The sequence below is a fragment of the Carcharhinus amblyrhynchos genome, chromosome 2, assembly GCF_965287045.1.
Source record: "Carcharhinus amblyrhynchos chromosome 2, sCarAmb.v2.hapA, whole genome shotgun sequence".
NCBI classification, from domain to species: domain Eukaryota; kingdom Metazoa; phylum Chordata; class Chondrichthyes; order Carcharhiniformes; family Carcharhinidae; genus Carcharhinus; species Carcharhinus amblyrhynchos.
This window is the reverse complement of record NC_137325.1, coordinates 107,865,602-108,081,152: the sequence shown is the minus strand read 5'-3', so window position 1 is coordinate 108,081,152 and position 215,551 is coordinate 107,865,602. Positions and strand designations below refer to the sequence as shown.

General features: G+C 41.5%; 1 protein-coding gene across 3 annotated transcripts; it reads left to right on the top strand.

The window, feature by feature from the left end:
* The first annotated feature begins 1,103 nt into the window (after positions 1-1,103).
* rsu1 (Ras suppressor protein 1) lies at positions 1,104-162,307 on the top strand. 3 transcript variants are annotated; one of them, XM_080217147.1, is made up of 9 exons: positions 1,104-1,194; positions 18,273-18,384; positions 27,543-27,593; positions 64,043-64,163; positions 70,386-70,504; positions 73,702-73,784; positions 74,032-74,146; positions 89,856-89,988; positions 161,802-162,307. In XM_080217147.1, exons 1-9 carry the CDS (start codon positions 1,177-1,179, stop codon positions 161,902-161,904), a joined length of 855 nt encoding a protein of 284 aa, XP_080073273.1. In that variant the 5' UTR covers positions 1,104-1,176; the 3' UTR covers positions 161,905-162,307. The 3 variants fall into 3 exon arrangements, with proteins under 3 accessions (XP_080073273.1, XP_080073281.1, XP_080073290.1); XM_080217155.1 differs by lacking the exon at positions 1,104-1,194 and adding an exon at positions 17,854-17,980; XM_080217164.1 differs by lacking the exon at positions 1,104-1,194 and adding an exon at positions 17,869-17,976.
* Positions 162,308-215,551: the final 53,244 nt, after the last annotated feature.

Below are 215,551 nucleotides of genomic sequence, written 5' to 3'. Positions count from 1 at the left end.
CTTGATGCATATTTCCACCATTTTCAGTTTTATTGCAAAATAGTTTATTATTTTCTTTGTTTTTTGGTTACTACAATGAATAATGCCAACACGCATGCCAGGAGAAATGCCTGGCATACCTGTGTCAACCTGGTTGCAAGGGTTAACAATCACACAAGTTTATAGCTGCAAGCTGTATTTCAGTCACACAGTGAAAGGTATGAAAACAATCACCGATCTTGATCAAAGCAGACCCAGATAAAGTCAAGGACCATTCAATGGCACAATGTGCAGGTGCAGTTCATGTTTTCCCATTAGAACAAGGAACAATGGAAATAAGAGTGATGGGAGGGTGATATACCATTGGTCACACATTTAGCTATCATTGCTTTGTGATATTATAATTAAGAAAAATGTGCACAAGTTGTAATTGGACTATGCCCATATGCATGCATGATGTAAACCTAATCGATAATTGTGAGCAGATACAGATATAACTTCCGTGTAAATGTAACTTTTTGATTGTTATATTCTAATATCTTGCAATTGGATCTTGCTTAAAAATAACTGTTTTAACTTATATTGCCGTTCATTCAATTGCTGGATTGAAATGCTGGAACTCCCTCCCTAACGGCACTGTGGGTGTACCTACACCTCAGGAACTGCACTGGTTCAAGAAGGCGGCTCACCACCACCTTCTGAACGGCAACTAGGGATAGGCAATAAATGCTGACCTCAACACATCCTGGAAATGAATAAAAGGAAAATTACACCTCAATTTAAATGGAAGATTTACACGCTTGGGAAAGAACATACCTGAAAATCTGCCGGAGTATTTTGATTGTTAATCCGATTGCATTGCGCAAAACTGACTGGCATTTACACAGACATGCTTTTTACGTCCTTGCTGGTGTTTATGTTTGAGCTTTGTAAACATTGGCTTCATTTTAGAAAGTTTTCTAATCCTGCATCTGTTCCTGCCAAAAATAACCAAGAGCTAAAATTGGAGCTACTTTAAATTATCAGTAGCCCCAAGAAAATTGACCTTTGTATATCAAGTAGGTGTCACCGTCAGTTAGGAAAGGTTTCCACGGTTGTTTATTGCTGAAACAGAAGGAAGGAAGCGAGAAGGCTTGGAATATTACACTTTTTCTTGTCTTAAATTGGTCCAGAAAGTTACAGTGACACATTCAAGTCATGTGCCTGCCCAGAAAGGTAAGCAATACTTTTGATTTGTAGCACTTCAATATTTAGCTATCATAAAATGCTTCAGTTACTCCTGTCAAGTAAAACAAGCCTCCTTCATAAGTTTAAAATGAAGATTAAAAGTGCTAAAGCTGAATTCTAACACTTGAGGTGTCATTATTAACGATGTTTTGGATTAAAATTAAAATATAATTATCCAGGAATGCCTGCTGGACCTCGGATAAGTTTATTTCAGGAGCAAAGACATTATTAATTAGTCACAATTAGGACTGAAAGAGGAACAAACTTGCATTTGTATAGCACGTTTCATGACCTAAGGTTGTCCAAAAGCATCCCACAGCCAATCTAGTATTTCTGAACTGTGTTGTAATGTAGACTAGTGCAACAAGGTTCCACAAATAACAGTCATAGTCATAACGTCATAAGATAAAGGCCCTTCCACCCATCGTATCTGTGCGAGCCTATTCATTCTAATTCCATTTTCCAGCACCTGGTCTGTAGCCATGTATGCTACAGTGTTTCAAATGCTCATCTAAATACTTTTTTAATGTTGTGAGGGTTCCCACCTCTACCACCCTTTCAGTGTGACAACAACTGACCAAACTATCTGATTTGGTGGTGTTGTATTGGCCAGGATACTGGGAGAACTTGCCTCCTCTTTTTCAAACAGTGTCATGTGATTACTTACTGCAACCTGAAAGGATGCACAGGGCGTCAGTTTAAAAATAAAGGTAAACATTTATTTATGAGTCACAAGAGAGGCTTACATTAACATTGCAATGAAGTTACTGTGAAATTCCCCTAGTTACCACAGTCTAGCTCCTGTTTGGATCATTGCACCTAACCAGCACATCTTTCAGAATGTGGGAGGAAACTGGAGTACCTGGAGGAAACCCACGCTGACACGGGAAGAACATGCAACTTCACACAGGCAGCGACTCAAGCCTGGAATTTAAGCCGTGTCTCTGGCGCTGTGAGGCAGCAGTGCTAACCACTGTAATATTGAGGGTGAACTGCACCTCTAACAGTGCAGTTCACCCTCAATAATACACTGAGTGTCAACTTAGATAAGGTGCTCAAGTCTCTAAAGTATAATTTGAACCCACTGCTTCAGACCACAGCTGAGAATACTACCACAGAGGCAAGTCTGAAACTTGCATTTGCTTGGCATATTATTATTTTGAGTTTCATAACGCAGGTAAAAATGTGGTCACCATTTCAGTCTCACTTGATTCTTATTCCCTTAGTTATCCCATTGCTTTCAAGATCTTCTCATTTCCTGCATTGTCCATAGCTGAGATGGGATAGCACTTACTGAGGCAATCAATACCGACCCAAAGAGCTTTTGCCACCTTCTCCAGCTGGCTACCTAAGACCAATGAAAGGTCATGCTCAGTAAAATGATGTATTTGCTAGAAAATTGCTAGATTATAAAATCTTAGGCCAGGATTGGGCTGGCAGGAAATTACTTGGTCTGACCTACATGTGACTCCAGAGCCACAGCAATGTGGTTGACTTTGAACTGCCCACCAAGGATAAGTAGGGATGGCCAACAAATGCTGGCCAGCCAGCGATGTCCATGTCCCATGAATGAGTAAAATAAAAAAAAGGAGTTGGTGGTGGTGGTGGTGGTTGGGGGGGTGGTGGGTGGGGAGGGGGGGTGGTGGGGTGGTGGGTTGGGGGGGGGGGGGGTGGTGGGGGGGGGGGGGAATGTGGTGGGTGGGGGGGGGTGTGGCGGGTGGGGGGGGGGGGGTTGGGGGGGGTGGGGGGGGGGGTGGGTGGGGGGCGGGGTTGGGGGTTCCTAGGCCTGTCATCTTTCTACATCTGAGGTCAGTTCAACTGCCAAAGTTGCTTACCAATGCTCCCCGAGCATTAGCCTTGTGGAACAGAGAATATATCAGTTACTCTACCTCCCACCTCTCAGTAAATGCTTCATCAAAAATCTGACTAAGCATCAAGTGTGATCTACTGGCAATGGTTACATAAATGTGGAAATTGTGACAAGAAGTTTGCAGGGACAGGACAAGAGGTTTTCACTCTGTCTTGGCCGGACACCTATCCTTCCCCTAGTGACTGGCTGTCCTGCAGCAACTCTGCTAATATCAAGATAAAAGCAAATTACTACAGACGCTGGATTCTGAAACCAAAACAGAAAATGCTGGAAAATCTCAGCAGGTCTGGCAGCATCTGTCAGGAGAGAAAAGAGCTGACATTTCGAGTCCAGACGACCTTTTGTCAAAGCTTTGACAAAAGGTCATCTGGATTCGAAAGAGTAAGAAGTCTCACAACACCAGGTTAAAGTCCAACAGGTTTATTTGGTAGCACGAGCTTTCAGAGCACTGCTCCTTCATCAGGTGAGCATCAAAGGGCAGCACTCCGAAAGCTTGTGCTATCAAATAGACCTGTTGGACTTTAACCTGGCGTTGTGAGACTTCTTACTGTGTTTACCCCAGTCCAATGCCAACACTCCAACATCATGGACTCTAAACATCAGCTCTTTTCTCTCTGCTTACAGATGCTGCAAGCCTGCTGAACTTTTCCAGCATTTCCTTTCTTGGCTGCTAATATCAAGTGCCTTTTTGGGGACTGAACAAACATTTTTTGCAAAATGGTCACCCAATTTGTGCTCGATGTCACCAAGGTCTGATGAAAGCTCATTTTCCTAAAATAACAACTGCTTCACACTACACAAACCACAGACTCATATAATAGTTACAGCATAGGAGGAGGCCTTTTGTCCCCTTGTGTTTGTGCCACACCTCCAGAGTATTTCCAGCATTTGCTGGTTTTATAGCTGTAATTGCTACTCAAATTCATGGCACCACTCAAGCTCACAAGCTGCCCGAATTTGTTTATTCATACCAGCAACTGTATGGTGTAACTGTCATTCTAGCTTACCCTGAGTACTTTGCAAATTTAGAACCAACAGGTCTGGGACTGCGGGACTACTGGCCCTCGTTACCTATATACTGTAGTAAGCTGGCTGGGTACCTGGCAGGCAAATTGCAGGCTGGGTCAGATCGTGTTCTAGCCAACTTTGATGGAACTGTTGGAAATCACTTTTGCTCCATTTTAATACCAAAACCTAATTTTGTACAAAATATTGCCACTAAAATTCCGAACCATTGATTATGTCAAATCTACTCTAAAAAACCTGCAAAGAAAATAGTAAAGAAAGTCCTTAGCAGAACCTCAGCCTCTGAAACTTTTCACAACAAGGCAGCAAGAACAAATTGCTAGATGAGGCACAACATATCCTCGCAACCTTACTATCTCTCCCTGTCCAACATTGATGGCTGACAAGTGCAGAAATTCAATGTAACTTCCCTAAATCCCAACAGAATTCATTGCTTCAAATTCCAACTGGTCTTTTCTGAGATTTGAACTAACGTTAAATAATTAGTTTCTTTTAACTCTCTTTTGAACCCTCCCTTTCTCTCAACTCACTCTACATTACTCTCTAACTCACTCCAGGATCATAGAAACATAGAACATTACAGCACAGTACAGGTCCTTCGGCCCTCAATGTTGTGCTGAGTTATGTCCAATCCCAAGATCAAGCTATCCTCTCCCTATCATTCTGGAGTGCTCCATGTGCCTATCCAATAACCGCTTCAAAGTTCCTAAAGTGTCTGACTCCACTATCACTGCAGGCAGTCTATTCCATACCCCAACCACTCTCTGAGTAAAGAATCTGCCTCGGATATCCCTCCTATATCTCCTACCATGAACCTTATAGTTATGCCCCCTACTAACAGCTACATCCACCCGAGAAAATAGACTCTGCACATCCACTCTATCAATCCCTCTCATCATCTTATAAACCTCTATTAAGCCACCTCTCATCCTTCTCTGCTCCAAAGAGAAAAGTCCCAGCTCCCTCAATCTTTCCTTGTAAGATCTACCCTCCAAACCAGGAAGCATCCTGCTAAATCTCCTCTGCACTCTCTCCAATGCTTACACATCCTTCTTATAATGAGGTGACCAGAACTGAACACAATATTCCAAATGTGGTCTCACTAATGTCCGGTATAGTTGCAGCATAACCTCACGGCTCTTAAACTCAAACACCCTATTAGTAAACATTAACACACTATAAGCTTTCTTCACAGCTCTATTCACTTGAGTGGCAACCTTCAGAGATTTGTGGATATAAACCCCAAGATCTCTCTGTTCCTCCACGTTCCTTAGAACCCTGCCATTGACCCTGTAATCTGCATTCAAAAGTATCAAAGGTTTTGACAAAGGGTCATCTGGACTCGAAACATCAGCTCTTTTCTCTCCTTACAGATGCTGCCAGACCTGGTGAGATTTTCCAGCATTTTCTCCTTTGGTTCCTCCTTGTCTCAGTCTTAAATGGGGGACCCTTTATTCTGAAGTTCTGTCTTCTGGTCCTAGACTTTCCCACAAAGTCTGTCAGCATCCACACTATCAAACCCCCTGGGAATCCTATATGTCTGAATAAGTTCACCTTGCATTCTTCTGAACTCCAGTTAAATTCCAATAAGACTATACCATGGTTTTTGTTTAACTGGTCAGTACTTGCCTAATTGGCATTCAATTATTGAACTCTTATTTCGCCATTGGAAAGCTGCAATTGACTGGTCACAGTAACTGTGTTGCACTGTGAAGGTTAATGAGATGGAAACAGCAATTAATCTAATTTTATTAGTAATATCGATGTAGCTGCTCAAAAGATGGATACAACAGAAGATAGAAAATATGACAGGCCATTCAGCTTACTAAGCTTAATCTCTCCACAGCTCTATTAAGGATGAAACTCACCCACTCAATCTTTTCAGGAAGACAACCGATCATTGATGCAATTCCCATGAAGATCAAACTCTGTAAAATGCCTCTCCTTCTCCTGAAGTCAATAACACTTGTGGCATGGTAGCACTGCTGTCTCACAGTACCAAGGACCTGGGTTCGATCCCGACTTGGCCACTGTCCCTGTGGAGTTCTTCTCCCCGTGTCTGTTTAGGTTTCCACTGGATGCTCCTGTTCCATTCCACAGTCTAAAAGATGTGCTGGTTAGGTGCATTGGCCTTACTAAATTCTCACTCAGTGTCTCCGAACAGGTGCCGGAGTGTGGTGACTAGGGGAGTTTCACTGTAAGTTCACTGCAGTGTTAATGTAAGCTGACTTGTGACATGAATAAATAAACTTAAAAAAAACCCCTGCATTTAAAGTGCCTTCTGAAATTGGAACATCTTAAAGCACTTCACACAATGAATGTGTTTGGAGTGAAGTCAATGTTGATAACATTTACTGATGCCAGTCTGGATTCTGATGCCATTAAACTGTGGCTGTTCACATTCTGCAACTGTTTGACTCAGTAGCCCGAGATCCATGTTCTGTAGAAAGTGTTTGGCCATCTGTATATATTCTTATAGCTATTACTCCATTAAAAAACTTTTAAAAGGTATCAAATGATCACAGATTACTACAGTACAGAAAAGGCCCTTCAACCCATCGGTTCTGCACTGACACATGAAAGGCCCTGACCTGCCCACCTAATCCCACTTGCCAGCACTTGGCCCATAACCTTGAATGTCTTGGCGTGCCAAGTACTTATCCAAGTATTTTTTAAAGGCATCCCACCTCCAACGCCCTCCCAGGCAGTGCATTCAGACTGTCACCATCCTTTGAGTAAAAAATATTTTCCTCAAATCTTCCCTAAATCTCCCAACCCTCATTTTCAACTTGTGACCCCTCATAACCTACCCTTCAACTATGGGGATGAGCTGCTCCCTATCCACCTTGACCATACTCCTCATAATCTTGAACACTTCAATCAGATTGCTCTTCTGTCTTCGCTACTCCAATGAAAACAACTCAAGCCTACCTGACCTCTCTTCATAAACTTCAATGGTCCTTCCCAGGCAGCATCCTGGTGAATCTCTTCTGCATCCCCCCCAGTGCATTTATGTCCTTCCTATAACGTGGCGACCAGAACTACACACAGTACTCCAGCTGTCGCCTCATTGAAGTTCTATATGTCTCCATCTCTGCTTTCGTAAATTATACCCCGATTGATAAAGGAGTATATGCCATAAGCCTTTTTCACCCACCTAGTAACCTACCTTTCTGCCTTCAGAGACCTATGGACAAACACATCAAAGTCCCTTTGGTCTTTGGAATTTCCCAGTGTCAGAACTTTCGTGGTGTGGTTCCTTGTCAAATTACTCCTTTCAAAGTGCATCACCTCACACTTTGCAGGGTTAAATTCCATCTGTTACTTATCCGCCCATTTGACTATCTCATCTATATTTTCTTGTAACCCACAATATTCAACCTCACTGTTAGTAATTCATGGAACAGTGGCATAATGGTAATGTTACTGGACGCAAGATCAAATCACACCAAGGCAGCATGGTAAATTTAAATTCTAATATTAAATCTGGAATTAAAAAAGCAAGTCTCAGTAATAGAGTCACAGAGGTTTACAGCATAGAAACAGGTCCTTCTGCCCAACTTGTCCATGCTGCCTTTCTTTTAGATCCCTAAGCTACTCCCAATTGCCCGCATTTGGCCCATATCCCTTTATACCAATCTTATCTATGTAATTATCTAAATGCTTTCTAAAAGGCAACATTGTACCCACCTCTTCTACTACCTCTGGCGGCTTCTTCCAGACACTCACCACGCTCCATGCGAAAAAATTCCGCGCTGGACTCTTTTGCATCTCTCCCCTCTCACCTTAAACATATGCCCTCTCGTTTTAGACTCCCCTACTTTTGGGAAAAGATATTGACTATCTAGTTGACCCCTCATTGTTTTATAGACGTCTATAAGATCACTCCTCAGCCTTCTAAGCTCCAGAAAAAAAAGTCCCAGACTATCCAGCGTCTCCTTATAACCGAAACCATCAAGTCCTGGTAGCATTCTAATGGCGTTCATGAAACTATCAGGTTGTCGTTAAAAACTTATCTGGTGCGTTGATGTCCTTCACAAATGGAAATCTACCATCCATACATTGTCTGAGCTACATGTGACCCCAGAAGCACAGGAATGTGTTTGGCTCATAATTATCTTCTGAGATTGAAAGGTGGTAGGACTGGAGGGTCTTAATGACATTACTGTTACTAGAGAGGCGGTGCTCGACAGACTGGAGGGGCTGATTGTGGATAAGTCCCCAGGACCGGATGGAATGCATCCGAGGGTTCTGAAAGAAATGGCGGAGGTGATAGTGGATGCCTTGGTGGTTATTTTCCAGACGTCGCTGGATTCCGGGGAAGTGCTGGAGGATTGGAAAACGGCTAATGTTACGCCGTTGTTTAAGAAGGGTGCCAGGCAAAAGGCGGGGAATTATAGGCCGGTTAGTTTAACGTCTGTGGTAGGTAAAATGTTAGAATCTGTCATTAAGGAGGAAATTGCGAGGCATCTTGAAGGGAATTGCTTGATAGAGCAGACGCAGCACGGTTTCATTAAAGGGAAGTCGTGTCTGACAAATTTACTGGAGTTCTATGAGGATGTGTCTAGGGCGGTGGATAGAGGAGAGCCGGTGGATGTGGTCTTTCTGGATTTTCAGAAGGCGTTTGACAAAGTACCTCACAAGAGGTTATTGCAGAAGGTCGAGGGACATGGAGTTGGGGGTAGGGTGTTAGCGTGGATAGAGGATTGGTTGTCAAATAGGAGGCAGAGAGTGGGGGTCAACGGGTGCTATTCGGATTGGCGGATGGTGACTAGTGGAGTGCCCCAGGGGTCGGTGCTGGGGCCTCAGCTTTTTACCATTTATATAGATGATCTGGAGGAGGGAACCGAGTGTAGGGTGTCGAAATTTGCTGATGACACCAAGATTGGGGGAACGGCAAATTGTGCGGAGGGTGTGGAGAGTCTGCAGAAGGATCTAGATAGGCTGGGCGAATGGGCCAGGAAATGGCAATTGGAATTTAATGTTGGCAAGTGTGAGGTGGTCCACTTTGGTAGGAATAATGGTAGGAAGGACTATTACTTACGTGGCGAAAAACTGCAGCAGGCGACGGTGCAGAGGGACCTCGGGGTCCTTGTGCATGAGTCGCAAAAACCCAGCTTGCAGGTGCAGCATGTGGTCAGGAAGGCGAATGGGATGCTGGCCTTCATAGCGAGGGGGATTGAATATAAAAGTAGGGAGGTCTTGCTGCAGCTGTATAGGGCATTGGTGAGGCCGCAGCTGGAGTACTGTGTGCAGTTTTGGGCGCCGCACCTGCGCAAAGATATTTGGGCCTTGGAGGGAGTGCAGAGGAGGTTTACTAGGCTGATACCGGAGTTGAGGGGGTTGAACTATGAGGAGAGGCTGAATAAACTAGGCTTGTACTCGTTAGAGTTTAGAAGAATGAGGGGAGATCTCACTGAGACGTATAAGATGATGAATGGGATGGATAGGATAGAGGTGGAGAGACTCTTCCCACTCAAAAAAGACAGTAGGACTAGGGGGCACAGCCTCAAGATAAAGGGGGGGTGGTTTAGAACGGAGTTGGGGAGGAACTTCTTCACTCAAAGGGTGGTGAATCTCTGGAATTCTCTGCCCGTTGAAGTGGTGGAGGCTGCCTCACTAAATATTTTTAAGAAGCGGGTTGATGGGTTCTTGATAAGAGAGGGGATTAAGGGTTATGGGGAGAGGGCGGGAAAGTGGAACTGAGCAGCGACAGATCAGCCATGATCTTATTGAATGGCGGGGCAGGCTCGAAGGGCTAGATGGCCTACTCCTGCTCCTATTTCTTATGTTCTTATGTTCTTACGTTCTTAAATTGCCACAGAAAAATTGAGCAAGAATAAAACTAGTTAGATCACCCAGCATCGGCTAGGCACTGGGGGTGGCACAGTGGCAGAATGATTAGCACTGCTGCCTCACGGTGCTAGGGACCTGGGTTCGATTTCTGTTTGGGTCACTGTTGGAATCTGCCCGTTCTCCTTGTGTCTGCATGGGTTTCTCTGGATGCTCCAGTTCCCTCCCACAGTCTGATAGACATGCTGTTTAGGTGCACTGGCTATTCTAAATTCTCCCTTAGTGTACCCGAACAGGCAGGGATGTGTGGTGGCTAGGAGATTTCCACAGTAACATCATTACAATGCTAATGTAAGCCTACTTACATAGAACATAGAACACTACAGCACAAACAGGCCCTTCGGCCCACAAGTTGCGCCGATCATATCCCAACCTACCAGGCCTATCTGTAACCCTCAATCCCATTAAATTCCATGTACTCATCCAGAAGTCTCTTGAAAGACCCCAACAAGTTCACCTCCACCACCACCGACGGCAGCCAATTCCACTCACTCACCACCCTCTGAGTGAAAAACTTACTCCTGACATCTCCTCTGTTCCTACTCCCCAGCACCTTAAACCTGTGTCCTCTCGTAGTGACCATTTCAACTCTGGGAAATAGCCTCTGAGAATCCACCTGATCTATACCTCTCAACATCTTATAAACCTCTATCAGGTCACCTCTCATCCTTCATCTCTCCAGGGAGAAAAGACCTAGCTCCCTCAACCTATCCTCATAAGGCATGCCACCCAATTACAACATCCTTGTAAATCTCCACTGCACCCTTTCAATAGCTTCTATATCCTTCTTCCTTCATGTAGTGAGGAACTACTTGTGACACTAATAAATAAACTTTAAAAGGTAAAGGCACATTCTGCCTTGTTATAGTCATAGAAACAGTGGGTGGCCTAGAGCCCACATTCGCCTTCTGCGCAAATGCCGACAAGCACTTAAGATTCAGGGGTCAGTGTGAAAATGTTCCGTTCCCTTTAGAGATCAGGGACCTTCCAAGTGATCTGCCATTTATTAAATATCCCCTTGTCTTGTTACTTCTTCCAAAGTGCATTGAATACTCTCTCAGAAGCCAACCTTTTTTTAGAGCCATTAGATGTCAGCCAGGCCCAGCTAGCACCCTCTGGTGCAGCAAAGTGTTCAGGCACATGACACTGAAATTATTTGCTAAAAACCGTTTTCCTGTGACCTGGCAACCAAAAGTTTGGAGGGAGGTTTCTTCACTTCCCTGGGCTCATTTAGGTTCAACAACCCAACATATAATAACAATAGAAAAGATGAGCAACACAGAACATTGATGCATATGTGTGCATATATGAACTTGTTTGCTGGCATGTTGTAAAGTCAAAATCAATGTTGTAAAGTCGAAACAGGGTGTCGATTTATGAATGTTGTAATTGGCATTCATCACAATTTGAACATTGTGAAGTGGAGGAATGTCTATTCAGAGGTATGGAGTGTAAACTGGTTCCGTACTAATTTGAGTGCATGGTCTTATATCCACTGTAGGAGGGATGTCATGGTCACAGGAAAGTGACAGATCTCCCTCTCTAGGGAGATTATGAATTCCATTTGCCATATGATTGGCCCAGAGATCACCTCAAACTGTGCCAGTGACCTCCTGAAGCCAGTGGCTCTTAAAGTAGCAGTGGCTCTGCCACAACATCTTCTACCAGTTGAAACAAGTCAACAGCTGTGCAGGCCTCTGGCTCCTCCGAAGAGTGAGTGGGTAATCTCTGTGGTGTTTCCCAATCTGTTGCCACAGCTGCAAGACGCTGGTCACTGATGCCCTGTGCAGGCGTGTGATAAACTTCATTCATTTTTGGACTGTTGAAACCAGCCAGGCAGAGAAAGACAGACTCTTTGCTGCAATTGCTGGGTTTCTCTGCAACCCACATGCCATAAATTTCATGCATGTGGCCAGAAAGGCTCCAGTGAGTGAGTTGGGTGCCTTCGTCAACAAAAAGGACTTCCATTCCATACATGCCCAGACTGTTTGCGACCACAGGGCACAAAATTTGCAGGAAAATCAACTTTAATGGAGGAAGAATGGATCTGAGCCAAATAAATTGGAATCAAAGACTGGGGGTAAAACTGTAGCTGAATAATGAATGGGTTGCTTTCCATTATTATCAAGACGTATTTCCATATAGTGGAAAGGCAGTGCAAACAAATCAAGAGCTCTCTGGATGATGCAAGAGATGTAAGAAATTCCACTGACATCTCTACATTCTCAGAAGACTGAGGAAATTTGGCATGTCGGCTACGTTTCTCACCAACTTTTACAGATGCATCATAGAAAGCATTCTTTCTGGTTGTATCACAGCTTGGTATGGCTCCTGCTCTGCCCAAGACCACAAGGAACTACAAAATGTTGTGAATGTAGCCCAATCTATCACACAAACCAGCAAATCCATTGATTCTGTCTGCACATCCCGCTGCCTCCCGCTCAAAAAAGACAGTAGGACTAGGGGGCACAGCCTCAAGATAAAAGGGAGGCGGTTTAGAACGGAGTTGAGGAGGAACTTCTTCACTCAAAGGGTGGTGAATCTCTGGAATTCTCTGCCCGTTGAAGTGGTGGAGGCTGCCTCGCTAAATATTTCTAAGACGCAGGTTGATGGGTTTTTGATAAGAGAGGGGATTAAGGGTTATGGGGAGAGGGCGGGAAAGTGGAACTGAGCAGCGACAGATCAGCCATGATCTTATTGAATGGCGGGGCAGGCTCGAAGGGCTAGATGGCCTACTCCTGCTCCTATTTCTTATGTTCTTATGTTCTTATGCCTCGGCAAAGCAGCCAGCATTATTAAGGAATCCACACACACCAGGCATTCTCTTTTCCACCTTCTTCTATCAGGAAAAAGATACAAAAGTTTGAGATCACATAGAAACTGACAGCTTCTTCCCTGCTGCTGTTAGACTTTTGAATAGATTTGCATTAAGTTGATCTTTCTTTACACCCTAGCTATAATTGTAACACTACATTCTGCACTGTCTCGCTTCCTCCTCTATGAATGGTATACTTTGCCTGTATAGCATGCAAAAACAATACTTTTCACTGTATGTTAATACATGTGACAATAATAAATGGTGAAACAGAAAAAGTGTGCTTATGACAGATGCCTGGTGGATAATACAACTAATAACCAGGCTGAATATAAAGGGTCCAGAGGAGAATTGCTGGCCTGACCAGTGATGCTCACACTATAATAAAGAATAAAGTAAAAGATCAAAAGTCTCCTGTGGGCATATACGTAGTAAAATGGTAGAAGGAGAAGGAATGGTGCTGATTAGGAACCAAAAGGAGATTTAGGCTTGGAGACAGGGGGCATGGTTGAGGTATTAAATGAATACTTTGCACATGTCTTTACCAAAGAAAAAGTTACTCTACAGGTCATGGTGACACTTGAATAGTTTAAAATTGATGAGGAGGAGGCATTGGATCAGCTGTTTGGACTTGAAGTTTATAAGACACCCGGGCCAGGTGTGATGCATCCAAGGTTACTGAAGGAAGAGAGAGCTTTAATTAGTAGTATTTTCCAATCTTTCTTTCACTCAGAAATGGTGTTAGAGGAGTGGAGAGATGTTAATTTTCAAGTGTGTGACGATAAGCCTAGCAACTACAGGCCAATTTAACCCTACTGGTGAGAGGCTTTTAGAAATCATAGGCCATAACTTGTGGGCTCCCCAGCATCAAATTTGGGAGTTACCCCAATGACGCACAGAGGAACCTTCTCAGAACTTCAGAGGTAAGAGTGTGCACAGCATTTGCCCAGAAACACAAACTTCCTCTGGGTAATTGTCCTGTCTGGGGTACCATCCAAAAGTACAATTGAAATTGCAAACTTTGGCTGATTCTGGCTATGTTACACAAATAGTTATCTAGAAATAAGATAGAATTAAAACCGTTTGTACTTTCTGGGTAACTATTGTAAAGACCAACACTCCCACAGATCTCCCCCTTGAGTTGTTTAAGAGTTACTTAGATAGGCACATGAGCGGGATGGAGATGGAGGGATATAGGAGACTGTTTTAAGTAAGGTTCAGGAGCCTTGGGATGTCCCTGGGAATCAATTGATTCCTATGGACCTTCCAACATATTTTCTGGCTCACTTGTTTTACTTTTGAGCTTCTGGAGATTCCCTTGAATGTTTGTATAAGGATGTGCATGTTATTGATGTTTTTCTCTTTTAATCCACAGGTGCTATTACTTACATGGCGAAAAACTGCAGCAGGCGACGGTGCAGAGGGACCTCAGGGCCCTTGTGCATGAGTCGCAAAAACCCAGCTTGCAGGTGCAGCAGGTGGTCAGGAAGGCTAATGGGATGCTGGCCTTCATAGTGAGGGGGATTGAATATAAAAGTAGGGAGGTCTTGCTGCAACTGTATAGGGCATTGGTGAGACCGCAGCTGGAGTACTGTGTGCAGTTTTGGTCGCCGCACTTACGCAAGGATATTTTGGCCTTGGAGGGAGCGCAGAGGAGGTTTACTAGGCTGATACCGGAGTTGAGGGGGTTGAGCTATGGGGAGAGGCTGAATAAACTAGGCTTGTACTCGTCAGAGTTTAGAAGAATGAGGGGAGATCTCATTGAGACATATAAGATGATGAATGGGATGGATAGGATAGAGGTGGAGAGACTCATCCCGCTCAGAAAGGACAGTAGAACTAGGGGGCACAGCCTCAAGATAAAGGGGGGGGGGCGGTTTAGAACGGAGTTGAGGAAGAACTTCTTCACTCAAAGGATGGTGAATCTCTGGAATTCTCTGCCCGTTGAGGTGGTGGAGGCTGCCTCGCTAAATATTTTTAAGACGCGGGTTGATGGGTTTTTGATAAGAGAGGGGATTAAGGGTTATGGGGAGAGGCCGGGAATGTGGAACTGAGCCACGACAGATCAGCCATGATCTTATTGAATGGTGGGGCAGGCTCGAAGGGCTAGATGGCCTACTCCTGCTCCTATTTCTTATGTTCTTATGTTCTTATGCTTCGGTCCATCTTGTTGTCCAACAAGGGGCATACACGCAATGGGTCATACGAGGGCTGCTCTTGGATGTTTTGAGAGTAGCCTAGTGCTAGTTGTTAGTGTATGCTTAAACTGGACCAGATGTTGGGCAACACGGCAGCTCAGTAACTATCACTGTTTGCTGCGCAGATGCATGGATTTGGGCCAGCGTCTGTGGGAGTTTGCGCATTCTCCCCGTGCTTGCGTGGGTTTTCTCCGGGTGCTCCGGTTTCCTCCCACACCCCAAAGATGTGCTCTTAGGCTGATTGGTGTAACAAATTGTCCTTAAATTAGTCTTCCCTCAATGTGGAATGCCATAAGCATAGTCAAGGGTCATGGGTGGAGAGGGGACTCATAATGTTAAAAAGGCGGTGCGGGCTCGTTGGGCCGAAGGGCCTGTTTCTCGTGCTGTGTTATTCTTTGTTCTTTGCTCACAATCCCCTAGCGAACCTATTTCTTATTCTCAAATTTTATTTTCCAAACTCACACAAAGCATTTCCCGCGGCTGTCACTGTGACACCTTTGAAGCTGCTGGAAATTATTTTGCATTGTAACTTTTAAAACACTTGCCACTTTCTATCACAGATTACATTGCACAAATGTTTAATAATAAGGTTTGCACAGATCTGACATTATGAACTTTGTGAACAAATTGTTTCAGTTGAATGCAAATGAGAGTTTGTGCTCTCAAAATTTTTCATCTTGTCCATTCGTGCATGAGTTGATATTGATATTGAATACAGATGGACCATAACTAAGTCTTCAACTATGAAGCATTACTAAAAATCATTATTTCTAATGCAGGCATTCAATTTTTTTTAGATTACTCCATTCTTAAAGTTTCAATGCCAATGTGAAGAGTGGGAAGGACAAACCCTTAATTTCCTTACTTTATAATTTTTTTACTCCAACATTTAAGTTACAAAATGAATGCTCAGAATGGACCCAACAAACCCAAATCCATTCCTCACTTTCTCCAAAAGCCAATTCAAATTGAATCCAATTCATCATCCCCACAAGAGAGGCATGATCCAGGCTGACAAGAAACTGTATTGCGATAACATAAAAACAAAATACTGTGGACACTGGAATCTGAAACAAAAACAGAAAATGCTGGAATAAATCAGCAGGTCTGACAGCATCTGTGGAGAGGAAAAAGAACCAATGTTTTGAGACTGGATGACCCTTCATTGCAGCTGATTTTAGACTTGATCTCAACCAGTGAATCAACATTCACATACATGCAGAGTGAAGCATGAATCGAAATGCTGGGCAAACCACCTTCATGGTCATGGTTTTACCCCTGCTAGGTAAGTATTCCAATACTGAGGTCAGCTCAGTACCGCTATGTCAGACACTGCTATATTGTAACATTACTATGTAAGATCAGGCACCCTGCTACATTATAACATCACGATGTAATATCAGGTACTCTGCTACGTTGTAAAATCACTGCATAATATCAGACACTGCTATATTGTAATATCACTATGTAATATCAGGCACCCTGCTACACTGCAACATGACTGTGTAATACCAGGCACTGCTACATTGTAACGTCACTGTGTAATATCAGATAGTGCTTTTTTGTAACATCACTGTGTAATATCAGACACTGTTACACTGTAACATCATGGTGTAACATCAGACACTCTGCTACATTGTAACATCACTGTGCAATATCAGACACTGCTATATTGTAACATCAGTGTGTAATGTCGAACACTGCTAAATTGTAACATTGTTGTGTAATATTAGAAACTCTGCTACATTGTAACATCACTGTGCAATATTACTCACTCTGCTACATTTTAACAGCATTGTGTAATATTACTCACACTGCTACATTGTAGCATTATTGTGTAATATCAGACTCTCTGCTATATTGTAATAGCACTGTGTTTTATCAGGCGCTGGAGAGTGGTGACTAGAGGAATGTCACAGAAACTTAATTGCAGTGTTAATATAAGCCTTACTTGTGACTAATAAATAAACTTTAATATCAGACACTGTTTTTTGTGACATCATTGTGTAATATCAGACACTGATATATTATGACATTACTGTGTAATATCAGACCCTGCTAGATTGTAACATCAGTGTGTAATACCAGACATTCTGCTATAGTATAAATCACTGTGTAATATCAGACACTCTGCTATATTGTAACGTTACTGTGGAATATCAGACATTCTGCTATGGTGTAACATCACTGTGTAATATCAGACACTTATATTGTAACCAGTGTGTATTATCAGACACTCTGCTACATTGTGCCATCACTGTGTAATATCACTCTGCTACATTGTACCATCATAGTGTAATATCAGACACTCTGCTACATTGTACCATCAGTGCGTAATATCAGACATTCTGCTGTAGTGAAACATCACTGTGTAATATTAGACACTGTTACATTGTAACATCACTGTGTAATCTCAGACCCTCTGCTACATTGTACCATCACCGTGTAATATCAGACATTCTGCTACATTATATCATCAGTGTGTAATATCAGACACTCAGTTCAACAGCTAAAACTTTTGAGTACTTGAATTCACCACTTTGCCAATGCTAGTGCCACAGAGAGTACGCGGTATTTCCGTCTAATGGGAACGTGTATTTTGTTTCCTTGTAATATCAGACATTGTAGCATCAATGTGTAATATCAGAAACTCTGCTACATTGTAGATCACAGTATAATATCAGACACTCTGTTACATTATAATATCACTGAATTCCCTTCCCGCAATGTGGAGCTGCTGCTGAAAGGAGCTGCCACCATTGGATGACACCAGTGATTGACAGCTCGAGCTGTCCTATCCGCTATTGATCTGCTGTCCTGGGCTTCAACGATTGGATGGGAGAGTGATTGACAGCTGGGCCTGCGGCTGATTGGCTGCTCTTTGCTGCTGAGGAAATGTCCTTTTAAAGCCGGAGGCTTAGCAAATGCAGGAATTCTTCAGCCCTGACTGAGTGTTTCCGGTTGGGTGTGAGCTGAGCTTTGGCGTTTGGGAGGATTCTTCGGGATTTGTAGGTAAATGAAGAGTTGCGGTTTTACCGATGTTGGGTTAGTGTGTTCCGGGAAATGTGCCCGTTCTCAGCGCGGTTTGTGATAGACAGCAGGGCCAGGGTTACAGCAAAATGGGATGTTTCCAACTGTGTGAATACATCGCCCGAGGCCCTGGTTGCTGCAAGCATCCCAAGTTGATTACAGTTCAACAGCTAAAACTTTTGAGTACTTGAATTCACCACTTTGCCAATGTCAGTGCCACAGAAGGGCGGCGGTATTTCCGTCTAATGGGAATGTGTATCTTGTTTCCTTGTAGAAAATGTCGAAATCGCTGAAGAAAATAGTGGAAGAATGCAAGGAAAAGAATCAGGCAGAATTGGATTTGTGTGACAGGGGAATTTCCAGTATGTTGGACATCCCTGGACTCTGTAAGTGCAATACTTTGTTCTTCACTTTTTGCCCCCCACTTTTCAATCATCGTTGCATAAATGGCAACTGGGGCAGGGTGTAATTATACCTCAATTACATAAGAACATAAGAACATAAGAAATAGGAGCAGGAGTAGGCCATCTAGCCCTTCGAGCCTGCCCCGCCATTCAATAAGATCATGGCTGATCTGTCGTGGCTCAGTTCCACTTTCCCGCCCTCTCCCCATAACCCTTAATCCCCTCTCTTATCAAGAACCCATCAACCCGCTTCTTAAAAATATTTAGCGAGGCAGCCTCCACCACTTCAACGGGCAGAGAATTCCAGAGATTCACCACCCTTTGAGTGAAGAAGTTCCTCCTCAACTCCGTTCTAAACCGCCTCCCCTTTATCTTGAGGCTGTGCCCCCTAGTCCTACTGTCTTTTTTGAGCGGGAAGAGTCTCTCCACCTCTATCCAGTCCATCCCATTCATCATCTTATACGTCTCAATGAGATCTCCCCTCATTCTTCTAAACTCTAATGAGTACAAGCCTAGTTTATTCAGCCTCTCCTCATAGCTCAATCCCCTCAACTCTGGTGTCAGCCTAGTAAACCTCCTCTGCACTCCCCCCAGGGCCAAAATATCCTTGCGCAGGTGCGGTGCCCAAAACTGCACACAGTACTCCAGCTGCGGCCTCACCAATGCCCTATACAGCTGCAGCAAGACCTCCCTACTTTTATATTCAATCCCCCTCGCTATGAAGGCCAGCATCCCATTCGCCTTCCTGACCACCTGCTGCACCTGCAAGCTGGGGCTTCCGCAATTTCTTCAGTGTTTGAATCTAAACTCGAGCATTTTGTGTCATTTGGCCATGGAGAGTTATTAGATGTCAGAGTGGGAGCACAGAGTGAACACAAGAGGTAAGAGTGGGGTAGACCATTCAGCCCATCAAGCTTGCTCTGCCATTCAAGATGATCATGACTGATCTTGGACTTCGGCTTCACTCCCTGCCCATTCGCTTAATTTCTCCAAGAGACCAAAAATCTGTCTATCACAGCCTTAAATATGTTCAGTGATGGAGTGCCACAACCCTCTGGGGTAGAGAGTTCCATGTGCTGGCAACCTTTTGAGTGAAATCATTTCCACTCTTAGTATTAAATGATTGGCCTCTTTTTTCCTGAGAAGTTGCCTTAGTGTTTTAGACTTTCCTGACCAACAGAAACAATCGCCTATCATGCCCTTTCAGAATCTTGTATGTTTGAATGAGATTGCCACTCTAAACTCCAGAGAATGAGAATCTGATTTGCTCAGCCTCTCATTGTAGGACAACCCCTCATCCCAGGGATCAATTTAGTGAACCGTCACTGTACTGCCTCCAATGCAAGCATGTATTTTCTTGAATGTGGAAACTAAAACTGCATACAGTATTCCAAATGAGGGAATGCAAGTCTTGCCTGATTAGAAATCTCTCAGGTGATGAGTTACATCCATAGCTTTAATAATATGTAAGTACTGTATGCAACTTCCTGCTAAGATTTGATTTATTATTGCCACATGCATTAACATATAGTGAAAAGTTGTTTCTTGTGTGCTATACAGACAAAGCATTCCGTTCACAAGAAGGAAACAAGAGTGTGCCGAGTGTAGTGTTACAATCACAGCTAGGGCATAGAGAAGGAGCAACTTAATGCAAGGCAGGTCCAGTCAAAAGTCTGACCGCAACAGGGAAGAAACTGTTCTTGAGTCAGTTGGTACGTGATCTCAGACTTTTGTATCTTTTTCCCGATGGAAGAAGATGAAAAAGAGAATGTTCAGGGCGCGTGGAATCCTTAATTATGCTGGCTGCTTTGCCGAGGCAGTGGGAAGTGTAGACAAGCCAATGAATGGGAGGCTGGTTTGCGTGATGGATTGGGCTACATTCATGACCTTTTGTAGTTCCTTGTGGTCTTGGGCAGAGCAGGAACCATATCAAGCAGCGATACAACCAGAAAGAAAGCATTCTATCGTGCATCTGTAAAAGTTGGTGAGAGTCATGGGTGACGTGCCAAATTTCATTAGTCTTCTGAGAAAGTAAAGGCATTGGTGAGCTTTCTTAACTACAGTGTCAGCATGGTGGGACCAAGGCAGGTTGTTGGTGATCTGGGCATCTAAAAACTTGAAGCTCTCGACCTTTTCTACTTTGCCCCCGTTGATGTAGACAGGGGCATGTTCTCCTTTACGTATCCTGAAGTCAGTGACAATCTTTTTCGTTTTATTGATGTTGAGGGAGAGATTATTGTTGCTGCACCAGTTCACCAGATGCTCTACCTCATTCCTATATTGTTATTGTTTGAGATCTGACCCACTACGGTGGTGTTGTTAGCAAACTTGAAACTCAAATTGGAGGGGAAATTGGCCAAACAGTCATAGGTGTATGAGTATAGGGGGCTGAGAACACAGCCTTGTGGGACATTGGTGTTGAGGATGATTGTGGAGGAGGTAATGTTGCCTCTTAGTGATTGTGGTCTGTGAGTTAGGAAGCTCAGGATTCAGTCACAGAGGGAGGTGCCGAGACCTAGGCCACGGCATTTGAAGAGGAGTTTTGTGGGAATAGTGGTGTTGAAGGCTGAGTTGTAGTCAATAAGCAGGAGTCTGACATAGATGTCCTTATTAGGTGTTCCAGAGTTGAGTGTGGGTCCAGAGAGATGGCGTCGGCTGTGGACTTGTTATAGCAGTAGGCAAACTGTAGTGGATCCAAGTAGTCCGGGAAGCTGGAATTGATTTGTGCCATGACTAGCCTTTTGAAGCACTTCGTAATGATGTATGTCAGAGCCACCGGCCAATAGCATGCTGCTTGGTTTTTCCTAGGTAATGGAATGATGGTTGCCTTCTTGAAGCAGATAGGGGCCTCAGATTGTTGTTAATGCGCTGGCATAAAATATGGTTTAACAAAATGTTTGTTATTCCCATTTTACCCTAGATAGCCTTATCCTAACACCTAAGTGTCCTTTAATAACACCCTTTTTGTGAACTGTTTTCTCCTCTCCTCCACAAAACTTTGCCACTTTGTAAATCCCATTCACAACAATGATGATAGAAAATGTACACCTTTGAGCCACACTATCATAATTTAAATGGCTTGTGCAGAGGGCATAGATTTCTCATGTGCCACCCAGTGTTGCAAGTTTTCCTCTTTTTTTTGCATGGAAAATTACAACAAACCTTACAAATATTTCAAGTAAGTTAAAGTAAGGGGTGGCATGCTGGCACAGTGGTTAGCACTGCTGCCTCACAGTGCCAGAGACCCAAGTTCAATTCCAGCCTCTGGCCACTGTCTGTATGGAGTTTGCACATTCTCCCTGTGTCTGTGTGGGTTTCTTTCGCGTGCTCGGATTTCCTCCCACAGTTCAAAGATCTGTAGCTTAGGTTAAATTGCTTCTTAGTGTCAGGGGGATTGGCAAGAGTTACAGTGAGAGGGCCTGGGTGGGATTCTTGTCATTACAGGCTTAATGGGCTGAATAACCTCCTTCTGGACTGTATGGATTCTATGGTCTCATCAAAACTTGTACAACTGTAGCAAGCCTTTCTCATTCTTGTACAGCCATTTGCCTTCTGAACTGCTTGCTGCTTGCTCACTTTCTGCATTCTTCCTCCAAGCATATCCACGTTTCTTTGAAAATCAATGTCTTGCAAATTTCTCATGTCTTGAACAATATCCAACTCTTCTATTCTTTTCACTAAAGTGAATATCTTCATACTTCTCGTTATGATAATCCATCTTGCTGTCCACTCCCCTAACTTGTCTATTTGTCCTTGCAGCATCTCCATGTGCTTCCATAGCTTACCTTTACACCCTAGATACAATACTCTGTCTCTTCATCTAAGTTATTAATACAATTGTGATTGAGATAACAAGGGTCTGAGTGCAATGAGGAACTAGTGCTAAGTTAGGAATTTGGTGCAACTGTGAATTCAGTACAGAGGAGGAAAGAGATTCTGCTTTTTATGTCTATTTATCAGTCTGTGTAGCTGGTGAGCATTCTCCTTTTTTCCTTTAGCTGGGTGACTTGCTATTAATTTAATTGTGTAAATTATTAACTAATTAAAGTTAGACTGACTTGGTAGGAATGGTAATGCGCTGTGAGTGTAGCACATGGGAATCTGTGGAATGCATTGCAATCCATAACAGCTATATGTGCAGTAAGTCTTTGTGCCTTGAGCAACTTCAGCTCGGAGCTGCTGAGCTAGAACCTGAGCTGCTGAAATTGCGGAGTATTGGGAACGGGGAAGAGTTACCTGGACACTTTGTTCCTTGAGACAGTGATACCCCTTTGACTAGGGAGAGCTATGGTCAGTCATTGGTCTGGGACAGGAGGTTGTGACAGCAAGTCTTGCAGGTATAGGGAGCCAGCATGTAATGAAGAGCTTCTTGCCTTGACTTTGACTTGAGAGGTCTGAGGTGCTTGCTATTTGTGTGGATGAGAACTGTAGGTAGAAATTCTCTGATGTCCAATGCTCTGCCACCACTGCCATTGTTTACGGAGAATTTGGCGCTTGGCCAAATTTCTGTTCCGAAGGACAATAGAATCCCAGCCGCAGGCAAGCTCAGAATTTCGGCTGTAGGGTAGTGACAAGGGCCGTATTGAGGGATGCCATGCAAGTTGTGGTGGGAGGGAGGAAGCAAGAGCTTTGTGTGAGTGATGGGGAAGTTACAGTCAGGGGATAGATACAGTTCCTTATGGCTGTGACTGGAGGTTATTTTGTCTGCTTGATGCCAGTCTTAAGGGCATGTCCCCATGACCGGAGTTGAACTTGCAGGACTATCTGCAAGATGCACTGCAGAAATTCACCAAAGATCCCTAGACAACACCTTCCAAACCCACAAGCAATTCTATCCAGAAGACCAAAGGCAGCAGATACATGGCAATACCAGCACCTCCAAGTTCCTCTCCAAGCTATTCACCATCCTGACTTGGAAATATATCACTGTACCTTCGCAGTCACTGGGTCAAAATCCTTGAATTCCCTTCCTGCCAGCATTGTGGGTCAACCCACAGCATATGGACTGCAGTGATTCAAGAGGGTAGCTCACCACACCTTCTCAAGGGCAACTAGGGATGGACAATAAATGCTGACCAACCGCTCTCACCCATGTCCCATGAATGAATAAGAGAACAAGAAAGAGGATCTAGTTGTCATGGTCCACATAGGAACCAATGACATAAGTGAAACTTGGAATGATGTTCTCCAGAGAGAGTTTGAAGAGTTGTGCCTCAAATTAAAATGCAGAACATACCCAAACATAACTCAAATGGCATGGGTAGGTGGCAGATTAGAGAATTTTAGTATGGTTCAAAGAGTGGTGTGAGAAGGGGTTTTGATTCATGGGGCACTCACACCAATATTTGGAAAATAAAGGGCTGTCCTGTTGGGATGAGCTCCATTTAAACAAGGCTGGGAAGAGTTTCATGGAGAGTTGCTTAACTAGGGATATGGGTCAGGCTTGAAACTAACAGGCAGGGAAGGGTTTGGTCTTGATTTCATTTGATTTATTATTGTCACATGTATTAGCATACAGTGAAAAGTATTGTTTCTTGCATGTTATATAAACAAAGCATACTGTACATAAGAGAAGAAAAGGAGAGGGTGCAGAATGTTGTGTTACAGTCATAGCTAGGGTGTAGAGAAAGATTGATGTAACGCGAGGTCAGTCCATTCAAAAGTCTGATGGCAGCAAGCACGAAGCGGTTCTTGAGTTGGCTGGTACATGTCCTCAGACTTTTGTATCTTTTTTCTTGACCAGAAGAAGGTGGAAGAAAGTATGTCTGACCTGCATGGGGTCCTTGATTATGCTGGGAGCTTTTCCAAGGCCATGGGAAGTGTAGACAATGTCAGTGGGTGGGAGGCAGGTTTGTGTGATAGACTGGGCTTTGTTCATGACCCTTTGTTCAAGATCACAAGAAATTACAGAGCAGGAGCCATACCAAACTGTGATACAACCAGAAAGAATGCTTTCTGTGGTGCATCTGTAAAAAAAAATTGATGAGAGTTGTCATGGACATGCTAAGTTTTCTCAGTCTTCTGAGAAAGTAGAAGTTTTGATGGGCTTTCTTGAGGATAGTATTGGCATGGAGGGACGAGGACAGGTGTTGGTGATCTGGGTGTGTAAAAACTTGAATCTCTTGACCATTTCTATGTTATCCCCGTTGATGTAGAGAGGCATGTTCTCCACTACACTTCCTGAAGTCTGACAATCTCCTTTGTTTTGTTGACATTGAGGGAGAGATTATTGTCGTCTCACTAGTTCACCAGATTCTCCATTTCTTTTCTGTACCCTGTCTCGTCATTGTTTGAGATCTGACCCGCTATGGTTGATTTAGAGGGAGATTTAAAAATCCAAATAGAAAGAAAGATCCAGGCAACAACAAGTCTGATAATGTGGGTAAAGACAAATAGATTGGGACAAAAGGGACAGATAGTTTATGCATCAGTGAGATCCCTGCTGAGAAATGTAGTAAAAATTGAAATAAGAGGCTATTGTGGTTTTCAGCCAATGAAGGTCCAGTTTTCAAAGCTCTTTCTCAATTGTTCAAGATGGACATTAGGAATGTGAGGCAAGAAGAAGATGTAAAAGTTAGTTTTAGGACAAATATTCAAATAAGTTGGATAAGTTCAGAGATTTTAAGACTTTTTTAATGCAGGGAATAGTGATACACTGGAATGCATTCAGTACGGCAACGGTTTTAATCTGTTTGTGGCCCAAACTAGGTGACCAGTATGGGTACACTAAAAGGAAAGCTAGATCAGCACAAGGGAGAAAGGTACAGAATATTTAATCTGTTTTCAAAAAGCCATTGAATGAAATCTGCAAGCAAGGAAGTAGGACTAGCAGAATTATTCTTAGAGAACCAGTATAGATGCTAATGGCCTTCTTCTCTGCTATCCCTGTTTCTCCAGCTTGCTGAACTAGTCCAGTACTGTAGCCACTGTGATACCATACTTTTATATATATATATATATATATATATATATAATACTTTGCGTCGGTATTCACGAAGGAGAGGGGTTCGGAATCGTGCGGTCTCTTGGAGGGAGCGGAGGTTCAGTTGCAGGATATAGTTATTACGAGAGAGGAAGTGCTAGGGCTTTTAGGTAGCGTAAGGACGGATAAAGCTCCGGGGCCTGATGGTATTTATCCCAGGCTGCTTAGGGAGGCGAAAGATGAAATTGCTGGGCCTCTGGCGCACATCTTTGTCTCTTCTTTGGACACAGGTGAGGTCCCAGAAGACTGGAGGGTAGCAAATGTGGTCCCGTTGTTCAAAAAAGGTAGTAGGGATAACCCTGGGAATTATAGGCCAGTGAGTTTGACGTCGGTGGTAGGGAAGTTAATGGAAAAAATACTTAGGGGTAGGATGTATGAGCATTTGGAGCGTTGCGATCTGATTAGGGATACGCAACATGGCTTTGTTAGAGGGAGGTCTTGCCTTACGAATCTGGTGGAATTCTTTGAGGAGGTGACAAGAACGGTTGACGATGGGAGAGCCGTTGATGTCATCTACATGGATTTCAGTAAGGCGTTTGACAAAGTCCCTCACGGTAGGCTGGTAGAAAAGGTTAAGGCGCATGGGATACGAGGCCAGGCAGTTAGGTGGATTGAAAACTGGTTGGGAAATAGAAGACAGAGGGTAGTTGTGGAGGGTACCTTGTCGGGCTGGAGGCCAGTGACCAGTGGTGTGCCGCAGGGCTCGGTACTGGGACCTCTCCTCTTTGTAGTCTACATAAATGACTTAGAAGAGGGAGTAGGTGGTGTGATCAGCAAGTTTGCTGATGACACCAAGATGGCAGGGTTGGCGGGTACAGAACTGGATTGTCAGGTGATACAACAGGATATAGATAGGTTGGTGCAGTGGGCAGATAGGTGGCAGATGGCATTTAATCCTGACAAATGCGAGGTGATGCATTTTGGAAGGAATAATGCAGAGAGGAGTTATGTGATAAAAGGTAGGCCGATTAGGAGTATAGATGTACAGAGAGACCTGGGAGTGCAGGTCCACAAATCCATGAAGGTTGTGTCACAAGTGGAGAACGTTGTTAGGAAGGCTTATGGGATGTTAGCCTTTATAGGAAGGGGCTTAGAGTATAAAAGCTGCCGTCTAATGCTTCAGTTATACAGAACGTTGGTTAGACCGCATTTGGAGTACTGCGTCCAGTTCTGGTCACCTTATTACCGGAAGGACGTGGAGTCTCTGGAAAGGGTGCAGAGGAGGTTTACCAGGATGTTGCCTGGCATGGGGGGACTGGGTTACGAGGAGAGACTGAAGAGACTGGGGCTATTCTCCTTGGAAAGAAGGAGATTGAGAGGGGACATGATAGAGGTATATAAGATACTGAAGGGAATAGATAGAGTTAATAGTGAGAGACTGCTCCCTAGACTGGGTACGAACACAAGAGGTCATCAATTAAGGGTGAGGGGGGGGAGGTATAATTTGGAGGTAAGAGGAAGGTTCTTTACACAGAGAGTTGTGGGGGTCTGGAATGCGCTACCGAGTAGGGTGGTGGAGGCAGGCACGTTGGACTCGTTTAAGATGCAGTTAGATAGGCATATGAGTGAAACGGGAATGGAGGGATATGGTAGGGGCTATTAAATAGGGTAAACCTCGGGAGACACCGGAAGGGCAGGCTGTATAACTAATATGTTTTGTCTTTATTCCACAGGTGGAGGTCCACCTCGTGTCAAGCGAGGGGCATGCACACGGCGGGTTGTGCGTGGGCTGCTCTTGGAAGTCCAGGAGTGGCCTAGTACTTCATGTCGGTGTGTGTGCTTGATCCTGGACCGATAGACGGGCTCCACAACAGCTCAGTGACTAGCACTGCTAGCTGTGCAGATACATGGATTTGGGCCTGTGTCTGTGGGAGTTTGCGCATTCTCCCTGTGGTTGCGTGGGTTTCCTCCGGGCGCTCCGGTTTCCTCCCACACCCCAAAGATGTGCTCTTAGGCTAATTGGTTTCCACCAAATTGACACTATTTCTTCCCTGAATCTGACTGAGTAGGGTCCCATTCGTAGACATGCAGGGTAGGATAGGTGTAGGGCAATGCGGCGGCGCGGGCTCGTTGGGCCGAAGGGCCTGTTTCCCGTGCTGGGTTGTTCTTTGTTCTTTGTTCTTTTTTTATTTAATTGTTTCTTTTCATTCTGTTGCAGTCACTCTTTCCAACATCACCCAGCTGGTGCTGAGTCACAACAAGTTAACAAGTGAGTAAACTTCAGTGATTCCTATGTCTTGAAACATGAGCTGCTGTGAAATGTAAACTATCTGCTCTGAGAATAAATTTCAGCCAGTTAAATTGGTGAAGTAATAAGTGAGTTATAAGGAGAGGCTGAATAGACTGGGACTTTTTTCTCTGGAGTGTAGGAGGCTGAGGTGTGACTTTATAGAGGTCTATAAAATATTGAGTGCATAGACAAGGTAGATAGTCAATATCTTTTCCCAAAGGTAGGGGAGTCTAAAACTAGAGGGCATAGGTTTAAGGGGAGAGATACAGAAGTGTCCAGAGGGGCAATTTTTTCACACAGGGTGGTGAGTGTTTGGAACAAGTTGCCAGAGGTAATAGTAGAGGCAGGTACAATTTTACCTCTAAAAAAGCATTTAGATAGTTACATGGATACAATGGGTATAGAGGAATATGGGCCAAATGCAGGCAATTGGGGTTAGCTTAGAGGTTTTAAAAAAAAAGGTGGCATGGACAATTTGGGCAGAAGGGCCTGTTTCTATGATTCTATGACTCTGACAAATACAGATGCTATATGGAGCAATTTGCTTTGGAATCCTCTAGCTGATGTAGGGGGCTACAATGGTATATTTCTGTGGAGGAGTGAGACTACATCTGAAGTTTGGCGGGAGTCAAGTATGTCTACAGGTTAAGAGAGTACCTTTTAAATTGAAAATACTTTTATGTTGTGCTTTCAGTATATCTAATGTTGAAGTAGGAGTGTAGTGTAATCAATGGATATATGCAACAAAATATGAAATAATTCATCCATTTATTTTGGCTGTTGGTTTATTCTAAGGTGAATTTAAATGTTGAAGTAAAGGTGAATCCTATAGGCTTAAATCAGGTCATATCTCTTTTTGGACTGTTAAAGTACACTCGGGAAGAGTAAGATTTGAAATATGAATGTTGCTGACTAAATCAGGGGATTTCTACTATTGCACCTTCTAAACTAATGTTAAACGTGAAAAGTTTGACCTCTGAACAACTACATGAGAGTCAAAAATATGACATTTCTTGAGTTGACTGACAGTGTATGTGCTAGGGAAGTGGACTTTACCATGTTTATAAGAAATTTTAAAATCTTATACTTTGTCACAAAGGGTCAAATTAATAGATGTGGAGATGCTGACGTTGAACTGGGGTAAGCACAGAAAGAAGTCTCTCAATACCCGGTTAAAGTCCAACAGGTTTATTTGGTAGCTCAAGCCACAAGCTTTCGGAGTGCTGCCCCTTCATCAGGTGAGTGGGAGTTCAGTTCACAAACGGCATATAAAGACACAAACTCAATTTACAAAATTATGGTTGGAATGCAAGTCTTTACAGGTAACCAAGTCTTAAAGGTACAGACAATGTGAATGGAGAGAGAATTGAGCACAAGTTAAAGAGATGTGTATTGTCTCCAGCCAGGACAGTTAGTGAGATTTTGCAAGCCCAGGCAAGTTGTGGGGGTTACAGATAGTATGACTTGAGGCCATCCTCATGTGTGGAACTTAGCTATCAATCTCTGCTAGGCGATTCTGCGTTGTCATGTGTCATGAAGGCCACCTTGGAGAACGCTTACCTGAAGATCAGAGGCCGAATGCCCATGACTGCTGAAATGTTTCCCAAGAGGAAGAGAACACTTTTGCCTAGTGATTGTTGAGTAGTGTTCATTCACCTGTTGTTGTAGCGCTGCACAGTCTCCCCACTGTACCGTACCTTGGGACATCCTTTCCTGCAGCGTATCAGGTAGACAACGTAGGTCAAGTTGCAAGTGTGTGTACCTGGTGGATAGTGTTCTCACATGAGATGATGGCATCTTTGTTGATCATCTTGCAGAGATTGCTGTGGCAGGGTTGTGTGGTGTTGTAGTCACTGTCCTCCTGAAGGCTGGGTAGTTTGCTGGGGACAGTGGTCTGTTTGAGGTTGTGCGATTGTTTGAAGGCAAGAAGTGCAGATGGCCTTGGCGAGATGTTTGTCTTCATCAATGACATGTTAAAGGCTCCAGAGAAGATGTCATAGCCTCTCCACTCCGGGGAAGTACTGGATGACGAAGGGCACTCTGTCCACCATGTCCCGTGTTTGTCTTCTGAGGAGGTTGGTGCAGTTTTTCACTAGGGCATCGGAACTACCGACGATGAGTCAAGCGCCATATCCTGCTCTTATGAGGGCATCTTTCAGCATCTGTAGGCATCGGTTGCAATCCTCCTCATCTGAGCAGATCCTGTGTATGTGGAGGGCTTGTCTGTAGGGGATGGCTTCTTTATGTGTTGAGTACTGAAGCAGTTGCAACAACACCATTGTCATGGGGGATGCTGGTGTAGAGTGATGAGGAGTGCTCCTGGTTCAACTGCTTCATGTATGCTGAGTTTCTGTAGGAAGCCCATAGTGTCATAACAAAAGCTGGGCGTTCTTTGTACAGTGGGTTTCAGGATGCCCTTGAAGTAGTCGCACAGAGTCCCATTGCCCGATATGATGGGACGGCCGGGTTGTTTGCCTTGTGTATCTTTGGAGATCTCTATTGCCTCCCAATGTGGGGAGTACATGGGATGAGAGTACAGAGGGTGCTCTGAAGGTCTGGATCAAAGGTCTTGATCAGTCTGAGTTGAAGGTGTGTTCTTTGGTCTATTACCAACTAATAGACACATGTTTATAAATATCTAACCAGGTATTGGAGCACAGAAAGACAATAATTTAGTGTAGCTGGTGTTTTTGCTCCATACTAGCTTTCCTCTCCTCTGCAGTTATCCTCATCTAATACCTTCTTCTATTCTTTCTGCCTGCTGCTGATTTGGCTATATTGACTAGCTGGTTCCACGTTCTAATTATTCTACTAAAGAAGTTCCCCGCGCGCCCTGTTGGATTTATTGATGACTAACTTATGGCACGTAATTCTGGTCTAGGGCCCAAGTAGAAATATCGGCCACAATTCTCCCAAAAGTGCTGAATGGGCAGGAAAACTCTTCTGTTCTAGATCCGAACTGCTTTTGTCAGGTCAGTTCAGCTCCCCACCTGAATCTCTGCACTCTGCGCTGCAGAAGTCCCAGTCATGAATCTCATCTCATGTAAAAACCCAGGGGGTAGAGCCTATTCGCGCTGGAGTCTGACAGTTCTGGAACTCTGCACATGTGCAGTGGCCCCAATCTGTCAGACTCTCTTTTCGCTGGCCAGGCCGGGTCTTGGGTCAGCCCTGCCCCTCCCTCCCCCGGCCACCACAGCGTCCTGATGTACAGACCGCCCGTCCCAGTCACTGCCCTCCCTCCATCCCAGACCAATTCTGTGTGCAGATAGCCAATAGGCCCTGCCCCTTTGCACTACCTGATGCCTGGTGGGCAGTGCCAAGGTGCCTTGTGGGCATGGGCACTTTACCCCTTAAGCAGTGCCAAGGTGCCCATGCCCAGGGGGCACCACCATCCCTTCGCTCCACTCCAGCAGGGTCTCCTATAATTCCCCAAACATGGGGAGCTTGTGTAAACCCTGCTGGAATGAAGTACTCCTGGCAGGATGGAAGATTTAATTGGAACCAGTAAGTTCCCAATAATTAGATTTAAAATGCATTTAAAACACAGTAGAAAAAGATTTAAATGATTTGTCTCTCTTCCTGCTGATTTTCCAGCGTGGTCTGACCAGTGACTGTTTGCCAGCTCTGGGAAATGTGCATGCGTTCTCAGCGCATGCACAAATCCTGGAACAAGGCCAGCGATGCACATCTCCACCCTGACCCACCAGAAAATTTGTGGGTCGTGATGGGAGAATTGTAGCCATCATCTCTACATTGACCTTCTCAAAACTCAACCTTTTCAGTTTGAAATGTTTATTATGTCACCCCTCGGCTGTCTCTTTTCCGAGTGAAAAAGAGCCACAGCCTGTTGAACCTTTCCCGATGTGTGTTTGTGAACAGTGTGGCTTCTAGCATGCATAAGTGAGCCTGACTGACTATCTTTAATTGCTTTTCAGTGTAATTTTGAGCACAATCAGCATTGGATAACACTGGTTATCCAATCTTGGAATTGCATCTAATTTTGGATACCTGTGTTTTTGAGGTTTGCAAGCACCGACTTGTTGATTGAGGCCATTACTTGGTCTACTGCAAACAGCCAAAGAGACACACACATGGCCCTGTCGTTTTGCAGAGAAAAGGAACTTGTCCAAACTTTGCACCTTTCTTTTCATCTTTTTTAAAAAATGTATAGGGAACAGTGGTCTTGGCATTGCAAATAAATCAGTCCAACTACCCAGTTTGAATTTGAACAAAGTTGGGCAGTTAACAGTTCCATGCTGCATTCTCCATGGCAATGCCTCCACCAATCTGACTGCAATTGCCAACTGATCAGCTCTCTTGTGTAGTATGAATTGTTGTTTTCCCCCATTAGAGTTGGTAGCTTCTTGCAAGCTATCCTGATAAGTGCAAGAGGAAAAGCATTGATAGCATTCTTTTGTTTGGCAATACTCAAATAGAAACTTGGATATACAAGTTAACAGATCACACCTATATTAGGTATAATCAGTTATGTGGATTGAAGCAGGAAGTTGCAATGGAACACGAGCAAATGAGGTGTGGGTAAAGCTATGCCATGTGGGGAATCATGTGTGAGGGCCAATCATTTTTGGATCCAGTAAAAGGAAAATTTTAAATATTTTCTGGTAAGAGCATAACTGTTTGTGTATCCACAGACAAGAAATGTTTGTAGACAGGTACAAAAAGTGATCAAAAAAGCCAGTGGAATGTTGGCCTTTCTATCTGCACGTGGATAGAATACAGAATTGAGGAGGTGATACTTGTGCTGACTTTATTTGGAATACTGTGTTCAATTTTGGGCACCGCACCTTCGGAAGCAGCCTTGTTCATCAAAATGTTACTTGGACAAAAGTTTATAAACTGGTTGTGTGACTTGGTTTCATGTTTGCTTGACTGATCTGATTGTGATGTTTAAAATGGTAAAAAATATTTGGGGTTAGGGAGGGAAGAGATGCAGAGAATATATTTCCATTGGTGGAGAAAGCAGGACAAGGGGACATACAGTAAAATTTTAAGATTATCAAGTGGTATGGGGGGAAAAGATTAGTTCAAGTATAGATCAGCCCTAGTTAACTGAATTGTGGAACAAGGTACAAAGGTTGATGGCCTATTATTTGTAGATGCAAATACAAAGTTTGTTGTTTGACTATTTCAATGGAAATTGTTTTTGGTTCTTTGTGTTGGCACTTGTTAGAAAAATGTGTTTTTTAACTATAGTTTAAATATTTGATTTGTATGGTCTGAATTGAAGTGGCTACATGCATTTTATGTATTAGTTACATATTTGAGGGAACTAAATTCTAATTGTTAATGGCTAATTGTAAGGAAGCTAATGCCCCCCCGCCACCAAAAATAAACCAAACATAGCCCAGACCTAACTGGCCAAAAAAGAATACCGATCATGTAGCCGTTGTTTAAAGTTTTTATTTATTCGCCTCACAAGTAGGCTTACATTAACACTACAATGAAGTTACTGAGAAAATCCCTGGTTGCCACATTCTGGTGCTGTTCAGGTACGCTGAGGGAGAACTTAGCATGGCCATTGCACCTAATCAGCATGTCTTTCAGACTGTGGGAGGAAACTGGAGCACCCGGGGGGAAATCCACTCAGACACAGGGAGAACGTGCAGGCTCTACAGAGATAGTGACCTATGCTGGGAATCAAACTCACGTCCCTGGAGCTGAGGCTGCAATGCTAACCATTGGGCCACTTTATGGAACCCATGTGAGAAAAAGTGTGATGTGATGAAATATAAATGGGCTGTGTAATACTGGGTGGAGTTAATAACCAGTAAATGGTACAACAGGTCAACCAAAAAGCCTTGTAATAGTGATCACAGTGATAATGTGTGTTAGGTTCTGAGATGGAAAAGTGAAAATCATCTTTCAACATATTCCTTTCTGAAGTTGAAGTGCTGGCCAACAAATTTTAAGGGGTGAAACACTTGGGATACAAATGCTTTCAGAAGGCATTTGACAAGGTACCTCACAAGAGGTTATTGCAGAAGGTCGAGGGACATGGAGTTGGGGGTAGGGTGTTAGCGTGGATAGAGGATTGGTTGTCAAATAGGAGGCAGAGAGTGGGGGTTAATGGGTGCTATTCGGATTGGCGGTTGGTGACTAATGGAGTGCCCGAGGCGTCAGTGCTGGGGCCTCAGCTATTTACCATTTATATAGATGATCTGGAGGAGGGAATCGAGTGTATGGTGTCGAAATTTGCTGATGACACCAAGATTGGTGGAACGGCAAATTGCGCGGAGGGTGTGGAGAGTCTGCAGAAGGATCTGGATAGGCTGGGCGAATGGGCCAGGAACTGGCAAATGGAATTTAATGTTGGCAAGTGCAAGGTGGTCCACTTTGGTAGGAATAATGGTAGGAAGGACTATTACTTACGTGGCGAAAAACTGCAGCAGGCGACGGTGCAGAGGGACCTCAGGGTCCTTGCGCATGAGTCGCAAAAACCCAGCCTGCAGGTGCAGCAAGTGGTCAGGAAGGCGAATGGGATGCTGACCTTCATAGCGAGGGGGATTGAATATAGAAGTAGGGAGGTCTTGCTGCAGCTGTATAGGGCATTGGTGAGGCCGCAGCTGGAGTACTGTGTGCAGTTTTGGTCGCCGCACTTACGCAAGGATATTTTGGCCTTGGAGGGAGTGCAGAGGAGGTTTACTAGGCTGATGCCGGAGTTGAGGGGGTTGAGCTATGAGGAGAGGCTGAATAAACTAGGCTTGTACTCGTTAGAGTTTAGAAGAATGAGGGGAGATCTCATTGAGACATATAAGATGATGAATGGGATGGATAGGATAGAGGTGGAGAGACTCTTCCCGCTCAGAAAGGACAGTAGGACTAGGGGGCACAGCCTCAAGATAAAGGGGGGGCGATTTAGAACGGAGTTGAGGAGGAACTTCTTCACTCAAAGGGTGGTGAATCTCTGGAATTCTCTGCCCGTTGAAGTGGTGGAGGCTGCCTCGCTAAATATTTTTAATACGCGGGTTGATGGGTTTTTGATAAGCGAGGGGATTAAGGGTTATGGGGAGAGAGCGGGAATGTGGAACTGAGCCACGACAAATCAGCCATGATCTTATTGAATGGCGGGGCAGGCTCGGAGGGCTAGATGGCCTACACCTGCTCCTATTTCTTATGTTCTTATGTTTATAATATACCTAAATTTTAGATGTGTGCCACTGGATAATGAGCAACAGGGAAAAAGCTAACCTGTACCCCCATAAGGAAGTAGTTGGGTGAATGGGGGCAGAAAAATTTTTTTCTCAAACCATAAGCAATGACAGCTTAGGAGGTAGAGATGGATTTAAAAATACCAGAGGGGATTGAACTGGTGGGAGAGCTGAACTAGAAAATGAAGTTATAATACGTGGTAGAAATGTCAAGCTCATCTATAAATGTAAATATAGTAGCAAGCAGATGAAAAAAGAAACTGAAGTCACTGAAAAATTCCATAGGTGGCGTGACTTCAAGTGATAGTGTCTGTGGTGAAGGCCATGGACAACCTGTCCAGTACAGAAGTAGAATTTTTGGATTGAGGATGGGTAGAAATGGGGAAATACTAAAATAAGTTTTATGTATGGAAACCACTGCCTGACTGAGGGATGTTCAGGGGTGATAGACATTACACGTAACTACCTAAATAACTAAATTGGCTTTGCTTTCTCTGATAATAGTAACATTTTGAAACTAGAGTACTATGTCATGGTAGAGGAGCTCAAATTAATAAGATTCTAATATATTGGGTGTCACAGATTTTATTAAGCTTATAATGCAGTTTTATTGCCAGGCCTCATGTCAGCTGGGGATTCAAACATTTGACAGTTTTGAGTTTGGATTCTTAAAAGGTCAAGAAACCAAATGTACCTTACACACAGAATTTTTATACATTTCTCTTGCTCCCTCCTTATGGCAGTCCACGCAATCGTCAAATGTTAAAATATAATTCCTTATATGGAGAACTTTTTAATGTTGTTGAAAAAGTGACATGTTGCAGAAACTTTTAGTCTTGGTTCATCAAGACAAGCACAAGACCACCAAATTTGGCAATATGTCTCTCTTTTCAGCAATTTAATTTCTGCGTTACCATTTACAGCTGCTTTTACTTTTGCAGTTCAGTGCAACTCATACATCAATTGTTACATATAACTGCTAGTCTAGCAAATGAAACATTAATTCATGTCATGCTTTTACATAAAGAGCAATTCCAAAGAATGAAGTATACTTGTATGTTTTCCTTTTGAAGAACTAATGTTTTTCTACCACTCGTTGTCAGTTGAGTAAAGTTCTCTGAAACATATGACTGTGTCCACCGGCAAGCTATTTAATAACTGTAGCAACTAACCTTTCTCAGTTAAGCTGGAGAAAAGCTATTTTCACGACAGTAGAAAGATGCATCAAAAGGAGTACAGCATTAGTGGACACCAAGATGATCAAATTAATCCTTTCTTTACAATGATCAGGAAGTAAACTAGCATTGTGACAATCCATAAAAGAAAAATAGAAGCGATCTGGTAAACTACAGGCCATCAAGTCTAAAGACTGTTGTTGGCAATTAGAAGTCATTGTGGAAATGGGAAGTAATTAAATATATAGATATGCATGGCATCATGTGATAGATTTTCCATGGAATTATCGGAGGCAGATCTGTTCGAAGGAAGAATTTTTTTTTTTAAATGGCACTCCTGTTGATGGAAGTTGTGTGGCGGTTTTATAATTGGAATTTGTTTTTTAAATGACAGTCCTGTTAATGGAAATTGTAAGGTGGATTTATAATTATATTTCAGCAAAGTTTTTGATGCTGTGCATGAAGGCATGAGAAAGATGACAGGATTCTGCAGTGGGTTGTAATTTGTCATAAACCAGAGGCAGCAAAGAATGATTGATTGTAAATGGAGGTGGGCTGACCAGGCTAGGGATCACCAGTTGGAAAGTGCAACTGGATCATTGGTTAAATGATTTACCATGCATAGTTACCAAAATAATTTAGAATTGATGCTGCCCAAGATTCCAGGAGGTTCAAACAACTGAGATAGCAAACCAAATATAAAGGATTGTGGATAAATTGGGAAGTTGGCAATGGCAATTGATTTGGTCAAATGCAAGGTAATCAGTGAATAAACAAATTATGCAGGAAGTTTGTAGCCATTTAATTAATACCCTCATTTTATGTCAAGGATCAGCCATGATCTTATCAGATGGCAGAGCAAGCTTCAAGGATCCTATGGTCTATTCCTCATTTCTTATGTTCGGACCACAAGTAAGGACGCTAACTAGATCATAAGATGTATAAACAGAGGGACTGGGCACAGATCATGACATTTGCACGTATGCCACACAACAGAGTTACAGATCATTTGGTCCAACTGGTCCATACTGGCTATAACATTTGTCTAAAGTAATGTATATCCATAATCCCACTTCATTACATAGGCAGCTAATGTAATACATGATGAAACTCCACACATTTCATTGTTCTGCTACAATTCAGCATCACACTGTAACATGCAAATTTCACTTGATTTATCAACATTTAATTTACTTAAAACAGCAACAGATCTGAAGTCCAAATATCAGTAGTGAGGAATAAAACTTCCCAACAACAAAAAAAAGATTGTACTAGATCTATCTGGAGACTATGCATAGTTTGGGTCCCTTCTCATAAAAAGAGAATGCTGAAGGTTGGCCAAAGAGGGTAAAATTATGAAACACCAAGTGCATGATTCCAAAGGGGAATTTCACAGTAACTTCATTGCAGTGTTAGTGTAAGCCTTACTTGTGACAAATAAATAAACTAAATACTTCTGGGGAAGAACAAGATAGAGGGCTTAAAAAAAATGTAAGATATCCAATAGGGAACTCAGCATGACTTTACCAAGAGAGTGATGAGAATGTAAAATCCATTATGATGGAGTGGCTAAAGCAAATAGTATGGATGCATTTAAGGGTGTTTAGACAAGCACATGAGGGAGAAGAGAATGGATGCTTCTGAATATGGAGTAAGATGAGAGAGCTTGAATAATTGTGCAGGTGTACAAGGTGCTAGTGTGGCTACAATCAAACAACTGTACACGAACCTGGATATCGAAGCATCTGAGGCAGTGTGACAAAAAGCCACCAAAGTGTTACTTTACTTAACATCACTCATTTTGAATTCTGAGCCGAGATTTGAGGAGCCTGAGGTCTGTTCTAGGAAACAGAATCCTTCAGAAGATGTTTAATGTCTTTATAAATTGTACTCTATAAATACATTCCCTTTGCCACAACTGTAGAAATGTGACAGACATGCAGAAAGCAATTTGCACTTTGAATTAAATACTTTACACAGAGTGGTAAATGGATGGACTAGATTACTTTGCAGAAAGTATGGAAAACATGGAATAATGAGTTATTTGGAAGGAGGGGTGATTTTTTTCTTTGGCATCTTTCTTTTGAGTTGAGCTGAGCTGAATAGCAGTCTCTTTCCGTTCTGTATGTCCAATTGAATTTCAGTAATTATGCATGTGATTTTTTTTAAATTTAAGAATAAATCTAAGAACTACCCCCACCCTACAGTCTCCCAAAACCACTTCCAATTAATTGATCTGGTGAGAACTTCATTTTCCACTGTAATCACCATCCAAAACCCCACGTGTATATATAAAAGTTGATAATTGTTTAATGAGGTGCAACTGGATTCTTAATTGATCTGAATAATAGTTACCACTCCCATCCAATTTGACCTGAACAAAAATTATTTCATAGAATCCCTACAGTGCAGAAGGAGGCCACTTGGCCCATAGAGTCTGCACTGACCACAGTCCCACTCAGCTTCCATCCTTGTAGAATGATGGGCCTCCATTTTTTTTTGAAATGACTAAGCTTTGTTTTTAAGTTTGATTGTGGTATTTCTGCTTTTACCTCAACCACTTGTGTATGTCCCAATGTTTGTTTCACTCTTTTTTTTTTTAAGTGATTTTCGTGCTTGTCATTTCATGGTTAGCTGTCTGATAGGCTGCCTGGCAAAATAACTCACTGGTGGTTCGTGCTGGGAATCCCCATTGAAGAATAACACAATTAATTGGATGACACAAGAGTTACAGTTCTCGCTACAGTGATTGCTAGTTTTCTTAGTGCAGCTTACTTCAATCAGTGGGGAGCCCTTTACTTTGCACATATACAAAATCTGTTTTAGATTGGATAAAGCCTGTTTATCTTTATATCCCAGATATAACAGTGTGATTATTGCTTTGGGTGTTTACCTGATTTTATTGGACACAAAAAGTGATTTACCATCCCAGTAGTATTTTATATTAACTGTGATAGTTAATTTATTGATTAGTTTGATTTCCCTTCCCGGAAAGATAAATTAATAATAACCATTGTGTACCAGAGGACAGATGGTGGGATAACCATGAAATGACTCCTTAAACTTTCAGTAGCCAGGATTTTGCATTGAATTTAAGTGAGTCTAATAGTGAATAAATCAGACATCAACATGCATACAGGATTCAGCAATTGTCAGAGTTGCTGTGCTGATGTAAGCTACATTCCACCAGCTTGAAATCCATGTGAGAGCTTGACATTTCTCTTGCGTTACCTAGAAAGCAAAGCAGAAAAAGTTAGGGCTGGCATGTTCATATATGTGAATCCTTAACGTGATGACCCATCAAATTACTGTCAAACAGCTTCTTCTCTGGCACTGAATTAAGTTTTACAAGTTTGAAATTCTGTGCCTCCTGAATTTAGTAATGGATATTTAAAGAAAGGACAACTCTTCGTCAATTTTGTCTCAATCACATTTCTTTTTCATGGACTTCATTTTTCTTTTCATGATTCAAATAACTAATTTATACTACACAATAAACATTAAAATGTTGGAAAGACTCAGCAAGTCTAGCTGCTTCTGTGGAGAGACAAACAATGTTAATGCTTCTTGTTCATACGACAACTCTTGAGCAAGCTTTAGACTCTGGGAGGAATTTTTATATCCTGGTTTAGACTCTGAGCAGAATTTTCTCAGTACTAATCTTCTTTCTGGCATTCAGACCATTTCCAGGTGCTGATCCTGCAGGGAACAAAGGGTGTAGGGGCCTTATTGGAGATGACAAACATAGAAGTAGTCTCCATATTTCCATTCCAGAGTTTTGAGATAGCTGAGGAAATTGTGGAGGCATTGGTGGTGATCTTTCAGGAATCACTGGAGGCAGGGAGGGTACTAGAAAGAAGTGAATGTAGCACCGCTCTTGAGAAGGGTGAGAGGCAGCAGACAGGAAATTATAGGCCGGTTAGCCTGACTTCAGTCATTGGCAAGATTTTAGAATCCATTATTAGAGATGAGATCGCAGAGTACTTGGAAGTGCATGATAGAGTAGGACTGAGTCAGCAGGGCTTTGTCTAGGGGAAGTCATGTCTGACAAATCTGTTGCATTCTTTAAGGAGGTAACAAGTAAGTTGGATAAAGGAGAATCAGTGGATGTGATTTATTTAGATTTCCAGAAGGCCTTTGGCAAGGTGCCGTGTAGGGGACCATTAAATTACTGCCCATGCTGTTAAGGTAAAATCCTGGCATAGATAGAGAATTGGTTGACTGGCAGAAGGCAGAGTGGGGATAAAGGGGTCTTTCTCAGGATGGTAGCTGGTGACAAGTGGTGTGCCTCGGGGATTGGTGCTGGGCCCATAACTTTTCACAATATACATTTAACAATTTGGAAGGCAGAACCGAAGGCACTGTTACTAAGTTTGCAGATGATACAAAATTATTTGGAGGGACAGATAGCATTGAGGAAGCAGAGGGCTGCAAAGGGACTTGGACAGATTAGGAGACTAGGTAAAGAAGTGACAGATAGAATACAATGTGGAAAAATGTGTGGTTATGCACTTTGGAAGGAGGAATGGAGGTGTAGACTATTTTCTAAACGAGAAATTGCTTAGGAAATCAGAAACACAAAGTGACTTGGGAATCATTGTTCAAGATTTTCGTAAAGTGAGCGTGCAAGTTCAGTCAGCAGTTAGAAAGGCAAATGCAATGTTAGCATTCATGTCGAAAGAACTAGAATACAAGAGCAGGGATGTACTTCTGAGGCTGTACAGGGCTCTGGTCAGACCCCATTTGGAGTCTTGTGAGCAGTTTTGGGCCCCATATCTAAGGAAGGATGTACTGGCCTTGGAAAGGATCCAGAGGAGGTTCACAAGGATTATCCCTGGAATGAAGAGCTTGTCATATGAGGGACGGTTGAGGATTCTGGGTCTGTACTCGTTGGAGTTTAGAAGGATGAGGGGGGATCTTATTGAAACTTACAGGATACTGCGAGGCCTAGATAGAGTAGATGTGGAAAGGATGTTTCCGCTAGTAGGAAAAACTAGAACCAGAGGGCACAACGTCCAGCTAAAGGGACGATCCTTTAAAACTGAGAGGAGGAATTTCTTCAGCCGGAGAGTGATGAATCTGTGGAACTCTTTGCCGCAGAAGTTGTGGCGGCTAGGTCATTGAGTGCCTTTAAGACAGAATGGATAGGTTCTTAATTGATCAGGGGGCCAAGGGTTATGGGGAGAATGGGGATGAGAAAAATACCAGCCACAATTGAATGGTGGAGCAGACTTGATGGGCTGAGTGACCTAATTCTGCTATGTCTTATGGTCTCATTCACTGTCTAATTAAATATGGCTGGTTCCTGAGGCAGGGACACTGACCATCATGACCACTCCATTGTGGGCTACTGGCCTCCGATGACAGTGGAATTTACTCCTCCCATCTCCTTGGCCGAGAGCTGTATCATTGTGTGAAGATACTGGGTTGAGAGCCTGATGTCTTCCCAACCCAACTGCATTAAGTTAGGAGTGGGTGAAGTTGTGGTCAACTAAGTAACCAAATGTAAAGTCACTTTAGGGCCCCATTCTGCCACTGCTACTTTTTTTAAACCAGTGGTGGGGAGTGGAGCCCATGCAGAATTAGTTATTACAATGCAGAGGATACCTTTCAGCCCATCGTGTCAGTTATCTAAATGAGCATTATGACTTTGTCATTCTCCTGCTTTTTCCCTCTACTCTTGCACTTTTATTTTCAGTCAAATAATCATCTAATGCTTTCTAAGTGCCTTGATTGAACCTGCCTCCACCACATATCTAAGTAGTGCATTCCAGACCCCTTTTTTGTGTTTAAAAAGCTTCTTGACTGGCATTTGCTACTTTTGCAAATCGCTTTCTCAATCCTTTTATAAGTGGGAACAGTTTCTTTAGTCAGTCCATCCCCATCCCCTCTCCAAGATGAACAGTCCCAACCTCTCTAATCTACCCTCATAACGGAAGTTCCTCATCCCTGGAACCATTCTTGTGAACCTCTTCTGCACTTTCTCCATTGTGGTATCCAAACTAATAACAATACTCTAGCTGAGGTCTAACTGGTGACTTGAATAAGTTCAGCATAATATTGTACTTTATGACCCTGCTAATAAAGCCCAGGATACTATATGCTTTAACTGCTCTTTCCACCTGTCCTGTCACCTTTAGTTATCTCTGCATATTGTCACCTTGGTCCTCTGATCATGTACCCCTTTTAGAATTGTGGCCCTTTTTTTTATTTTCTGTCCATGTTTTTTTTCTGCCAACATATATCGCCTCACACTTCACATTTCTCTTCTTTGAACATTATCTGCCACTTATCTGTCCATTCCACCAACTTGTCCTTGTCTTTCTGAAGATCTGCATTGTCCTCTTCACAGTTTACAATGCTCCTATGTTTTGTATTATATCAGGGTCCCAATATCAACTCCTGGGGAACTCTAGTTCCAAACTTCCTCCATCCTGAAAAATAAATAAACTAGGCTTGTACTTGTTAGAATTTAGAAGAATGAGGGGAGATCTCATTGATACGTATAAGATGATGAATGGGATGGATAGGATAGAGGTGGAGAGGCTCTTCCCGCTCAGAAAGGACAGTAGGACTAGGGGGCACAGCCTCAAGATAAAGGGGGGGCGGTTTAGAACGGAGTTGAGGAGGAACTTCTTCACTCAAAGGATGGTGAATCTCTGGAATTCTCTGCCTGTTGAGGTGGTGGAGGCTGCCTCGCTAAATATTTTTAATACGCGGGTTGATGGGTTTTTGATAAGTGAGGGGATTAAGGGTTATGGGGAGAGGGTGGGAATGTGGAACTGAGACACGACAGATCAGCCATGAATGGCGGGGCAGGCTCGAAGGGCTGGATGGCCTACTCCTGCTCCTATTTCTTATGTTATTCATTTTATCCCCTATTATTCAACCAGCATTGTATCCACATTGTTACCTTTAATTCTGTGAGTTATAACTGTGTGGCATTGTGTATCAAATGCCGTGCCACATGGACAAGCCAACCCTGGGAACTTGCTTCTGGCCTGTTTGGGAACCCTATGCCTGCTGAGAATTTCCTACCAGCAAAGATCACCCCTGCTTAAGGAGGACCCTCCCTCCTCCCTGTCTCAATTACCTTCACCCCATCCCTTGACTAGCGTCTAAGGCCAGTTGCCTTTTTATTCTGGTTCACCAGTGCTGCCCTGGCTGGGGCCGAATGTAATCACAGCACTGGCTGCCATCCCTGGTTTTGAACAGTTTCTAACCCCCTGAACAAATGACAGCTCTTAAAAGGTCAGATCCACTATCACTGTAATCCTAATGGTGAACAGCAAATACCTGGTAACCATTTTATTTCATCCAAACCCTTGGAATTGGCTGTGGCAGGGCTGCCACCAGCTTTGGCTGTTGGATAGGCTCGCTGCCATGACTGAGGCCAGACTGATTTTGAGTGGCGAGGAGGCATTGCTGCCATTATTAGGCTCGGTGGAATGACTGAAAGCTTATACATGTGGCTACCTGAAACAGCCAGTATTTCACACTTCAGTGGCAAGGCTGTTGTAATGGATAGACAGTAGCCTTGCCATTTGCTGTTGCTGACAGCTCTAGAATCTGTAAAGTTACATGATCTTGACATAATAGAAGCAGTTTGCTGGCACAGTGGTTAGCACTGCTGCCTCACAACACCAAGGACCCAAGTTCGAATCTGGCCTTGGGTAACTGTGAGTGGAGTTTGGACACTTTCCCCGTGTCTGTATGGTTTCCTGTGGGTGCTCCGGTTTCCTTGCACAGTCCAAAGGTGTGCAGATTAGGTGGATTGGCCGTGATCAATGCACTGGGTTGCTGAATAGGGCTGGGGCTCGCTCGAGTACTTTTTTGGAAATGCAGTTCAGACTCAATGGGCCAAATGGCCTCCTTTCTACACTGAAATGATTCTGTGGACATCTGCGCTCACCTCTCACCTGTTGAGTGCTAACTGAGTAGAGGGCTTCTGTGCTATACACAAGATCTCATCATACTTGGTTCAATCTTTCTCATTTTCACTTAAGCTACTCTAATTGGCAACTTAGCACTTCTGGGCAGTGAGCCTTTTGTCCACCACAGGCAGAAGTGCTTGGAGGTGGGAATGCCTCAAAGCTGACCCAACAGCCAGCTTTCCAAATTCACACTCCCCTGCCTTCATAGGCACCTCCAAGAGGCTGGTAAGATGTATGTATGTGAGATGTACTTCAACCTGGTTGAAGAGCTGCATGGTTTCTTGCTTTGCTCCCCATGTGCTACGTATCTCCTGCAGGACATGTGCCAAAGAACTTTTAGAATCTAAATTGCAACTCAAAAACCCACAAAATGTCTGTGGGCTGTTGTCACTGTGATGGACGGTGTGCGTGTTAACTTCATTGCTTACTGCAAAATCCAGGTCAATAGATTTCTTAATGTGAGTTGCAGGGTAAGAACAAGCTGGAGCTAACATTTGGTTAATGTCTAATTTTGGCGTGATTCACAACAAGTCCCTGTCCTCACCTGTTGTACTGTGGGGTGATGAATCACGGCCAGTATAGATGGAATTTGTCACCTTTTGGCTTTAAAGGACCTGCAGTATCAAACTAGAATGTTTAATGTGTGTGATTCATCAAGGTGGCCCTTTTCCTTCAAATGATGCCAAATGCATCTTATCGTTGTTTTGATACTCTTACAGAAGTTGTTCACCAAGTAAAATTTTTTTCAATTTGGTCTTTTAATTTTTTTGTATATTTATATTTATAACCGAATCTAAATACCCAATATATTTCAAGCAGTTAACTGAGTTTTTATGACACTATTCTATGCTATTTATATCTATCTCTGCCTGCCAAAGATAGTCCATGAAATGAGTTAGTAGTATTGAACTTATACTGCCCTATTAATAGTATTTGACAGTTTAGCCCAAGGGTGCCATTGTGGAATCTGTGATAGATCTTTTCAGTACAGAATTGAAAATGAAAACCTTTCAACTGCTTGCTGTGTAATTAACTCTTAGAGCCTGCAATTCTAAGGTAAGGTATGTTACACCTTCAATTTGCTGCTTTTTTTTAAGAATATTTTTTAAAAAGACTATTGCAAAAAGGGAATTAGTAGATGTAATGTACATATACCTGCTAACACAAGTTGGTCATTTTAAGTCACTGTCATTGTTTGTTGCTTCCCTCCTACCTATCCAATTGTCATCCACTTCCAGGTTGGAATCTTATTGGACCTCGCCCTGATTGGTGAAACACAAGAGTAAAACCTAATGAGGCTGATTTTTCTCAATTTCTTCTTCTATGTGTAGAATGAGAATTCCCAAGTGTCCCTGAATTTGAAAAATGGAATTTTTTTCAACAGTTTGGCAATTTTGTTACAAATGTACATCATCCTCCTCTACTTTCTTTCCTGTTATCCACCCAAGTAGGACTGCCCAGTCTTTTCGTGTTACCCAATGCCCCCCGCCCTTACTTTATTTTTACTTCTCAAAGTTGTGTACAAATCCCTTTTATTGCCTTAGCTTCCTATCTCTCTAACCTCCTACAACTTGCGCTTAATGCTTTTTTTGTCTTTTAAAAGCATTTAGACAGTTGCTTGGGTATAGAGGGATGTGGGCAATTGGGACTAACTTAGTGGTTAAACTGGGTGGCATGGACAAGTTGGGCTGAAAGGCCTGTTTCCATGCTATAAACCTTTGAGAGCTCTATATTCATCCAATTCAGGCTCTTTGTGTAGCACCACTTGGTTTACTAGCAATTGTTGATGACCTCCGCACAACTAAGTCCTGAGCTCTGAAATACACCTAGCTTGCTGTTGATATTTGTCTGACTATGCTCTGAAGCACCTTGGAATGTTTTACTACATTATAGATGCTTTATAAGTGTAATTCACTCATTGACACATCTTGAAGTTGTAAAAGTGTTTTACAATGTATTTTGTGAGCACAAGTTTATTCTTCCTGGCAAAAATACTCATAGCCTGCGGTGGGCCTTGAACTCAGACTGAAACACCCTGATGTAGTTTTGGAATAAGTCCACTTGTTTTTATGGTTTGCAATACCTAGTGACTCTCCTCTGCAAAGTAAATACCTTCCCTAAGGAACCTTCTTCAGTTGGTTGTAGCATCAAATTTGTGCTAATTTGACACTGTCACCTACTGAATTTTCCCGATTTTTTTTTTTCCCCAGCGTGTTTCCTTGGTGGTTATTGTTTGAGTTGAAAGCCAAAGTAACAGCTTAATTCCTAATCTGCTAACACATTTGTTTCTAGCTATCCTGTCAGCTGCTGGAAGACAGTTATGACTGTGGAAGGAGCTTTCATGTTGTAGCTTGTGAATCCTTCCACAACTTCACACCCTTCTCTTGAAGGAAAGTGTGAAGATACAACAACACATTTTGTCTTTGTGCCTACATGGCAGCTTCTTTGGGTTTAAATTGAACACATTGCCTACTATTTATATTGGTAGTGATGACCACTAGAATTGTTGCAAACTAGAGTCTTGTCAGATTCTTTTAATTAAACATCTGACATCCTTCCCTAATCGGATCTTTCGGAGTAGATGTGTGAAAATCTTGTTAATTCAGTGCTGCTTGTTTAGATTAGTTTTGTTTTGTAGCCAATCCTTTATTTTCCTAGCTCAATTGCGTAACCCAAGATCATTGTACAGGAGCCTACCCTAGTTGTTTTTTTCCCTGATGCAACAGTGATACCTGACTGAGAGGAAAGTCTGAACTATTTAAAACTTCTGCTCCTTCACAATTGATGAGAAACATGAGTTTATCTTGGAAACAATGGGTCAACTTTTTCTGCCAAATCAAAGTTAATGTATGAATAGTACAGCAACTTCAGACAAGGAGCAAATATACTTTAAATGCCAATTCCCAGAGCTGATATTATCACCCAAGTTGCAGCACAGTTGGTGCTGTGTAAATGGCATGACATTGTCTATGTCACCATTGAATGCTGCATTTGTATAAATACCCAGAGAATATGGCATCATCTTATTTCAAGCTTTTAACACTTTAGTGATAATTGTTAATTACTGCCAGTCAGCCTCTTTGGCACTGAAAACTAACCATTACAAGTGTGAAGTTTTATTTGTTCACATGCCAATCTCTGTTGTTTCTCTTTCTGTACCTGATTTAAGATTGAATCCACCCACTCTTAGTTTGCACTTCCTTCTCTATCCTTTGCCATTTAACAACATGTTTTTGCATAGTGCTACTTAAACAAAAGTGAAACATTCCAAGGCACTTCACAAAAACATTGCAAAACAAAATTCAATACTGAGCAACGTAATGTAATAAAATGCACAATGCTATCTATTAATTCATTTCAATCCACTTTTATCCCCAACAAGAATGTTGCTGCTATGACTGCAAATTTAAAAGCTCCATTATGTTCTTATCAGGTATGAATTCCCAAACTTTGTATACATATATTACTATATTATATGCTATATTCTCAATAGTAGCTTTACAGTAATCCAGAAGGGGTCACTGTTGATGCATACTGTGTTAAGCAGTTTCCTTGGAAGAAACTGAGTCTAGACTGCATCCCTTTTGATGAAAATAATGTCATTTAGTAAGCACGTTGAAACTATAAATAACATTTTTTTATCTTGTACATTTGTGCACATTTAAGAAGCTATAATATTGCAGGAGAAGTGAGAGCGTTTAATTTCCACCTTAAGATTTATCCAGGCTCACTCTCCTTTTGAGACTTGCGATTGGGTATAATATTCTGACTTCATGATCCCAGCAGGGTACTCCACCTATGGCCTGAAAATCTTAAATCCAGGTGCGTGCTGCACAGAATTTTTTGGCGCAGGTGTAAGATAATACACAGCTGCATCCACGTTTCTGACATAGGCATGTGGTGACTTCAGGCACCCTGCTGGAGTGCAATCCAGAAAAGCTATTTTTTAAAGTTGATATTTTAAAGCCACATAAATTCTAAGAGCATCTTGTGTGGAAAATGGTTGAGTTTAATTACTTAGTTTTTTTCCCAGAGGGATTAAAATCAAAGACCTGGGGAGAGGCATTGTATTTTTAGTTTCTCATCACGACGCTGTAATTTGAGCAGGGTTTGTTTGTCTTTTACTGAAAAGTAAATGCTGGTGCTGTATGCTGGGTCATTTCAGAAACTGAACTGTAAATTGTTGAATAAAATTCCACCCCCCCACCCCCCCTCAAGCATGGCCAATTGGACTGCAGGAAGAAACCAGAGCTCCCAGAGGAAACCGGCACAGAAAAGGAGAGAACGTGCAAACTCCACACATTCTCACAAGCCAGGAATTGAAGTCGGGTCCCTGGCATTGAAGCTGTAGTAATATAACAGCGCCGTACAGGCCCTTCGGACCTCTGCACCGACCGGTGGATCCAATCTAATGACCCTCTAACCTAAACTATTCCAATGTTATCCATATGCCTATCCACTGACCATTTGAACGCCCTTAAAGTTGGCGAGTCCACAACTGCTACAGGCAGGGCATTCCACGCCCTTACCACCCTCTGAGTAAAGAACCTACCTCTGACGTCCGTCCTGTAATTACCACCCCTTAATTTAAAGCTATGCCCCCCCCCCCCCACCCCCCACCCCGTGTTAGCCATCACCATCCGAGGAAAAAGGCTCTCTATCTACGCTACCTAACCCTCTGATCATCTTGTATGCCTTAATTAGGTCACCTCTCAACCTTCTTTTTAATGAAAACAATGTCAAGTCCCTCAGCCTTTCCTCATAAGACCTTCCAAATGGTGACAGTGGTAATAACCACTGTCACCATGCTTGCCCAAGTAGAGCCAACCAAAAATATGCCCCCACTGGTTTTGGTCTGTATTTACTCAACTCCAAGATAGACAAGTTTTATTGATTGTCATGTTTTGCTGGGAAAGGATTACTTAGCATGGGTAATGATGCTTTTCTTGCTTCTTGAGTGGGAAATCTATAAGAACACAAGGAGAACTTCTTGTTACAACTTTTTAAAGGACAAGAAATCATCCTTGTCTGGAACATGCTAAAGATGTAGAGTAATTAGTTAATTTTACAATTCCCTTTTCTGAACTAAATTGCTCATTTGTTTTTCCATAAATGTAATTACTATTTTAGATTCTCAACAGCAAAGAGCTCAAATGGATTTGTGATCTCTGCAAGCAAACTTAAAAAAAAAATTGGCATGACATACTTTCCCACTTAGCACCTCCATCTGAAATTTGGGCCCAAAGATAAATGCTATCCACCTTCAGGCCCATTTATTTGGGTTCTGAGCTTGACGCTTGTGTATCAAATTGTGAACAACTTTACACTATGATTCACTTAAATTGCTGAGACTGATAAAATCATGTTCAAGAATTCAAAAACAAAGCACCCAGTCCTTGTAATGTTGCACTTTTTTTCAAGCTCTTTGGAACAAATTATTGCAGAGGAGATGTGTTGTCGAAGCTTTTCACTCCTTTCCACTTATAAAAACATAGAAACTAGAAGCAGCCTTCAAGCCTGCTCTGCCATTCATTTTGATCATGGCTGAACATCAAATTTAATATCTTGACTCCCCACCCGTGCCCGTTAATCCCTTTAGCCCCAAAAGCTAGATCTAATTTCCTCTTGAAATCAGACAATGCTTTGCTCTCTTCCCCCCGCCCCCCCGACAAACACACACACACACACACACACACACACACACACACACACACACATTCAACAGAAGAAATTTCTCCTCACCTCAGTTCTAAAAAGTTTACTCTCCTATCCTAAAACGTTCTGGAGCCCCCACCATTTGCAACATTCGTTTTGAATCTTCCCTGTTAGAAGATCTCTCTCCCCTCGCTAGTCTCTCCTCATGTGATAGACCTGCCATCCCAGGAATCAGCCTGGTAAACCTTTGAGCAAGAATGCCAAATTTCAGAGGATTGCTACAATTTATGTTGAGTTGTTTGGTAGTACTGAAGAGTATCATTGAAAAAAGACATTTTGTTGAAGCTTATCATTTTGCCCTCATCTCGCAAATATTAATGTCAGGGAAAGCAACAACTTTTATACTGTGAAAAGAGATTGCTGATTGGTTGGCAAGTTGACCAGTGGAGGCTCTGTTGATGGCAACTGACAGTTAACTGCCAAGCACTGTTTGAAATTTTAAGCCTGGCAACTTGACCAGGCCTTGGCTCAAATGAACCAGTAAATGGTTATTGTTTTTTCGTTTATGAAATGGGTCCATGATCTATTTGAAACTGGAAAGGTACAAACCATACCCAACCAGTCCATGATTGCATAACTCAAAGCCGTATTCAACCTCTTGCAGCCATGTGCTCATAAGGAAACTAATACCTGTTTTGAGGATGCATCCTAGAAATTTTGTTTGCAGTGCTCGGAGTTGGTGTCAGGCCTGGGGTGCTTGAGATTACGTGCAGCCGAAATAGTTGTCCTTTAAAAGAATTGCTAAAATATAACACAGATGAAAGGTAAGTTTTTTTTTTGTTGTTTTTAATGTGCAGCAAGTTGACGCCTCTCCGTTCCTTACTAAACTTGCTCCTCCATATCCTTTTTTGCTTCTTCTTCCCAACCTGACCTGCCACCAGACTTAAGGCCACTGTATGTGAAAGAAGTTGAAGGGAACATTGGAAACATGACTGGTGCTTGCCCAATTATATAAAATTATAAGACCTCATTTCAGGTGGCCCATGGACAGGCAACATCCGGTGCAAGAGTCAAAGTGTTAGGAAGGAGCAGGATGGTGAAGAGTTGAGATATTCTTCAACCACAAAATGTCACAAATAGTTAAATAGACTCTCCTAATCAAATTTCTACTGCTGGGTCTGGAGTGCAGACTAATGCTCCATAGCTAGAATGCTGGATAGGTACAATGTTGACATGGCTGCTTCACTGAGGCACTTGATAAAGTTGATTTAGACTGCACATTCTATTGAATTGGCAAGTCGAAGGACCAACTTCAATGGCCTGGTGCTGTCTTGTTTTTTCAATGTGAATTGTCATGCAGGTTTGACTCTCTCCCTGCAGGGATCAGTGATCAACTCCTTGTTCTTCACTTAAGTCTTGCCAGTAATAAAAGTGCAATGCTCAGTAGTGCCTATGCTTCAACAGTAACAAGAAAAGGTTGAGGAAACATTCTATGATAAGTACCCTGCCAGGACAAACTTTTCTTAATCATTTGTGTGCCTGAGTGGGCATAGGCTGTAATGAGGAGAGCAGTAATAAGGCATCAAGGTATAAGCAGCCGCCTCTTCCTTGCTAAGCGCAGTGAGTTTTACCTAACCATCACACAGTATTCCAGCAAGCAAACAAAATGAAAACACTGTGGAGGTACCACAGATTCAAACAGTGGTACATGTTAGACAACATTATTGTATGATAGAGAGATATCAATGATGTGCATGCTACCTGCTTCCCTGGAGTGCACAATGCTGGTCTACTTATTGGCTTATCAGGAGCATTGTCTTTGAAGATAAAATTTTAGGCGCTTTGGTACCAAGTCAAGCCACAAAGGAAGCTTGATTTGACTAGTCTTAAAGACATGACCAAGAGATAAGTACAGGAATATGAACTAGCCAGAGGAATTACTGATATCCTGGAGGACAATCCTGTCATTGAAGACCTGGCATCTGAGGTCCTAGGATTCACTAAATGGAAACACCAAGACTAGTTTGACAGCAATGACCAAGACATAGGCAAGCTTCTAAACACAGAGCTGCACTCGTAGATCTTGCATATCTGGCAAGAGCTCACCAGCAAGAAATGCCAGATATCATTTTGAGCAAAACATCTGCTGCAAACCAAACTGAGATGAAGAACCAATGGTGGAGAGACCAGGCTGATTAAGCTTCAAGCAGCTGCCAACAAAAACCACCTGAAGGCTCTATTTTGAATGTCTGTTAATGGTGTTGATACCCAGCTTCTCAGTCCTCGGCAATCACTTGCTAACAAATGGTCATGAGATTCTCTCACGTTTGGAAGAGGACTTCATGCATTTCTGACACCAACAATCCACAACATTCAACGATGCCATATAAACATCACATTCTGGGAGAGCTTGTTCTTGATCCTCCTTGAGCAAAATTCACAAAGGCCTTGAAGCAGTTTTCTGTGGACAAATCACCAGGAGCATCCCATATTTAAGCATGCGGGGACTTGCATGGTTAAGAAATTCACTAGTTACTTCTGCCTAATCTGGAACCAGGGCACCATGCCTTGGCAAATAATCTCTACAAACAGAAGAGGAACAAGTCCACCTGTGACAATCATCATGGAATGTCATTTCCTTAAAGCAAGAAAAATTCTTGCAATGTTATTCTTAATCAGATTGTCACTCATCATTGACTCTGACTCTGTAGCCAGAATCACACTATGGTTTCTGTACCAGACAGGGAACAGCGGACCTAATCTTCGCAGCACGTCAAATTAAATAGAGCAAGGACCTTTTTTTTGATTGACCTGATGAGGGCTTTTGACACAAACTGGGAAGGTTCTGTACAAATTGCCCTAGAAAAATGATCAGTCTCTTCAATGTGATGTGAAGTGATTATATCATCAGATGCTTTTCCTGTTACCAATGACACCATTGCATATTGGCTCCAGCCCTGTTTGCTGAATATTTCTCAGCAGTGTTCCAGTACACACCCCTTGATGCAGGAGTACATTTTAACTCTTCAAATTGCAAAGACCTGAGCCTTGTAAAAAAAAAAGTTACTGAATGGCTATAGAAGAAACTACTCATAGCACATACCCCAGAGGATGTTTAGTCATTGCCTCACTTTTCTCTAGACTCACTTTGATCTGATGAACCTGAAGAGTCATCTTGTATCAACCCATCCATGGGAATGTACTCCAAGACCTCAGTTATTATCAGAAACACAACCCTCTGTTTAGTACAGACATTTTACTCACTTCAGGAGTATCCTCCTCTAACCTTTTATGCTGGATGACAAAATTGGGCAAAGCCTGACAAAAGCAAGATCAGCATTTTGGCAAGTACACACAGACTTGGAGTTTGTTTCAAAGACCAGAGTGAATTTTACCACCCTACCTGACAGGGGAATCTGAGCAGGCGAGAGATGGACCATGGAAAGGTCCATTGACCTCGAGCAGGATGTTCTGGGGTGACTGAGGCTGGAAATTCACACCCAGGTCTGCCTGGCAATGGTCCTTTTGAGTGTGAGACTTGGACACTTTACCAGCAACACGCACAACATTTCATTTTCACAGATTTATTTGCAACATAGAGGAAGGATGGTGGGGGGAGCTCTGTCATCAAGTGATTTCAGCATTTTATGGAGAACTATGTACCTTCAAAATCATTAAGCACGCTGCAAAGCAAATGCATCCATCCATCCCTCAAACACTGACTTCATTTCCAGAATTTGTAATCACTTGGGCAAAATGAGACATAGCCTGATGTCACACAAGATGACACCAACCTTTACTGTAAACTGATCTTAATTTGCAGAACACCCAACTGTCAAAATGATGGTTTGATGGATTCTTCCATCGATATAAACTTTGTGCTATAAACTTAATACCTTGGATGTTTGTCTATCCATTGAATTGTTATGCGTAGTTAAAGTAGATAAACTACGTATGTAAAAGGAGAACTTATTGTGCAAAATTCAAGAAATATATCTCACAACCTAATGTAATATTTTAATTAATATTTTATGTTGAATTAGCTGAGTTACATTTTCAATTTAGGCACAGAAAACATGATTTTAATCAAATATGCAGGTACTGAAGTTTACAAATTGTTAATAAACTTGAGGTATATCCTCGGAGGAAATATAATCTCCTAACTGGTAATTACAGATGCAGTGCAATATGTGAAAATTGCATTTCTTTAATGTTGTGGAATGAATGAAGAGAGTCTACATTCATGCTTTCTCTGTGATCCATGAGAATGACAGTGATTAGTGATTTGTGTGTACAAAAACCAACCCTCTTACCTTAATTTAAGTTTGCTGTGAAATTATTAATCGAGATTTGGACCAAGCCAAACTAAAGGGTTGGGGAAAATGCATCACCCCCTTTTTTATAAAGGGGGAAATCAGAAATCAAAAACCTCTTCCTGTTTATGGATGAGTAATGAGAGAAGAAATTGGAAGATTTTAAATTAATCCCCCTCCTGTCCATAGCAGCTTTCAAAAGATAATTGAATAAATAGTTGTCAGGGGAAAATTTGCAGTTCTAGGAAAAGGCAAGTGGAGCTAATTGGATAACTCTTTCAAAAAGCTGAAGCAGGCATGATAGGGCCAGAAAATTATCCTTGCACACTGATCAGTTGATCTTGTTTAAATATTGAGGGCTATCTTCTTGGATGGTCCTCAAACATTTATACAAGTGCTCAACATCAGCTGGATGAGGACAAGATGTATTCTTATTTTGTGCTGTTTAACCTCCACATGAATGTGGGGAAAGTGCATAATCTCTCAGTCTAAATTCCATTAGCACAGGGGATTTATTCAGCTACCATTTGCATGGTGTACAAGTTGTGCAGGTGGAAGAAATTGCAGTAAGCTTTCTGACACTACGAACCAAACAATTTTGGAATTGGCTACTGCTTGCCCTGATAACAACTTTGGTGCTAAGCATTCTTTGTAGGTTTTTTAATATATAGTGCTATAGGTTTGTCATGGAATTCCTCTGAATTGCCATTTGCACTTTTTTTTTCTCTGTAAATAACTTGGTATCATATAAAGTATCCAAAGATGTGCTCAAGACAATATTCTTGCTGGGATAATCTTAGAATACCTGTGATGCAGAAGGAGACCGTTTTGGCCCATCGAGTTTGCACCAACGACAATCCCATGTAGGCCCTATCTCCATAACCCTACCTATTTACCATGGTAATCCTCCTGACACTACAGGGCAATTTAGCATGGCCAATACACCTAACCAGCACATCTTTTGGACTGCAGAGGTGGGGGTGAAGAGCAGGAACCAGAGCACCCTGAGGAAACAGAACACAAGGAAAATGTGCAAATTCCACACACTCAAAGACAGAATTGAACCTAGGGCGGTGAGGCAGCAGTGCTAACCACTGCGCTACCATACCACCCAATGAATGGAACCATATAGAATGAGATCACAAGATTATTGTTCGATATCATGATCCTCTGGGTTTATCAATCTGTTCTTGAGGATCCAGCTGGCATCTTGAGAGGCAGAAAGTATTTTATAACCTCTTGCTTGCTCAAGATCTAATGCTACTAAACTTAGCTTGGCAAATTGAGCTTGGATATGGCTAATAGATTTAGAAACCTGTTCTTACAGGAATCATTTCCATTTGCAACCCAAAATAATTAGATGACTGACCTCTTCTCTGATAAGAATTATGGATTAAACTATGTTGGACAATAAACCCAGTTTTAACCTAGCCACAAAAGTTCTCCAAATTTAGCACTAATTGCCAATTTTGTTAAGCAGTCTCAGTGCTAGCTGTCATGAAAAACACAAGGCATATTGCTGCAGTTTCAATTCTCAAGTCCATTAATGGGACAGCCTAACCCCATGTAGATTGATCTCTGCTCTGTAGTCCTATAATTTATGCATTAACCTTGTCCCTGTACACTTCTTAAAGATTAATAGGAAAACCTGCTAATTTGGGAAACCAAAATGAAAACACAATGCTGGAGATATACAGCAGGTCCATTCACAGTAGAAAGAAATGCAGGTTGAGATCGCTTCTCTCCATCTATTTTCTCCCTCACCCCATGGGGCAAACAGCATACATTTCATTTCCACAGCACTAAGTGAAAGTGGTTCTATCTTGTATAACCTGATCACAAAAGAGGAATTTGCTTCTTGTATGTAATGTAAAATTTTGAGGGCACAAAGTGCATAGAGGGATCATTTGTAAATTAACTCTTGGGATTTGGGCATCACTGACTAGGCCAGCTTTTATTACACATTTCTTCTAATTGCCCTCAAAAGTGGTGGGTGTGGTCTGCTACATACTGTATCCTCATCAACCTACCTGCCATAGGTGCATCTACCCTTGTCAGTATCAGTAACAGTGACTGCAAAGTCCATCTTCACATTGGTGATATGGCACCACCATCATGCTAAATAGAATAGTATTATCCTGAGTATCTAGATTACTGATCCTTTAACAATGCCACTACGTCACCACCTTCCCTCATGGCAGTCCAAATTTGTACAGCCACTTTAAAGCTAGCCACTTATTCATTCTGCTTTTAGGGAGCAGTGCAGGCATTCATTTGGAATTTTCCCTGGATGGTAGAAAGCTTAAGCATATGGCATTAGGGAGTAGGTATCTCAGGAAAATTAGTTTCATGGAATTCTAAAGGTCGATTGGGTAGATTTCTCTAGAAATGCTAATAATTGTGAAATATATATTTGGGATAAGCAAACTGGAAAAACCAGTATGGCCATTGAAAAGGTCTCCAAATAACTCAATAATTTATTTTTAAGAAGGCTGCTAGTTTTTGGTTGTGTTTTAATCAAAAAGCAATATAGTGATAGTGGAAGCATGTCCATTTTTTTATCACTGTCCACATTTTAGATTGCTGTTGCTCTGGAAAAAATGCTAATTCAAGCATAGGCTTAGGTGGGAAAGTGAGGCCTTCACATTTAGAAACATATATAATGGAAAATGTTAATGAGCAATTTTAGTGAATGTAATCTCATTGTTGTGAAATGTAATTTTATGTTTAGAGATCTTTGGCCACAGTGAAGAAAAATGGGCATTTAAAATTTTTTATCAGTTCTGCATCATTCATGTCAGTTCTTTTGACTAGCTTAAAGTTTTATACATTTAGTTGTCGTTCATTGACAGTTTTCTAGCTGCTGTCTTACTGCTCGTTCGTTCATTTGAGCCCTGTACCTTCAGATTTTCTGTTGTTTTAGATTAAGTATCAGCAAGGACTCCCAAAACTGCCATAGAATGCCTAATGATTCTTTCCTTGAGCAAAGGAGGTGTGCTCTAAACCCTGTTTCAACTGTTCTAATCCATATTGGTTATTGGACTCCTGAGACAGGTTTTTTATCTGCATTTTGTGAATTGCGGTATGTCTGTGCATTTTGTGAATTGCAGAATTGGTCAATAGGAAGAACATGCAAAAATGTCAGACATTAAATTTCCATCAGATTCACCATACAGTTGCAATAATGCCTTGTGCATCAGGATAAAACATTTTTGTTTCTAGGTTCCACATAGCCTTGGTTTTTGGTTTTTTTTGCCTCTCACGTGGACTAAGGTTTTTTATGAAAGTAAAACTGGAAAATTCCTCTAATCCTTCTAATTGACAGTAATCCAGGAGATCACAACGAACACTATGATCCCTGTCCCAGTAAGAAATTAGTCCAGCTCCCTACCTTGAAGGCGCATACTGAATTAGCACACAATGTACAAAAAGTTAGAACGAAGAACTCAGGTCAGTTAGAGGAAAAACCAGATTTCTGTGGGTAAAGTCATAAGCTGAGGAATTCTTTCCCAGAACCTCCCTACCGCTTCTTCTTTTAGACATTCTCTAAAGCTTGCGTATTTGACCAAATCTCCAGTTAGTCATCATCTTCTTCCTTTTCTTTTCTAATTCCCTGTGAAGTACCTTCTCCACCACTCATTCTTTCAAAGACTTCTTACATAAGAACATAAGAAATAGGAGCAGGAGTAGGCCATGAATAAACTAGGCTTGTACTCGTTAGAGTTTAGAAGAATGAGGGGAGATCTCATTGAGACATATAAGATGATGAATGGGATGGATAGGATAGAGGTGGAGAGACTCTTCCCGCTCAGAGGACAGTAGGACTAGGGGGTACAGCCTCAAGATAAAGGGGGGGCGGTTTAGAACGGAGTTGAGGAGGAACTTCTTCACTCAAAGGGTGGTGAATCTCTGGAATTCTCTGCCCGTTGAAGTGGTGGAGGCTGCCTCGCTAAATATTTTTAATACGCGGGTTGATGGGTTTTTGATAAGCGAGGGGATTAAGGGTTATGGGGAGAGGGCGGGAATGTGGAACTGAGCCACGACAGATCAGCCATGATCTTATTGAATGGCGGGGCAGGCTCGAAGGGCTAGATGGCCTACTCCTGCTCCTATTTCTTATGTTCTTATCTAGCCTTTCGAGCCTGCCCCGCCATTCAATAAGTTCATGGCTGATCTGAAGTGGATCAGTCCCACTTTCCCGCTTTCTCCCCATAACCCCTAATTCCCTTGTCTATCAAAAACCTATCTACCCATGACTTAAATACATTCAGCAAGGTAGCCTCCACCACTTCGACTTGCAGAGAATTCCAGAGACTCGCCACCCTTTTGAGTGAAGAAGTTTCTCCTCAACTCTGATCTAAACTGCCCCCCACCCCCCCCACCTTATATTGAGGCTGTGCCCTCTGTCCTCTGTTCTTTGAGGGGGAAGAATTTCTCTACCTCTACTCTATCCATCCCTTTCATTACCTTGTACGTCTCTAAGAACCCCCCATCATCCTTCTAAACTCCAACGAGTACAGACCCAGTCTATTTAGTCTCTCTTCATAGTCCAACCCCCTCATCTCCGGAGATGGGGACCCCCAGGTCACTCTGCACCATAGCATGCTGCAGCTTTTTGAATTATTATTATTTATATTATTATTTATTATTATTACAAAGTGGATAACTTCTCACTTGCTAACATTATACTCCATCAAAAGCCTAAAGCCTACATCATTGGCCAAGTCTTTAGTTAGTTATCTGTCTTCAGATTCTTTTTTTTCTCTAATTACCTGTGAAGTACCCTGGGGACACTTTGTTGTTGTGTGTGTGTGTGTATATAAATACAAGTTGCAGTTAAGTGTGGCTAGAGAAATTTTGCAGCAAAGGTACTTCTGGATAAACTTAATTTTTTTAATGGATTGATATGTTAGTGATGAAAAGATTTCTGTCTGAGGCACTTCCACCAAGTCCTTGGAACAAGACTAGACTGCCGCCACCCCCACCCCTCCTCCTGCTTGCTACTTCCATGTAGTTTCCTTTCCTTTACCAGCGATTCATTCATCAACACTTTTTTTGGCTGCCAGCTTGATGTTTGCTCAGTGGAAAGCTTTTTAACCTCCTGAATTAATATGACACTGCCAGTATTGAGCAGTTCAGTGGTTTTATTATCACTTCGGCTCATTTCAACCTTAAAAAATAAGACAATGAAAGCGTGTTGTATATTCTGCACACTTCGCATGCATAACATAAATTATGATTCCTGTGCACTGCATATTTCTTTAACCCATGGATGCATGTTTTATTAAGACTGTGTTCACTAGGGGGTTTGGTGGGGAGGAGGGAAACATTGTGCAAGTGATTTTGATTTTTCACAGCTGGAGGTATCTACTATTCTAGTTGTTCTATATTTACAACTCCATGAGTTGATTCATGGTAATTTGTAACTATTCATTGCTGCTCACTTTCTTTCACATCACATCCTTCTCTTACCTGCTGGCAGTCAGAGTAAACTGCATTCAGATGGTGAATTGTTTTTGTATATTTCTAATCTTGTAAATTGACATTTGTGTTTAAACTTGTGAAGCTTGTTGACTAGCACTCAAATCTGTACTGAGCTATTCAGGACACATGGGCCATGTCGTCTCTAATGAGTAAGCATTGATCCAAAGCTGACCCATTGTAACCTGTTTTATTTTTTATTGATTAGAGTTCTCTGACTTCCATATAAAGAAGGGAAAACCATTGTTGTTTGCTAAATTGCTGGGTTGTTTGTTTTTCTATTCTGGGCTGCAAACAGAGTACACCATGGGTGTTTGGCAGGCACTAACATCATTTTCAAGACCATTTTGCTTTTTGCCAATCTAACATACCTGACACAAGCAAACTTCTTTACTTTTTTAATAGGATGCCATTCAACCTTTCCATTCTCTCTCCCCCCCCCCCCCCCTCCCCCCCTCCCAGCCAATCAATCTGATCATGGGTGCTCTGTAGCCTCACTCTCCACCTATCTTCCATGGTTCTGTAATCCTTAACGTTCTTCCTTATGAAGACTGTCCTTCTGCTTTGATGCTTTCTATTGACACGGCCTCAAACCATTTCACATTTCCATTACTATTTGTGTGAAGTAGTATTTCCTAATATCAGCCCTGCCTAGCTCCAATTTTAAGGTTATAAGAACATAAGAACATAAGAAATAGGAGCAGGAGTAGGCCATCTGGCCCTTCGAGCCTGCCCCGCCATTCAATAAGATCATGGCTGATCTGTCGTGGCTCAGTTCCACTTTCCCGCCCTCTCCCCATAACCCTTAATCCCCTCTCTTATCAAAAACCCATCAACCCGCTTCTTAAAAATATTTAGCGAGGCAGCCTCCACCGCTTCAACGGGCAGAGAATTCCAGAGATTCACCACCCTTTGAGTGAAGAAGTTCCTCCTCAACTCCGTTCTGAACCGCCCCCCCTTTATCTTGAGGCTGTGCCCCCTAGTCCTACTGTCTTTTTTGAGCGGGAAGAGTCTTTCCACCTCTATCCTATCCATCCCATTCATCATCTTATACGTCTCAATGAGATCTCCCCTCATTCTTCTAAACTCTAACGAGTACAAGCCTAGTTTATTCAGCCTCTCCTCATAGCTCAACCCCCTCAACTCCGGTATCAGCCTAGTAAACCTCCTCTGCACTCCCTCCAGGGCCAAAATATCCTTGCGCAGGTGCGGCGCCCAAAACTGCACACAGTACTCCAGCTGCGGCCTCACCAATGCCCTATACAGCTGCAGCAAGACCTCCCTACTTTTATATTCAATCCCCCTCGCTATGAAGGCCAGCATCCCATTCGCCTTCCTGACCACCTGCTGCACTTGCAGGCTGGGTTTTTGCGACTCATGCACAAGGACCCCGAGGTCCCTCTGCACCGTCGCCTGCTGCAGTTTTTCGCCACGTAAGTAATAGTCCTTCCTACCATTCTTCCTACCAAAGTGGACCACCTCACACTTGCCAACATTAAATTCCATTTGCCATTTCCTGGCCCATTCGCCCAGCCTATCTAGATCCTTCTGCAGACTCTCCACACCCTCCGCACAATTTGCCTTTCCACCAATCTTGGTGTCATCAGCAAATTTCGACACCCTACACTCGGTTCCCTCCTCCAGATCATCTATATAAATGGTAAATAGCTGAGGCCCCAGCACCGACCCCTGGGGCACCCCACTAGTCACCAACCGCCAATCCGAATAGCACCCATTGACCCATTATGCTTGCAGTTTTTTCTCTTAAAAAGAATTAATAGAACAGATGTTAATTATCTTAAACGTCTCAATTAGATCACCTGTTAATCTTCTATCATCAAGGGAATACAACCCTCGGCTTTGCAACCATTCCTCCTAAATTTAACCCTTTCCACGCTGAAAAAGGCTGGTGAATCTGTGCCATTCCTATTCCAGTGGAAATCTATCTTTTCACTTAAAGCATGTGTCCATGAAAATTTAAACATAGATCTGGAACTAAATGTGTAGAGTTGATCTAGCTGCTAATAGTCCTCATCTGAACATATAATAAACTGTTGACGTTGTACAGAAATCTATGGTCTAGCTATTTGCTGGACAGGTTATACAGGCAGGGTGTGGAAGTTTGGACAAAAACCAAGAAGCCAAGGTTTGTCTTGCATGCTATGGAGTTTTCACTTCACAGTGTAGATTTTTTTGGACCCTTTAGATTTCCCACCAGTCTGTCTGCAGTTGCTAGCATAGAGCATTTCTAACTAAGCTACAGGATCATCCATATTGGGCTGATCCCCAATTATCATTTGCATGGTGGGGGCAGGGAAGGCGGTGTTAGGGTGGATGAGGGCTGGGGGGTTTGGGGGATCAATTGAAGCACTTATTCTCCTGGCCCACAGGCAGTGCTATAAAGATGATCGGTTTCAAAGGTCTGGGAAATCCAACCACTCATGATAAAACCTGTCAACCTCATTAACACAACATACAATCTCATCTCCTGGAAGCTGGTTGGATGCCCACCCCATGATTTGCCTTGGTAAAACCTGGATGTTCATAAACATGAATTGGGGCTGGCTTTTGAACATGGTTTTTCTTGATTTTAAGCTTCACCTGCTACCTGCACCTAATTTTAATGTGCATTATGATTGTCCGCTATGGATCAGCAGACCTATTGAGCAGCTCCATATACCATGTTGTAAATTGAAAAAATAACTTATTTTGGGATCTAAGCTCTTTTCTGTCTTTCTAATGTGTTTCTATTACAGAAATTAATGTTAGAAGTTTTATTCTAATGAAATCTGTATAATCCTTCTAAATTTAATTCCTGTTAGATATTTTGTTTCTAACTTTATTGGCCTAATATCAGAGAATGAGGGAGGTATATGGGTTAAACAGACATGGTATTCCTTGTAATTTAATATCTGTAACAATGTTTAAGGGAGGCTCTGCATTACAATCACTTACCTCCAGCAAGTATTCCGATCAATATTATTCAATTTCTGGGGTTAAACCCCAATGGTCCAAAGCAATCCTTATGTATCAAAAACACCTGGCACGCCAGCTGAAAATGAAACCTGCTGTCATAAATGGCATCTTACAACTAAATAACTCTTTATGAAGATTAAGTTTATCTATTAGTGTCACAAGTAAGCTTACATTAACACTGCAATGAAGTTGCTGTGAAAAATCCCCCATTGCCATGCTCCGGTGCCTGCTCGGGTGCACTGAGGGAGAATTTAGCATGGCCAACGCACCTAACCAGCACATCTTTCGGACTGAGAGGAAACCAAAGCACCTGGAGGAAACCCATGTAGACATGAGGAGAACATGCAAACTGCGCACAGTGATCCAAGCTGGAAATTGAACCTGGGTCCCTGGTGCTGTGAGGCAGCAGTGCTGACCACTGTGCTACCATGCCACCCCATGTTGTGTGTCTGGTAGTTTACTCATCCATGAATGAGCTGTGTTTGCTGCTAAAGCTTTTGATGTTTTAATTTCTAAATAATTGCCAGAATTTTACTGCCTTGCCCACCTGGGGCCAATGGAAAATGCCGTTCTACAAACCTGGCCCACCCTGATTCTGGGGCAGGTAAGGCGGTAAAATTCCAGCCAATGCCTCTGTCAGTCATTCATGTTTTTTGGCAAATTAGATCTTGCACATTACTGGCATTTTCAAACGTCCCCTAATTGTTATCATCATCCCATAGTTAACAAATGGCAGCTAATTCTGATTTATCAGTACTGATAAATGCAACAAATAAAATAACAACAGTGAAAATGTGTGCATAAAATCTCCAAGCATACCTGGCAGAATAGTTCCACATCTGGGATTTAGCTTCTGAAGTTACAGTAAATGTTACAAATTGCTCAACATTCATCCTTGTTTGTCAACTAAGTTATTGCTGCGTAATGAATTAATAACTGTGGTTTTCAATTTCATTGTGGGGTGGTTTTCAGTAACATTTGGTTTTCTTTAAGTATGCAGCAGTATTTAAATGTAATTTTTTTGTGAAGCTGCTGCCAGGAGAAAGGATTCCCTAATTATCTCCCATGTAGTCCTTCAATCAATCCCATCTGTTCTTTTCAGTATTACTTCTAAAAATGACCAAATTTTCTTTCATTACCAGTGATGATCCTTAGTTGGAACTGTTATCTGCTGATTCTCTTTTTTTAATAAATTGACAAACCATTATATAAAGGCAAAATACTGCAGATGCTGAAGAAACTCAGCAAGTCCGACAGCATCTGTGGAGAGAGAATGGAGCCAACGTTTCGAGTCAAGATGACCCTTTTACCAGTGGGGTGGAGATGCTGGCATTGGATTGCGGTAGTACTCCAAAAGCTCATGATTCCAAATAAACTTGTTGGACTTTAACCTGGTGTTGTGAGACTTCTTACTGCACCCTTCACCAGGGCTAATGAAGCATCATCCAGACTCGAAACATTGGCTTTAGTCTCTATCGACAAATGCTGTCAGACCAGCTGAGTTTTTCTAGCATTTTCTGAAAAACAGTTATATATTTTCACCTTGATGGGGAAACTAATGGACAGTCAGCATTTTTTATACTTTAGGTTTATGTCACAGTGAACTGCCTCTCACCCTGTGTAAATCCAAAAGTATAGTTGTGATCTTTCTGCTTAAAATGTATTTTATGCTTATATTGGTACCTGCTGTGATAGGTGTTATCAACTGTGTTGCTTTACTTACAGGTGTTCCGGCAAATATAGCTGACCTGAGGAATCTGGAAGTGCTGAATGTTTTCAATAATCAGATAGAAGACCTTCCCACGCAAATCAGTAGTCTGCAGAAACTGAAGCACTTGAACCTTGGGTAAGTAGAGCTTTACTGAGAAGTTAGTGGGGTGGCATGGTGGCCCAGTGGTTAGCACTGCTGCCTCTCAGTGCCAGGGACCCAGGTTCAATTCCTGGCTTCGGCCACTATCTGTGCAGAATCTGCACATTCTCCCCATGTCTGCAGGGGTCTTCTCCCACAGTCTGAAAGATGTGCTGGTTAGGTGCATTGGCCATCCTAAATTCTCCCTCCATGTTCCCAAACCGGCACCGGAATGTGGTGACTAGGAGATTTTCACAATAACTTTATCGCAACATTAATGTATGTGACACTAATAATTAACTTTAACTTTAAGTTGAAATGAATTGGGGGGTTGGACGAAGAAACAGGAAAATGGGTGTAGAAAAGAGAATATCTTTATTACGTTCTACAAATAACATGTTCAGATGATAAATCGTGAACGAGACAACAGACTTTCATGCATTATATGCTTCTATTGCCTTTCCTTGCCCCCATCACCCAAACCCTCAACTGCAGCTACCTTCAGAAAGACGCTCTCTTGCTCAAGAAGAGCATTTCAATTCATTTTAGTCCTCCGTTCAACCCCTGTTATTAGCATACAATTTCTACGTTAGTATTTAAATTTGTGGAGCTTTATGCTTCAAGCTCCCGTCTATTGGAGTTTAGGTTGAGTGTACCAATCTCATTTTGCTCAAAATCTGAAAGTACTGTTAGCTGAGAACAGTTTATTCCGTCTGGCTAAACTGGATTCAAAACCAAAATCTTGGAAGGTAAAAGGCTTGTGTTCTGATGCAATATGCAGTCTATTTCCCTTTCACTTCCAGCAATCAACCTCCACTCTAAATCTTTTGATCCTTTTCTGTCAGAAATGGTGTATATGAACTTTAAGATTTGATATTCATTATCCATTGGGTTGTTCTGTTCATTTCGAGCATGAACTATATTTAATACAACTTCTGTGTTGCGGAATCATAGAATCCCTACAGTACAGAAAGAGGCCGTTTTGGCCCATCAAATCTGCACTGACTCTCTTACCTACGCCCCATCCCCATCACCCCATTAAATTCCCCCTAACTGATACATCTTGGGACATGACAATTTAACATTGCCAATCCATCTAGCCTGTGCATGTTTGGGCTGTGGGAGGAAACTGGAGCACCCAGAGAAAACCCATGCAGACACAGGGCCAACATGGAAACTACACACGCAGTCACCAAAGGCTGGTATTGAATCTGGTCCCTGAAGCTGTGAGGTAGCATTGCTAATCAATATGCCACTGCTGTCCCAAATAGAATATCATTTTAAGATAATAAAGCTACTGCATTTTCTGCCATTGGTTTATGAATGATTGATTGGAAAATGAGCTAATTGGGTGGGAAATGGACTGGAGTCAATGTTGTGTAACCGTGACCTGCAAAACAAGTTGCTAGCATGGGGCAAGAAAAATTGTGGGTGCTACAGCTGGTGGAAAATACTGTGGTATTGTCACTGGACTAATAATTTCAATACCCAGCTAATGTCCTGGGGACCCAGGTTTGAATCCCGCCCAGGCAGATGGAATTAAGAACCTACTAACTATGAAACCATTGTCAATTGTCAAAAGAATCCACTAATGTCCTTTTTAGAGAAGTAAATCTGCTGTCCTTACCCAGCCTACTTGTGACTCCAGAGCCACAGCAATGTGATTGATTGTTAACCACTCTTTGGAATGGCCAAGCAAGCCATTTAGTTCAAGGGCAATTAGAGATTAGCAAGACCAGCATTTATTGCCTATGATGCCCACATCCCATTAAAGAGTAAAGAAAAAGATGCTGGAAATCTGAAATAAAAACAGAAATTGCTAGAAATGGTCAGTGGATTTGGAATCATCTGTGGGGAGAGAAACGGAGTTTAGTGTTGCAGGTGGCTGATCCTTCATCACATCTGGGAGCTCTTGGCAGATGTGACAGATTTCAATCCAGGCGGGGAAAAGGAAAAATATAGAGAAGAAAGGCTTACATCTATAGAACATGTATCATGACCATGGAGGTTTTCAAAGTGATTTACAAGCACTGCAGTACTTCTGAGGCATAGTCACTATTGTAATTTAAAAAAAAAATGTGGCAGCCTATTTGCATTCTACAAGCACCCACAGGCAGCAATGTGATTATGGCCAGATCTATTTTTTGAAGTTGGTTGAGCAATATTGGCCGGGACACCAAGGATAATCATCCTGCCGGTCTCCAAACTATTGGCCATGTGATCTTTTACATTTGCCTGTGAAGGCAAACAGGTCCTTAGTTTAACATCTCAACTAAAAAAATTTCAGCACTCCCTCATGACTGCACCCAGTGTCACAGCCGTGGATTTTATGCTCAATTGCTGGAGTAGAATCGGAACCACATAACTTACGAGAGTATTACCAACTGAGGAGTGATTGAGTTACAAAAGGGATGATAATAAAAGGCCAAAATGGAGCAAGTACTGTCTGGAGGAGGTGTTACTGGGATAGCAGAATCATCACCAACATGTATCATCCAAATATAAGGCAGAGGCTATGATTGGAAATTGTAGAACACGATGTGTTAGAGTCATAGAGGTATACAGCATGGAAACAGGTCCTTTGGCCCAACCTGTCCATGTGCCTTTTTTTAATAAACCCCTAAGCTAGCCCCAATTGCCTGCATTTGGCCCATATCCCTCTATACCCACCTTACCCATGAGACTATCTAAATGCTTTTTAAAAGACAATTGTACCTGCCTCTACTACGACCTCTCGCAGCTTGTTCCAGACACTCACCACCCTCTGTAGAAAAAAATTGCCCCTCTGGACCCTTTTGTATCTCTCCCCTCACCTTTAAACCTATGCCCTTGAGTTTTAGACTCCTGTCTTTGGGAAAAGATGTTGACTTTCTAGCTGATTTATGCGCCTCATTATTTGATAGACCTTCATAAATCACCCCTCAACCTCCAACGCTCCAAAGGAAAAAGTCCCAGTCTATTCAGCCTCTCCTTATAACTCAAATCGTCAAGTCCTGGTAGCATCCTAATAAATCTTTTCTGCACTCTTTCTAGTTTAATAATATCCTTTCTATAATAGGGTGAAAAGAACTGTGCACAGTATTCCAAGTGTGCCCTTATCAGTGTTTTGTACAACTTCTTCAACAAGGCGTCCCAACTCCTATATTCAGTGTTCTGACCAATGAAACCAAGCATGCCAAATGCCTTCTTCACCACTTTGTCCACTTGTGCTCCACTTTCAAGGAGCTATGAACACGTACTCCTAGATCTTTGTTCTGTAACTCTTCCCAATGCCCTACCATTAACTGATAAGTCCTGCCCTGGTTTGATCTACCAAAATGCATCACCTCCCCTTTATCTAAATTAAAGTCCATCTGCCATTCATCAGCCCACTAACCCAATTGATCGAGATCCCATGGCAATCCTAGGTAACCTTCACTGTCCACTATGCAACCAATCTTGGTGTCATCTGCAAACTTATTAACCATGCCTTCTACAGTCTCATCAAATCATTAATATAAATGACAAATAACAATGGACCAAGCACTGATCCCTGAGGCACACCACTGGTCACAGGCCTCCAGTTTGAAAAACAACCCCTTCTGTCTTCTGTCATCAAACCAATTTTGTTTCCCTTTGGCTACCTTAATCCTATGAGATTTAACCTTGTTGAGTCCAGAAGTTCATAATGTGCCAAGTCAAAAGATGATCTGCTATTCTTTGAGCTTACACTAAGCTTCATTGAAATAGTGCAAAGGAGTGAGGATAAAGGAGCTGAATGAGAAGATAATTAAAATGATAAGTGACCATGAACTCAGGTGGGGGGTGGGGGGGTGGGGGGGCGGGTAGGAGTTGTCATCCTGCTTGTTGACTGAATGGAGGCATTCTGTGAGGCTATCGTTCAGTAGAGGAGAAAGCACCATGAGCAGCGAATACAACACCGCTAGATTGAAAGAAGTAACTTGCATTTAAATTTGGAAAGGGTACTTGGGCAATGAGAAAGATGATAGTAAAAGGACAATGATGTATCTCTTGCATTTTCATGGGAAGGATGGTGAGGATGGTTGGTGTGGAGGGAACAGGCCCTTCAGAGGACATAAGGGGAGATGATGCCTTCATGCTGGAGGTGATAGAAATAACAGAGGACAATCCGTTTAATGTGGAGGCTCTTGAAACTGCACTGGTTTTTGAGGCATGTAAACATTGGTAGCAACACTTAAAACTTTTCATATCATAAAAGAATTACTAACAAACTGATAGTACAACAAGTGGCACAGTGGTTAACGTTGCTGTTTCACAATGCCAGGGACCCAGGTTCAATTCTGGCCTCTAGACACTGTCTGTCTGCAGTTTATGTGTTCTCTCCATGCCTGTGTGACTTTCCTCCCACACTCCAACGATATGTGGGTTAGGTGGATTGGCCATGCTAAGTTGCCCCTTCGTATCGGGGGATCAGCAGGCTAAATGTATGGGGTTACGGAAATAGGGCTTGGGTGGCATTGTTGATGGTATATTCTCGATGGGCTGAATGGCCTCCTGCACTGTAGGGATTCTATGATAAATTTCAAATATTTCAATTTTTAAAGTTATTTTTCAAGGACTTTAAACTTTATTTTTGGTAATTGTATTGGAAATGGATTTATGCAACTGTACCAAGTTATCATTCTTAAATACATGAAAGGATACTTTATTGATGAAAGAAAAAAAACATTCTATGTTATCCAGTGGCACTATTTTGTATATGTTTTAATGTAGATGAATTTAGTTTTTTTTGCATCTGTGCTCACTATATGGAGGAGGATGATGTAGAATAGAAATCCAGTAGGAGACTGATCAAGAAGACTGGTCACTGCCCATGGGATCCAGGGCAAATTGCAAATTCAATCCAAAATTGGCTTAGCGGTAGGAGGCAGAAAGTTGTTTTTGTGACTGGAAGCTTGTGTCCAGTGGTGTACTGCAGGAATTGGTGCTGGGTCCCTTGCAGTATACTGTACATTAATGAGTTGGACATGAAAGCAGATGTTGTGATCAGTAAGTTTGCAGATGACATAAAAATTAGTGGTGTGGTAATTAGTGAGAAGGAAAAGGTGACATAGGTGGGTAGAACATTGGCAAATGAAAAGTGTGAGCTGATACATTGAGAGACCAAAATTAGGACACCAGGAGAAAAAAAAAACCAGAGGAACCTTGGGGTATATGCCCATAGGTCACAGAAAACAGCAGAACCAGCAGATAAAGTGGTTAAGAAGACATATGAGATACTTGCCTTTATTAGCCGAGGTCACAGAATACAAGAGCAGAGAAGTCATGGTGGAGCTGTATAAAGTGCTCGTTGGGCCACAGCTAGTCTATTGTGTACAGTTCTGGTCACCATGCAATAGGATGGATGTGATTCCACTAGCAAGAATGCAGAGGAGATTCACCAGGTTAATGCCCGCACTGGAGCATTTCCGGTATGAAGAGAGGCTGGATAAGCTGGTGTTGTTTTCTTTAGAGCTGAGGGGGTGCAGGAGTGGAGGGACTGTATAAACTATATAGGGTAGATGGGAAGGAACTTTTCCCCTTTAGTAGATGGATCGATTTAAGGTAAGGAGCTGGTGATTTTATAGGAATTTTAAGAACATCTTCATCCACAAGGTGATGGACATCTGGATCTCACTGCCTGAAAGGGAGGTGGAAGCAGGAACCTTCGTAATGGCATGTAAAATACCACCGCATACAAGCTGAAGACCCAGTGCTGGAAAATGGGATTAGAATAGATTGATGCTTGATACTTGGCACTAACACGATGGGCAGAAGGGCCTCTTTGTGTGCTGTCAAACTCTAACTCAATGGGTGAGATTCTCCAGTCTCCCAGCCATGGCTTCCCACCAGTGGGAGGTAGCGCATTGTTTGCTAGTGGTGGGATTCTCTGGCCCTGCTGCAGTCAATAGGAATTCCCATTGAGATCATTCCCACACTGGCAGGAATCCCACAGACAGGACTGCACTCCCAGTGGGACCAGAGAATTCCACCGGCCTGAACGGCCAGAGAATTCCGGCCGATGTCTTTGACTCATGACTTTTTTTGGTGCAATATGTAGATGGCCCATCATTATCATCTTGGGGCAAATGGATCATAGTCTGTAGGTCAAATGAATTGGTCAGAAAAGAATCTCAACTCTATTTTTTAACATATTTGAATGTGTCCATATGCATCTTACTTTGGGGACTTTAAACTTTTCTCACCTCTCCCCAACAGCATGAACAGGTTAAACTCTCTGCCACGAGGATTTGGGTCACTGCCAGCCCTAGAGGTGCTTGATTTGACGTACAACAACTTGAATGAAAAATCTCTTCCAGGCAACTTCTTCTACCTCAGTAGGAAATGTTTTTAAAACCTTTTTTATTTATTTGTGATTACCTATATTAACCGGCAATGGAAGTGAAAGTGGATAATTGCAACTTCTGATTCCAGCCTGTTTCAGCCCTCTGATTTTTAACCTGATAGTTGGTATAAAGGACGTTTGAAAGGGGTGAACATGGATTGAATTAAATTGAAATTTTGAATTGGACCATGTGGAAATGAATAAAATGGGTTGTACAAGTTGGTTGGCTATGCTTTACAATCTGCAAATGCTGCCTTGTAAGGTCAGATAATTAAAATCTCATAACCATTGTCCACCCGTTTTGCAAATTTTTTTTAGCAGTGACTTGGAACAAATGGTTGCTATTCAGAATTCGGATTTGTTCTCCGTTACTATCATTCAAATTAAAGGATTCAGAATTATAAAGCTTTCTGCTTAACTGTTTTTGTCCAGCAGCATATTCAAATATGTGATGATAATGTGCCTTTAAGAAATGTATTTGTCATGTTCCTTGTGAAAGAGATGTTTAAATTCAGCTCTGCTTAAACAGTGTCAATTTGACAGCAATTAGCAGTGCAGATGCTAAACATACAGAAGAATAATTGCTCCTAGTTATTGGTGTTTGTCTTAATCTGAGTTTTGGGTTTTTTTTGGGTTGTTCTCTGGGTTTCAGAGTAGGATTTAATTAGGTTGATTAGAGAGGAACCAGGCTTACAGGGTGACAAGCAGGCAGTTGCTGTTTGAATTTGAATAGAACAACAGCTTTTTTCCTCTGGGCTGGGATCTGCTAGAAAAGAGGTAGCTTTCTTCAGAAGTTTGCAAGAGGTGTTTTTTCTCTCTCTCTCTCTGGGATGCAACTGAGTGTAATCTCTCCTAATAGAAACATAAAAATTCTTTGTACTTTCAATTGCTGGGAAAAGCAGGATGAATCTGACATTAACAGCTGTTTTAATGAATGATTTCTTGGCAGTCTTTTATTTCAAAATTGACTGGGGTAACTACATGTTTTCACTCACTCATGGGATGTAAGCAGAGCATATTGCTGCAAAAGCTAATATCAGATGGGAACTTCTGCTGCATACTTCACATTTGAAATGCTTTCTGCTTGCTGATTTACCACTGGGTGTAGTTTCTGCTTGTTAGTATGTTTCACTGAAACCTTGAATTTAACGTTCTTCACTCTGCTTGACCAGCTGTGCAGTCAGTTGTTGTTTCCCTCTATCCATAAACATTGTTAAAAGCAGAATAATCTGCTTCAGAGTGCTTTTCTGACTTCTCTTGCTACACAGCTGTCATTAGAGAACTCATCCAAATCTGTACCTAGCCTGTTTATTTTTGTGCCTGTTGACATTTTGAGCAGGACTTTCCATCCCCACCTGCCACTGGGATCATCCAGTCCCATTGAAAATCGATAAACTTTGGCTGAGCCGCTGAATCTCCCACACCGGATCTGGAAAATCCTGGCCCAAGACTGGGCATGACTGTGTACTGTAGAGTTCAGGATTTTACGTTGAAACATAGAAACGTAGAAAATAGGAGCAGGAAGAGGCCATTTGGCCTTCGAAACTGCTCCATCATTCATCACGATCATGGCTGATCATCCAACTCGATAGCCTAATCTTGTTTTCTCCCCATAACCTTTTGGTCCCATTCACCTCAAATGCTATATCTAGCCACCTCTTGAATACGTTCAATGTTTTGGCATCAACTACTTTCTGTGGAACGAATTCCACAGGCTCCCCACTCTGCGTGAAGAAACGTATCCTCACCTCCGTCCTAAAATGGTCTACCCTGAATCCTCAAACTGTGACCCCTGGTTCTGGACTCCACCACCATCAGGAATATGCTCCCTGCATCTACCTTGTCTGGTCCTGTTAGAACTTAAGTCTCTGAGATTTCCACCATTTCCACCCCCCCACCCCAATTTGTCTGAACTCCAGCAAAAACATCCTAACCTAGTCAATCTCTCCTCATATGTTTTGGCCTGTCTTTTTATTTTTGTAGTAGTAAAGAAGAATCGCAAAGACAGAATTTAATCCGATTTACGGAATACCTTGTGGATATCCAAAGTGGTTGTGTTTACTGTTACTGTATTGTTTCATAAATCATCTCAATTGGTGTGTTTTTTTTATATTTGAAGTCTTGCCATCCCACTTTTGAAAACTGTCCTATTTGCTGTGTATGGTAGCTTAATAATTTGGAAGCATGCTGCCAATCCTAAGTAGCTGGTTCTCTTCTGCAAAGGTTTTGAAATAATTTTGGCATTTATTTGTGTAGAGCTCCCATTGTGATTTGATATTGACATTTAATAGTAGATGCCATTTAGATATATTTAGAACAAAATTTAATTTTGTTTCTTACTAAGCTTATTACTTGTTCCATCTTGGGTTTGAAAATTAAGTATGGATATTTCAGCAAACAAAACGTTTGCTGTATAGAGATCTGCTGCCGAAAAAATCTAGTCAATGGAGTATACTTGGCTTTGTAACTGAGACAATGTCACTGGTTGGTTTGAGTACTCCAGATCACTAGGCTAATGTTCTGGAGACACAAGTTGCAATCCAACCATGACAACAAGTAGAATTTGTACTCAGTAAAATCTGGAATTGCAAGTTAGTCTCAGCAACAATGACCATGAAACTATATTGACTTGTCATTAAAAACCCCATTGCTTCACTGTTTTCCTTTTAGGGAAGGCAACCTGCTGTTATTACCTGTTCTGGCCTATGTGTGACTCTGACTCTCAACTAGCTTCTGAAATGGCCCTAGCAATGTCCATGTCCTTTTCCGGAAATTAAAAAAAAGTTAAAGATTGCTCATCACCCACTTCACAATGTATAAAGATCTTAAATGGCTTTCCATGAAAATCATGTATCCATTCAAAAAAAATGTCAGAGTGGCTTGTGGTAACAAAAGCCTCTGAAGATTCATAGGGACCCAGACATGTTTTCATGTCTTTTTAGGGGCATCGAGAATATATTGTCACCAAAGTTGTTAATTGTGTCAATACTTCAGGATGTGGTCACTTTCCTCATCCAAGCATCAATACAATAAACAGGCTTGACCTGCTTGTTATTATTGGGTGCCCTGGGCATGTCAGAGGCTTTTGCAAAGCCAAGGCTATTAATCAAGTTTGACTACTTTTATTGATCGGGCCTCCATGGTCTGGTTACATGCCACACTGTTTATATATTGTTGTTTAATTTACAGCCACCTTGCGTGCACTCTATCTAAGCGACAACGATTTTGAAATCCTGCCGCCAGAAATTGCAAAGCTCACGAAGCTGCAGATAGTAAGTAATTTATCTAAATTCTTGAAAAATCAATTCACTTTTGCAGCTCCTGTAAATTCTGAATGAAGTCAATTTGAGCAGCTCTGGGGTTTATTTTGTTGGAATAAACTGCATCACCTGGCACTACACTGTGCTCATCAGTAGAGACGTGTAATAAATTGAGATAGTGAGAGGAAGCAAGCTAAGAATCCTTTATGAACTCTTTCATTTGAAATCTGAATTGGTCTAATAGCTCTTGCGTTTTCAGATCAGCCTAAGGGACAATGACCTTATATCGCTGCCAAAGGAGATTGGGGACTTGTCTCAGCTGAAGGAGCTCCATATTCAAGGAAATCGACTAACTGTGCTTCCCCCTGAAATGGGTAAGATCAAGGGTCAGATTGTCTGACTTGTTCTGTAATACACTGATATGTTTTGCATACTGCTCATATAATTAAAAATCTTTTTAAAACGTGTTGAGGTGAAGCAGTAAATGTCTAAAAAAAAACCCAAAAATGTTGAATGAAGAGCATTGTCAATTCTTTTTTTTCTATTGGTGTCTTGTGATAACTTGGTCATAGATGCTCTTTTTTGTAAGTATGCACTGCAATCCAAATACTTACAAAACCATGCCAGAATTGTAACTTGAGGCATTTAAATTAATACACATAGGAAATCTATTGAAAATCATGTCTATGAATTAATTAATTTCTCTGGTTTCAAGAGCAGTCATGTGTACATTTATTTTGTTGTCTTTTTTGCAAACGGTTGTTCTATATAAACTGCAACTACATTTTAACAGGAAGGGCAAAATGGGAATAGGACAAAAGGTGAAGAGTGATTTTATTTTAATTCCATATTTGGCTCAGCATTGAGATCATGGAATGGAAAGCTCCACATCAGTGCTCCCATGTTACCTCAAATAATTTACATGCACAGCAGTACTGTGAAAATTAGAATGGAAGGACCCATAGCAGCACTGGGCCTGCTATGTGGGGCAGTTGTAAGGAATGGAAAGTTTTTCACCGGTCTCCCCTTGCAAAGCTCTTATATTTTTCCAATTAGGAACCTGTACAGTTAAACCCTTCAGAATGTTTCCAAATTAACAATTACCAACCAGGAAGGGAAACATTTCAAGTCTTACCATTACCACTCACTTTTTTTGAGTGATTTTGTTAGTGGAGGCAGATTAGCCAGTTTAAGCTTTTTAAGGAGGTTACGTTCCTCAGTTTTATGTAATTTTTGAAGAAAATAATGCATTTTAGCCAGATTCCCCATGCCTTGGTAAGCCAAACAGGTAAAAGGTGACATGAAGGGCCAGATACATAAGGGGAATGTATTTACAACACTGTTTGTGGAGCAGGAATGTTTCCTCCAGGCTCAACAAGCTGCCTTCTCTCCCTTCCCCCTGGTCTCTTTCTACCACCACAACTTTTTCCATTTCCTGCCTTCCCGCTGACCTCTCCAGCTCTGTTCAATTGCCTTCTGAAATTTTTCTGTAAAATTCAAAATAGTCCATTCCTGATCTTAGCAAACCCCCTGTGAAGCAAAATCTCTGTTTTCACTCTAGTTTTTTGCCAATTTATTTGAAATCCATGAGCTCTAGTTACGAATTAATTTGCCAAAGGAATCTATTCTTTTTTTTCCCCACTGTTCCAAATATCTTGTGCCTATGTTAGGTCCCTTTTTAACCTTCTCAGCTGTAACAACAGACGCAGCTTCTCAAATTTTTTTCACCTAACTGAAGTCCCTCTCTTTAGAAAAGAAGGCTGTGGAGGATGAGGATATGTGATCTGATTGAGGGAGATAAATAGGAAGAAACATTTTCCCTTGGTAAAGGAGCCACTAACCGAGGGGCATAGATTTAGAGGAGATTTGAAGAAAAACATGATGGTGGGAATCTGGAACTCAAGGGTCCCAGGGTTGTAGAGTCAGGAACCTTCACAACATTTAAGCATATAGATGAAGACTTGAAATGCCTTAATATGCAAGGCTACGGGCCAAGTGCTGTCAAATGGGACTAGAATAGATAGGTGCTTAATGGCCGGTGCAGAAACAATGGGCCAGAGGGCCTTGTCCTGTGCTGTAAAGCTCTATGACACTATTCCTGGTATCATCTTGATGAATCTCCTCTGCACACACCAAGGCATTAGAAGGTTCAACTGTGGGAAAATTTGAGTTAAATAGCAAGGATAGGACAATATTGCATGGGAAGAGTGTATCAGTAAATAATGTCAGAGTAGGGAAAAATGTTAAAAAGACAGAATTAAAGATATTTCACCTGAATATATACAGCATTCATAACAAGACCACAATCCCACCCAGGCCCCATACCCATTTACCCTAGTCAATTCCTCTGACACTAAGGTGGATTGGCTATGCTAAATTGTCCGTTACCTGGACATCTTTGAACGGTGGGAGGAAACCAGAATACTTGGAAGCCCACACAAACACAGGGAGAATGTGCAAACTCCACACAGTGACATTATGGCATTACCATAGCTGAAATTGCTAACTCCTTTGAGTTGTCCGCAACACTCTCAGACCACAATCAGTAAGTCTAGGTAATAACACCACCTCCAATTGGGCCTAGGAAGCTGAAGTTCTGTCTTGGAGCCAGGGAAGAGTACACAGGAGACCAGAACAGTGACTTGGGATAACACCTAATAATGATTACCAAGATGTGGGAAGGATGAGTATTTGAGGATTATAGAAACTGGACATTGGGGAACAAAGCAGATGTAGATTACTGAGGATTTGCATGATTAACAATTGAGACTTGGCTGGATCTTTGCATACAAAAATGTTGTACATGGCCCATTTGTGGCATTTTCTCCTGCTTTTCTAATAGACCCTGTTTTTGCTGTTGTGGGGGGGAAGGTGTCAGATATGAATTGTAGGAGGGGAACGTGACCTCAGGAGGACCATTTGAACTTTGAGTTCAAACAGACCTCATTTGGCTATTTTAATGACCTTAACCTGCACTGAGGTATGAATTGATGGAGTAGACATGGCATTTTGGCAGTTACATGGGAGGGTGTAAAATCAGGTGCAAAACCATGGGCATTGATCCCACTGTCTACTGCCAGCCCAGCTGTAATTTTATGATTGAATGGAAGGGGGTGGGGGATGCCTGGCACTCTCTTCACCCATGGGCCAATTGAAGCCCTTGGACATTCAACAGCCCAGGGTAATTTTTCCTGAGGCAAGTAGAGGACCAGCACCAATTATGAAAGCCAATTTTTTTTCCCCAACCCCCATCACCCAAGGTCTTCTGGTCCTTTTTTTTCCTTCTGTCCACTCCCCTCACCTCTGTTTCCACACTTACCTTCATGAAATCCCAACAGTAGCCATCACTCTCTTTGGCTGCAAAGCAAGTTTGTCAGAGTGGAGGACAAGCTTGCCCCTTTCATTTCTGCTGTGTTGAGGGACATCTGCTGAATGTAGAATGATGTGGAGATGTTGGCATTGGACTGGGGTAAACACAGTAAGAAGTCTCACAACAATAGGTTAAAGTCCAACAAGTTTATTTAGTAGCACAAGTGTAGGATGCCATGTGGATTATTGTACATGCTGCCATGGCCTGAGTGCCATGGATGAAACCCACCTTTTGTGTATTCAGACTAAGAATTTTACTTTGGGTTTTCAAGAAGTTCTATTAACTTCCTTGTGACTACCCAATGAAAAACATGATATTTTAATTTTAATACTGGAGAATTAACTGGCAATATTTTTAAAGCGAGTTGACATCTCCCATCACTAGATTCTCATCATGCCAGCCTGCTTACTTTAAAGTCAAATATCCATTTCAAATGTCAGCCATCCCTGCCTTGTGTGCATAAGGACTTCCATGTAAATTGTGTAATTTCTGCAACCAGTAGCTCATATGTTGATGTGCATTTACAAATGGACTAGAAACATCTGTCTATTATTTTAAAATGAACCAATCAAGAATTGCTCCACAGCCAATATTAGCCAATATGCAAAAGCAGTTTGTGTGGATCTGGTGAATTACTTTGGAATTAACAGTGTGAATGATGGTCCATTGTTTATACCTTGAGCCATGATTCAAAAGTGAGAATATAAGGTTCCTTTTTCCACACCTAGTCTGTTGCTTTGACAAGATTTTGTATAGTGTGCCACCGTACTTCCAATTGAAAATAGGGTACTATTGCATATGGAAAAAAATAGTGAAAATGGTTACTGTCAATGCTAGATGACACCACACTTGCAATATAAGCTTGATGATAAGTTGACCTTCTACTGGAAATTTTTTAAAACCATTTTACAAAAGCATTCACTAGACTGTATTCTTCATCCCTTAGGCAATTTTGTGTTATTGCACATATCATTCACTATTAGAACCTGTGGGGGCCAAATGGTTTGGCTGTTAAAGTTCATTAGATTTGTGCCTGAAATTCAATGGTAGAAATCCTGATTCCCCAGAATATTCACACACCATCAATCTTGAATTATTGTGCAGGTGAAGGGTTTTAATAATATGATTAATGCCTGAAAGTAGATTACAAAGTTTAACCTCTGAGTGACTGGTACGAGGCTTGTATGCACGTGTAGCAGTGGTGATGAAAACTGAGTGACTCAATTCAGCCTTTAGTCTGACAGGATCTTTAAAAAGAAAAGTTTTTATAGGAGATTTGCTTCAGTGCTTGGTGCCATGTTGATGCTTTCTTTCTAAATAGCACCCTAATCTTCAGGGATAGCAGATTGTGCGAGAATTAGTGTTGTAGCTGCTGCAAGAAACCTGCTGATTTGCTGCTAGAAGGGTCAGTATTACATTAAGTCCAGAGTGCAGAAAATGTGAACTCGGCAATGAATACGAGGACACTAACCAGCTGTCTTATTTCAGTTGTTAAGAATGGAATCTACCACTTGGCCTACAGGTTAGACATGTACTCCAAGAAATTCATTTTTAACTCACCAGTTCCCAGGTGAGGTACTCCAAATTTGCTAGTTCAGATGAGATCCCTCTAATTTCCAGATGGAACACCCCCAAATTGTTATGGCCCAGCTGAGGAGTGATAAAATGGGTCCCATTCTTTATTCCACCCCCTTGCTTGGTTGCATAAGATTAATCTAAAAAGGATCCCTTCCCTTTGACTTGTCTGTAAGGAGCAGATGTTAGAACTTTGAGGCCGTTGCAATTCATGATTTCAAAAGTACTGACCTCGACTGGTGTATTATCGGTTTTGACATTCCAGTGTTCAGCAGTTTAGCTGGGAAGTTGCCCTGTTTCCTTTCAACTGTGGTTTACTTGGCTTGCTTTGGTAATCAGAGAGGGAGTTACCTGCAAAACATTTTCAGGGGTCTTTTCTTCTGTGTCACACACTGATACCCGCCCCCAGCATTAGTTAACACTGAGTTTTGCAATTGCCCTTTATCCAAGTCTTTGTATATTACTGGAAGCTAAAAATTCACAAACCGATCTGGGACATTGCTCACAGGATACTATTTCTGCTGAGATGATAATCAGCTCCCATTATCTCCATGGGACATAACACTTAGTTTCCGTATGGCTTTCATGCTTGTGATCTATTGTTGTCTGGAAACAGAATATGATTCCATTGTCTCATTCTTTCTCTTATATCACCAACCAGCAATTCAGCCAGTGACTAAATTTATATCCTCAGCCATCTTTGGTTTATACGTCTATTTTTTAAAACCATGTGTCTCAGTAAAAGTTCAGAATGTACATACGCAATTTGTGTTTTTCCTTCATGACACCGGTCAGTCCTGGAGTTGCCCTGGAAGCAACTGCTGTACCTATCCTTGCCACTGGCTGGAAACTTTATCAAGTGCAGATTTGGGGGAAGAAAACATGATTTGTATCATAACCAATCACATCAGAATTTAGAATGTAGCAAGTAGGATATTAATCCATAAAACCCATTGTTGTTTCACTTCTGTTTATTGCTGTAAACTTAATTGTCCTGAAATTAGGTATGGCAGGTAGCAAGAATTTGGAGTGACCTGTGCAAAAAATGTGCAAGATTGTGATAAAATGAAAGCTGAGAAATCCTATAAATGGTCAATTACTTTTCTATGGATGCCCATTCATACCCACAAGAACAATTGGAAAAAGGCAACACCATTTACCCTTGTTTTTCTAAGGCTGCTGCTCCAATTATTTAAGTGTCCCTCCATGAAGATTTATCTTAACCTTAAGATAGGGGAAGCAATAGTGTGGTGGGCAATGGTTAGCAGCGATGTGGTTTGTGTCACTGTCTGTACAGAGTCTGCACGTTCCCCTCATGTCCACATGGGTTTCCTCTGGGTGCTCTGGTTTCCTCCCACAGTCTGAAAGATATGTTGGTTGGGTGCAATGATCAGGTATACTAAGGGAAAATTTATCATGAACAGGTGCCAAAGTGTGATTTTTCACAGTAACTTAATTGCAGTGTTAATGTAAGCCTACTTGTGACTAATAAATAAATTTTAATTTTAGTGGTATTGACAAGTAATCCAGATTCCCATGGTAATGCTCTGAGGACCTGGGTTCAAATCCCACCATGGCAAATAGTGAATTTTGAATTCAATAAAAATCTGGAATTAAAAGTCAAATGATGATTCTCAGGCCATTGATTGTCGTAAAACCCGTCAGGTTCACTCATGTCCTTTTAGGGAAGGAAATCTGTCGTCCTTTGTCTGGCCTACACGTGACTCCAGATCCCCAGCAATGTGGTTGATTCTAAACAGAGCATAAGAATTAGGAGCAGAAGATCTCTCCCTGGTCTCAAATCCACCTCCCCACCTGCTCCCCATATTCCTCTTGCCCTTTTTTATTGGAAATATTTCTCTCTACCTCTTGAAACCATTCAGTGAGTTGGACAATATTGCACCATGGCGCAGCAAGTTCCACAAATTCGCCACCCTCTGAGTAGTTCCCCATCATCTCAATTTGAAATCTACCACCTCTTGTTCTAGATTGGCCTATATTTACTTTACCAATTCCTTTTAAAATTTTATACACTTCAATCAGATCCCCTGTCATCCTTCTAAACTCCAGCAATCTCTCATTTGTTAACCATTTCATCCCCAAAATCAAATCAGCAAACAGCCTCCAATGCAACCACATCCTTCCTCCAAATAGAGGCAAAAATGGACAAACTATTACCTGAAAGTTTAAGTGACATTTGAGAAGGAAGTAGATCAGAAAATTAGAGACTTTGATAGCTTTTTTCCTTGATTCAGGAATTATCCATTTTTAAGATTGTGAAAATTTCACATTTATATTAGGTGTGAGAGAGACCAGGTGATGATTTCATCATCTACAGTTAAAGAAGCTATTGGAATCTAAGTAATAGAAAACTTGAAAAAAATTTAAACTAATTATAGAGCAAACATGAATTTGTAGTTCATTATTAATTGACCAATGGTTTGAGGAATTACTGATGTACTAAACATGAACTGTCTATAAATGCAGAAGGCATTTGATAAATTTCAAAATTGAATTCATTGTAATACTGGCAGTCTCCCCACATGGCAGAGGATTCCCCCATTCCTGGTTTAAAAATGCCATCAGCATCATGAAAAGGCCTGCAACTGGTCAATAATCAGCCACTTAAAGACCTCAAAGTCTTTGGGTGATGGGGCCACATTCCATTTTCCCCACTTCTGATAAAATGCAGCGATGGCACATTATCTCTCTCAACCTGTTCCTTGGTGTTTCTGTGAAAACTCAGCATTAAAGTGGTTAGAACACAGAGGATGCCATTTGGTCCTGTGTCCATGCCAGTTCTCTGCAACAGCAACTCACCTAGCCTCACTTCCCCACCTCTTCTCTGTAACCCTGAATAAACTTTCTCTTCAGCTTATTATAAGAGTTCCTTGAAAGCCATGATTGATTCTGTCTCCACTACACACTCTCCAATTCATTTCAATTCCTAAACACACACACTGGGTCTCCTGCCATTCACCTTATCATAGAATCCCTACAGTGCGGAAGGAGACCATTTGGCCCATCAAGTCTGCATCGAACACAATCCCATCCAGACTCTATTCTCGTAACCCTGCATATTTACCCCGCTAATCCCCCCCCCTTTAAATTGATGTCCTCTAGTTGTCGAACAATTCAGCAATAGAAGCGGATCTACTTTGCCCAGGCCCCTTGCGATTTTGAACACCTCTAACAAATCTTTTCGCAATTTTCTGTTTGAAAAGAAAACACAAAAGAGAGCACTTTCACAAGCATTCCGTGTCTGAGTACTTGGGCAGCCACTGAAGTATTTTTGAAGTATAGTCACTTTTGTAATGTAGGAAACCCTGTAAAGAGAAGAGCCCCGTATTTGCCATTGTAACTTTGTAACTGAAGTCTCTTTGTTTGCAGAGCCATTCTCATTAATCTTTGCCCTCTGCAATGCCTTCATATCCTTTCTTAAGTGCTCAGAATTTAGAATATTTCCATTGAAGCTGAGTTAGTGTTTTATAAAGGTTTGTCATAACCTTTTTTTTGTACTCCCTGCCTCTAATTATAAAGCTCAGGATCCCGTATACCTTTTTTTATCAAATGCTTTTCAACCTGCCCTGTCACTTTCAATAATTTTTGCATCTATACCCCAAGGTCATCCACTGCCCCCTCCTCCCCAGTTCAAACCTCGCTCATCAGCTAAGTATCATCTGCCAGGTATCCAACCCAAACCCCTAACCCATCTATGACATCCCAGACATGATGAGCCGAATAGCCTCCTTCTGTGCTGTAACAGTTCTGTGATGTAATCTTGAAGTCTGTCACTTTCCACAAAACTGCCAAGTTTTGTGTCATCTGCAAATTTTGAAATTGTGCCATGCATACCCAAGTCTAAGTCATTAGTACAAGTCGAGAAAAGTGATTGGCTTTTCCAACCCCTGGGAAACTGGAAGGTGTACACCACTTGAATGTACTGCAATTGGAAGAATAGTGACTAATGAGGACCCAACAAGGTGCTGTGCTGGAACATCAACTATTTGTTATGTTAATGAATGACTTGTATAACATAACAGCGAACCATATATCCACGTTTGCTGATGTCTAAAAATAGGTGGCATCGTAATCTGTGTAGATGGGAGCATAAAATTGCAAAAGACTTTGACAAATTAAGTGAATAGGCAGAACTGTGGCAGATGGATTTCAATGCAAGATAATTGATTTTTGGACCAAAACAGGATGGATCCACGTTTTATTTCAGTGACGTGCAAGTACAACAGGTCTCCATAGAGATTTAGGGGTTCGTGTGCGCAGATTAATAAAAAGTCATCAGGTACAAAAAAATCAAAGGGCTGATGGAATGTTAACCCTTATGTAGAAAATACTGGAGTGTAAAGAGAGGTTTTGCTACAGCTATACGAAACACTGTTTGGACCATGTCTGGAGTACTGTGTACTGTTCAGGGCACCTTGCATAAGAGAAGGCGTGCATCACTGATTCATTAGATAATTACCTGGTCCCAAAGGTTAATTTATAAGGGATGATTACATTAAATAGGCCTGCATTCTCTGGAATGTAAAGGTTAAGGGGTGAATTAATTTAGATTTTTAGAACTTTGATCAGATAAATATTTTCCCCAGTGCCAGAAAGTTTGGCATTAGGGAACATAAACCAAAAATCAGAGCTAAGCTGTTCAGGCAAGAAATTAGTAGACTGGGTAGTATTGTGGCAATGAGAGTGATAAACGTTTGCTAACCAAGGGTATTTAAGAGATGGGGAGTAAAGGTGGGTGGATGGAGTTGGAGTACAGCTAAGCCATATGGTCTGATTTTTGCTGAGTTGGGATGATTTGGGAGCTATCTAGAGCATAGTTGGCCGGTCTGGGTGGCACAGTTGTTAATACTGCTTTCTCAGTGCTAGGGACCTGTGTTCAATTCCAACCTTGGGTGAATGTGTGGTGTTTGCACATTCTCCCAAGTCGGCGTGGGTTTCTTCTGGTTGCTCAGGTCTCCTTCCACACTCCAAAGATGCAGGTTAGATGGATTGACCATGCTAAATTGACCCTTTTGTGCCCAAGATATTTGGGTTAAGTAGATTAGCCATGGTAAATGTGCAGAGTTACAGCGATAGGGTGGAGGATTGGCTTGAGTAAGATGCTCTTTTGGGGAGTCAGTACATTCTTGATCGACCAAATGGCCGCCTTCTGCACTGTATGAAATCTAAATATTGGAATTCTGACCCCATTCCCAAGGATTCTGATTTTCAGGAGTTGTTTTTAAGGCTGCAGGCTGGTTCAGATTGAAAGTCTACATCCTGCAGTCCCAACTTGGCTGTCTCCATTCCAAGGACAGGAATATTCCAGTCTCAATTTTGATGGATACGGAGCCAGCATTTTAAAAAGCCAGGGTTCGTGGCATCTTGAGAGTCGTCCTAAACCATAGTCTGCATGAGGTAGGCTTTTGAAAGGTAAATTTCAAACTGCCTTGACCCCCTCCCCCGCAACACAAGGAAAACATTGCTGGTTTGATTGACAGCTCTGGCTCTCTGATCTTTGTCAATGCACAATTTTATTTACACAAGATAAAATGGTTTCAAGTGATTGCAGGTTCATTTATTGATACTTCAATGGATATGGATGATTGACATTTTTGTTGGCCTGCAGTAAAGATCAGCTTTCCTTTTAAAGTGGAAAGTTATTATTAACTTTATTTTTGAATATATCATACTGTCATTCATTACAGGGTTCCTTGGTTGTTTAAAATGAATTGTGGATGAATGGGCATGGGGGTGTCATAATTTAGCATGGGGGCATGAGGGAGCAAAGAGTATGTAGAAGGGCATAGCTTGGCATTATGGCATGAGGAGTCATGGGGGCTACAGCTTGACGTGGTAGCATGTGGAGCCATAGGAATGGCGTGAGAGGGGTGAGGATTAAGAGTTAGGACTTTACTGCAGAAGGTCTCCACAGCAGTGAGGGGCCTTGTAACCAGCCTGCCTCAGCATTCTCCCTCGTTTTTGTGCTATATAGAACGCTGTTGGAGAATAATGCCAAGTTGCAACGTGCACTCTATCAAAACATCATACACGTATTCAGCGTATGAACAAATAAACTAAAATAAACTGAAGATATTCAAAACAAATGGCCTATTTGATGATAAAAGATTTGAAGTAGAAAGTAGAATTCCCTAGGTTGCTTGATATGAACAATAAATTTCTAATTTTTCACAGGCTGGAACTATAAATGACAAATCTCTCCTAGTGAGCTTTTATATATGAAAGTCTTACACAAAAAAATGAAGTGAGTGCATTGATAGATGAGCCAAAATAATTGAATTTGTTACTATCCACTTTTAAAGTTCTGTGAAAACATGGTTAATTTAATATGTTAGACACTCTGTACAGGAATTTTGTACAGTAGTAGCTTGGACTAATCACTATGGCTATACAAGGCAAAACCTTTTTGAATGACACTTGATCTTTTCTAGCCATAAAGTCTACTTCGGTTGGAGGGTTGTAGCTAATCACTATGCAGCTTACTTTCCCTTGTGGTCTATTGCTGAAGATTGTACAGTGAACAGGAGATGCTTCTGTTTTAGATATTATCCAGCGTAGCTTCAAAATTGAGCGATTTTAGCTTATTAGATTGCTTTTGTCATATTGCTTAATCCCATTGCCTGCTGTTTGATCCTAGTTAGAATGCTAAAGCTGGTTGAGTCGCAGATGAGGGAGATGGGTGTGAATTCCCTGACTGGAAGCACTGGAGCATACAACAGCTAAGGCTATCGCTTCTTTCTGACAGAAAGGTGAAACGCTTCCTGCATGTGTTATTGAATAATAGAACATGCCAGGAAAAGAAATCAGAAAAGTTAAGTGAGGCAATAGACTCTTTATTGATTATTTGTCAAGGAATGACACAATATATTGTTTATGTTGAATATAATGCTCTTTATAAAGTGATAATGCCATATATTACTTAAAAATAGTATATTGTAACAAATTGAAGGAGGCACGCATTATGAACTGGTGCTCCATTCTCGAAGCCTAATGAGTTTATTGTATGCTTTTCTTTACACCACATCCTATTATTCTCTACTGACAGAAGAGCTATGCCTACCAGAAAGATTTTGAATTAAGAGTTTGCTGATCACAATGTGGAGGTGCCGGTGTTGGACTGGGATTTTCTGATCACAGCCAGGGCAGTGATTGGGGTGCTACAAATGGCTTTGGCACCCCTGGTTAGAAAGAGGAAAACTTGTTGGGGTTACAACCCTATTGGAAATAACCATTTGTGGATACGGGGAGGACAGAATTAGGCTTGACTATTCTGCTATCTGCAGCTTCTTGTTGCATGTTGACTGAATGAAAATTTGGGGACCTTGATGTACCTGAGCTACATTGCACAATATAAGCGCAGCTAGCACAGTCTGTGCTAATGGTATCAGTTTACAATGCATGGGTTCTGTACACTTTTCTACAATCTGAGTACATTTGCCTTGACTTGCTGTGTCTGCCGGACAAGAAAATGTTTATTGCTGCACTGGCGTGACCTCAATTTTGGCTGAACTTGCCAAGTTTACATTCTGGTTGTAGCTGACTGCATGAAGCCTGAACTTCAGCAACTGATGCTACTAAGTCTCATAAAGCTTCTAATGAAACTTATTTGTAGAACTTGGCAAATCAACTATACATGTGAATTTCAAATGTGGTTAGGTAGCTATCTTCAGCTAGAACCATCTGTGCTGTTGAAGTTCGATGACACATCAGCTGATTCTCAACATTTTATGAAATAGGCTATTAACAGACCCCAGTCTTTGTTCTATTACTGTAACAGTAATGTGGCTGATTAACCAGGCAAATTACAAAGGGGGAAACATCTCGGATATTGGAGAGAATGTTTTCCTCACCCACAACTTTTTTTCAATCCAATGCTCTTCCAAACCCCCTGACCATTATTGTTCGTCTTTCTTTCTCGTAATTCTGACATCACATTCAGTCATTTCTTTTTTTCTAATTCAGCTGAAGATATTCAAGATGATAAAATGTTTAAATGTCTTCTCAGTTTATAACAAACAATATAATCTGGATGGAAGTATGTGTTTCAACAACTTCATTAGTACTTTTACCACTTTGGAGGTTTCCTGCTGACTAGTGTAGTATAGCTCTTGCCACACTGGTTTTGCGATTATTGCTCTTCTTACACCTTCCAATACACAAATAGTAATAGTTCAGCATATTCATTCTCTACTACTTGGAAATAAATAGTGATGTCTGGAGAAGTGTACGTATTAGAGGAAAAAGGTGCTGGAAGTCTTGAACTGCATCAAGGTAGACAAATCCCTGGGACCTGATGAAGTGTTGTGTCACAGGACATTGTGGGAGCCTAGGGAAGAAATTGCAGGTTCCCTGGCAGAGATATTTGAATCATCAATAGTCACAGGTGAGGTGCCTGAGACTGGATGGTGGCAAATGTTGTGAATGTTGAACAGAATTATGTTTGACTGTCCTGCCATCTATTTAGAAAGAGCTGGGAAACACCCGGAAGTACAGGCTAATGAGCCTCACTTCTGTGGTGGGTAAGTTGTTGGAAGGTACACAGGCACTTAGAGACGCAAGAACTTCTCCACAATGTCACCCTGTGATTTGACTTTTTCAAGGAGCTATGAACATGTACCCCTAGATCTCTAACTCTTCTTAAAGCCCTACCAGTAACTGAGTAACTCCTGCCCTGGTTCAGCCCACCAAAATGCATCACCTCGCATTTATCTAAATTAAACTCCATATGCCATTCACCAGCCCACTGGCCCAATTAATCAAGATCCCATTGCAATCAGAATTTTCTTCACTGTCCACTATGTCACCAACCTTGGTGTCATCTGCAAAATGAGTAACCATGCCTCCTATATTGTCATCCAAATCATTAATATAAATGACAAGTAACAATGGACCCAGCCCTGATCCCTGAGGCACACCGCTGGTCACAGGTGATTAGGAATAGTCAGCATGGTTTGAGTGGAAAATCATGTCTCATGAATTTGACTGAGTTTTTTTTGAAGGGGTAATCAAGAAGGTAGATGACGGCAGTGCAGTTGATGGTGTCTACATGGACTTTAGCAAGGCTTTTGACAAGGGACCACATGATAGGTTGTTGTAGAAGGTTAAATCTCTCAGGATCCATGGTGAGGTAGCTAAATGGGTACAAAATTGGCTTGATGACAGAAACCAGAAGGTGGTTGTGGAGGGCTGTTTTTCAAACTGGAGACCTGTGACCAGTGGTATGCCTCAGGGATCAAGGCTGGGTCCACTGTTACTTGTTGTTTGTATTAATGATTTGGATGAGAATATAGGAGGCACGGTTACTAAGTTTGCAGGTGACACCAAGGTTGGTGGCATAGGAGACAGTGAAGAAAATTATCTCCTGATTGCAAAGGGATCTTGATCAATTGGGCCAGCGGACTGATGAATGGCAGATGGAGTTTAATATAGATAAATGTGAGATGATGCATTTTGGTAGATTGAACCAGGGCAGGACTTGCTCAGTTATTGGTAGGGCTTTACGAAGAGTTAGAGATGTAGGGGTACATGTTCGTAGCTCCTTAAATGAAATCACAGGTTGACATTGTAGAGAAGAAGGCATTCAGTATGTTTGGTTTCATTTGGTCAGAACATTGAATACAGGAGCTGGGACATATTGTTGAAGCTGTACAAGACATTGGTAAGGCCACATTTGGAATACTGTATACAGTTTTGGTCACACTATTATAAAAAGGATATTATTAAATTAGAAAGAGTGCAGAAAAGATTTACTAGGATGCTACTGGGACTTGATGAGTTGAGTTATAAGGAGAGGCTGGATAAAGTGGGACTTTTTTCTGAGGCATAGAAGGCTGAGGGGTGATCTTCTAGAGGTCTATAAAATAATAGTTAATATCTTTTCCCAAAAGTAGGGGAGTCTAAAACTAGAGAGCATAGCTTCAAGGCAAGAGGGGAGAGATACAAACGTGTCCAGAGGGGCAATTTTTTCACACACAGGCTGATCAGGTCTGGAACAAGCTACCAGAGGTAGTAGTAGAGGCAGGTACAATTTTATCTTTTAAAAAGCATTTAGATAGTTACATGGGTATGACGGGTATAGAGGGATATGGGCCAAATGCAGGCAATTGGGATTAGTTTAGGTGTTTTTAAAAAAAGGTGGTATGGACAAGTTGGGCCAAAGGGCCTGTTTCCATGCTGTAAATCTCAATGACTCTATATTATGGCAAATAGTGATAGTTTCTGAGATTATTACTGAGACTAGCTTTTCAGTTCCATATTTTACAAATTAAATTCAAACTTCACCAGTTGCCTTGGTGGGATTTGAACCTGGGTCCTCAAAGCATCAGCCCGGGCCCCTGAATTACTAGTCTAGTGACATTACCACTGTGTCACCACCTCCCCAGTGTTTACGTTGTACATACACCTCCTCTTACCTGTGCCCCCAATTCCCCCTAACCCCATCGACTTATTCTCTTTTCCTTTTCACTGTTGTTTATTTATCTCGTCTTCCTCCTTGTTTATTTGGGCTAGCCACCTGAAATATTTATGGTACAGAATTCCATATTTGAACTGTTAGCTGGGTAAGGACATTTTTCCTGAATTCCACATTGGATTAGCAGTGGGAGATATGAGAAGCTTATTGATTTAGGGTGCCTACTTTAAAGCTACAAGCTATTTAGGTTAGCGCATTGAGTGCTAAAACATATTCACTGTACATGTAACAGTTTTTAAATCTATCTTGTCAGCTTGTAGTCATTATGGTGTTTTACTCCAAGCTTGTATTGATTTTTATCAATTCAGATTCCTAGTTATCCACTTGGGGGAGGGGAATCTCTAAATCAGAATCCTTTGTCCTTCTAGCCTTGGATAGAGAGATCTTTGCATACATGACTTTCTGTGCTTATTAGGAATAATTAAAGCATTTGAGATGACAACAATAAATGTTAAAAACGTGGAAAAGAAATGTCATTATTATTCCACTTGCAGATTCTGATAATCAATCCTATTCAGTTGGATCTACAGTAGATAATTGATTTCAGTTGCTTAAAGAACTATTTCTCGTAAGAGGTTTTTCCTTGTATTTGTTGCTCAAAGACTTTTATTTTGCACCATTTAAAATATCTTATTTAATTTTGCAGGTAATTTAGATCTTACTGGTCCAAAACAAGTCTTCAAAGCAGAAAACAACCCCTGGGTTACACCAATCGCTGACCAATTTCAACTCGGTGTATCCCATGTCTTTGAATATATTCGTTCTGAGACCTACAAATAGTAAGTGGACTGATTGAAGTTACTTGATGATGTAAAACTCAACTAGTTGATTTCTGTACATTGCTTGTAGACAAGTCTAGTACTCAGAATATTTTAATAATGATCTATGTGGTGCCTTTAAATTTATTCTGCTGTTCGTATCAATATGTTTTAAGAAGAAAGCATTTTTTTTGCTATTTGGTTTATAAGCCTCGTTATCCTTATTCTGAAATGAATGATTTGCTGTGATTTTCAGTTACTTGAAAATATTTTTCATGGGTAGGGTTTTTCAGGCCTTTCCGTCTGCAGGATCTTCCAGTCCCATCAAAGGCAGCCACCCATGGCAGGTTCCCCATGGGTGGGCGTGCTATGCAAAAAGCCATAGACACTGGCAGGATTGGAAGATGTGATGTGGATGTGCTGGTGTTGGACTGGGGTAAACACAGTAAAAAGTCTGACAACACCAGGTTTTAGTCCAAAATTCACCTGACGAAGGGACTAACCCGAAAGCCTGTGCGTTTACTATCAAATAAATCGGTTGGACTAAAACCTGGTGTTGTCAGATTTTTTACAGGATTGGAAGATCCACTGGCGACCAATACCAATAGGGAACCATCTTTGCTGACAAGAAACATGCCATGGGGGAGCAGGAAGGGAGGGGAGGCGTGGAAAGTTCTGCCCCATAAATTGATACTTACCACCAATGACTTGTATTTTTAACACATACTTAGCCCTTAGTAGAAAATTATCTAAAATCTTTCAGGTTTACATTAATTAGCATGCACTAAAGGAAGGAGTGGGTGAATCTTCGCTACAGGTCATGCCGTCTGAGGTATTGCCAAGAAGAAAGTAGGGATGTACTTTTTTTTTTCTCTTGCTGGTCCTCTTTTACGTAAATGCAGTCAGCTAGAAAATAAAACGAAGGCTTGCATTTACTGCACATCTTTTGTGGATTATACCAAGAACTTTATAGCCAATGAAGTACTTTTAAAATGTAACCACTTTGTTTGTAGGAAACACCAGAGGCAGTTTGCACACAGCTAGCTCATACAACAGCAGTGTGATAATGAGCAGCTAATTTGTTCTTGTGATGTGGTTTGAAGGATAAATGTTGGCCAGGATGTCACGTATAATCCCTTGCTCTGCTTTTCTTCTTTGAAGTTCTGCCATGGATGCTTTTACACCCACCTGAGTGTCAGACGGATTTTGGTTTTACATCTCATTTGAAGGATGGCAGCTCTGACAGTACAGCGTTCCCTCAGTCCTGTGCTGGACTGTCGGCTGTGATTATTGTTCTCCTGTCCTAGGAGTGATACCTGTCTGTGATTCAGACACAAGTACTATCAACTAAGCCATGGTTGAAACATAACTAATGGTAAATTATCTGTGAGAAGGTGGTAAATGTTGGCAAAGGTTTTTCGGGCTGTAATCTCCAGGAGAGGGAAAGTGCACAGAGAAGCTGGAATAGGCAGATTAAAGGGTAAAACTAACTTTTTTGAATTTCCCTTTATTTAATTTTTTTTTCCCCAGTGGCGGTACATGAGGAACTATTGAGACTGCTGGTAGAAGGTTGGTTCTTGGTGTGATTGGCATTTTTTTTGGCAGTGGGAAATGTTTGTGCACTATTGGTGATAATAGTGCGTAATTTTGAAAGGAAAAAGTATAGCTTCCACAGATTTAATCAAAGATAAAATAGTAAAGCACCTCACCACAAAGTACACAAATCAGTTTCATATATGTAGATAGATTCTGCGTGGAACTGTAATTATCCAGCCTTGGGTTGAAATGCTAACAACCTTTAGAGCTTATTAATGTAAATGCGATGAATTACAAGAGGGTGAAGGGGGGTGGAGAATATTTTTTCCTTTTTCTAATTGCAGTGATATTTAACCTTGAACATTAGTATATGATCAGAGATCAATTAGAGGCTTGGCAATGGTTTGCACTTTTGAAGAAATGCTGCAGTCCCAACATTGAAACAGTTAAAACTGTTTAATTACAACTACCCACAAAAATAGTTTTAGATAATTAATTTAGGACAGATAATACTGCAGGATCCATTGCCACTTTCCCTGACACTTAATGACATGGAGAAGTGATTTGCTTGGAGCATTCAGTGCTTTTGAGATCAGCATTGAATTCCATAATTTGAAGGATGAATCGTGTGGTTTTTTAATTTGGGAAAGGTACTTTGATTGTAGAAGTAGAGATGCTGTTGGAAAGCATTCTCTGATGTGATATCAAATGTAGGTATCCAATCTCACCAACTTGATCGAATTCTTTGAGAAAGTAAGAAAAATGTTTGAATAAAGGTGATCCAGTTGAAGAATCTTGACTTCTATAATTTGTTTGATTAAAATGCTTGAACAGTCGTTCAGACTCTGATAAAAGGATAGCTGTTATGTTAAATGAATATTTATTTGAAATTACAGGGTATGGTTATTATGGAAGTAATTTGATTGGGTCTGGTTCAGATAACGTTTCCTTGAAGCAATTGTCTTGATCACCATTTCATTAATGACAATACGTCTGTGACATCCCACAAGATAAATCAACAATTATGGTCTCTCTTTTCCCTTTTGTCTTTGTGTTACTCATTCTCACCTTTTTATTTTTCTGCCTTGCTTGCAGCAACTACATCCGTGGTAGCATGTGTAAAGAAAAATGTGGCCCACAATGGTTTCCACGCCATCATAATATCATAGAGATTACAGCACAAAAAGAGGCCCTTTGACCTATCATGTCTGTGCCGGCTATCAAGCACCTATCTATTTTAATCACATTTTCCAGCACTTGGTCCGTGGCCTTGTATTCTATGGCATTTCAAGTGCTTGTTCAAATGCTTTTTAAATGTTGAGTTTCAGATCCCCCCTTACCTCGGGATGAAAGGGTTTTCCTCAAATCCCCTCTAAAACATCTGCCCTACCTTTAAATCTATGTCCTTTTCTACTAATGGGAAAAGTTCCTTTCCTATTTATGTGCCTCCATAATTTTGTATACACCACAATGCAATTTTTCCCCTCTCCCCTTAACCTCTGCTGTAAGGAAAACAACCCCAGCCTAATCAACTTCTTTTCATAGCTGAAAGTCTCCAACATTCTACACCCTTCCTAGCTCAATCATATCCTTCCCGCTACTGCCACTGTTTGTTCACCTTTTGAACGACTTGCTGCTCAATCATTGTTCTCCCCTCTTTCTTTACTTCACTTTCATCTCCTCTTTTAATTCTCCATCCACTCTTTTTCCACCCTCTACTTCATCCCACGAATGGAGTGGTGAGAGGCTCACAGCTCCCTCCTCCTCAGTCTGTCTCCCTTATCTCCTTCCCTTCTGCTGTCTTCAAGGAAGGCTTGGTATGGAATAGTGAGGCCCTGGTGACAGTGCAGGTAAAAATACCAAGTCTTGGAATTCTTAGCTATGAGATTAGGTGTGAAGAACTGGGATATCTACTAGAGGGAAGAACAGGTTTCGAGGGAATATCTTCTGAAATTTTTAGTGAAGACACTACGTATAGTTCGATAAGTTATCTGAATCCTATAAGAATAGGAGGTCATGAAATAAAATTTTTGAAGACAAGTTAGATGTCAGGATGTATTTCTGTCCAGAGAGGTGTCACTTGGGTGTAGACTGAAATGTTTTAGAATTCTTAAAAATATATATATTTGGTAAATTCCTGAGAGAAAACTATTCCAATTGAAGTGGTAATTTGTCTCTGTCACTCTCTCCCAAATTATTAATGAAGAAGTGTTACCTGTTGGCATCAATGAATGACTCTTACTATTACTTTGGTAATTGACAATGTTTTGACCATCTTTATTTTATGGATAAGATATCCTGAATTATAGACAGTTATGGTAGTCTGGCATTTGATTGCCTTAATTTGGAGTCTTTCTTGAATTTCCCACAGTTTTTGTTTCCTTTGCTTTCTTCTCCCGGGAGAGGAAAACAAACATTATTAGGGATCTTGTAGTTGATGTGCATGATTGCACTGCCCACTACATGGACTGATGGTCTTTTCATGCCCATTTCATTTGCTTTTCTTCTTTGAAAATGTTAGACACTCAAGGGAATACTATTCTTTGATTGTCTGGAGTGTCCATGTAATGGATAAGTATGTATATTAAGCATTTCCTATTGCGTAAATCAAGTTTAGATACCAAAGTGGGCAACAAATGGTGTGGCCGTACTAACATACTCAGGTTCAAAAGGTTCCCTTTGTTCTATTTTTGTGTTTTGGATGCTTGCAAGTCCATTGATAGCAAATTTCTGAGTTGAAATAACTATTTTCATAGCAACGTGGGAATAAACGGTTGGCTGATCACAAAATTCCGAATATCCTGTACCCTCTTGTACTCTGTCACTCAATCACTGTTACAAAAGAAAACTGTTCTGCCCCCTCTTGAATTTGTTGACCCAATCAATTTTGTTTCCTTGGACAATCTGTTCCAAAAATTCATCCCCCTCTGAAATAGTTAAATCAACATTAACTATTCATCTCTCCCTCCCCCTCTGCCCCCCCCTCTCTCTCTCTCTCTCTCTCTCTTTCTCTCTCTTTTCCCCACCACTCATGTGCCTTCAATTTGAGTTTGTGATTATATCAATTTATTAGGATTCAATCTTTTCAGACTATTGAATAGATTGAAATGAGGTACCATTTCTCTAATGTAAAAATGCTCTGTTTTAGTTCCCCCTCAAGCTTAGGGTGCCTCATCCATAGTAAATTTTAATTGTGGTTCTCTGTGCTGGTTTAGTTGCTAGCATTCCCACCTCTGTCACAAGGTTGTGGGTTCAGGCTTAAGCTCAAAAAGCAAGTTTTTTAAAAAAATATTCTTTGTTTGTGAATGTTGCTGGTAAGGCCTTAACTTATTTATCTCTAATTGCCCTTGAGTTGCCTCTTTGAACCTCTGCAGTTCTTTTGGTGTAGAGACCCCACAGCTGTTAGGAAGGGAGTTCCAAAGTTTGGATCCAGCAATGATGACGGAATGATCTTATAGTTCCAAAATCAGGATGGTGTGCGACTTAGGAGTGGAACTTGTTGGTGGTGGTGTTACCATGTATCTGCTGCTCTTGTTCTGTTGGGTGATGCAGTAGATGGGTTTGGAAAGAGCCTTGGCAAGTTGATGTGATCTTGTCTATTGTATACACTACTATTATGGTGCCTCTTGTGGAGGGAAAGAATACTTAAGGTGGTGGATCAAGTCGGTTGTTTTGTCCTGGATGGTGCTAAGCTCCTTTTTAGTGTTGTTGGAGCTGCACTTATGCAGGCAAGTGGAGAATATTCCATCACATGCCGGTCTTGTGCCTTTTTGGATGTGGACAGATGTTGGAAAGTCGTTGTCCACTGCAGAATTCAGAGCATCCAACCTTTTCTTCTGTTCACATCATTTACGTTGTTGGACCAGTTCAGTTTCTGGTCAGTGGTAACTGCCAGAATGTTGATGGTGAGGATTCGACAATGGTAAGGCTGTTATATGTCATGGGGAAATTATTACATTCTCTCGTTAGAGAGTTCCTGTGTGACACATGTCAGCCTAAGGTCGAATGTTGCCCAGGTCTTATTACATATGGGCATGAGCTGTTTCAGTATCTGAGTTGTTGCAAATAGTACTAAACCTAGTGCAATCATCAACAAATGTTACAACTTCTGACATTATGATGAAGGCAAGGTCATTAATGAAGCAGTTGAGGATGGTTGGACCTAGGACACCACTTTAGGAACTCCCGCAGCAACATCGTGGGTCCAACAGTGAATGATGGTCTTTGAAGGTGCCATTTTATCATTGAGACATTATACAAGTGCCCTTCAGCCTGCTTGGGTGGATGTAAAAGCTTCTGTGGCAAAATTTCAAAACGAGAGCCAAATATTTATCCTGCAATCAATCATTACGAAACAGATTATCTGATCATTATCACCATACTTTTTACGTGAGTTTATGTGCAACTTAGCTGCCTCTTTCCTGTACAACAACAGTGACTACACTTGAATGCACTTCATTGCTTGTGAAATGCTGGAGACATCTGGTAATCATGAAAAGCACTATATAAATGCAAATCTATCCTCTTTGTACCAGTTCTAGAATCAAGATAACACTTTTTGGAGATGAAATTGGTCAACACTAACACAGCAGAATAAACTTGCAGTAAATTATCAGCCTGTTATACACTGTGCTATTTTTATTTGCCCTTGACTAAGAAAATATTCACTGTTTAATTTTAAACCAAATAAAAACAACAGTGAGTGGGAAACAAGTTTCCAAAAGCCAATTGAACTGTTGTCTGTGAAGTTGATAAAAAGAAAATCGGCCATTCTGCAAACTTGGCTGCTAATTATTTGCTACCAGCAGCACAGAATGGACATGTAATCATTTTCACCTCTATTACATTGGCTACACCATACTGTATGGGATCCTGGAATTAGGCCGTGATATTTATAGGAGCTGAGAATTCAGGCCGGTGCATAGGGAGTTATGGAAGGGAAAATTAGAGGTATGACTTTTCCAACAGGTTGTTCTCAACTGCAACATCTTTAAATTGTTTCTCTTCATCCTTTCCTTTCCCTCCACCCCAAAGTTTCCCACACCATTACCAGCCTGAATGTCTGGCTGCCTGTCACATGGAAAAGACTTTCTATGGATGGGCATAGCAAAGGAGTAGGCAGATAGGAAGGGAGGGATTTCATTCAGTAAAGGAATCTAGTGGTGGGGAAGGGTGCTGGTAATGTGGTTGGGGGATGGGTGGGAAGGTGCTGGGTGAAGAGAGGATGGGAAGAGGATTTGGCATGACGGTAGAGTGATCAAAGTTGGGGAGACATTATTGGGCTGAAACTGGGGTGGGGAGAAGCATGTGGTCAGAGATAGCAGAATGGAATACAATGAGATCAATGCTGAAAAGTTATGATGAAATGGTGGTCAGGAGATTGTGTCAGACAGATTGCCCCAGGTGAGGCTGGGAGTTTGAGTAAGGTTGTTAAGCCAGGAGGTAACGCTGTGGCTCCTCCTGGCCCACCAGCAGTGAAGCTCTTGTCTTGCGAGTCCTGTTGTCACATTCTTTGACCTGCTAGATAACCCGAGATCAGGGTAACCGAACCGACATCAGTTAAATATAAAAAGCTTCTTCAACAAAGGCAAGCAATGTCCTCTTAAAAGCTGTTACCTCCTTTTGAAACCAAAAGTGAGTGGGCGTAAGGTAGGTTGGATGTCAGATTTGACTTTTTTCATTTTAATTTCTCACCTCCCCTGAATCTACCTGTTTTTTTTGGGAGGGGGGGCAGTCAATATTGTCCCCATGTATTCTATACTAGCTGTCCCTGCTTAATAACTTCCTTTCATGATGAAGTTTCATTCTCAGAATTCTTCAAAATAGTTTTCCCATTACTGAGTTTAGGCTGATTGGGTAACCAGAGGCAAGTGTATCCTTTCCTCCCTTTTGGTACAATATTAGCAGTCCTGTGATACAATATCTTCAGCCACAAAAAAATGATAACTCAAATTATTTCTCCAATTAAAGAGAAATATTACAGATGCTGGAAATCTGAAATAAAACAAAGTGCTGGACACACTGGGGTCTGCACAGTAATAAGTCTCTTAACACCAAGCTAAAGTCCAACAGGTTTATTTAGAATCATGAGCTTTTGAAACGCTGCTTCTTCATTAGATGAAGATGAAGGAGCAACGCTCCTGAAAGCTCATCATGCCAAATAAACCTGTTGGACTTTAACCTGGTGTTGAGAGTTCTTGATGTGCCCACCCCAATCCAACACCAGCATCTCCACACTAAACTTGGGCCTGGCATTATCTTGTAGACTGAACAGTTAATGTTCCTGATCTAAAATCTGTGCACACGCACACATACCTGATATCCAAACACAGCAAGTGGCTGCTGGTAGCTGTCCAGGCAATCGTCAAGGTCTATTATAGGCCAGCTATAAAGTTCTTATTATATTCGAGATTGTGGATTTTAAATAAAAAGCTGTGGTTTGCACATGTAGATTCAAAATAACAGTGGGTTTATTGTAAGAGATGTTGCCTGTACAGAGCTGAAAATGAAGCTAAGCAGGAGCCTCTAAAAATGCCAGTGACATCACCATTGCATCATGTGACCAGCTCTTAAAGCAATCATGCAACCACTTAAAATACATAATACCCCGTCAGTGGAGCCAATGGTATAAGGGATTTATAGCTGTGTCTGAAGGCCATCGTTGGAGGGTTTTCCCTCCGCTGTTATAGTCACCATTTCCTCTATAAATGTGTAGACCACTTCAAAGAGCAAATCAAGAGGGTGAAATCCTGTCTGTCCCCTGCATTCCATTCTTCACCACCAGTGTCCTTCCAAGACCCTCAGATTAATGCCAGAACCTCAGGAATTTGCTCACTATCCTTAATTGGACAGCAACAGCTGCCAATTGAGAGCCTGCCTCCCATAGGATCTCTTTGAAAGAGGCACTGCTGGGAAGCGCAGGGTCGGACTCAAATGGTCCCAACCCATTTTTTTTTAAGAGCATAAAATTAAGCTCATGGTTTCCATCATGAGCATTCACATTTGATCATTAGTAAAGGTTGGTGCCATTTGTTTTGCCAGCAATTCCTGACAAACTTTGGGAATCCTATTGTTTATTAAACAATCTGTTTGTCACTAATGTATTTCCCTAAACTTCCAACATTGAATTATATATTCCTGCATCTTAATTCCACTTTTTGATTTTTAACTTTGCTGTGAAGTTGCTTAACTGCTTTAACCTAATTTTTGTATTCATCACTGTGTTCTTATCTCCCTGTATCCCTGCATTATTTATTGCAGATGATGGAGTGGAATTTTACAGCCTCACCCAATGGCAGGGGCTTTTAGTCCTGCCGAAGCCAATAGACTTTTGAATGTCTTGGCATGTTTTATGGCCTTATCCCTGCCACGATGGGTCATTATAGTCCCTCTATATAGCACAGGAGACAAGTTGGTCTGGTCTTCAACTGTTCCGATCTTCTTTGCATCATTTTGTGTTTGTTTGTTTTCAACTATGTCTACACTTCCCCTTTTCAAATTACCAATGTATTGTCGTCTCCACTTCAGCAGTAGACACTTCTCTTAAAACATGCTATATTCAAATAATCTCCAGAAAATCTCTTCCAACTCTCCTCACTTCTTTGTCTGTGTCTGTGTTCCCTTGTTAGTAATACACCAACCATTTGATACAATTATCTTCCCAAAACTGTTCATAATTTTGAAGACATCCTGGGAGGAATTGTCCATTCTGGAGATTAATTGCAGTGGCTGCTGGGAAAGATGTGACTCCTGCTGGGCAGCAGGTTGGATGAAGCTACGCAGTCTTCTGCTTTTCAGCTCATTATTTATGTGTCAACAAATAGCTCATCCAATCTCGTGCTGAAGCAAGCAGGGATTCATCTGCCTTGCTTTTACTTCATGGAGTCCATAGTTAAATGGCACTTGAGCAGGAGACCCTGAGCAGGACCAGGGCCCTCCAGGCCATGTGTCTCCAGAGGATGCCTGCCAAAGGCATCTTGTACAACAGGGCATAGCAGTCAGCAAGTTGCTCCAACCTCTGCTGTGGATGTGAGGTCTACACCTAGACCTAACGGTAGATTATGAAACATTTGGAGTGAGCTTAAAAACGGAGGTTATATTGCAATGGTGCTGGTAAAACCACACCTGGAGTAGTCTGTACCATTTTGGTTTCCTTACTTGAGGAAAAAATGGAGGGGGTGCAGAGACTGAGTAGACTGGGACTATACTCATTGGAATTTAGAAGAATGAGGGGGGATCATATAGAAATGTAAGATTATGAAGGGACTAGGTAAGATAAGAGTAGGGAGGTTGTTTCCATTGGCAGGTGAAACTAGAACTAGTGGACATAGCCTCAAAATAAGGGAAAGTAAATTTAGGACTGAGCTGAGGATGAACTTCACCCAAAGCGTTGTGAATGCGTGGAATTCCCTACCCAAAGAAGCAGTGGAGACTACCTCGTAGAATGTTTTTAAGGCAAGATAGATTTTTGAACTCTGAAGGAATTAAGTGTTAAGGTGAGTAGGCACGTTAAGTGGAGTTGAATCCACGAAAAGATCAGGCGTAACCTTATTGAATGGTGGAGAAGGCTCAAGGGGCCAAATGGCCTACTTCTGCTCCTAGTTCTTATGGATTAAGTTTTGAAAGTGTAATGGTGGCAGAGGTGTTCATTCACTGTATTAATTCTTCACCACTGTAAATATAGTTTGCATTTATTCCTCTCCATGTCTCGGGTATTCGATGGCTAATTGATGTGAAGCATGGTGCCCTGTTCATTCAGAGGGTCAAAAATGTAATCCCCAAAATCACCTTTCATCTGGATCCTCAAATTAATTAATGCTCACACAATCTCATCGTCGTGAATTGTCTTTATTTCCACATCTGTGACATTAACAAAGGTACATCTTACGGGAGATTGGCTGGGCAATAATCATGTGACCCTTGCATCTCAGCAGACAATATTTGACCTCAGGAGAATTGTTTAGTGATTATCCTGATACTGTCACACGCAGTCTGTAGTTTGTCAGTGTATTTGTGGTGACCAATGTTGTAATCATTTAGAACCATAGAACATTACAGCATAGAAACAGATCTTTTGGCCTTTCTTGGTTGTGCCAAACCATTTTTCTGCCTAGTCCCACTGGCCTGCACCTGGACCATATCCCTTCACACCCCTCTCATCCATGTACCTGTCCAAGTTTTTTTTTTAAATGTTAAGTGAGCCCGCATTTACCATTTCATCTGGCAGCTCATTCCACACTCCCACCACTCTGTGTGAAGAAGCCCCCCCCCCCCCCAAATATTCCCTTTAAACTTTCCCCCTTCACCCTTAACCTATGTTCTCTAGTTTTTTTTTCTCCCCTACCTCAGTGGAAAAAGCCTGCTTGCAGTCACTCTATCTACACCCATCGTAATTTTATACACCTCCTATCAAATCTCCCCTCATTCTTCTACAGTCCAGGGAATAAAGTCCTAACTTAGTCAACCTTTCTCTGTAACTCAGTTTCTCAAGTCCTGGCAACATCCTTTGTAGACATTCTGTGCACTCTTTCAACCTTATTAATGTCCTTCCTGTATTTCTTCAAACTGTACTTTGCAATGGCATTTATTTTATGATGGCAGGTTTTTGGGAAAATTAGTAGTCCACTGTTGAGCACCATAGGCTTTCATGCAAGGCACAGCAAACAGCAAGACACTTGCTGAGATGAACTCAATCTTCTGCACACCCTTACCTGCACCAAACATCTTGTGGATTTGGCCTCTGCTTGTCAGAATCTAGGACTTTTGTGCCCCTCTGGCCCTTAATCCTTAGGGTGGTCTTCCCTGAGCTATGCAAATTGGCAATAGGCTTTTCCTCCTTCTCATTCTAATCGTATCAACAAGGCAGCATTACCTACAGCCTGTATTCACCATTCTTCCTTGTATCCATGAATGGACATAATTGAGCATTCCATGGTCTCCCTCCATGTCTAAGGCAGAAATCCAGTATCTAACCCTTGATTGTGAATCTATTCATGACATACCAAGGCCATCCCTTACTGTATAATGGCATCCTGAAGAACAACAGATGGCTGGTTTCCCCTCCGATGTGACTGCACATTCACAACAAGGATATTAGTTAGAGCCAAAAGACCCATGTCCTACAACATACACTCTGCATTTGGTGGTTGTCCTCCAGTGGCCATAAGAATAACTACTGATACCTAGTACTTGTATTTGTCATGTCTGCAAACATGGTGCCTTGAATGCCATGACGAGTACATTAGGAACATGAAGGCTGCTTCTGCAGAGCAATTGTTGCTCTTGAATCCATTTCCATATTCCTCTCTAAAAATCAGATGCCAATTAAGAACATATACACCATAGCACCGAAACTGAGCATTCTCGTCTGAATGCATACTGTTAGTAAAGGAATCGAGCCCATTCGTTGTGCATTAGATCCTTTGGTTCAGTACTCAGCTGAATCATGTCCTCCATGGTTTGAGCAGGAAATTTATAGGGTGTCCCTTTTAATTGGCCAATAATTGTTTTGCTGAGTTAGAATAGAATCCTAGAATCCCTACAGTGCAGATGGAGGCCATTTGGCCCATCAAATGTACTGAGAACAATATCACCCAGGCCCTATCCTTGTAACCCCACATATTTACCCTCCTAATCCCCTTAACACTAAGAGTCAATTTAGCATGGCCAATCCACCTAACCCCCACGTATTTGGAAATCCTCCCACAATCCCCTCCCTGATCAAATTTTTATTTTCTCAGTTTATTTTTCATACTAGCATCAAACTTCAGTGAAAGTAAAAATCATGCTGTTGACTTTTGAGTGAGACCAAGTTCCTTTTATCCTTCCTCCCCCGATCTGACCACTACCCAATTCCCATTCCCCTATCACTATCCAGCCTCCCCTTGCTATCCTTGACCATATTGTTGTTCATGTGGATAATACTGCCCTCCCCTGAACCCCTAAATGTTGATGTCTCCAGATCGTTTGTCAACCTGGACTCCCCTTTTTACGGCCGCTCATGTTTTTCAGAAACTCCTCCCCCTCCCAACCACCATTAGGGCAGCATGGTGGCAGAGCAATTGGCACTGCTGCCTCACATACCAGACCTGGGTTCAATCCCAAGTCCATCAGCTGCTAGCCAGCTGAAAGACCAGCAGCTCTTCAGTACCAGTTGCACCACTGAGAACAGTAGCCACTGCAGGGTCTGCATCCAGACGAAACAAGCTGTGATGAACGCCACCCTTGAACCGAAACAAAGTCACTGAGGCCAGGCAGGGGGTGTTCAGCCGTGGGGTGTGAAGTGAGAACAGGGGAGATGTTGCTGCATGGTTGGCCGTTAGCACTAGGAGCCCATCCATGTGCCAAAGTCTGAACTGAGGTCCACCTCCACTCTCTTACTCATCCCATTCAGCAAAGAGTCTGGCTGCCTCCCCATGTGGTGGAGAACCTATCTATTACTAATAAAATGCTGTAGTAATGGCAGGAGGCCCTAAATTGGCCACCTAAGTGGCACTTCTGGGCAGGACGGCTTTCCCTTGGTGCATGTATATGTGTAGATGAGCATTAAAATATTATACCCAGAATGTTATTTGCCCTTCGGGGGAAAAAATTGAAGGGACCTTTTTTGAAGTGAGTTATCTCACCATTCTCTTCCATGAACTCCTGCACCTCTAAGAAATAGCTTTCCAGCAACTGGAAATAAGCAAGGGGAAGAAAATATAATTAGCATTTTTTTAAATAAATTAATCTCTTGTGGTGCTGCACATGAATGTCCTGGAGAATTGTTGTAATGCAGACTGTGCTTGTCCCTCCTTGAGCTATTGGTCAGGTAACCTTTCTGGGAAATGATCAAAATATGTCCTGAGATCGATCTGCGTTTTAATTATTTACTGAACTTGTTTCTAAATGGACAGCTGTTTTTGTTATCACTCTCTCTAGGTTAGAAGAAATAGCTTTTTTTTGTGGTACTTTTTTAAGCTTGTTAATTTTTGCTGTTTTGTGCAGAATGTGATGTCAGGAGTGTGACAGGCACTCACTCTTATGTGCCATCACTTTTTTTATTTATAATTAGTATCTATATCAATCCTTGGCATCTGTTTACATTGAAAAGGCTGCCAAATGGAATATAGCAGCATCTTGAATAATGATGCAGTACTTGCATATTGTATTTGTTGTCTTGTGATTGGATTTGCTAAGTAGTAAACTAAAGAGAATCCTGAACTAAACCCATTTAAAAAGAATACTCCAGGATTTAAAATGAAACTTAACAACAGGGTGATTGGCATTTCAGTTCTGGCTGTATCTGAGATTCTGTGACTAGGTCTCTGACAACTGAGGCTTGGCAAAAAAACGCTCTGTTCCTTCGAATGTCAGATGAATCGAAGATGGTGGCCCCAAAGGTAGTCAAACTGAGAGGGAGCTGATGTAAATATAAAACTACTTACAGTGGTGCATTTCAAGGTTGGAAACTACACGATCTTGTGAAGATGTGTTCGTCTAATTAATATTTGTATCAAACATGGCATTGTTTGTTTGTGTAGTCTGAGTAAGAAATACAATAACAACTTGCATTTGTCACGTGATGTTAAAATAGAAAAGATACCTAGATGTTTACCGAGCAATATCTACCTAATTTTAACACTGCTGTAAAACAAGTGTTAAATGAGTAACCTCTTGATGAGCATTATTCATTTTGGATTTTTTTCTAAAAAGGACTTTAGAAGTCGAATCATAGAATGGTTACAATATAGAAGGAGACCATCTGTCAGTCAGTTTTGTGCTGGCCCTTGGAGCAATTCACTTCCTTCCATTTCCTCAATGCCCTGCAAAGTTTTCTTTTACATATGATTAAGTTTCCTTTTGAAAATCTCAAATGACCCTACCTCCAACATCTTCTCAGGCAGTGCATTTCAGACCCTAACCACTTGCTGCATAAATAAGTTTTCCTCATTTTATCATTGCTGCTTTTGCCAATTATCTTAAGTCTATCCCCTCTGGTTTTCAGTGTTTCCACTGGGATTTACTCTGTCCAAAACCTCATGATTTTTTGAATACCTCGATCCGATGTCCTCTACCTTGCGAGCAGTCCCAATCCCTCCAGCCTTTTTGTGTACCTGCAGCTCCTCATCATTTGAACCATTCTTATGATTTTTTTTCCTGCACACACTCTAATGCCATCACTTCCTGAAATGTGAGGCCCAGATCTGGATACAATATTCCAGACTGAGGCCGAACTAATGTTTTATTCGGGTTTTGCATAACTTCCTTGCTTCTGTACCGCTATTGATAAAGTCAAGTTATATTTTAACAGGGAGAGTGCTGTTACCTCAATAGTAATGTTAATGCTCTAAGACACAGGTTCAAATCCCATGGCAGCTGGTGGAATAATGGTTCTTTACTGCCCATTAGGGAAGAAAATCTGCCTGTATGTGACTCTTAACTACTCTCTGAAATAGCTTAGCAGCATTGAGGATAGGCAACAAATGCTGGCTTTGCCTGCTACTCACATATCCCATAAGAAAAGGAAAGAAGCATACCTCCAATGTAACCCTAATTCAGACTTTTCTCAAGATTTAACCCATCTAATCCCTTACTATTTCCAACTCTAGTAATATCTGGCTCTCAGTTTGGTATTCCTCTCTATTACCTCCTGATTCTCATATCCCTTCCAAGTTAGTTTAAACCCTTGCTAATTGCAGTACAAAATACCACACAAATAAATTATTCCCAGCTCCTTTTAGATGCACTATTACTGGCCTGTACAGGTCCCATTTCCCTGGGACCTAATCCCAATGTCCCAAGAATCAAAAGCCCTTCTTCCTACATCAATTTTCCAGCCATGTATTCATCCAGTTTATCATCTTATTTCTATACTGACTTGTGTGTGATACCAGAAGTAATCCAAAGATTGTTACTTTTGAGTTCCTGTTTGCGATTGTCCTATTTATCTCTCTAAATTCTGACTGTAAGACCACATCCCTAATTTCTACCCCGGTCACTGGTACCAATGTGGGCCCAGGGCAGTAACCACTTTATTATGAAAATATTCAACATATGCACAGAATATTTCATTCAAATACAACTTGTTATTGAGATGTGTAGTTATCGTGTAACCTTTGTGGACAAAGCAGGCTTGTTTTATCATTGTGAAATCTATCTTGCCAATTAAAAAAAAAATAAACATTCTAAAGACTACTAGCTAAATATAGAGTAATCTTTTAGGTGCTGGGATTTTTTTTGTTGTTTAGTTCATTTGCTGTGACTTCCGTTCCCTTCTCATCAATTGAAACTGTGAAGCTGAGAAGAGTGTGTTCTAGCTTTTCTGTAACCTCCCTGCTAAATCATGCGTGTACGCATTGCTCTGTATTTGATTAAATGAAGCAGTAGGTTAAGGCAGCTGCTTAATGCGATTCAACTGCTGAGTGTATTTATTTTGTTATTTTCATTGTACCATTTAGTCAAGTTTCAAAGTGACCTTTGTGTTGTAAGTGTGGTCTCGGAGGGTTTGAAGACTGCCTAGAGTGATGACAGAAAGAAAATGATGGATTGTGTGAGTTTTGGAGTTAGTGCCTAGAAAGCACCCAAATGATCATGAGAATTGTAAAGACCTGGAAGTGGCAGTGGAAAATTGTGTCCCACTGCATGGAGGTCAAAGGTTATTGTAAAATCTTTTTCTGTATGTTGCACCCATTTAATGTGTTTTTCCTTTCTTAAAAAAAAAAGTGCTGGCATCATTCATTCAATTCTGTCCAATTTAACTTTCCTGCTTTCAAAATTTCTTGGACTGTTCATCAACAGCTGCCTTGAATTTACATAATAGTCAAAGAACCTATACCTGATTATATAAATGCCAGGGGAGTCCTGTGTTTGAGGTCGAAAAATCAGATAATGCTGGAAGCGTTCAGTTGGTCAGGTAGCGCCTGCAGAGGAAAGAGATGTTTTGATTACTTAATTGTCCATGGCTTCACATTTAGGTAGTTGTCCATGGCTTTGCGTTTAAAATAGTGGTGGTTATGTAGTTGTCCATGGCTTCGCATTTGGATAGAGGTGGACATGCAATGCCATTGCTGTCTATATAAAGATTGAAAACCAAGGGGTGGGTCCAGGTGCACTGGAAAGGCTGGAGTCAAAGGAAAGAATCACATAAGTGAAGGAATCTTCCTTTACTCAGAGGATAAGTTCACATCTGCTAGGCTCTATTTCTCTCTTGCGCTCTCTCCACAGATGCTGCTGCATGTTTGGATTTCCAACACCTGAACTATTTTTAGTTTTGTTACCATTTTCTGAGTAATTGTTCCATTAAGTGGCCATCTTATGACAACTACTTACATCAGCTGCTGGCCGCTGTGCATCTTTTCCTAATAGTTTATGATTGAACAGTCAGCTCTTGGGTAAAATTGTTTTTTCCCCCCCCCTGCCCCCCAGTACAGTTTTGATTGAGAAAGATTAGGGTGACAACTTAATTTGTGAATAGAGGTAAGTGACACCTATCAAAATATTGTCAGAAAAGTGCAAGCAGTGCTAACTCTGTCTCTCTTAAGCTACTGACAGGCTAACATGTATCAAGGGAGAGGATTTGACAAAGCATCACACTCTATGCATTTAACATTTTGAAGAGACTTAGGGATTTGGTTGAGGATACATGAACTTCAAATCCCTGGCTCTCTAATAAATGATTGACAACTGAAAGACAGTTTATTGTATACTGAACAAGCTACCTTTGATCTGTTGTAGACAGAGACATGTGATTTAATTCACATATATATTTCAATAATCTTGTTTTTGAATTATAATTGTTTTAAATTGAGCGCTGTAACGGTGAAATTATTGCAATTTCAAATCATAGATGCACTTTGGACTGCAGATTTTATGTTTGAAATTTAAACAGATGCAGTGCCACTGTTATCAAGTCTATTATGCCATTGTAAATAGTATCCAATATTAGAATTTTTTTTCCAGTTTTTTTATGTTAGATGTCCTTAGGTTATTATTTTTCTTTTGCAATAATTTTACATTATTGTCCGTTTCCAAATATTTGCTAGTTTAGGACTCAGGTGTAGAATTTCTATTCCATGAAAATATTGTCTCCTGCAGCATTGTGAAACTAGATGAGCAAAATGCCTTTTCTTTCCTGCAAGGCTTTCCTTCCTTTTCTCCCAGTTTCCTTCTTTCAGTTTGACCTCTTCCAGTGATTTCCACAATGGCACTTTCAACATATCTTCCATTCTCTTCAACCAGGCATTGACTGCCCCTGCCCCCACCCCTCAAACACTTAATACCACTAATGTGGTCGACTGAATCCTCAACCATGTCCAACACCACCTGAGCAAAATACATATTTCTAAGATACACCGCTAGGCTTTGTTAAAGTACGAAACTACATTTTGACAATGTTATGAGAGCTATTGATAGTGGAGGCTAGTTCAAGATTATCACACAAGTATTAAACTATTTCTCTCAAAGATTATTTACTTCAATAAAGTGATTAATTTATATTTGTATGTGATTCTATGTAATTGCTGTAATCCTACAGCCACTTGCATCCGTGGGATTTTCCCATCCTACTGCAGTGAATGGAGAATTGGCTGGGCATGAATGGCTGATAAGATTGCGCCCAAAATTTCAAACCTTACTACTTGACCCTCACAATAGAGAACATCTTGTCGAATTGCATTATGGTGTGGTATGGCAGTTGCTCCATTTCTGACTAGGAAACTCTGCAGCGTATAGTCAAAACTACCCAATATATTATTGGCACCCAGACATCCAGGACATTTTTATTTATTCATTCATAGGACTAGCATTTATTACCCATCCCTAGTTGCCCTTGAGAAGGTAGTGGTGAGTTGCTTTCTTGAATCACTGCAGTCCATTTTCTGTGGGTTGACCCACAATCCTGTTAGGGAAGGAATTCCAGGATTTTGACCCAGCAACTGCAAAGGAACGGCGATGTATTTCCAAGTCAGGATGGTGAGTGACTCAGAGGGGAACTTGCAGATAATAGTGTTCCCATTTACCTGCTGCCCTTGTCCTTCTAAATGGAAATGGTGGTGTGTTTGGAAGGTACTGTCTAAGGATCTTTGGTGAATTGCTGCAGTGCATCTTGTAGATAGTGTTACTGAGTGTCAGTGATGGGGGGATTGAGTGTGTGTAGATATGGTACCAATCAAGCAGGCTGCTTTGTCCTGGAAGGTGTCAAGCTTCTTGAGTGTTGTTGGAGCTGCACTCATCCAGGCAAGCAGGGACTATTCCATCAGACTGCTGAGTTGTGCCTTGTGGATGGTGGATAGGCTTGGGGGAGTAAGGGTTGCTAGGCCATTTCGAAGGACAGCTGATATCTGTAAGATATGATTCTGTGAGAATGACTGTCAGACTGTTGCTTGACAAGTCTGTGAGACAGCTCTCTCTATTTTGGCACAAGCCTCCAGATGTTAGTAAGGAGGACTTTGCTGTTTTGAGAGGGCTGTTGTTTTGCCATTGTCTTTTCCGATGCCTAAATCAATGCCAGGTGATCCATCCAGTTTCATTTTTGTTGAGACTTTGTAGCAATTGATACAACTGAGTGGCTTGCTAGGCCATTTCAGAAGACAGTTGAGAGTCAACCACATTGCTGTGGCTCTGGAGTCACATGTAGGCCAGACCAGGTAAGGACCACAGATTTCCTTCCCTAAAGGACATGAGTGAACAAATGCTGTCTGCAGAGATCTCTCAGAATTACTAGAAATCCCACCCATCCCAGCCATAAACTATTTGCTCTTCCCTCCCCCCACCCCACCACCTTGCCATCTGGGAGGCACTGCAGGTGCATTCAAGCCCATACGACCAGGTTCAGGAACAGCTTCCCTGAAGCTGTTACCCAGCTGAACTCTGTTCTTTAACATAATATTAGGGGCTGGGCTTTGTGCAATATGCATGTGTACACTTAATCATTGGCACTATTTTATAATAACTACTTGCACTTACTTTTTCTTTTGTATCTTGGGAGCCTGCAAGCTCACTTTGCATTAAGCGCAAATACAGATGCAATGACAATAAAGTTGAATTGAACTGAAGTCAATGTGAGCATCTTTTCTTTTTAAAGAAACGGCCTTGACTTCAGTATTTGATGCTTCCGCTTCTTAGTACAGTGGCCTAATTAAGACACTTCTTTTAAAAAGTGAATACTTTTTTAAAATAGCTGACATTACATTCATTTATCATGGGCTTCGTTACAAAATCAAAATTGTTTATGCAGGATGTTGTCAACGTTGAGTTATTTTTTAAAAAAAAGATTTTGTAAACCCATCGATTTTTTTTTCCGACTATATTTGTTTATTCTGATTTGACACTTCTCCTGTTTTAGAATTTTAATTGGACATTGACATTGTGAGGAGGTTTTTAAAACTATACAATTAGCAGTCGAGTCATGTTTTTATGCACATGAGTCTCCACAATGAACTTAAGCTGGTATTAATTGCAAAGAAACAAAAGCAAGAGGTTTTTTTGTTCATGGTAGGTAAATATGTCATGCTTCAGAGTTTTTTATATTTTCAAGGCGTTAATTTTCTAGGATAATCAGATTCTACAACCACCTGATTTCTTTATGAATGGTATGGATTTCTAATCGTCTAGTTCATGATCGCAAAGCCATTAGTGGAAAAGAGTCAGTTAAGGACCTGGCAGTTTCTAGGTATTAATTCAATAGTATCATTTGGCTGATGTCTCTAGCTTGTATCTTTTTTTCAGAAAAATAAAACAAGTCATGAAGGGTAATCCAAATCCCCTAAATACTATGGCTTTTCCCCAAAAAAATTGATAACTGTAACCTGAAGCATAACTTGTCACCTGTCTTTATTTGACAAATAAATTAAAAAGGCATTTTGGCATTGGCTAGACCAAGATATCACTTTCACTGTCCTCTCAGCAGCCATAAAATATCATGACTGACATCTTTTTATTGACCTGTTAGTCCATTAAAGTTTATTTTAATCTGTATTGTGATAGATTTATTTCAAATTGAGTTTTCTCTTGTCTTTGCCTTCTCTTGGTGTCTACGGTATTATTCGTTATTAAATGCTCGAGTATCAGTTTTTCAAAAGGAAGTTCTATGTTCTTTGGGACAAACCAAAGTGGTGTATATCCACAGGGTAATATATTACCACTGTTTCAGCTGGCAGCGAAACACATTCCTTCCAAATTGCATTTCAGAATTAATCACACAGGACTCCATTAGCAGATTACAGAAGAGCAACGTGTCTTCAATTCAATTTTTAAAATCGGAGGGCGGAATTTTCCTCAGTATCGACAAAGGCCAACAACAGATGGGGAAAGCAGCATTGAAGCAGTCGGCACTGATGCCAGCTTTCTCTGCCATGTCGTCCCAGACTTAGTAGAACAAACATGGCAGGGTGGGTGATGTTGGCAGGGCGGGCTCTCATTGAGCCTGCCCTGCTAGCAACTTCAATTTTTGACAATTAGGGAGCCATTTTTAAAGGCTGTCCTAGTGCACAATAGCCAGGGACAACTACCCCCTCACCCAACCAACCTCTCCCTAAAATTGCAGGGAGCAATGCACAGACATGACCCTCTTTCCTGCCAAGGTGATTCACTCATCTGAGCTTCTCTGGGAGATCTGTTCACCAGGTGCACGCCTTTTGGAGACCTGTTGTAATTCACTCTAGTCATTCCTCTCTCTGACATGGATGTGCGCACTAAAGGAGGGGCAGGTAGGATTCAGGCACAGAGGCCTGATAATGAGATATTAACGTATGGAAATGATCCTGATGTGGAAGGTCAGGAATACTGTTGTGGCAGAGGATGGAGAATGCATCAGCATGAAACACGATTTGGACGTCTCGGGGGACATTTTCTGCATGTGTCACCAAACCTGCCCGACACAAACAGGAGTGGAAAATCCCAGCCAATTTCCCTGATACTTGAGGTTACATTTTTTGGTCCCACCAATATTTACGGCACTTTGTGTTGCTTGCTGTTCTGCTGTCAGGGAGTCTGCCATGGAGGACCATCTTTGGCAGGATTAGAAATACCCACCCTTGATATTTTATTTTGAATTTCAATCTATTAAATGCGGTGAATCTCTGGCATGGAAGAGGGAGTGGAGAAAAGAATTTGAACAAATCTAATTGGTCTTTCTCTTGCTCTCCTGACTTCCACTGTTGCATTTCATTTGCCAACAATTTGCCTTTAATGTTAAAAGGAAAATATTAAAGTAATTTACAGAGGAGGACAATATAAAAACAAATACCAATACTGGGCAGTGGGGGGAGGGGGAGTTTTTTTATGAAAGCTTTTGACTAGTTTGTTAAAGATGCATTATCCTGAGGTGAGAGTTTTCAGAAGGATACCAGGCCCCATGCACATTTCCTGATGCTATCTTTGCCCATGTTATTACGCATCATCTTAGCCATTCTACCTAGATTTTACAGAAAACTAATGACAAAATTCAATACATATTTTCCCAGCAATATGCAATTATGAGACTGTGGTTTGCAAAATGAGTCACTTCTTTGCTCCAAAGCTGCAATTTCTGGATTGAACTAACTTTAAGGACCTATTATTTCACAAGTATGAATCTTAAATGAGGAAATGGCATTAATCCATTTCATAGGTGCCAGTATTTGCACCTGTGTTGTTACTGCCACTCTGCTTCGTTCCCTAAAATGCAAAAACAATTGTAACCCATAGAATATTACACTACACTATCTTTCATCCAGGGCTCAGTGCTAAAGTACCTCGCTGTACACTCAGTGCTGCTAATTTTCAGATATTAAACAAAGGTCCCCGTAGCCCCCTCAGGTGGATGTAAGCGTTTCCATGCTATTATTTTGGAGGATGGTGAATTTTTATCCTTCAGTATCACTGAAATAACTAATCTGATTTCTCAACAGTGGACACATTTTGCTGCATAGTGCTTTGGGATATCCTGAGGTAGTGGAAAATGTCCAAAACCCCTGACCCTGTCTCACATCATAGCACCCTTTTTGTATTCCATCAGGGGAAACTGGGTTATATAGCTGAGAATTTCTGGCAAGGGCCATACAGGATCTCCAGTTGTGAGAGAGAATGTGAAAAACGGCAATCTTACCTTGCATTTGTCAGTATTAGAAGTGCATAAGCACCTAAGCTGCTGCTGGACCTGTAAGAGTCTTCGTGATATAAGGTGGTGTTAGATCTGATTGCTGAGCTGCTACCTCAGGTGTGCATAAATCACAAATAAAACAATGCACTTTGTGAAATATTGTGACCAAATTTACTGAGGTCTAGTCCTTACTGATTAGATGTCAGCATTTTTTAAAAAGAATAATACAGAATTTTTCATAGAAAGCTATTGGGGCTAGAAGAACTAGATGATTCAAGTTTGAGCGGCACAATGGTTAGCACTGCTGTCTCAGTGCCAGGGACCTGGTTCAATTCCCAGTTTCTGTGTAGAGTCTGCATGTTCTCCCTGTATCTGTGTGCGTTTCCTACAGATGTTCTGGCTTAAGAACATAAGAAATAGGAGCAGGAGTAGGCCATCTAGCTCTTTGAGCCTGCCCCGTCATTCAATAAGATCATGGCTGATGTGAAGTGGATCAGTTCCACTTACTCGCCTGCTTCCCATAACTCTTAATTCCCTTTAGATCAGAAATCTATCTACCCATGACTTAAACATATTCAACGAAGTAGCCTCCACCACTTCAGTGGGCTGAGAATTCCAGAGATTCACTACCCTCAGAAGAAGTTCCTCCTCGACTCTGTTCTAAACTGACCCCCACCCCCCTTATTTTCAGGCTGTGCCCTCTAGTTCTGGTTTCCTTTCTAAGCAGGAAGAATCTCTCTACCTCTATCCTATCTAGCCCCTTCATTGTCTTGAATGTCTCTGTAAGATCACCCCTCAGCCTTCTAACCTTGAACGAGTACAGGCCCAATCTACTCAATTTCCTCCCACAATCCAAAAGACATGTTGGTTAGGTATGTTGGCCTTGCTAAATTCCTGCCTCAGTGTACCTGAGCAGTTGCCAGAGCGTGGTGATTCGGGGATTTTCACAGTAACTTTATTGCAGCATTATCGTGAGCCTACTTGTGACACTAATAGGTAAATAACAATTAAGATTTGAATCCACACTTAATATTTACTTTCTGACTTTGGTTCACAAATTCATACATTCCACAGTAAGATCTGAGCTGTTTGTATTCTTTAGCGTTCAGTTGTCTTTTGCCTTGGAAGTAGGTTGATCTGAGCCCAAGTGAGAGGAGCAGCAGTCGAGCGCTGGTGTGCCTAAAATTAGTCTGTCGACAGACTTATTTTTCCCCAGCTGGCAATAGAGTGCAGAGCAACACACTTTCAGATGGGCTCTTTCCCATGTTGCTTTGTACTTTAGCTGTCAGGCCCCTCCACTACTGTGAGGTTGTGATCAATACCTCTTGTAAGACAATTAGTAATCCTAGTTACTGATGTGATGCTCTTAAAATGAATGTTGGTGTTTAAATGCACCTACTAAATCATGCTCGTATAAAGCAGCTAGGCTGCATGCAGCGCAAAATTCCCATTTTCTTGGTTGTATAAGGTTTACAGCAATAAAGTTATAATTTGACTGACAAGTCTTGTTCTGGTGAAAGGGAAATTGGGAATAAACTTATTCTAGTAAGCATATCTCTGAGTAGAACTAAACAGCGCTGTTCCTACATTTTTTCCAATTTCTTGAACTAGATGATTCAAGTTCCAAGCAACTTGTGGTGCTTCCAGCAAAATTAATTGCATTTTTTTTTTGATGAGTTAAGCTCAACAGAAATAGTTGGTCCTGGACAGGTGTTAATGAGATTGCCCTTCCTGCAGATCAAGTGTATTACATTTTAACTATGTGATATCTCATTTTTGCTTTATATTTAATTCAACATTCTTCCCCAAAGTTGTCTGCTTTCCTCTTAAAAAGGATGCAGGATTAGAAACAGTCCTTTTAATTATTACAGGAATGCACAATCACATTGTAGATATGTTTTTCTCTCACTTCTGCTGTAATGTCAGAGACTGAAAAAAAACTGAATTGTTCTTGCTTCTCTGCCTTGTCTGAATGTCGCCTTTGGCAATATCACTAATGGGGTCATTTTCCATATCTTTAAATCGTCACATTACACATCTATTACATGTCTAATACCCAGTACTGGATGAGCAGCAATTTCCCCAATTAAATACTGGGAAGTCTGAAACAATTGCTTTCAATCTTCACCACACCTTGCACCCATTTCATCCCTCTCCCTGGCAACTAACTGAGGCTTAATTGGACTACCCGCAACCATTGTTCTATATTTGATTTGAGCAGAGCTTCTCACTACATCTTCTCACCACATCACTAATGCTGCATATTTCCATCCCCAGCATATCACCTGACTCCATCCCTTTCTCAGCTCATCTGCTGCTCAAACCCTCATCCATACCCTTTTTACCTGTAGACTTGACTATTCCAATGCACTCCTAGTGAGCAACTCCTGTTCTACCCTCTATAGTTGACACTATATGGTCAAGAAAACCCACCATCGTCTCTACTTTCTCAGAAGACTCAAGAAGTTTGGCAAGTCAACTATGACTCTTAACTTTTATAGATGTACCATAGAAAACATTCTTTTTGGTTGTATCATGGCTTGGTATAGCTCCTGCTCTGCCCAAAACTGCAAGGAACTACAAAAGGTCATGAATGTAGCCCAATCCATCACGCAAATCAGCCTCCCATCCACCGACTGTCTACACTTCCCGCTGCCTCGGCAAAGCAATCAGCATAATTAAGGACCCCCTGCACCCCAGACATTCTCCCTTCCATCTTCTGTCAAGAAAAAGATACAAAAGTCTAAGGTCATGTCCCAACCATCTCCAGAACAGGGGGCACAGCCTCAAGATAAAGGGGGGGCGGTTTAGAACGGAGTTGAGGAGGAACTTCTTCACTCAAAGGGTGGTGAATCTCTGGAATTCTCTGCCCGTTGAAGTGGTGGAGGCTACCTCGCTAAATATTTTTAAGACGCGGGTTGATGGGTTTTTGATAAGAGAGGGGATTAAGGGTTATGGGGAGAGGGCGGGAATGTGGAACTAGCCACGACAGATCAGCCATGATCTTATTGAATGGCGGGGCAGGCTCGAAGGGCTAGATGGCCTACTCCTGCTCCTATTTCTTATGTTCTTATCCCTGTTACCATCAAACTTTTGAATGGACCTATCTTGCATTACGTTGATCTTTTTCTACACCTTACCCATGACCGTGTAACACTGCATTCTGCACTCTTTCATTTCCTTCTCTATGAACAGTATGCTTTGTCTGTATGGCAGTCTCAACACCAGGTTTGGTAGCACGATCCCTTTAGGATTATTTAAAGTGAACATGATTATGCAATTTTTATGCACAAGCTCAGTGGAATTGTCCTGCTGACATTGAAGAGAAAGGAATGGTTGGCATGAGCTGGCACAGGCTGTAGAGCCATGAGGATGTGGAAGGTATGAAGGGCAATGGAGGCTGGGTGGGGGAAATGTGGTTTGGGGGGGGTGGCAGGTGCACAGTGACATGGATGGGATTATTTTAGTTTATTTAACAGAACAGAGGCAGTCCTTCCAAGCTTCAGGGTTCTTGGGGCATTAGGCGCAACTTCTAATCCAACACTGCACAGGCACACACACCCCATTGGCTAGTTTGACTATATTACCTCGATGTCACTATCTGTATTCTGTGACTATTATAACTCCCATGGTATCGACCTTTCCTACATCCCTATTGCCTCCTCCAGCCCTGCAGATCAGTACACAATTCATTCCTGTTCGGTCAACCTGTGTATTCAATTTGGTGGCACCAATTAACCTGGATAGATACTCTGCAACTCTGTCCAAGCCCCTCCATCCTGTTTCTTCTCTTTCCTTCTTTCAAATGCCTGCTTGTTCCAATGTGCCTTCAGTCACCACCTCCAGCTCTTCCTCTTTTCCCCCTTTGGTCTTTTTAAGTAGCTTAGTCTTTTGCACTACGTTAAAGTGAAAACACATGTTGATGGGAGCATAGGAACAAGAGTAGGCTATTTAACCCCTCAGACCTGTTCTGCTATTCAGTTAGATTGTGGCTGATCTGTGCCTTGTCACCGTTTCCCCACCTTTTGTTCTATACCCATAAAACCCTTCATCCCAGAAAAATCTAACGGTGATCGGATTGATGGTTGTTATTAACTCAGCATCCACAGTCTTTCTAAAATTGTGAGCTCCAGATCTCTGCAACCTTTTGTTATCATATACTTGGAGGTACCTCTTAGATAAAATCTTGGACTATTTGAAGAGATCAGAGTTTTTTAAAATCTTTTTCTATTTCTTCAAAATGAGTAATTCTTTGGTTCCTATTTCAATCCCAGATGATTATTTTAATTAAAGCAAAGGATGAAATGCAGCTCACTCTTCTGGTTTATAGGTGGAGCCTCCCCATCAGTGCATGCATAGTTTTCTTGCCATAGTAGATTATATGCCCTGTGTATCTCTTATAATCAAGTGCTCACCTCTGAGGATCAGTAGAAGAGTCCTCACCAGCTACTAATCTTTTTTTAATTAAAGTTATCTTTCAAATGTAATTCTATGGGAATGTGGGATGAGGCAAGAATGCTGTTTGTATTTCAGCTAGCTGTCCAGCCTGGTGCCCCAAATTGCATATGTTCCTTATTGTAGAAAAGAAATGTCTTCAATCGGGCTTCCCACCCCATTCTTTTATCCCATCCCAACCCAAACCCCAAGTGGATAACTGCAGCATATGCTATGGAGTGATAAATCAGGAAGGTGTCATTCCTGCTCTATGCTAAATTTATTAACATTAGATCTGGGATTGAGATTAAAATGCATTGACTGTCATCTGGTTCCCTGGTTGGAATTATTATGCTTTTGTTTTGAAAATCAGAATGTGGAAAGAAACATTACAATTATTAATTAATCAAACCAATTACTAATTCTTTCTCCAAAGGGTTTTCCTTTATTTACTAAAAATTCAGTTTTTAATGCATTCTTGAGGTGTGTTGCAAGGCTGGTACCAATTTACCACCTTATTTGCCCTGAGAGGCTGGCATCTCATTTTAAACGACTAGCGTCTATTAAAACTCAGTGGAGGTGATTTAATTTTCCCCAAATTTTTGCAGAGTGTCAGGGTCTGACTGAAGATCAGGCAGTTTCTCTCTATAGAGAGGCTGATTTTGTTTTTCCAGCTTGGGCGTGCTTCACACTGATGTTGAGGACTGGAGCCTAAACACACCAGCAAAGCCAGCTGCAAAAGACACCCCAGTCAGAGGGGAAGAGAAAATTGTGACCTCCCCCTATCACAGTTCAGGGTCCCCCCTCTTCTCCCCATGATCAGACCTGGCACCTCTTCCCCTGTCACCCAGCCTCCTTCTGATCTTTTTTAATGATCTTGTGTTATTTCCATTGTAAGGGTACAAATCACATTACTGATTACTTTGATTTTTCCCTGTTCAAAAGTAAAGTAATTCCACCAAATATTAAGGTTGTGGCTGTAAATATGCAGAATGCCATGGTTGTCAGGTATCCAAAAAGTACAATTCAAGTATTACAAGCTTTGTTAATTTTCTTGCTCAAGAATATTCATTGTTCTGCGAGCAAAATTCTTGTATGGCTGGCACTGCTGCCAGGGACCTGGGTTCAATTCCAGACTCAGGTCACTGACCGTGTGGAGTCTGCATGTTCTTCCTGTGTCTGCAAGGGTTTTCTCCTGGTGCTCCAGTTTCTTCTCACAATCCAAAGATATGCAGGTTGGGTTGATCAGCCATGCTAAATTGCCTCTTGGGGTTAGAGGGACTAGCAGAGTAAATACGGAGGTGGGGTGCAGTTCGATGGGCCAAACTGCTGCCTTTTGCATTGTCGGGGTTCTATGATTTTACAATTCATTCGTGGATTTTTGGCATTGCTGGTTAGGCATCATTTATTGCCCTTGAATTGAGTGCCTTTCTTGGCCGTTTTGGAGGCATTTGAGAGTAATTGCTGTGGATCTGGAGGCTAGACCAGATAGGTGTTGGTGGATGAGATGGGTTTTTACAACAATCAACAATGATCATCATTAGTCTTCAAATTCCAGATTTTCATTGAATTCAGATTTCACCATTAGCAATGGTGGGATTTGAAACCAGGCCCCAAGAGCATTATCCTAAGTCTCTGGATTACTACTCCAGTGACAATGTCACTATAACATTGTCTCCCCATATATCCCACATAGAATTTTTATACTGTAGAAACTTTAGTTATTCATCTTTCTTGTTTCTGTCTACTCCCAGCTGCTTTTGATAAAATGGAAAACTGTAATGTTGTTTTGATCGTCCCTCTGTCTATTGACTCTAGGCATTGTACAGTGTGTAGACTGTAGACATACTCTGGTATTTACTGAACACTTATTAGTCCTCCTTTAAACAGGTTATAGAGGAGGCATTTGTTGCTAGCCATGGTGTTCCAACCTCTCTCTTCCAAGATCATATCCCATGACTGACTGACTCATGGTACATCTTGCAGTGTTAATGTTAGCATGCTTGTTCCAGTAATAAATAAGCTAAACTGATCCCATCTGTTAGCCCTTTATACTACACCTCCTCTTAAGTGCACTATTTTCAATAACAATGTGAAATTGGCCAGAATTCTCCAATGTCAGACACCCTGTCACCACTGCCAATGAGAGTGGAGAATTTGGTGCTCAATTTCATTTGGCGCTCAGCCAAATCTCCGTTCATTGCAGTGGGACCAGGGAATCCCAGCTGCGGGCGAGGTCGGAATTCTGATCTGTCTTTAACCAAGTACTTCACGTACCTCATCACCACTACAGATTTCATCCAACTAAAAACTGACTCTTCCTTTCCCCACTTCATAGTCCTGAGAGATTCAACTCCAACAATATTTTTTGGTCCTTAGGGAAGATGGCTTGGAAATGAGGGTTTTATTTTAAACCTAGGAGGACACCACCATTTGCGGAATCAGATAACAATTTAGCAGCATTGCTGGTAAGCAGAGTGTCAGGTTCAGGATGACCAAATTACAAGAACAATGAGGACTTTTCAGCAACAGACTGATCCAAGGAGAAAGAAACCAAAGAGCATCAACTTTTGGAATCTCAGATTAGAACAGAAGAACTCGTGACTGAGGAGGACGTGAATAATTTGCCGGGTGTTAGCGATGGAAAGGTGGTAGGACTGGAGGGTGTCAATGACATTATTGTTACTAGAGAGGCGGTGCTCGACAAACTGGAGGGACTGATTGTGGACAAGTCCCCAGGACCGGATGGAATGCATCCGAGGGTTCTGAAAGAAATGGCGGAGGTGATAGTGGATGCCTTGGTGGTTATTTTCCAAATGTCGCTGGATTCTGGGGAAGTGCCGGAAGATTGGAAAACGGCTAATGTTACACCGTTGTTTAAGAAGGGTGGCAGGCAAAAGGCAGGGAATTATAGGCCGGTTAGTTTAACGTCTGTTGTAGGTAAAATGTTAGAATCCGTCATCAAGGAGGAAATAGCGAGGCATCTTGAGGGCAATTGCTTGATAGAGCAGACGCAGCACGGTTTCGTTAAGGGGAAGTCGTGTCTGACAAATTTATTGGAGTTCTATGAGGATGTGTCTAGGGCGGTGGATAGAGGAGAGCCGGTGGATGTGGTCTGTCTTGATTTTCAGAAGGCGTTTGACAAGGTGCCTCACAAGAGGTTATTGCAGAAGGTAAGGGCGCATGGAGTTGGGGGTAGGGTGTTAGTGTGGATAGAGGATTGGTTGTCAAATAGGAGGCAGAGAGTGGGGGTTAATGAGTGCTATTCGGATTGGCGGGTGGTGACTAGTGGAGTGCCCCAGGGGTCGGTGCTGGGGCCTCAGCTATTTACCATTTATATAGATGATCTGGAGGAGGGAACCAAGTGTAGGGTGTCAAAATTTGCTGATGACACCAAGATTGGTGGAACGGCAAATTGCGCGGAGGGTGTGGAGAGTCTGCAGAAGGATCTAGATAGGCTGGGCGAATGGGCCAGGAACTGGCAAATGGAATTTAATGTTGGCAAGTGCGAGGTGGTCCACTTTGGTAGGAATAATGGTCGGAAGGACTATTACTTACGTGGCGAAAAACTGCAGCAGGCGACGGTGCAGAGGGACCTTGGGGTCCTTGTGCATGAGTCGCAAAAACCCAGCTTGCAGGTGCAGCAGGTGGTCAGGAAGGCGAATGGGATGCTGGCCTTCATAGCGAGGGGGATTGAATATAAAAGTAGGGAGATCTTGCTGCAGCTGTATAGGGCATTGGTGAGGCCGCAGCTGGAGTACTGTGTGCAGTTTTGGTCGCCGCACTTATGCAAGGATATTTTGGCCTTGGAGGGAGTGCAGAGGAGGTTTACTAGGCTAATACCGGAGTTGAGGGGGTTGAGCTATGAGGAGAGGCTGAATAAACTAGGCTTGTATTCGTTAGAGTTTAGAAGAATGAGGGGAGATCTCATTGAGACCTATAAGATGATGAATGGGATGGATAGGATAGAGGTGGAGAGACTCTTCCCGCTCAGAAAGGACAGTAGGACTAGGGGGCACAGCCACAAGATAAAGGGGGGGCGGTTTAGAACGGAGTTGAGGAGGAACTTCTTCACTCAAAGGGTGGTGAATCTCTGGAATTCTCTGCCCGTTGAAGTGGTGGAGGCTGCCACATAAGACGTGGGTTGATAGGTTTTTGATAAGCGAGGGGATTAAGGGTTATGGGGAGAGGGCGGGAATGTGGAACTGAGCCACGACAGATTAGCCATGATCTTATTGAATGGCGGGGCAGGCTCGAAGGGCTAGATGGCCTACTCCTGCTCCTATTTCTTATGTTCTTATGTTCTTAATTTGTTGTTCCTGTAAAGCACCCAGTGAAAGATTCAGAAGAGCAATGTTCTATTCCAGGGAAGACTCCAAAGGTGCATCTTTCTGAACAACATCAAAGACTGCAAAGGCATTGAAGGTCTAAGATTTCAATTAACATAAACACAAAGAAAAAAACAACACAATTTCGCTAAGCCTTTCAGCAAAACAAGAGACAATATCCTGATGATTTTTCAGAATGTGTAGGCAATGAGCCACAATTCTCTTTGTGAGGTTGCACCACTCTGGGAAATGGGGAGAATTGCTGAGGACATGAAGAGAAGAGAGCAGCATCTTCTGTAATGAAACAAATTCCCTGTAGACAATCAACTTGGGCACAAAATTGCTGTGCAGGATTGTGCAGCTTCAGAAATTTTTTTTTAAAAAAACCTGCCACAGCTTCTGTGCTGACCTCCAGCTCCAGAGGTAAGAAGACTTTCAGCTGGGACTGAAGTATGGGTTTCACTTGGCTTTCACCCTCAGAAGGTACTATGTATGACCCTCGATAGACTCTAACATGGTACCAAGCAAGGCAATCTCTCTGGAAGACTTTTCATGGACACATGAGAAAGACTAGGCAATACGTTGGATGGTTCAGTGGAATCTGGTATGCTGCTCTGCCACGAAAGACACCACTGAATCTTCTAAAGAGACTAAAGGGGCTTCTGGTGCATTTGTCAACTGGGAAATCTGATCATCCTCTATGACCTTGACATCCAACAGCTCACTCAGTGCTGCAAGGGCATCTTCCTCATTGCTTTCTTCCAGAAAAAGCCAGTTTGGGTCAAGCAGGTCTTCATGTAGATGGTCACAGTCTGCAGCATTGCCACCTTTAACCACCACCTCTGGTCTAACGTCATGAAGAACTGAGAGCTTCGTACCTTGCATTTCTGCCCAGGTTCTAGTGGACAGTGTCTCTATGAAAGAAAGGAACTCGCTGCTGATTTGTATAAATGTCCTCTGCTTCGGAAGGCTGAATTTCCACTGGCATTACATAAAAGGCTGAAGGTTTTCCCAGAAAAGGTAGTGAATCATTCAAATTGTGGACATCAGCTGTTTTTCTAGGATTCCTATGAAAATACCAACCTCCTTAACAATGTCTGTTTGATTCTGTCCACATTGCCCACAATGATCTGTTGCCTCTTGTAGCAAAGAGAAGCAACAATCCTGCCTTTAATTGGAAGGTCAGTGCTGCCTGGACCTTTTGTAATTTAAGTTTATTTATCTTCCGGCTAGGTACTTTACATCCTTTCGGTCTCAACGTTGAATTCAACAACTTCAGATCATTTGTTCTACCCCACATCAACCACGTTTTATTTTCATTGTTTTTTTTTTACTGTTGTCTACCTTTCTTATTTCTTTATTGTCTTTATTTTTTTTCCTTTCCCCTCCCCCACCCCCCAACTTTTTCCTCCTATTTATCTCCCTTTCTTACCTTTTCTCCCCCTTTTTTTTTGCTTCTCCTTTTTCTAAATCTTACCTCTGTCCCATCTATTTCACAGTGAAAAGTCTGACAACACCCCTGGTGTTGTCAGACTTTTCACTGTGTTTACGCCAGTCCAACGCCGGCATACCCACATCATGCCATCTATTTCCACCACTCCCCACCCCACCCTGGCCCACCAACCTCCTCAGCATCTTCATTTTAGCTTCAGTCAGTTGGCAATTCACACCCTTTATTTTCTTTGTGGACATCTATTAGCAGTTTTTTCCCCTGGCTATGACTCATCATTCATTCCCTCACCCTGCAGTTTAAATATTTCCCACTTTGTGTCTTTCAGCTTTGACAAAGGGCATCTGGGCTTGAAACATAAGCTCTTTTCTCTCCTTACAGGTGCTGCCAGACCTGCTGACATTTTCCAGCATTTTCTCTTTTGGTTAGGCTTATATTAACACTGCAATGCAATCACAGTGAAAATCCCCTAATCTCCACACTCCGGTGCCTGTTTGGGTGCACTGAGGAAGAATTTTGCATAGCCAATGCACCCAACCAGTCTTTTGGACTGTGGGAGGAAGGTGGAGCACCCAGAGGAAACCCACGCACAGGGAGTAAACAGGGAGAAAGTGCAGAAACTCAGTGATACAAGCCAAAAATTGAACCTGGGTCCATGGCGTTGTGGCAGCAGTAGTTGCTGCTGCACTGCCCATAATTTGATACCTGGATGAAGGGTCATTAGCTGACAACAGTAAAGATCATAACTTCAGTATCAATGTTAAAATGGTACCAAAACCTTGAACTTGCGTTGTAACTGACCAGTAGTTTGAAATAAAATTATCAACTTCTCCTGAGAAGTCTGTAATTTTGACTTTCAATTGATTTGCAATTTCTTGGGAGGAGTTTGTTTCATAAAACCTTTCTCGTCGTCTTCTCCTTTTGTTTCAAATCATTGGATTTGCAGCAATGCTTGAAATGTCTGGTTTTGCTGCATTGGAAGCATTATGCTGCTGAGTCCAGTTGGCACAGCAACATATACATTTATCTGTGTGCAGTTTCCTGTCCTTTCTCCTAGTTTGGCAGGCTTTCTTATGTCTGGGGCTAATTCCTACTCAGGAAACCAAGTCACGTGAAACCTCAGAATCACCCTGGATTACAGCCCAACTTGGTGCTTGTAGTCTAATTCGGTCTGCATTGTGTACTGAGCCACTTGCTTGATAATGGGTTTTCCATGACAGGTTAAAATGGATGTCAAAGGCTTTCAAAATGGCTGCAAGTCTGTGATGGATGACTGTGGCATTATGAAGTGTGTGTGGTAAAGAGAACATTACTAAACTAAGTAGCACCTATGTTTTATTTGACACTTGTTTGTTTAGTTATTAAATGCATGAAAAATCTTCCATAAGAAAGTTTGCATTCCAGAATGGTGCAACAGTAACAGCTTTTTTTTTTAATTTTTTGAAAATGCAACTTCCGTTTTAGCAATGATTACTTTGGAGCCTCATGTCAATCATGGACCTGTCACAGAGGATTGAGAACAGTGTAAAAAATGCCCAGATTTTGTGGTCAGCAGCAAAGCAGTAATACTTAACTATACTTCAGTGTTTGTGGGCTTGAGAGGAGACTCGCTTTTGTTGACAATCCCATTGGACACAATACCTGCTAAAGAGAATCTTTGGAGGGTGTGAACAAGAAGACAATACGGTCCTTCATCCTATCAGATTGACAGATCCCCCCAGAGATGGGTTGTGTGTGGTGAGGGGGAAGAGTTTGTCAGGCAGCCAGGACATTCAGGTTTTTCTGCTTGCTGTGATGTGTGCGGAGAAAAGTTGTGTTACACTTGTATGAAAACTTGTTTTGGACCCCACTTTGACCACTATGTTGCATTTATGTTGGTTCCATGTCAGGAAAGAATGTAGCAGAACTGGAGAAGTTGCAAAAAGGTATATGAATAATATCACGATTGAGGTTATATCCATCGGGAAACATTGAAATGGTTGAGATGTTCTCTGCAGAAGACTGGGGGGTGTGACCTGACAGAGGTCTTTAAGAAGATGAAAGGTTTTGATAGGGTAAACATAGAAACGAGGATTAGAATTTAGCTGCTTTTTCGAAGTGCCAGGCAGGCTTGAAACTGGGAGAGTTTCAGATCTGTCTTTTTGGTGTGTTTTCAGGCCCCATCCCGCTACACATTCTGCCTACAAAAATATCAGCAAGCCTGTTGCTTGCTGCAAAAGCCTTGGGTGGGGCGTAACGCACCTAAAAACCTGCAAAGGGAGGTAGTGCATTTGTACAGGCTCTGCTGCACATGGTATTAACAGTAGCAGGGGTCTGACAGAGTTATTTCAGGAGCCCATGGCCCAAGATGCACCTCCTCTCCCATTTCCTCCCCCCCCCCCCCCCCCCCCCCCCCACCCCCCTCCATCCCCCATCCCCCACAATTGCCAGACAGTGGCAGCAGGTCCCCCTCCCCTTTAGCATTGCCAGGTGGACATTGCCCAGGTACCAGGCTGGCATTGCCAGGATGGCCCACCCACTCTGGTACTTCTTAAAGGGCACGCCCACTTGCCTGGGCAGAGGAGGGGGTCCGTGGCCTCCAGTTCCACCGGCGAGACCAAGGCGACTGTCCCTTGTTCATGGGGAGCATGTCTATTCCTTGCCAGCGAGAACCTCTCCCAGTGAGACCATAAGGGCAGGTGAGCCTGGACGATTGAGCGCTGGGCTCCCTAAACAGTTTCCATATATTTAAGTAAATTAATCAATCTCTCATCCATTTCCAGCGAGAGGCTGACTGCACTGGAAATCCTGCGCTTGTAAAATGGCACTGCTTGTGAAAACCAGCGCCAATCACACTATTGGCTTTACACCCCACTTTACAAAAATAGATGCAATGCGATGGTAAAATTCAGCCCAATATTTCCACTGGGCAAGATCAGAAACTGATAAAGATAGTCACTGGTTAATATCACAGGCAATTCAGGAGAAATATCTTTACCCAGAGAGTGGTTAGAATGTGGAACTCTCTACCCACAAAGTAATTGAAGCAAATGGCATTGATACATTGAATCATAGCATTGTGCGGAGGGTGTGGAGAGTCTGCAGAAGGATCTAGATAGGCTGGGCGAATGGGCCAGGAACTGGCAAATGGAATTTAATGTTGGCAAGTGTGAGGTGGTCCACTTTGGTAGGAAGAATGGTAGGAAGGACTATTACTTACGGGGCGAAAAACTGCAGCAGGCGACGGTGCAGAGGGACCTCGGGGTCCTTGTGCATGAGTCGCAAAAACCCAGCTTGCAGGTGCAGCAGGTGGTCAGGAAGGCGAATGGGATGCTGGCCTTCATAGCGAGGGGGATTGAATATAAAAGTAGGGAGGTCTTGCTGCAGCTGTATAGGGCATTGGTGAGGCTGCAGCTGGAGTACTGTGTGCAGTTTTGGGCGCCGCACCTGCGCAAAGATATTTTGGCCTTGGAGGGAGTGCAGAGGAGGTTTACTAGGCTGATACCGGAGTTGAGGGGATTGAGCTATGAGGAGAGGCTGAATAAACTAGGCTTGTACTCGTTAGAGTTTAGAAGAATGAGGGGCGATCTCATTGAGACGTATAAGATGATGAATGGGATGGATAGGATAGAGGTGGAGAGACTCTTCCCGCTCAAAAAAGACAGTAGGACTAGGGGGCACAGCCTCAAGATAAAGGGGAGGCGGTTTAGAACAGAGTTGAGGAGGAACTTCTTCACTCAAAGGGTGGTGAATCTCTGGAATTCTCTGCCCGTTGAAGTGGTGGAGGCTGCCTCGCTAAATATTTTTAAGACACGGGTTGATGGGTTTTTGATAAGAGAGGGGATTAAGGGTTATGGGGAGAGGGCGGGAAAGTGGAACTGAGCCACGACAGATCAGCCATGATCTTATTGAATGGCGGGGCAGGCTCGAAGGGCTGGATGGCCTACTCCTGCTCCTATTTCTTATGTTCTTATAGCTCAAGAAATGTCCATTCAGCACAGATGTCCATGCCAGCTCTCTGAAACAGCAACTCATCTCATCATCATTCTGTCACCTTTGAGTTTCCTCATGGCCCTGCACATGTTCTCTGCGTGTGTGCTTATCCAATTCCCTTTAGAAAGCCACAATTGAATCTGTCCCCTCTTCATACTCAAGTAGTACATTCCAGACCCTGTGTAAACATTTTTCCTTATGTTGTCTATTATTTATTTGCTGATCACCTTAAATTAATGTTATCTGGTTCTTTTCCTTCTGCTAACCTAATCTACCTAGACCCTTCATTTTATTGAACACTAAATAAACAATAAGAGATGTTTTGCTGGACTTGGATGAAGAATGAATTTATTGGACTAAATGGCATAGCTGTGTGCTGTGAAGACTATATTAAACTCTAAGAAAATGAAGAGAAATGTCTTCATCGTTAACAATTTGAATGTGGAACCTACAACTACAAGTGAAGGTTGAGGCAAGTCACTCAAATGCTTTCAAAAGGAAATGAGATGAGAATGTGAAAGAAAAGTTAATATAAAAGATGGAGGTGAGGTAGATGGAATAGGGAAAGATTTATGGAGTATCGCATCAGAGTAGACGAGCTTGGATGAGTAGCCTGTTTCTATGCTTAATTAGCCACTTAGTACTAAATTAACAGTGATGTCCAGCTTTTGTTTGGATCCAATCTGTTCAACAAAAAGTTAAATTGTAATGCAAACTATATTTCTGAGAACAATTGTGTCTTCCCTGCAGCACAGTCCACACAATTTCTAAAAGTGTAGCAATTAAACTTTGATTTGATGTAGGAAAGTATAAATTCACACATGCACAGTAATCTGGCACTCTGGAAGACTCGGTGCAAACGTGTTGATGAGCTTCATGTCTGGTCTCAGGCAGAAGCGCCACGACTGTAGGGAAAAAATACATACTTGTAGCTTTTTGTCACCCACTTCATTAAATTAAGTGTTTTCTGCAAATAGGTATTTGCATAATTAATGAGTAACTCTAACTGCTTTTAATTAACTTGTGACAATTAGATGACCCATTTGTTACCCAAACTGCACAGTGTGGAATTCTGAATAGGGATTCCTCAATATTTACAATTAACTGCTCTTTTTCAGTTTTAAACTTGTTAAAACTGAATGCTCCAATGTGATGGTTTAGCTGGTGCCATCAGAGACTAATAACAAGCCAACTTTAGAATTGTTTCTGTACTGTAAAATAGCACCTAGTCCCATCTTGACAGAACATTTTTCTCACTTGCTCAAGAGCACCCCCCCTCCCCTGCCAAATAAGGAAAGCAATAAAATAACTTTGGGTCATATCTCTTTTAAAGAAGTTGTATAGGTGCTTCATGTTTTCGGCTGTGACCCCAGTTTCTGATTGCTTAATCAGGAAAATGTTTTTAAATTAATTTTCATACAGTAGTCCCAGAGTTTGTAAGAATTTGTTAAGGATCTTTTCTGTGATTTATATGTAAATTAACCAGTAGCTTTTTCTTTTTTTCAGTCCAATGCTACTTTCAACTTTAACCAACTAATCAGCCTGACTTCAGCGAATTTGACTTGAAGTTTGAAAATTTGCATGCCACCTTTTCCAGAATCCAATCATTTCCAAGATCTTCTTACTCAACTTTTTGTTCTCGTACAAATAGTGTCCTCTTGACGTGTGAACAGTTACATTGATAACAATTTCCTTCACTGTTTGAAAGCAGTTCAATCCCAACCCCTCTCCAGGCTGGTGATGGGCAACCGAGACTAATGAGTGGGTCGCAAGAGTGGCCCTTCTTGATCTTGGTGGGCTGTAAGATTTGAAATGAGGCTTCAACCCAGAATATTTCATAGGTTATAGAAAATGCTTAATCATTCCTTTATTAATAGCACTGTCATCAACTCCAACTCCAAATGGTAAAAGCAAAATAAATATTTACACTTTTTGGAGTGCAAACGGCTCATAGTCAATGTGTGCAATCAGTACGTACTTCACTTTCCCTTGCTTTATGTGCAAGTGTAGCAAAGCTTGTTGAGGAGCTGGACAACTTGGACAGCAACATCCTGATTTCTTTCTTTTTAATGTGCATGTAGAAATGCTAGATGTTGCCATCAACTTATTCCTGAAAAACGGTGAGTGCCGATGGTCTTACCATGTCATTGTAATATATGGACCAGAATGAAGTATTTCGCTGTGCTCAAATATTTAAGCTAAAACAATTTAGACAAACGATAGTAACCTTTTCTCTTCTGAATGAATGAGTGTGTTGACTTTCAACGCAATGTAGTAAGATTTTGTAATCGGGATAAATGAATTGTTGGCTGCAGAATTTTCTCTGAAGGACGGAATGATTGTGTTAGCTCAGAGGAAGTGGAATTTTGACAAAATTTGCTGATGACACGAAGATGAATGGAAAAGCAAATTGTGCGGAGGGTGTGGAAAGTCTGCTGAGGGATCTGGATAGGCTGAGCGAGTGGGCGAGGACCTGGCAGATGGAGTATAATGTTAGCAAGTGTGAGTTTATCCACTTTGGCAGGAATAATAGTAGGAGGGATTACTATTTAAAGGGCGAAAAGCTGCAGCATGCTACGGTGCAGAGGGACCTGGGGGTCCTTGTGCATGAGTCGCAAAAACCCAGTCTGCAGGTGCAGCAGGTGATCAAGAAGGCAAATGGGATGCTGGCCTTTATAGCAAGGGGGATAGAATATAAAAGCAGGGAGGTCTTGCTGCAACTGTACAGGGCACAGGTGAGGCCGCAGCTGGAGTACTGTGTGCAGTTTTGGTCGCCGCACTTGCGCAAGGATATTTTGGCCTTGGAGGGAGTGCAGAGGAGGTTCACTAGGCTGATACCGGAGATGAGGGGGTTGGACTATGAAGGGAGACTAAGTAGACTGGGTCTGTACTCGTTGGCGTTTAGAAGGATGAGGGGGGATCTTATGAGATGTATAAGATAATGAAAGGGATGGATAGGGTAGAGGTAGAGAGATTCTTCCTGCTCAAAGGACAGCAAGACTAGAGGGCACAGCCTCAAGATAAGGGGGGGGGGGCAGTTTAGAATGGAGTTGAGGAGGAACTTCTTCACTCAAAGGGTGGTGAATCTCTGGAATTCTCTGCCCATTGAAGTGGTGGAGGCTACCTCGCTAAATATATTTAAGTCACGGGTAGATAGGTTTTTGACAGACAAGGGAATTAAGGGTTATGGTGAGAAAGCAGGAAAGTGGAACTGATCCACTTCAGATCAGTTATGATCTTATTGAATGGCGGGGCAGGCTTGAAGGGCCAGATGGCCTACTCCTGCTCCTATTTCTTATGTTCTTAATTCTAAGTGCTGCTTTGCACCTTGTAAAATGGCAACTTCCATAACCGTTATTTTCAATCATTGAAATCTATTACTGGATTTTAGATGGTAACAGAAAAGTACTGATTTCATGTGGTATTTCTGTTCACGTTTTTTGTCAAAGTAAAATGTATGCTTGATCATTTTTGTTTGGTGTCTATTGAATGAATATTTTTCTCCCATGTATCTGAACAGAGCAAAAGGAATAAATTGCAATTACATGTTATAACTGGGAATCCAGTGTTAAAATTAGTGTGCTTTTTTCCCTCCTCAACATCCTTGGGGATCATGAAGTGGCTGCATATCAGCTTTTGAAAGACCTAAGCCACTAATTCATTCAAGTCTACTTTTATATTCTATATACTCAGTCACCATAGATGCACAATCTATTACCATGTACACTAGTTTTTAACCCAAGATGTATCAGTATTTTGTAACCAGAAAGGCATAATTACTTTTGGAATATCCAGAATTCATGGTACCCAATGTAAACATTCACTGGTCACATAGGCTGTCAATTAAGATGTTGTCATCACAATTTTAAATGTACAAGTGCTTGGTCAGATTGTGATCTATTTAGTTAGCATACTTTTTTGAGTAGCCAAATTCAGCCTACAGTTAGCAACCTTGGTTTTTCTTTTTCCCCAAGAAGTATGGTAATGACAATTTGACTACTGTTTCTTTAATTATTAATAACATACAGACAGTTGGGAATAGAAATCTGTACTATAACGATGTGGATGTACAAAACTTCCCAAACCATTTCACAGGAGGGTTATCAAACAACACTTGACTGATGTCTGAATTTTGCAACAACCTGTTGAGGGAGTCCCATCCCTGAATCTGGCACCTCCCACCATTTTCACAAGGAAGAGTGAGTTTGAGGGCGGGGGGAGACAGGTGTTGAAATTGTTTGTACATCAGTGGGTCATTGAGACAGCTGCACATGTCAAAACGTAGCTGCCTTCAAACAGATCCAATTTTTGTTAGCGGGATACTCAACACATGAGTTTTACGCACTTGAGTTCTTTGAAGAAGTAGGGTACATTTTTGAATAGAACCAGGAACACCTTTGGGAACAATCAGGTGCCCTTTTGAAAAGATTAGTTGCTTCTCAGGATTGTTAAGTGGTATAACGTGCATAAAACCTGGATAAACGCATTAGAACTGTAAAACTGAAAAGGCATCAAAATCTCTAGGTTTTTAAATAAAGACAACAGTCTTGTGATTTTGCTATTATAGGATTTGTGCTGCGTGACTGCAGGTTGGGTCAGGAAGAGTGTCATGTCATGTGGGGCCGTTGAGGTTGAGATGGGAGGAGGGGATTTATTCCTGTCTAACGTTTTATAGGTAATTGGGTAAGTCAGGAGTGTCCACACTTTCTGGCTGAATTGGAGACTTATTTGAAGGATCCTTGAGGGAGCAGGGAATTGCCCAGTGGAAGTTCAAACTCCCTGGAAAATTCCTATTTTGGGATCTTCGAGGGATCCTGCAGCACATCTACCAACATATGTCTGTCTCTGACAATGCAGAGACCAGAATGTTTGGGCCAATGTACTCATTTAGTATGTGAGGCAAGTGGCCTGAATTGTTATTGGTTACTTGGTGTGGAAGAGCAGCCACAGACCTTCCAAATGCAAGTATGGGAAATGATTCTGACTTCTTAAGTCAAAGAAGTTCTTTGCCTTCAGAGACCTTAGTTCCTGCTGATAACAAGGGAATGGCACTGGTCTGGAAAGATTAGACAGGTAGTTTGATGCATTACGTAAGTACTAATTTTCTGGGTTTGGTTCCAATCTCGGGTGACTTTGCAGAGTTTGCGTGTTCTCCCCATGTCTGCATGGGTTTCCTCCTGGTGCTCCAGTTTCATCCCACACTCCAAAGATGTGCAGTTTAGATTCGTTGGCCATGCTAAATTGCCCCTTAATATCAAGGGGTCAGCAGTGTAAATAAGAGGTTATGGGGATAGAGCCTGGGTGGGACTGTGGTCGGTGCAGATTCGATGGGCTGAACAGCCTCATTCAGCACTGTAGTGATTCTATGAAGTGAATTGGAGGTCAGAAGGCAGGGAACAATTGCAACAAACTGAGAATGGAGTCCCCATTTTAGTTTAGGCAAAATATTCCTTGTAACTAAATAGCAAACTTTGTCCAATATGGGAAGCAGAGAGATAGAATAAGTGAAGCATGGGAGTTTCCTTACAGGAAAGGCTGAGTACTGGAGAGATGCCACAGTGCTGTCAGTGGTGGAAAGATGTAAAGCAGCAATGAGTTTACATCTGCAAATTACATATATACTCGGACTGGGCATAAATTCTTACCATAAGGGTGAGGAGAAAAAAAAATGTTTTTTTTTGAACATGGACAGGTACCATTGAACCTCTAAAGTCTGCATCAACTCTCCAAAGAAGCATCTTGCCGAGGACCACTCCCTCACCCCATTCCTGTAACTCTGCATTTACCGTGATTAATCCACCTAATCTGAATATTTTTGGCCATGCTAAATTGCCCCTCATTGGCCAATCTACCTAATGCGCACATGTTTGGATTATGGGAGGAAACTAGAGCACCCAGGAGAAATCCACACAGATGCTGGGTGAATGTGCAAACTCCACATAGACGTAGTCACCTGAAGTTGGAGAGATGCCGCAGTTGGTGGACTGAAGACTGGGATAGGAGTTTTATAGTTGAGGTGTTGATACTCTGGGAGAAGAGATTATGACTTGGTGCAGGCTAGGATAAAAACAGCAGAGCTTGGAATAAAGTTGAGACAGATGGTGGAAGTCCAACCAGGAAAGCGTTGTCAAGAAGAAGGCTTGGATAAGTATTTCACCAGCAGCTGAGGCAAGGTGCTTTTGTTCATGTCTATTAAGATTGACAACCTGTTTAGGCCACCTTTTGGTGGGCAGGGTGTTGTGGGGGGGAAGCATGTGATTGTGGCATTGAGTGGAAAGGCCTCCCTGTCGTGACCAGTTACTGGCGTTTTGTGCCTGTGACGCTTAGTTTGGCTTTCTTTCCACAATTTTTCCACAGCTACTTTTAGATGAAGCTTGCCTGAGGACAGGAACAGTAAATAGATACCAGCACTGTCAGAAGGCTTAAATAGAGTTGTTTGACAAAATGCTGCCCTAGTGGTTTGCCTGTAGATAGAAATGTCTTTAGCAATAAAATATCTATCTTGCTCACGCTTTCAAAAAAAAATGCAGACTTGCATGCTCATCAGTCAACAGATGACAAATCAAATGTCTCTGACTCATTTTGATGAACTGTCTGTTACAGCTGGCATTTGCAAAAAAAAACGCACAGCAAAAATTTATATAAATTAATAAGTTATTTGCATAAATATGCAACTGCTGCATCTAAGCAAGTGAGTAAGCACTTATGTCACAGAAGAATGATTTTTTTGGGTAAGCTATTTCAGTATTAATTGAAATATGTCACGAATGTCAGCCATCCTTTTTTAACATAAATTTAAAAAAATCTATGTGCTTAATGTGTGAAATATTATAATACTGATAACATTCAAAGACAACGAGATTACAAAAGGGGTTTTCACAGAAGGGAAGGTTAATTATTTGTAATGATTATTTGATGTATATGATATTTATGTATAGTGATAACACACTTAATACCTTGTCCACCAGAGTCAAATGTTAATTCATAGGCCACTGTATCCCTATCAGCGAGATGGATTTTGCATTTCCAGTGTACATATGATGCTGAAATGAAAACTAATATTGCAGTAATAAAGCTGTGGAAATGTCAGGTGCAGTTTTTTATTACTGCTATGATCTTTACAAGGGGAAGGCATTCATAAATGGGGATTTAATAGGACCTTAAATACTTTTATGTTAATAGTAGAAGCATTTGAAACAAAATATTAAAATTCATCTCTTGAAGTTGCAGGGAAAATAAGATCTTGTCAGCATCTCGACCTGAATTCTATATAAATAATGGGACAGAGCCTGGATGCTTTGGTCAGGAAGACATCAACCTTTAATTTGAGGATCTAATGTCCGTGTTCAGACTCGCTTTTTTTGTACATCTAACAGATCGATGTGTGGTGTGTCTAGTGTGTGTGAAGAGAATTAGTCTTTCCTGCTTTTTGCGAATTAGTTTTCATCTCATTTCCAGCCTGCACCACTGTCTAATAGAGATGTGAAGAGGAGAGCCAAAATGTGTAAGTTTTTCTCTCTCTCTCTACCAGTACGCTGTCTTTCTATCAGCAAGTCCTCTACTGTGGCTCCTTGTGGTAACACACAGATCCTTCCTATCACCAGGCTAGAGCTCAAGAGGAACTCTGAAGAAAATAACTCCCCTCAGATATGCATGGCAAAATTTAATGGGGACAACGGGAGCTCAATGTTCTCCACCAAATCTGGAGATGCACTTCCTGACCAATCTCTGGGAGCCCCAACAGAATTAGTCCCCTAATTTGAAATGGCAAGCCAGCTGAGAGGGCTGCTGGATCCATGGGGGACTTCTAATTACTGCACCTCCCCTTTATAGTGAGGAAATCCAATCCTTAGAGGATGGGAGCCTGGCAGCATCACTCCTAATGCCACTGCTCCTGGTAGTTCCTACTGATAATTCACTAGCCCTGCTTCCAAGAAGCCCTGGAGAAAGGTAAGTGATGAGAGATGCAGGTCATGGGGCAACAGTCACCCTTGAAAGAGCAGGGAGTGGGTGGTTGAGAAAAAGGCAGGTGGAAGACTCTCAATGGGTTCCCCACTTCCTCATGCTGGCCCCTTAATCAGTCACAGTGCCTTTTGAGTGACAGACATATTTTGAGATTGCAAGTCCACCCACCAGGTTTTGCTGGTAATGTCCCAACATTGCCAATCCTGCCAGCCATTGATTTGAATATCAACAGCAGGGGGTGAGGCCTTTAAGTGCGCATTATGTGCCCAAATAGAGGATTTGAATGGTTTCCAGGTGGGAGGGACACCTGCAAGCCTTCCACTACCAGACAATCAGAGGGAAGCAGGAAGGTGGCTGAATCTCCACCCTGTATCTGCTCACCCAATCACATGGATTTCCCTAGCTCCTAGCTCACCTGAGGAGAGCATTACATTCTGCCAGCATTGTGTAGGCCTACCAGCATGTGACCATGCCCTGAAACTCCTGAACCAAACTCCCAGCCATGGGCAAATAGCTGTACTGTCTTGTGGATACTTCAGGAGAGTCAAGGGCCAGGGCAGTAAACAATGGCAAAAAAATCTGGAGTGGTGTTCAAAGGTAGGCTGATGTCCAAGTATGTCAGCCTTATGGCAACTTCTCAAACCAGGTCAATGCCAAACATACATACTGCTTTATATTCCTTTAGAACTAACTGGAGAGATTGAGAGGGATCCTGGAAATTTGGGAAGTCAAAGGTGCCCATAAATTTTGCCCAGTCTTGCATCCTAGAGAGGAGGCAAATTGAAAGAGTCTCTCGTGCCTTTCATTTGACCATCAGCATCAGGAAGACAAATGCACTGATCTAGGATGTTGCTTTCCTGCTGCCATCCATTAACATTGACCTTGAGGCTGGAGTTTGTTGATAGTACAGCCAAGCTATATGAAACAATCACCAGCAAGCTGTCACTTGTTGCTGAAATCAATGCACCCATTGCGAAAGCTGTAATTCATGCCTAAGCTGAGTAAGAGAGTGTGTAATGACAGCAACCTCACTGAACACCAAACTGCAAGTGCCTGCATCCTCAGTGCACCCCTTTTACAGTGGCGAGATCTGGACAACTATATGTTAAGCAGGAGAAAAGGATGGACAGTTGCCACCTTCACCATCTTGGGTACATTTGGCAGGACAAGGTAACCAGATCAGAGGACTTGGAGCATACTAATTCAACCAGCATACACTCATTGCTAAACTAACTATTTCTGCACTGGTTTGGCCATGTTCATTGACTAGATGACAGCTATATATCAGAAGACCTTCTGTAATGTGAGCTTTGGGAGTCCATACCTCCATTACCGATTACAAGAGAGATCTGACGGTGGCCAACATTCATACTAACAACTGCGAGATAGCCACTAACGGCCGTGACCTCTGGTGACTGGTTATTTGGAAGGGCATTGGAAGAGGTGAACAGAAACTGAAAGCTCAGCTGGCCGAGAAGAGGGCCCAGAGTAAACAAGGCCAGCACATTGTCAACCTTCTCAGCTCACTGTCTCCCTCTACAGTATATGTAGTAGAGACTGTCATGCCAGAGTGGGGCCCCAGATCCACACCAGATGATTAATACAAGAGTTGGCCAACATGGTGCAAACATTATCTGAAGACAGAGGGCTATTAATGGAATAGTCCAGAAGTTGAGAGTTGTATGTGATAGATGGGAGTCCAAAAAATAGGAACATAAAGTCTTTCTGTTAATTATTTATGAAAGGCATGAATTGGTTTGCCAGAAGAAAAGTTCCCTGTTTTGACCTTTTTAACTGGACAATATTGGCTTTGACTATCAAGGTGAAATATCATTAATCTCCTGTTCCTTTTGCATGATGAATCAAGGGATATGGATTAGGGTGGGAAAGTGAAGTTGAGGTAGAAGGTATTGAATGTTCAAGCACACTCATAAGACCAAATAGTCTGCAACTGTTCCTTTTAAGTTCTTATCAGCAGTTATGAGTGATAGATCCAAACAAAATAATTCAAGTTCTTGACATATATGCTCATTTTAAATGTTGCAGTACTTCAACAATACATAGAACATTTAATGTCCTCAATTAGATTTTTTTCCCAGATTCCATATGCAGTTTATATTTTAGATGTTTGTTCTGAAGATGGGTCTAAATAATACTCCATTTGCATCTAACAAAAGGATCCATATTTCTATCGTAATCTGGCGATTGGTAATCAATTTGTTTGCAATTACATATCCTGTCAGCATTTAAGCAACAGTGAAATGTCTAGGCACACTGCCTAGACATATTGGATCAACTACAATAGAAATTTATCAGTGAATATTGTGCTTATGAAGCACATTTAAGTACTTTATCACTGTCCCATATACCCACATGAATTTGGTTCTCTCTGCAGTTGTCATAGTGCTTTGATTTTTTTAAAAACGTTCTAAGCTTCTTTCCTCTCAATTTTTAAAAGAAAATGTCCCTCGTCCACCCAGATGGTTTTAAAATCAATTTTTGAAGTGCAATCGCAAACAAGAATCTTAAGCTTAAGCAAAGTAGTTTGTTTAAATTAAACAAAGCCAACTCAGCCCACAGCCCATCCATGCCAACACATCTATCTACCCATTCGCCTCAAATCCCCGTGCCCCATTCTATCCAACTTCCATTGCCACTTCTGCCACGAGCAGACCTCGGGAGCAATGTGAAGGTAACGATAAAATAAACTTCTAACAATCTAATACGTCTCGCACCTTAAGCTCTCATTCACAAAACCCATTCAAAGCTTTGAAATTTCCGCAAGTGGTTAATTATTTAAAAAAACAGTCTATTACATTAATCACATCAAACTCTGCTCGTCAAGTTATTGAGCAAATTTAGAACTCACCGTTGAGATGATTGTAGATTTTAAAAATCAGGGGGCAATATGTTTCTCTGCAGGATTGGTGGTGGAGGCTCAACAAGTTGCATCTGTTTTCGGGCACAAGAACTTGGTAAAGTCAGGCATGAGGCGAGTAGCATGATCCGCAACTACCTCTGTGCCTATTCCCCATTTACCAAGTGGCTAAAATGGCCCAGTTGGCACCATGCTCGAAATGGGCCTGATGCCAATTTAAATGCATTTGCATGCATTTAAATTGACTTAATGGGCTGCATGTCCAAACTTACCTGCATTTCACCCTTTATCATTGTCTTCACCATCCAGATTCAGCGTGAAAAAGACATGGGCCGCAAAAGCCTGTTTCGGGCACTCCAGCTTCTGAGGGGGCAAGTTCAGAGCTTCCAGCAGCTCTCTAACTCAGATGGGGGGAGAGGGAGATGGGCCAGTTCGTTCCCTGGTGGGGAGTGGGAGGAAAGGAGGAGGGAGGCAAGTCAGATCGTTCTCTGGTGGGGCTAGGGAGGGAGGAAGAGGGAGGTGGGTCAGATGGATCTCTGGTAGGGGGGACGGGGGGAAGGGTGGATCTAAGGTGGGGATGTGGGGCAGGGGGTCGCAATCAGTCGGGGTAGCAGGGAGGGGGTGGGTGGATAAGGGGGACAGTTTGGGGGTGGGGTAATGTCTGTGGGGCTATCGCTCCTGGGCCGCCTAGCACTGTGGCAGGGAGCATTTTTCAAACTTTTTTTTTACTGCACGTGTGCAGTTGAAGGCTCAGATCGGAGTAGCAGCATTTTGGGTCTGATCAGCCCTGCCCACAGGCTTCTGTAGCACAATTCTGAATCACTGCTATTTTTTCAGGCTGAATGCATATGGGGACATTTGAGAACCGGGTTTACAAGTCGGATCTGGATCAGCCCTACATTCAGCACTTAGAATCAAAATGGTAAAATTCGGCCCTCAAGATCTGGCAAAATGTGAAAATTGAGAATCTCACTGAGATCGCAATCTCCAATTTTCACCAACCAGCGATGGGTTTATTTCAACTCTCTGACAGGAAAGAGCTGAATTTTCTGGTGGTGTAATCATCTTTACCCATACAGACGAGAATCTGATTTTAATACATTGAGATAAATTTTACTAGAATTTCTCTCTGCCCACCCCCTGCCCACCTCTCCATGATATGTTCCCCATTTGTACCTTTGTAAATTTATGTAACTTGCCAACATGACACGATATTTCTGATTGTGTGGAGGGAGTGGGTGTGCAAGCTGTGGATGCCGGCAATGACTGTTGGGGGTGGGTCTGAGACCTTTTGTATTGGGGTAGATGGAGGAAAAGGTGACTACTTCTCCTTTTAAAAAGGTTACCCAATCTGTGTTTAGGCTCTACCCTTCAAAATGACGACATGAAACACCACCACCGCCCCCTCCCTTCCCCCCCTCCGCCCCCATCTCTCCCGTTTTCTTTTGAGGAAGTGTCAGAAGATCTGGAGAGAGAGCCTAACTGTTTGTCTTTGCCATTTTTTGGTAAGATTCTTCCCTCTGTCTGCTCTTTGGGAAATATTATTAAAGAGCTGTTCTTAACCTACCCGTGTCAATCGACACAGACCAACGATGGGTTTATTTCAACTCTCTACCAGGAAAGAGCTGAATATTTGTTAAACTTTTTTACTTTTTAAGAAACTACTTTTCTGCCCCAGTAGCGTTTATGTCTGCTCCATTAATTTGTGATTTTCAAGCTGCAGATTAAGGTCTTTGCAATTGCCAAAATGACATTAATTTCAATGCTGGACCCCCATATTTGTGATTTGCGCCTGTGTGAATAATGACCTGTCCACTTTTCGCCACTGCTGAAAGCGGGGTATGACTGTAGAAATCCCAGCTACCCTTTTTAAGGTCCCAGAATCTTCCCAACACTCTGAAATCTGGCCCTATGACAATATGGTCAGGTCTCTTGCAGCAAATGTCACTTGTTTGAAGATCAAGAAAGTTTGTAAATTGGGCTAATTGGCTGGGTAACAAGGAACTGTTTAGTTGTTTAATTTCAGTTAGTGGACATCATTATGGCTCTCAGTGACCAATTTGGAGGGTTTTTTTACTGGAATGTTTTGCATGTTTTTTCATATCAACTGAAATTTCAGTCCTTGACATTCAGTCAAAGTTTATCAGGCTATTCTGAGGCCACTATTGAGACTGAAACAAGAAAGAAAAGAGCAGAAAGATGAAGTGTCGATAGTTAATGGGTCTCACTAAGCATCAGTTTTAAAACAAAACTGTCAAATTTTTGATTCAGTAACGGGAGTCGTATAGAGGAATACAGACGTCATGTTGTGGCTAAAGTGTGATAAAGATAAAAATGATCCCAAGCATGAAATACGTTATTTTCCCCTCTTCCTGGAACTGCTCCCTCTATGGCCTGATCCAGTTCCACTACATTGATCAAAGTTTACGTGCTTTACTTTGAATTGTGCTTTTAAGAAATCAACTGCAACAAAGATTTTTTTCATTTTAAATGAGATATTTGTAACCCAGGAAGTGCTTAGGATGATTCAAATCAAAAATCATGAATCTGTGTTTAGGTGGAGGGCAAATGTGGCATCTGTGGTTACTCTAAGCATTTGGGAATGTATACATTTCCCCACAGTGTGACCAGCAGGTAAATTTTTATTGTTCCTCACTTTTTTAATATAGTGAGCTGCCCTTGCTGTTTATCGTTGGAAAATATAGCTGGTCAGAACTGATGTTTCAAGAGATATTCTCCTATTTATTTGCTATCTTATACTCAGATTGGGGATGGAATGGGATGTGGTTGGTGATAACTCCAAACTCCTTTGTTTGCCTAAATAATTACCTAAGTACCACAGCCAATTTACCAAATGAAGAGCAACCTCTCAAATGTGGTGAATGGCCAGCAGATACGTTTATTGTGTGGGCTGAGGGATAAATGTTAACCAGGATGTTGGGAATAATATGTTTGCATGGATTGACTAGAATCAGGATAAATAGGTCACTTTTGGGTTGGCAAACTGTAACAAGTTTGGTGCTGCAGGGATCAGAACTGGAGTTTCATCTATTTACCATCTATATTAATGATTTGGTTTGTAGCCAACTGGTGGATGATACAAAAATTGATGGGAAAGCAATTTATATGAAAGATTATTTTTAAAGTCATGTTGAAAATTAATTTTTAGTTATTGAGCTGAAGCCACTGGTTCTGTTTTAAAGCCTGAAATAACATTTCCAGCAACTAGAAATAACAGGTTCTAAAATGGCTGAACATTTACATCACTGTATGATACACATTCCCAAGTCTGCCTGTCTGGAACATATCAAAAATCATCACTTCAGAGGAATGCCTATGGCCCATCTCCTGACCCATTCACAAGATGTTGAAACAGCATCTGTGTTAGAAACAAGACATTAGTTGTAATCACTTATGACAATGGAGTCTGACTGAGAAATGAACTACTGCATCCATAAAATAACCATGAATAGAACATGGACCACAATTAATGTGCTATGATCGTGTTTGGGTAACTGGTTGTTGGGAAGGGATCATCTGATAAGTAACTTAAGTCCCCATCCCCTTGTGTTTGAGAAACTGCTTTCCTCCAGGCTACAGGATGGAAGAATGAGAGACTCGGGAAGAAGCTGAATTGGCTTGTGTTTTCCCTTGCCACTCATTCGCAATTTCCCTGTCTGTCTCATCTGCTACCAGAAAAACAGGATGACAAACCCTGGAGGGACGATTGAGCCTGAAAACATCCAAATCACCTGCTAACTGCTAACTTTTATTACACTTTAAGAAGCTGCTTAATCTGTCTTCCCACTGTGCATGTGCACACATGTGTGCATGTCCTTAAATACATGTGAATGTGAGAGTTGGAACTTTATTACTATTTCTATTTAGAGCAATTTTTAACTACAATAAATACCATTCTCTTTTATCTTGGAAACTTACAAGGAAATGTGTAGGTTTGTATGTTTCTTTTAAGTTACAGCATGTAAATAGTAAAATACTCAGTGAATTGGCAAGTATATCCTTTTGAAAACTCTGTTGTAGTTGAAGAGAGAAGCCAGTCTACTACTACTCATCTGACTGTAAGAACAGGATGGATTGAATTTAATGCCCTCCCATATAATGGATTTGGTGGTAGGGAGGCATTTAATCAGGCAGGACCGTGGCATTTGGGACCAGCTCCACGTTAGAGACCCTAGTGGGAAGGCCTCATCCTGCCACTGAAAGTATCTATCCAGGTTCAGGAAGGGGATTCACCATGTCCAAGATGTACAAAGGTGATATCGTTACACTCTTGTCCTACCTATGACTGGTTCTGTATGACATGAATTGGCCAAATGGCTTAGTTAGTTGATACAAAGTGTTCTGAGTCCACATATTTGGTGAAGGATTTCTTCACCTTCACAAAGATTATATGTGACCTGCATATAGATAGCAATGTTGTATCTGAGGTTGTTTGACATTGCGAGTCTGTTCACCAGTATGCTGCTCAAGGAAGCCATTGATATTTGAGCCGTGTCACTATATTATTGGCAATCTGGAAGTGCTGCCATTTTCAATATACATACAAGCTATTGCAATAGTTTATAATGGCAGTAAATAATCAAGCAATTCATAAAGTCAACATTGAGCCAAAAGAGTGAGGAATTCATGTCACACTCTATACAAGTGGTATAACAACATTTCTAAAACCGTGTGCACAATATAAAAATGTTGCAGCTAATGAAAGGATACAGAAGGTGGCAAAAAGAGAACAACTAGAGCTCTGATTTAATATGATTCATCTTATGCAGTAAAGTAAAACTGAAGGACAAGGCCTGTCCAAGGATTTGCAAGTTCATAAGGAATTGAGTGAAACATTGACCCCCAGACTCTCATCCTGCTACAGTGAATGCCTCACAGAAAGTATCATTCTTTAGTCCTTTTCCTACACGCTCAAATCTTTCATCCTATAAGCAGCTGAAAGTGCCGTCTGACAATAGAGTAACAAGGGCAATGGGGCAACTTGAGATCTTGGTGAAAGACTTGACTGTTAAGCTTTAAGAATTGACATTTCATTATCCTTTGACAACACAATAAGGGGTTGGCTCTAACTTCCTGTTGTAACTTTAACATGAAAATGCAGTGTAAACTTTTGATAATTCTATTAATTCTGTAATATCTATGATTTTATTCTTTAACCATAGTTTAAAATTTAAGTGGTTCAATTTTGATTTTTTTTCATTGGAGAATTAATAGTCAAGGCGGTTGGGAACAAAGTTTTAAGATGGAATGCTTGTTTTTAAATCAGTTTGAAAGAATAGTTAAAATAAGCCTGAATGTAAGATGACACTGTTTAAATAAACCATACATTCATTGATCTGTACCAGAAAGGGAAAATTTTATTCTGATATTATGGTAGGAAGTGGTCTTGACTGTTGATTTTAATAGCATTAATGTGGACTCGGGTTAAGGTATGTTGACAAGGGTTTGTGACTATATGTTATCAAAATGAAACCTAATTTGTTTGGGACGGGATGTAAACTTTTGGAATCTATGATCCATAAAGCAAGGGCTGTTGCAAAGGTGGGGTAACACGAGATGACTTCCTTCCTATTGCCAGTGGGAGGAGTGAATTGAAAGCACCTCTCTCCAGAAAGTCAACTGGACTCACCACAGAGTGGCTACAAATGCAGGCCAGAGACTAGGAACACTGCGGCGAATAACCGACCACCTGACTCCCCACAGTCTCTCCACCATCTACAAGGCACAAGTCAGGACTGTGATGGAATACTCCCCACTTGCCTGGATGGGTGCAACTCCAAACAACACTCAACTTTACACTATCCAGGACAGAGCAGCCCATTTGATTGGTACCACATCTACAAACATCCGCTCTCTCCATCACTGACACTCAGTAGCAGCATGTGTACTACTTATGAGATGCACTGCAGCAATTCACCAAAGGTCCTTCGACAAACCTTCCAAACCCACATTTAAAAGGACAAGGGCAGCAGATACATGAGAACACCACCACCTGCAAGTTCTCCTCCAAGCCACTCACCAACTTGGAAATATATCACCAATACTTCTCAATTGCTGGCTCAAAATCTTGGAATTCCCTCCCTAATGTCGTCATTGTGGGTCAACCCACAGCACATGGACTGCAGCAATTCAAGAAAACAGCTCACCACCACCTTCTCAAGGGCAACTAGGAATAGGCAATAAATGTTGACCGGCCAGCAATGCCCATGTCCCATGAATGTATTACAAAAAAAAGAGGAATGGCAGACTTGGGGATAAAAATTGAGAACTGTAATCCTCATTGGCAAAGTGATATCATCATTTCTAAGGTATAACTCTCCAGAAACAATTCAACCTCACCTCAAAGGCAAAGAAGAGAGACACTGGGGGTGACTGAGCCCGTACTCTCCAGTTGCAGAAATGATGGCATCTGCTCAAAATCTGGAGCACGATTTGCGCAGGTGAGTTTCTGAATTCTGATAACGGCTCTCAGTGGAGTGGCGTGAAACCCCGTGGGACCACAGCTCATTTCAGTACAGTAGCATGTCATAGCAAGCACTCTGTCTGGGAGCACCCCCCTCCAAGTCATACCGGCGCCATTTACAATATGTCCCGTCCCCCCCACCCCAGTCATACCGGCGCCATTTACAATACGTCTACATAAACGTGAACCTGGAACTTTCATCTCCAAATGTAATCTCGGAAGTGAGCGTTTAGGCAGCCAGCACCATCCGCAATGTGTGCTACTCAGGCACCGGAGAGGACTCTGGGGACATACAAGCTCAACTCGGTAGGGGCTTCCAGAATCGCAATTCTGGGGAGAGGGGTCTGGAGGGGTCACTTGCAGGCCTTACCTTCCCTTCATGTTGGGATGTGCCTTGTTCTAAAGGCGTTGTGAAGGCTGGTATGCAAGCTGCATGCCCCATGGGAGGGAAGGGGAATTTGGTGCTGGTAACAGCCAAGATGGCTGAGCAAGAGAAAGGATTGGGAAAAGCCCAGTGGGAGACTGGGAGTAGTTCACTTGCATTGGCTGACCAAAGAAGATCATTCATCTTGGTGGTGACCCTGCAGGAAGGCCACCTCCTAGAGCAGGAGGAGTGTGTGTTCAGCCTCTGCTCCACTCCATCCAGTGTTCTTGTGAGGACTCCCTTTGAAGGTGCTACCTTCTTGCCTGTCATCTCTTGCAGTTGTTGTGGAACAAGTACTGAGGAGTTATATAGAGCTCCCTGTGCTTGCAGCAGCTAAGTCATTGTGGGACAGGTGAATCGGCAGGGGTGGGGGGACACTTGGCGTGAAACTCATGAGCAGAAAATTTTCCCACTAATGATTTGGCCCAAAAGCATGCCAGCTCTGGAACATTGTGTTTTTTTTGTGCCAGAACCAACATTCTGCCATTTCTTTGTTAAGATTTCACCCATCACCTGTGTTGACAACATCAAGAGTTCCTGGAATCGTGAGATGAGAAATTTCTTTCTCTTTCCTGCTTCTTATTGAGTATATGTAAAATGTTGCTTATTACATTCTATTTTAATCATAAATATTAATTATTCATACCTTGTAGGTTAAACGCAACAATTAAAACAATCCTGACCTTAAGAGTTTGTTTTAACAAGAAGGGTTTTAAACCTCAAAACCTTACAGCAGTGATGTATTTAAAAATAATAAAAGTAATAGGTTTACAGCTGAGTTATTGTTGTGTGTGGCAGATAGCACTGCATTGTAAATCATCAACATGTTATGGCTGTTCAGAACTTGAATCTATTCCTCCACCTGATCTTGCTGACTGATTTGTACTTTAATCACTGCATGTATCATAGTTCTGAGGTTTTGAGATCCTTGTCGACATGGGAACTAAGTGGCAGAGGAAGCATATGTGCAGGCAGAAGTGTAAAAGACGAAAGATGAAGCAGAAATCCAGGTAAACAAGTGCTGACGATGCAGTACTGATCAGGCTTTGATGAATCTTACCTGACAAATGGACTCTGACACTTACTGTTTATACATCTGTTTCTAAACCCAACAATTTAGAGGTACCTTGGATGCTGGTCATGAGAAGATCATCTATATTGATCTGTTGTGGTACTGTGCTGCCTTGTGCAGTAGTTGCAAAATAAAATGAATCAGCTTTATTTATCTGGTAAGACTGAATCATTATTTTGGTGAGTAAGCAAAGTTAAATCCTTAAGGAACTAGTGGAAACAGATAATATTGATGAATTTGACTGTAACTTAAATTTGTTTCAGAAAATTATACAACCATGGTTTGAAATTCGGAAAATTACATTTTAAGTCCAAAGCTAATGAGGCAGCTATCCTTCCTTCAGCCAAAGTTATGATCCCTTCTAGCAAGTGTTCACTTTCCTATCACTGGCAGTGCTGTTGAAGCGTACATACCAACATTGCCTCTCTTGGTGCTTGTTGCCTTGTAGCATAAAGGTAAATGGGATTCAGTGGTGGTCTCGAGGTGTGTGGCAAACTATTGACAGCAGTCTTTAGAGATTAACCTGTATATTAGGAAGGTTCACACTTTGAAAATCTAGCTACTTTCATACAGCTAATTAATGAGAAATGTTCTTACTCTGTGGAATTTCAAACCGTGGATGCATAATTACATTATAGTTCTTAGGCCGCTGCAATTATTCAAATATGCCATGATGACTAAGTATCTTTGCCATTCTGCAATCACTGGGCAAAACTGCAACTACTTCTTGCACCAGACAAGGGAACCTGACAAATGTCTCCATCTTACAGGAGCAAACCTATTGACTGGGGGCATGAGCAATATGAGGATATTGCCCTATAACCAAATAGAGGTTTGTTGTTGGACAGATATACTCACAGTTGTAGGTCCAAGCAAACGCTTGTCAGTGGTTTCTGAAGCTAAGATTGCTCTGAGAAAATATACTTGAATTTCTTGTAGTTTTGAACTTTTGTTTTCTTTGGAATGTTTGATCAATAGTTATCTTAATAACTCCTTGTACTTTGCCCTGTGCCATGTCATTTCTCAAAATTAAATTGGTGATTCTAACTAGTGACAGGTGTTTTTTTGTTTGGTCCTGTGAGTCCCCTGATTCATCAACACCATCTTTAATGTTCAAGTTAGGCTGCTACAAAATCAAGTAAATTGGGTTGTTTTTAATCTTGTTGTGCAATGTTTATTGTGTCCCCTCTTAGCCAGATCTAGAAAGCAAAAACTTGGGGATATCCCTAGTGTGTGCACTTGGGCTCTACTGGAGTTTAGCAAACACAATTTAGCAGCATCCAGAATTGGTAAATTGGAGTCCAGTTGCAATGCACACCCTTAGGCTAAGGTAAGGAGGGAGGGGCGGGAAGAATGGAAGTGGGGTTAGACTAGTGTGAGTGGAGGGGAGGGGTAGTGGTGGCAGTGACAAACAGTTATGATTAAAAATCCTGACTGCTGTCCAACAATACCAGTTGAAGGTTGTGTGGACAATAAGTTAAGGGTATAACTAGGATAGAACTATGACTGCTGCCATTCTCCACAGTCAAGTTGTCAGCAGCACCTTGTAGACTTGCATGTACAAATTAGTTGGCTAATGTGTGGGAGGGCTGTGAATGTTTGTAGAACTTTTCTCTGCACTTGAGGCTCTGCCTTTAGAAGGTGTAAACATTAATGTAATTTGCACCAAAAAATTGGTTATTGCATAATAAAATTCTAATGCAAAATCTTTGGGGTGGAAAAATTAGCTCAATTTCTTTAAAGTCGCACCTGAACATTTAAAATCCTCACAGTTGGGAAACCTATTATGTGTATGTACATAGAAATCAAAAACTGTCTAATATTTTGTTGTGCTGCTCCAAATGGTTGAGATGATCAGGTACTAGTAGAGGCAGTCAGTTATGTGCAGGTGCAAAGTTGTGAGGGACATTTAATATTCATGGCCATGTCCCCAGCTTCCAGTGGCTTGACTACCCTCACTACAATGACGTTGTTCCCCATCAAAGTGGAATTGACCAAAAGTCATTCAGCCTATTCATCTTTATTGTAATCCTATGCCCATGAACTATACGATAGCACCATTTTCATCTCTCTTCTATTTTGCTCTTGAATTTAAATACCTTTTAGTCTCTAAATTAGAAATCCTGCATTCTTTGAGATCACACTCACTGCGTGGTGGACAATGCATATCAGTTAGCTTTTGCTTGTGAAGGTAAGTTTTGAATTTAGTATTGTTTCCAGACTTGGAGTGCAATAGGGGGAGTAATATATTTTTGTCTTTATTCATTACTGGAATGTGGGGATCGCTGGCGTTTATTGTCGATCCCTGAGGGCAATTAAGAGTCAACCAAATTGCTGTAGGTCTGGAGTCACATGTAGGCCAAACCAAGTAAGGACAGCAGATTTCCTTTCCTGAAGGACATTAGTTTATATGACAATCTGGTTCACTATCGACACTGGTTTCATGGTTATCATTAGACTTTTAATTCCAGATTTTTATTGAATTCAAATTTCACCATCTGTCATGATGGGATTCAAACCTGGGTCTCTGAGTTACTAATCCGGTGACAATACCACTGCATCACTGTCTCCCCATTGCCTTTATCAAAAGAAATTACTGGTGTCAAAAAGATGGCCAAGAAAAAAGTGTTTCTATTTTGAATTATATAATGTGTTAGTGCAGTTTTTTGCTAAATCTATTTAAATTGTTGATTTGAGTTTTTAATATTCCTATGTCGTCTACAGGAAATAAGAACTCCAGTATTGGTAACCTTGTCATTGCTAACAGTTCTAATTGCTACATCTGAATGTTGAAGTTCTGTTTTTTTGCATTTGTTTTTGCAGTAAAAATTTATGTTTATAATTCTTCAGTTGGCAGAATTCAGTGAAACTTGATTTTAATTGCAATAGCAAAATCTTGTGGAAATCTGACATGGAAACAGAAATTGCTAGAAATACTCCTGTCTTGTGGCATCTGTGGAGAGAAACAAACTTTATAGATTTGTGCCCTTTCACATTCTGATATGTAATGTGAACATTATATGGAGAGGTTTGAGTTTATTAAGGAGACATGATGTGGAGATGCCAGCATTGGACTGGGGTAAACACAGTAAGAAGTCTGACGACACCAGGTTTAAGTCCAACCGATTTATTTGATAGTAAACTCACAAGCTTTCGAGGTTCCCCTCTTCGTCAGGTGGCTGGAGAGTTCTGGCCTCAGATAGTACATATAACAGCACAGACAGTTTACAGATTACTGATTAGAATGCGAATCTTTACACCTAACCTGCTATTCAAGTCTTAAAGTAGCTAACAATGAGTGGAAGGAGCACTGAGCACAGGTTAAAGAGATGTGTATTGTCTGCAGACAATACAGTAAGTGAGGGTCAAACCTCACTGAGTAAGTGAGGCCAGAACTCTCCATTCATCTGACGAAGAGGGGAACCTTGAAAGCTTGTGAGTTTACTATCAAATAAATCGGTTGGACTTAAACCTGGTGTTTTCAGACTCCTTACTTTATTAAGGAGATCCACTAATAGTCAGATAATGCTTGACTAATCCAATGTTTTTTTTGAAGTAATGGAGTAGGTTGATGAAGGGAATGCTGTGGAAGTTGTCTATATGGATTATATGAAAGCTTTTGAAATACAACATAAAAGGCTCATGAAATAAGAGAGTCCCTATCAGCTTGGATCAAAAGATTGATTGGCTTAGGACAGAAAACAGCAGGTTGTGGTGAGTCATGTTTTTAGACTGAAGGGTAGTAGACTGTAGTGCATATTTTGCTACCTTTTTGAATCCATAATGGTATAACCTAAATTGGAAAAAATATTGTAATGCATGTCAAAATCTAGGAAATGATCAAAAGTAATCATTAACCTACTTTTGCAGGACTGAGTCCTATGACAAATCAATAAACTAAAAGCACATTACAATACAGCATCTAATAGTAATGGTTGAAAGTGTCAAAATATTTTACACTTTCCTTTAGGAATGTTCCTGATTCCTCAACAGGTTTCCCAGTAAACTCAAACTTTCCAAAGAGATTTTTATTTAGGTTTTAAAAATCTGCACTGGCACTGGAAAATAGTGGTGGAGATACAATTTTTCTGTGGTCCTCACAGTAGGGTCTTCAACTTCGGGAGTGTTTGTGTTTTGTGAGCAAGGGTTTCCTGCCCTATGAAAAGACCACATGAAAATGGTATGGCGATAAGAAGACCAGCAAAAATAAAAAACAAAGTTCCTTGTTTCACAACCCAATTTGCTTTTCCACTGAGGAAAATATGGCAAATTAAGTACAAAAGGAGGGTGGTTATGGTTGAAGTAAATATCGCATTCAGTTCTAATCACCCTTTTGGAACATCTGTAGGTCTTTCAGAAGGTGTGAAGGAGATTTACCATAGTTCCAGAGATGAGGAATTTTGGCTACAAAGCTAGACCCTTCTTGGAGCAAAGGAGATCAAGGGGACATTTAATTATGGCAACATTTTGACAAGTTTAGTTAAAGTTGGCAAAGAAAAGCTGTTCCAATTACCCAATGGCACAAGGACAAGGAAACATGGATTTAATGTTTTCAACAGGATATTTAGGGTGAATGAGGAAGAACTTAATTTTTTAAACAGCAAATGATAATGACCTGGCACTTGCTATCTACAAGGGTGGTGGAAGTGGAAACAATGATTTCAAAAGAAAATTGGATGGACACTTGAGGGAAATAACTTGCAGGGCCTTGTGGATAGAATATGACCTTGGGATGATTGGATTGCTCTACAGAGAGGTGGTAAGGATGTAATGGGCCAAATGGTCTCCTTCTATGCTACATTGACTCTCTGATTCTAACACTCTCTCTGGCTATGACTGAGATTAATTACTGATGTTTAGCAATATCTAGCTTATCAATCAGCCTTTCAATATTGACTGCTTAAGGTCAAATTTTCTTTACTTAAAAGGATTCTTGGAATGATTGATTTATTATTATTCTATTGAATATAAGACATTTATCTGTTTGCATTGAGCTCCTTAGGCTAGCTACTGGTCAGATAATGATGCATGAATTGATGTGATTGAGACACAAGCTATACTTTCAGATGGGATAATGCATTTGATTTATTTTCACAAATGATTTAACTCAATAGCAAAGTGAAACTTTTAAGTACACAACACATGTTGTTGCATTCATTTCCCTCTTCATAGAATTCAAGCACAGGAAGCAGGTTGGCAAAATAGCAGAGTTGTGTGGGAGAGCTGCTGAATGCAGTCCCGCCATGGAGGAAGTTTCCTCATGAATTCTCTGAACACAGACCAGATACACATTGAATCAAGGAAGACAGCTAAAACCCTGTTATAGGTGACTTTTTGTGGCTGCTAGCTTTCTGTGCAGATTCCACGAGCTTCGTGGGACCAACATCGTTTGGGAAGGGTGCATTGGAGCTGGAGTCTCATGGCCCAAAGTGGAGGGCTTGGACAGGAAAGGTCACCTCCATGGTCTCAGTGGGCCATGAAGGGGCTTGGCACCTCTGATTTTAAATTTCACAGAATCGCAGAATTGTTACAGTGCCAAAGAGGGCCATTTGGCCCATGTCTACATTGGCTCTCCAAATGAGCATCATGACTTTAGTGGTCTTCACCTGCCTTTTCCCCATTCTTCTGCACATTGTTTCTATTAATCATCTAACGCCCTCCTTGAATGCCTCAATTAATCCCACTTTCACCACTCGTGCAGGCAGTACATTCCAGACCTGAACCATTCTCTGTGTAAAAAAAAAAATTTTTTTTCTAACCTCACATTTACTTCTTTTGAAAATCACTTTAAATCTGCATCCAATTGTTCCTGAACCTTTTATGAGCAGGAACAGTTTCTCCTAATCTACTCTGTCCAGCTCTCTCATGATTTTGAACACCTCTATCAAATCTCCTCTTAGCCTTCTCCTCTTCAAGGAAGACAATCCCAACTTCTCCATAACTGAAGCTTCTCTGGAACCATTTTTGTTACTTACCAATCCAAAGGAATGTCAAAACGGAGGCACCTCCTTAATTCCTAACTGCCTCAGCAGGTCCCACCTCTCCTCTTGATAATGCTGGGCTTCAGAGCTGCTACTTTGGGCCAACGGCATCACCATCCCAACTGCTGTCTTTAATTGGATGCTGAGCCTGGAGGTGACCAAATTGGAGGTCACCTCCAAGAAGGTTGCTGAGCCATTCCAGTTGCCAGTAAGTGCAGACATATTGGACCTGACAAGTGTTCCGAAACCTGCGCTGAAATTCAATCTGTAGAACCTTGCAGCACAACTTCATTTATTAATGTCACAAGTAGGCTTACATTAACACTGCAATGAAGTTATCATGAAAATCCCTTAAGTTGCCACACTCTGATGTCTGTTTGGGTACACTGAGGGATACTTTAGCATAGCCAATCTACCTAACCAGCATGTCTTTTGGACTATGGGAGGAATCTAGAGTACCCAGAGGAAATCCATGCAGACATGGGGAGAACATACAGACTCCACACAGACAGTGACCCAAGCTAAGATTTGAACACAGGTCCCTGGCTGTGTGAGGCAGCAGTCCTATGCCGCCGTGCTGCCCTAGTTATTTGTCCCATTATGCCTGTGAGTGTGTTTTTTTTTGAAGGAACGATCCAATTAGTTCCACTCCCTAAGTATCCCTTTGGCCCTACAATTATTTTATCTTTTCAGGCACATATCCAATTTGTTCTGTAGGGATTCTATGATTCTAATTTTCTATTGAAATTTACTATTGAATTGGCTTTCACAACCTTTTAGGTCGTGCATCCCGATCATCATAACAACTCAGTGGTTAGAAGAAAAGCAATCTGATCCTTTTCTCCTGCTAATTATCTTCAATCTGTGTCTTCTCAATACTAACCTAGTCGCCAAAGTTTAAAGTTAATTTATTAGTGTCACAATGGGCTTACATTAACACTGCAGTGAAGATACTCTGAAAATCCCTGAATCGCCATACTCCAGGGCCTATTCAGGTACACTGAGGGAGAATTTAGTATGGCCAATGCACCTAACAAGCACGCCTTTCAGACTGTGGGAGGAAACCAGAGCAGAGCATCGAGAGGAAATGCACACAGACACGGACGGAATGTGCAAACTCCACACAGAATGTGACCCAAGCTGGGGACCAAACCTGAGTCCCTGGCGCTGAGAGGCAGCAGTGCTAACCACTGTGCCACTATGACACCAAAACTGTATTTATTTCCTTATTGCATCAAAACATCTCAGAATTTTGAACATCTCCCCTTAACCTGGCTTTAAGGAGAACAATCTCAGCTATGTTAGCCTCTTGGTGAAAATTCCTCATGCCTGGTGGCATTCTAGTTGATGTGATCTGCGTCCTAACAAGAGCTCTGGCATCCTTTCTGAAGTGTGATGTTCAGAATTTGGCACAATCCAAGCTGACACCCAATCCGGCATTCCTAAAGTTTTAGCATAAGCTCTCTTGCGCCTCAATTTATAATACCAGAGTACTGTATGTATTTTGTTTGATCAGACAGTCCTGGCACCTTCGAAAATTTGTCTACCTTTATTTTTAGATCATATTTTCTGTCACTGTTTTAAGCATCAAAAGTAATTGCATTCTGCTTGAGAACTGGATTGTTACCAGATTTCAGGCCATAATTTACTGCATGCATGTTTACAGTATACCAGTAATCGATCAGTAGTGTTCTTTCACTTGTTCTTGGATTCCTCCTTGAAATTAATTGCCATCTTTGTATTGCACAACTACAGTTGCTTTTCAAAGTGTCTACCTTTATGACACATTAACAGAATACTCAAGTCTACGTGTTTTGAAGGCAAAGGGTAGATAATTATGCACAATCTGTATGTCTGGCCGAAAAGTACCTGTGCCTCATTCACACGTGGAGTGATGTGCAGAAATGGTTTCACAAATCACTCGCATTCATTATTGATGTGAAAACTTTTGAAAAAAGGTTCGCTACTGTGCAATGATCATTTATCATAGAATTATAAAATCTTGCAATATAGGAGCAGGCCATTTGACCCATGTGCCTGTCACAGCTCCTATTAGTCCTAATGTGGATGGCATACTGGTTAGCACCGCTGCCTCACAGTGCCAGGGACCTGGATTCAATTCCAGCCTCGGGTCACTAACTGTGTGGAGTTTGCATTTCCTCCGTGTGTCTGTGTGGGTTTCCTTTGGGTACTCCGATTTCCTCCCATACTTCAAAGAAACGCAGGTTGGGTTGGCCATGCTAAATTGCCCCTTAATGTCAGAGCGATGAGCAAGGTAAGTATGTGGGCTTGTGGGGATAGAGTCTGGGTGAGATGGTTGTCGGTGCTGACTCATAGGGCTGAATGGCCACCTTCTGCCCTGCAGGGATTCTATGATTCCTCAACTCCTTCTTCCCCCCCTTATTACTTAAGACTTTGTCTGCATTATCTATTTGGTCCTACCAAGACTGCTTTGTTCATGCCCATTTATATTAACTGCTTGACACAGTGGAGTTTACAGTTGGTGGTAAATCAACTGTGACTCCCTAGCTTGTCATTTTGTGCAGTAATTTGGACACGGTAGATTTAATGAGGATGCAGAGGGCATCTATAAATTACACTTGGAAAAGTCATCTGTTAGCAGAATTTAACAAGAATCCTTTACATTGCTTACATTCTACCTTAATTTTCATTAACACAATAAGTGTCTGCCTGCAGGTTGCATCTACATGAACCTTTTTTTGTTTTATTTTCATGTTATATCCTAATGTATGGAAATGATGTTCTCAACGTTTAATATTGGGAAATGTGCCACATCACTGCTGGAGGGAGGGGGTAAACTTTTCATAGGATCATAGAACCCTACAGTGAAGAAGGAGGCCCTTTGGTCCATTGAGTCTGTATGGAACACAATCCTACCCAGGCCCTACCCCTACATCCCTACATATTTTCCCTCTAACCTACGTATCTCAGGACACTAAGGGGCAATTTTTTAACATCAACCTGATCTGCATATCGTTGGATGTCAGCATGAAACACGATTTGGGCATCTCGACACTTTCCTCTCCCAACACAAAACCCGTCTGAAAACAGGAGGGAAATCCTGACTGTTGTCTCCTTTCCATCTGGTCACTTAGTTTTGCAAAACAGTTTTGTATTTTTTTTTCCATGCATCAACTCTGCTGGTGATTTCATGTCAGCACTGAGAGGTATGGATCAGAATGACAAGACATGGTTTAGGTCTATCTTTGTTGCTTGGTATTTCACAAGAGTTATTTTCAATATCTGAACATGTCTTTTATTGTGGGGTTCCTCCCAGCACTGAAATCCAAGGCTGTATGTGTTTTAAAACTATTCTTCCTCCTAATTTTTAAATTGGATTTATCTGCTGAACAAAGACAATTAAGATGGTTGACCCCCTCTCTCTCTGTTGTCTCCAGAGGAAAAGAATTCTCTTCAGTTTTGGGGATGTCACATCTTGTTATGCCTATGAAGCTTCTGACAAACCAGTTGGGACTGTTCAATTTCGAGGGAATTGATCTTTCTTCCCACCCTTGTTATGACTGTAACATTACATTCTGCACCCTCTCCTTTCCTTTATGTGCAGTATGCTTTGTACAGTGCACAAGAAACAATACTTTTCACTGTATCCCGCTATGTGTGACAAAAACAAATTGAATCAAAGCCAGATTCCAGACATTGGATAAATATCATTTGCTGAAACCACTGTGGTGAAGGAAGGTCATGTGATCCAAAATTCTAGCTGTCTGAGCAGTTTAATATTATCTTTCCAAACTGCAGTGGTTTTCTGTTTAACATGTAACTGGCAGGGGACACAGCAGCAAGCTCTGTTCAGGTTGGACACCAGCCAATCTGACCTCACTCTACTGGAAGATTTTATATAATTGGCCACAGAACTGATGCAGCCTACTTCATCTTACAGCATCAATGCCACCAGGAAAGCGAATCTTACAGCATGAGTCTCTAGCCAGCTGACCATCGAATGCTTGTGTGAAAGCATTCCCCATTGGACCCTAACTTGGGTCTCTGGAACTCGCGTTTTTCTGTGGTCCTTGTATTGTAAATCTTCTTTCTCAGTCCTTTACTGTAACAAATATGGAATGATCATTTGCAACCATTTTTGTGGATTTTGAATGTGTACAATAAACTAACCTGCTGAGTTGATCCTAACTCCAGTTTGCTGTGGTATTATTAGTAAAACTGGATCACACTAAAACCAATGGGTTAGGAAAATAATCCACTGCTTACAAGTTTAAAAAAAAACAGTGAAACTCCCCCAACTGACCACTCCTGTCTATAACACTATAAGCCCATGTTCTCTAAGGCAATTTGATGATGTCATTGAATCCATACTCTTCAGTAAATTCCTTAACTTTTCTGGATATGAACTGGGTGCCAGTATCACGTCTTAATCTTTCAGGAATTTTTTGCTCAGAAAATAGAACTCGTACTGTGTGGCTCAGGTTTTTTCATCTTGTGGATAAAAGGAAACTTTGCGTAGTAGCCTGAAACTATAAGATTCCATTCTTGATTATGGCTCCCACAGTATGCCATGATCTGGTTGGTATTTCAGTACCTACCATCTCTTTCTGCTGTGTGTTTCTCTACTTCTGGCAAACATTTCATATAGACACCATCTTTTCAATGTCTTGTATTATGCCTGTTCAGTACACAGTTCATCTGACTCTAAGCTTACACTTCTCCATTCTCATGTAGCCTTTGTGTATTGTTTGAAGAAGTTCTTCGTATGTTGTTTTGGGTATGATTATTTTTGATCCGGTTTGCAGAACACCTTCCAGTGGGATGTCACCTCTGACAGACCAGTATTGCTGGCTGCGTTTGCTGTTTCTTATCAGGCCATCCTATAATCACTTGCTGAGAGTTTATCTGCAACTCTTCATCCTTGCTGGTCTTATCTCTTTTCTGTTTCATTGGTGTTACATTCACTCAGTGATGAATCTTTATACCTAGATCTTCTATCTCATGTTTTTTTCTGTGATAGAAACTGAGAAGGAGTATCTGTCAGCACCACTTCTCTTCCTGGCTTGTGTTTGTATGCAATCATTAGCTCTGAAGCCTTCTGGTCCTGTCAAAGCTGACCCCATGTGGCAGGTTGGGAGCTGAGCAATGCAAATCATCACTGATTTGATTTCTTATTGTCACATGAATTAGTATACAGTGAAAAGTATTGTTTCTTGTGCACTATACAGACAAAGATACGATACATAGAGAATAGTAAGTAGTCTCACAACATCAGGTTAAAGTCCAACAGGTTTATTTTGGTAGCATGAGCTTTTGGTGCGCTGCTCCTTCCTCAGGTGAGTGAGCAACACTCTGAAAGCTCGTGCTACCAAATAAACCTGTTGGACTTTAACCTGATGTTGTGAGACTACTCACTGTGCCTATCCCCGTCCAATGCCAGTAACTTCACATCATAGAGAAGGAAAGGTGAGGGTGCAGAATGTAGTGTTACAGTCATAGCTAGGGTGTAGAGAAAGGTCAACTTAATAAAAGGTGGGTCCATTCAAAAGGTTGATGGCAGCAGGGAAGAAACTGTTCTTGAGTCGGTCGGTACATGACCTCAGAATTTTGTATCTTTTTCCCGAAGGAAGAAGTGAAAGAGTGTATGTCCAAGGTGCATATGGTCCTTAATAATGCTGGCTGCTTTGAGACAGTGGGAAGTGTAGACAGAGTCAATGGATAGGAGGCTTGTTGTCAGACCAAAAAATCCCATCAGTGGCCAATGGCAAGCTACTTCCACCACTGGAAAGTGTGTTGAAAATTCCATACCTCGGTGTCTTTTAGGAAAATATTGAATGTCAATCTGCACTTTTCTTTAAATTACACAAATGTCTCTAACATCATCCACTTCCCAATTCTTTATATGCTATAGCTATGCATTCATTGCTGTGTCAGTTGACTTTTTTGTCTTTGCACAATTCACAATTTTTCTTCTCGCACTAAAGTGATTGATTTTCCAAATCAACATTAAATTAAAATGCTTTAATTCACAGACGCTTGCTGCTACCATGCTATATGTTCTTTTCGTCCCTAGTTGTTGCTGTAATCGTACTCTTAAGATGGTAAGGATCAAAAAATTTGGGCTGGAGTTCTTTGGCCAATCATGCTGACAAGATCCTCTGGTCTAGCAGTGCACCCCCACCTGCAAGTTTTTTGGCAGCATAGGATGACTTCAATGGGAAATCCCATTGGCAGAGAATCCAGCCCCCCAGCGAATGGCACATCACCTCCTGCTGCCAAGAAACCTGCAGCTGGGAGGCCAGAAAATCCCACCTTTTGATGTTTAATTTTGCCACGCAGTCTGGTCCAAAAGAAGAACCAGCTTAAACTAGTTACATACACATTGCTTCAGTCTCCACTTTTGCTATGAATTGCCCCCCCCCCCAGAACATTTAGTAACATGCTAGTTCCTAGATATTTACACGTAATATGTAGCTGATACCAAGGAGATTGATGGATTTGAGGGTGATGGAGCAAACAATGAGGGGCAAGCCATCATCTTATTTAAGAGTAAACAGACTCAACAGGACAAATAACCTAGCCTGCTCCTTTATTATATTCTTATGAGCTGAAATTATATAGTTTTACTATAATAAAAGCAAAGTACTGTGATTGCAGGAAATCTGAAACATAAGCAGAAAATGGTGATCTAGTAGCATCTGGAGGGAGAAATAAAGTTATGGCAAAAATCTCCAACCTCATTCACAGCTGGGATTCTCCGGTGTCGCTAAAAGTGAATGAGGCTTTGGTTGTGATGCCAAATTTTCTGTTCTCACTTGCAGTGGGGCAGGCATGGACGAGAGTGGAGAAGCCCGTCCTTAATGTTTCAAGTCCATATGAATCTATTTTTGGTATTTTGTGTTTGTATTTGTTTACAAGGTAGATTCTCGGTGGGAATTTTACTGTGTTCAGTTTTACACCCCAATCCATCTTGCCAATGTTCTCCTTCCTGTAGATGTTTGACTTTGCTAGAGATTAGTGTCATGGTTACTGACCACCCTCAATACTTTGCCCAGGAGCAATATTCACTCATTTGCTTCATTTGTGAATGTGAGGTGACAATTATAACAAGGAGAGAGGGCTGCACTGCATACTTTCCTGTGCTCACCTAATATCCAAATACTAATGACCTCAGTAATGGTGGCACAATGGTTAGCACTGCTACCTCTCAAACGCCAGGGACCCATGTTCAATTCTGGCCTTGGGTGACTAGTGTTTGCACGTTGTCCCTGTGTCTCCATGGTTCTCCTGCCCACAGTCCAAAAATGTGCACCTTGGGCGGATTGACCATGCTAAGTTGCCCTTAGTGTCCCAAGATGTGTAGATTAGGTGAATTAGCAGGTGAAATATTTGGGGTTGCAAGAACAGGACAGGGGCAGACCGCTGCAAGTGAGATGGCCTGTCAGAGAATCGTTGCAGACTCAATGGGTCAAATGGTCTCCTCCTGCATTGTGAGGACTCCATGATAATTAGAATCAAAAAGCCTGCCTAGTTGGCTTTTCTTTTCCCCTCCCTAACCAAGGGGCACTGAGACCAGTTGTAGCACCTTCACCTCTGAGAGGTCAGCAAACACTGAGCCTGAGAGCCAAATCTGGAGCCTCCCTGATCCATTGGGCTGGACTCAGCTGCTCACTAGATAAAAGAATTTGGTGAGTATGCAGAATTTCCATTTTCTTCAGGTTACACTGGATAGCATTTGTCATTGCTCAGTTGATTGCGCCCGTCAGTGCTCGCTGTTTCCAACTAATCCCTGTGTGTGCTGTTATCTGATGATGCAATCTTTTCAATCCAGTGCAGACCTAGCAAATGTTGTGAAGAGGTTTGGAAGAGATGGTAAAGGGAGAATGACATTAAATCAATTTATTTTTCTTAGTTTTTAGTTTGAATAATATGATTAATTTTATTTGGAACAAGCCTTTCCCACTTTTTAGCAACCAATTTTAAAGCAATTATATGATGGATTGAAATCATATTGTTTTTTTTTGCTGTCCTGTTTGTAATGATTTTTGGTTAGTGCTGTATTATAAATTCAGTGGATAGTTAATTTCTGTATTAATGAACATAATGATCTACTAAACTGCACGTGACTTAATTAAAAGTTTATAAAAAATAAAGACTTAAGGCTAGAAATAAGCTGCATCGATTTGATTCTTCCTGCATTTATTAACTCTGGTGTATTCTTTCAATCCCCTGAGGCAGTGCCTGCTGAACTGTGTGCAATGCAATGACAGCTTAGACCTCTGATACATAACCAAAGGTCTCAGCTAATATCCTTCCTATCATCTCTGCCTGTTTTTATTAAGTTGGAACATTGTTGTTAGTAGACTGATAAAATTTAATGAGCATCTTTTCCAATTGATTATCTTTTTAAGTTCTGTTCATTCTAACCACCATCTTCCCAATCTTCTTAACCCGGTCACATTAGTAAGCAGCAGTGTTTTTTATTCTGAATAAAATTAACATAACTCTACAGCAAATTTTGCATGTACGTGTGCAAAAATATTTTATGCATACTGTAAATTGATTTTGAAATTTGCATTGTTATCAATAATACAAAGTGAAAAGTTGAATGGAGAAATAGTTTAATCTTTTTTGAAATAATGCAGCTATTTAATTAATATTGAATATAATAATTTTTTTAAAAATTGGTGATGAATACAAAATACCTTTGGAAAAATATCGGGTGACCCAGAATTTTGAGTAAGTTTCAAAGCACATAAATAAAATTAACCTGCACAAATCAGGCTAATATGGAATTGTCTTCATCAGACACCTAATAGTGTAGAAATCCAATTTTGTTTTCAGTCTATAATACAAAAGCAAAATATTGTGGATGCTGAAACTCTGAAATAAAAGCAGCAATTGCTGGATACACTCAGCAGGTCTGGAAAAGTTTGTGGAAAGAAAAAGAGTTAACGGTCTGAGTTTTCAAACAATCATGCTAATTCCTGCCATCACCCAGCTTGCATCACCAGGAAATGTTCATTTCTAGGTGGATCAGAGGGTGGTGCCTACTCAGCCATAAGCAGCAGATAAACCACTGCAGATTTCAATTTGAATGCATGTCTCCTCCATGCTCCCCCACCCTCCCCACATTTGAGACTGAAGGGGTGGTGAGGGAGGGAGCTGCACAAAGCTCCAAGGTAAGGAGAATGCTTCCCTCACCCCAATCCCTGCCCCTGAGCCCACCATAGCCATCAGCCCATGTTGTAGGCATTGAATGGATTATTTGTCCCTGGACGATAAAGGGCTGGCAGCTGTGTGGCCTTTTTTGGTGTTAATAATGAAATGTTTTTCAGAGTTGCGCTCTCTCATGCTATATTAACAGCTCTCACCTCTGACAGTGGGGCTGCTGATTTAGCAGTACTGGAGGCCTCAGAAGCCTACCCGCCACCTTCAATTGGGCAGCAAACATCCACTCTGTCCTGCTCATTAAAAATTACTTTGTGCTTCAGGTGCAGAAGTGGGCTCAGGACCTGAAAGTGATACAGGTTCCCAACTGCAGGACAAAAATTTAGCTGCCACGTTACAAGTTGGTGACCTTCCATAAGAACTAATGAAAGGTCACTGATGGGTATGTAACTCTGTCCCTGTCTGCACAGGTGCTGTAAAAAGTCTGACAACACCAGGTTTAAGTCCAAGCGATTTATTTGATAGTAAACTTACAAGCTTTCAAGGTTAAGCTCTTCTTCAGGTGAATGGAGAGTTCTGACAGTCCAACGCTGGCATATCCACATCATGTACAGATGCTGCCCAGACTTGCTGTGTATTTCTGGCATTTTGTTCTTAACTTTTTTTAAGATTGCTTAGTGTCTCTTAAAAGCTTCTTCAGCCATTGTTTACTTACCTTTTTGACTGTGTGTAATTGGAATAAATAAAGAACCTAAAGTCTAATTACCAGTTAAATCTTTTAAATAGTCATTTGTGTACTGTGGCTGTCCCAGCCTCCTAAATTGCAAGCTATTTTGTCAACGTTTAATCGGCAGTATTTATTAATGTGGCATTGATGGCTATGCAGCTATCCTGAAGCCATCAATCAAGCTGAAATAGGCTGGGAGGCCTCTGACACTATTTCTCTCTGTCACTGTATTGACCCCAAGGGCTTTCTAGTTGAGCATGAAGCTCAGTGCTGCAAATGGCTACTCTATCTCTCTAGTTAACTGTAATTGTGTTGCTGTCTTTCTTTTTAATATTGTCAATTTTACGAGCTATCGCTTCTGTTGTCTTGCAGCCTTTATGGTCGACATATGCAAGCGAACCCTGAACCACCAAAGAAGAGCAACGACAAGACTAAGAAGATAAGCCGGAAGCCTCTGGCTGCTAAGAACAAATGAGGGAGTCAATTGATTTTTCACCTTGCCGTTGATTTCTTCTTGCATGTGCCTCTGACCTATATTTATTACCTCAACTATCCTAATATGTTATGCCAGGAACAGTATATTTGTGCCTATGGTAGTTTTTAAACAGCGGAATATCCTGAGGTGATTATGTGTACATACATAGCTTTAACATTCTTTTCATAAGTGCCATAAAACTTCTGTCACCAATAACAACACTTTGGGAAATAGTCACAAAAATGTCCTATTCATAAATGTTACAAAGAAGAAAATATGCAAAGTGAAAATGTAGACCTTTGCATTTGCTATCACACGTGCTTTCAAAATTGTTCTTTTGCTAATGTATCCTAATTTTTACTGCTCTTACCAGTTTTTAAATAAAATCTATATTTATATGTAGCATTAATTATTTTCTCTAGTATATGTTTATATAATTGCCTCTACTGATCTGCCCAGTCATGCCAAAAGGAACTAAAGCAAATTACAAGAGGCCTAGTTAGAGTGGATAGGAAGAACCATTTTCCTTAGTAATCAGGTCAAGGACCAAGGGCATAGATTTAAAGCAATTGGTAGGGTGATAAGAAGTGAGTTGAAGAGAATTTTTTTACCCAGAAGATGGTGGGGTTTGGAACTCAGTGCCTGAATGGACAATAGTGTCAAAAAACTTCATACATTCAAAAAATTACTTGGATGTACACTTTGCAGTGCTGTAACCTACACATTTATGCACTAAGTGCTGGAAAGTGGGATTAAGCTGAATGGCTGCTTTTCAACTAACATTGACACAGGGGGCTGAGTGGCCGCCCACTATTATAAATTTTGATGATTCAGTAAGTCATTTGTGAATTTTCTGTAAATTAAATGAGGAAAGCCAGTCTTTGTGTGTGATCTGCACTATGTTGAGTTTAAAACTATCAACCACATCTGAATAAAGTAAAATGGATTTGGCGGATGTTACATCTGCATTATTTTGTAAGTGTAGACAACTGCTTGCAATTATTCCATAGTGTCTATTCCATGATCAATTTGAATTATTATTGAGTATTTAGAAAATTTTATTTTGCATGTTAACCTATCTTTATTTCTACAGGATAACAGAAACGTAATTTAATAGCCCCACTGAGATGTCTCTCCTGTAGCATTCTGTACCTGATATGGAATTGGGCCTGTCAGCCAGGCTAGTTTTGAGGTGGAAATTTTGGGGGTCAGCAGGTGGAGAGAAGGGGGGAAAAAAAAATGCAGTCGTTAAAACATTGCATTTTCCCAATCTTCTGACCAGAAACCGTCCCTCCACCCTATCCCACCATTTTGGTTCGGAAATCTAGCCTCTCTATAGGCCAGGGGCCAGTGGTTTAAGAACTATTTGAAAAAAATCTGCTAATTTTGGAGTTCTGGGTGCTGTCAGGGCAGGACTGAAAGTAAGCAGCTGTCAGAGAAGTGATTAAAATATTAAAATAGTTTATTAAGTACATTTTAACCCTCAGTTCTGCTTTTATCAGCCAGGGCATCTGTTTCCCAACCTGTCAGCCACCCAGCAGGATCTCTGAGGCAAGTACACAGCAGGAGAAGCTTCATCAATGAAACTGACAAGCTGGGAAGTCCTGCTGCAGCTCCCAGTATTTTATTATCACTTATTAAAAAGTGATTGTACAGTGTGTACTTGGGACCTGTGGTTTTTGAATCTTCAATCATTCTCATTTCTTACTGGTCAATTAATAATCATCTTTCTGCACAATGGATTGGGAACACTAATACCTAATTGAGTGAAACCACTGTTGTGTTTGAATTATGGCCTCCAACATTATCTTGGCTCCATTAATCAATAGAAACATAGGGGTTTACAGCATAGAAACAGGCCCTTTTGGCCCAACTTGTCCATGTTGCCCTTTTTTTTAAATCCTTAAGTTCGTCCCAATTGCCCCCATCTGGCCCATACCCTTTTGTACCCATCTTATTCATATAACTGTCTAAATGCTTTTTAAAAGACAAAATTGTGTACCCACCTCGACTACTACCTCTGGCAGCTTGTTTCAGACACTCCTCCACTCTGAAAAAATTACCCCTCTGGCCCCTCTCACCTTAAACCTATGCTCTCTAGTTTTAGGCTCCTCTACCTTTGGGAAAAGGTATTGACTAGCTAGATAATTTATGCCCCTCATTATTTTATAAACCTCTAAGATCATCCCTCAGCCTCTTACGCTCCAGAGAAAAAAATCTCAATCTATCCAGCCTCTCCTTTATAACTCAAACCATCAAGTCCTGGTAGCATCATAGTAAATCTTTTCTGCAATCTTTCTAATTTAATAATATCCTTTTCATAATAGGGTGACTAGAGCTGTACACAGTGTTCCAAGTGTGGCCTTGCCAATGTCTTGTACAACTTCAACAAAATATCTCAACTCCTGTATTCAATGTTCAATAGTTTGGCTTGTTTAATATTTTGCCTACTGGTTTTGTTGGACTGGTTCTCTGCAGGCTGCTGAAGGCTCTTCAGTTGCAAGATAAATATTTGCTTTGTGAGAGAAACATTTTAATGTTAGTGATTGATTTTATGCTGGTGCTCTAAAGATTGAGGCAAGACTCATCCACAGATTCATTCGGCTTTGAAACGTATCTGACGTAATTCCTGAAATGGAGTATAAGTAGGTAGCTCTACTGTGATGTTTGATAGCAATTAAATTGATTCTGGCTGTGCCCTGGGAAAGGATTTTCTTATCCCACTAATGGTGACCCCTCCCTCCCCTGATGCAGGTTTGCTGGCAATGTACAGTGCAGATAACAGGAAACCCCATCAACCAATGGTGGGACCAAAAGATCCTGCTGCCAGCCCACTGCAAAATTGGGAGGGATGGCTGAAAATCTCAGCTGTTTTTTCCCACTACGCAAATTAACAACAAAGATAGTAACTAAAGATTAAATCATGATTTTATTATAGCAAATGCACAATTGTGACCAAAGCAAAATACTTTGGATGCTGGAAATCAGCACACAAAACAGGACATGTTGGAAATACTCAGCAGGTTAGCAAACATATGTGGAGAGAGAAACATTCAGGTCAATGACCTTCCCATCAGAACATAACTCTGTAATTAGCGCTGTACTGACCCAGAGCTTACAAAGTTAGTCGTCCTCAGATGTTGATTCCAGGAGTTCATGTTTCATGGAGTACTGGTATGTTGTCTTTTTGGAAGCTACAGATTTTTAGTTTATTTCATCTTGTACTACTATCTCTTAACCTTCACTCCCTGTATTCCCATGAAAGTTTGAATTTAAAAAGTTGATTTTCCCTTTTTAGGCTTTGGATGGTCTACTGACATCTTTAAGGTACAGTCAACTTCCATGTGATTTTTTTTTAAAAACAGATAGTCTTGAGCTATTTTTGTTTCAATATAAAACATTCCATGCTGGTTCTGAAAATATACTTTAAGTATAAATTAACTAAAAATAAAAGCCAGCATTAAAAAGATATTGGGTAAAAAAGATGAAATTAGATAAACAAAACAGTTTCTCCCCTTTAAAAGCTCCATCATACAGTACATCATTTTAAAGAACTCTAGACGGAAGAGCAAAACACTCAGATCTCAATCCAAACAGATGGGGCAAAAACCAGTCTCAGCATATCTCCATAGATTTAAATGTTTAAATGAAACCATCACACACTTCATGTAAGGTGCACTTGAGGTGTCCTAAAGGGATCCTTGCCCAATTTCCTGGCACCTGTTCGCACATTCTGTGCTGGCAGGATTGATTCTGCCAACCAGAAAACATACGCGTAGATCCATGATGAGATAATTAATGTATTGGAACTTTTTGCTGTAGAAATTGTTCTGCATTGCATCTTTTTCTTTCCTTGTTCTGGATTACCTTGTTATGGCAGCTGGAGAAGTACACATTAGTGTCAGTAGTACTCCACTGGACAAGGTCATAAAATGCATCTTTTACTGACATCTGATGCAGCTATTGGGGGGAGGGAGGGTAGCATGTGTAAATGTAACATCTGATTGGATCAATTTTCAGGTGGGCCCTCAGAGGTAACACAATCCCTGTACTAGGATGGGGTGGACGTCAACTGAGGGTTCACTTACTAGGCCTTTCCAAAAAGGTAAGAAGTTACCTGAGTGTGGAACTGGGAGGAACAGGAATGTCCCTTCTGACCCCCATACTAAAATAAATCAGACACCGTTGTAGACACATTACTGCCAATGACTGACAGTCTCCATTTGCTTACATCCCATTCCCACACCCATTTGCCCTAGAGCTGTTGCTAATTGTATCTTGTTGAAATGACCATGACATCATGATTAACTCGATATAGGAAAGGATCCTTCAGTGTTTAGACCACCAACCACTCCTAATATCTCATTTTAATATGCAGTACCATCTAAGTGTACATAATAACCTATCCAACACAATGTCAATGCAGATTAAGGAAACATAAATACAGTAGGAACATATAGAACATTACAGCACAGTACAGGCCCTTTGGCCTTCAATGTTGTGCCAAGCTAAGCACAAGCACAAGATCAAGCTATCCCACTCCCTATCATTCTGGTGATCTCCATGTGCCTATCCAATAACCGCTTGTAAGTTCTTAGTGTCCGACTCCAGTATCACAGCAGGCAGTCTATTCCACACCCCAACCACTCTCTGGGTGAAGAATCTACCTCCCACCATGAAACTTATATTTATGCCCCTTAGTAACAGCTACATCCACCTGAGGAAATAGTCTCTGTACGTTCACTCTATCAATCTCTCTCATCTTATAAACCTCTAAGTTGTCTTTCATCCTCCTCCACTCCAAAGAGAAAAGCCCCAGCTCCCTCAACCTTTCCTTATAAGACCTACCCACCAAGCTAGGCAGCATCCTGGTAAATCTCCTCTGCACTCTCTCCAATCTTCCACATCCTCCTTACAATGAGGTGACCAGAACTGAAAACAATATTCCAAACGTGGTCTCACCAACATCTGGTATAGTTGCAGCATAACCCCACGGATCTTAAACTCAAACCCCCTGTTAATAAATGCTAACATACTATAAGCCTTCTTCACAGTTCTATCCACTTGCGTGGCAACCTTCAGAGATCTGTGGATATGAACCCCAAGATCTCTCTGTTCCTCCACATTCCTTAGAACCCTGCCGTTGACTCTGTAATCCGCATTCAAGTTTGTCCTACTAAAATGAATCACCTCACACTTATCAGGGTTAAACGTCATCTGCCACTTTTTGGCCCAGCTCTGCATCCTATCAATGTCTCTTTGCAGCCTGCAAGAGCCCTCCACCTCATCCACTGCTCCACCAATCTTGGTGTCATTAGCAAATTTATTAATCCACCCTTCAGCCCCCTCTTCCAAGTCATTGATAAAAATCACAAGTAGCAGGGATCCCAGCACTGACCCCTGTGGTACACCACTGGTAACTGGCCTCCAGTCTGAAAATTTTCCTTCCACCACCACCCTCTGTCTTCTATGAGGCAGCCAGTTACTTACTCAATTGGCCAAATTTCCTTCTATCCCACACATCCTTGTCTTCTTCATGGAGCCTACCATGGGGAACCTTATCAAACACCTTACTAAAATCCATGTATACGACATCAACTACTCTACTTTCGTCCACACACTTAGTTACCTCCTCAAAGAATTCAATCAAATTTGTGAGGCAGGATTTACCCCCTCACGAAACCGTGCTGACTATCCCGAATTCAACGGAATCTTTCCAAAGTAACATTTTGAAAATGAAGATCCAAAGAAAAACTTCACGCAAATGGATGGCAGCTTGTGTAACATATTGGGCTGCCGAAACACATTCTGTAAGTGATAATGGATGTTTCATAGGAGCAGACCTTTCAATGTAACATTCCGACGAAGGATCTATGACTCGAAATGTTAACTCTCTTTCTCTCCTGATTGATGCTGGCAGACCTGCTGAGCTTTTCCAGCGTCCTCTGTACTTGTTTTTACCAATTACATGCTTCATGATTATTTCATGGACTCATTAGCTGGCTCTGCAGTGCCAGGGCTGGATAATCTGACCTTAGTTTTCATATTAAACTTTGCTTACCTTAACCTTCTGTCATCTGGTTTGCTGAAATGTATACAATACCATCTTGAAGTTTATGACATCCTTCACCACCAATAACTCCCTTACTGAGTTATTTGACCCTCTTGTGGAGAAATGGTACCTTTTTATGTGCTCACATTTTCTATCCCAATTTGAAAAGCTGCAATTATCTTAGGTTTTCTCTTAAACATGATTCAAGAGAAATGACTGATATTATCAATTACCATAAAGATTTTAATTCCTCAAAAAGGCAATTTTCGCAATCTTTCCTCTCAGACATTTTCAATCCTTCTAAATTATGAAATCCTACTTTTTGGACAATCCTTCAAGCACTAACCAATCTAATAGAGTTTTTCGAGGAGGTTACCAGGAAAGTGGATGAAGAGAAGGCAGTGAATGTTGTCTACATGGACTTCAGTAAGACTTTTGACAAGGTCCCGCATGGGAGGTTAGTTAGGAAGGTTCAGTCGCTAAGTATACGTGGAAAGGTAGTAAATTGGATTAGACACTGGCTCAATGGAAAAAGCCAGAGAGTGGTAGTGGAGAATTGCTTCTCTGAGTGGAGGCTAGTAGTGTGCCACAAGGATCAGTGCTAGGTCCATTGTTGTTTGTCATCTATATCAATGATCTGGATCATAATGTAGTAAATTGAATCAGCAAATTTGCTGAATGATATAAAGGTTGGAGGTGTAGTGGACAGTGAGAAAAGGTTTTCAAAGCTTGCAGAGGGATTGAGACCAGCTAGAAAAGTGGGCTGAAAAATGGCAGACGGAGTTTAATGCAGACAAATGTGAGGTATTGCATTTTGGAAGGACAAACCAAGGTAGAACATATAAAGGTAAATGGTAGGACACCAAAGAATGCAGTAGAAGAGAGATCTGGGAATCTTAATTCCCTAAAAGTGGCGTCACAGGTAGATAGGGTCTTAGAGTGCTTTTGAAACATTGGCCTTTATAAATCAAAGTATTGAGTGTATAAGAGTTGGAATGTTATGGTGAGGTTGTATAAAGATATTGGTGAGGCCGAATTGTGTAGCCGAATTGTTTTGATCACCTAGTTACAGGAAGGATGTAAATAAGGTTGAAAGAGTGCAGAGAAGGTTTACAAGGATGCTGCTGGGACTTGAGAAACTGAGTTACAGAGAGAGATTGAATAGGTTAGGACTTTCTTCCCTGGAGGTTAAAAGAATGAGGGGAAATTTGATAGAGGTGTTTAAGTTATGAAGGGTACAGATAGAGTGAATGCAAGCAGGCTTTTTCCACTGAGGCTAGGTGAGAAAAAAAACTAGAGGACATGGGTTAAGAGTGAAGGGGAAAAAGTTTAAAGGGAATGGTGGGGGGGGGAGCGGTCTTCTTCACACAGTGTGGTGGGAGTGTGGAATGAGCTGCGAGATGAAGTGGTAAATGTAGACTCACTTTTAACATTTAAGAAAAAACTTGGACAGGTACATGGTTGAGAGAGGAGTGTGGAGGGATATGGTCCAAGTGCAGGTCAGTGGGACTAGGCAGAAAAATGGTTTGGCACAGCCAAGAAGGGCCAAAAGGCCTATTTCTGTGCTGTAATATTCTATGGTTCTATGGTTCACAGAGGATAACTTGCCTCCAATCCAGTTCAATGAGTTCTGAAATCACTAAGTTGAATGTGTGATGGTTCTGTCACAGGCAGGCCCTGTGGAACTTGAACGGTTAAATTCCCCTCCAACTCAATTTTCAAGTTTGCTGATGGTACCACTTTAGTGGGTCAGATCTCAAACAATGACAAGATGGAGTACAGGAAAAAGATAGAGAATCTGGTGAACTGGTCCAACAGCAATAATCTCTCCCCAGAGTCAATAAAATGAAGGAGATAGTCATTAGCTTATTGGAGGACATGCCCCTGTCTATATCAATGAGATGTAGTGAAAATGGATAAGAGCTTCAAGTTTCTAGGTGTCCAGATCTTCAGCAAATCTGTCCTGGACCCTCCACACCAATGCTATAGTTAAGAAAGCCCACCGATGTTTCTACTTTCTTCAGAGGCTAAGGAAATTCAGTATGTCAGCTACAACTCTCACCAGCTTTTACAGATGCACCATAGAAAGCATCCTTTCTGGTTGTATCACAGCTTGGTATTGCCCTTGCTCTGTCCAAGACCACAAGAAACTACAAAAGGTCATGAATGAAGCCCAGTCCATCACGCAAACCAGCCTCCCATCCACTGATTCTGTCTACACTTGCTGCCACCTCAGAAAAGTAATCAGCACAATCCAAGACCACAAATACCCCGGACACACTCTTTTCCACCTTCCATTGTAAAAAATATACATAAGTCTGTAACAATCAACTCAAGAACAGCTTCTTCCCTGCTGCCATCAGACTTTTGAATGGACCTACCTCATTAACTTGATCTTTCTCTACACCCTAGCTATGACTATAACATTATTCTGCACCCTCTCGTTTCCTTCTCTAGGAATCATATGCTTTATCTGTATAGTGCACAAGAAACAATACTTTTCATTATAGTAATAAACGTGACAATAATAAATTAAGTAAATGAGTTTTTGGACATTTGTATGCCTTTTCAGACATCTTTACAGAAATATCTCACTCGCTGCAAACCAATCCAGTCTAAAATTAGTATAATTTTTATTGATATACTGACAATAAGATCAGGCAATATTGTCATACATTCTGGAACTATAATATACAAAACAACACTTCAGCAAAATAGTTTTATTTATCATTGGCTGAACCACTGCTCGAGCTTTAAAGGCTCAAATAGCTTTCTAGTGACTTGAAACTGCAATTTTTAAGATCGTCAAATATTTACATTCTTGTATATTCCAGAGAGATTCAAATGGAGTCAGTTTGTTTAGAAAACCCAGAGACAGTCATCTGGAAGGAGTGCAACCTCCTAACCCATTCACAAAATATCCAGGCAATTGACTGTGTATTCAAGTAGGTGGGGAATAGGCATTAGATGTAATCACAGAAAAATGCTGGAAAATCTCAGCAGGCCTGACAGCATCTGTGGGGAGAGAATAGAGCCAATATTTAAAATTGGGTCATCCAGACTCAGCGTACTCTATTTTCTCTGCACAGATGCTGTCAGACCTGCTGAAATTTTCCAACATTTTGTGTTTGGTTTCAGATTCCAGCATTCCTTTTTGCCTTTATCTTCAATGTAATCACTTTAGATAATGTACCCTTGCTGGGAAGCCAACTCGTCCAGCCATTAATCATAGAAAACCACAGAAACAGGCCCTTCGGCCCACAAGTTGCACTGATCATATCCCTACCTACCTATAACCCTCAATCCCATTAAATCCCATGTACTCATCCAGAAGTCTCTTAAAAGACCCCAACGAGTTCACCTCCACCATCACCGACGGCAGCCGATTCCACTCACTGACCACCCTCTGAGTGAAAAACTTACCCCTGACATCTCCTCTGTACCTACTCCCCAGTACCTTAAACCTGTATCCTCTTGTAGCAACCATTTCAGCCCTGGGAAAAAGCCTCTGAGAATCCACCTGACCTATACCTCTCAACATCTTATACACCTCTATCAGGTCACCTCTCATCCTTCATCTTTCCAGGGAGAAAAGACCTAGCTCCCTCAACCTATCCTCATAAGGCATGCCTCCCAATTACAACATCCTTGTAAATCTCCTCTGCACCCTTTCAATAGCTTCCACATCCTTCTTGTAGTGAGGCGACCAGAACTGCGCACAGTACTCCAAGTGGGGTCTGACCAGGGTCTTATAAAGTTGCAACGTTATCTCCAGACTCCTAATCCCTCGATTAATGAAAGCTAGTACACCATACGCCTTCTTGACCACATCACATTTAAACCATCGACGTGGAATCAATTTGCTATGACCTTGTTTTGGTAACTGTTCAGTTGGGGGGGGGGGGGGGGGGGTGTCATGAGATGCAACAGCTTCCTGCCAGGCCACAGATCCGAGGAAGGATTGATGCCAAAGAAGGAGCAGTCATTCTCTGTCTCTCACAATCAACCCAGAAACCACTGCCTCTGGCAGAACTGAGAAATCGTCCATCAGCATCTTTAAACCATCTCGATACCAAATCCTGAGGGACCATCAAGCCCAGACTGAAACTGTCCATCTACAAGATCTGTATAAAAGGACTTTTTAATGCTGCTTACTCTATCCTCCAAATTTCTAACTTAAGTGTGTGTGGTTGAATGCATGTGTACATGAAAGTTGAATCTTTTTTAATTACTTTATTTAGATTAGGTATGAAGCACAGTAAAAACTATTCTCTTAAAACTAACAAGGAAAGCTATATCTCAGAGTCACACCACATAAACAGTTAAACGCTCACTGAATTAATGAGCTTATCCTTTAAAAATACCCTATTGCAGTCAAACAAGAAGGGAAGAAGGGAGCTAGTTTTGATTTGATTTGATTTATTATTGTCACATGTTTTAACATCAGTGAAAGTATTTTTTCTTACGCACTATACAGACAAAACATACTGCTCATAGAGAAGGAAATGAGAAAGTGCAGGATGTAGTGTTACAGTCACACTTAAGATGTAGAGAAAGGTCAACTTAATGCAAGGTAAGTCCATTCAAAAGTTTGACAGCAGCAGGGAAGAAGGTGTTCTTGAGTCAGTTGGTACACAACCTCAGACTTTTGGATCTTTTTCCTGATGGAAGAAGGTGGAAGAGAGAATGTCCGGGGTGCGTGGGATCCTCAATTACGCTGGCTGCTTTGCTGAGGCAGCGGAAAGTGTAGACAGAGTCAACGGATGGGAGGCTAGTTTATGTAATGGATTAGGATACATTTACGAATTTTTGTAGTTCCTTGCAGTCTTGGGCAGAGCAGGAGCCATACCAAGCTGTGATACAGCCAGAAAGAATGCTTTCTATGGCGCATCTATAAAAGTTGGTGAGGGTTGTAGCTGATATGCCAAATTTCTTTACTCTTCTGAGAAAGTAGAGGCATTAGTGGGCTTTCTAACTATAGTGTCAGCATGGGGGGCTGGGGAGGGGGCAGGTGGTGGGAACCAGGACAGGTTGTTGGTGATTTGTACTCCTAAAAACCCTTTCTACTTCATCCCCATTATGTAGACAGGGGCACGTTCTCCTTTACGCTTCCTGAAGTTGATGGCAATCTCCTTCATTTTGTTGACATTGTGGGAGAGATTATTGTTAACGCACCAGTTCACCAGATTCTCTGTCTCATTCCTGTACTCTGTCTCATCACTGTTTGAGATCCGACCCACTACAGTGGTGTCATCAGCAAACTTGAAAATCGAATTGGAGGGGAATTTGGCCACAGTCATAGGTGTATAAGGAGTATAGTAGGGGGTCTGAGAACACAGCCTTGTTGGGCACCAGTATTGAGGATGATCAGGGAGGAGGTGTTGTTGCCTATCCTTACTGACTGTAGTCTGTGAGTTAGAAAGTTCAGGATCCAGTCACAGAGGGAGGAGCCCAGGCCCAGGCCATGGAGTTTGGAGATGTGTTTTGGTGGGAATATTGGTGTTGAAGGCTGAGCTGTAGTCAATAAATAGGAATCTGAGCTGGGTGAGCTTGTTATCTGGGTGTTCCAGGGTTGAGTGCAGGGCCAGGGAGACGGCGTTTGCTGTGGACCACAATTCAAATTTATTGGCACTTCCTAAATATCACCAGTCATTCATTGCATTTGTACATGGCATAGATGTTCTATGCCCTTTTGAATTGTAATATGCTGTAATTAAAAATTAATTGCAGTGTAGCACCCTCTAGAGGAGATCTGGGGCCTGTATGAAATAGGCAACAAATAACATTTCTCCTTAACCAATCAGATTGAAGGATTCTTCCTGGTACATGCAGTTAGTTAAAATACCTAAATTTTTCCAAAAATCATGAATAGAATAACAAGTGCGGGGAAAAAAAATAAAAGGTGAGAGGTAGAAGATTAATGAGACAAAGATTTCATTTATTGTCACGTATTAGTATACAGTGAAAGGTATTGTTTCTTGCGCGCTTTCCAGACAAAGCATACCATTCATAGAGAAAGAAAGGAGAGGGTGTAGAACCTAGTCTTACAGTCATAGCTAGGGTGGAGGGAAAGGTCAACTTAGTGTGAAGTAAGTCCATTCAAAAGTCTGACAGCAGCAGGGAAGGAGCTGTTCTTGAGCTGGTTGGTACATGTCCACAGACTTTTGTACCTTTTTCCTGATGGAAGAAGGTAGAAGAGAGAATGTCTGCAGTGCATGGGGTCCTTGATTATGCTGGCTGCTCTTCCAAGGCAGATACAAAAAAAAAACATACACTTATTTTGCGAAATCACCAACAATAATTAAAGTGAGATTCAGCACATGCAGAAATTAAATTTGCTGTGCATCGAAAAATTTTTTTGGGAGTAATTATGACGTAAAGCATCATTCTATCACAATCCAGGCTTTCAACACTAAACATCAATGCTGACACACCAGTTTTGTACAGAGGAAGTACTGCCCCACTGGACTTGTCTTCCAGGTGAAATATTAAACTGAGGCCCTTCCTGCCTTCTCAGTGGGCCATAAAAGATCTCCTGGCACCATTTAGAAGATGGCACATTTTGAAGTTGAGCTAAGGCATCATCACCCTTGCCCTGCCAATATTTATTCACAAATAACAAATTGTGTGGCATAATCATCTTGCTGCTTGTGGGAGTTAGTTGTCATATTTCCTATATTATAAGAGCAACTAAGCTTCAATAGTCCCTAATTGGCAATAAAGTGCTTTGGAATAACCTGTGGCTGTGAAAAATGCTACACGTATGCTTGTTTTTTTAAATATCCACACACTAAACTGAGTAAACATTAAATTTTTCTGGCCACTTAGGTGGGTATCTAGTAGATAGGTGCAGCAGCTACATGCCATGCCATGTATTTACAATTGGCAATGAATCAACAAGGCTTACCACTGACCTCAAATACAACTGCTCTCAAAGAGGTAGCACAATGGTTATTCTGCTGCCTTACAGTCCAGTGACCCGGGTTCAGTTCCAGGTCTTGGGTGACTGTCTGTGTGGAGTTCTCCCCGAGTCTGTATGGGTGTTCTTCGGGTGCACTGGTTTCCTCCCACAATTCAAAGATGTGCAGGTCAGGTGGATTAGACATGTTAAATTGTCTCTTAGTGCTGAAGGATGTGCAGGTTAGATAGGATTAGCCATGGTAGATGTGTGGGATTACAGGGCTAGGGCAGGGGAGGAGGCCTGGTAAAATACTCTGACAGAGAGTTGGTACAGACTCAATGGGCTGAATGGCCTTCTTCTGCACTGTAGGGATTCTATGATCTAATGATTTCTGCTGCCTGGATTTCCTCTATCCCAGTGACAGTTTAAATGTGGTATGAAATCAACGGAATCTCTAGTCAGTCATTCAGCAACAGTGATGTCAGCAAGCAGAATAAGCAACCAATCACATTGAATTATTCTCACAGACAGCAAATGAGGAAAGTAAAAGCAATTTGTCACATTTAGTCTAAAATTTTAGATAGTGGAATAAGCAGTTGTGATTGGATTATGATGGCTAAAACATCATAAAAACACAATTTTAAATTTTCTTTTACCTTTTATAGAGAAATTTGACATTCCAAAAATATAAAATTAGTTTTTCCAAGGCCAGTGAGAGTGTTGAGCAGTACGTATGAAACTGGTGTGCCTTTAAATCCCCAGTTGCACCACATTAAGATGATGTTTAGGTAGGATTTTCAGGCCACAATCACCCTGAAATTGAAAAATCCAGCCTGAGGTCAACAGACCTTCCCATGGACTGCCCCTTACCCGCTACAATTCCCGTTTGTGGGCAGAATGGAAAAATTCACCCCATAATCTTTTCAGGAACTTTACAGAGAAATCTACAGTGTAAAAAAAGGGAGTTTTCAGCAACTTGCTAATTGGTTAGGGATTGCCTTCCGGACAGAGTGCACCCTCTTAGAATTACTGACAGCCACTCCTAGATCTCCATGCTATTCAGAGTTTACAGATTCCCAAAGCTACTGTCTGTTTCAGTCATGTATTGAGTGCAAGCCCTGACAATTTCACCATCATTTCCAATAGAAAATCTGGGTGCATATTTTTCAATGGTCACTCAGCAAAGTAATGGTACAGTGAGCTTCCAAAGGGGCAGAGTCATTTCCTGATTTCCATGATTAACTAAATATGCTGAAGTTCCTATCTGATTTTTACCACCAAGTCTATGCCAAAAATTCTCCTCAAATCCTTCATGGCCATATCTCCCCATAGCACTCAGGGTTCTCACTGTTCCTCCAATTTTAACCTCTGTGCTTCATCAATTCTTTTCATCCCAACATTGGCAGACATGTCCAGACTTTAAGCTATGGAATCTTCTCCCCAAACCATCCCTACTTCTACCCCTGCCTTAATAATATTCCTTGAAACCTATCTCTTTAACCAAGTTTTAGTCATCTACCTTAATATCTGCTTACATGGCCTGGAGTCAAATTTTGTTTGGATTGGCCAGGTTAAATTGCCTCTTAATGTTCCAAAGTATGCAGGTTAGATGGATTAGCCATGTTAAACATATGGGAATACAGGGATAGGGTGGGGGAAAGGGCTTGGAGAAGACAGTCTGTCGGAGATTCAGTGCAGACTCAATGGGCTGAATAGCCTCTTCAGCTTCCCTATCAGCTCATAGGGATTCTATGGGCAATTGTGTGAGGCCTGTTGTGAGGCATGGAAGATAGTTAAATGTAAAAAGGGCTTTGTAAATGTAAATATATTAACAGTGCATTATTAAACAGCATCATTGGCTTTGAAATATCTATAGAATTGCATCTACTAGCCAAAGCAATCCATGCTGACCATGATGTTAAAATGACCATGTGTTACATTAACTTTGGTATGCCAATAAGCACCAACTACAGCAGTTGATCATTTCCAGTTGAAAAATATGCACCCAGGTTTATGATCACTCAGCAAAGTAACATCAAGTCTTTCAACTTAATTAAGCTTTGATCACAGGAATCTTTTTATACTCTGCTAATTTCTGATCCTGTTTTAAAACTCAGGGAAAGAACAGCATAATTTCAAATCAAAGCTAGATGCTGGAAAGAAATAGTACATCAGTCACATCTGCAGTGAAAACAGGAAAGTTAATGTTTCATCAGATCTGAACAAATGAAGAGTATTTAAATAGAATCAGCCCAAAGGGAAATGGGAAGAAAATAAAACACATACTCTAACTTAAACGCACACAGTGGAAAGATCTATAATGCTTAAAAGAAAACCAAGAGGTGGTGAGCAGGAATTACATTTACTCAAGATAAATTAAGTCATTCTTCAATGAATTAATACCAATTTTCACTCCCCAGCATTTGAACACCCTGAGGCCAAGAATCTATGGAGGCAACTGAAACTAGCACAGTGTGATGGCCCATGTGCTTTGGAAAATGTATATTTTCTTTTTGTGTGATTGTCCCTTTTAACACCAAAGTGGACTGGGGAATATTCTCAAGGAGGGTTAATTGGTTTCCCGATTATGATATCCTTGGTTTCCAAGAAATGCCCATGTAACCTGAGATTTCCATGGGGATGAACAGCCAAGAAGCAACCAGTAAACAGACAGCTAATTACAAGGTGATTGGGATAGCCAGTGGTTTCTGTTTAGTGGTTCAGAACATACAGATAATTTGCTTAAAAGGAGGAACAAGCAAGGTTCTTTGCAAATGGAAGAGTTTTCTGTTTGACAGTCTTCAAAAGTAGAAAGTCTGACTACAAATTTAGTTGACATTGATGGGATCAAGATACTGATCCCATCAATAAGATCAAGGATACAAGATATCTAGATACTGTGTACAGTTATGGTCAGCTTATCTAAGGAAGGATATACTTGCATTGGAAGTTGTTCAGAGATGGTTAACTAGGCCGATTCCTGGGATGAAAGGGCAGTCTCTGAGGAAAGGCTGAGTAGATTAGTTCCATATTTAATTAAAGTCTGGAAGAATGAGAGATTATCTTATTGAAACACAGAGGTGCTGAGAGAGTCAAAAGGGTAATAGCTGAGTGAATGTTTCTTCTCCTGGGGGGAATCTAGACCTTGGGGCACTGTTTCAAAATAAAGGGTCTCCCACTTAGATAGATATGAGGAGGAATTTCATCTTTCAAAGGATCAATGGTCTCAAATTTTCATCCACAGCTAGCAATGGAGGCTAGATCTTTGAACATTTTTAAGAAAGACAGGTTTTGATTGACAAGGGAGTTGAAAGGGTGAAAAAGGGACAGACAGAAAAGTGTAATTTTGGCCACAAGCAGATCAGCTATGATTTTATTTTATAATAAGGCTGGAGAAGGGGTTTAGTTACTTAGTCCTGCTCTTATTTCTTATGTTCTTATGAACAGATCCAGGTGCTGAAATCGGTCCCCGAGAACAGAGCAAGGACCGATTTTACCATTTTGATTCTAAGTGAATCTGGGAGTGTTTCAGAACCAACTTTTAGATCCATTCTCAGGCATCCCCATATACACTCTGCCTGATAAAAAAGGCAGCGATTCTGCAGAAGCCCGTGGGCAGGGCTTATCACAACCGAAACGCTGCTGCTCCGATCCGAGCCTTCAACTGCACAGGCGCAGTTAAAAAAAATAGAAACACTCCCCTGTCACATTGCTCCCAGGCCCAATAATGCCTCCCCCAGAGCCCTTACAGACATTGCCCCACCCTCACAAATTACTCTCCCACTTATTCCACCACCTCCCCGCAACATAGACCAATCACGGCCCCCTGCCCCCCTATCGATCGCACGCAGAGTGGCAGTGGACCCCCTTCCCCTCCCACCAGGGACCCATCTGACCAGCCGCCCTCCTCCCCACCATATCAGAGAGTGATCTGATCTGCCTCCCTCCCCACCAGAGTGCAGTCTGACCCAGCTCCCTCCTCCCCTCCCCCACCACTGATCTGAGTCAGCGAGCTGCCAGAAACTCTGAAGTTATCTCTTCAGAAGCTGGAGCACCAGAATCAGACGTTTGCAGACCATGTCTGTTTCGCTCCGAATCCGCAAGTGCAGTGGTAAAGGGGGGAGTGCCAGTAGGTTTGGGCATCCAGCCCATTAAGTCAATGTAAATGCATGCAAATATATTTAAATTGCTGTCATGGCCGTTTTGGACACGGTCCCGATTGCGGCCATTTTAGGCAGTTGGTAAAAGGGGAATGGGTGCAGAGATGGTCGTGGTTCACGCTACTCGCCTCACGCCCGACTTTACCAAGTTTTCATGCCCAAAAATGGGCACAACTTGATGGTAAAAATCGGGCCCTGTGTTATTATTTATGATGTACAGTTGGAAAGAGCAATGAGCTAAAGATAGGAAGGGCAACAGATTGTGGATTAGACGAGCCCTTTGCCTCTGTTTCAGAGTCCACCAGACTGGCTAAAGGGTTCAGAGAAGGGAGTCTCTGGGGATTCTGTATCATCAGAACTGTTGTGACCCGAGTGAGAAAGGGGTCATGGAGATGTGCTTTGTCGGATGTTAACCCTAGACTTCACATGGAATGTGGCTGCTAGTGAATGCGACTCAACAGCCAAAACAATTGAGTGGAACATAGTGGAGGCTGAATTGTAAAGACTGAGCTTGCAACGTAATAACAAGAGGAGGCCATTCAGCCTATCAAGCCTGTTGCACCATTCAGTTTGATCACGATTGATCATCTACATCAACGTCACTTTTCCACCCTATCCCCATATTCCTTGATCACGCTAGTCTTCAGAAACCTATCAATTACTAACATTCTCAACTACTAAGTTTCCATAGCCCTTGGGGTACAGAACTTCTAAGATTCATCATGCTCTGAGTGAAGAAATTTCTTCTCAACTTAGTGTTAAATGGGTTACCCCTTATCCTGAGGTTTTGTCCCCTGGTTTTAGACTCACTAGCCAGGGGAAACAACTACATCCACCCTGTAAGAATTTTGTAAGTTTCAATGAGGTCACCCCCTCATTCTTTGAAACTCTAAGGAACACAGGCCCAGTCACCATAATACCTCCTCGTAAGACAATCCCAGGATTCAATCTGGTGAACCTTAGTTGCACTCCTACGGCAACTATGTCCTTCCTTAGATAAGGGGACCAAAATTACATGTGATACACTAGGTGAGGTCTCACCAAGGCTCAATACAGCTCAATATATCTTTGCTTCTGTGATGAATCCCCTTGTGATGAAGGCCTTTCTAATTGCTTGCTGCACTTGCATGCTAACTTTTAGTGACTCATGAACAAGATTCTTAGGTTGTTTTGGACACTTGCATTTCCCAACCTCTCAAAGTGTATGAAATATTCTGTTTTTTTTCCTACTAAAATGAAAAACTTCACACATTCACATTGTAGTCCCATGTTCTAGCCCATTCACTTAGCCTGGCCATTTGAACCTACTTGCAACGCCCTCATAAGTCTTCTGAGGGCATTTAACTGCGGGCATATGCAAGTGGGGAACCTGTTTAGCTGATCCCAGTGGATTTTTCATGGTTTATGGATAGAATTCCAAATTGTAGTAACCCAGGCATGCATCTACACAATTAAGAATACACCTCAAGCACCCACCAATAGGATGGGAAGTCACAACATGTGGCAGAGAATGTGTTTCCCTTTATAAAAGATGGCAAAAAAATACCAATTTTAAATCTTCAATGATCTAGGCCACGACCCAATTGGGGAGAGTCAGAACTCATCAACCTCCCGCCAAATGTAAGCAACATTATTTCCTGCGCTGCTCACATATTGACTATCACCAGGAGAAGAAACTCCAGTACATCCTCAATATTTATACTATGGTTTTGAACTGCCCGTGTGGGCTATCATTTTTAGCTTATCTTTCTCACATACCATGTTGACACTGAGCTCTCCACAACTCACAGGAGAGAACAAGCATTCAGCTACTTTGAAAAGGCTACAGTCTTACTACTTTGCTGCTTTCTCACTTCCTGGTCTCTATTGGATTGACCTGCTGCCCCGGTCAGAAAACAAAGCAGCAAAATAAAGATTGTCATAGCAACGGTAATGTCAGGAAGAAAGGAAATTATACAAACTCAACTGCTAAAGATCTTCACTGTCCCAGCTTACACACTCAAACTGTTCCAACCCCTGGAGCACTCTAGACACTGTATACATATTAGTTCACATAGTTAGGTAACTCCTATTGCAGTTTAATTAACATTAGTAGTCACCTTCCCTTGCAACAATGAACCAAGAACTAAGACAACTCTTCCTAAGTGTATCAGGACATTTCAATGTTAATCCTACCCACGCAGCCACCAGAGTGTTTGCTTTGACTGTCCACCTCAGTTAACAATGCAGCAGGTTGAGTAGGCTATAAAGGAATCTCCTGACCAGAGAAGCTCTTCATTTTGGCCACAACTTCCACGTCCAACTCCATTGTATTTGACATAAAACTAATTGAGAACACGAAAGTGACAGAAGTATTTTCAAAATTTAAGTTTCCCTTCAATATTTCACACTGTAACGGTTTCACTTTATTGTGTACATTATTGTTTTTGTTGTGATTAGCATAGTCAGTCAGAGCGCTAAAATGTACTGGCACACCTCATGATTGGCATATATTGATATTTTTTGGGGAGCTAGGGACATTTCTTTATCATGGAAGAAACAATGATGTGTTTTTTGTTCACAGCTTATGTTGGTGTCCAGTGCTGTACTCACCACTCCTGCTGGCTCAACTAGATCTCCTTTCTTTTCATTGTGAAGGCTACTGTCCCAAGAATGCTCTAAGCAAAGAGAATTCAATGTTGTGGAAGAACTCAAAGCCCTGAAGGGGCTCTACCTCCCAATACTCTGAGATGGACCCACATGTGGACAGTATTGACACTGCCCCTAAGGCTCCCTCGCTTTTTTACCTTGACTAACGGTTCCCACCAACACCCACCATTCCCAGGACACCAGATCCTTCCCTATTCCATGATGCCAACCCCATTCCATTCCCCAGCCCATTACACCACTGGATTACCCTTGCCAATCCCAAGCCTTCATCCTCTGCTTCCTTCTCTTGTGCTGCAGCGTTCAACTCTGCAGCACAACTGCACAAAGCTGAGTGATGCACACAAAGCTAGCTAAAAGCATAATATTTACAAAACTGGATGCAAACACTGGATTCCAAATATTGTGTTGGGATAAAATTAACAAATTGAATTCCAAAAGATAAACATTTCACTAACATGAGGACAACACTATGACTTTAAACTGCAGAACATAACTGCTACAGATGCATCAGCAACTGGACACTGAACAACATTCTTCCAAATCCAGAAAGATGGAAAACACAGACCAAGATACTATGCATCTTTATCATTGACTGGAATGGAACAAAGATACACTGCATTTGATAAAGAATCATTAGCAGCAGCATGGGCTTGTGAGAAGTTCACCTTAGACCTAAATTTGACCATTCAGATAGACCACAAAGCATTAGTTATTTTATTAAATGCTTAACAATTAGCAAAGATGCTGCCTAGGATACAGTTATTCAGGTTGTGGCTCATGAGTCTTCATGCCATAACTGAATACTTCCAAGGAAAACAACAAAACAGCAGACGCATTGTCAGCTTTCCTATTGAAAAGCCTGAGCAAGAGCACATAAATTTCAGAAATATAGACTGCTATATATCAATCATCGACCATAAAAATCGACCAGCAACAACAGAGGCTAAATGAGATCCGAAAGGCACAAAAAAGATGAAGAATGTGCAAAAATGGCTGACCAGAAGAGGCATATAGAGTTTTACAGCACAGAAAGAGGCTCTTTGGTCCATCGTGTCTGCACTAGTATTTAGCAGCTTTCTGTTCTAATCCCATTTTCCAGTGTTTGATCCACATCCGTGGATACTATGAAAAGCTGTTCCCAATAATCTCATCCTAAAACAAAACTTCAAGCAATGAAGATATCCATATGTCAATGATGAACTGCTGAATATACGATGAGAGATCAATCATACCAAGAGTCCTTAGACTTGAGATCCTTCAGAGAGTAGACCAGGGACAACTTGGCATTACAAAGTGTTGTGCTGGAATGTGAAGTTCTATTTGTTAGCCGGGGATCTCAAAATCATTAGAGGGAATTATTTTGAGCTACATCCCCTGTGTAGTTCATCCCCAGGAACAAAGGGAATCATTGATGTAAACTTGCTTCTGTCCAGACCATGGGAAGATCTCAGAATGGATCTTCTTGAGCTCAAGGAGAAAATATTCCTCATGGTTGTTAGCTATTACTCCAGATGGATTGAGTTTAAACTTTATCATGAAGCAACCATAATATCACTAAGATAATTTTTAAACCACATTTGCATTCCAGATCTAGTCATTTCAGAAATTGGTCTACAGTTTGCAAATGAATGTTTTTAAGCAGGTCACAGAAGAGTACGTATAGAATTCTTCCATCCCACTGCCAGCAGGTTTGTGGCAGGGTGAGTGGAGAACCCAATAGGAACCAAAACATTGGTCATGCACTGGTATAAAAAGAGTTTGCAATTCTTCCAATGAAGGACTAATGGCAGCTTAGTTCTCACACCGTCTGGTGGTATGAGTGTTATTTGCATTCATTTACAGCTCATGAATGCTCATTAAAAGTCCCATGACTGTTTCACAGAGTAAATTATGCAATGGCTTAATATAGAACATAGAAAAACTACAGCACAAACAGACCCTTCGGCCCACATGTTGCGCCGATCATATCCCTATCTACTAGGCTTACCTATAACCTACAATCCTATCAAGTCCCATGTACCCATCCAGAAGGCTCTTAAAAGACCCTATCGAATTTGCCTCCACCACCGCCGGCGGCAGCCGATTCCACTCACCCACCACCCTCTGAGTGAAAAAAAAACTTACCCCTGACATCTTCTCTGTGTCTACTTCCCAGTACCTCAAACCTGTGTCCTCTCATAGTGATCATTTCAGCCCTGGGAAAAAGCTATGTGTAGCTGAGTTAGGAACAAATTTACTACAGTTATTTTACTAATCATAGAAAACACCTCAACTGCATCACATACGTTGACTGGTGATTCTAACATGGCTTCCATCTTTTAGATGCTTTACATGAGTCTTTACTATCAATAACTGGAAAAGTTATTTTCTGGAAGAAGTTACACTTATCTTTCTAGAGAAGCAGACCATGTGCTTGAAGATGTTCCAATTATCCAAATTCTAAATGATTTAAGTGATTGCGGTAGCCAGTTCTATCAGCCCTGCAATTTCTTTTAAGTCCAAGCATGTTCAGGAAGCAATCTTCTTTGGATAGCCTCATTTTGGAGACCACAAATCAGATGATCTTGAAAAGTATCTTCTGATGACTCACAAAATTCAGCATTTTTAAGGCTGATGCATTTTTAAGGCTGTCACAAACTGATCAATGTTTTCCCCTTCTACTTGACTACTTCAGTGGAACCTAAACCGTTCTGCAATGATCAACAATATTCGAGAGTAATACTCTTTAAGGATCTTTGGTAAGTCATCGTAATTTTGGTTCCTGGATTCGCTGGATGAACCAAGCACTGGAGCAAATTGAACGTTCTACGTAGAAACAAAGAAAATAGGAACAGGAGTAGGCCATTTGGTCTTTTGAGCCTGCTCCACCATTCATTATGATCATGGCTGATCATCCAACTCAAAAGCTATATCCAATCTTCCCCCCTTACCTTTTGATCTCTTTCGCCCACGAGCTATATCTAACTCATTCTTGAAAACATGCAATGTTTTGGCCTCAACTGCTTTCTCTGGTAATGAATTCAACTGGTAGCACTCTCGGGTGAAGAAATTTCTCTTCATCTTCCAGTTGTACTGTGAAAACCTGGTATAAGCAACATGTTTGCTTACTGAACATGCTTGGACTTTAAAGAAACTGCAGGGCTGATAAAACTGGCTGCTAAAGAGGCTTCACAATCTGGTGCAGGAATGAAGTTCCATAAGTTGGGAACTGCTCATAAGACATCAAAACAGCAACAAGCACTTCATAGATGTGCCATAATGGGCCATCCGTTGCGCGAATGCAGGAGCAAGGATTTTCAATGCAGGAATTGTGGCAAAATGGACCACATTGAAAAAATCTTTTAAAATGTTTTACGTAGGAATTCAATTATTTACTTTCTTAATTGAAAGGATCCAAGGTGTCTCATCATTTCTCTTGTAGGGACTAGTGACTGGAAATTGCTCAGTATACCTTGTTTTACTGTCTTCTCAGTACTCCTCTTTTTATGCAGGAAATCATTGACTTGATGCATTTTTTTTTCAAACCAACCCAGCCATACGACAAAGCATCCATTCTTTTCAAAAATGCCAGATGCTGCTTAGAATCTTATCCTTCTGATCGGAAAAATTCCCTCTTAAAACCATACAAGCAGCTTCCACCTTTTTTCAAGTGCAGCGTGAGTCTCCTGCTCAGCTGCTGCGCATTGCAACACAAGCACAGACCAAACAGCTTAGAGGAATCTACATGATTTTTTTCCCCCCGGTAAGAAACTTGATTTTTTAAAAATTTAAAAACTTGAACTTCCTTTACTGACACCTACATCTTTAATAATGTTGTTGATTTATCCCAACCTTCAAATATTCAAAGTGCAAGGACCCATGTTCTCAATGAAACAAAATCCCATCTCATCACCAATTTTCTATTTGTAATATCCCAACTGTATTGGGAGTTGAGGGTTTTAAAGAGAAAGAAAGAGAAGTGGTGTGCACACATAGATTCAAAATAATAACCAGGTTTATTGTAGGAGTTATTGACTGTACAGAGCAGGAAATGAAACTAAAGCAGGAGCTGTGAAAAACCCCAATGACATCACCAAATCATGTAACTGGCTCTTAAAGTAATCATGCATCTGTTTAAATATATAACACCAGAGGTGCAAGAATAGCCAAGGCTTTGTTGAACAGAAATATCAACTTGGCAATGTTGAGCTACCATTCCACACCAGAATGCTTTAGCCCCATCACAACCTCTGATGGGAAGATGATTACATGACATCCTGTGCTTCCACATACACTTAGTCTCAAAGCAGCAACTACGGAGAGAGCAAGAGAGAAGGAGGTTGATCATCAGGCAAAGCAAACTGGAAAGTGCAATCAACAGCACAGAGTGCCAGATGTATCTGAATTCCAAACAGGTGGGTGGATTCATGATCAGAATTGTATAGGTCAAATTTTGAGAAAATGAGCGTTACATCCATTACCTTATTTTGTGGAGACTGAAAATGGAATAATGAAGAGAAGCAAAATTGCGCTTATGACTACAAGATGACCATCAATGAAATGGACCAACTATCCAGGTAATCAGGAAAACAACCTGAACAGAGAACCAGTATTCTCTGAAGATTCACATATCCCTCAAGCGAGTTTGAGAGAGAATGTGGGAAACCTGAAACTGATACAATGAAAGAGCTGGGAACAAGGTTGGGGAGATTGGTGAAACCACCACAATGTTTAACTCTGTAAACCAGGAATGAAAGCTTGATGCAGGAGTTGGGAGGGAAGATGTAGGATAATGTAAATAATGTATTTAATAAAGTCAGAAATTTGGGATGTAGTATAAAGCTTTAATATGAAATATGCAATGGACAGTCTGCAACATCAGTAATGTAAGTTCACAGATTATGCTGAGAGATAGCTCTATGTGAAACCTCGTGCTGAGCTTTGTACAGTGTATAGTTAGCAGAATGTTCAATGACTAAAAGCCTTGTCTCCAGTGGTCTCAGTCAAAGCACCATCTCATCTAAGACCCACAACAATGGTAACAGAATCAGATGCGTTCAATATTGTACATTTTGTCGGTGTGTGTGGTGGGAGAAGTGGGGGTGGGTGGTGGTGTTGAGTTATAAAAGCTTTTATTTAAAAGATCTAGGCTCCCAATTCTTAACTTACAACAATGAGGTCTCAATTGTGCCTAGCCTAACAAAACATGAGCTACTGGTATTTATAAATCAAGTGAAGTTTATTAAGCCATCTGTTAGAAATACTTAACAAAAACAAAAGATAGCTTGGAAGTTTCTTATTTCTTAAGGCCCTAGGATTTCTTGAATACTGCCCACACAGTTGACGTCTTTCTTCTATTGTTTCTGAAGTAATAGTGAATGGTGTCTCAGAAGTAATGGTAAATTGTCAGTGATGGCTTCTGCGTTTTCAGCTGTTATTCTGACTCTTCCTCTTCCCTGTTGTGAAATATTCCAAATTATCTCTTTCCTTTGGCTTAAGTTCAGTGACCTGGTGTCACCCTGTCTCTATAACTGAGTCATGCAGACTAAAGACAAACGTCCATCTCTTATTTACTTTAGTCCCAAAAGTTATGGGCAGGATTTTCCAGCCACGTTCGCCCTGAAACAGGAAAATCCCGCCTGGGGATTACTACTGGTGAGTGGAAAGGGAAAATTTGCCTCTATGTTTCAGTGAATAAATGATACATCCTTATTTTAAAGTTTGTTTATTAGTGGGCTTACATTAACACTGCTATAAAGTTACCATGAAAATCCACTGGTCATCACACTCCAGCGCCTGTTTGGCTACACTAAGAGAGAATTTAGCATGGCCAATGCACCTAACCAGCAGTCTTTTAGATTGTGGGAGGGAACCAGAGCACCCAGAGGAAACCCACACAGACACGGGAGAACATGCAAGCTCCGCATGTACAGTGACCCAAGCCAGGAATCAAACCCAGGTCCTTGGTGCTGAGAGACTAAAGCATAGATACAGAGCAGTGATTCCTACACCTTCTTATCAATAATATAAATTATAAACAATTTACATTAAAAATGTTAATCTATTCCCATAGATACCGAGATAATTACTAGATTAAATCATTTAGTAAATTAGAACCTAGACGGAAGTAAATAATAAAGATTGAGATTTTACTATAATTCTGAAGTGAGATTTAAGAATTAATAACAAAATAATGAAAAGGCTTACAGATCTCTGATCCAAAAGTCAGCACAGTAATTGATCTTCGTAAAACTGAAACACACATCAGCAGGATCTCTAGCTGTGCTTAACTGACCTCTTTAGTGATAACAAAGTCTTAGAGTCAAACAGCAAGAACCATAAAATAGATAAAATCATACATTCCTTACAATGCCGAAAGAAGCCATTGAGTCTGCGTTAGCTCTCCAAAAGAGCATCTTAGCCAGGCCTATCCCATCCCTGTAACACCATGCATTTAGCTTAGCCAATCCACCTAACATCTTTGGATTGTAGGAGGAGACCAGAGTACCCAGAGGAAACTCATGCAGACATGGGGTGAATGTGCAAACTCCACACAATCACCCAAGGCCAGAACTGAATCCGGGTCCCTGGCACTGTGAGGCAGCAGCACTAACCATTGTGCCACCATGCCGTCCTAGTTACTTTAGAACAGCTGTCTTCATACCAGATAGAGACAGACAGTAAACATACCAACATAAGCTAGGAGTCTCTGTAAACAGAGTTGATATTGGTAAGATCTATGCAATATCAGATCAAAAGTTAAACAATGTCATTATACCTGTGAAGCATGGTATAAAGATATGCATTTTTTTCTGTAAACACCAGATTTCAGATCAGCTATTGTTGATTCAACTTTCCCTGCATATGCTTGAATAAACATTCAGAAACTGTTCTGAATCTCCAATGATTAGCTTGTAAGAAGTCAGCGATAATACTATTAAAACACATAGAAGGTGACATATTAAGTTCAAGTTGCTGGGTTCAAATCATCTGCTTATTTATTTAAAGCTAACAAAGGAATTGAATATGATGCATTTTGGTGGCTATTTTGAACCAGACAAATTGACATCTGGAGAAATGTTATGACTGTTCTCAGCCTGCTTTTCACTATTTAGCTGTTTCACTCAGTGGACTATAGAAAATAGAAGCAGGAGTAGGCCACTTGGGCCATCAAGCCTGCTCCACCATTCATTTTGATCATGGCTGACCGTCAAATTCAATATCATGATCCCCTCTTCTCCCCATAGCTTTTGATCCCTTTAGCCCCAAGAACTATGTCTAATTTATTCTTGAAATCAGATAATGTTTTGACCTCAACTGCATTCAAATGGTAGTGAATTCCATACATTCACCACTCTCTGGCTGAAGAAATTTCTCCTCACCTCAGTTTGAAAAGATTTGTCCCTTATCCTCAAACTATGACCCTGTGTTCTGGACTCCCCCACCACTCTTAATCTACCCTGTTTAACGCTGTTAAAATGTTATGAGTTTCTGTGAAACCCCCTCTCACTTTTTGAAACTCCAGTGAATGTAATCCTAATCAACTTAGTTTCTCCTCATATGACAGACTTGCTATCCCAGGAAACAGCCTGGTAAACATTTGCTAATACTGCCTCTATAGCAAGGACATCCTTCCTCAGATATGGACACCAGGACTACACACAATACTCCAGGTGTGGCCTCACCAATCCCTTGGTCCTTGTTTTGCACACTAGAACCACTCTGCCATTTTTTGGTAAGATTTCACTCCATGAATTCTAGCACATCTCCAGATTTCCACTGCATGCGGAACTTGATCATCAGTTTCTGCTCAACAATTCTGCATTGTCATGTGTCTTGAAGGCTGCCTTGGAGAATACTTACCCGACAACGCAGAATTGCCAAGCAGAAATTGGTAGCCAAGTTCCACATGCATGAGGACAGCCTCAACAGGGATCTTGAGTTCAGGTCACACTACATGTAACCTCCACCATTTGGCCTAGGCTTGCAAAATCCTACTAATTGTCCTGGCTTGAGACAATTCACACCTCTTTAACCTGTGATTATTCCTCTCTCCACTCGCACATGCTGTACTTGTAAAGACTTGATCATCTGTGAAGACTTGCAATCCAACCATTCTTCACACTCCAATCTATAATTATCTTGCAATTGTGTCTTTGTCTATATATGCCACGTTTGTGAACCTAACTCTCCACTCACCTGATGAAGGAGCAGCACTCTGAAAGCTTGTGATTCCAAATAAACCTATTGGACTTTAACCTAATGTTGTGAGACTTCTTTCTGAAGTCACAAAACCTTGGATTTTGAGGTCATAACACTATTTTCCTAGCCTCATTTCTATAATAGCTATCTAGCAAACCCAACTCTGGCAATAGTGCAGAAACCGAACTCTGGCAATAACATAGAAACCTAATTCTGCCAATAATGCAGAAATGCAACTCCTAATGTAATGTAGAAACTGTAATCCAAGTATTAATGAGAAACTGTACTTCAAATATAATGTAGAACACATCCCCCATGTAATATGTATAAAACTCTGCTTCAAGTATAATATAGAAACCCATCTCCACTTATAAGATAAAAGCCCGCTCCATGTGTAATATGTAAGTATCTGCTTCAATTACAACATAGAAGCCTGGCTCCAAGAATAATACAGAAAGCCTGTATCCAAGTATAACTTAGACATTTACTTTAGGTGTATTATAGAATACCAGCTCCTAGCGCAATCTAGGAACACGTTCCAACTATAGTATAGAAACAATGTTCCAAGAATCCAATACAGACATTGTTCCAATAATAATAATAATAATAATAATAATAATAATAATAATAATAATATAGAAACTCTAACATAGAAACTTTGATCCAAGTATCATATAGAAATTCTTCCCAAAGTGTAATATAGAAACCCTGATTGAAGGATAATATAGAAACTAAACTCCATGTTTAATGTAGAAGCCTTGATTCAAGTATAATGTATATACTCCATGAATAACATAGAAGCCCTGATCCAAGTATAACAAAGAAATTCTTCTCTAAAGTCTAATATAGAACCCTTGACCTAAGTATAATGTAGAAATTATACTCCATGTATAATATAGAAGCTTTGACCTTAGTACAATATAGAAACTACACTCTATGTATAGTATAGAACTCCTGAACCAAGTACAATATAGAAGCCATACCCCATGTACAATATAGAACCCTGCTCCAAGCGTGACAGTTTAGGAGAAAGTACCCATAGTCTAAAGTTTATGTGCATTATCAATTAAATGTCTGAAAGAATATAAAGTTATTACATTTTTCTGTTTATCACTGAACCCTCTTTCTTTTCGGCTCTTTTGACATTAATGATCTAATGTCCTTGAAGATATTTGACGAATCCAGTCATCCTTTCGTATGAACAGTAGCATATACCATGACAAGCATTCTGTAATACGTACCTTATCCACGCTGTTGCCTGCTTAAGGTTGAGCCAGTGATAAGAGATTTTTTTCAGGAAATAACTCACTCAGCGGCATACTTCCCAAATCAGACTGCGCCTTCCCCATAAATACTGCTGTAAAGTTAGACTTCTGGAAAATATTCTCATTTCCAAATAGCAAAGCTACACTTTGAATTTAAATCCCATTTCCCTGCTTTTAAGTAAACAAGTCATGAATGAAAGTGCAAGATGCACGGACTGAACTGGATACTACCGGATACGAAAAAAACATAAAATTGATAAAGTACCTCTCTTGCATACCTAACAAGTAAACGAACTCAAATTAACTTAGGGACAAAATTGACAAAGGACTTGCCATGTAAAAATGTAATGCAAAATGGTTAATATCAAATTCTAACTCCCCAGATACCATGAAATGTTAAGTTCTACAATAAAATATACGCTTCCCGTTAATATAGTTGTGTCTGTTTGCAATGAGAGTAGAAAAGTTCTGATAGTTAATACTCTGTACCTAAAACAATCCTGATTGGACTAGAAAGCAACTCAATATTTAACCGCTGCATTTTCTTTATATGGGTGCTGACGGACCTTTGTTTTCTTTTAGTCAAGATTTCTAAAGAAAAGTTATGTGGATAAAACCATCGCGGGGTTAAGTTCATATTGTACTTTTGTGTCAGTTTCAAGAATTGTTGAACAGGTTCGATATTCAGCCCTCTATCGATCTTAACAAGAAATTATGGTTGAAGATCAAGCTAAATGCCGTGCTTAACATAATTCATGTGCAGTCAATGGAGATTAATCAATGTATTCAAATATGATCCAGCTTCAATCGAGAGGATGACAAAACACTTTTGTGTCTGCTCGATTGCTGAAGTCTTTTTGGAAAATTGTCATTTTCATTTACTCGGTTTACATTTCAAGGACGCAGAAATCCGTCCTGACCACCATACATTGATTTTCAGTCGATGATTTATGGTTTCTGCATAGCCCGTGGATTGGAACCCTCTGCATAAATCCCCACTCTGGCTGCATGTCAGGGACACACTGAAGATGCCTAAAGGGAAAACTGAGACAACGGTTGCCGTTTTCAAGGGTGTCTATTGATCGCCGAGTTGTCTGTTTCACAATGTAGCCTCACGCATCCATGGCTGTACTTTCCCTTTTGAAATATTCAATTTATGTTATAACAGTAGAGAAGTCTGCAGTAATTAGTTAAACGCGGGTTAGCAAAATTATCTGTCTTTGTTCAAACATGGTTCAACTAACGACATTTCTATTTTCCTGACCGATACTACCTACACTGCAACAATGAGCACACTTCAGAAGCTCTTAATTGGTTGTGAAGCCATTGGGCCGCCCTGCAGTCTGGAAAGACGCTATGTAAATGTAAGTTGTTAAATTAGTGAGACTAATTTCTACACATTATGATGTCTCGTTCTTTTGGAAAATCAAGATAATGAGCTTTCTCTTCTCACACCTTCTTGCAAGTTGCATTCCAGCACGGCTACAAAATTAGCATCCCAATAAAACGGGAAATTGCCTGAATATTCCCAGTCAACAAAAAAGCTGGGCAAATCTTGCAATCTCTGCCCTGATCAATCTACCCTGGGTCATCAGCTAAGTAATTTAAGGGTTGGTTGATAGTGCTATCAAGCAGCACTTTAGGTTCATCGGGGCCATTAGACTTCAGATCTTATTTCAGCCTTAGCCCAACCATGGACAAAAGGGCTGAAAAGAGGTCAGGTGAGAGTGACTGTCTAGACATCAAGGCAGCAATTAAGCCAATATGGCATTAAGGAGCCTGGCAAAACTGAAGTGGAATGGGAGCTGGGTGGGAACTCTCCATTGATTAGAGTCATCCCTAATTTAAAAGAAGATGGTAGTGGATATTTGAGGCCAATCATTTCAACCATAGGGCAGTTCTTGTGAGCTAAATGAGTAAACCAACTCAAATTAATTTAGGGACAAATTAAGAGGGGCAGCCCCCCAAAAAAAGGAAGCTGGGGGGAGGAACGGCCCAAACAGAAACCAAAGTCCAAAGGAAACTTAAAACGTTAAATCAAAATGTGATTGAGGGGGTCCATAACCACGCCAGCCCCTGCGGTTCAACCATAGGGCAATACTGTAGGAGCTCCTGATGTCATAGGCCTAACCAACTTCAGCTGCTTCCCTCCATCGTAATGTCAGAAATGGGGATGATTACATTGTGATCAGTACCATTCACATCTCCTCAGATACTGAAGCAGCCTGTGTCAGCGTGTAGCAAGACCTGGACAGCATTCAGTCTTATACTAAATGTCAAGAAATCTTTAGAAGAACATATGAAATAGGACAAGGAGTAGACAATGTGGCCCATTAAGCCTACTGTCCAAGTCCACATGATCAGGGCCAGTATTTAGCTTTAACTCCTCTTTCCCAACTGCTCCCATATCCCTGGATTCTCTGAAAGACAAAAGAATTTGTCTATTCCAGCCTTCAATATAGCCAACAGTGGAGCATTCACCACACTCAGGGATGAAGAATTCCAAGGAATCACAATTCTTTGAGAAGAGATCTGTATCTGAATAATAAATGATCAACGACCTATCCTAAGACTGTACCCCCTTGCTCTAGATTCACTAGTCAGTGGAAACAAGCTCTTAATGTGTATCCCGTCAAATCCCTTCAGAATCCTGTATGTTTCAAATAAGATCACTTCTCATTCTTCTAGACTGTAGACCCAATATACGTAGGTTCTCATCATAGAACAACTCTCTCAACACTCTTACCAAGACCCTGTATGATTGTAGCAAAATCCCATTATCCTTGTACTCCAATCACCAGACAATAAAGGTTAATGCGCTACTTACCTTCCTGTTTGCTGTACCTGCAAGCTAACCTTCTGATTCCCTTTAAAAGCACATACAAGTCTCTCTGAATATGAATATTTACAAGTTTCACATCTATTAAAACTTTTTTTTTATTTTTAAAACCAATGCATGTCTATTCCTCACCAGTATGAACCTTTCCCGGAGAGGTCATAAAGGCAGGGAGGAGGGGGTGGTGGCAAGCTTGGATGATTGAGCACTGGGTTCGGTAATCAGATGCAAGTGTTCATTTCAATAGATTTAAATATATTAACCTGCCTCTCGCCCATTCCTGGTAAGAGGCTGACCACTCCAAATATCCAGTGCTTATAAAATGGTGCCAGATGTGAAAACCAGTGCCAATTGCACTCAGTGCTTTCCAATCGTGCTCAATGCTTTACAGCCCGCTTTATCACCATGTCGCACCAAAAATGAGTGCAATGTGATGGTAAAATTGTCCCCTAAGACTTCCATTATAGATAATAGATTCCAACACATCCCAACGACTGATGTCAGGCCAACTTGGCCGTACTTATCTGTTTTCTCTCTCTTTCCTTTCTTGGTGAGTGAAATCACATTTGCTTACTTCCAATTTGCTGGGACTATTTCAGAATCTAGGGAATTTTGGAAAATCATCACGGGAACATCCACAATCTCTGCAGCTAATTCTTTTAGAGCACTGGGGTGTAGGCCATCAGATCCGAGGGATTTGTCCAGTTTTAGTCCCTTGAATTTCTTCACTATCTTTTCCCTGCTGATATTTAATTTTCTTAATTTCCTCACTCTTCTTTATCACCTATGTTACCCTCTTTTCCTAATATGCAACTTGTGTCTTCTATCTGAATTCAGGCAAAAGTATTTGTTCCATGATGTTGCCATTTCCTCATTCCCCATAATAACTTCTCTTCTCTCAGTTTCTGGGAACTAACATTTACTTTAGTTACTCCCCTTCTTTTGAATTCTTGAAAAGATCCTTGCAATCTTTTTTCTAATGTCTATCTAGTTTGCTCTCATATTCTATTTTTTTCCTTTGAATAAACTTTTGATAGCCCTTTGCTAGTTTCTAAAATATTCCCAATCCTCAGATTTGCTACTTTGATTTGCAATTTTATAAGTCTTTTTTAAAATATAATACTTTTCTTAACTTCCTGAATAAGCCATTGATTGATCTTTCTTGCTGAGTTTTTGTTATTTCAATAGATTGTATTTTTGTCAAATATTCTGAATTGTTTCTTTAAATAGTCCACATTGTTAACTTATGACCATACCTTTTAGTTTGTTTATCCAATCAACTTGAGTCAGTTCTCCCCTCATACCCATATAACTCTCTTTGTTTAAGATTCCAGATTGTGATTGAACCTTGTCACTTTCAAACCTAACATAGAATTCACCAGTTCACTATTCAATGGTTACCAGGAGATCTTTTACAATGAGATAATTAACCCTGTCTCATTGCACAACACTAAATCCAAAGTAGTTTTATCCCTAGTTGGTTTCACAATGTATTACTCCAGAAAACTATTGCAAGAAACTCCATAGTTGCAAATTCTAGACCACCCTTGCCAATTGGATTCATCCAATCTGTATGAAGATTATAGTCCTCACAATTATTAATTTTTTATTGTTACACACGCCAATAACTTTTTGTCTATTGCTCTGTCCAACAGTATACCTACTGTCAGGGAGCCTATAATCTACACCCACCAACATTTTCTGACTTTTGTTATTCCTAAATTTCACCCATACTGATTCAACTTCATGATCTTCTGAGTCAAGACACTTTGTCACTAATGCCCTTTTGTCATTCTTTACTAACAGGGCCATATATATGCCAGGCAATGACCATCTCCAGCAAAAAAGAATCTATCCATTTCTCCTTTAATTGCATTGGCATTCCCATCACTGAATTGCCCTATCAATGACTTCCTGGAAGTTACTTTTGACCAGAACCTTAACTTCTTGCGTAAGATATTAGCAGCTTCACAAGTCCATATCCATATTGTAGAGCCAAGTTATAGCACTATGTATTATTAGGTAAATTACCTTAAATAATGCAGTAAATTTTCATAGGCCATGTTAATTTACAATGTGGTGAGCAGTGCAATCTGGATGACTCTACAGACACATGCTGGGCTGTAATAAAAGCAAAGTACTAGGGCCTTGATTTGCTGGCCGCATTTCACAAAGTACAGAATATATTAGCGCTGAATGGGGCTGGAGAATCACGGGTGAGTAGTTTAGCATGACCTATGCCAATGCCAACCCTTGTTGGTATCTCCCCATCATGCGGAGATGACAGCATTGGACTGCAGTAAACACAGAATATGTTAGTGGAGAGGCCTTCACGACACATGACAATGCAGAATCACTAAGCAGAAACTGATAGGCAAGTTCCGCACACATGAGGATAGCCTCAACCCGGATTTTGGGTTCATGTCACTTCATCTGTAACCCCCACAACTTGCCTGGGCTTGCAAAATTTCACTAACTGTCCTGGCTGGAGACAATACACACCACTTTAATCTGTGCTTGGCCCTCTCTCCACTCACATTGTCTATACCTTTAAGACTTGATTACCTGTAAAGACTTGCATTCCAACTATCATCTTGTAAATTGAGTTTGTGTCTGTATATGCCCTGTTTGTGAACACAACTCCTCACTAACTTGAAGAAGGAGCCTGAGACTCCAAAAGCTTGTGCTGTCAAATAAACCCCCACATGTTGCTTGCAGACTTAATCTGATTCCCACCCAGTAAGGGTGGAAAGCAGATCAGCATGTTTAAATGAGCATTTACGTATGCAGAGTATGTTACAGGTTGGTCTTCCCTTTACCTGGGATTTTCCCACACTTGGGCACAGTGGGAGTCCAGTTAGAATCACTACTGATATTTACAAACAGACACCAGGCATGATGGATTGACTTCAATGCAACGAAACTGCTTTCGCATTTTTGCCTTCTGGCGCATGTCAAGATGTAGGATATCTGAATGTCTGTGATTGAAAGTCATTGCAAAGGTCTTGATTTTAGTAAACCTTTGAGTATCTGCCTTGCTGTCTTGAGGTCAGTACTCAAGTATTTTGTTTAGATATTCTCTGCTCACACAAATAGAGCAATATTCTGTTGAAGAATAAACAAGAGCAAAGCTCTTACAAAGCAAGTACAAAGGGTCTGTGCATTGTATCCTTAATTGGTGACCATTAATTTCAGAATAATTTTTCTGAGGTTGAAAGTAGTCATTCTGGTCTTTGTAAAGTTTGGGTGGAAATACCAGTCGATAAAATATTGTTCCAACCCTTCTAAGTCCTAGATCAAAGTGCTGCTAGGTTGGTTGTTTGAATAGCAAAGGTCTGATTGCCTCCACAGAATCTTAACTGGACCAGCCATCTAAGTTCAATAGCTATGCAAGCAGGTCAGAGGGTGGGAACTTTGTAGTTGTACCTTACCTCCTGACTCTCAAAGTCCGTTCACCATCTGCAAGGCTGAAGTCAGGACTGTGGTGGTGTTCTTAACTTGTCTGGATGGGTGCAACTCCAAAAAAATGCCCAAAAAGAACAAAGAACAGTACAGCACAGCACAGGAAACAGGCCCTTCAGCCCTCCAAGCCTGTGCTGCTCATTGGTCCAACTAGACCATTCGTTTGTATCCCTCCATTCCCAGTCTGCTCATGTGACTATCCAGGTAAGTCTTAAACGATGCCAGCGTGTCTGCCTCCACCACCCTACTTGGCAGCGGATTCCAGGCCCCCACAATCCTCTGTGTAAAAAACGTCCCTCTGATATCTGAGTTATACCTTGCCCCTCTCACCTTGAGCCCGTGACCTCTCATGATCGTCACCTCTGACCTGGGAAAAAGCTTCCCACTGTTCACCCTATCTATACCCTTTATAATTTTGTACACCTCATTCTCTGTCTTTCCAGGGAGAGCAACCCTAGTTTACCCAATCTCTCCTCATAGCTAAGACCCTCCATACCAGGCAACATCCTGGTAAACCTCCTCTGCACTCTCTCTAAAGCTTCCACGTCCTTCTGGTAGTGCGGCGACCAGAACTGGATGCAGTACTCCAAATGTGGCATAACCAACGTTCTATACAGCTGCAACATCAGACTCCAGTTTTTATACTCTATGCCCAGTCCTATAAAGGCAAGCAAACCATATGCCTTCTTCACCACCTTCTCCACCTGTGCTGCCACCTTCAAGGATTTGTGGACTTGCACACCGAGGTCCCTCTGTGTTTATATACTCTTTATAAATGGTTCTGCCATTTATTGTATAACTCCCCCCTACATTAGTTCTTTCAAAATGCATCACTTCGCATTTATCTGGATTAAATTCCATCTGCCATTTCTCCGCCCAATTTTCCAGCCTATCTATATCCTGCTGTGTTGCCCGACAATGTTCATTGCTATCAGCAAGTCCAGCCAAAAGCTTAACACTATCCAAGACATGATACCATCAGCATCCCTTCCACCAAATTAAATGTTACTTCTTTCATCACAGGCATACAGTGGCAGCAACTTCCAGACTTGCAACTTCTAACACTGAGAAGAGCAAGAGCCGCACGCCATAGCATCCCAGTTTCTTTCAAATCACACAGCATCCTGACTTGGAACTATATCACCATTCCTCCACTGTTACTGCGTCATAATCTGGACTGCCTCCTAACAGCACTATAGGTGTACCTACAAGGAAGCAGCTCACCACCAACTGCTCATGGGCAACTAGGAATGGACAATAAATTCTGCCTTGCCAGCAATGCTCACATCTTAAAAATTACAATTTAATCATGCCTTCAATCAGGTTGGTATTCAGGTTTTCCTCTATTTTTCAATCTAGCATTCTATTTCATTCATAATATTGTAGGCCAGATAGTCTGTGTACTATTGGACATCCTTGAAAAATATAACAGTTACTGTTTCAGTTTTCACATTGGACAGCTCCACTGGGTCACTGATATACAACTGAGATCTTATAGTGTCAGTCTTGAGATAAGATGAAGAGCCCAGCACACTTTTTTGTTGCATGTTCCCTTTGTGCTATTGTGTCTTTGATGAATAAATACTTTAATACAATTTCTTTACTCCTGGGTTGATTCTTTCTGTACCAGTTATATCACTATACTCCCTTAGGTCAACACACTGCATTCGTAGCTACTTTTCTTTTCATTCTGTAACCTTGACTACAATTGTCCTTTGTCAACTTGTTAATACGTATCAATGCTCGTTTAGCATTCATTTAATTCTTTACTATTCTAGTTCAGTTTGGTTAAAATAAAACTTATCACTTGGTCCATGGATGTTTCTGTTTGAAACAAATGGTTTATCATTGAAAGTTTCCACAATAGATTTAGATCAATTTCAAAATAATTTTACTTGTATTCTCAAGAAAAAGACCATTTCTTGAGATCTTCAACATATGGAACAAACTTCCTGACTTGAGGATGGGGAAGCTAATTTAATTCTTTCATTTTATAATGGGTCGGTGGGGGAAACTAGTCACTAGATTAACAGCAACAGCATGGGGTTTGATCTTGGTTGCAGCTTAGGCAGCCTCCTCACCATAACTACAGTAAAAATCATGGCGCTTAGCTGCAGTTCACTTTAAAGTTTATTTATTAATGTCACAAGTAGACTTACATTAACACTACAATGAAGTTACTGTGAAAATCCCCTAGCTGCCACACTCCAGCGCCTGTTCGGGTACACTGAGGGAGAATTTAGCATGGCCAATGCAGCTAACCAACGCGACTTTTGGACTGAATTCAGTGAATTATCATCAATGAGTTGCCTTTGGGAAGAGAGAAGAACAAGAATGGATTAGTAGCACTGCCAACAGCACAACTCCAACTCTACAATGAACCTTTAAATATGATTAAATATGGAAGTTTTACTTGGAATGCTGTGGTCTGAAAGGACTTGATGGTTTGAGTTATAAGGAGAGGCTGGATTGACTGGAACATTTTTCTCTGGAGTGTGGAAGCCTGAGGCCAATCTTATAGAGGTCTATAAGATAATGAGAGCCATAAATCAGCTAGAAAGTCAATATGTTTTCCCAAAGGTAGGGGAGTCTAAAACTAGGGGGCATAAGTTTAAGGTGAGAGGGAAGAGATACAAAAGTGTCCAGAGGGACAATTTTTCACACTGAGGGTGGTGAGTGTCTGGAACAAGCTGCCAGAGGTCGTAGTAGAGGTGGGTGCAATTTTGTCTTTTAAACTAAAAAGCACTTTGACAGTTACATGGGTAAGATGTGTATAGAGAGATATAGGCTAAATGCGGGTAATTGGGATTAGTTTAGCGGTTTGAAAAAAAAGCGTGGCATGGACAAGTTGGGCTGAAGGGCCTATTTCCATGCTGTAAGCCTCTATCATTCTATAACTCAAAACTGTGACTCAAAATGCATTGCCTGAGATTATGTGTATCTTAGAAGTTTAAATATTGTCACTATGCACACTCATAAATAGAATGTGACATTTTCCTTTATACTTTATTAGATACAGTACTGATAGTATAAGTTTACAATGTAATTATACTTTTATTCTCATTGAGGTCATTATTCTGCTGCACTGAGCATGCAATTGATCAAATCATACAGTATGCATTATATGCAATTAAGAGACCTTGGTGCTTTAGTAGACTGAACACTCGACATACGACATAAAATGCAAGTCAAACAAAGTTGCGCTGAACTGTAGACAGACCATACCTTGACTGCACGTGCAGTTCTGATAATCACAACAGAAGAGAGACACTCTAGATGTGGAGGTAGCATAGAATAAAGCCACAAGTCTGATCTCTGGCATCAAAAGTACAATTTATGAAAAACACACATGAAGCAGTTATGCTTTTTATCCTTTAACAATAATATCTGAGAGCTGACTAATAGAGTTTAATAAGATAATGAATGATAGTAATATAAATCTAGCGAATAACTTTAAGATAAACTGTTAAAAATAAGAACAAAAATACAAATTAAAAAAAGTTAGGACTGATATCAAGAAGTTCATCTTAATGGTTTATTTATTTATAAAAGAGACCCAAAATAATATTTCATCTTCAATGCTACACATAATCTCTAGCAAATGCATTTGAGATATCCAAAGATGTGCAGATTAGGTGGATTGGCCATGATATATTGGCCCTATGTGTCCCAAGATGTCTGGGCTAGATGGATTAGCATGGTAAATGTATGGGGTTAAGGGGATAAGGTGCTGGAAAGAACCTGGGTAAGACACTCAGTCAAAGAGTTGGTGTAGCTCAATGGGCTGATTGGCCTCCTTCTACACTGTAGGGATTCTATGATTCTATGAGATCCTCAAGATCACAGCATTCCATGTAAGGCTTCCATATTTAATAACTTTTACAGGTACATTGTAGATTTGGGGTTGTATAGTTGGTGATGCAACCAATCCATTACGAAATTATAAAAGAATCGGATTGGCTTTCTCATCTTCAAACTTCAATGGTTTAAATGCTGAAGAACTCAAGAAATGGTGCCTAAAAATCTTGAAGTCATGGTGAAAACATAGGATAAGCAAAAAAACACAACCGATTCCAAAATAATTGGGGACATAAGAAACATAAGAAATAGGAGCAGGAGTAGGCCATCTAGCCCTTCGAGCCTGCCCCGCCATTCAATAAGATCATGGCTGATCTGTCGCTGCTCAGTTCCACTTTCCCGCCCTCTCCCCATAACCCTTAATCCCCTCTCCTATCAAAAACCCATCAACCCGCGTCTTAAAAATATTTAGCGAGGCAGCCTCCACCACTTCAACGGGCAGAGAATTCCAGAGATTCACCACCCTTTCAGTGAAGAAGTTCCTCCTCAACTCCGTTCTAAACCGCCCCCCTTTTATCTTGAGGCTGTGCCCCCTAGTCCTACTGTCTTTTTTGAGCGGGAAGAGTCTCTCCACCTCTATCCTATCCATCCCATTCATCATCTTATATGTCTCAATGAGATCTCCCCTCATTCTTCTAAACTCTAACGAGTACAAGCCTAGTTTATTCAGCCTCTCCTCATAGCTCAACCCCCTCAACTCCGGTATCAGCCTAGTAAACCTCCTCTGCACTCCCTCCAAGGCCAAAATATCTTTGCGCAGGTGCGGTGCCCAAAACTGCACACAGTACTCCAGCTGCAGCCTCACCAGTGCTCTATACAGCTGCAGCAAGACCTCCCTACTTTTATATTCAATCCCCCTCGCTATGAAGGCCAGCATCCCATTTGCCTTCCTGACCACCTGCTGCACCTGCAAGCTGGGTTTTTGCGACTCATGCACAAGGACCCCGAGGTCCCTCTGCACCGTTGCCTGCTGCAGTTTTTCGCCCCATAAGTAATAGTCCTTCCTACCATTCTTCCTACCAATGTGGACCACCTCACACTTGCCAACATTAAATTCCATTTGCCATTTCCTGGCCCATTCGCCCAGCCTATCTAGATCCTTCTGCAGACTCTCCACACCCTCCGCACAATTTGCCGTTCCCCCAATCTTGGTGTCATCAGCAAATTTCGACACCCTACACTCGACACTTCTGGTATTTGCAAATGGAAAAGTTACATGGATGAATTGAAAGCCATTCTCATCCACAATGACCCTGTGATCTGTAGCAATCCACTGTGATAGTTATTTATCTATACTCGCTTACAGGTTAGGCAATGGGTATGCATTTCTGGTGTTGGATTACTTTAATTCCTAGTATGGCTATCTAACCCTAATAGATTGGTGGAAAAAATATATCTGACCATCAAAGATTTTATTCAGAACATAGGAACATAAGAATAAGATTAAGAAACTTATTCCCTCAAACCTGTTCTGTCATTCATGTCTGATCTGTGATCGAACTCAATAACCTTTGACGCACATCCCTTAATATGGGCAATGCTCCCCTCAAGTCACTCACCATTCTGATTTGGAATTATATTGCTTTTCCTTCAATATCATTGAAACAAAATCCTGAAACTCCTTCTTTGACGACACTGTGGGTATCCCTATATGATGTGGAGATGCTGGCGTTGGAATGGGGTAAACACAGTAAGAAGTCTCACAACACCCAGTTAAAGTCCAATAGGTTTATTTATACCTGGTAGTAACCCTACACCACAGAGACCATAGCAATTCATTACCTTCTCAAGGGTCTCTAGGGGTAGATATTATATGCTGGTCTCGCCAGTGAAGCTCACATCCCTTGAATGGATTTAAAAAAATCATTTCCTAACAAAAATCTATCAATCTCAATTTTAAAATTAACAATTGGTCTAACATTAATTGTCATTTGTGGAAAAGAGCTTTAAATTTCTGCTGCCTTTTGTGATAAGAATTTCACTCCTCATCTGGCTCTAATTTTAGGCAATACCCTCTGGTCCTATATTTCCCAATCAATAGAAATAGTTGCTCCCAATTTACCTTATATATTTCCATTAATATCTTGGCAACTTTAATTAAATCACCCCTCAACCTCTAATATTGCAAGATGTTGAATCTTTCCTCATAGCTTAACCCTTGGAGCCTAGGTCTCATTCTAATAAATTTTCAATACACTACCTCCAAAGTCAACATATCCTTCCTAAGGTGTGGTGCCCACAATATTCCAACTGTGGTTTAACCAGGATTTTGTGTAACTGAAGCACCACATCGCTCCCTTGTAGTCTATTCCTCTGGATATAAAGACTAGCATACCATTTTTGATTATTTTCTGTAACTGTTCACAATGTTTTAATGATTTATTCATCAACATCACCAAATCTTTGTGGACATCCAGTATATCTAACTTTTCATCATTTTAAAAGTATCCTGGTCTATCCTTTTTAGGTCCAAAGTGGATGACCTCATATTTGCCTAAATCGAAATCCATTTGAGAGAATTTAGCCCATGCGCTTAATCTATAAAAATACCACATTGCGATTTTAACCTCCAAACTATATTGCTTATTACACCACACTGCTTATCTTTGCATCATTGGAAAATATAGATATTGGCTTTCTATCTTATGATTTAAATTTTTAATGAGCATTGTGAATGGATAGAGATAGCAGTTAGAGATAGCAGTGGGAATTTATGTGTGGAACCGGAAGAGATTGGAGAGGCATTGAACCAATATTTCTCTTCGGTGTTCACGCAGGGGGACAGAAATGTAGCTGAGGAGAACACTGGGTTACAGGGTTGTAAACTGGACAGTATTGCAGTTGATAGGGAGGATGTGCTAGATATTCTTGAGGGTTTGAAAATAGATAAGTCCCCTGGGCCAGACGGGATTTATCCTAGGATTCTCTGGGAGGCAAGGGAGGCGATTGCAGAGCCTCTGGCTCTGATCTTCAGGTCGTAGTTGGTCACCAGTATAGTGCCAGAAGATTGGAGGTTAGCGAATGTTGTCCCATTGTTTAAGAAGGGGAACAGAGACTTCCCCAGGAATTATAGACCGGTGAGTCTTACTTCTGTTGTGGGCAAGGTTTTAGAAAAAATTATTAGGGATAGGATTTATAGTTATTTGGAGAGTAATGAATTGATTAGAGATAGTCAGCATGGTTTTGTGGAGGGTAGGTCGTGCCTTACTAACCTTATTGAGTTTTTTGAGAAAGTGACCAAAGAGGTGGATGGGGGTAAGGCAGTTGACGTGGTATATATGGACTTTAGTAAGGCATTTGATAAGGTTCACCATGGAAGGCTTCTGCAGAAATTGCAGATGTATGGGATTGAGGGTGATCTAGGAAATTGGATCAGGAATTGGCTGGCGGATAGGAGACAGAGGGTGGTGTTGATGGTAAATATTCGTCATGGAGTTCGGTTACAAGTGGTGTGCCTCAGGGATCTGTTTTGGGGCCACTGCTGTTTGTAATTTTTATAAATGATCTGAATGAGGGTATAGTTGGGTGGATTAGTAAATTTGCTGATGACACCAAAGTCGGAGGTGTGGTAGATAGTGAGGAAGGGTGTCTTAGTCTACAGGGAGACTTGGACAAGTTACAGAACTGGGCCGAGAGGTGGAGGATGGAGTTTAATGCGGAAAAGTGTGAGGTAATTCACTTTGGCAGGAATAACGGATGTGTAGAGTGTAGGGCTAACGGTAGGACTCTGAATAGTATGGATGAACAGAGGGATCTAGGTGTATGTGTACATAGATCCCTGAAAGTTGGGAATCAAGTAGATAGGGTTGTTAGGAAGGCATACGGTGTCTTGGCATTTATTGGTAGGGGGATTGAATTTAGGAGCCACAGCGTCATGTTGCAACTGTACAAAACTCTGGTGCGGCCGCACTTGGAGTATTGTGTACAGTTCTGGTCCCCACATTATAGGAAGGATGTGGAGACTTTGGAGAGGGTGCAGAGGAGGTTTACCAGGATGTTGCCTGGTATGGAGGGGAGGTCCTATGAGGAGAGACTGAGGGATTTGAGGTTGTTTTCGTTAGAAAGAAGGCGGCTACGAGGGGACCTTATTGAAACATATAAGATGATTAGAGGTTTAGATAGGGTGGACAGTGATAGCCTTTTTCCTCGGATGGAGAAAGCTAGCACGAGGGGGCATAGCTTTAAATTAAGGGGTGGTAGTTATAGGACGGATGTCAGGGGTAGGTTCTTTACCCAGAGGGTGGTGAGGGATTGGAATGCCCTGCCTGCTGCAGTTGTAAATGCGCCTAGTTTGGGGGCGTTTAAGAGATCCGTGGATAGGTTTATGGATGGTAAGGGTTTGATTTAGGTTAGAGGGTCATTGTTTTTTAACTGGTCGGCGCAACATCGTGGACCGAAGGGTCTGTTCTGCGCTGTAATGTTCTATGTTCTATAAGGCCTCCAACGTGGGCCATCAGCAATCACATCCTGCCAATTTGAGTCCCTGCCCTTCCATTTCCCTACTTTCTGCCTCCTGCCACTCAAAAGCTTCCTACCAGGTCAGAAATTGGCCTTCAGTTTCATGAAATTCAATATGAGCTAACAACCTCTTATGAATGGATTTTATCAAATGATCTTTGAAAGTTCATATCAACAAAATCCAGAGGCATTCACTGCCTACTACTTTCACCCCTCTTCAAAGAAAGGATGACCCTTTACAAACCGATGTGGCTATTTCCAATTAGGGAATGATTTCAAGGTGTTCAGTGACCCTATCCTTAATTATAGACTCTGGTAATTTCCCATCAGCTAGGTATTAGACTAACAGGTCTACGTTCCCTGGTTTCCTTCTATCACCTTTCCTAAATAACAGAGTGACTTGCACAATTTTTCATCAAAAGGAATGGTTCCTGAATTGAGAGAATGTTGTCAGGGTATTCACAATGTTCCCACCCACTTCTCTTAAAACTCAGGGATGGAAAAAACTTTGGCCTTGACAGCGAGGGGGATAGAATATAAAAGCAAGGAGGTCTTGCTGCAACTGTACAGGGCACTGGTGAGGCCGCAGCTGGAGTACTGTGTACAGTTTTGGTCGCCGCATTTGCGGAAGGATATATTGGCCTTAGAGGGAGTGCAGAGAAGGTTCACTAGGCTGATACCGGAGATGAGGGGGTTAGCCTATGAGGAGAGATTGAATAGACTGGCCCTGTACTCGTTGGAGTTTAGAAGGATGAGGGGGGATCTTATAGAGACATATAAGATAATGAAGGGACATATAAGATAATGAAGATAGGGTAGAGGTAGAGAGATTCTTCCCGCTTAGAAAGGATAGCAGAACGAAAGAGCACAGCCTCAAAATAAGGGGGGGAGGGGGGCAGTTTAGATCAGAGTTGAGGAGGAACTTCTTCACTCAAAGGGTGGTGAGTCTCTGGAATTCTCTGCCTGTTGAAGTGGTGGAGGCAACGTCGTTGAATATATTTAAGTCACGGGTAGATAGATTTTTGACAGACAAGGGAATTAAGGGTTATGGGGAGAAAGCGGGAAAGTGGAACTGATCCACTTCAGATCAGCCATGATCTTATTGAATGGCGGGGCAGGCTCAAAGGGCTAGATGGCCTACTCCTGCTCCTATTTCTTATGTTCTTATGAAACCATCTGGTCCTAGAGATTTGTTGTTCTTTAGTGCCACTAAATTATCCATTATCATTATCTTACTTATATTAATTTGTTGAATCAGTGATAGTTTCCTTGGGATGTCTACCATGCCGGTCCCCTCCTCTATTCACCAGAGTCCTGGCGAATCGTGTAAATAGGACTGTAGGTAGGGCTTTAAACTAATTAGTGGGGAGGAGGGTGCGAGGGTAGTTGACATTACGGGGTCTAAAGTTAAGGAGAGGGTACAGGTAAGGGAAGAGGCCGAGGATGTCCCAATAATAAAGGGAGTAGGGGGCGTGAGTATGGTTGGTGGCGTTCTGGCAAATAGGGTCCAGGTGAAGGCTGGGATGAAGGCACTTTATCTAAATGCACGAAGCATTCGGAATAAAGTGGATGAGCTGGTGGCGCAGATCAGCACAAATGGATATGATCTGGTGGCCATTACAGAGACGTGGCTGCAAGGTGACAGGGACTGGGAGCTGAATGTACAGGGCTATCAAGTGTTTAGGAAGGATAGGCAGGAGGGAAAAGGGGGGGGGCGTAGCTCTGCTGATTAAGGATAGCATCAGGGTGGTAGCAAGGGATGATATAGGAACCAAAGAGCAGAAAGTGGAATCGTTGTGGGTGGAGATTAGGAACAGCAAAGGGAGGAAGACGCTGGTGGGTGTCGTCTATAGGCCCTCGAATAATGATCTGGAGGTGGGGCGGGCTGTTAACGCGCAAATAAGTGCGGCGTGCAGGAATGGAACGGCGATAATTATGGGGGATTTCAATCTACATATTGATTGGTTGACCCATGTTGGACGCGATGGGCTTGAGAAGGAGTTCTTGGAATGCTGCCAGGATAGTTTCCTTGAACAGTGTGTGTTGGAGCCGACGAGGGAGCGCGCTATCTTGGATCTGGTGTTATGTAACGAGGCGGATAGAATTAGGGACCTTGTGGTGAAGGATCCTCTTGGGGAGAGTGATCATTGTATGGTGGAGTTTCTGGTGCAGATGGAGGAGGAGAAAGTGGGTTCCCGGACACGTGTCCTTTGTTTGAACAGAGGGGAGTACGGTAGGATGAGAGAAGAATTGATGAATGTTCACTGGGGGAGCGCGTTGGAAGGTAGGTCTGCTGAGGAGCAGTGGAGGATCTTTAAGGAGATCTTTCTTGGTGCTCAGCGGAAATTTATTCCGATGGTCAAAAAGGACCGTAGGAGGAGAGGTAATAAGCCGTGGATAACAAAGGAGGTGAAGGAAAGTGTTAAATTAAAAGCGGAGGCGTTTAGAGTAGCTAAGAGTAGTGGGCGAGAAGAGGATTGGGAGAGATTTAAATGTCAACAAAGATTGACAAAGAAGTTGACAAAGAAGGGTAGGAGAAACTATGAAGCTGGGCTAGCGCTTAATATAAAAAAGGATAGCAAGAGTTTTTATACATATATAAAAAGGAAGAGGCTGGCTAGGGTGAACGTTGGACCCTTAGAGGATGAGAGGGGGGACTTAGTGGTAGGGGATGGGGAAATGGCTGAGGCCTTGAATAACTTTTTTGTTTCGGTCTTTACGGAGGAGGACGTGGATAGTTTGCCAGGTGTTAGCGATGGAAAGATGGTAGGACTGGAGGGTCTCAATGACATTATTGTTACTAGAGAGGTGGTGCTCGACAGACTGGAGGGACTGATTGTGGACAAGTCCCCAGGACCGGATGGAATGCATCCGAGGGTTCTGAAAGAAATGGTGGAGGTGATAGTGGATGCCTTGGTGGTTATTTTCCAGACGTCGCTGGATTCCGGGGAAGTGCCGGAAGATTGGAAAATGGCTAATGTTACGCTGTTGTTTAAGAAGGGTGGCAGGCAAAAGGCAGGGAATTATAGGCCGGTTAGTTTAACGTCTGTTGTAGGTACAATGTTAGAATCCGTCATCAAGGAGGAAATAGCGAGGCATCTTGAGGGGAATTGCTTAACAGAGCAGACGCAGCACAGTTTCGTTAAGGGGAAGTCGTGTCTGACAAATTTATTGGAGTCCTATGAGGATGTGTCTAGGGCGGTGGATAGAGGACAGCCAGTGGATGTGGTCTTTCTGGATTTTCAGAAGGCGTTTGACAAGGTACCTCACAAGAGGTTATTGCAGAAGGTAAGGGGCATGGAGTTGGGGGTAGGGTGTTAGCGTGGATAGAGGATTGGTTGTCAAATAGGAGGCAGAGAGTGGGGGTCAATGGGTGCTATTCGGATTGGCGGTTGGTGACTCGTGGAGTGCCCCAGGGGTCGGTGCTGGGGCCTCAGCTATTTACCATTTATATAGATGATCTGGAGGAGGGAACCGAGTGTATGGTGTCGAAATTTGCTGATGACACCAAGATTGGTGGAACGGCAAATTGCGCGGAGGGTGTGGAGAGTCTGCAGTAGGATCTAGATAGGCTGGGCAAATGGGCCAGGAACTGGCAAATGGAATTTAATGTTGGCAAGTGCGAGGTGGTCCACTTTGGTAGGAAGAATGGTAGGAAGGACTATTACTTACGTGGCGAAAAACTGCAGCAGACGATGGTGCAGAGGGACCTCGGGGTCCTTGTGCATGAGTCGCAAAAACCCAGCTTGCAGGTGCAGCAGGTGGTCAGGAAGGCTAATGGGATGCTGGCCTTCATAGTGAGGGGGATTGAATATAAAAGTAGGGAGGTTTTGCTGTGGCTGTATAGGGCATTGTTGAGACTGCAGCTGGAGTACTGTGTGCAGTTTTGGTTGCCGCACCTGCGCAAGGATATTTTGGCCTTGGAGGGAGTGCAGAGGAGGCTTACTAGGCTGATACCGGAGTTGAGTGGGTTGAGCTATGAGGGGAGGCTGCATAAACTAGGCTTGTACTCGTTAGAGTTTAGAAGAATGAGGGGAGATCTCATTGAGACGTATAAGATGATGAATGGGATGGATAGGATAGAGGTGGAGAGACTCTTCCCGCTCAAAAAAGACAGTAGGACTAGGGGGCACAGCCTCAAGATAGAGGGGGGGGGTTTAGAACGGAGTTGAGGAGGAACTTCTTCACTCAAAGGGTGGTGAATCTCTGGAAGTCTCTGCCCGTTGAAGTGGTGGAGGCTGCCTCGCTAAATATTTTTAAGACGCGGGTAGATAAGTTTTTGATAAGCGAGGGGATTAAGGGTTATGGGGAGAGGGCAGGAATGTGGAACTGAGCCACGACAGATCAGCCATGATCTTATTGAATGGCGGGGCAGACTCGAAGGGCTAGATAGCCTACTCCTGCTCCTATTTCTTATGTTCTTATGTTCTATTCTAAATAGTAATGAAGAGCAATTGTTCAGCATCTCCAGCAAGAGTGTAAAAAGATCCTTGGCAGTCTAATTTATGAAAATCACATTAATTCTTCCTTCTCAAGGGCGATTAGGGAGGGACAATAAATGCTGGCCTTTGTAGCAATGCCCACATCTTATGATAGAATGAAAAGAGACATAGCTATATAAACCCATTTTAACAAGTGGTGTTCTGGGCTTGCCTTTGATTTTCCCAAAGCATCAAATATTGGGCATTTTAAAATAGAATTCCAAAACCTTGGCCATAAGCTTTCTGGTCATACGTGGGCAGAAATGTAATTAGTAGCTTGCGTTAGGCTATGTGCTTTATTTCAAAAGGTATTGATATGATACTTCCATATTCATAATGCAATGACTGCTATGCCAATGCAGAACTCAATCTATTGAATCTTTTTAGAGACAATTCATCAAAAACATCATTCATCTTATTAAAATCCAATTATGCTGATGCAACAATATAGTTACATCTACCTCAGTATATTGTCTCCGTTCTAGAGACATACTTAGAAAAAAATTAACACAACTTGCATTGAAAGGATATATTTTTGCTATTACCTTGGCAAGAGTTTTGGTTTTTATCAATCTGATTAGTGGCACATCAGCTACGGAATTTAGTTTTCGTTCCATTTTACAAGTTTCTCTAACCTTTCTTCATAACCTAAATCTCAAACATTGGGGATCAATTTTGTCACTGTCCTTTGCAATGCTTCCATTACTTTTTTGGGACTCAATGACTAGAACTGCATATAATAGCCAAGCATAACTTGACCAGAGAAGATTATGACTTTTTCTGTCTTGTATTGGATTGTTTCTTTTTTGCAGTTCAGTGTTCTGTTGGCTTTGTTTATTGCTGCACTTCCTTAATTTGGCATGTCGAGCATCAATCTCTTAAGATGCTTTGGAATTTTTCAATTATATCCTTGGCTATTTCAACATAGTTCATAGAGTAAGCATATTTTCAATTCTCCTCCCTCTGTGCAGTACTTTTCATTTCTCTGTGTGACATTTCACCATCTATAATTCTGTCCACTGAAATGTTTTGCTCAACTTGTTAGGCTGTTGCTGACAATCCTCCTCCAATTCCATGCAACTTGTGGTTTGGGCTCAGAAGTTTAACCAGTGTGCCTCAGATTTCTAAGTCTAAGGTACATGAATATTAGAAATAAGAACAGAGGTAGGCCATTCAGTTCTAGCTTGCTCCATCATTCAAGGTAATAATGGATGTGTTTGCATTTTGAATTCCACATTCCCATCTACTCTTGATAACTTTTGATTCCCTCGCTGACAAGAATCTTTTTAATTATACCTTAAAATATTCAATGACCCTGCCTCCCTGACTTTCTAAGGCAGAGTTCCAAAGTTACATAACCCTCTGAGAGAAACATTTTTGCCTCATATCTGCCCTAAAAGGGCAAACTCTAATTTTAAAACAGTGTCCCTGAAGTTTGGACTCACCCACCAGAGGAAACATCTGTCCATCTTCTCAAGACCATTCAGGACCTTCTATGAGTCAGTCAATATAATTCACTCCTCACTTTGCTAAACTTTAGTGGAAACAAGCCCAGTCTAGCCAAACTATCCTCATAAGACAGCCCACTCATTCCCGTCATCAATCTGGTAAACTTCCTTTGATTAGCCTCCATTGAATTTACATCCTTTTTTAAACAAGCGACATGATCTCACCAATGCCCTGACATTGATAGAAATTATGAACAATAAGAATCCCAATACCAATCCCTGAAGTGATCCCCTGAGTAAACCTTCCCACTACTATTGTCCATGCCCCTCCCAAACTCTTTGCTCCCTACCAACCCACTCATTGCCCCAACCCAGACTACCTCAATTAATAAGTGCTTATTGTTTTCTAACCTGAAGCCAAGTTATTAACCATACTCAATATCTTCTTCAAAAGTTCTGTTCACTGTTGATAACTAAGTTTTTACTGTATAGGTACATTTCAAATATACAAGTGATAAATGATTCAATTATTTTACAAGGGAAAGAGTACTGGATATATAGTTACTTTTACCTTCTTGTCCTTTTGAATATAGGTACTGCCTTGATCTTTTTTTCCATCAGCGTCTATAGTCTCCCCCGTGGTGATTATAAATGCACACAAAACTCCTTTGTAGTCTTCAGCAAGCTGGGAGAAACAACTTCTGTCCCTGAGGACGTATCGGCTTTTGGATTCCTTTAGCCCATCAAGGGCATTCACTTCACTTGTATCAAAACACTGAATTTAGATTGGGATATCTCTGACTGGGAAAGCATGCTTGTGTCTTCCTGTGAATACATGGAGGAAAGTAAGCAATCAAAGACTAGAATTCCTTGTGAGTGTGCAATTGGGAAGTTATACCTGGATTACGTCCAAACATGCACACATTTTGCCCATGCCTATTTAGACTCAAATTTTCTGCCAATCCCATTAACCTATCATAAACAAAGAGAAATTGCATGAACAATTAGGACTGGAGAGAAGTGCTGAACTCACCCCAAGAATTGATTTACCAGCCATCTGGGGATGGGTTGGGAGGTAGGACACTGGAAAAATGGTGAGGGAAGGTGGCCAAGGGTTGGATTGCTTGTTGTCCCCTGTACCATTTCATCAGAAGTTGGTGGATGGCTCTCCTGTCCAGAAGTAACTGGGGCAATTTAAGTGACCATTGAAGACTTATGTCGCTGCCTTGACATTTTAGTAGTCTTGAATAGACCCTCCACTGAGTGGGTCCACCCACCAGGTAGGCAGCCTGGTAAGACTGTAGCCTCCTAGTGGCATACTCTTACTCGTCTCTGCAGCAATACCCTCTACCCTCACCAAACCTTCCATCCATCCACCTACACAGGCCAACATGACTGGCTGTGATACCCCACTTATTGGGAAGGAATCTTGTTTCCATGGGGTCTTCTCTTTCAGGCACATTCCCAGCAGTGGCCAACGTATCCGGTGGCGCTGCTGAGCCTACACAGCTGTCTGCCCTTCAACTGGCTGGCATTCCCCTGATCCGGCCGTCTGTCCTTGAAAGGAGCTCTGATGGAAACTAATTTTTTTAATCAGACTTCCGAAAAATGTGGCCCGGGGTTCCACAAGTGGGGTTGCTTCTAAGTCTGGAAGCAGTCGATGAGGTCCTGGATAAAATCCAGGACATCTTTAAATATGAAAATTAAAATTTTCAACCATTTGATCCATGCAATTAGGCACAGTATGCTCAAGAATCGCATTTGCAGAAACTTCTCGAAATTTAATGCGACTTATAATGACGATGCAAAATGTATTTTGCCGATCAGTAAATGAAGAGCAAGTGTCAGTGAGAATCTTCAGGTTTCCCACTCGATAACCAGCAGCCCCTGCTGGAAGTGTTTGTATCTGTCCATTTGTATGTTGACTGTGTGTGCAACTGAATTGAGAACAAACTTGACCTTGTCTTCAGTTGACGAACGTACAATATACCTTGTCAAGCATCCACCTTGGAAAGCTCTATAACCAGGGGAAGCCAGTGTCTTCTGGTTGGAAGCATTTAATTGCATCAAAGTCAGCGCAAAGCTCACATATAATATACCTTAGCCCAGGTATTCATCATGGAAAGCTCTACAACCAGAGGAAGGCAGTGCCTTCTGGTTGGAAGCATTTAATCGCATCAAAGTCAGCGCAAAGCTCACATATAATATACCTTAGCCCAGGTATTCATCATGGAAAGCTCTACAACCAGAGGAAAGCAGTGCCATCTGGTTGGAAGCATTTAATTACATCAAAGCCAGCACAAAAGCACTGGGGGAGAGGAGGGCGTAGTGGTGAGAAAAATTGCCAAAAGAGAGGAAAATTAAAGTCAAACATTTAAACAGGAGTTATTTATTATTATACAATTATAGAATCCCTACAGTGCCGAAAGAGGTCATTCGGCCCATCGAGCTTGCACCGATAACAATTGCACCCAGGCCCTATCCCCTATGGATATCCCCTAGACAAGTTAGCAACAGGGACTGTTTCCAGATAAAGTTGTCAGGCTGTGGAATTGGCTTCCAGAGTTGGTTGTTGATGCAAAGAAGATGTCAACTTGCCAGATGAGATTGAATAAACTATAGGGACAGGAGGGGTATAGGAAAGGGGTGTGGGAATAGGATGAGTAAATGCGATTAAGACTAGCCCCCCCCCCCCCCAGTGGAGGGTAGATTCACAGAGACTGTTCAAGTCCTCAATGCTCTGATTTCGTGCTTTGACTTTTATGTAATTGAATACTTACTGAGCAAGGGGGCAACACGATGGTAGCCGCTCTGTCAGAGTTGTTAGCCAGCTGTTAGCCAGTTGTTCGAGGGAAAAAAGACTGGATGTTTCCAGTCTATTATTTAATTACTTCAGCCCACCTGCGTTAAACCGCGGGGCGAAACCAAAGGACAGAATGCTATTCCGCATCATTTTCCCCAACCACTGTCCCAATATGAAACTGATCTTTGTGACTGGTGTCTCCCGGCCCGGAGATGTTAAAGTGCGCTGGTTAGAAGGCGGCGCTGGAAGGGTTGGACACTGAATTCTAAGGTGGCGTGAGGTCTGTGTTAAATCAAACATGTGAAAGAAAGCAGTTGTCCTCTGCCACTGCTGACAATTACAAGGTAAGGTGTGAAGATCAAAATCCCTGCATCATGCTCATATGAGAGACGAAAAGGGAACAGATATTTTTACACCTTTTCTTATTTATCTGTTGACTTGAAAAAAAAATGAACAAATCTGATCCACAAAGAATAGTTAAATGTCAGATGCTGAACTTTGGTAAAATTCTGCAACTACCACCTTCCCGTATAAAAGCTGGAATGAGATACTTCCTCTGTTCATCTGCTCTTTTAACAGATTCAACCCTCAGTACAACCTGTCCGTTTCGAATGAGGAAGTTGCTCTTAATTGAGATTTGACACATTTTAGGTGTCGTTTCGCATGTTTCAGGAAATAAACATGCAGTATATTCGCAACTTGACATTAAAAAAAAACCCGCCAAGTATCCTTATCAGTGCTGGTCAGCTCAGGGCTGACGAATGTGCAGTAATATCAAACACTTGCCTGTGTCCCTGCTACATGCGGAAACTGGGCAGCTTGCAAGCTCACTCAGTCCAGTGTCTGTAAACAGAGGAACTGACATTTATATTAAGGATGAACGATCGATTTCGCTTTGTTCTCTGGTGTCACGGTATATGATCTGAGCAGATCAGGTAAAAAGGAAAAGGGAAGATAGTGCCGGTAAAGTACTCACTCTTGCATGTCGATAATGTTAAATATTCCGGTAAACAGTGTACGACACTCACTCGACAATGCTAGACTAACTCATATGCATCAGCGATTTGGCAGGTATTTTATATATATATATTTA

What these genes read in the sequence shown, in the direction of transcription:
- rsu1 (XM_080217147.1), top strand. An exon ending in GTTGGACATCCCTGGACTCT is followed by an intron (nt 18,385 to 27,542) that starts GTAAGTGCAATA and finishes ATTCTGTTGCAG; the next exon opens with TCACTCTTTCCAACATCACC. An exon ending in CTGAAGCACTTGAACCTTGG is followed by an intron (nt 64,164 to 70,385) that starts GTAAGTAGAGCT and finishes TCTCCCCAACAG; the next exon opens with CATGAACAGGTTAAACTCTC.